The 283,151-nt window shown below is 39.3% G+C and overlaps 3 protein-coding genes and 1 non-coding gene across 11 annotated transcripts; 2 read left to right on the plus strand and 2 right to left on the minus strand.

The window, feature by feature from the left end:
- Positions 1-7,603: 7,603 nt before the first annotated feature.
- SEL1L2 (SEL1L2 adaptor subunit of ERAD E3 ligase) lies at positions 7,604-121,435 on the plus strand. 2 transcript variants are annotated; one of them, XM_047770365.1, is made up of 20 exons: positions 7,604-7,737; positions 31,558-31,613; positions 40,544-40,709; positions 67,930-68,032; positions 71,099-71,261; positions 85,723-85,776; positions 86,197-86,256; positions 86,346-86,427; positions 87,879-88,033; positions 88,867-88,923; positions 95,972-96,040; positions 96,987-97,064; positions 103,511-103,573; positions 104,129-104,216; positions 106,772-106,920; positions 108,088-108,253; positions 108,365-108,439; positions 112,403-112,575; positions 120,967-121,095; positions 121,236-121,435. In XM_047770365.1, exons 1-20 carry the CDS (start codon positions 7,680-7,682, stop codon positions 121,353-121,355), a joined length of 2,064 nt encoding a protein of 687 aa, XP_047626321.1. In that variant the 5' UTR covers positions 7,604-7,679; the 3' UTR covers positions 121,356-121,435. The 2 variants fall into 2 exon arrangements, with proteins under 2 accessions (XP_047626321.1, XP_047626322.1); XM_047770366.1 differs by lacking the exons at positions 108,088-108,253; positions 112,403-112,575.
- Positions 121,436-130,363: 8,928 nt separating this feature from the next.
- NDUFAF5 (NADH:ubiquinone oxidoreductase complex assembly factor 5) lies at positions 130,364-158,320 on the minus strand. Of its 7 annotated transcripts, XM_047771657.1 has the most exons (11): positions 158,056-158,320; positions 156,854-156,894; positions 155,411-155,474; positions 151,387-151,434; positions 149,346-149,449; positions 146,259-146,298; positions 142,362-142,559; positions 136,769-136,829; positions 131,078-131,161; positions 130,650-130,732; positions 130,364-130,475 (listed from the first exon to the last, which is right to left on the minus strand). In XM_047771657.1, the coding sequence occupies exons 1-11, from the start codon at positions 158,275-158,277 to the stop codon at positions 130,383-130,385; spliced, it is 1,038 nt and encodes a 345-aa protein (XP_047627613.1). In that variant the 5' UTR covers positions 158,278-158,320; the 3' UTR covers positions 130,364-130,382. The 7 variants fall into 7 exon arrangements, with proteins under 7 accessions (XP_047627613.1, XP_047627620.1, XP_047627614.1 ...); XM_047771664.1 differs by lacking the exon at positions 149,346-149,449 and having other exon boundaries at positions 151,387-151,443; positions 155,400-155,474; XM_047771658.1 differs by lacking the exons at positions 149,346-149,449; positions 155,411-155,474.
- Positions 158,321-158,414: 94 nt separating this feature from the next.
- Positions 158,415-222,646, plus strand: ESF1 (ESF1 nucleolar pre-rRNA processing protein homolog). Its single transcript, XM_047771665.1, has 14 exons — positions 158,415-158,468; positions 159,581-160,259; positions 166,518-166,909; positions 167,480-167,593; positions 170,604-170,704; positions 172,284-172,436; positions 174,560-174,674; positions 177,022-177,169; positions 182,752-182,913; positions 205,995-206,116; positions 209,509-209,596; positions 217,468-217,550; positions 219,297-219,443; positions 221,850-222,646. The coding sequence occupies exons 2-14, from the start codon at positions 159,623-159,625 to the stop codon at positions 222,141-222,143; spliced, it is 2,556 nt and encodes an 851-aa protein (XP_047627621.1). The 5' UTR covers positions 158,415-158,468; positions 159,581-159,622; the 3' UTR covers positions 222,144-222,646.
- Positions 222,647-234,014: 11,368 nt separating this feature from the next.
- Positions 234,015-234,121, minus strand: LOC125123860 (U6 spliceosomal RNA). The gene has a single exon (XR_007134229.1). It is a non-coding gene; the product is annotated as a U6 spliceosomal RNA (small nuclear RNA).
- Between the last annotated feature and the right edge of the window lie 49,030 nt (positions 234,122-283,151).

Genomic DNA, 283,151 nt, shown 5'->3' on the forward strand with positions numbered 1-283,151 from the left:
GAGCAAGGGGGCTGGAGGTAGCCTCGCGGCTCGGGTAGCGCGTGAGGCTGCTGCCTGGGAGAGGCAGGAGGCACTAGGAGCTCCCCTCCCGCTTTGCTGCGCTAGGAGGACCCGAGGGCGTGGCCTCTAGGGCCAGGTGCGCCAGGTGACTGCGGAGCATCCTCAGGGCCTTAACCTGTGAAAGTAAGAGATGTGAGTTGACACGAATTGTGCACGTTCACACTAACTGCTCCATCTGGATAGCTTTTACCAAATAATCTGAAACTTTTCTGTTGGTGGGCAAATGTAACCGAAAGAAGTGAAAGAATTAGGTAATGGTTTCAGACCATATGTAATCAGCTTCTCAACCTTACACAGTTCAGTGGAGTCCGGTGAAAAGTGGAAAGAACAAAAGTAAACTGGAGTACTCAAGAGTTTTAAGAACTGGGAAGTAGTGAGCAACCAAAAGTTATATTGGAAACAAAAGACTTTCATCAAAGCAAATTCAACTGGGTGTTAATAAGAGCCAGGTCATCTTACCGTTTTATTCCCCCACAAATTGCTTCAGGTCAAGGTGATGGTCTAAAGGGCTCACCTGATGCTGGGTAATACTAGTATTTAGGTGTTCTAGAATTTAGAGGAAGTTTGGTAACCCTCTCCCCAAATTTATGGTTTTTCTAAATATCAGACCATCCACTAGGCTGATTTCTTTGTGAATCCACATTTATTTAACAATTGGAGTGTTGTCTTATAAGTGCTGTACTTAAGCTAGGTATGTAAGAACAAGTAGTTATTTGGAACACATTTTTTAACAATTAAAAAAAAAGAAAGAGGAGGCCCCATTAAAAATTGTAAAGAATGAAATGTTTTGAGTAACAGGTCTCTCTCATGAGGATAATTAATAACATAGTAAGGTACAATTTTTTATTTTAACATTATCTCTGCTTTTTTTCTTTTAATGCTATGAAATAATGTTTCAAGAAGGAAGTGATATTTGAGCTAGTAATAAAAATATGCACACATTTATTGGCAATGGAAATAAAAGGAGGGCTCTGATTCAAAGCATAGTACCCAGGTAGAATCGATAAAAATTGTTAATGGAATAGATTTTGGAAAGAGAATGAGAAAGAAAAAGAATATAAGGGTTCCATGGGATAGTTGAAAATAGCAATTTACCAATAAGATTGGGCAGTACAGGAGCAGTTTCAGATTTTGCAGGAAAGGTATTGAGTTCTTATTTAGAAATGCAAAGTGTATCGTGTCTGCAGGAAAGTGCATCATACTAGGCACCTTTGCTTTGTTAAAACAGAGAAGTTTCTGCCCCAACCCAGAGCCAGTCCTTCCACCTGTGCTTTCTTAGGAACATTATACCATTGATTATCTTTATCCTATGTTGACTGAAAGAACTGGGACCATTCATCAACTTTTAAACCTTTTAGGTTTCTCCCATGTTAAAAAAAAAAAAATTCCTCCTCCTCTCCAAAACCCCTCACTTACCAAAATGTGTCATTTGTCTTATATCCCACTTTTGCTCTTCAGTTTGCTTTAATCTTTTATCCTCTAAATCAACTGAAATGGCTGTTACTAAGTTAATCAGTTGCCTTCATGTGCTATTTAATGGACATTTTTCAATCTCTCTTACAAGATCTCTCAGCAGCATTTAACACTATTAATCTCTTATTCCTCCTTAAACCACTCTTTTCCATTAATTTCCTCACTCTTTTGAGTTTCCTCCTGTCTGGTAATTCCTTTACAGTCTCCTTTGTGGCCCATCTTCCTTTTCAGCCATTACATTTTGGAGTTCATTAAGATTCAGTACTAATCTCTTGTCTATTTTCGCTTTATACTTTTTCTTTGAATAATTTCATCCATATTCATGGCTTCAGTTATAACAGTGGTTCTCAATCAGTGCAGTTCTGCCTCCCTTGGGGACATTGGCAATGTCTGGATAAATTTTTGGTTGTCAAATCTGGGGGAAGAATGCTACTGGCACTGTGTGAGTGTAAACCAAGAATTCTGCTAAGTGTCCAATAATGCACAGAACAGTCCCCCACAACAAAGAAATATCTGGCCCAAATGTCGTTACTGCTGAGATTGGAAAATCCTGAGTTAAAGGAAAATTTCTTCTTGAGCTTTAAACCTATACATGCTACCATATACTGGATCTCAACTTTAAGAGGCAGTGTTATGCGCTGGTTAAAAGGCATCTGAAGCTAGTTTTTCTGGATTCAAATTCTAAGTTTACTCCTTTTTTTTTTTTTTTTTGGCTTTTTACGGCCGCAGCTGCAACATATGGAGATTCCTAAGCTAGGGGTCTAATCAGAGCTACAGCTGCCAGCCTACACCCCAGCCACAGCAGCACAGGATCTGAGCCACGTCTGTGACCTACACCACAGCTCACGGCACTGCACCAGATCCTTAACCCACTGACCAAGGCCAGGGATTGAAACCACAACCTCATGGTTCCTAGTCAGATTCATTTACGCTGCACCACGACAAGAACTCCAAATTCTAGGTTTACTCTTATTAATTATGTGGCCCTTGGCAAATTACTCAAGATCTCTGAACTTTGACATTTTTTGAAATCTATTATGTGGAGATGACGATAAATATCTACTCTATCAGATTGATTTGAGGATTAAATGAGTTAAAACACATAAAGTGACTAGCACATAGTAAATATGGCAGAGATACTCACTAGCATAGTTTCTTCTTTCTTGGCCCATAGCCAGACTCTATTTTCCAACCTCCCTTGGAATTAGCACATGTGACTGCATCCTGGGTAGGTTATGATGCAAAAGGCCACTTCAATGCCTAACCATCAAAACTCCCATGTACTCATTCATGTTCTCTCTTTTTCACAGTGATCCCAGAACCAGCATCTCAAGAAGGAAGGAAACTGGATCCCTGAGTCACTGCTTGGAGGAGCAAGGAGTACCACATCAGGCTCTTAATGTAAACAAGAAACTTTTATGTATTGTGTTAAGGCCTAGATATTTAGAAGGTATTTGTTTCAGCATTTTTTTATTTTTTATTATAGTTGATTTACAATGTTCTTTCAATTTCTGCTGTACAGTAAAGTGACCCAGTTATACATATATACATTCTTTTTTTCAAATTATACTCCATCATGTTCCATCACAAGTGATTAGATATAGTTCCTTGTGCTATACAGCAGGAACTCATTGCAATCACTTTAAGCATTTAATTTAATTTTATAATTTTTTTTTTGCCTTTTTTAGGGCCGCACCCACGGCATATGGAGGTTCCCAGGCTAGGGGTCTAATCGGAGCCGTAGCCACTGGCCTACACCAGAGACACAGCAACGTGGGATCTGAGCCGCATCTGTGACCTACACCACAGCTCACGGCAATGCCAGATCCTTAACCCACTGAGCGAGGCCAGGGATGGAACCTGCAACCTCATGGTTCCTAGTCAGATTCATTAACCACTGCGCCACGACGGGAACTCCCAAGCATTTAATTTTAATTATTCTTACAAAATACCATTATCATTCTAAAGTATCAAATATTAGTATCAAATATTAATATTTAGTATCTAAAAGATACTTGAAATATACTACATATAGATATAGATATAGATACTTATAGATACTTGAAATATACCACATGGTACTCATGATCTTTTCCCCACACTTAGACCTCTTCCAGTGTTCCCCATCTCTTTGAACGGCCTCATCACACATTTACTTGAACAGTCTAGAAACCTAAACACCATCTCTGGTACCTCTTAAAACTTCACTCTCATTCCCAATGAATTGCTGTACCTTCTCAATTTTATCTCCTGTATAATCTTGAATTTTTTACCTTTCCAGTAGCACTTAACTGTCCCCCATGTCCATTTTTGCCCCCTTCTGTCTATTCTCTGCCCTGCATCTAGAGTTATCATGTCAAATGTGATTAGGTCATTTCACTGTTGTAAACCATTCAGTGACTTCTTGGTGGTCCTTATGTGGACTGACTTGAACTCCCTCAAAATACATATGTTGAAACCCTATCCCACAATGTGATTATATCAGGATATGGGGTCTTTAGGAAGAAGTTATGGTTAAATGAGGTCATAAGGGTGGGAATCTAATCCAATAAGACTGTGACCTTATAAAAGAGAAAGCTTCACACACACTCACTCTCTCTGTCTGTTTCTGTCTCTGTATCTCCCCTCCCCCTACCTCTACCATCCTAACTCCACTATCCCCTATCATGTAAAGATACAGTGAGAATGCGGCCATCTGCAAGCCAGGAAGCGTGCCTTCACAAGAAGCAGACTATGCTGGTGCCCTAGATCATGGACTTCCAGCTTCCAGAACTGTGAGAAAAATAATTTCTATTGTTTAAGCCACCCAGTGTATGGTATTTTGTTATAGCAGCCTGAGCTGCTTATTATAGTATAGTCTTATTACAAAAACTGAATCATTTAGAAGTGACCATCACCTACCAAAATCCTGCTTTTCTTATACCCCAACCACCCTTCTCTGATTCCAACCATAGCAGCCCTTAGAGATTTTCAGTTACTTGATCACATCTTATTCTGGCCTTTTCACATGTTTATCGCTATACTTAGGACATGTTTTGCTTGTTTAACCCATTCTCATTCTTCAGAGTTCAGCTGGCAAAATTCACTCCCTGGCAAGCCTTCCCTGACCCTGACCCCACCCCACCTCTATGCACAGTTTCCCCTTATATGCCCTCAGTGCTCATTCATTTTCCTATAAAACTCTTTTAACAGTTTTTAATTATCCTTTTATTTTGTGTTTATTGTATAAATATTTATCTTTCACTCTGGACTTATAAACTCTCTGAGAACAGGAAATATATCTTGTTGCTCATCATCTACAAACAATGGCACAATGCCTGAAACATAATACACATTTATTGAATGAATAAAAGAATGGATGAAAGTTAAATGAGCATCCATACAGAGATGTTGGCAAAACTAAGGTAGAGCATATAAGACTGAAATAGGAGGCACTAATTTAATGGGAAGAGCTTGGAACTAACAAAATTAATGAATACCTCAAAGAGCATTACTGTGAATCTTTAGTATATGATATATTTTCAATACATGAATGAATGAGGGAGAGTATGGTAGGAGAAGAATGAGAAGTTGTGTTCAATGTGTAAAAAATTAATTACAGTTCAGTTTTCAGAGAAAGCAATAATGTAACTTCAAGAAGGTATTGATGGTCAGAAATGTCAGATGTCTCACAGAGATCAAGTAGGATGAAAACTGAGAAAAGATCAGTGGATTTATAATCTATATAAATTAGTGAAAGTAAAAATAATTAGTTGAAGAATAAATGAGAGACAACAAGCCAGAAGCAGTGGTTATGGAATAGACTGAAGTACCAGAGAAAGTAAATGTGGATAAAATCTAAAGAGAGAAAAGTCTTAGACTTAGAATAAAGGAAGTACATTTCATCTTTTGAGATGAGTAAGAAAAAGAATGACCAGAAGTTCCCATTGGGGGTCAGCAGGTTAAGAACCTGACATAGTGTCTGTGAGAATGCGGGTTCAATCCCTGGTCCCAGTGGGTTAAGGATCTGGCATTGCCGCAAGCTGCACAGATGCAGCTCAGGTTCAGTGTTGCTGTGGCTGCGGCTTTGATGTCAGCCCCTGATCCAGGAACTTCTATATGCTGCAGGTGTGGCCATGTTTTTAAAAAAGGATGACTGGGAGTTCCCATTGTGGTGCAGCGGAAATGAACCCAAGTAGCATAAATGAGGATGTTTGATCCTCGGCCTCTCTCAGTGGTTAAGGATCCAGTGTTGCCGTGAGCTGTGGTGTAGGTCACAGACATGGTTTGGATCCCATGTTGCTGTGACTGTGGTTTAGGCTGGCAGCCACAGCTCCAATTCAACCCCTAGCCTGGGAACTTCCATATGCTGCAAGTGTAGCCCTAAAGGGGAAAAAAAAAAAAAAAGTGAGTAGATAGAGATTCAAGAATGTTTTTTTAATCTAAGGGAAGTCAAGGGACAGTGGGTTGAATGACCTCAGTTTCCGTGAAAAGAGGAAGCAAATCATTTCCTGAAAAAATGTTGATAATTCTGGATCCAAATAGGGACTGTAAAAAAGATTGGGGAGTGTTTAATGGATGATAGTTAAAGAGTTTAAATGAATTTTATTTAGACAGTTTTTAAAAGTACATAAGTTAGGACAGTCTATTTTGAAGTTCTTTGGTGAAAGGAAAAGAAATTATGGACTGTGGTAGGCTGAATAACAGTTGCAAAGACTTCCAGGACCTAATCTCTGGAACCTATGAATGTCACTTTATTTGGCAAAAGGAACTTGGAGATATGATCGAGGATCTTATTATGGGATGATTATCCTGTATTTTGGTGAACTCTCAATGTAATCACAAGTGGCCTAAGAGCAGAGGGAAATTAAACCCCAAAAGAGAAAGCAAAGTGATGATTGTGCAGAGATTGGAATGACACAACCACAAATTGAGAAACGGGCAGCCATTAAAAGCTGGATAATCCTAGGCAAGGAATAGATTCTCCCCTGGAGCCTCCAAAAAGAACTAGATGTGCCTTTACTTTTAGTCTTTTAAGAATCCTTTTGGGAGTTCCTGTCGTGGCTCAGTGGCTAACTAAACCTGACTAGGAACTATGAGGCTGAGGGTTCTATCCCCAGCCTGGCTCAGTGGGTTAAGGATCTGGTGTTGCCATGAGCTGTGGTGGAGGCCAGCAGCTACAGCTCTGATCTGACCCTTAGCCTTGGAACCTCCATGTGCCACGGGTGCGGCCCTAAAAAGACAAAAAAAAAAAAAAGAATTCTTTTGGACTTCTGACCTCCCGAACTGCAAGAGAATAAATTTCTATTAAATTACCACTAAATTTGTGATAATTTTTCACAATAGAGATGGGAATAAAGGAAATAAACCTGAAAAAACAAGGTAATAAATTCATTTGTTTCAGAAGTAATTACCTGAACACATTGTAAACATTGGATATATTTTAGATATAATTTCTCAACTAGATCAGTTCTTTGATATTGTTGATATTTCCATACTTTTACCTAAATATTCATTTTGATTTCTGGTCCTAGCCTTGAGAGTATTCATTTGTGAGATGCCCATATATTTTAAGACAGTAAAGAGGTCATTTTAAAACATTTTTTAATTAAATTTTAATGAAAACACCATTTTAACAATGTAATTGATGATTGGGGTTTATTTGTCTTGGTCCTGGTCAAACTTCAGCAGTTACTTACTTGAACAGAGGATAAACATTTTCACCAAGATGGGGACCAAATCAGACTGACTTGGTCACTATGTTTCTTGTCCACATTAGCCTTGAGATGTTAGATTAAAGGATGATATCAGGTTAGTTCATGCACTTGAGTTTTCCCATAATTGCAGTTTGCATCTCTGGAAGTAAGAACTTCCAGAAACTCTGAACAAAGTTCAAAGAGCAACACCTACCTATTTGAAGCCTACCACTTATCTCTTACCAGAGAAATTATAGGCTAGATATGATTACTTCCCCACAGCCTGCTCTCTCCATCAGCTGCCTTCATTCCAGGTTGAAAGGAAATTCCTGGCAGCTCATTGGCCCAAGAGTAAGGAAATTGTTGCTTAGCAACCAAGTCCTGACCCCCACAGACCTGAAAAGAGGAAGCTTGTGGGCCAGCCACCTAGTTCTGCCTGTGTTGCAGTGAGAAAGAGCTGCTTAGGAGAATATGAAGCCCTGGTCCCTGCTAATAGAGATATTGGTAATTCTTGGGGTCACAGTTACAAGTAAGTTTTTCTGTCATTATGGTTCCTTATTAGGATCCTTAGCACTAAGGGTAGAAGCTGATTATAAAATCATAAGTAACTTCACTATATTCCTACTTAACACCATCTTTGGAAAGTACTTTAAAATATTCAGTATGGATAGATAATAATGATACTCCCATTTAGGACAATACCTGGGAAGGGTGTGTTTACCTGGGGAGGCTGTGTGTACCTGGGAAGGGTGTGTGTGTGTGTGTGTGTGTGAAGGGGGGAAAGACTGAGCAAATCTATGAAAAAAGCATTATAATTTTTTTATAGAGTAGCTATAGTATAGATAGTTGAGATAGGTTAAGTTTTGTTAAATCTAGGATATCATGAAAATCTAGTTCTAGAACTTTAAAGGAAAAGTATAGTCTGTTATAATCTTTCCACAATAACAATTCTACTTTCAAAGTTTCCATGATTCCTAACTAGTTACTATCTTAAAATGGGAATTATTTTCTAGTGTGGTTTCTCTGGCTATTTATTGAGTTAATTTTTACCCAAATCCTCAAATAACTTACTCATCATGAATTTAAGAAATATTTATTTGCATTTAACCCACGAATGCAAGGTTGTTACAACACCTGAAAGTTAATTAATGTAACACACCACAGGAATAGAATAAATGGCAAGGACCACATTATCATCTCAACTGATACAGGAAAAGCACCTGACAAAATTCAGCTGCCCTTTTGAATAAAAACATTCAACAAACTAGGAATATAAAGAAACTTAACCTAATAAAGGTCATCCTCAAAAAACTTGCACCTAATGTATTTAATGGTGAAAACTGAATGCTTTCCCCCTATGGTTCCCCTAAGATCAGGAACAAGACAAGAATGTCCCCTCTTACCATTTCCTATTCAATATTGTATTGGCGGTTCTAGCCAAGACAAATAGATAAGAAAAAAAAGTAAGAGAAATCAAGATTGGGAAGGAAGAAATAAACCTATCTATCTTTATTTACTAAAGACATGATTTCATATACAAAAATCCTAAGGTATCCATTAAAAAACTGTTAGAACTGATAAGTGAGTTTACCAGGGTTTCAGGATAAAAGGTTAATAGACAAAACTTAATCTATTTCTATACCATCACAGTGATCAAGCCAAAAATGAAATTAACATTTCCATTTACTGTGGCATCGAAAAGGATAAAATATTTAGAACTAAATTTAGGAGTTCCTGTCATGGTGCAGCAGAAACAAATCTGACTAGGAACCATGAGGTTGCAGGTTCTATCCCTGCCCTCACTCAATGGGTTAAGGACCTGGCATTGCCATGAGCTGTGGTGTAGGTTGCAGATGCAGCTCAGATCTGGAGTTGCTATGGCTGTGGCATAAGTCAGGAGCTGCAGCTCTGATTAGACTCCTATCCTGGGAACCTCAATATGCCACAGGTGCAGCTCTAAAAAGACCAAAAAAAAAAAAAGAACTAAATTTAACAAAAGATAAAAGAAATGCAAAGCTCATGCTCTAAAAACTACAAAAACTGTTTTTAAAAATTTAAATAAAATTTCAATAAATGAAAATATTTTCCATGTTCATGGATTGGAAAACTTAAGAGGGCAATACTCTTCATTTTGACCTACAGTTCAGTATACTCCCTATCAAAATCCCAGCTTACTTCATTGTAGAAAGTAACAAAACAGTCTGAGAATTAATATGGAAATGAATGTTTTTGGGAAAAAATGATTAAATTGGAGGACTCTCATTTCTAAATTTCAAAACAACTACAAAACTGTAGTAATCAAGACAGTGTGGTACTGGCATGAGGATAGACATATAGATCAATAAAATATTCTTAAAAGTTCAGAAATAAATCCTCACATTTATTACCAATTGATTTTTGGCAAGGAAGCCAAGACATTGACTTAATGGGGAAAGGGGAGAATAATTTCTTCAACATATGGTGAGGGACAAACAGAGTGCCACATACTTCACACCAGTTAGACACCTATCTCACACTATATATAGAAAATAATTCAAATGAGTCAAAGACCTAAATATAATAGCTAAAGCTTTAAAAGTCTTAGAAGAAAAACATAAATGTGTGTGACCCTAGATTAGGCAACAGTTCCTTAAATTTACCACCAAAACACAAGCAGAGAAAGAAGAAAACAAACTAGACATCATCAAAATTAAACATTTTTATGCTTCAAAGAACATCATCAAGAAACTGAAAAGACAATCCACAGAATGGGAGAAAATGTTTACAAGTCATACATTCAATAAAGGTTTATATTCAGAATATGTAATCTTACATATCTCATCAACAAAATGACAACCCAATTTTTCAAATGGACAAAGGAATTGGATAGATATCTTCCAAAGAAGATATACAAATGACCATCAAATGCATAAAAAGATATTCACCATCATTGGTCATGAAGAAAATATAAATCAAAACCACAGTGAAATATTATATCACACCTATTAGGATGATTATAATTTTTTAAAAAAGGAAAATATCAAGATTTGACAAGGAGAAATAGGAACCCTCATACATTGCTGGTGGGGATATAAAGCAGTAGAGCCACTTGGAAAACAGTTTGGCAATTCCTCAAAAAGTTAAATTTAGAATTACCATATGACACATCAATTCTGCTGATAGGCATTTACCTAAGAGAAATGAAGCATGTGTCCACACTGAAAATTTGTATACAAATGTTTGTAAAAGCATTATTTATTATAGTTAAAGGAGGAAAACCTAAATAATGAATGAGTAGATAAATTGTGGTGTATACATACTATGGAATTTCATTCAACCATGAGAAGGAATGAAGTACTGAAACATACTACAAGTTAGATGAACCTTAAAAACACTAAAGAAGTTTATGAAAGTTAAAAAGTTATAAAGGTAAAGAAGCTATATATGAAAGGCCACATATTATGTAATTTTTATTATATGAAATATCCAGAGTAGGCAAATCCATAGAGACAGAAAGCAGATTAGTGGTTGCCAGTGGATAGGGGAAGGGATAATGGAGAGTTATTTAATAAATACAGAATATACTTATAGGCTAATGAAAAACTTTTGAAACTGAAAAGAGAAGGTGGTTGTAAAAGCACTAAATGTCACTTAATTGTACACTTTAAAATATTTACTTGTATGTTAAGAATTTTACCTCAGTTTTTTAAAGTGGTATAGTGGTTTGGAAAACAGTCTTGCAGTTCCTCAAAAGAGTAAACATAGAATTACCATAGGAGTATATACCCAAGAGAACTAAAAACTTACTTCCATGCAAAAACTTGTGCACAAATGGCAGCATTATTCATAGTAGCCAAAAAAATGGGAAAAAAACTAATGTTCACTAATTGATGAATGAATAAATCAAATTTGGTATGTCTATACTATGGAATATTATTCGGCAAAAAAAGGAATGAAGTATAATATGGATGATCACTGAAAATTTATGCTAAGCAAGAGAAACTGGACATGAAAGACCACAACCTGTGTGATTTCATATGTATGCAATGTCCAGAATAGGTAAATCCACAGAGACAGAAAATAGTTTACCTAGGGCTAGAGGTGTAGGGGAATTGGGGATATTATGACAAGGTTACTTTGGAGATAATGAAAATGTTCTAAAATTATGGTGATGGTTGCACAAATCTGTGAATATCCTAAAAGCTATTGATTTGCAGGGACAAAGAAAGAAATATTTAATAAAAGTTATGTGCCAGGATTATGGAAGACTATTTAAGACACAATCCTTTTCCTTAAGCAACTTTGAGTCTAGAAGAAAAAAACAAGTAAACAAGTGAATAAATCATGAAGTGTTGTAAGTATTTTGAAAAATAATAGCATTTATAAAGTACTGTAGGGCACACAAATGGGGGACTGGTGAATTCTACCAGTGTGTCAGGCTTCATCAAGGAAATGGCATAAACTCAATCTTGAAAGATTGGTGAATGTTCACTAAGCAAGCAAAAGAGAACAAGAACATATCAGACCAGGTAAAGGGGGACACAGAAAAATAAAAGGGTGTGGTCTATAAATAAGTATGGCAGTTTGCCATAGTGTGGGATAGGAGACAGAACATAGCAATTGATGAGGCAAAGCCTTTGTGGTAGTCTCTGAGGTTTGAGCATGATCTATGGGCAATGGGGAGTCATTTGAGGGTTTACTCATTGAAGAACATGAACAGAATTATGTTTTTCAAAAATGACTTTGGCAGTAGAGAGATGATGGATTCTAACTGGAAACTCTCTCAACAGAGTAACCCACAGCAGACTATCAAATGGCCCAAACAAGAAATGATGAGGACTTAAACTATAGCCATAGCAGTGGGGACTGAGGAGCAGCTGGAAACAAGACTAAAGACAATGACATATGAGTCCATAGTGGGAGTGTGCCATGAAGATGAGAATGGCCAAGAGTGCCAAATGCCAGAGAGAGTAGGGAAGTGAAGGAAGAACCAAGTGACCATTGGCTTTAATAGCCAGAGAATCTTTACCTTTTCAGGAGAGTTTATCAGCAAAGCAAGACAAAACTTGATTTCAATTGGTAGGAGTGAACAGGAGGAGAGAAAGAGACAGTGATGATGAGTACAAAATTCTTGGATTAGGACACTTTGCAGGGTCAGAGGAGTTTTCAGCAGATCATTTCTTGAGATTCAGGTGGACAGATACTCAGGGAAATAATTATTGGGGGAGAAGACAGTCGCTTTATAAACTGGTGCTAAAAGACCTAAGATTCATACATAAAATCAGCTCCTAACCCCACTCTTATTTTTTTCTCTTCCTCTCTTTCTACCCCTAGTTCTCAAGGCAAAACAGGTCTGCCCATTTTTACTCACATACACCTTGCAAGACTGTGTTTTGCCTTTTTATGCATTTTTCACCTAATGCTCAATGTACTTTGATTTCACCCATGTAAAAATATTGAAAGAAGGATGATGTGATTTTTCCCTGATTCTGCATTTATCTAGGGAAATTTCTAAAATAGTCACTGACATTTTTCTCTTTTAGTAAATCCTCAGAATTAAGTAGTTTATCCTTATGTGAAGAATGAGCAGTCTACCCCCAAAGTGTGACTTAGAAAATGGAAATAAAACTAATAGTGTGGGATTTTTTTTTTTTTATATCCCTCCTACCCATCCAGCTGCTGATCTAAGGTCGGGTAAGTTATGTAACTAAGGCAGAGAAAAGATATTGCCGGAAGTTTTGGATTTAGATTGTCCCAGGTTTCTCTATTGAGTCTCTCTTTCTAGTAGTAATTTCTCACTATCATACAACTTCTACAATTAAAAAAAATAAAATAAAGTAAAATTAAATTGAATTAAAATGCAAACTGGAGTTCCTGTTATGGCTTGGCGGTAACCAACCCGACTAGTATCCAGAGTTCAAGCCCTGGACTTGCTCAGTGGGTTAACGATCCAGCGTGACCATGAGCTACAGTGTAGGTCAAAGATGCGGCTGGGATGCAGTATTGCTGTGGCTGTGGCGTAGGCCAGCAGCTGCAATACCATCTGGCCCCTAGCCTGGGAACTTCCATATGCTGCAGGTGTGGCCCTAAAAAGAAAAGAAAAAATAAATAAAAAGCAAACTAAAATTGAAAGTTCATAACAGCTCTCTCCTCTGGTACTTACCCACCCAGCAACTCTCTGAAAAAGGCAGGTAGCTCATTATCTCACACTAGCAAGAGGTCAGAAAGCAGTTGCCCAGCCAGCATATCTACATTCCTGGAAGGTCCAGAGAGGAGCCACTTAAAGGCCAAGGCCTAGACATGTTGCAGAGAATGTGGGGATTAAGCAGTACAAGCAGGCAATGTCAACTGCTTCATAAATCTTCTTTCTCTTACCAGTTCTATTTTGAATAACTTGTAAATTCTAGGAGTGTTAAATTACCATTGCTTCCTTTCACTTCTTTACATTGCACCTCTAAACAGGGCAAGAATAAATTGCAAACATCTGGAGCATCTTTCCTTGCAGAGAAGCTGGAGGGAGCAGATGTGTCATGCCGTGGTGGGACAACTGACTACTAGAGAGAAGTTTGATTGTGTTATCTCAGGGATCAGTAAGGAAGCTCATCTCGCTGTTGTGAATTGTCCTGAAATGTGGAAGGCTTTTTCTTGTAGTTATCTCCTAGGGTCATCTGAAGATAATAATTAACCAATTACTGCTATTCTTTGGAAGCATTTAATAGGACAGCAGTGAGTGGGGAGAAGGCGACCCTCAACCTGGGGAGAGGTGGGAGGACAGATTCCCCACCTGAACCAGTCAATGCTGTGGCATCAGTTTTGTTTCTGGTTATTCAGTCTGCTTTGAGGAACTAGCCTCTTCTGCCTTGTCCTAATCACTCTTCCCAATTCCACTCCATTTTTGCCATACCAAGGCTCATGTGTCTCTCTTATCACATACCTATGCCAAGAATTCTCTCTGCCAGTGATCCTCTACCTGCTTCTAACTGATCCTAAGATCTACTCCCCACTTGTTGAGATTGCTTTCTCGCTAACATTCTAGTGATCACTGATCCAGCGGCCTCTCACTATTCTTAGTACTTAATCTTTCTACAGCATTGGACCCTATTCACAGTATTTTTTTTTTTCTCCTCCACCCCTGTAGAATCTTTTTAGGCTCTTTCACTGGTTTCTCTTCCTCAACCCTCCCTTTAAATGCTGCACCCAAAGTTCAGTGCTTGGCTCTCTTGCTCTTCATATTCTACACTTCTGGTGCTCTGTCCCAAGCCCCACAGCTGCATATACATATGTATTTATACCCAAGACTTTCCTCCAGCTCTCTAGACCTGCATATCAGCCACATGATGGTCATGGACAATATATGGTCTGCAAATGTCTTAAATTCAATATTTCTTCTCAAAGTTAGTTCTTCTCTTATGCTTCTTCTCTTATTAATGGCATGAATATCCCTCTCTATTCCCTTGGTCCCCCAGTACAAAACCTCAACATTGTATGATTATACAGTTAACAGTGTACTAAGTATCATCTAATTCAAAGTTTTTACAAATGATAGGACTGGGGACCAGCATGGTGAAACTGATTGCCAAAAGTCATTCTGCACAGCCAGATCAGGAGCCATAATCTCCACATGTTTTATGATTATTCATTCCTTTATTCCTTTACTAAATCCTGTCAAGTCCATAGTGCCTCTCCCATCTATGCATTTTCACTCTCAATTTATAGTTTTATTGCTGTATATTTTATCTATATCACTGCACTTCTAACTCTGCTCTCTCTTATTCACAATACAGTACTGTTGGAAATAATATTTCTAAACCCCAGATTTGACCATGATTTTTTTCCTTGTCCAAGCACCTATTTTATTCAGAATAAAGTTCCAACATCTTGTCCAGCAGTCAAAATTCTATGCAGTTAGATTGCAACTTTTCCTTGCTATTTTGTCTCTGCTATAAAAATATTTTATTTCAACCAGTTCAAACTATGAGCCACTCAGTCTACTAATTCTCTCACTTCCATGTCATTCTCAGTCTGTTCTGCAGATGGACTATCTGTAGGAATGGACTGTCATTCCATTGTCTGCCCCATCACCACCATAAATCCACAGCATAACATCTTGCTAATCTTTTAAGGTCCATTTCAAGTTCTACTCCTCAAAACAAAAATAAAAACCCTTCCCAAACCCTTCCTCATTGCACATTGTGCCTTTATTTTCTTGTGTGTCCTAGTCTCACAGTTGAGTTAGTTTTTAACCATTTTTTTAAAATTATTTATTATTATTTTTTTCCCACTGTACAGCAAGGGGGTCAGGTTATCCTTACATGTATACATTACAATTACATTTTTCCCCCACCCTTTGTTCTGTTGCAACATGAGTATCTAGACAAAGTTCTCAATGCTATTCAGCAGGATCTCCTTGTAAATCTATTCTAAGTTGTGTCTGATAAGCCCAAACTCCTGATCCCTCCCACTCCCTCCCCCTCCCATCAGGCAGCCACAAGTCTCTTCTCCAAGTCCATGATTTTCTTTTCTGAGGAGATGTTCATTTGTGCTGGATATTAGATTCCAGTTATAAGTGATATCATATGGTATTTGTCTTTATCTTTCTGGCTCATTTCACTCAGTAGGAGATTCTCTAGTTCCATCCATGTTGCTGCAAATGGCATGATGTCATTCTTTTTTTATGGCTGAGTAGTATTCCATTGTGTATATATACCACATCCTCCGAATCCAATCCTCTGTCGATGGACATTTGGGTTGTTTCCATGTCCTGGCTATTGTGAATAGTGCTGCAATGTACATGCGGGTGCACGTGTCTCTTTTAAGTCGAGTTTTGTCCGGATAGATGCCCAAGAGTGGGATTGCGGGGTCATAGGGTAGTTCTATGGATAGATTTCTAAGGTATCTCCAAACTGTTCTCCATAGTGGCTGTACCAGTTTACATTCCCACCAACAGTGCAGGACGGTTCCCTTTTCTCCACAGCCCCTCCAGCACTTGTTATTTGTGGATTTATTAATGATGGCCATTCTGACTGGTGTGAGGTGGTATCTCACGGTAGTTTTGATTTGCATTTCTCTTATAACCAGTGATGTTGAGCATTTTTTCATGTGTTTGCTGGCCATCTATATATCTTCCTTGGAGAAATGTCTATTCAGGTCTTTTGCCCATTTTTCCATTGATTGATTGGCTTTTTTGCTGTTGGGTTGTATAAATTGTTTATATGTTCTAGAGATTAAGCCCTTGTCGGTTGCATCATTTGAAACTATTTTCTCCCATTCTGAAAGTTGTCTTTTTGTTTTCTTTTGGGTTTCCTTTGCTGTGCAAAAGCTTTTCAGTTTGATGAGGTCCCATGGGTTTATTTTTGCTCTAATTTCTATTGCTTTGGGAGACTGACCTGAGAAAATATTCATGATGTTGATGTCAGAGAGTGTTTTGCCTATGTTTTCTTCTAGGAGTTTGATGGTGTCCTGTCGTATATTTAAGTCTTTCAGCCATTTGGAGTTTACTTTTGTGCATGGTGTGAGGGTGTGTTCTAGTTTCATTGCTTTGCATGCAGCTGTCCAGGTTTCCCAGCAATGCTTGCTAAATAGACTTTCTTTTTCCCATTTGATGTTCTTGCCTCCCTTGTCAAAGATTAATTGACCATAGGTGTCAGGGTTTATTTCTGGGTTCTCTATTCTGTTCCATTGGTCTGTCTGTCTGTTTTGATACCAGTACCACACTGTGTTGATGACTGTGGCTTTGTAGTATTTCTTGAAGTCTGGGAGAGTTATGCCTCCTGCTTGGTTTTTGTTTCTCAGGATTGCTTTGGCGATTCTGGGTCTTTTGTGGTTCCATATAAATGTTTGGATTGTTTGTTCTAGTTCTGTGAAAAATGTCATGGGTAATTTGATAGGGATTGCATTGAATCTGTGGATTGCTTTGGGTCGTATGGCCATTTTTACAATATTGATTTTCCCAATCCAGGAACATGGAATATCTTTCCATTTCTTTACATCTTCTTTGATTTCTTTGATGAAAGTTTTATAGTTCTCGGCATATAGGTCCTTTATCTCCTTGGTCAGGTGTATTCCGAGGTATTTGATTTTGTGAGGTGCAATTTTAAAAGGTATTATATTTTTGTATTCCTTTTCTAATATTTCATTGCTGGTATAGAGAAATGCGACTGACTTCTGAATGTTAATCTTATATCCTGCTACTTTGCTGAATTTATGAATCAGTTCAAGGAGTTTTGGGGTTGAGTCCTTAGGGTTTTCTATGTATAGTATCATGTCATCTGCATACAGTGACAGTTTGATCTCTTCTCTTCCTATATGGATGCCTTTGATTTCTTTTGTTTGTCTAATTGCTGTGGCTAGGACTTCCAAAACGATGTTGAAGAGCAGTGGTGAGAGTGGGCATCCCTGTCTTGTTCCAGATTGGAGTGAGAAGGCTTTCAGTTTTTCCCCATTGAGGATTATATTTGCTGTGGGTTTATCCTAAATGGCTTTGATTATCTTCAGGAATGTTCCCTCTATACCCACTTTGGCGAGGGTCTTGATCATGAATGGATGTTGGACTTTGTCAAATGCTTTTTCTGCGTCTATTGAGATGATCATATGATTTTTGACTTTTCTTTTGTTAATGTGGTGTGTGATACTGATTGATTTGCGTATGTTGAACCATCCTTGTGAACCTGGGATGAACCCAACCTGGTCGTGGTGTATAATTTTTTTGATATGTTGTTGGATTCGATTGGCTAATATTTTGTTGAGAATTTTTGCATCTATATTCATCAATGATATTGGCCGATAGTTTTCTTTTTTGGTGGTATCTCTGTCTGGTTTTGGAATGAGGGTGATGGTGGCATCATAGAATGTCTTTGGGAGTATTCCTTCTTCTTCAACCTTTTGAAAGAGTTTAAGGAGGATGGGCACCAGTTCCTCTTTATATGTTTGATAAAATTCACCTGTGAAGCCATCTGGTCCTGGACTTTTATTTGTAGGGAGTGATTTTATGACCTCTTCCATTTCATTTCTAGTGATGGGTCTGTTCAGTTGGTCTGTTTCTACTTGATTCAGTTTTGGCAGGCTGTAAGATTCTAGAAAATTGTCCATTTCTTCCAGATTGTCAAACTTGTTGCCATATAGTTTTTCATAGTTTTTAACCATTTTACTAGATTGTCAATTACCTGAATGCAGAGATTGTGTTTTACTTACCTTTTCTGTCTCCTATAGCTCATTGCAGAACTTGGCACACAGTGGATGCGCAGCACTTGTAAAGTAGAATAATAATAACTAACATTCATGTAACACTTTAAAATTTGTAAAATACATTCCCAAAACCTGTGGAGTACATCATGTAAATATTTTTAATATTCAAAATTGATACATTTTCAAAACTCTAATGTATAGACCTTAGTAAAACCTGAATCCTCTAATGGGAATCAAGTTTTGCTTTTTGTTTTTTAACTCCATATCACCTGTCTCTATTCTTCAAAGTATATTGTTCAGAGTTTTCTCTCATTATCATATTTACTTGCCTCAGGTTATTTCTACCTACTACCAAACAGCCATATGAAAAATAAATATTCAATCAATCATCCAAATATTTTAAAATGTAGTAGACATGTGTTTGTGTCTGTATAGAACAAACAGCTAGGTGATTTATTGAATTATTTACTTTTCAACCAGTTGTTTTGGCAGTTATGATAATGACATAAACTTTGCCAGTAGCACTTTATCAGTATTTTTGTAGATTTTGTAATTTTACTACTATCTGAAGTTTATTTACTGTAGCCATCTAATCCATCTAATTTTATTTATACAGTTTATCAGCAATGAAATATGGTAGGCAAGAAAAATTTGTTTCTTTTGAAACTTCTTTTAAGTCTGTGCCATAGACTTGGAGACTTGGATCCAAGGTTACAGTGCTGGGATTGAAGAGAATATTCCCAGATTGGAAAAAGTAATGTGTACCCACATAGAGGAGTTTAAAAAAAGAAATTCATCAGCTCTGAAAAACAAGTAGGAGTGCCTTTGATGAAAAAGGAATTCAGAATAATTAAAAGAAAAATAGGAGGAATGGATTGAAAGAAACTTTCGCCTAAAAATGTACAAAAGAGCAAAAGAGAATATGGCTAGGAAAAATGTACAAGTGGGTTCAGAGAAAAGGGAAGGAGTCCCAGGGCAAAAAAAAAAAAATTGTTGGTTGAAAACAACAACTAGCAGTTTTGACCTCTGCTCCCCTCACCACGGCATGGCATTACCACCAGATACAAAAGAAAGGGCAGCACTTTGATTTCCAGGCTAGATGACTAGATTATTTGGACCAGCCATCCCACAGAAAACAAATGACACAAAAACATACAAACTTCTCAAAATCATCAAGGAGTTGAGAAGATAGTAAAGGACTACCAGACACCCCCCCGCACCCCCCCCCCCAAAAAATGCAAGGAACTGCTGGATTCCAAAGAAGTAAGCACAGAGCACCTGAGCAGGGCTGGGACTTGGCTCACCCTGGTCCTAGCTCTGTACCTGAACATCAAAGCAGCTTTTACCCTCAGCTTTTACCAACCTGGACTTTGGTTTTAGCGGCCTTATAAGGCAAGGAGGACAGAATCTAGTCCTCAAAACCTGTTCAAGGAGAGGATCTAATATAAGAGACCATGAGGTGCTTTACTCTTAGCATAAGGGCAGATCAGAAGTAAATCACCCCTTCCTAAGTCTTCAGAGATTTGACCCTTAGCAGAGCAGGAGAAAAGGAAAAGGAAAAATACATTTCTAGGAGTTCCCATTGTGGCTCCATGGATTAAGAACCCAACTAGTGTCTGTGAGAATGTGTATTCAATCCCTGACCTCGCTCAGTTGATTAAAGGTCTGGCATTGCTATAAGCAGTGGTGTAGGTCACAGATGTGGCTCAGATCCTGTCTTGCTGTGACTGTGGTATAGGCCTTTGCTGCAGCTGCAATTCGACCCCTAACCCAGGAACTTCCATATGCCACAGGTGCAGCCATAAAATAAAGAAAGGAAGGAAGGGAAGGAGGAGGAAGGAAGGAAGGAAGGAGAGAGAGAGAGAAAGAAAGAAAGAAGAGAGAGAAAGAAAAATATGTACTGAGAAATTGTCCCAGGCCGGTCCTCTTGGAGATTTACAAGCTGGGGAATCCCAGGCATCCTGAGACTAGGACTAGATCTGAGATGGTCCTGTACTTGGAGTACCCCAGACACCTGGCAAAAGCAAATTCATGTTCTCCTCTTTGCTTCATTGAGACAACTTCATTGAGGTCTCAAAGAATCCACTCAGATAATGTTTTTATTACACAGTAAAAAATAACCAGGTACACAAGGAGACAAAGCACCAGAACATGGGGGCATTTGGGCTAGAGATGTAGATACAGCTGCAAATGGCTAGTGATACTCAGGGAGCCCTTATCCTAGAAGACGAGTTCCTGTCACATCCTGATAACATATCCTACAACACCCAGTAACACAAAGTTACTACTGCAAGCTGAGGTAATTGTTACAGCATTTACAGACAGATTAGGAAGGAAAATCCAAGTCCAACATCACTATAATCAAGAATTAACAAGCAGGAGTTCTCTTGTGGCACAGCTGGTTAAGAATCCAGCATTGTCCCTGCAGCAGCTTGGGTCACTGTTGTGGCACGGGTTCAATCTCTGGCCCAGGAACTTCTACATGCTGTGGGTGGAGCAAAAAAAAAAAAATCACCAAACATTTGAGGAAAACTAACACCATGAGAGAAAAGCATACACACACATGCACACCCCCAATAACACTTGAAGAAACAGAACAAGTAGGACAAAAGGTGAAAGACTTTAACATAAAATGATTATCATAAGATGTATTTAGAGAGGTCATTATATCCATGAAACAAGAGCAGGCCTTAATGAAAGAAAAAAGATGAGATGTCTTAGAAATGAAATGTACAATGGTTAAAGCAAAAACAAAAAAACCTCAAGGCTGAACAGCAAAGTTGAGAGCTGAAGAGCAGCCTGGAGTCTCAAAGATCAAACTGAGAAATTCTCTTAGATCTCTATATAAAGACAGAGAGATGACACATAATAAAGACAGAGATTTAAATAAAGACTGAGAAACTTAAATAAATTTAAAGACAGATATTTAAATAGAGACAGAAATTCTCTTAGATCACAATGTAAATGGACAAAGAGATGACACAAAATAAAGGTTAAAGGACATGGAGGATCCCTCTGAAAGTTACAAATCCACATAAATGAGATTTCTAGAAGGAAAGTCGAAACACTTAGAGGAAGAAATAAAGAAATGGAAAAAAATTCCCCATTTGAAAAAGACTCACATTTTTAGATTAAGCTCACTGAGTGCCAAGCAAGTAAACAGAAAAGACCCATTCTGAGAAAACGATGGTAAAATTTTAATATTCATGGATAATCAGAAAATCCTAAAGGCTTCTAAAGAGAAAAAATAGATTATTCACAAGGGGAAAAAAATACGTTGACTTTAAACTCACTAGCAACATTGTGTACAGAAAGATGCTGGAGAAATACTTTCTTAGTACTGAGGCAAAATGATTTTGAATCTAGAATTGTATAATCTGACAAAATATCAGATAAATATAATGGCCAAAGAAGACATTTCAGACAAGCATGGATTCGAAAAATTTATTACCCATGAATTTTAGCTGAAAGGTTGACTAGAAGATATGCTCCAGCAAAATAAAACACATATTCAAGAGCAATGTCAAAAATCAGTGGTAAGCAAAGAAATCTTTAAGACTTAGGATCAGTCATTTTAACTTTTCAAAATGTAACAATCACTTTATTTTTAAAAATTCCTTTCATAGAAGCAACAGAAATTACAAAATAGCTGGGAATCAATTTAATAAAAGAGAACCAAGTCATACATGAGTAATAAAAGTGAAATTTTTCTGAAGGCCATTAACAAGAAAATCTAAATAAATTAAGGCTGTACACCTGAAGGAATCTCAATATTGTAAATATGCCAGGCCTTTCTAAATTGACATGTAAATCCAATGCAATCCCAGTGGAAATATCAACACATTTTTTTTGGTTTTTTTTCATTGAAGTATATAGTTGATTTACAATGATATGTTAATTTCCACTGTATGTATGATTCAGTGATACATTCTTTTTCATATTCTTTTCCATTATTCATTATATTAAATATAGTTCCCTGTGCTATATAGTAGGACCTTGTTGTTTATTCATTCTGTGTATAATAGTTTGCCTCTGTTAACCCCAGACTTGTGGTTGCCGAGAGGGAGGAGGACAGGAGTGGTATAAACCACAAGTTTGTTTCTATGTTTGCAACTCATCTTTAAAATGAGTCTGAGAACCTTACTCTAAAATTTATCTAGAAAAGAAATTATACCAGAATTCCCAAGATAAATTTTTAAAAGAGGAACAATAGAGTGTGTTTTGTGTATGTGTACCAGTACAGAGAGGTTCTTGCTCAATCAGTTATGCAATTATAAATCTGCAGTAATTAGAATACTGGCAGAAGAATAGAGAGCTAGAGCAAGAAAACAGAACAGAAAGTTTTTAAATGGACAAATGTACAAACCGGAATTTAATACTTGGGAGTTCCTCTTGTGGCTCAGCAAGTTACAAACCTCACTAGTATCCATGAGGCTGTGGATTCGATCCCTGGCCTTACTCAGTGGGTTAAGGATCCAGCATTGCTATGAGCTGTAGTGTAGGTTGCAGATGTGGCTCAGATCCCACGTTGCTGTAGCTGTGGCTTACACCAGCAGCTGCAGCTCCAATTAGACCCCTAGCCTAAGAAGTTCCATATGCCACAGGTGTGGCCCTAAAAAAAGAGAAAAAAAAATTGAGTACCTGAAGGGAGGTTTTTCAAGGCAATGGATAGATTTGACTATAATGAATGCTGCTGTCAAAATGTCCATTCATTTAAGGGAAAAAGTCACATATATTTCATACCAGTCACAAAAGTTGATTCCAGCTGGTTTAAAAATTTAAGCAGTAAAAGCAAAATTTTTTTTTAAAGTGAAGGAAATACAGGAGAATGTTTATTCAAATGATTGGTAAGAAAGCCTTCTTGCACAAGACACACACACAAAGTTTTTAAGTGAAAAAAGACTGATAATTTTTTTTGGCCACACCATGGCATATGAACATTCCCCAGGGATCGAATTTGAGCCACAGCTGCAACCTATGCCACAGCTGTGGCAACACGGGATCCTTAACCCACTGCACCAGGCAGGGATTGAACCCATGCTGATGCAAAGACAACACTGAATCCTTAACCTGCTGTACCACAGCAGGAACTCCAAGATTGATAATTTTGACTGCATAAGAATATAAAACCTCTGCTACACAGGACACTATAAACAGTTAAAAGGTGAACAACAGATGGACAAATATATTTACAATATATCCACCAATCAAATAATACCCAGAATACATTAAGAACTCATAAAGATATGTATTTTAAAAAGCCTGATAGAAAGATAGGCAAAATATCTAACAAGTTCCTTGGAAAGGTTATACAGATATCCCTAAATGTGAAAAGATCATTAATCTTGCCAGTAATTGTGCAAATAGATAACAATGAAATACCAGTATCATGCAATAAATGGACAAAAATTGAAAAGTATTAGAGTGATGAAAAATTAATATTCTAATATAACATGTGTAGAAGTTTAAGAGTAGCTTTTTGGGGAATGCCAATTAGCCATTGTCTAGTTAAAATTTACATTGGGCATATTCTCAAATGAGCAAATCTATTTCTTGTTGTCTACTCTAGTTAACCTTTATACATGTTTCATAGGAAATATGTTCAAAGTTATCCATTACAGTATTGTTTATAATTGCAAAGTCATTGAAACATTGTAAATGTCTATCCATTAAATGATTGACTGTAACACCATTGTAGAAATTACTCTCTTCCAAACCTGAAATTCTGGATTTTATTTTAGAAGTCCCAAGAATGTAATGATTAACAAAGAATTCCTACATATAAACATAACTAATTTCTTATCTCCCCATTCACCACATTTTGAACATTACCTCAAGTGCTTATAGTATCAAGGTTACTATATGTTTCTAAGATCTCATACATAGTTTTATACTAGTATAGCTTTATCTATATTTGTATTAAAATAAACAAAATATAACAAAATATGGAAGCTTTAGGAATTTTTCTATTTAGTAGTACCAGGTGAAATATCTGTCTTTAAACTTCTGTCAGTTTTAGTGCCCATTGCATGAATTATTTAAGTAATACTTTTAATTACCCCAAGTTATATATTTAGATCACTAGAGATGACAAGACGTGGTAGTAGGCATAAATGCCTTACCCAAGATCAAATAGTACATCCATTAACCAGAAAACCAAGACTAGAATTAAAGACTTCTGAATTCTGTTATCATGCTCTGCTGATAATCCAGATTTCTTTTTCCTCAAAGAGAGACACACTGATAATGTAAAGACATTAGAGCTAAAAGCTTCAAGAGTTCTAAACCTGCTTTGAAACTAGTTCTTATAACATGGAGAAAATATCATCTATATCAGGTTGCTGAAGTAATTGGTCAGTTACTTCTCTGGGTTCAATCAATCAATCCATCAATCACATATACATGAAAACGTATGAACGTAAAAGCACCTTTAGCCCAATCAGCCTATTCCCAAATTTGTAACATTCTAATAGTTAAGTAATATGGATGAAGAGTCTCTTAGTTCAGCTAAGAGGAAAAAATGACAATATTACACACATGTGTCATCTTTGTTTTTGAAAAACAGACTATTATATAAAGATTTAAAAATAACATAACCTCATGAATAGAACTACTTAATTCAAAGTTGTTGCAGAGATGAAGCATAGCAACGGTGAAAAAAAAAAATGAAGAGGAAAACCACATCGTTTAAAAAGATTTGCCTTTATGGATATGTAATTTAATTTGACAGTTCCAAGCCTGAGATTCTTTGATTCTACATTTTCACAAGTAACTTTAAAAGCATTTTGGTTGAATTTTAGATCCAAGAGCAGAATTATAAGCTTTCTTATAGCAAAACTGCATGTTTTTTTCATTTTATTTCAATATGGGAAGTGCTTTTCTCACAGATTCTGGTACCACTTGATTTTAAAAGATAAGCCATAGGGAAAGGATAAAATGAAGGGAATTGATATTTGCTATTTTGCAGCCATATATTTATTAAGATATCACAGATTACGTTTTAATTCTGTGTCTTCACTTCTACTCTGAGATTATCAGAAGTGAAGACAACAGAATTAAAATGTAATGTGTGATATTTTAATAAAATATTTAATAAATATATACCATGTATTCCTTTTTTATAGAAAACTGAGAGGTTAAATAAAATATCCAAGGTCACATGGCTAAGTAAGAACATATGAAATGTTATTTCTAAATATCATTCTTGATGTTTTCCAAAGCTAAATATCTCACAAAACAAGGTGATAAGTGACCTAAAATCATATTTGTTTCTAAGCAAATCTTAATAATGTTTAGTCTCTTCAGCAGGAATTGCCAAAATTAAAATGAAGAAAACTTTCAAAATAGTAGTCAGTAACTAATGAAGCAGACATTATTTGGATTTGAAAAATAGTTGTGAATGTGGATTTCAACCTAATTATGGAGGAAACTGGAAGTCAAAAGAGTTAGTCTTTGTAAAATAAAACTTAATGGGTTTCCAAGCAGATGTGTGCCTTGCTGAAAACAGTACTCAGGGAAATTATTCTGAGGGTATATGTAAGTTAGATTAAAATTTTAAAAATCATGATTAAATCCATTAGGAGGCTGTTGTAATAATGCAGGCATGAAATGAAGAGGATGTGATTTATGCTATGCATTCCAAGGGAAACCAAATATTCACCCCCTCAACAATCCTTCTGGCAGAATTTTCTCTGGACCCTTATAGGTACCAACTCTCCCTCCTCTCACTCCTACATGTCCACAGCTGACTACTCATTTTGGTTCATCTACTCACATCACTTCCCACCCTGACCTGCTCCAGGATTTAGTCCCAGGTTTTGGAACTGTCCTTGTTTACAGGTTTGTCTCTCATTACTTGTCTCACCTCTGCCATCCTGGATTGCTTCTCTGGATTCTTCTGTGACCGTGTTTATCTCCTTTCCAATCACAGTTTAATTCCCAGGATTTTACTTCTTAAGTGGAATCAGCACATTATTCTTCCTAGTTCCTGACCTAGTTCACTCACTGCCTCTCCAATTCAAAGTCCTTGCTGACCCTGCCTAACTCTTAGATCATGCCAGAGAGAAAAGGTGAGACCTGCGTGTTGAGAATATACCATGGTTAGTGGATATAAAACCAAAGAGGAATTCTAGAATAGGGGTTTGAAAGGAAGAAGGATAGTATAAAGTCGCAGAAGCGAGCTTACTACCAGAGTCTGAAAGAAAGTTCAGAGAGGAAGCAATGGCTAATATTTTTATACCAAATGAATCAGCTGAAGATCTAAATGAGCCATAAAGTGCCATTTTAGAGCACTAGGACAGGAGAATCCATAAAGTACTTTAGTTTTGTTTGTCATTGTTATGTGAACAAAGAAACATATTTTTTTGGGTCCAACTCCCCAGGCAGATCCTCCATAAAGTACAGAAGAGTTTTTTTTTCTGAACCTCAGTCAGTGAAGGAATAGCCACCTTGACTGGTGTCCCAAGGCTCATTTAAAGGAAGATAAACCATGTCCTGGAAAGAAAGAAAGTGAGCCACATTGGGAGAATGAATGGTAAAGCCAGGAGTAACTGTGTTTTGAGACTTTCATGAGAAAATGTATCTGAAAAGAACTGTGATCAAGGCAATATTTGGGGGTATTATTATTATTTCTTTTGGCATTTCTTGGGTCGCTCTCACGGCATATGGAGGTTCCCAGGCTGGGGGTTGAATCGGAGCTGTAGCCACCAGCCTATGCCAGAGGCACAGCAACGCAGGATCCGAGCCGCGTCTGCGACCTACACCACAGCTCATGGCAACGCCAGATCGTTAACCCACTGAGCAAGGGCAGGGATCGAACCCGCAACCTCATGGTTCCTAGTCAGATTCGTTAACCACTGCACCACAACGGGAACTCCGGTATTATTTTTTCTAATCCTTTTCTCAGTGCTATAAATATATATGTTTTATTTTGGCATCATTTATTGGTCTAATGTGGCTTCTGGGAATTGAGAATTCTACCCAAGGAGTACTAGTAGGCTGAAGAAACAAACTTGTTTCAGTTATCAGTTGCTTCATAACAAACAACCCAAAACTTACAGTTTCGAAATAATGATTTATTATTTGTCATAATTCTCTTTGGGTTTACTGGGTGATTTTTCTGCTGTTCTCACCTAGGATCACTCATGCAACTTCACACAGCTGGTGGTCAGTAGGGACCACCGAGTCTCTCTCTCCACGTGACCTACTACCCTTGGCTTTTTCAGGACTTGGTGATTGCAAGGCATTTTTCCAAGAGGGTAGAAGAGGCTGAAAGGCTCAAGGACTAGCCTTGGAAGTTAAACTGTGACATCTGCCAAATTTCTGTTGGTCAAAGCAAGTCACAAGAGTAACCCATCATTGAAAAAGATACATGTGCTGCTATGCTCATTGCAGCACTATTTACAATAGCCAAGACATAGAAGCAACCTAAATGTCCATGGACAGATGAATGTATTAAGAAAATGTGGTATATATACACAATGGAACACTACTCAGCCATAAAAAGAACAAAATAATGCCATTTGCAGCAACACAAATGGAACTAGAGATTCTCATACTAAGTAAGCCAGAAAGAGAAAGACAAATAACATATGATATCACTTATATCTGGAATCTAATATACACCACAAGTGAATCTTTCTATGCAAAAGAAACAAACTCATGGATTTGGAGAACAGACTTGTGTTTGCCAAGGGGGAAGGGGAGGGAGTGGGATGAACTGGGAGTTTGGGGTTAGTAGATGCAAACTATTGCATTTGGAGTGGATAAGCAATGAGATCCTACTGTATAGCACAGGGAACTATATCTAGTTACTTGTGATGGAACATGATGGAGGATAATGTGAGAAAAAGAATACATATATGCGTATGTATATGTATATATATATATATGCATATATATGACTGGGTCACTTTGCTGTACAGCAGAAATTGACAGAACATTGTAAATCAGCTATAACAGAAAAAATAAAAATCTTAAAAAAGAAGAGCAGGGAAAATAATCTCCATATCTTGAGCAGAGTATTGGGCAAAGTCACTTTATAAAATGGGATGAATATGGGTGGTTGTGATTCACAGGGAGCTGTTATTATAACAATCTCCAGCAGTCTACCCTCAGGCCTCATGTGATTCTCCTCCTTCCCAAATTGCCCAAATCTCATTCAGTCACAGTGTCAGGCTCAGAATCCATGATCTCAAAAATCTGCATCTGGTCAAGATGTCAATATGCTCCTTGGGTTCAGTTATTAGATTCAGATACCTGTACACTGGAAGATAGAAAAACTACACTACACTAGACACTGCTGTTCAAAAAAGGGAAGAAATGTACAATGGTTACTGGTCTATGACAATTTGGAAATCTCACCAGGTGCATGTTGGCAGGTTTCTGCACTCCAGGAGCGGTGGTGTTCCTTGATTAGGACCCAGTTTTACTCTCTTGCAGTAGTCCCTTCATCTTTTATTCTCCTGGCCTCTGGACAACACCTTCTCAGTCCCTTGCTTTGCCCTCTTAGTTGTCCTTCCTTCTCCATAAGAAATGACCCAAGTTTGTGGGAGTTCCATTGTGGCTCAGCAGTAATGAACCCGATTAGTATCCATGAGGACACCAGTTCAATCCCTCGCTTGGTGGATTAAGGATTCAGCATTGCCATGAGCAATGGGGTAGGTCACAGTGAGCTGCTGTGTAGGTCATAGATCACTCGGCTCTGGCATTGCTTTGGCTGTGGTGTAGGCTGGCGGCCACAGCCCCGATTCTAGCCCTAGCCTGGGAACTTCTATATGCCACAGGTGTGGCCCTAAAAAGACAAAAGAAAAGAAAAGAAATGACCCAAGTTTGTAGCTGAGTATCTTTCCCATCCTGCTTCCTACTCATTTATTTACTTTTCTTCTGTGTCTGTACATTCTGTGCATACTATAATTTTATTCTCTGTACTTTAGGGAATGTAATATGGGAATATACATTGCTTTTTTCCAGTTTATTTTTTCTAGCTGTGATAATGGAATTTAAAAATTAAAAATAAAAATTAGTAGACATTACCCGTGACTTAATATTGGTCACACTGTCTGATTTATAATACACAAATATAATTAAACTAAGTAATTTGTTTTGAAGAAAATGCTTTGAGAAAGAAGTCATATTATAGCAAAGTATTAATTAATAAATTCTAACAGTGTATATTAAGTCTTTAACAATACCTTATTTACCCTAGTTCTTTGAAAATTCATATTTACATGTACTACTATCTTGAAGGCATCTAAAGTCCTTTAAAGAAGACTTTGTATAATAATTATTTTTATGTATATAGCTGACATATATATTCTATATTTTATACAAAATATATAAATGTAATATATAAATATATATCTATATATTTTGTATACATATAATGTTATTATATATATTATAATAAATAGTATTATATATATTTTATATTTATGTATTTTATATGTATAGCTGGCATGCATATAGCACTGAGTATTATTACTGTGCTAAATACTTTATATGAATTTTCTCATCTGATTATCATGACACATTAAGGAAATGTGTACAAAATTAGGACTTGAACACAGCCACAGCCCTGTTTGACTCAAAGGCCATGTGGTGGACCATGATGCTATGTTGCCTCTGATAATGAGTATCCATGGCCCCAAAATGATCACTTGACAAACCTGTGATGAAGAAAGTATCATTTATGGAGTTCCTGTCTTGGCACAGCGGAAACAAATCTGACTAGGAACCATGGTGTTGCAGGTTGTGATCCCTGGCCTCGCTCAGTGGGTTAAGGATCTGGCATTGCTGTGAACTGTGGTGTGTGAGCTGTGGTGTAGGTTGCAGACATGGCTCCGATCTGGCATTGCTGTGACTCTGACGTAAGCCAGCAGCAACAGCTCTGATTAGACCCCTAGCCTGGGAACCTCCATATGTGGTGGGTGCAGCCCTAAAAAAACAAAAGACCAAAAAAAAAAAAAAAGAAAGTATCACTTGTAATAAACATTTTTTGGTATAGTTTATTTTACATGCTGAATCCAAAAAGCAATCTTAATGTATATAATAGTATGATATATATATAATCTTTGAAATGTTTTCATATGCTTTATACTAATGCATTTGTCACTTTGCAGTTATTCTGATTTTTAATTAGAATTTGCCAACAGTTTCTCTAATTTTACAGAGGACTAAATATCAAACAGCCTGAGGTCAGTTTCTGTAAGGTCTGGCTTATGAAGTAAACAGAATTGTGAGGCCAAGTGCTAAAGTTCATCAATGAGAGGAAGAATAAAATGTATCAAATTAATAGATAAAATGTCAGAGATAACATTAGAAATTCATAACCTGCTCTTAAACTACAAGTTCGCCACTTTTTGAAATATAAAATCTTGACACCCTATGTTCATCTTGAGTTTGTAAAATGTGAATATTATCATATACATGCATATTTTACTTTAGTAAATATATGGGATCATTTTTGCTGTGCATCAAGTAATGCTTCAGTAATTGAAACAGCAATACTAATAAAGTAGTTGACATGTCATGATGTGTCACCCCATTACATCAAGTTCAAAATAATATTTTTATAAGTATGTTAATAAATTTCCATTACTATGCAAAAATGAAATATATCAATGATTATAAGTGTGTTCTATATGGTATATGTACTCTATTCATTATAAAAAGATTCATTAAAAGTTGCTTGTTAAAATTATTTTCTCAAATTTCAAAGTCTGATATAATTATACTACTTTACATTTCTCAGATACTTATAGCATTCAACTACCATATGGATGAGTCTATAAAAATTTAAAAGTGTATTCCCTCTTCTATATTTTAATATTCTCTATTACTAGATGGTATTTATTTATAGAGATACATTTTAATTAAATTCTAGCTCGGAAAGTTTTCCACTGTTGTACTTAGCTCCATTATTTGTAGAACTCCTTCATGTTATATTAATGTCAAGCAGCTTGATTAAAGTATTTAGATTATCTCTGGTGTCAAGTTACATCTTTAAAAATTATCAGTGAAGGAATTACTTTATAACACATTATTAGCAACATTAAATTGTAAATTATTTTAAACTATTCTTAGAATTCTAAAAGTTATTCAAAAAGTTTTTTACAAGAAAGTGTACTTAGTGAAATTTTTAAAATAAAATGTTTTTGTAGTTTATAAAAATGTTTGTATTTTGCAGATATTGAAGCAGAAAGACATAATAAAGACCAAAAAGAAAGAAATATCACCACACAGGTAACTATTTTGCTAAATCATTATATTTTTCCAGTACAAAATTTAAGCTATCAGCATTATTAGTAGTATTTATTCAGCATGCTGAGAATCCTAAACAACTAATTTTTAACATTGTTTCTGTTCTTTTTTTCATTCCCAATCAATATTCTTTGTTCTTTCATACTCAAATATTTATTCATTTCACTGTAAGAAGATAAGAATGCCATTAGTCCTGAGCTTTCATATAAGCCATGGCCTGTCTGAGGTCCTAAATAAATACCAAGACAAAAAGGACAGAGACCAGTCTGGCTTATAGAGTCACAGATGTTTATTAACCTTAGGATGTCTCTGACATCTTGAAAGAATTCAACATTTTAGTTTACTCTCAACCCAGCAACCAGCATAATACTGTAAATGTTAAGTCATTTCAAGTTACTCCTTTAGTGGCTTCCCATCTCACACCAGGTAAAATCTTCCCTAACAGGCTCTGTGGTCTCTGGCCCCACTGTCTTTTCTCTGACATCATCTCCCTTACACACAACATTCTAATCAACACTGGGTTCTGTGCTATTCCTCAGAAAATCCAAGTATGTGCCCACCTTTCTGTTCTTTTTGCCTGGAATGTCCTTAAACCCAGATATCAATTTGGTTCCTCTCCTTCACTTCCTTCAAGTCTTTGCTCAAATGTCATTTTTTGGAGGGTCCTCCCCTGGACATTCTGTAAAGTTGCAAATCACTTTATCTAAAATTGCTAACTCTATCACAATACCTTCTATCTCCCTTTCTTGCTGTATTTTTCCTCTCAGAATTACTATCATGTAACATACCATGTTTTGCCATGTTTGTTGTCACTCTCCCTCCACTACAATATAAACTACATGAGTGCAGGGTGTTTTGTCTGTCTTGCTCATTGCTGTTATCTGGTAACTAGAACAGTGCCTGGCACATAGCAGGTACTCAATAAATGTTTATTGAATTAATGAATAAATCTTAAAGATTAAAGAAGTCAACTTTAAAAAATGTTTATGTAAATCAAAAACTCTCTACATTGCAACATTTCTAAGCCCCCCCCCCAAATTTAGCTCTTCACCATTACCATAACTACTGCATCCCATAATTAGCAGTGGGATTATTATCTGCAGAAATAGAAGTGATCTTGGCACAAAGCCCAGTTTGTCCTTGAGCAGGTGGAGATTGAAGGACATCGGATTCATCAGGTCATCTTGTTTTCCTTGGTATCTTGTGAAATGCATTGCCTTCCCAATAACATATAAAAGCCCCCACTGGATTCTAGCAGCTCCTTACTGCTTGGGATCAAGGATGGCTGCTCAGGCCCCTAAGTGTGTGTCCTCCCCAGTGCCCAGCACTAATAGATGAGCTCTATATAGTAAATATGGGAAAGGACCCCAGCTCTACCCATGTATAGTCAAGCAAAAAAGAAAACTATAATCTATACTGGAATCTTAGAATACTGGAAAACAAGAGTGCTATCTTCATGTCAAAGATGGAAAGATGGGAGTTCCCGTCGTGGCGCAGTGGTTAACGAATCCGACTAGGAACCATGGGGTTGCGGGTTCGGTCCCTGCCCTTGCTCAGTGGGTTAACGATCTGGCGATGCCATGAGCTGTGGTGTGGGTCGCAGACGTGGCTTGGATCCCACGTTGCTGTGGCTCTGGCGTAGGCCGGTGGCTACGGCTCCGATTGGACCCCTAGCCTGGGAATCTTCACATGCCGCGGGAGCGGCCCAAGAAATAGCAAAAAGACAAAAAAAAAAAGATGGAAAGATGGGAAAACATGCCAGGGTGGCCTGTTTGTATATTGTATATCTCTCCCAATTCCCCTGGAGTTTCATCTTTTTTTTTTTACTTTCCTCAGAACCAACCTCACAGAGCACAGACTGTGGTAGTGAAAAGACAAAAAACTGTAAATGCCTCTAATGCAAAGTCCCTTTATGTCCATGCTTTACTACAGCCAAGATAAAATGACCTTAACTCACTAAACTTGCCATATTGTTTCATGACTCCTTTGTAATAAATAGGATATTATCTGGCTGAAAACAACCCCCATCCCTACTCCCATTATAGACATGGTAAACTCTGGTTAACTTTCATAATAATTATTATTTGCCCTATAATTTTTTGAACACTCACTTAAAAATAGCTACACTTTCCCTAGGTTTTCTCTTTCTGGCTTTAAAACTCCAAAATCCACAAAAAAATATCATCAACTCCTCCATTCTCCCAACATACACTTTCTAAAACGACACATACACACTTTAAAAATTGTTTAAAGACACTTTGTTTTGTGTTAAGGATCTAATATTTTCAGGAATTCTGAGTATTACTTCCTTCGGCATTAAAGATGCTTGTGATCACTGAGGAGGCAAACTCTCAGTATCTAATGTAACTTAGGTCCCAAAAGGGTGCAATTCAAGTGTCCAGTTGAGGGACCATTATGACAAACAGCACCACCACCAAGAGCAACAACAACAAAAAACCCCTCTGAAAACAAGGAAGAGGCAGTCCAGCTCACAGCACTATGCAGTTTCACCAGAGTTCCCAGTGTCTTCTCTTCCTAAGCAGACACATTCTGATTGTTTTTGAGAGCAATACCTTGATCCAATAGATAGATTTTTTTTTACACATTTTGACACCTTGATCTATATCTTACAGTTATGTAATACTTTAAACTTTATGAAACCTCTTCACAAATACTATTCATTCCTCCAAACATTTCTGTGAAGAAAGTTAATTAGTTATTAAGTGGTTAATTATTATTCTCCCCTTACAGATTAGAATAACCAAGCCTGTTCAAATTTAAAAGATCTTTGTATTACAAATTTCGTACATTCAACACAATGCCTACTGTGTACCAAATTCTGGAATTTGCAATTTCCAAAAAGTTCTGATTCTTAACTCTGTGAAACCTGCATTTGATATTGCTTTAACTTGACTGTGAACTTCTAAAGTATCTTTATGAACTTTTGCACATGTGGTAGATACAATAAGGTTTACAGATTTAATTAAATATGCTGCTACCTACTGTCCAAGACTTTATGAGATGGGTGGATTCTCAATCCCCTGGACTCTTTTATTTTTCTTCTAGTTACCTGTCTTGGTTTCATTCTTGTACAAATTCTACCTTTACCTTCATTTTAACTGAAATCTGGTTGCCTCCCGAGAACATCTTTCCCTGCAGCCCCCTCAGGAATTTTCTACCATAATATAAGCACTGGTCCTAGTTGGGGTGATTTATCCTTCTTCCTCCCATTGCTCATTCTCATTGGGAGAATAATCAGAGATGGGGACAGAGAAGAAGCACATGGTCTTTCTTTTCAGCTCTGCCCTTGTCATTATTTCTGGAGATTTCAGAATCCACTAATCCTAGCTTCTCAGTTCTGTTATCTAGGTCTTTTAGCTCCAAGAATTGCACCCTCCTCTCTACTCCATTATCTGGACTATGTCTTTTTCAAATTAAAATTTCAAGCTTTCAAGTCTCTGATGACCACCTGGTACTTTCCAGGTTACTCCATCAATACTTCATTCCCACCAAGACCTCAAATCTCTTTGTCCCTTTTATTGCTCATCATTTCCCTCACATTCTTACTTCCCTTCTTACTTGGCTTAGAGTTGGTGGCTCATCACTATGGGACCACAATTTCTTTTCCAAAGCCCTTAGGAACAAGTGTGATTCAGAAGTCAAGGTTTTTTTTTTTTTTTTTTGATTGTGGTAAAATATACATAACATAAAATTTACACCCAGCTATTTTAAATGTACAGTTCATTAGTGTTAAGTACATTCATTCACATTGTCATACAACCAGTTCCCAGAACTGTTTTTGTCTTTCAAAATAAACCTTATACGCATAAAATAACAACTCTCCATTCCTCCCCTCCTCTCAGTCCCTGACAACTACCAGGAAGTTTCGGCTTCTATGAATTGTATTACTCTTTGTGCTTCATATAAGTAGAATTGTACAGTATTTGTCTTTTTGTGACTGCTGTATTTCACTTAGTATAATGTCCCAAAGTTTCATCCATGTCGTTAGCATGTGTCAGAATTTTCTTCCTTCTTAAGGCTAAGTTCCCATAGTATATTTATACCACATTTTGTCTATCCATTCATTTGTCAATGGCCACTTGGGTTGCTTATAACTTTTGGCTGTTGTGAATAATGCTGCTATGATCATGGGTGTACAAATAGTTCTTCGAGATCCTGCTTTCAGTTCTTTTGGGTATATACCCAAAAGTAGAATTGCTGGATCATATGTCAATTCTAATTTTAATTTTTCAGGGAACCATCATATTGTTTTCCATAGCAGCTACACAATTTTTACAGTCCCAGTAACAGTACACAAGAGTTCCATTTTCTCCATATCTTTGTAAACACTTGATATTTTCTGTGGGTTTTTTTTAATATAGTAGCTATCCTAATGGATGTGAGGTTGTATTCCATTGTTGTCTTGATTTCCATTTGCCTAATGGCTAGTGATGTTGAGCATATTTTCATATGCTTTTGGCCATTTATATATCTTTTTGGATAAATGTCTATTCTAGGCCTTTCCCCATTTTTTAATAGAGTTGTTTGGATTTTTTTCATTTATTTGTTTTGGTTTTTGGCCGTGCCCCTGGCATACAAAAGTTCTTGGGCCAGGGACTGAACCCAAACCACAGCTCTAACCAGAGCTATAGCAGTGACAATGTTAGACCTTTAACCCACTGAGCCATGATTGAACTCCAGTTGTTTGGGTTTTGTTTTGTTTTGTTTTTGAGTTGTAAGAGCTCTTTATATGTTCTAGATACTAACCATATATTAACTTCTAATATATATGATTTGCTAATATTTTCTCCCTTCCATACATTGCCCTTTCACTCTGTTGCTAGTATCCTTGAATGCACAGAAGTTTTTTATTTTGATATATAGTCCAGTATATCTATTTTCGCTTTTGTTTCCTGTGCTTTTGGTGCTGTATCCAAGAAATCGTTATGAAAGCCAAAGTCATGAAAAATTTTTCTTACATTTTCTTCTAGGAATTTCATAGTAGCAGGTCTTTTACAGTTAGGTCTTTTTTAAATTTTTATCAGAGTATAGTTGACTTCCATTCTTTTTACCCATATAGGTTATTACAGAATACTGAATAGATTGCCCTGTGCTATATACTAGATCCTTGTTAGTTATCTATTTTATACACAGTTAGTGCATATATATTAATCTCATCCTCCTAATTTATCCCCCCTGCCATGATTTCCTCTTTGGTAAGCATAAGTTTGATTTTAAAATTTGTGAGTTTTTTTCTGTTTTGTAAATAAATTCTTTTATATCATTTTTATTAGATTCCACATATAAGTGATATCATATGATATTTGTCTTTCTCTGTCTGACTTGCCTCACTTAGTAAGATAATCTCATGGTTTTGCAAGTCTTAGCCACAGCAATCAGCCTTAGCAGACTATCTTACTCTTTTTAACAAGAAGCAATTAAAAGTGTATCCTATATTCAAGGACTGAGTTCGCTTGTGTGCTTATTTTGCTTTAAGGCAAAGAACCATAGGACTGAGTCCTTCTTTGGAAATGTTGCTAAGCACAAAGATCATGAGCTAGCCACAAATAAATTAGGATTAAATGTGCAGTGAGATAAATTCAACCTTCTTTCCTCCAATCCCTAAGATCATTTAGTTTCTCTTCAGAGAGGGTGCCCTTACCCTCCCTTTAAGAAGCTCTTACTTTGCTTTAAGAAAACTAGGGATCTCCTCAAAATAAAGAAATCACACATTCATTAGGATCTGCTCAAAGTATTCTACTTGAAGTGAGAACTACACTAAAAGTTTACAGCACATCTATAACTATTTGAGTGGATAAAACATGAAATATATTAATGTAGAATGATTTCAGCTTTAGATACTATGGAACTAGGAGCTACTGCTGACAAAGAAGGGAAGACACTGCAAGGTCTGAGCAAAGGGAGATCACTGTATGCCAGAGTGAAATGGAATTTTAGTTGGGCCTGGGAACAGGAGTGATATTTGGGGTAATAGGAAAGAAAGAACAATGAAAAATGAAAACTGTATAAGCAAAGGCTTAAGGAGATAGGAAAGAACCTGTTCTATTGGGGAAACAGGGAATAGAAGAGTTTGGCTGTTGCAGATGTTCTTGCAGATGTAGCAGCAGTAAGAAATAAGGTTACCATGACATTTTTAGGTCAGACTCTGAATGATCTTAGATTCTGGGCAAAGGAGTTTGATTTTATCCTGTTATCACTGAGAACTGTGGGCTTGTGTGTTGGACAGGGATGTGTTCAAATGGATGCTTAAGAAAAACATATCCAGCATGAACCTTTGGGATACAGGGGAGCGATGAGGCGGGAGGGCTAGGTAAGACATTATCAGATCACTGGGACACTCTAAGTAAGAGCTATAGTCAGTCAGTCCCTAATGAGCCTTGGAAGTTTCAAACCATACTTCCAAAGCACATCCTTTAAACTTGGAGTTTGAAAATGTACTTTCAAAAACACACTTCCATTGGGTTTGCTGTTTGAAAGCTAAAAATACACGTGATTAGTCATACAACAGAAAATCCTGCCAGTAAAATCACTGAAATACATCCAGAAACCAACCACTATCACCACTTCCCCCTACCATCTTCTTACTTGGCTGCCACCATCATTTCTCACCCAGTTTATTTCAATAATCTCCTCTTTCCCTCACTCTTTCTCCAACATATAATATTCTCCACACAGTAGTCAAGGTAACCCTTTTGAAATTTAAGTCAGTCGGTCTCGCTCTTCTGCTCAGGACACTTCAAGGGTCTCTGCTTCACACAGAACGTGATCGGCAGACTCAGAGCTGCCCCTCTGCCACATCATTTACCACCTTTCCTGAGGTTAAAGGAAAGTTCCTGGGCCAGGGATCAAACCTGCACCACAGCACTGACCTAAACCACAGTAGTGACAATGCCAGACCCTTAACCTGCTGAGCCAGGTTAACTCCCAATTTTCCTCACTTAGAGGAAGGTTGTATGACTAACTCCCTCCTTCCCCACTTAGAGATTTACTCAAATGTTATCACAGAAGTTGTCCCTTATTATCCTGTATCAAATAACACCAACTTTTATCAATTCCATCCTCTTATTCTTTTTTTAAAAAAAAAAAAAACTTTTCTTATCTTTCCCACCAGAACATCAGTTTCATGAGGACAGAGCATATTTTTGTTTGTGGCAATCACCCCAGCTCTTAGAACAGGGCCTGTGATACATGCTCAATAACTATCTGGTATTGAATTATGTAATCTTCAGATGTATTGAAGAGTTAGAGGAAGGCTCTGGGGTCTCCTGGGCCTCCCTGATATTTGCTTCAGCTGACTGTTGGTCTGCCCACTACCACTGTGTGAGAGAGGAATCAAATCAGGAAACAGCTTCTGAGAATTTTCTTGTAGCACAGTGGGTTAAGATTCTGGAGTCACTGTAGCAGCTCTGGTTGCTTCTGTGGTGCAGGTTCAGTCCCTTGCCCAGGAACTTCCACATGCCATGGGCATAGCCAAAAAAAAAAAAAAAGGAACAGTCTCTGTAAAAGGAGGAGATGAAACACCAGACAATCAGAGGTTTGTGCCAAGCTTGTATTGCCTCCTCAACCTCACTGTTGGCTATCTTTGAACTGAAAAATTAAATTTCTTTTAGTAGCTATGACATATAATAATCCATTTGTACCAAAGAATGCTAGAGGCCCATCAAAATCCATGTCCTTTTCTTCATATTACCCAGATAGATTACATTTCCCAGTTCCCCTTGCAGTTGGGTAGGGCCATGTCACAACTTCAGCCAATGTAAAATGCCTATTAAAGAAAATTAAATAAGGCAAACCAAACAAACAAAGCCATAAAAACAAAAAAACCAAAAAAAAACCCTTTCTACACAAGATCTTCTGTGCTCTTTCCCTTTTTCTGCTAGATATCAGTACTCAGGGGAACCTTGGGATCCACATGTGGAAGCTGGCACATCTTCTGTCTGCCTGGGTCCCTGAATGATAGCACAGAGCAGAGCTGCGACTGACCTGACTACCCGGCTGTGGATTCTGAGACATTGTACACTACTTATGTTATGTCAGTATGTTAACTGACATACAATATTTGTCATACACTTATACAAAAAAAAAAAAAACTCATTGCTGAAATTCCCTGATGGCTTAGCAGGTTAAGGGTCTGGCATTGTCACTATTGTGGTTCAGGTCAGTGCTGTGGCGCAGGTTTGATCCCTAGCCCAGGAACTTTCACATGCTGTGGGTGTGGCCAAAAAAAAAGTCATTGCTGATGTGAAATTCAAATTTAACTGGGCATCTTGTATTTTTATTTGCTGAATCTGGCATTCCTACATTAAAAAGAATCACATTTAAAGTCCTTATATATCCATACAAAAACTTCTACATGAATATTATAGTAGCATTATTTATAATGGCTAAAATATGAAACAGTCCAAATGTCCATCAGCAGACACATGAATAAATAAAGTGTACTATATCCATATAAGGAATAATATTTTGCCATATAAAGGAATGAAGTATTGATATAGGCTACAACATGGATCAAACTTGAAAGCATTATGCTAAGTAAAAGAAATCAGTCATGAAAATTCATGCACGATATGATTTCATTAATATGAAAATCCAGACTGGGGGACTGGGTAAAGACACAAAACATTAATTAGTGCTTGCATGAGGCTGAGAGTAGAGGAAATGGGAGAATGGGGAGAATAATAGCTAAAGGACACATGGTTTTTCTTGAAGTGACAAAAATGTTCTAAAATTGTTATAACAATTGCACAAATCTGTGACTATTCTAAAAACTGTTGAATTGTGCACATTAAATTTATGATACATTTGTGATACAGTATGTGAATTATATCTGTCACTTGTTTAAAAAACTACATGTTAAAAAAGTCAGCAAAAATGTTTTTCTTTTGTAGGTATCAGTGAAACAAGTCAAACATTTTTTATCGAATATATTGGAACGAAAAAAATCAATTAATGTAATCAAGAAAAAAGAAAATCTCTTAGAAGAAAAGAGTCAGCATACATTAAGAATAAGAGGAATTCGAAATAAAGATCTCTGGAAAAGAAATAAAAATTATTGTAAGTAGAACTCCCTCTCACAATGTAAATAAAAAATGACTTCAGGTAATCCAAAATCAAATTTTAAAAATACTTGTCAAAAAGTCTTAGGATATACTCATAAAGATTTATACAGGGATTTCCCTTTGCGGCTCAGCAGTAACAAATCCTGCTAGTATCCATGAGGATGCAGGTTTGATCCCTGGCCTTGCTCAGTAGATTAAGGATCTGGCATTGCCACGAGCTATTGTATAGGGCAGCAGCTGCAGTTCCAATTCAGTCCCTAGCCTGGGAACTTCCATATGCTGCACTAGAAAAAAAAAAATTTATACACAAAGGCCTTATATTTTGTCAGCTTCCATCCCTTGACTTGATTTAGAATTTGTACTGATGATAATAAGCAAGACTGATTATTAGGACTTGTGGATTTTTTTTTAATCTCAATTATATGAATAAAACATGTCATATCTGATCATAGGAACCTTCATATTTTAAAGAAAATTGAAGTTAATATAGTGCCCTTTCTTCTACTCTAGAACTGTCTAGAAAAGATGATGCCAGAATCCTCTAGCTCTTTAGCCAGTAAAGATGACATCTCTGCTAGATGATAGATTTCTCTGGCTGCAAAAAGAGTCTAGAAACTGTAAACAATGTCTCCATTGATTCTATGTGCAGGAGTTAACTGCTCAATTATAAAATTTAAGGCTCGGAGTTCCCGTCGTGGCGCAGTGGTTAATGAATCCGACTAGGAACCATGAGGTTGTGGGTTCGATCCCTGCCCTTGCTCAGTGGGTTAACGATCTGGCGTTGCCGTGAGCTGTGGTGTAGGTTGCAGACGCGGCTCGGATGGATCCCTCGTTGCTGTGATTCTGGCGTAGGCCTGTGGCTACAACTCCGATTAGACCCCTAGCCTGGGAACCTCCATATGCCGTGGGAGCGGCCCAAGAAATAGCAAAAAGACAAAAAAATAAATAAATAAATAAATTTTAAGGCTCATTTTTAACATTTAAGTCTGATATATGAAAGCTTTCTCTTTTCTAACAGATATATATGAATTTCTGTCATTTGATATCCTATTTAAGAGAGAGAATCTTCTTTGGCAAAGAAAAATTAAGAATAGTTTTTGGAGTTCCTGCTGTGGCACAGTGGGTTAAGGATCCCATGTTGCCACATCTGTGGTATGGGTTGCAGCTGCAGCCCAGATTCAATTCCTGACCCAGGAACTTTCATATGCCGTGGGTCTAGACAAAAAAAAAAAAATCAGTTTTTAATGGCATTATAAAAATTATATGTACATCTCTTTTTTAATTTATTTTTTCTTGTTTTTTTTATTTATTTTTTTTCCACTGTACAACATGGGGACCAAGTTACACATACATGTATACATACTTTTTCCTCCCATTGTTGTGTTGCAATATAAGTATCTAGACATAGTTCTCAATGCTACACAGCAGGATCTCATTGTAAATCCATTCCAAGAGCAAGAGTTTGAATCCATTAACCCCAAGCTCCTGATCCCTCCCACTCCCTCCCTCTCCCCCCAGGCAGCCACAAGTCTATTTTCCAAGCCTATGATTTTCTTTTCTGTGGAAACATTCATTTGTTCTGTATATTAGATTCCAGTCATAAGTCATATTTTATGGTATTTGTCTTTCTCTTTCTGACTTCTCTTAGTATGAGAGTCTCTAGTTCCATCCATGTTGCTGCAAATGGCATTATGTCGTCCTTTTTATGGCTGAGTAGTATTCTATTGTGTATATATACCACATCTTCCGAATCCAATCATTGTCGATGGACGTTTGGGTTGTTTCCATGTCTTGGCTATTGTGAATAGTGCTGCAATGAACATGCGGGTGCATGTGTCTTTTTTAGGGAAAGTTTTGTCCAGATGTATGTCCAAGAGTGGGATTGCTGGAACATATGGTAGTTCTATGTATAGATTTCTAAAGTACCTCCATACTGTTCTCCATAGTGGCTGTACCAGTTTACATTCCCACCAACAGTGCAGGAGGGTTCCCTTTTCTCCACAACCCCTCCCGCACTTGTTATTTGTGGACTTATTAATGATGGTCATTCTGACTCATGTGAGGTGGTATCTCATGGTAGTTTTGATTTGCATTTCTCTTATAATAAGGGATGTTGAGCATTTTTTCATGTGCTTGTTGGCCATCTGTATATCTTCCTTGGAGAAATGTCTATTCAGGTCTTTTGCCCATTTTTCCATTGGGTGGTTGGCTTTTTTGCTGTTGAGTTGTATGAGTTGCTTGTATATCCTAGAGATTAAGCCCATGCCTGTTGCATCATTTGAAACTATTTTCTCCCATTCTGTAAGTTATCTTTTTGTTTTCTTCTTGGTTTCCTTTGCTGTGCAAAAGCTTTCAGTTTGATGAGGTCCCATTGATTTATTTTTGCTCTTATTTCTGTTGCTTTGGGAGACTGACCTGAGAAAACATTTGTAAGGTTGATGTCAGAGAATGTTTTGCCTATGTTCTCTTCCAGGACTTTGATGGCGTCTTGTCTTACATTTAAGTCTTTCAGCCATTTGGAGTTTATTTTTGTGCATGTGAGGGTGTGTTCTAGTTTCATTGCTTTGCATGCAGCTGTCCAGGTTTCCCAGCAATGCTTGCTGAATAGACTTTCTTTTTCCCATTTAATGCTCTTTCCTCCTTTGTCAAAGATTAATTGACCATAGGTATCAGAGTTTCTTTCTGGATTCTCTATTCTGTACCATTGGTCTATCACTTCTCGGCCTTTTGACTAAGATCAAGTGTACTATTGGTCTGTCTGTCTGTTTTGATACCAGTACCACACTGTTTTGATGACTGCGGCTTTGTAATATTGCTTGAAGACTGGGAAAGTTATGCCTCCTGCTTTGTTTCTGTTTCTCAGGATTGCTTTGGCAATTCTGGGTCTTTTGTGTTTCCATATAATTTTTTGGATTGCCTGTTCTGTATCTGTGAAAAATGTCATGGGTATTTTGATAGGGATTGCTTTGAATCTGTAGATTGCTTTGGGTAGTATGGCCATTTTTACAATATTATTTTTTTCAATCCATGAACATGGAATATCTTTCCATTTCTTTACATCTTCTTTAATTTCCTTGATTAATGTTTTATACTTCTCAGCATGTAAGTCCTTTACCTCTTTGGTCAGGTTTATTCCCAGGTATTTGATTTTTGGGGGTACAACTTTAAAAGGTATTATTGTATTTTTGTATTCCTTTTCTAATTTTTCATTGTTAGTATACAGAAATGCAACTGATTTCTGAATGTTAATCTTATATCCTGCTACTTTGCTGAATTTGTTAATCAGTTCACGTAGTTTTGGGGTTGAGTCCTTAGGGTTTTCTATGTATAGTATCATGTCATCTGCATACAGTGACAGTTTTATCTCTTCTCTTCCTATTTGGATGCCTTTTATTTCTTTTATTTGTCTAATTGCTGTGGCTAGGACTTCCAAAATTATGTTGAATAACAGTGGTGAGAGTGGGCATCCCTGTCTTGTTCCAAATTTGAGTGGGAAGGCTTTCATTTCTTCTCCAATGAGTATTATATTTGCTGTGGGTTTGTCGTAAATGGTTTTGATTATGTTCAGGAATGTTCCCTCTATACCCACTTTCACGAGAGCTTTTATCATGAATGGATGTTGGACTTTGTCAAGTGATTTTTCTACATCTATTGAGATGATCGAATGGTTTTTGACTTTTCTTTCGTTAATGGGGTGTATGATGTTGACTGATTTGCATATATTGAACCATCCTTGTGAACCTGGGATGAAGCCTACCTGGCCATGCTGTATGATCTTTTTGACATGTTGTTGGATTTGGTTGGCTAAAATTTTGTTGAGAATTTCTTCATCTATATTCATCAAAGATATTGGCCGATAGTTTTCTTTTTTGGTGGTATCTTTGTCTGGTTTTGGAATTAGGGTGATGGTGGGGTCATCGAATATCTTTGGGAGTGTTCCTTCTTCTTCAACCTTTTGAAGAAGTTTAAGGAGAGTGGGCACCAGATCCTCTTTGTATGTTTGGTAGAATTCACCTGTGAAGCCATTTGGTCCTGGGCTTTTATTTGTAGGGAGTGTTTTTATGACCTCTTCAATTTCATTTCTAGTGATCGGTCTGTTCAGTTGGTATGTTTCCTCTTGATTCAGTTTTGGCTGGCTGTAAGATTCTAGAAAGTTGTCCATTTCTTCCAGATTGTCAAATTTGTTGGCATTTAGTTGTTCATAGTATTCTCTTATGGTTTTTTGTATTTCTGCAGTATCTGTTGTGATTTCTCCTTTCTCATTTCTAATTTTGTTTATTTGGGTTCTTTCTCTCCTCTTCTTAATGAGTCTAGCCAGGGGTTTGTCAATTTTGTTTACCTTTTCAAAGAACCAGCTCTTGGTTTTATTAATTTTCTCTATTGTTTTTTGAATCTCTATTTTATTGGTTTTCTCTTTGATCGTTATAATTTCCTTCCTTCTGCTGACTTTAGGTCTTTTTTGTTCTTTTTCTAATTAATTTATGTGGTGGGTTAAGTTGTCAATTTGAGATCTTTCTTCTTTTTTGTGGAAGGCCTGTATTGCTATGAATTTCCCTCTGAGCACTGCTATTGCAGCATCCCATAAATTTTGAGCAGTTGTGCCTTATCGTTTGTCTTGAGGTGTTTTTTAATTTCCTTCTTGATTTCCTCATTGACCCATTGGTTTTTTGTAGCATGTTGTTTAGTCTCCATGCAGTAGTTTTTTTTCTCACTTCTTTTCCTGTGGTTGATTTCTAGTTTCACACCATTGTGGTCAGAGAAGATACTTGAAATAATTTCTATGCTCCTAAATTTGTTGAGGTTAGCTTTGTGCCCCAATATGTGATCAATTCTTGAAAATGTTCCGTGTGCACTTGAGAAGAATGTGTATTCTGACTTTTTTGGATGTAGTGTCCTGAAGATGTCAATTAAGTCTAACTTTTCCATTGTTTCCTTTAGGATCTCTGTTGCTTTATTGGTTTTCTGTTCAGAGAATCTGTCCATTGATGTGAGGGGGGTATTAAAGTCTCCTACTATGATTGTATTCCCATCAGTTTCTCCCTTTCTGTCAGTTAATATTTGTTGTATGTATTTGGGTGCTCCTATATTTGGGGCATGTATGTTGACAATGGTAATATCCTCTTCTTGAATGGATCCTTTAATCATTAAACAGTGTCCTTCATTGTCTTTATGGCTTTCATTTTAAAGTCTATTTTGTCTGATGTGAGTATTGCAACTCCTGCTTTACTGTCATGTCCATTGGCATGAAATATTTTTTCCCACCCCCTCACTTTCTATCTATATGTGTCCTTTGTCCTAAGGTGAGTTTCTTGTAGGCAGCAGATTGAAGGTTTTTGTTTTTTTATCCAGTCAGCCACTCTGTGTCTTTTGATTGGAGCATTCAGTCCATTGACATTTAAGGTGATAATTGATAGATGATTATTTATTGCCATTTTAAACCTCATTTTCCAGTTGATTCTATGATTCTCCATTCTTACTTTCTTTTTTTGGTTGTGTGGTCTCCATTTATTTTATGCTTGAGTATTTTTTTGTGAATGTAATGTTTGGTTTTGACTTGTGGTTGCCCTGTTTTTTAAGTGTGTTAACTCTTTCCTATAATTGTGTGTTTTAGCCTGATAGTCCTATAGGTTCAAACACTTCATTACCATACTAAAACTTTAAAAAAAGGGAATTAAAAAAAATCTATTTATTTCCTTACTTCCCTTGCCCACGTTTTATGATTTTGATGTCTCTTTTTTCCTTTTTAATTTCATTTTGTTTTAATCATGTTCATGATTAGATCTGTATGCTGGCTTATTTGAATGACTGCTCTCTGATTGTTATTTCCTCCATCCTAGTTCTTCCTCTCTTTCTCTCTCTCTCTCTCTCTCTTTTTTTTTTTGATTTAGACAAGCCCTTTCAACATTTCTTTTAGAATGGGTTTTGTATTGCTGTATTCTTTTAGCTTTTGTTTGTTTGAAAAAAATTTTATTTCCCCTTCTGTTTTAAATGATATTCTTGCTGGATAGAGTATTCTAGGTTGTGTATTTTTTCCTCTCAGTACTTTAAATATCTCTTGCCATTCCCTCCTGGCCTGTAGAGTTTCTGTAGAGAAATCAGCTGATAGCCTTATGGGGGTTCCCTTATAATAAATGCTTCGCTTTTCTCTTGCTGCCTTTAGAATCCTCTCTTTATCTTTAACTTTTGCCATTTTTATTATAATTTGTCTTGGTGTAGGTCTATTTAGGTTCAACTTGTTTGGGGCCCTCTATGCTTCATGTATCTTGAACTCAGTATCCTTTAGATTTGGGAAGTTCCCAGCGATAATTTCTTCAAATATATTTTCCATCCCCTTTTCTTTTTCTACTCCTTCTGGAATTCCTATTATGTGTAGATTGGCCCTCTTTACATTATCCCATAGGTCTCTTATATTGCTTTCATGTTTTTTCATTTGGTTTTCTGTCTGCTGTCCTATTTGGGTGATTTCCATTATTCTATCTTCCACATCACTAATTCGTTTTTCTGCATTATTCATTCTGGTTTTTACTGCCCTTAGCTCAGTTTGTATCTCTGAAAATGAATTTTCTAGTTTTTCTTGGCTCCTCCTTATATTTTCTAGTTCCTTTCTGAGGGAGTCTGCATTACTGTTTGTATCTTTTCCTTCAGTATTTTCATGCTCTCCCTTTTGAACTCCACATCTGTCAGACTGCAGAGTTCTGTTTCATTGTTGACTGCTTTAGGTGAGTTCTCCTGTTGGTTTAACTGGGAATGGTTTCTGAAATTCTTCATCTTGCTTGTTATTTTCTTTTTTTTTTTTTTTGGTGGAGGTGTACTCCCCGTGGCCAGGCAGGGTTTTCCCTGGTACTGCTGTGGAGTGTTTCCTGAGGGCTGGTGGTGTCAGCCAGTCTTCTTTGAGGCAGCAGGGCATTTCCTGAGGGTGGGCAGGGCTAGCAGGGTCATTCTGAAGCAAAGGAGGACTTCCTGAGAGCAGGTGGAACTGGCAGGTCCACACCACAATGGAGGCAGAGTTCCCGTGGCCAGACAGAGCTTGCTCTGGTGTTTTTGGGCTGTGGAGCTCTTCCAGGGGGGCAGGCAGTTCTGGGCAGCTGCTCTGTGGGAGTGCAGCACCTCCTGAGGGCGGGAGCAGATAGCTGGGCTGCTAGGAGACAAAGGAGAACTTCCCCAGGGCAGCTGAAACTGGCAGGACCACCCCACAATGTAGGCAGATCTCCCGTGGCCAGGCAGAGCTTGCTCTGGCATTTCTGGGCTACAAAGCTCTTCTAGGGGGCTGGCGGTGCTGGGGCACTGCTCCGCAGGAATGTAGCTCCTCCAGAGGGCAGGCAGGCCAGGGCAAGGAAAGTCCCTAAGGTGGTCGGCTTCCTGAGAGTGGTGAGGCCAGCCCTCTGGGATGGCAGATGGCCTCAGGTCAGGGGCATGCAGGGTAAGGGAAGGGGGATGCACTGGGTAGCACTGCTCTCTGCTAGCTGGTGGGCAAGCACACTCGCTGGGGCTCAAGGAGTATTCTATGGTGGCCCGCCCCTTCTCCTCTCCCCTCCCCAACACTGGCGCCTTGTCCCAGTGGGTCCAGCTCTTCTCCCAGGTTCCCTCTGTTGTTGCTTTCTTTTTTTTTATTTTTTTTCCTTTTTCTTTTTTATTTTTCAATGAATTTATCACATCTGTGGTTGTGTAATGATCTTCACAATCCAATTTCACAGGATTTCCATTCCACAACCCAAGCACATCCCCCCACCCCCCAAACTGTCTCCTCTGGAGACCAAAAGTTTTTCAATGTTGTGGTTTTCCACTCCCCAGCCCTTAGCTATTGCTCCCTCCACCTGCGACGCACTGCCTCCTAATCCCTCAGGCTGTCTCCACACCACCAACCTGACCATCTGCTTCCTAGTCCCCCAGGCTGTCTCCACACTGCCAACCCCAGCCCACTCCCAGGGACTAACCTCCAGAGCAGTGGTCTCAGTGCCCAGCCCCCACCCAAGCATCTCAGTTTTTGGTGACTGTGCCAGTAGTTCAGATGATCTGTTTGGCTCTCACCCTGCTTTTCAGATCTCAGACCCACTGCTGCACTTTTTTCGGTATCTGGAGATCCCTCCAACTCAGTTGATCTTTCTGTCAATTAGGTGACTTTCCAGGGTGTGGGTTCCCTTTCTTCTTCACAGTTCCCTTTCGGGGGCGCCTGTCTGGTCCCAATTCCCTTTCTCTCACTCTCCTCTTTTCTCTTGTTTTACCCAGTTATGTCACGAGATTCTTGGAAGTTTAAGTTCTTCTGCCAACATTTAGTTGCTGTTCTGTGTGAGTCGTTTAACATGTAGATGTGTTTTGTTGTTGTTGTTCTTGTGTTTGTGGGAGAGGGCAAGCGTGTCCCCCTACTCTTCCACCGTTTTGCCTTCCTCCTCAGTTTATTTTTTATTGTTATTTACCCCAACACTTTTTTTTCCCACTGTACAGCATGGGAACCCAGTTACACATACATGTATACATAAATTTTTTCTCGCATTGTTAAGTATCTAGACATAGTTCTCAGTGCTACACAGCAGGGTCTCATTGTTAATCCATTCCAAAAGCAATAGTTTTCATCATTAACCCCAAGATCCCAATCCCTCCTACTCCCTTCATATTGATTGAAGTAAGTCAGAAAGAGAAAGACAAATACCATATGATATCACTCATATCTGGTATGTAATATACAGCACAAATGAACCTTTCTCTCTCTCTCTCTCCATTTTTTTTTTTTTTTTGCCACACTTGTGGCATATGGAAGTTCCCAGGCCAGAGATTAAACCCATGCCACTTCAGGGACCCAAATCACTGCAGTGACAGTGCCAGATCCTTAACCCACTGTGCCACAAGAGAACTCCTATGCATATCTTAAAGTGATTTTAAATCTCAATCTTATATACTGAAACATATATTTGACCATTTTTGACATAGAAACATGACCCCCCATTTTATTTAGCATTTATATTTATTTAGCTTTTATTTAGGTTGGCATTTCTACTTTAAACCACACTTAAACCATATAATCTATGATTTCCTGTCTCAGATTTTTAATCAAACAAGGAATTAAAAACATTTAAGGAATAACCATGGACAAAACCCTTCCAGATATTTGCAGACTGTTCCCCCAGTCATTTATAAACACTTTTATCTACAATTAAATTTGATAACTTTTAGTGGCTCTTCTTTACCACATTTTTTCATAATATTTCAATTTCTTTACATAGAAAGCATTTTATTTTTGCATTATCTTAATCAGTTTACATATTTTTTAAATTTTGTAAAGATAATAACTCTATAGTTGATACAAGTAGCACTCCTGATCTTTGGTAAGTATGCAAAAGGTGGGAACAGAAGTACACACCTGTACTGAAGAGAATCCTACTAGCCACAAGCATTCATGCTATGAAGATTAGTCAGTAAATTGGATAAAAGACATGAAAATTCACCCCATGGATTAGTTTAGGAATAAGGTAGGTAGAATTTGTTTAAGAGAGCATCTGCTGTTTAAAAGAGTAACTAATGTCACTCTTCAAATGAGATCCCATCTCCCTATGGTTATATTATGTCTAATAATAATAAATAATAAGCTAGCTCTAATTGAGCATCTACCACATTGTTTTAATATTCACTCAATTTAAAAATGGATTCTATCATTTCTACTTTATAAGATGTGAAACTTGGAGCACAGAGAAATAAAAGTAATTTGCTTAGTATCATAAAACATATTTAGTAGGGAAACTAGGATATGAACTTAGATAGTATGGTGCCAAAGTCTTCTAGCTCTTTAGCCACTATGCCATATACACTTCACAAAGGTAAACTGGCAGTATCAAGAAATTTTAATCCCATGCTTCTCAAAATGATTTTGAGGAAATACTGAACTAAATTGTAAAGATGCTCAATTTCCTGAGCACCAAATTTACTTGAAAGTTTTAAGGGAAATAAATAATGGCAAAAAAAATTGAAAATATTTTTATTTTAGAAATAACAGTATAATGCATGCAATTAATTTCAAAATTCACATTTTGAATTATCAAACCTAAGACTTCGAAGAAATGTCTTCCTGTCCTCCACATCTCTAGGGAGTGAACATGCATTCATCGCTGTCTATCTAAATTTTTCATAGACACTTAAGTAGCCTTGTCTTATAGTAGTCATAACATCCATTTATCAAGAGTTACAAAGTTAGAAAATATTTCCTTATGACAGAAGCAAATATATAAGAGTGGTCATTACTAATAAGAGCAATATTTAGAAATGTAGAACCAAGGGGTTCCAGAGGAGGGAGAGATTAGTTTTGGAGCTAGCAGGACTCTTAGTCTCTACTTGATCTTTATGAGTCTTGCCTCAACAAGGATTTTTAAATTTTTTAATCTTAATATCTTAAGAATTTTTTTCCCACATTTACTCCAAGACACTGGTTCACTGCTCATTTGAAGAGTTGGTTCTAGATAAGTCCTAAAAATGTAGACATGTGTGTTGCCTGAAGTATCAGGTAGGGTTTTGACAGGAAGCAACACATGTAAATTGAGTTACATGAGTAAAGTTTAATCAAGGGCCTTTTTCTAAACCTGCAGACAAGATGTCAAGAAACCACAAGGTACTCCCCAGGATAATCACAGCAGTAGCATTACCATCCCTAGGTCTGCAGGTCTCAGGGCAGTAGTGGCTACTGGGATGCTGAGAAAGAAAGCAAGAGGTATGTGGAGAGGGCTGTCTGGAAGAATTATGACCTTAGGTCAAGGTCAAAGCCAGCCTGCAGCAACCCAGACTTGGGGAGCAAGGGAATAAATACTTCACTCTCTTGCTACCCTTCACTCTTCCAGCTAGAGCCTCTCAGCCAAACCTAAGCAGAAGCTAGAGGGCAAGGGAGTTCATTGAGGAAGCCCACATGGGCATAGGGCAGAATGGAGTGGATCTAGAGAGGAAATCAGGGAACACCAACATACCCCGAATTTTTCAGATAAGGGAAATTGAATGGCATGAACTAAAAGGATGAGGACTTTCGAGACATGCAATAGAACCACACTTATTAAAAGTAAAATTACAGAATCTTAGAATTAAATTTTAGGGGTCACCTCATCTAGTATCTTTCATCAGATATTCCTGGCAGAGGATACCAGCTCCTAGTTAAAGACCTATGACTAAGCTCACATTTTTATACAGGGCAGCCTGTGACATTATTTAATACATCTCTTTCTTAGAAAGTTTCCAACTGACATTAAAAGAAAATCACTTCCTCTTGGTGATCTTAGACAGCTGGAGCTAGACAGAACAATTCTGCCATGGATATGGATCCCGAAGTGAAGCAGTTGTTCTGCCTCCCTGAGCATTTCAGCTCATGGATTGTTTCTAAGATCCTGTGATGTTGTTTCTGGCACCCACTCACAGTAATGATGCACAACAAACGTAGAACTGATTGAAACCATTTCTCACCTGAAAATACTAAGCCAGGGTTCAACCAGAAACAAAGAACCATTAGGAGATACGTATTAAAGTATTTGAAGTATCAGCTTACGTGATTATGGGAGCTGGCAGGGTGAGTCCAGAACCCACAAGGTAGTTTGTCAAAAAGGGCAAACTGGAACTCTCAAGCAGAAGCTGAAGCAGCTGTTGACAGTTGGAATATTTTTCTTCTTCAAGGAAATCTCATTTCCATTCTTAAGACCTTTCAACTGTTTTTTTTTAATTTATTTTATTTATTTTATTTTTTTTTTTATAATGACCATAACATTCCCAATTTCACAGGATTTCCATCCCACAACCCAAGCACATCCCCCCACCCGCCCAAACTGTCTCCTCCGGAGACCATAAATTTTTCAATGTCTGTGAGTCGGCATCTGTTCTGCAAAGAAGTTCAGTCTGTCCTTTTTGCAGAGTCCACATGTCAGTGAAAGGATTTGATGTTGGTGTCTCATTGTATGGCTGACTTCACTTAGCATGATAATTTCTAGGTCCATCCATGTTGTTAAAAATGCTGGTATTTCATTCATTTTAATGGGTGGTAATATTCCATTGTGTATGTGTACCACCTCTTCTGGATCCACTCCTCTGTCGATGGACATTTAGGTTGTTTCCATGTCTTGGCTATTGTAAATGGTGCTGCAGTGAACATTGGAGTACATGTGTCTTTGCGAGTCATGGTTTTCTCCGGAGAGATGCCCAGGAGTGGGATTGCTAGATCAAATGGTAGTTCTATGCTTAGTTTTCTGAGGCATCTCCATACTGTTTTCCACAGTGGTTGCACCAATTTACAATCCCACCAACGGTGTACTAGGGTTCCTTTTTCTCCACACCCTCTCCAGCACTTATTGTTTGTAGGCTTTTTGATGATGATGGCCATTCTGGCTGGTGTAAGGCTTCAGAGTGGTTTTAATTTGCATTTCTCTCATAATGAGTGACGTTGAACATCTTTTCATGTGTCTTTTGGCCATCTGTTTGTCTTCTTTGGAGAACTGTCTGTTTAGATCTTCTGCCCATTTTTGGATGGGGTTGTTTGTTTTTTTAGTATGGAGCTACAGAAGGTGTTTATAAATTTTGGAGATGAATCCCTTGTCAGTTGATTCATCTGCAAATATCTTCTCCCATTCTGTGGGTTGTCTTTTTGTTTTGTTTAGGGTTTCCTTTGCTGTGCAGAAACTTTGAAGTTTGATTAGGTCTCATTTGTGTACTTTTGTTTTTATTGTCAGTACTCTAAGAGGTGGATCTGAGAAGATGTTGCTGTCGTTTATGTCAGAGAGTGTTTGGCCTATGTTTTCCTCTAAGAGTTTTATAGTGTCTGGTCTTAGATCTAGGTCTTTAATCCATTTTGAGTTGATTTTTGTGTGTGGTGTTAGGGAGGGTTCTAGTTTCCTTCTTTTCCATGTGGCTGTCTGGTTCTCCCAGCACCACGTGTTGAACAAGCTGTACTTTCTCCATTGTGTATTCTTGCCTCCTTTGTCATAGACGAGTTGGCTGTAGGTGCGTGGGTTTAATTCTGGGCTTTCCATCCTGTTCCACAGATCTATATTTCTGTCTTTGTGCCCGTACCATATGGTTTTGATGCTTGTTGCTTTGTAGTATAGTCAGAAGTCCGGGAGCCTGATTCCTCCAGCTCCATGTTTCTTTTTCAGGATGTCTTTGGCTATTCTGTGTCTTTTGTGCTTCCAAACAAACTTTGAAATATTTTGTTTGAGTTGTGTGAAAAATGTCCTTGGTAATTTGATAGGGATTGCATTGAATCTGTAGATTGCCTTAGGTAGTATAGTCATTTTGATAATATTAACTCTTCCAGTCCATGAGCATGGTATATCTTTCCATCTATTTGTGTCATCTTTGATTTCTTTTATCAGTGTCTTATGGAATTAGGACAACCCAGTTCATCTAGGATAATCTGCCTTCCTTAAAGTTGCCTGCTAAATACCCTCACAGCAACACCTAGATTAGTGTTGGATTTAATAGCTGGGGACTGTAGCCTAGCCATGTGGACACATGAAATTGACCATCTCAGCCGGAAATCTCCTAATCTTAATGTGTTCATCTAAATTTTTTAATCTAACTGAAGGATTTTACATTTATGTCTAATAGTTTCATTGTGTTCATTTTGGACTCTTTGAACCTATCGATTATACCAATCAAACTCTCTTAGTTTTCTGTCATTCAAATTTTTGACAAGCATGCTTTCCAATCTTTTACCCAAATTCTTATTATAGAAGTTAACAAGACAGGGTCAAGTCTTCCACATTAATCCATCATAAGTTCTAATATTATATTTACCCACTGATAGCAGGTAAAAAATCTACATATGATGAGGTTGAAAAAATAAATTTTTATTTACCAGGATGTCTTATACAGAGTGCACCACCCTAGTTTGGAAAGATGCCTTAATCAGCATTGGTAGATAGAAGGCAGGCAAATACCCCTTCCTGATTCTTTACCTCAAACTCCACACAGAAGCCTGTGTATGGAAGAGTACTTATGGAATCAGGAGTTAAGAAAGTAGAATAAGCTGTGGAGAAGTAACCTTTCTTAGAAGGAAGGTTTACAAGCTATGAAATGAACCAGGAATATGGATTATTCAAGGTTATAGAGCTGGCTAAAAACTTCTTAAATTCTATTGTCATTTAGTTCCCATTTCAACATTTTGTGCACAGGATATTGTAAAAGATGGGATACAGGTGTTTTATATAAGTACTACTCCCCAGGTTTGTCATTCACAAAAGAAAAATGTGATTTATCCTAACATTCTCAGCCTTCTCTTGTGGTACAACAGGTTAAGGATCTGGCATTGTCACTGAAGGCACCACAGGTTCCATCCTGGCCCTGGGAACGTCCATATAACACGGGCGTGGCCAAAAGGAAAAAACAAACAAAAAACCCTAACATTCTCAGAAAAGTTTCCTAAATCTTAGTGATCGTCTCCTTAACTCAAGGCTCAAAACTGTGTTTAATAATCTGTTCAAAAAAATAATGAGACATTAAGGAGATTGACATCAAGCTGGTTCAAGAAGATGAATATATTTTTCTACACCTTAAAAATAGGGGAACTGTTTACCAATTTTCACTCATCTATCACTTTTTCCTTTACTTGGAGTTTGTCACATATAGTAAATAGCATTTGTACTTCCTTTACTTCAAAGGCCAGATCTGTGCCTGGCGTTGTATCTATCACATATTTAATATGAATAAATATTTGATGAATTAAATGGAATTCTTTATATAGAGATCTAAGATGTAAATTCAGATATTCTAACTCCAAATTCAGCATTCTCTAAAATGTACTGCAATATAGGTATATGGGTACCACATGAAAATTAAAAAACCTTACATTCTTAGACTACATTTGAATAGTCTCTCACAGCTGAACACAATGCTTTCATATCTCATTACAGTTTTTTTAATGATAAGCTCATTTTCTCTCAGGGTATCTTATCACTATAACTTCAACAACTAATTCTTTTTTCTGAGTCAGAACTGAGGCTAATAGAGTAATTATCTTTATTAAATTGTTAGCGAGGCAAATCAATAATTAACCATGCAGTGGGAACCCTGGCACTTATTCCTGCAGGCAGTTGGAGCACCAGTTTCTTTGTCCTTCTTGGCATTTCTTGAAGTTAATATCATTAATTTTGGTAATCAGACCACATCACTCTTGTATTCTTGGTTGAAGGGAGGTATCTTGGAGTTTTGCTTTAAGCCAGTCTTGGCATTCTTTTTTCTTATTTCTGGGGTCTGTGACCAGCTAGGCTAAGTTTATCATTTGTATTATACTTTATTGACTTTGGAATAGAGGTGAAAGACACTGGGAAGTGCCATTCAGATATCCCCTTCAATAAGGGACTTGTTGCCCAATTGCTAGAAGTGCAATTCACAGAAGCCTTCAGCAGTCAGTCCCTTTAGGTACTGAGTGCAGACAGCTGCATAGCCCAAGGTTATGCCTCCTCACTGGGACAGCCCACTTACCATGATAATTCAGCAGCATTGCCTGACCATCAAAACCTAACTTGGAAGAGTTAGAAGAGCCATGTTAGTTCTAGAGCACCCTGTGTGGTCAGGAAAGGATTTCACTGGGATCGTTACCAAGTCCAGTCTTACATTGCTCACCACATGATAGACTAGTAAATCGAGAGATGAGTTGTTTTGGCAAAGAATTGTTACTTTACTTGGAAAGACAGCAGATTGAAAAGATGGTGGACTAGTGGCCCAAAGAACCATCTTACCTATGTTAGAATTCAGGCTTGTTTTATACTATAAGGGGAGGTTGTTGCAAACTTCCTGATGGAAGAATCTTTTGCCTGGGTAGGTCTATTCACAATATTCCTATAAACCTCCAATAAGACAAATGTTCTTTTCTGTTCTGCCACTTTTTATCTCTATATGAATGGAAAAGTGTTGTATCTTTAAAGGTCAGAGCCTTAAGGATGGGCTATTGTGTGTATTTCAGGCTATAGACAACATTCTTTTACAAAAGGTACAGAGCCAGCATGACTAAACACAGGCAACAGAACATAAGGGTTAGAGCTAAAGGAATAAATCCAATATTCAGTCAAGTTTGTTCTCTGTTACAGGCTTTCATCACAACTTCTTTCTCTGCCCAGTCAATCTGACTTCTTCCCCAGGTGTGGTTCCCAAAGGCACTTATTAATAAACACCCCCAAACTCTTAAAGTCTGCTTATCAGGGAACCCAATCTATGTACCATTTAATGCTGTTCTTATTACTTACTAAAGAGTTTTTCTTTAAATCAACACGTTTCTTTTTAAATAAATGAATTGATTTTAAAAGAAAATCACTAAAGATCTCCCATTCTGACAAAATGGCGGTTTCATTCAATTTGAAGATCCTCTTGCTACAAATACTTAAAAATTATGCTTACCGTATGCCAAAACACATTTTAAAAAAATGCAGAGCTGGACTCATAGAAAAATGAAATACCCAGGTACTAGAAATGATTAAAAAATAAGCATGTGAGTTGTTTTGGCAAGCTATGATCAGAGCTGGTGATGGATGAGCCTTGGGTTTTAAATCCCAGGCTGGGACAATCAAAAAGACATAAGGATTTTTGACAGAAACTGAAATGAAAAGCTATTAATAAAACTGAGTTTCATAGAGCTGTGCATGTGGTAAAAGGGGAGGTTAGGAAAAACAAACCACCTACCCACCAATATAGAAAAATATCAAGGAAGTTTTTTCTCTATTTAGGCTCTCGCAGGAAAAACCATCTCCCTGGAAAAACCTATATCATGTCCTTGCACCTTGTATAGATTTGAATATGAATTCATACCAACTGATTTTTTTTTTGATGAACACTTTCAAGCCAAATGTTCACATGTACAAAGTTCCTTCCAGCAATAAGATGATAAATCTGGAAACCTGACAGGAGCAACACAAAACCACCAAAATCCACTCAGAAAGAATCAGTTTGCACATACACACATCCACCAATATACAAACACATATACAATATAACGAAGGCATGGCATCCCCAGATCTTAAAATAGTAGAACCATGTGAAAATAAATCTATGAAATAAATATATGTTTAAATGGTTAAGAAACTACAAGAAAAAAAATTAGGTGTCATGTAAAAAGAGCTGGCATCTGTGCCAAAGAACCAATTAGTTAGAACTAAGAAAAAACAAAAGTATGTTCATTTGAATTAAGTAAGTGGGTAGGTAAACAGAAAATTAGACACTGTTGAAGAGATAATTAATGAATTAAAGACATAAAAGAAGAAATTGCCCTGAATGCAACTCAGAAAGAAAATCTGAAGTAGAGGACAGAGACTCTTAGATTAAAATAAAATTATCATGGTCAGGTATATACTGTTTTCAAAGGATATATTTGAAAGATAACACAAAAAGACTTAAAAAAACAGAAATGTTATCCCAAATAATACTAAGCAAAGGAAGCTAATATTAATTTTATTTATTTATTTATTTATTTTTGTCTTTTTGCCATTTCTTGGTCCGTTCCCATGGCATATGGAGGTTCCCAGGCTAGGGGTTGAATCGGAGCTGTAGCTGCTGGCCTACGCCAGAGCCACAGCAACGCAGGATCCGAGCCGTGTCTGCAACCTACACCACAGCTCACGGCAACGCCAGATCATTAACCCACTGAGCAAGGGTAGGGACCGAACCCACAACCGCATGGTTCTTAGTCGGATTCGTTAACCACTTCGCCATGACGGGAACTCCGCTAATATTAATTTTAGACAAAATAAGACTTCAAAGTAAAGTTTAATAGAGAGGAAGCACCATCACATAGCATTCAAAAGAATGATTCACCAGAAATGATATGATGTCTATCTTGAAAATTTCAGGAAAATCTATTAAGCCATAAGAATTAAGAGTTTGGCAAAGTTGCTAGATTTAACAATTAATGTGTAAAATCAATATCATTTCTATACATAATATATAAAAACAAAAATAAAATTACTAAAATATTATTTAAAATAACAATATGAAGTTACCATTGTGACTCAGCAGGTTAAGAACCTAACACAGTGTCCTTGAGGTTGGGTTCGATCCCTGGCCTTGCTCAGTGGGTTGAGGATCCAGCATTGCTGCAAGCTGTGTCATAGGTTGCAGACGCAGCTTAGATCCAGCGTTGCTGTGGCTGTGGCATAGGCCTGCAGCTGCAGCTCCAATTCGACCCCCAGCCCAGGAACTTCATGTGCCACAGTTGCAGCCCTAAAAAATTAAAATAAAATAACAATAGCAATAAGAAGTAAAAAGTACTTAAGAATAAATCTAACAAAAGATACACAAAATGTTCAAGAAAAGGAAAAGCATAAAACATTATTGAAGAATATAAAAAAGAACTGAATAAATGAAGAGTTATTGTGTTTTTGAATGAGAAGACTCAAAATTCTAAAATATCATATCTTGTCAACTTAGTTTAAAAATTGCCCAAAGGTGTTTTCATGGTTATTTGATAAACATTTTTTTTAGATTTATTTTGTCTTGAGGTGACATTGGTTTATAACATTATATGTTTCATGTGTACATTCTATTTCTACTTCTGTATACACCACAATGTGCTCATGATCAAAAATTTAATTTCCATTCATCACTCTACAGTTGGCCCTCTTTACCCATTTTGCCCTTCCCATGTCCCCTCTAGTAACCACTGCACTGTTCTCTGTATCTATGTTTGATTTGATTGCTCATTTATTTTTTATTATTTTGTTTTTATGTTCCAAATATAAGTGAAATCATATGGTATTTCTCTGTCTTTATGTGACTTATTTCACTTAGCATAATACCCTCAAGGTTCATCCATGTTATTAAGGGCATTCACCTTTTTTGATAGCTGAACAGTATTCCATTGTGTGCATGTATATACATCTTCTTCCCACATCTTCTTTATTCATCTACTGATGGGCTTGTTTCCATATCTCATCTATTGTTAATAGTGCCATGATGAATACTGGAGTGCATGTATCTTTTCAAGTTAGCTTTTTCAGGAGTTCCCTGGCAGCTCAGTGGTTTAAAGATCTGCCATTGTCACTGTGATGACTCGGGTCACTGCTATGGTGCAGGTTTGATTCCTTGCCCAGGTTCTTCCACATGCCCACAGGAATAGCCAATAAAAAGCAGGTTAGCATTTTCATATTTTTTGGATAAATACCCGGAAGAGAATTTCTGGGTCACATAGTAGTTCTATTTTTAATTTAATGAGGGATCTCCATTCCATAGCAACTGTAATTTACATTCCCAACAGTGTTTGAGGGTTCCCTTTTCTCCTTATCCTTGCCAACACTTGTTATTTCTTGCCTTTTTGATGACAGCCATTCTAACAAGTGTGAGGTAATATCCTATTTACCCAGAAGGGAGAAACAACCAAGGGCCAATAAATAACTTCACTCCTATTGACAGAAACTCAAATTTGATAGCAAGGGTTAATTATTTCACACAGATTATCCCAGAATGTGAAGACACAAGAACACTTACACATCACTGGTGACTGTGTAAATTTGTCACAATCTTTTAGAACAGCAATGTGCTAATATCTAGTAAAGTTTAAGATGCATATACCTTACACTTGGCACAAGTACTTTTAAATAAATTCTCACATATCTAAAGAAATCTTCTGCATGAGGATTTTCATTGCATAATTGGGTTTGGTAGCATAGAAGTGGAAAAACCTAATGTCCATGGAATAAGTAGGATAAATAATGAAGGAATGGGTAAATAAACTGGTTTCTTCAGACAAAGAATTTTGATAGGACAGTTGGTACTGTTAAAATGAATGAATGAAATTTATTTGTGTTAGGGTGAATAAATCTCAAATTGGGAAAAACTTGGTTGCAAAAGTATATACAGTATGATGCTATTTATATAAAGTGTAGAAATAACATTGGGTACATATATGTAGGAAAAGAGATACATGAAACTTTAAAACAAGAAACACCTCTAAAGAGGGAATGAAGGGGAAAGGATGTTGGGAGGAGTCTTGGGGGTGTCCGTCTGTTCTGTTTCCTTAGAGTTGATACCTAAAACAAACAATGTAAAATGTTATTAACTGTTAAATTGTGTATGAGTAAGGAGGGTTATGATGAGGTATGTTTTATTTTTCTGGATTTATTTTTTTAATGGCTGTACCCACCCTGGGTGGGTACAGGATGAATCCAAGCCCCAGCTGTGACCTACACTGGATCCTTTAACCCACTACACCAGGCTGGGGATAGAACCTGTGCTCCATAGAGACCCAAACCACTACAGTTGGATTCTTAACCCACGGCACCACAGCAGGAACTCCATATTTTTTGGATCTTTTTTTTTTGTATGTTCGAAATTTTTCATAGTTAGTTTTTTAAAGAAAAAAAAATGGAAATTAGTGGAGTTTCTGTCATAGTGCAGCGGAAACAAATCCGACTAGGAACCATGAGGTTGTGGGTTCAACCCCTGGCCTTGCTCAGTAGATTAAGGATCCAGCATTAACGTGAGCTGTGGTGTAGGTCACAGACACAGCTTGGACCTGGCATTGCTGTGGCTGTGATGTAGGCTGGCTGGAGATTCCTGGCCTGGGAATCTCCAAATGCCACGGGTACAGCACTGAAAAGCAAAAAAAAAAAAAAAAAAAAAAAAATGGAAATTAGCATCACTTGCCACAAATAAAATCAGCAGATGAGTATATGTTAAATATATTAACTATCAAAGTTTTAAGGTTTGTGTGTGTGCCATTTATAATTATCCCATATACCCTTTGGGAAACTGTGACCTAAGATACTACAAATTAGCAAGTGCAGCTAAGTGTTAACCCAGCCACTTCCATCAGGCACTCTTGCCTCCCCAGAGGGCCATGAGTGCAGCATGTCATCATATTTCTCTTGCTCCTTCTGCTCCCACTCTTTGCTGAAGTTCTTCCCATTATCCAAGGCCTCCCACAAGCACTGTCTTCTTACATAGTCATGTCCAACCATCATTATTGTCAGGTGTGCATAATGATGCTCTGAATCATCAAGACCAGGTTAAATCAGGCTCATTATCTCCTACTGTGGAAGTTGGAGGAATATATTGTATCCTTTTTAGACTTATTTCCATCAGAAAACAGTCAAAATAAAAAGGATATGACGCATCAATGGGAAAAGTAATTTATACAAAACACATTTCTCAATATTGTGAGATAAATTAAGTATTACTATAAATAGACAACTTTAAAATACTTATAACAAATTACAATAGATTTATTTATTTATTTTTGGCCACACTTGTGCTGCATGTAAGTTATCTGGCCAGGGATCAAACCCAAGCCATAGCAGTGACATAAGTCACTGCAGTGACAATACCAGATCCTTAACCCACTGAGCCACCAGGGAACTCCCAAACTTATTTTTTAATGTATGTTGGACCTATTTTTCTAATGTTTCATCTTTTTTTTTTTTTTTTGCTTTTTAGGGCCACATGGGTGGCATATGGAGGTTCTAAGGCTAGGGGTCCAATCAGAGCTACAGCTGCTGGCTTACACCACAGCCACAGCAACACAGGATCCTTTACCCACTGAGTGAGGCCAGGGATTGAATTTGCAACCTCATGGTTCCTAGTCAGGTTCATTTCCGCTGCACCAGAATGGAACTCCACAGTGTTTCATCATTTGACAGTAACTTTGTGTTTAAGTCATGATTCTGCATATTGTGTAACTCTAAGAAGCAGTCTGAGCACAGAATCTGGAGTCAGACTGCCTGGATTTTAATTCTTGTCTACTGGGTACCAACTGTATGACCTAGGGTAGGTTACTTAACCTCTCTGTGCCTACATTACCTCATCTGTAAAGGGGAATGATATGGCTCCTTCCTTTTACAGTTAGTGAGAAAATTGCCTGGGACTTAAATACCTTATAAATAGTAGTTCCTATTATAACAATATACATTGGCTTTGATTCTACTTATTTTATAACCCATATTTCTTTCTGATAAGTTAAAAAATTTAGATGTTATATCATTCTAAATCAGAATCCCTGTTATTTCAGGTTTTGCTTAGTAGATATTTGAAGTGCAAAAAGAATTTTTTCTGCTACTGTCTACCATTTCCAAGAAATACCACTGGACATATTTATGTCTGACCACAATGATCTGAGGACATAATGAATAAATATAAGTAAATATCTGTGCTTTATTCAAGTGCATTTAAGTTGATCACCTCTTGATCTGACTGAGCTCTTTGCTGAGTCATTCTTTCTTAGATGGAATGTTATTTTTAGAAATGGATCGTTATTCTCCCTCCTTATCTGAGATTGTACCTTCCTGGCACACATTAAGGGCGAATGTGAAGAGCTCCTCTGATGCATTATTCAGAAAATCAGAAACTGAATTTGGTTTATATTAAATACAATTAAAATTAGGTGGATGCAATATCTGTGTGGGCAAGATTTTCTGCTGGGCAAAGATTTTCCCATTTTATCTCTTTGTATCATTTGAATGGTGAAAGCACCTGATTTTTAGTCAGAGTAAAAGACATTCATCTCCTTTAACTCTCAGTGGTAAGACTTTCTTTTAACTCCTGGTGATCCTTTATGTAGTTCACAGCAGAACTATAACTTGAGATTCAAAATAATAAATTTGTTATTCTTTTTCCTTTCATTTTTCTAGGTAATTTAGATAGTATTTATATTCTTAAATTTAATGCTTTGGATTTTCTGATCAAACATGTAAGAAAGCAAGGAATGCAGGATAGGGCAAGGGAAAGAACTGAGCAAAGACAGATTTTTCAGGAGAAGTTTAGGACTTTGAAGAGTGAGTCGCACTGGAGGATTGCCCCATTCCCATGAGCCACGGGGGTGGCCTCTTGCACTCCCATATCAGTCAGCCAGTGGCTCTAGGCCACCAGCACCCTGAGGGGTTAAATACCTGTGTTGAAGACATTGCTTTACTTGCTAGAGCTCCTCGGTTCCAATCATCTTCATCTCTATTGCTTCCCAACATTTACCAGGCACATGAGCTATTTCACCAATGTAATTTCAACCTCCAAAACAGTTGTCAATAATCAGAGCCATCCTCCTGCCCCTTCTGTTCTCTTTCTCCTACCAACCCGGGCTTCACCTTCACAATGACCTCAGTTCCCTCCTCTTTCTCCTCCTCATCCCTCTGCCTACTCTCCTCAGTATGACTTCTGCAGCCAGCTTTGACTGCATGACCAACCCTGACACTCAAGCACTCATTATTCATTTAAGACAGACTGGGACAGACACCATATGATATCACTTCTATGGAGTCTAAAATATGGCACAAATGATCTGTCAAAAAAACAGAAAAGATCATGGACATGTAGGACAGACTCTTGTTTGCGTGGGGTGGGGAGGGAGTTGGATGGATTGGGAGTCTGGGGTTAGTAGATGAAAACTCTTGCATTTGGAGTAGACAGGCAGTGAGATCCTCCTGTATAGCACAGGGAAATATATACCTAATCATTTGTGATGGAACATGATGGAGGACAATGTGAGAAAAAGAATATATATACATGTATGACTGGGTCACTTTACTGTACTGCAGAAATTAACAGAACACTTTAAATCAACATAAAAAATAAATAAATAAAAATAACTTCTAAAAAAAAAAGACAGCCTGCACCCCCCCCATTCATTTGCATAGGCTATTTCCTCCAAATGCAATTCCAGTTTCATCTTCTTGGCCTGACAAATTCCTTTCAAGAACTATCTAAAGTGCCATTTCATCTGTGAAAATTTCTAATATTTATTTTTTAATTACTCAATGAATTTTATTACATTTATAGTTGTACAACAATCATCACAACCAAACTTTATAGCATTTCTTTATTTCACTAAGCCAGAGTTAAGGGGCCTGAAGTGGGCATTTGTTGTTTGTGAGCTTCCCATCACTATTTTATGTTTCTCACCATACCAGTTTCCTTTTGAGGAATTGGGCCTTCCCCAAAGAATACATTCATTTAACAATGTAATGAGAAGACTTGTCTTCCCTACCAGACCCATCAGATTCATCATGGAGTCTGGAACAGGGAAAGAAATATCCTAAAAGGATCAGATTCCAGTTCATTCCAGTAATAGCATCTGCCTCTGCTTGCAGAGATGCTGTGATTCCTGACCAACCCCACTGATTCTGTGAGGGTTTAACAGCCTCCTAATAAGTTCCCTTTGCCTATGTCAATCAGACTTGTTTTCTCTTGCTTACAAAGAAGGCTCCTGTACTACCACAGTCCTTTCTTACATAGGGCCTACCACATGGCCTTGTAATTTTGGGTAAACATGTCTGTCTGGCCAGGCTGAGACAGTGTCTCAGTCATCTTTGCAAACACAGTATCTAGCATTGTGTCTAACTCATGCTAAGTGTTGAATTCATGCCAATTAAATGAAAAAGTAAATGTATGAATGACAGGGAACAAGTTGTCTCCTGCTCTCCTACTTCTCATTAATATCTGAAACAAGCATGTGGACCATTTTTGTTCTAAAGATTTACTTCTAGTCTTTCTGAACAAGAAAAATCTGCATGAATTAAAAAATAGACTTGCTTAGAGAAGTTTACAATTGAAATGTCACAGGAGAAGGCATAAATTCCCGTTTCTCCCATCAACTCACAGAGAGGTGATCTGGGTCCAGGGATTGCTGGACACATGGAAGGACAAATACCTACTATGCTGTACTTTGTGTACAATTATGAGAAAGTAGCCTTGTCAGAGATGGGCTACTTGGGCATCCAGCTGCCTGGGGAAGTCAGATGTCCAGCACCTGGGGACCTTGGGAGCTCATGGGAAATTTCAGTCCCTCTTTCTTTTAGAAGATAGTCACTGATCTGATCAGAACCTGAGTTTGGATGCCTTCCTTCTCACAGGGAGAAGGGGAAGCTTGTTTTCCATGTCAGCTGGAGTTGGCATCTGAATTAGTTTGCTAGAGCTGCCACAGCAAAATACCATAGGCAACAAAATACCACAGCAAAAAATAATTTTCTTACCGTTCTGGAGGCTGGAAGTCCATGATCAAGATGTTAGCAGGGTTGGTTTCATTCTAAAGCTTCTTTCCTTGGCTTATGAATGGTCACATTTTCACTGGGTCCTTATGTGGTCTTTTTTCTGAGCTTGCATGCTCCTGGTATTTCTTCTGCTTATAAGGATACTCATCGTATTGGCTTAGTACTCCACTCTAATGGCCTCATTTAACTTAATCATGTCTTTAAAGACCTTATCTCCAAATAAGATTACATTCTGGGGTACTAGGGGTTGGGATTTCAGCATATGAACTTGAGGGGAACACGATTCAGCCCATAACAGTACCCAAGTTAGATATGTAGTCATGATAATAAGACTGCAGAAGTAATATAATGTCAAGAACTCTCTACAAATGATATTTCTGACAAACAGTGAAATACAAATTCATTGACTTGGCCACTTTCCACACTTGCTGCTAACTTAAATACTTCCTTGGGAGCTCCCTGGTGGCTCAGCAGATTCAGGATCCAGTGTTGTCACTGATGTGGCTCAGGTTGCCCCATGGCATGGATTTGATCCCTGGCCCCAGCACTTGTACATTCTGCAGGCACAGCCAAAGGCAAGCAAGCAAACAAGGGAACAAACAAAAACTCTACCACATCTACTTGCCTTTTTATTCCTGGTGCTCATGCCCACCACTTCTCAGCCAGCTTAGAGCTCCTATAAAGAAGAAAAAAAAAAGGCATCCACTAGTTGGTCATTCAGAGGATTCCAGAGTCATGAAGGTCCTTTATCTCAAGTTCAGAATGGTTTCCTCAAATCATTTCCTGACTATACTTTCCCCGAGTCTGGAAATACGTCAACCATAGAAAGAAAGTATTGTCAAGATAACTATCTGATAACTGAGCTCTTGTACAATAAAGAAAACATATATTTTAATACATTGGAAAGCAAAAAAAAAAGAATTACAAATAAATGTAAAAAAACATGCATAGAAATCTGTTAGTGGTAAATCATTTCTTATATGTATATGCATTGCAGTCAACCTTTCAAAATTTATTCTCTCTCTTTGAAAGCATGTTAATAGGAGCAATTGCTATTCTAATCACAAATTAGTAGGTTTTTCCCATTATTTTTCCTCTTCGAGTATAGGTAACATACAACTCAAAGCAGAAATTAGATGCTAAACATGTCCCGTATTACTAAATTGATTGGATAACTTGAAGCATTCAAAATAATTGTAAAGTGACTTTTAGGTTTAATTTTTTTTAATTTACAAAAGAAAGTGAACAGCTCTGATAGCTTGTCAAGAAGAAGAAAAACAACCACTTAAAAAGTTTTTGGTGGTCTTATTAATAAGGCATCAAATCCCAAAATGCCTGTCCTTTAAAATAGCTTCAGGCATGGTTCACCTAATCAGAGGTTTCACTAACTGTCATAATGGGCCTCAAGAGACACTGTGATGCGATGGAAGGGTGTGTGTGTGTGTGTGTGTGTGTGTGTGTGTATGTGTGTGTGTGTGTTGAGGTGAGGTGAGGGCTCTAAAGCAGACTCTCCTTCTAACCAGTTTTCCTCATCTATAAACTGGTGACATATTTTAAAAACTGTTGTGTCATATAAATGTTTGAGAAATATTATTGTAGAGGGTAAAATTCTGTTTTATTTTCCTTAAATATGATAAAATTTACTCTGAGCCCCCATCCTACAAGGAAAGTTATACTTGATACTTTCTCTATGTGTCTTCCCCAAGGTTTTAGGTGTGTTCCGGCACACCTCCTCTAACCTCTTATTCCTGATGCTCATCTCCAGAAGTTCTCAGTCAGGCTAGAAAGGTCTTAGAAAGGTTCCAGGGAGGAAGTGAAAGCCTTGGGCAGAGCAAAATTTTCAGCGATCCTCTCCTCCAATCTTAGGTACTTGCTGGTCATCGTGGAAATGCCCATTTCTCATGAAATTTTATGGTTTAAACAAGGGATCTGAAAGCTGAGAGCTTGGTGTGTGAGATACAGCCTGTAGGGTACACCAGGCAACCCTTTCCCTTGGAAGCCTTGCTTCCTGTCTTCTACTTGCAGGACGTTGCACCTCTTTCCCAGACTGGGAACATCTCTCTCCTTGCTACCATCACAAACATCTCTCTATCTCCTCCAGCCTCCAAGACCCTTTTATAAAAAAGAGGAAGAGGGTACTTTTGTAGGGAGCTATTACCTTCTGACCAAAGGTGAGGTGATTTTGAAACGCAGGGTTTAAAAAATAAGGGTGGCAAAACCCAAGCTAATATGCCAGCATGTTTATTTTTAAAATATAAAACACAAAAATAATGTTATCTTTCCTTGTTTGTTTATATACAGTAAAAAATCAAGAAAGGAAAAATTTCACAGATGAAGGAGACCAGCTTTTTAAGAAGGGCGTCAAGATTCTCCAGCAGTCTAAAAGCCAAAAGCAAAAAGCAGAGTAAGTCTATCCAGCTAGTTAAGCCAAGTTACATTTCCAGCTTGAGGGGAAAAAAAGGACAATCCAAAATCTAGGAGCTGGTCCCTGAGATTTCAGACTATCTCTGCCTATAGCAGTTGAACCCCAAATAAAGAACCCACTGGGTGTGCCCCATCACGTCCAAGGAAATTCTTTTTTTTTTTTTTTTTTGCCTTTTAGGGTCACATCTGAGGCATATGGAAGTTGCCAGGCTAAGGGGTTGAATTGGAGCTTCAATTGCCAGCCTATACCATAGCCACAGCTTCTGAGCTGCATCTACAACCTACACCACAGCTCTCAGCAATGATCCCTAACCCAGTAAGTGAGGCCAGTGACCGAACCCACATCCTCATGGATACTAGCTGGGTTTGTTTCTGCTGAGCCACACCAAGAAATCCCCAGGGAAATTCTATACTCAGCCAGATGGGACAAAAGCACTCCTAGAAGGTTCTTCTTAACCTTGATGGGTGCCTTCCTTTTTGGGTTAAAGGATGGGGGAAAAAACCCAGCCCTTCAGTGCAGGACCAGCCAGCAGTGCAGAAGCCTTCATGCCTACTTGCTGTCATTCAATCTGAGGTTATTCTTTCTCAGCCCATCCTATTCCAGTCCTTGCCCAAGAGTGCTAAGAGAGCAGCTCATTTTTGCAGCAGCCTAGGTACATAGGAGAGCATACATCTGAGTCTTCCGACCCTTCCAACCTAATAACAATGGAGAACTGAAACCAAATCTGTTCATAACAAGAGACCCCAAGAGTATATGGGCAAGATGGGTGAAACTCCTTTAGTTTTCAGGATGGTCTGCTCTCCACCTAAACCAATTATATCTAATATAGCCATCTCTAAAATACTGGTCCAGGAGAGAAAAATGAACACCCACAGACCAAAGAGGAATCCTTTCTCTCCCATTCTTCCTCTATCCTACCCCCTCCCTGTTTCAGCACTTCCCAGACAGGGTAGCATAAGTTAGAGGTGTTACTGGTCCTTTTGGCTCATTGACACCCACATCTTGGTCTAATTCATTCAGTCAGTCTCTTCGTATGAAGGTGAGGGAAATTGTTGAATAAGTCAGTGCTGTTACAAGCACAGATGTGAAACAAGCATATATCAGGGAAACACAAACTTGTCTGAAGGAGTCAAGGAGCCTCTATGAATCCAGGGTTAACTGTCACTAAGAATTACTCTCCATCAGCAAAGGTTTGGAGATAAGCCGCTGCTCCACACCACGTTTCTGATGTGTCCTAGAGATGCACTTAACCTCCTCCACCAACACCCACCTGATGAACTTTATTTTGGGGATTTTTCCCTGCTCCTGGTCTCTCTTTTGTTTTCCCTCTTGCGAATTGCAATCCAGATCTTAATCCAACTTAATTTACCAACATCTTTCTCCACTCCTGCATCCTGCTCTGGTATCCCATATACTACCTCTGACTTTCCTGACAGAGAACCTAGGTATCCACCCCTCCCTCGGAATCAAAGACATCTAGAAATTCCCATTGCAGCTCAGCAGGTTAAGAACCTGGCCTCGTATCCATGAGGATGCGAGTTTGATCCCTGGCCCTGTTCAGTAGGTTAAGGATCTAGCATTGCCACAGGTTGCAGCATAGGTTACAGATGCAGCTTGGATCCTGTGTTGCTATGGCTGTGGTGTAGGCCAGCAGCTGCAGGTCTGATTTAACCCCCAGCCTGGGAACTTACATATGCCATAGGTACAGCCCAAAAAAAAAAAAAAAGACATCTAGAGGGACTGGTTTTACAAACTTTAGCTGCCCCTCTTGGGACCACCAACTGGATATACTGCTGGCCTCTGCAGCCCCTCAGGTTTCTTTGCCCTGGACCATTTTGGTGCCCTTCTAGTCCAGCAGGCTATGTGGTTGTAGCAGCAAGCCATGAGACAGAGCTCCCTGGAGTCTGTATCCTGGTGTAATGTCTATCCCTGGATGTCAGACATTTGCTCATAGACCTTTGAGACCATTTATCTTATTATTTGCTTTCTGGTCCCCAGAACCTCAGACTGCTTTGACCATGACTAATTTCTTGCCTGACCACCTGGCTTCTTTTTGTTCCACTCTCTGTTTTCCCATCAAAGACCTAGTGCTTACCTGAATGTCACTCAGTCCTTGCCCTTTTTGCCCATTCTATTCTGCTCCAGTCTTTGACCAAGAGCAGCTTATTTTAGCATCAGCATGGATAGGAGTGTATAAAACTGAGTCTCCTGATCCTTCTCATTTGGTAGATATGGTAGATTTGTGTGTTTGTTCCTGTTTTTGAGTCAAGGTCACAGGCAGAGGTTAATGATTTCTGGTTTAACCACTACCAAAAGGGAAATTATAAGAGCGAAAATAAATCCCCAAAGCACTCTCTGTCTCCAACACAAGCTTTGACCTTGCAAGACTCTCCATTACTACTTGTTACACAGATCATGTCCAGGTGACTTCTGACCAGGACTCAAAATGCGCTGTGAGGCAATCTTCTGGCATCCATATTTGTAATCACTAAACTTTCACATGATTTACCCACTAATTACGGGAGAACAATTACCATGCTGTAAAACTTTAGATTCTGGAGTCCCCATCATGGCTCAGCAGAAACGAATCTGACTAGTATCCATGAGGATGAAGGTTTAATCCCTGGCCTTGCTCAGTGGGTTAAGGATCCGGTGTTGCCATGAGCTGTGGTGTAGGTCACAGACACAGCTCAGATCGCATGTTGCCATAGCTGTGGTGTAGGCCAGCAGCTGTAGCTCCAATTGGACCCCTAGCCTGGGAACCTCCATATGCCGCGGGTGCAGCCCTAAAAAGACAAAAGATAAAAAGAAAGGAAGGAAGGAAGGAAGGAAGGAAAGAAAGAAAGAGTCTTAAACTGACCTAAAGCTGAAAAAAATCTAAAGCTGAAAAAAATCAACTGGTCTACAGAGGTAATGGTCTTTAGCTAAACTGTATTGTTAGCAGCAATGACAGCTAGGTCCTACTTGTTTAGAAGTACTGTGAAGGAGAGAGCAGAAATTTTCATTTCTGATAATAAAACTTCTAACTTCATATTCTTGAAACAGAGCCTACATACTCTTTGCCAAAGCAGCTGACATGGGAAACTTGAAAGCTATGGAGAAAATGGCTGATGCTTTGCTATTTGGAAATTTTGGCATGCAGAATATAACAGCAGCCATCCAATTATATGAGTCCTTGGCTAAAGAAGGATCATATAAAGCCCAAAACGTGAGTTTTGAAAGAAAATTAAACCTTAAGTAGCTACCTCCCTAAATAGCTAGAGACAAATAACATGTGAAAGGAGCTGAGCCTTCACTGCTGCAGCAGAGGTCTAGCAGGATAGTTACTGTGATGCACTGAAGGTGACGTTCAGTCAGGTCAGGAACAAGGCAGGAGCCAGGGGCAAATTCTTCTAGCTCATGAGTGACTTTAAAGATTAGAAGAGAGCTGCTCTCTAATCCACCTTCCCATCATCCACATCCATGTGCATGTTTTGAAACAATATGAGTTAAATTTTATATAGGGGGATTTCCCATCATTGCTCAGTGGTAAAGAACCTGACTAGTGTCCATGAGGACACAGGTTCAATCCCTGGCATCGCTCAGTGGGTTAAGGATCCAGCATTGCCATGAGCTGTGGGTAGGTCAAAGACACACCTGGGATCTGGCTTGGCTGTGGCATAGGCCAGCAGCTGTAGCTCCAATTCAACCCCTAACCTGGAAACCTCCATATGCCATGGGTTCAGCTCTAAAAAGACAAAAAAATATGTATATAAAATATTTCACCTATGCAAAGAAATATGAAACTAAATCTATTACCTTAGGATGATATTTGCCTGGTCTTTACACTTCAAATATTTTATAAGCTAGCTATATATATGTAATATATATGCAGTAATTTCCTTTTCTATTTCAGTAGGTGCATTTCATTTTATTCCAAGAATAGCATAAGCATTTCATAGAAAATCTGGAAAACAGGAAAAAATTTTTAAAAATCCTTCATAAGCCAACCATACTGACTCAGCTCCTTTTAGGACTACTTTGTTTTTCTGCTTGACTTCTTCCTCTGTGCATCTCTCTTTTTACATCATGGTCATCACTGTGCAAGTGCATATATCATTTTGTTTCTCCTAATCTCACTAATGCTATAGCAAAAGTGTGTTTTCATGCAGCTGATATTTTAAATGAAAATATTTTTCTGATCACAAAAGAAATTTACGCTGATTATAGTAAAAACCTGCAAATTCTGAAAGTGTGGTGAAAAAACTAAAAGTTGTCTAAAAGCTTCCTTCCCAGGGATCATTTTCTGTTTCCATCCAGTAAAGTATAAAAGCTAAGCTTTGGCATCACACAAATTTAAGTTTAAATCCACTCTACCACTTGCCTATTGGATGGCTACTTAACAGAATCCTTTCTCCTTCTTCTGCATGAGAATTTGGCTTTTGGTTCACTCTCTACTTCTATTTCCCTGGTAATGTGATAGGAGCGAAATGTTAGCTATGCTTTTAGATAGTATTGCTTATGATTGAAATGACCTCTTCTTGGTAAATTGCCTTTGGACTGAGAGAATCTGTCATGAACTCTAAATATCCGATGGTGGCAGCAATTCTTACAGGCACCCTGGACACTATGCCCATGGAGTTTTTACATGTGAATGAGGCTTTCATATCACCACCCAGTGTGGATCCCATCTCCCTGACTCTGAGTCATTATGTGAGGGACCAAAGATTATGGCTGCTGGGGGACTCTGTGACCTTCTGCAGGACTCCCACAGACAGGAAGGCTTGATGCTAACAAACTGTGGTTCCTGTGCTACATCTACCTGAACAAACTGGTGGCAAGTGTAGCCTGTGGGAGCCTTATGAGTTGGTATCTTTCTTTTAAGCAGAAGTTAGACCTAAGGAACTCTAATGAGTGGGGCAACCTCTCTAATTTTCATCTGTAGAGTTAGAATAATGATTAAACACTGGATACTGTGTCTGCCTGGTTCGACACTGTGCCTGGGACAAAAAATATTAGTCAAATGCTAAGTTAATATTAGTTGAATATTAACTATTAAATTGAATATTAACTATTAAATTAAATATTAGTTGAATGCTAAGTAAATTAAATGCAAAGTAAATTAATAATGAATGAATGAATGGAGTTGTGAGAATTAAAGTATGTGTGAAGGCACTTAATTCCATACTTGGAACTCTGTAATCATTCATTATAAAGAAAAGATATATATATTATTATTACTCTCACTAGTAGTCTTCTATAACTTTTTCTATAATTATGTATAAACTTATTTTTACAAAACTGAGACATACTTTAATTGCTGTTCCTAATCTGCTCTTTATTCACTAAATAATATATCATAGATATCTTTTCCTGTGAATATATCCTTTAATTGGCTAAAGAAAAATATAAAATTTCAAGACCAACCAAATGTTACCAACTTGTCTGCCACTAAAAATAATAGCACCTAATTCCTTTCCAAACTAGTGAAAATGTACTTTATTTTGCAGTGGGTATATTAATTAATTAAGTCAGCAACTGTTTCTTGGACACTTACTATGTGCCACACATGATCTTGTTGATAGGGAGAGAAAGATTAATAGTTCAAAGTCCTTATGGGTCAAGCAGAAATGTAAACAAATACTTGTAGTACAATTTAGGTGGACTGTAGTTAAAGCATGTATGAAGTGCTTTAGGCACAGAAAAAGGTCTGACTACTTTTGTATGAGGCAAGTAGGGAAGGCTTCAAGGAAGAAGCTACCTTTGTACCCAATCTAGAAATATTGGATATAAGTAACATGAAAGATTTGTCTGTATTTGAATAACATATTTGATATGAGGTCAAAATACTACTCCCAGAAAAGAGATTCCAAATTAACATAATTGGTACATAAAACGTACGGATTTTAGAGCTGAAGTCAGAATTTCACTCCACGTACTCTAGTTAGTGTGATTCTATTGAATGGCCACAGACCTCCTGTCTGTCTAATATATGTATGTTTGATCTCAGGAAGACAAGACAAAATGTGGATGAAGACAAACTTATCATCTAAAAGGCTGACATTGGCCTGATATGCAAAATTCAGCCACATTGTTTATTAAGATACTACAATACTGATTGGAAAAAGTTTCTTTCCCAGGCTCCTCTTATGCTCTCCTTGACAACCTGAACACCCTTATACCTCACTCAGACTCCCCCTCCTTCCTACAACTCACCGTGATCTTGCAGCCAAAGTGTTAACATCTGGATGATCAGGAAGCCTGCAGGACCCTGGTCCAGTGCAACTGCTGTATTCCATTCTGATGGATGCTGGATGCTATTCTGAAATTTCGACTATCATCCCATCATCACTCTAAGAAAATCTGCTTCCGATAGCAAATCTTCTTGCAGTTGATTTATCTCCTTGTACAAAGAACAATTAAAGATATTATATGCTATGAATAATACTTAGTTTGATGGCTGGTTGCCAGGACCAAGCCACATGCCATACTAGTCACAGTTCTTTAACAGGACTGGCCAGGAGATCACCTTTGTTCTCAGGCCATTTGTTCCAGCCTGATACAGAAATCCTGCAGTGCTGGGAACTGTGAGGACAATGTAGTAACAGAAATGTGGTTAAAGAAGCAAAAATGTACACAGAGAATGATAATGAGAGGAATAGAAATAAAGATGGTGTGAAAGCGAGAATGAAGAGAATGAAGACACCTGTCTCCGGGGAAAAAGGTTAAGAACAATAGAAATACTGAAAAGTAATAGATGGGAGAAGCCTGGAGGGCCAGGGGACTAGTAGAGACCTGATTTAACAAAAACAAGCAAAAAAGATATGAACTCAGATTATAAGGTGGCATTGAGGGAGTGGGAGAAGAAATGCAGTTTCAAGTTATGTATAAAAGGGAAGGTGCGTGGTAGAAAAAAAGGCATGATTATTTCTCTCCATGCACCTTGAATGGTTCATCTCACAAAAATCCAAATAAACTGAAGGAAATCCTAACAAGGGCAACAAGAAAATAAGATCATGAACAGAGTCCAATGAACTGATTTTCAAAGAATCTGTACCTTCCAAATCATGAAAACTATTCCTTAATGGAGTAGTCCTCATTAAAATGATGGAAATTGAGGAAACAGCAAACAAAAATGAGTTATACTTTCGAAGATGTCTTATAAGCTATTGTACTATACCACCTGGAGGTAGATAAGTTATGTATGTTTTATTTCTGGTCTCATGTAGGAAGCAGAAATTCAGAATTAGAAAGACTCATTCCTTTTTTGATACCATTCAACTGTTTTAATAGAAAATTTGTCTGTTAATTTGCCAAACAAGAAGGTAGAGTTTAAACCTCATTTGCTTTAAGAATCAAGAAATCGATCATTCACATTCTATCACCTTAAAATTAATTAAATCATGGTAATGATTATTAGCACTGTACTACTACTGAAAAAAAAATCCCATTATACACCTAATAGTCACTTTGATAACTCTAGGATTACCTGCATAGAACATTTCTTTTTGATATTAATCATGTTTTAATATTAAGGGTACAAAAAAGGATCTGAGTTGTTCATCAGGGTTGATTCATACTTTTGTTTGGTGTGCAATGTGAGCTAAAAGTAATATCCACAAATGCTTTCTAGCCTTATACAATAATTACAATATTTAAATGCCTAATCTTTTTTCTCTTTTGATAATTTCTTATAAGTAAAAGGCGGGATATTTAATTTTTAAATTGTTATCATGAAAGCTGAGTAATTTGCTTTGAAATATACTAAAATATTCTCTGCACTTAACTCTTTTCGTTAAAATCCCAGCTTCGATAACTATAACAGTGGTTGAGTTCAGAGTCTTACAAACAAATATAATTTGTAGAGCTTGACCTTTTAAAACCACTGAAAGTGTCATTAATGTCATCGCTATAGTGTAGCTTCTTTTCAACTCACAGCATTTTCTTCTGGATTAAGATTTAATCATTCTATAATCCATCTCATTTCACTTCAGCCTTCTCTCAGAAAAGACCACAGACCAAAAACAAACTATTCTAAAGTTGTTGGATGACAATGCCCAAGTGTAAAGGAACAGGACAGCCCTAACTATAATTGGCATATTTATTACATGACAGCCCATACATAACCTCTTTTATGTTTCTCTAGTGCTGTCATACTCTAAGCAGTTGGCGTGAGGGGAGAAAAAGTTGAGCCCTCCAGAGAATTAATTCAAAATCATCAATTGTTATTTTCCTATTAAAGAGAGAGGAAGTACGCTTTTGAGCTGATAATTTGAGACTGGGAAAATCATGGTTTTAGTCCTAATTTTTTTTTCTTTTTAAATTAAAAATGTATATTTCTTCCTCTCATTATCTCCTTCATCTTAGCCTTTCTTTTAGGCTCGAGTTCCTTCTTTTCTTTTTATTTATTTTTTTAATTATTTCCCCAATACAATTTTTTTAATACTGTACAGCCTTGTGACCCAGTTACACATACAAGTACACATTCTATTTTCTCACATTATCATGCTCCATCGTAAGTGACTAGACATAGTTCTCAGTGCTACACAGCAGGATCTCATTACTAATCCATTCCAAAGGCAATAGTTTGCATCCATTAACCCCAAGCTCCTTTATAAAATGAGTTTTATACAGAGAAAGCTCTTCTCCCCAATCACAGGATAGAAATTAACTCCCACATAACCCACTTCACAACTTCACAATTTTCTCCAAGAAGATCAGGCCAAAAAGTGTGGTAGGCTCTGAACAAAATTATACCCTATTGAGGAAAGCATCTTAAAATACAAGCTCAAAGTGAATAGAACAGTATCTTCATTTTCTTACGTAAAAGTCAGTATGTTTGTTTACTATCGAAGTTGCTACATAAGCAAACAAAATTCCAAATTGAGCAGAATCAAAAATTGCTAAGAGGGAGTTCCCATTGTGACGCAGCAGAAACAAATCTGACTAGTAACCATGAGGTTTTGGGTTCCTGGCCTCGCTCAGTGGGTTAAGGATCCGGCATTGCTGTGAGCTGTGGTGTAGGTAGTAGACACAGCTTGGATCCCACGTGCCTGTAGTATAGGCACAGATTGGACCCCTAGCCTGGGAACCTCCATATGCCACGGGTGTGGCCCTAAAAACAAAACAAAACAAAACAAAAATTGCTAAGAGCCTCAAGAAAAATAATTTAGCCAACAATACTGACTGTACAGATATCCTTACAAGGAGCCAATTTAGCATTTTAAGTATAACTACATGGGTTGGAGGAGTACCAGAATTCCAGATACTTTTAATTCGTAATAACAGCCTTTATGGTCAATTTCCCTAAAAGGGCAAATTTTGAGACTAAAGAGGAATTGACAGAATCATAGGGTTGTTTTTTTTTTTCAGTTTATGGATTAAGTAAATTACACAAATTATACGTATAAACTACATGTTAGAGCTATTATGCTCTTTTTGTTGTGAGCCACATGGGAAGTCCAAGCTATTATGCTCTTAAGAACTGAATTCTGCAGTCAGTTCCCTGGTTTAAAAACAACATAGTTTTGTCCTGGAAAATTGTAATAAAATGTTTAAGAAATTATTCATTTTCTGTTTTTTTTTTAATTTTTATTTATTTATTTTATTTTTTTGTTTTTTTAGGGCCACACCCTCGGCATATGGAGGTTCCCAGGCGATGGGTCGAATCAGAGCTGTAGCTGTTGTCCTATGCCACAGCCACAGCCACAGCAACGCAGGATCCGAGCCAAGTCTGCAACCTACACCACATCTCACACAATGCTGGATCCTTAACCCACTGAGCAAGGCCAGGGATCAGACCCATGTCCTCCTGGATACTAATCAGGTTCGTTAACCACTGAGCCACAGTGGGAACTCCTATTTTCTGTTTTGATTGAATTATCTGACTTTGTTATATCTTGATTTTAGAGAGACATTTTACAGAGTCTTGCATGATATTCTCATGAGCTAGATGAAAAAGAAATGTGGGCTTTAATAATGGTAGATAAAGAGTATAGACTAAAGGATTTGTGCCACATGAAAACAATCTGGCAATCCACCTCAGAATGCTGCTTATGACCCCTTGCTCTTCAAATATTCCATCAGCTCTAAAGTTGAGTGGCTAATACCAAATTGTTTTTAATATGAGGCATGGGAAGAAAGGCATATTACCAACAATATTCATAACTGTGGAAAGAACTTCTAAAAATTGTGATAGGAATAATAAAGCTACAAGTAGGAGTTCCTGTCATGGCGCAGTGGAAACAAATCTGACTAGGAACCATGAGGTTGCAGGTTCGATCCCTGGCCTTGCTCAGTGTTGCTGTGAGCTGTGGTGTAGGTTGCAGATGAGGCTCACATCCTGTGTTGTTGTGGCTATGGTGTAGGCTGGCAGCTGTAGCTCCGATTTGACTCCTAGCCTGGGAACCTCCATATGCTGCGGGTGCAGCCCTAAAAAAGCAATAAATAAATAAATAAAGCTACAAATGAGTAGAACCTTGAAAATATTAGGAACATCAAACAGACTGTTATAATTAAGTTCTGACAAAAATTAATGTTATGACTCTACTGAGAATTGGAGCAAGGAGAAAAAATAAATGATGTAGATGTCCTAAATCACCATCTGTCACACAGAAAATCTATCGATAATGTGTGAACTATATAAACTAACACCATGTAGTGCAACTTATCAGGAATTGTAATGGCAATGATTATCAGAAGAAAATGGTGGTTTTCTTATAAAAGTGGTTACCTATGAAGAAGACAGGGGCTATCCTAGAAAGGAGCAGGACATTGATGTTTATATTTTAAATCCTCAGAATCATTAGAATTTTAATTTTTAATACATATACATCTCTTTCTGACAACAAATATATAAAAGCTAAATTTGGGTATTAACTCAACCCCCCCCCCCCCAAAAAAAAGAAATTAAGCTTAAAGTAAAAAAAAAAAAAAAAAGAAGAAGTCCTCTCCACTTAAAAGAAACAAGCATCTTTGGAAAATGTCACATTCCAAGTGTGGGGCAAGAATTATTTAAGATGATGTTGAAATATCTTATCCTACCTGATAGCAAGGAAGCTGTCAGAAAATACTAGAATCATAACCAAGCACCGAACCAACTCAAATAAGCACCACTGACTAAATATGGAACAATTGAGCACCAAAATGAATATTGAGCACAGTGGACTGAAATACCTCAAATATACTTAATCCATTAGTTCGTACTGATACTTAGAAACAACACTCTTTAATCACCTTGGAGGATATTAGAGAACCAACTCTCATTATTTTGAAAACTGGTAAAGGAACAGGCTTAAACATTTATCTTGACTATTCTTTACAAACTATACCTCAGAATACAGGAAACCAAGGAAAGTTTTTTTTTTTTCTTTTTGGCTGAACTTGCAGCGTGTAGAAGTTCCGTGGAATGAACCTGTGCCACAGCAGTGACCTGAGCCACAGCAGTAACAACACTGGGTTCCTAACCTGCCAAGCCACAGGGGAACTCTAAGGAAGTTTTTCTTTATAAAATTATTCCAGGATTTCCCATTGTGGATTAGCAGTAACAAACCCGACTAGTGTCCACGAGGACTTGGGTTTGATCCCTGGCCCTGCTCAGTGGCTTAAGGATCCAGTGTTGCCATGAGCTGTGGTGTGGGTTGCAGACGTGACTCAGATCTAGCATTACTGTGGCTGTGGCACAGGCCAGCAGCTGCTGCTCCAATTTGACCCCTAGACTGGGACCTTCAATATGCCATGGGTGCAGCCCTAAAATTAAAAAATAAAAATAAAAAATAAAATTATTCCAGCTAATAAATGAGGAAGGAATAATAGAATTAGAATGGTATATTTTCCACCCCTAATAAATCAATGCACCTAGGCAATGGTCATTAGTGGCTGCTAATATCACAAGACAAGAATAAGAAGTGATGTACCTTCTGATGGAAATAATTGTGCTTCCTATGAGATAGTCTTGCAAAACAAATTATACCAATTGATCAAGCCTCTACATCTAACTTCCAGCTTATAGTAAATATCATCTTATGATCAGCAAAATCCAAACTAAGAGTTATACTTAGGAGGAATGACTGGTTGTTTCAACAACAAAAAATTACAAGGAGAAAAGAATGGGTAAGAGATGTAGAGATTTAAAAAACCTTGAGACTGGCCACCCATTTTGCAACATATTGGCCATCTTTGGATCCCAGTTCAACAAACTGAGAAAGAGAGAGAGAAAAAGAAAGAAAGGAGGGATGAAGGGAAGGAGAAAATAAAAAAGTTCAAAGAAAAACAAAGAATATTTACAAGACCATCAGGCAGAAATAAATACTGACTAATGATATTAACTAATTAATATTAATATTTTAGGTGGATAATGGTATTACAGTTTTGTTTTTTTAAAGGTGCTTTCTTTTAGAGGCACATACTAAAATATTTACCGAGGAAATATATATATTGTTCAATATTTACTTCAAAATAAACTGGATGACCAGGGAAAATGGGTATGAGTATAAATGAAGCAAGATTAGCCAAATTGATAATGGATAATAAAATTGAGTGATGGATCATGGGGTGTTTTTGTATTACTCTATTTACTTTTACATGTTTGAAACATTCCATAATAAGAAGAATACATAGATGGAATGGTTGTTAGACCTGCAGGTTAATAATTAAGAGAAAGTGGGATATCTCCACACTCCTCTTTTGTTGAGCAATATGGCATTTTTTTCCCCAAAAATGGTCACAGCAGTATTTCCAGTCCACATGCTCTTTCAGATCCCTAATCAATATCATCAAAGTAGAGTCTATTTTCCCTCTCCTTTTATGCAGGTGGACTTGTGACTACTTCGAACAATAGAATTTGCTGAAAGTTTTGTTCTTTTTATGGCTGAATAGTATTCCATTATGTATATATACCACATCTTCCTAATCCAATCATCTGTCAGTGGACATTTGGGGTATTTCCATGTCTTGGCTATTGTGAATAGCACTGCAATGAACATGCGGGTGCATGTGTCTTTTTCAAGGAAAGTTTTGTCTGGATATATGCCCAAGAGTGGGGTTGCTGGGTCATGCCATTTGCAGCAACATGGATGGAACTAGAGACTCTCATACTGAGTGAAGTAAGTCAGAAAGAGAAAGACAAATACCATATGATATCACTTATATCAGGAAAATAATATAAGGTGCAAATGAACCCTTCCACAGAAAAGGAAATCATGGACTTGGAGAATAGACTTGTGGTTGCCTAGGGAGAAGGGGAGGGAGTAGAATGGATTGAGAGCTTGGGGTTAATAGATGCAAACTATTGCCTTTGGAATTAATTAGCAATGAGATCCTGCTGTGTAGCACTAGGGACTATGTCTAGTCACTTATGATGGAGCATGGTAATGGGAGAAAAAAGAATGTGTACATGTATGTGTAACTGGGTCGCCATGCTGTACAGTAGAAAAAAATTGTATTGGGGAAATAACAATAAAAAATTTTTTTAAAAAATTTGCTGAAAGTAATGCTATATCACTTTGAAGACTAAGGCTTAAGAAGGATATAGCTCTTCCTGGCTCCCTCTCTCTCAGCGTACTCATTCTTGAAATCCAGCTACTATTCCTTGAGGAAGTTCAGACAGTAGGAGAGGCCACATGTTAGTGTTCTGGCCACAAGGCTCTGCTAAGGTCTCAACCAACAGCTAGCATAAACTTCCAGACCTGTGAATGAACAAGTGTTCACATTACTGCATCCCCAGAATTTGAGTCTTCCAATTAAGGCCCCCATATAATGGATCAGAGAAAAGACATCCCCACTCTACCCTGACCAAATTACTGACCCACTGGATCCTTAGCATAATAAATGGTCATTTTATGCCACCATGTTTCTGGGCAATTTCTTACACAGCCAAAGTAACTGGAACCCATACATTAATATTCAGAATTAAAAAGGCAGATTGCACTTTTCTCAGAAGCACCTAAAGTAGAGAATAGCACTTTTGCATCTCTTTGCAGTGAGTGCAAATATCTTGGCATCTCTGTGTACTGAAAGAACTTATAAATGATGTCACTGCCAATTTGTCAGTGATTTTAAGTGACTAAAGAAGACCAAAAAAGTAGCTATAAAGCCTAGAGGCTGTCAAATTCTGAAAATCACACATAGTGCTGATGAGTTTAATGTATAAGATTCTCCATCACATTTTCAAAATGTTTATGAAAATTCCGTAAAATGAAGCAGTACTATTTGTCAAGCCGCATAAGTTCACTAAGAACAATTTGTTAATTGTTAATCAAGCTCCATTTTATCAGGGTTACCAAGCTCAGAAATATGAAAAATGTGGTGGAGATGATAATCTCACATTTTAATCATTATGACACCATTGACCATATGTTATATACTTATATACTTTTAAAATGTAAGCTTATAACTGTATTATGTGAATGCTGTCAATTAAAGTATAAAACAATGATTTATTATTATGTAGAATTTTTATTTGATCTATTAAAAGTGATATTTTAGACATATTTTATCAAACAATATTTAGTTACACCAAAGTAAATATAAGTTAAATAAATTAAGCTAAGATGTTCCAAAATTCTCATTTAGAGTCCAGCTGAATCAGTTTTAAGTTGATATCTGTCTTAGTTGATTTCTAATATCAACTCTTTTTTTGTCAATTGCATTACACGTTGCCAGAATTTCAGTTCAAAGTCAGCAAGAAGTTTCTCTCAATGTTTGATGTTGAACACCTTAATCCTTTGTGATAAATTGGTCACAACAGCTTCTCGTTGTTCATTAGTTTTTCATCTATTTCTAGGGATTTGGCAATTTCTCCTTTGTTTAGTCGCATAGTTTGGCTCATGTCAGCCATTCCCTTTGTATATAATTTAATAGCAAAAAGTAACAGTTTCATCTACTTTGGGGTAACTTTCCCTTTTTGGGAACTTGGTAGCTCCTTTTTTTAACAAGGTTATGTCAGAAATATGGAATTCACAATGTAGATCAGATTCAGAAAACACATGAGATGATGAATATAACCTAAATTATATCACACAATAAAGGCAGAATAGATAGTATTTGGGTTTTTTATAATGATTTTTACTTTTTCTATTATGGCCGCAAAGTTTTCTGTCAGTTTTCTCCTATACAGCAAGGTGACCCAGTGACACGTACATGTATTCATTCTTTTTTCTCACATTATCATGCTCCATCATAAGTGACTAGATATAGCTCCAAGTGCTTACAGCAAGATCTCATTGCTTATCCATTCCAAAGGCAATAGTTTGCAGCTATTAACCCCAAATTCCCAATCCATCCCACGCCCTCCCACTCCCTCCCCCTCCCCCTTGGCAAGGACTTAATCTCTAAAATATGCAAACAACTTATACAACCCAACAGCAAAAAAGCCACAACCCAATTGAAAAGTGGGCAAAAGACCTGAATAGACATTTCTGCAAAGAAGATATACAAATGGCCAACAAGCAGATGAAAAAAATGCTCAACATCACTGATTATTAGAGAAATGCAAATCAAAACTACTATGAGGTAACACCTCACACCGGTAGAATGGTGATTATTAATAAATCCACAAATAACAACTGCTGGAGAGGGTGTGAAGAAAAGGGAACCCTCCTGCACTGTCAGTGAGAATAAGTGGTATTTGTAGAGAAGAACAACTGAGGTACCTGGTGGCTGTCCTCAAGTGCCTAAAAGGTAGAAGCATTGTAGAAAGAAATTGGTTTATGAGCACCAAATTACTATATAGCTTAAAGCAACTGTGTACTAAGCAGCAACTACTATACAGGGATTACTTTTGGTTTACTGGGTACCTATTAACTTGAACTTCTCATTGACAGAGATGTCCACTTGTATTGGTTAGAATTCTCTTTTGTCAGGCCACACCCATGGCATATGGAGGTTCCCAGGCTAAGGGTCCAATCAGAGCTGTAACTGCTGACCTACACCACAGCCACAGCATCTCGGGATCCGAGCCAAGTTTGCAACCTACACCACAGTTCACGGCAACGCCAGATCCCCAACCCACTGAACAAGGCCAGGGATCAAACCTGCATCCTCATGGATGCTAGTCAAATTCATTTCCGCTGAGCCACGACCGGAAATCCAAATTCTCCTAGTTTAAAGTACGGAAAATACAACCTAACTAGCTTAAGCAAAAGTGAAATTCATTGTCTTACATAACTGAAGTCCAAGTTGTAGCTGCCTTTATTTTTTTAATTGATTTTATTGAAGTATAGTTGATTTATAATGTTGTATTAATTTGTGCTGTATAGCACGGTGATTCAGTTATATTTATTCTTTTTTATATTCTTTTACATTGTGGTTTTTATCATAGAATATTGAAATAGTTCTCTGTGCTATGCAATAGGACCTTGTTGTTTATCCATCCTACATATACTAGTTTGCATCTGCTAATCTCAAACTCCCAATCCCTCCCTCTCCCATAACCCCTCCCCCTTGGCAACCACAAGTCTGTTCTTTATGTCTGTAAGTCTGTTTCTGTTTCATAGATTTGTTCACTTGTGTCTTATTTTAAATTCCACATATAAGAGACACCATATGGTATTGGTCTTTCTCTTTCTGACTTTGCTTAGTGTGATCTTCTCTAGGTCCATCCATGTTGCTACAAATGATACTATTTCATTCTTTTTATGGATGAGTAATATTCCTTTGTGTGTGTGTGTGTATATATATATATACACACTATGTCTTCCTCTTTTGGGGGCAGGGGCATGCCCTCAGCGTGCAGAAGTTCCCAGGCCAGGAATGGAACCCAAGTCATAGCAGTAACAACACCTAATTCTTAATCACTAGGCCACCAAGGAACTTCTTACACCACATCTCCTTTATCCATCCATCTGTTGATAGACATTTAGGTTGTTTGCATATCTTGGCTATTTTAAATAATGTTGCTATGAACATAGAGGTACATGTATCTTTTCAAACCAGGTCTAAGGCTTCCTATTCCACCATTTTGTTCTGTTTTCAGACTTTCACTTTTTATTTGATATAGTTTTCCCTGCTCAAACTTTTTATATCCATCACATTTTATTTCTGAAGTATGAAGAAAAATATTCAAATTAAAATTCAAAAAATACTGAACAGAAAATTTTTTCATTGCTAAGAAAGGCAAGCACATAAAGAACATTGGTTTATAATGTTTTATTACTATAATTTATACCAAAGTTCAGTAAGTATTAGCCTGTTTTCACATGTATTATACAAAACTCTCACTTTTGTGACATTTTCCAAATTCTTGCAGCCTTAGCAAAAGTGTAATAAGGCACTTTGCTATGGTATAAGAAATAAATTGACAATACAAATTATTAGACATTTAAAATATCCCTTACCGGAGTTCCCATCGTGGCTCAGTGGTTAACGAATCCAACTAGGAACCATGAGGTTGCAGGTTCGATCCCTGGCCTTGCTCAGTGGGTTAACGATCCGGTGTTGCCATGAACTGTGGTGTAGGTCGCAGACGTGGCTCGGATCCTGCATTGCTGTGGCTCTGGCATAGGCCAGCAGCTACAGCTCAGATTCGACCCCTAGCCTGGGAACCTCCATATGCCACAGGAGCAGCCCTAGAAAAGGCAAAAAGACAAAAAATAAAAATATAAAAAATAAAATAAAATATCCCTTACCAATGTAGATAAGAAAAACTGAAATAAATGGATTTATTGAGTTTTCCCTTTTTCTTTTGCCTTTAGGCATTAGGATTTTTGTCTTCTTATGGAATAGGAATGGAATACAATCAAGCTAAGGTAAGGTCATTCTATTTTTCCTGGAACAAAACTGATTTTTTAAAAAGGGACACTGAACAGAGAGTCTGTTCTTTAAGTGAATGGTTCACTCTAGGATGATGGTTAAAAGTACCAGCTCAGTAGTTAGAGAAGATTAGGGTTCTAATGCCGCTGGTTTCTTAATGTTCCAAATTATCAGGTTTTAGATAATATCTATTCCATAGGGATAGACGATTAAATGAAATATCATGTACAACCCCCTCTTCATGGACTCTAGAGCTCATAAGCCCCCAGTGAATGGCAACCATCTTTACAGAGAAGCAGAATGAAATTTGCAGTTTATTTTGGAGTAGTTCAAGGTTCATTGGTGGGCTAGGAATAAAACAATGATTGGTTTGAGTTTATAATTTAGATGGCCAATAAATTTTTTTTTAACTTTAGGCACTGATCTATTACACTTTTGGAAGTGCTGGAGGAAGCATGATGTCCCAGATGATTTTGGTTTGTAATTAAGTTTTCTTGGGCCCAAATAAGTGTGTTATAAATACAGCATTGTCAGAATATTAAGAATTTATATGCCTGTGTTTTAGGGGTACAGATATTTATCAGGAATCAATGTTCTACAGAATTGTGAAGTTGCCCTAAATCATTACAAGAAAGTGGCAGATTATAGTGAGTAATCCATATAATTTATTTTAAGGTAGAGATTTGCCAAAAGTTAAAAAAACAAATCAATACTAGTTGACATATTTATGAAAGTATTTTAAAACTGCTTTAACGTCTGCTCTAATGCAATTCTTTTAATACAATGTAGAGTTGCTGATTTCTCACTCTCTCTCTTTTTTTTTTTAATCCTTTTTTTGGCGGGGTCGCACCCACGGCATATGGAGGTTCCAGGCTAGGGGTCGAATTGGAGCTGTAGCCACCAGCCTATGCCATAGCCACAGCAACGCGGGATCTGAGCCGCATCTGCGAACTACACCACAGCTCATGGCAACACCAGATCCTTAACCCACTGAGCAGGGTCAGGGATCAAACCTCGGTCCTTATGGATTCTAGTCAGGTTCATTAACTGCTGAGCCAGGACGGGAACTCCAGAGTTTCTGATTTCTTATAGTAGCTTTTCAAAAAGTTTTAAATATTTGTATCCATCTTTTATTTTTGTTAGTATGTCTCCAAACAATTCTGTCTTACTTGTTCTTGTGATGTTCTTTCCTTAAACTGAGAACTTCAATATAACATCAATAAATACGAAGCAGTTTCCCTAATTCTAACATTTAGAATATGGGCTGACTTGTTTGAAATTTCTGAAGACATGGATGTAAGGTTCATACGTTGGCAATCTCTATTAATGCACTTGAGAACAATTCAAGTAACCATTACTCTATGAACCTATCCTTTGTCTACAAAAAAATAGAGCATGTGGTTAGTATACATTCCTAGAATCATTTTCAAAGTTGTATGTAACTCTTCCTCATGCAACATCACTGACCCAGACAATGTAATAGAGTTTTAAATAATAATCTTCCAAGAATTGAATAAAGTCCATTTGATTAATTTCTATAATCAGAGTAAGCATCTAAATTTACATCTTTTGCATTATTTGGATCTGAGAAAAGAAAGAACAAACTGCTTTTGAATTTAAGATGCTATATATACAAGGTGTTCTTATATGCTTAATGAAACTGGAATTACTGTATATATACATATACAGTTCATTAGGTTTACTCAAGCATATTTATTTTCAGACTATCCCTCATAGGAGGTAATGAAGAAGTTCTTATTCATATATTGTAGTTTCAATATACCCAGAAAAAGTCAGTGGCCTGTTGCCTTTTTCTGAGATCTGTTTTCTTTCCCAAGGCTGCTTGGCCAAGATCTTCAGTAAGGTCTGAATTATATTGATGCAACAATTTGTATGGGTTGCTAGGAATAAGCAGTGTCTTCTACTTTTCTCAGAACCCAATAAACAAAATTAGAAAATTTCTGTCTGCTAAGGATATTTATTTTCTGTTAATTGACCAGATCTTTGTACCAGTTAAAGAGAATAGACATGAGAATGTTTCCTCTAGCTGACTGTTATCTCTTGTGATTTGTGTATTCTGGCTTGTTTCTATTCACAGTCGCTGACAAACTGGAAAAAAGTGAAGGTATTCCAGTGGAAAAAGTGAGACTAACTGAAAGACCTGAAAATCTGAGTTCTAACAGCGAGATTTTGGATTGGGACATATACCAATACTATAAATTCCTGGCAGAAAGAGGAGATGTTCAAATACAAGTAATGTATACAGACGAGCTCAAATTTTTAGAACTTGCAAATTACAAAGGGCTTGATTCTCTTTGAATCCTAGAAGAGTTAACAATGCCTCATCCTGAAGGGGAAGGAAAGAGAACTCCTTCCTCTTCGTTCTACTCCTTTTGTGTTTGCTGTCATTTGCAGTTCCTTATAGCCTATGGGAGAGCAAGTTGCCACAGTAATAGCAGGGTTTTGTTTTTTGGGTTTTTTTTTTTTTTAACATTCACTCCTTAATTTAAAAACAACAACAACAACAACAACAAAACCTAGATTTTTTTTTTATATGTGAACTTATTTTTATTAATTTTTTTTTCCCACTGTACAGCAAGGGGATCAGGTTATCCTTACATGTATACATTACAATTACCTTTTTTCCCCCACCCTTTCTTCTGTTGCAACATGAGTATCTAGACAAAGTTCTAGATTTTTAATTACAGAAAAAACATACCATCCAATGTTGGTTTTAATATGAATGAACTCTTACCAGGATCCAGAAGTATCCTATCTTTGGCAATGAGAATGGAAATGGGATAGCATTTGTGTGACCTTTGAGAGCCAAGAGTTAAGGCCACTAAGTTTGTGTGCTCAGGTGTTACTGTACCTCAGCAGGTCAGCTTCCCACCCCTGAGGAAGCCGTATGCCCAGCACCAACCGTCCTATAAAACATGTAGTCAGGAATGTTTTCCTGCTTTTTTTAAGATATGCCAACTACAGCAAACTGGATCAATGTACTGTAGTAAAATCAAGTAGTTTTTCTTTTCTTTATTTAAATTAATACCACTGCTAAAAGAATTTTGTAAACTCCTCATTTCTAGGTATCTCTCGGACAGTTACATCTAATTGGGAGGAAAGGTCTAGATCAAGATTACTATGTAAGTCAGTCTCTCGAGATTCAGTCTTGTGTGTTGGGGAGGGTAGTGATGAGGGAGCTGGTGGGTCTGTGGAAGAGGGAGCAGGCAGGTGGAAGAGTTGTGGGGAAAGCCCACTGCTGCCTCCTTGGTCAGGTCTGCTTCCCATCTTTTGGGGGAGCACCAAGTTCATTAGAGAAAGCATGTTTCCTAGAGAACAGACTTGTGGTTGCCAAGGGGGAGGGAGAGAGGAGGGGGTGGGATGGATTGGGAATTTTGGGTTAATAGATGCAAACCAGTGCCTTTGGGATGGATAAGCAATGAGATCCTGCTGTGTAGCACTGGGAGCTATGTCTAGTCACTTATGATGAAGCATGATAATGTGAGAAAAAAGAATGTAAACATATATGTGTAACTGGGCCACCTTGCTATACAGTAGAAAATTGACAGAACATTGTAAACCAGCTATAATGGAAAAAATAAAAATCATTATAAATGAAAAAAAAAAAAGGACAGAAAAGAAAGTATGTTTCCTACCTGCCTCCAAGTACAAAGGGATAGAGGCCTGTGAAGCAGTAGTTGGGGTGGGGGGTTTCCACGGTCCCACTGAACTCACTTTTCCCACCCAAACTCACTGCTGGACTGGAGTTGGGTGAGGAGGACAAGCCATTCCCCAAAGGCTAGTGGTGGAAAGTCCAGCTGGGGGCTTCCTGCTAAAGAGGCCAAGCCTCACCCCTTTTTGTCTAGATCAGAGAATAGACTGCTTCCAATATATTTAGGTATATTATTAATGGTCTTTATAAATTTGCAAATTAGTTATATTATTAATCATCTTTATAAATTTGCAAATTTCCTTTCAGTAACTTTGCTTTCTTACCTTATCCCAGTGAGGTTAGAAGACTAATTAACAATTCAAATTTATGGTGGAGAAAACATCAAATAACCTTGGCCTCCAAAGGATCCTCCTCAGTGAGGTGCCAAAGCCCCCAGATGAAATCTTGCCTCAATCCTGACTGTGGCTTCAAGGCCCTAGATCCCTACAGATCTGGGAAAGTAGGGATCCTTTTTTAAAGAAGATTTTGCAACCCCTGTCATTATATAGGAGTCATGTACTCACTGTCTCAAAGGAATACGTAGTCTATTTCAGCATAGTCCCAATGGCTAAGCAACAGAAATAACAACTCTATTCAGCAGTTACATAAAAGAGTGATGTGTTATTACTTTCAATTTCACTTTATATTGTTATTTTATGACTGTATCTTTGGTACTACAGTTTGTATTTTATATGAGGTACTATACATATTAGGTAAATGTCAAAGATAATTGTATAAAATGCTATAAAATAGCGATTGAAATACGCATATGTATCCCAAGCTCAGTTGAAGGTTTTCAGATTTTTTTAATCTTCATATTAACTAAGGTTTTAGCTTCTTAGATGAGAAGTTCTGGATTCACAGAATTATTCCAATTTCAGATTTCAACCTGCAATGAATTTCTCCTGTTAACTATAAGAGGCATAACTAGGAAGAATTCCGCCTTTCCCATAAAGACAATATTTAATGTGAAGGCACCCTAACCACACCTATACAGAATACACACTAATCATTGCAGAGTACATAAAACCCCACAAAACTAAGTACTTCCAGTCAGTTCCCACCAGATGAGAGCCATGGCTGCTTCTGGGTGAGAAAAAGAGCAGTCCCACCAGACTGGCAACAGAGGAGTCTGTTGCTGTAGGAGCACAGCTGGGCAGTTGGGCATCACCCAGAGCCCAGTCGGGTTCTCCTGTGCACCCACTCACATGTGCCATGCTGTTTTACAGATGAGAAGGTGAGGCTGGAGAGATGAAGTTAATTGTTTCTAATCTCACAGCTAAGTACTAAGATTGTTAAGAAGTAGAATTTGAATTTAGGATTTCCACATTCAAAGCCTGTGCTCTTTTCATTAAACCTTACTTACTTTTGACCTGGGGGGGGGGAATTTAAGTCTAGTTTCCTCATTTATAAAGCAAGAAGGAATTATATAATCTCTTAGGTTGCTTCTAATCTTCTGATGGTGAGTCAGGCCCATTTTTCCCATCCAGACATCTCCAAAAAGCTGGAAGCACAAGCTGGTCCTTCTTGCTTTCCCTAGCCTAATAAACCTGAACTTGTATGAAGGGCTCCAGTACTATCAAACCTCAGGACTGATTGGCTTGTATATCAATTGGCTTAGACTGCCATCTTAAACCACTCCCAAACTTAGGTGGCTTAAAACAACAACCATTTATTTAATTCATGATTTTGGCAGGTCAGTAGTTGTGGCTGGGCTCAGCTGAGTAATTCTTCTGGTCTGGGCCAGGCTCAGCCAATCTTGGCTGAGCTTGCTCACACATTGGTAGTTAGCTAGAGTTTTGGCCAGGACTGGCCTGTTTTTGATGGCCTCATCTGTGACAGCTAGAGTGACTTGGTCTCTCCACATGCTCTCATCCTCCAGTCATTTGGCCTAAGCTTTTCACATGGCAAAGTTTCCACAAGTACAATAGCAGAAGTCTCTTGAGGCTGAGGTTCAGAACTGCTGAAATCACTTCTGCCATATTCTTTTGTCTGAAGCAAGTCACGAGGCCAGCCAGCACTGAAAGAAAAGGAAAAAGAATTTCTCCTTTTCGAAGTTCTGTGGTCTTTTTTGCAATTTATGACAGCTTAGTTGCACCAAAACCAACTTGGAATGCCGTGGGAGATGCAAAGAGGAAAGAGAAGATATAGGGATAAACCCAGGAGTTCCCCTGTGGCACAGCAGGTTAAGGAACTGACATTGTCACTGCAGAGGCTTGGATTGCTGCTGTGGTGTAGGTTCAATCCCTGGCCCAGGAACTTCCATGTGCTGCAAATATGACCAAAGAATAAAATAAAATAATTTTTCCCTGAGCAACTCTACTCTTTTATCACTTACCCTATCTTGCTGTGTTTATTTTTCTCTAGCCCCTGCTACTCCTTATATAACACTGATCTTGACTTGTTAACTGTCTCCCCACAGTCTTGCTCACTGCTATGTGTCTTGTACTCAGATTAATGCCCAGTACACATTAGGTACTTAGTAAGTATTTAATGAATAAATGAAGGAATGAGTGAATGGCAGCGTGCTGAGTATTAGACGTTGCTCTCCAGCCCAAGCACCACTTGAGCCAGTATGCTAATGTTTCATTCCACCAAAAAAAATTATTACTGTAAGACTCTTTATAAGTGTAACTGGTGCCCAGTACTGCCAAACAAATTAAGCATCAAAATATCTGGAAATGACTAGTTTGTCCCCACACCCTTTCATTGATTGAATTAATTTAGCTTATGGGCTGTCACCACAGGTAACATTTTCACCTCCCCCTCCCCCACCACCAAATTCTTAATTGCCAAAAAGTATTGTATATGCAATTCTTGATTACATTATCTTGAATTTGTACACATGTATTTTAATGTCATTTGCATTTCTAAATATATGCAGGCTCAGAATGTATTGGATTGGGAATGCTGGGGGTTTTGGTGCATATTATTAAAGTGGATAAGGTATAATTAAATTAAACCTAGCAAACCTAGAATAATATCAAATATGTAAGGGCAACTGCTTTGTCCACCCTGAGACCCATTAAGAGAAAAAGAGCTAATATTAACCCTTTTAAGAGTGATTTACAGAGCTTGGGATAAAAGAAGTATTCACAAATGTTTTTAGAACAATACAATTTCTTGGCTTTTCATTCTAGGAGAAATGTTACAAACTTATTAAACTAAGAATTTTCTTAGAATCAATAAAAAGTCATGTTTATTTTTTAAAAAGATGAGCATTCAGATATAACTTCACCTAGCATAATGCCTGAGATATACTGTATTTCATTGTATCTGACACTATCAATTATAAGATACATTATGTTCTACCGAGAAAGAAAAAAACAATGCCAATATAAATTATATGATGCTATTGATAGTAAAAATATCCTGATTAAAATGTAAAATGAGGAGAGCATGTACATATTAGAATCAGTAAAATATGATGGTAGGTGCTCAATAAATATTTGAAGGATATGGATAGATCATGTCTTAGTCTGTTTGAGTTGTTATAACAAAAACACCACAAACTGGGTGGCTTATAAACAATGGAAATTTATTTCTCACAGTTTTGAAGACTGGAAGTCTGAGACCATGGTTGGGTGAGGGCCCTCTTACAATCTGCCAGCTTTTCACTGCATCCTCACATAGCAGAAGGGGCAAGCTAGCTCTCTGGAGCCTCTTTAGAGGGCACTAATCTCATTCGTGAGGGTTCTGCCAGTTACCTTTCAAAGACCCCACTTCCTAATAACCATCACCTTGGGCATTAGTTTTTCAGCATATTAATTTTGGGGGAACAAAAATATGCAGGCCATAGTAGATGGATACATGGGTGGGTTGGATGGGTGGGTGGATGAATGGGATAGATGGATGGATGGATACTTGATCTTAACTCTTTGAGAGCAAGAATTCAATTTGGCTCAACCATAGTCATCAAAGTAGCTTGTTTGCATGGTACTTTCACAAGGTGTTTAATAAATGTTTGTACAATTGAAACAATAGCATTAAAGACAGGTTAACATATAGAGAAAAAAAAGAGAGCTGAAATGCTAAGTAAGCCAGGAAAGTGGAAGTGGGAATTAGAGCCTCATTTCCTTTGTTCTCTATGGGGTCATAATATTGAAGGATGGGGAAAACTCCAAGATTCTTATTCCCTTTTAGGGAATAGATTATTCTCTTTTAATAGTTCAGATCTAGTTTCTCAGAGTGTAAATTTTTTCCGGAACTCTCTATTGCCAAATATTTGAGCTCAAATTCTAAAACTGGACTTTGAAAATGATTTCATAGAATTAGAATACTACAGTTGGAAGGGACCATAAAGATTAAAATCCAGTCCCCTTGCTTTAGAGAATGACAAATTTATCCTTTCATTCATTCACTTTTTCATTCATTCAAGAAATATTTTCTTGGTACCTAACATACAGTAGACATTATGCTAAGTACAGACAATTCAACATTGGGGGAGAGGGAAAATTAAGCAGACAATTAAATCGATGGATGCATGCCATGATGCAGGTGCCCAAGGGCACAGAAAAGGGGAATGTGAATGGGGAAACCAAGGCCTGGAGATACTGTGACTTGCACAAATTATAGTTATCTACAGGTGTATTTGGGTCTTGATTCAGAAGAGATATTCATAAGCAATACCATTATTTTTTATATTGATGTGCTCTGATAAGTGTATCTGGCAAATCATACATTTGATCATACATTTGATTCATTTACCAACATGTAATTTGTAAATCATAATATTGCTACAATTTCCTCCTATCCAATTGATACCTACATTATTCCAGATATTTTAGACAGCATTTGTTTCAATACTCCCTCATGCTCATAAATTGCCAGGGGCTTCTATTTTTTACCAAATAAAATAATAAGTTCTTAGCCTGATATTTAAAACTGCTTTTAATATGGCCCATCACATTTTTGCAAGTCTCAGTTTTGGGGTGTTGTACTTCAGCCATGCTGAAGTAACTCCTACTTTTTGGACACATTTGGACATTCCCATCTCCATTCTTTGCTCATGTTATTCCCTCAGCCTCTGATGCCCTCTGCATGGTGAATCCTCTCCATCTTTTGTGTGACCTTTTATCATTTAAGCCCTCCTTCTCACTGTAAAGGCAGAGTGCCAAGTACATGGGACTTGGATTCAGGCTGCAGGACTCTGAGTGCCAGTAAATAGGCTCAGGTAGTAATAATACCTTCCTTACAGTGCTGTTGTGAAGATTACATCAGAAAAAGCTAGTAAGACACTTATCACAGAACTGGGTACAATTTCTGTTATTCTAAGCCCCTGTAATTATTTTCAAGGTCCTTTTTATCCCACCTTTCACTTACCGTCTTATTGTTATTTACATACACTCCTGTTGCTCAGCACTATTGTTCGGGAGCAAATGTAGGGATAATGCTTTTCATTCATCTGTGAATCATCTACAATACCTGATATACCATCATATGTATAGCAGGTTTCAATCAAGCTCTTGAAAGGATAAATGAAGAACAGAAGAGGTGGATAAATGGATGGACGCATGATGCAATAAGGTCCAGGATGGCGGCATTTGTATTTCCTTTATGTCTACAAGGCAGTCCAACTTTAGCAACTACTGTGTGGTTCTCAAATAAGCTGACAATATTTCTAGAGTAAACTTACATAGAAAAGAAGTACCCACATTTCTTTCTTAAATGTTCTCTTCTCTTTGGGAAGGACTATCCCTTGTCTAGCAATCTAGTCAAGACTTTTTAAAGAGTGGAAGAGTAATGTCTTCAGAGACACTTCAGAGATTTTCTTCATTTCTCATTCTTAGGGCTTTTTTCCTTTATTCTCCATGGGGTCTCTGAGGGGAGCTATGGAAGGTCAGGATGAGGCCTAAGGATGAGGCAGCAAGAGACAGGTCAGCTCTTCTGTGTTCTAGACTGAGCATTTTATTCAAAGTTATGACCCAGAGAGAATCAGAGGCTTTGCTGGCCCTCTTCAGTTTAATTTAGAAAACATTGGTCTGCAGTTCACCTCTGCAGAAAGACTTGCTCTCCGCAGGCAGTCAGGTGTGTCTGGTCCTACTCCCTCTGTGTATAAACATTAGGATGCTGTATATCCAACTTTGCCAATTATACAAACTGTCTTATAAAATAAGTACATACTGTGTATTTGTCACATCCAAGTGTGCTTTTTTTTCTTAAATAATGGACTATTTCTGGGATTTCTCTCCTCCTCAAAGCCACATGCCCATCATGTCTTTCCAAATGTGAGAAACAAGCCTCACATTCTAAAATTATATATTTGATACATAGATGTAGATATAGATATAGATAGATAGATAGATATAGCCCACTCTTCAGGTTTGTGATTGAAATAGCACTTGGAGTAGTGCCTTGAACAAAGTGGGCATTTCATAGATATTTTTTAATGCATGTTGAATGAAATAAAATTTGGTTTGAAAGCTATTTTTTAAGTTATGTTCATGGCTATCAATAATACGTGTTCCTTTTCTCTCCAGAAGGCATTATACTACTTCTTAAAGGCAGCAAAAGCTGGGAGTGCAAATGCCATGGCATTTATAGGAAAGGTAAAAGCTTCATCTTGATCAGTATTTCTCATTTCTTAAAACGTAAGAGTACCAGCTAATTGAACCCAGTGTGGGGTGACAGGGCTGCGTCCCTCTTTCACAGAAGCAGCTATGCAGGACATTTGGCTACAAACTGAGGGTAGGATTCTTCAGGTGATATTTTGGGAAGTAGCAGTCTTTATCTGGGGCACCAAGAGCAATCTTGAAAATGCATGTGGCCCAGGGCTCCTGGCCAAGTATAGCTCAGAGCCCCTGAGCCCCTGGCGTGTGACAGGAGATCTGGGCTAGTTGTACCTCAAAGACGGGCAGGTCTCAACCCAGAGAGGTGCCTCCTTTCTCCATCCCTAGGGTGAAAACAAGCTCAAGGCTGAACAAAGTCCATCCCTGGGCCATCCCTGATGAGAACAGCCATTGGAGGTTTCCTCTGGAAAGGCATCTTCTCTCCTTCAAAGGTGCCATCCTTGGCTCCCCGCAGCCAATCTGCATTGGTAACCATGGGGACAAGTGCCCTGCATCCAGAAGTGCTACTACATACAGTAAATTTAGATGCAAGGAAACATGAAAAACACAAATAGGATGATTTTTTTGCCCTTGGGTCAGAGCACTCCAGAATATACATAATGGATTGGTTCCTTAGTTTTTCCTTTTATTAAAATGGAGATGAAATTCAAATAACAAAGTTCGTCATTTTTTATTTTATTTATTTGACCATGGCCTGTAGTGGCTTGATGTAGGATCTCAGTTTCCAGACCAGGGGTTAAATCTGTGTCACAGTGGCGACCATTAGACCAGCTTGGATCTTCCCCAAGTTAACCACTTTAAAGTGTACACTTCAGTGGCATTTACTCCATTCACAATGTTGTGCAACTATCACCTCTATGTAGTTCTAAAACATTTCCATTGCCCTCAAATTCCTTAATTTTTACATCTTTTTTGTTCTTTGTAGATGTACTTAGAGGGGAACGCTGCAGCACCACAAAATAATGCTACTGCCTTCAAATACTTTTCTATGGCAGCTAATAAGGTATGTACTCAGCCCATTTCTGTAAACATGTAAAAATGTTTGCCTTTTATTACCTGTAGACTGGTGCTGAAGAGTTAACTCCAAAGCCCCATGGCCCGGTTAATGGGCCTGGAAAGTTTAGGAGTTTAGGGTCCTGGTGAAGAAGAATATCATTCACAATAAAATATGGGGTTAGCATAGGAGGAGACACATCTTGCTTTTTTGTTTTGTTTGCTTATTTGTTTTTGGCTGTGCTTGTGTCGTGCAGAAGTTCCCAGCCAGGGATTGAACCCTCACCACAACAGTGACCTGAGCCACAGCAGTGACAATGCTGGATCCTTAAGCTACTGTATGCTGCTCATTGAAAGAACACCAGCCCCAATGGTAGTTTCCACAGGAAAGCAACCCTTGCCATTTTTCCACATAGACCTCAGGTATAATAAGGCTTATAGAGCTACAAAGCTGCCAAGTGCTCTGTGTACACTAGATTCTTGCAGTGGACTTAATTAGCTTGGAACACACTCAAAACATGTTTCTATGCTGGAAAAGGCTGATGTGGTATGAAAAGGCACTCTCTTCACTATAGTGGAAATGCAGTGTACAGCTAGCTAGGCCAATACCTGCATGAGAGCAGTCTCACAAATGACACAAAACAGGAGGCTTCTAGCTTCCTACTTGCAAAGGGTATGCCATTCAGTGAAAGGCCATCATCCTCAATGGTGGTTTCCCCTGGAAAGCAACCATTGCTTTTTTTCCCACAAAGGCCTCAGGTATAACAAGGTATAGAGAGTTGCTCAGCTACCAAGTGTTGTATGTGCACTAGGTGCTTGCAGTGGGCTCAACTAGCTTAGAACACACTTAAATGTGTTCTCCATGCTGAAAAAGGCTGATTTGATATGGAAAGGCAATCTCTTCACCATAGTGGAAATACAACCTAGCAAGTTAGGCCATAACCCACATTGTAGCAATCTCACAAACAACAAAAAACAGGCTTCTAGGTTCCGATGTACAAAGCATATGACACTCAGTAAAAGAACAGCAGCACCAATGGTGGTTTCCCCAGGAAAGCAACCCTTGCCTTTTTCCACGTAGGCCTCAGGTAGAACTAGTCTTATAGAGCCACTCAGCTGCCAAATGATCTATGTACACCTGATGCTTGCAGTGGGCTAAAGAATATATTCAAAACATGTTTCCCATGCTGGGAAAGGCTGACTTGGTATGCAAAGGTGCTCTCATATACTTTTTCTCATTCTACCTTCCATCATGTTCTATCCCAAGAGATTGGATATTTTTCCCTGTGCTGTACAGTAGGATCTCATTGCTTATCCATTCTAAATGCAAGAGTTTGCATCTACCAACCCCAAACTCCCAGTCCATCCCACTCCCTCCCTCCTCCCCCTTGGCAACCACAAATCCATTATCTGTGTCTGAGAGTCTGTTTCTGCTTTGCAGGTAGGTTTGTTTGCACCTTATTTTATATTCCACATACAAGCACTACCATATGATATCTACCCTTCTCCCTCCCACTTACTTCACTTAGTATAAGAATCTCTAGTTGCAACCATGTTGCTGCAAATGCCATTATTTTTTTCTTTTTATGACTGAGTAGTATTCTATTGTACATATGCACCACATCTTCTTAATCTATTCGTCAGGCTACCCCCAGGTCCTGGCCACTGCAAACAGTGCTGCAATGAACATAGGACTGCATGCATCTCTTTGAACCATAGCTCTGTCTGGATACATGCCCAGGAGTGGGGACTGCTGGATCACATGGTTCTGAGGAACCTCCATACTGTTTTCCATATTGGTTGTACCAATTTGTATTCCCATCAACAGTGAAGGAGGATTCCCCCCTCTCCACACCCTCTCCAGCATTTGTTATTTGTAGACTTGTTAATGATGACCATTCTGACCAGTGTCTTGATTTGCATCACTCTAATTATTAGCAATGTGGAGCATCCCCCTATGTGCCTACCAGCCGTCAGTATGTCTTTTTTGGAGAAATGCCCATCCAGGTCCCCTGTCCATCCTTTGATTGGCTGGTTTTTTTGCTGTTGAGTTGTATGAGTTGTCTGTATGTCCTGGAGACCAGGCCCATTGAAGTTTTTGCCTTGGTTCCTAAGCTCGGTGAGGCCACTATCTTATCAGATAAAATTTAGTAAACTACCCTAAACCCCTTTAGTGCATAAAGAATGTCCTCCTGGCAATACCCACCAACCTAATGCCTTGATAAACTTTCTCTCCCTGCACAGTAGGAAGCATTCTGTTGTCTTACACTGTCAGACTGCAATGCTGGCAATAGTGAAGTGTTCAAATGGGGAATATTTTTAACTGTTCTCAGTCTTTAAAAGCCCACACGCTGCTTTAGGAGCCTATTTATAAATGACTGGCACCTCGGAGCTGCTGCTATTGTGGTGTAAATTACTGTGCAGCCTGGTATTCGGCTTCTCTCCCTAGTAATTTATATGAAATTGTTGCTCAGCAAGACAGTCATCCAGAGTACCATTCGATTAGGATGACAAGGAGAGCAAACTGAAAAAGAGGTGGAGTAATGTAACAGAGGACGCTCTCTTATAATGGGCAAATAATGCTGATTTGTCTCCACAAAGGAAGAATGCAGGGAGCTGAGTGTGTAAATTACTGGCTCGCAAGCTATTCAGGGCTGTATTACCAGCAGTGAACTGAGCTACTCATGTTCTAAACCTAAGCTTATCTTCCTTTATAGAGGAAATCTAAAACTGTATTTAAGGGGATTATTCTGAATAGCATCAGGTGGACATGGCCATGTAAGCCTTTAGCATCTCAGGGACAATGTATTAGATTTCTCACTTGGGGTCACTACCAAAGTAAAGAATTTCTATCTCCCACTCTTGCACACCAGTAGTCTTCTCTCTCTCGCTTGCTTGCTCGCTCGCTAGCTATCTTGTTGTTTTGGTTTTTTTTAAGGGCCACAGGTGAGGCATATGGAAGTTCCCAGGCTAGGGGCCAAATGAGAGCTGTAGTTGCTGGACCACACCAGAGCTACAGCAAGGCCAGATCTGGGCCTCATCTATGACTGACCCCACATCAACACTGGATCCTTAACCCACTGAGCCGGAACCCACATCCTCATGGATACTAGTGGGTTTCATTTTTGCTGAGCCACAATGGGAACTCCCCCATTTTCTTCTTTTACTACTTTTTAAAAAAACTGTTGCTTTTTAAATTTTTTAAAGTCGTATCAGTACCAGGATACAAAGCTATAGAATTTATGGCTTGTGTCATATTCAGAAACATGAACAGTTATCCTGTGTGATGTTGGGCCTAAGTTGGATCTATTCTTCTGTTTTTCTCTCTCACTCCTCTGAACACCTCAGAACCATCCCCTTCTTCACACTTTAGCCAGTCCTCCTCCCTTTCCAGCATCCCCCACCCTGAATACCCATCCCCCAGAGCAGAGCCCAATCCTCTCTCCCTCCACAAAGCCACCCCTCCCCCCTCAAACTCCCTCTTCTGAGTTTACCCTGCATTCATTCTGTGTACTGCTAGAACTTTACTGCTTCTACCTTGTGCCTTCTCTCCTATTGTCTGAAGGCCATGACTCTTCAACTAGAGGAGGGCAGTGGTCTTAGGGCCCAGTAGGGGTTCATTAAATATTTGCCAAATATGACCATCTGCTCCCTAAATTCATATCAGTTAACCTGAGAAGAGCACTGGACCCTAAAGCAGAAGCTGTGTATGGGGGGTACTGCCTACACATATGTTTCGTTTGGCTCAGAAAGTGTTCTAAAAATTAGGAAATTTCATCATATGATATCACTTACATGTGAAAGCTAAAAAAAATGAACTTATTTACAAAACAGAAACAGTCTCATAGACTTCAAAAACAAACGTATGGTTACCAAAGAGGAACCATGGGGGAGGGGATAAATTACTATATAGTGATAATCAAAAAGCACCTACTATATAGCACAGAGAACTCTACTTAATATTCTGTAATAACCTATATGGGAAAAGAATCTGAAAAAACGGATGTATGTGTATATACAACTGAATCTCTTTGCTGTACACCTGAAACTATCACAGCATTGTAAATCAGCCATACTCCAATATAAAATAAAAATTAAATTAAAAAAATCATATCAAAATCTGGACATCCAGCTTTTTGTGGAAAATAAGAAGAGCTGACCACATGGGGAGGTCACTCCACGTGACAACAACTGGTGGCAGCAGAGAGTGGAGTTGCTGCTGCCTTTAGACAGGGCAGGTGCCTCAGTCTCTGCCACTCCCCCATCACCTGGCTTCATGTACCTATTACATTACCTGCATGGTTCTGGGGGTATCTGAGTTGGCCACTCCTGACCTGAACACTCTAAACAGGTACTCTGGGCCTTAAGCATTTGGTGAGTCACCCAATGAGCCCCTGGTTTCTCAGGGATTCTCTTAGAGAAAGTAATTTGTCTTCAGTGTTTTAACCTTTTCTCTTCTACTCTCATTTCCCTTCCCTCTCATTTTTCTCAACATCAAAATGAGGATAGTTAAAAGGACATAGAGTCACTAGACTTAACTACCTTAATCATACCAGGCCTCATTACCCACAGAGCGAACTATCCCAAAACTCTTGAGACCACAGGTAGATGTAATCAGAAGAGGAGAGGGAAGAAGGGAGTAAATATATACCACCTGTTTTAAATATAGGTGGGCAGTCCTCAAGAGTTCTTACAATAGCTAACCCTTTGATACGCTTAGGCTCAAACTTTGGAGTCTTGAACTTGTTTTTGAACTATGCTTTCTCTAGTTATGTGCTGCTCCTGTATCACTGAGTAGTACTCTGGCAGCATCTGCAATAATTACGTTTCAATTGTTAAGTTATTAAAAATAATTACAAATAAATACATTTAGTTGGTAAAAAGATATTTGGAGAATCTTCAATCAGAACCTAAGTTCCTGAGAAAAGACTATAAACCTGTGAGAACAGTCCTACCGATCTGCTGAATGAAAACCAAGTGGCCAAACATGGCTCCTTAGTCACTAGAGGGTGAAATGTGTGATGGGAGATAAAAGGAAAGTGAGTTTCCTGGTTGAGATAGTCATTTTCAAGGTTCACTCTTCATCCAGGATCAATATGCTAAATATCAATATATTTGCACATGTTAAATACTAAGTGTGCTAAACACTCCCTTCCCTAGATGATTTTTTTTTGTCTTTTGTCTTTTTAGGGTTGCACCCATAGCACATGGAGGTTACCAGGCTAGGGGTCTAACCAGAGCTGTAGCTGCCAGCCAGAGCTAAAGCAACACCAGATCTAAGCCGTGTCTGTGACCTACACCACAGCTCCAGCAATGCTGGATCCTTAACCTACTGAGTGAGGCCAGGGATCGAACCTGAAACCTCATGGTTCATAGTCGAATTCCTTTCCGCTGCGCCACAAGGGGAACTCTGCTTCCCTAGACTATTTAGAATACTAATCAGAAAAAGAAATAGTTATCAATTTAGTATTAAGTGAAAAAGAAAAAATTGGTGATGTCATAAGCTGCAATTGTTTGTTTTTTACTTTGTTTAGGGCCACACCTGGAGCATATGGAAATTCTCAGGCTAGGGGTCAAACTGGAGCTGCGGCTGCCAGCCTACCACAACCACAGCCACATCTGTGACCTCCACCACAGCTCACAGCAGTGCTGGATCCTTTAACCCACTGAGCGAGGCCAGGGTTAGCCTAGTATCCTCATGGATCCTAGTCAGATTCATTACCACTGATCCACAACAGGAACTCTGATAAGCAGTAAAATTTGAATGTAGAAATATATGCCAACAGTGCTTTACCATCTATAATAGCTATATTGAAATTGACAGAGCCGGTAAAATGTTATTTGGCCATTTCTGTCAATCTTTTTTGACCAAAGCAGGGAATAAGTGTCTAGATAGACTTCTCCCTTCTGAAAAACTCCTATATATCCTTTAAGACTCAGCTAGAATGTCTGTGTTGAAACCACCTCTGACAATTCAATCTGCTCAGTCCCCAGCCTCTACCAGGCAGTTGAGTGTCCCTCTTCTAGGCACCCACAACACCATCCTTCTGTTACTACTGGAGGACTTAGAACATTTAACATGATTCAAAGGTCCTGCCTAGTGGGTCAGAAGCCTATAAGGCAGAGATCACAGTTTATTCATCTTTTGACTTTCACCTTCTACCTCTTCTCAGTGGCTATTTCAGAGTCACACACAAAGCAAGCACTAAATAAATACTGAATAAAAGACTAGAGGAAAGCTTTGACTCTCATTTCCCTCTTTTCATTTCTAGTTAGAGGTTATGAAAGTATGAAAGGAGAAACTAGAGAGGGTCTGAATCACTTGCCAATTGCCTGATTAACCTGCTTTAATTCATCTCCCACTAGGTGCATTTCAAATACTGTGAATGATTTTGCAATAATTTTCCTTATTGTGAATTCTCTGAGGCTTGACTTGGATTTTTAAACCTGTTCTAGGGCAATGCAATTGGCCTTCACGGGCTCGGTCTTCTTTATTTTTATGGAAAAGGAGTTCCTGTGGTAAGTTAAATAATTTCATTATCTTTTCAACATGTCTTTAGCAATTTGTTAAGGTGAAATTCATGGTTGTTGGTTAATTTAAAGGAGTTAATCTCTGTTACCTGATTTGGCAAGCTATCATACCTGATAAAAAAGAATAAAATAATCCAGTGGAATATCTGCCGAGACATAGAACAAGATTGTGACAAGAAAAACAACCCTAATTATATCTTAGAATCATAGATTCTAAGTAACCTTAGAAATCATCCAACCATGAGAATTTTTTGATAGAGAAATTTATCTTCTTATTTTCACCTCTGTCTTTTGAGTGACCTTCCTCTAATATCTAACAAAACCTACTGTCAGTGTAGGAAAAGACATGATTTACAATGAAAATGAGATAATTATTTCCTAATAGAAGCTAATAATGAAATAAAATGTATAATGTTTCTGATACTACTTTAATTAGCCTAAATTACATAGGGCACCAACTGTACTCTTAAAATAAGTGGAAAGCAATTGTTACCATGGAGTTATGCATGTGCATTTGAGTAACAAAATGTAATTATCTTGCAGAATTATGCAGAAGCCCTTAAATACTTTCAGAAAGCTGCAGAGAAAGGATGGCCAAACGCACAGTTTCAGTTAGGCTTTATGTACTACTGTAAGTGCTACACATATGGCTGCTTTACTTAGAATGACAAATGCATAATTAAGTCTGCTCCTTTTTTAAACACAAATCAACAGGTTGGTGTGAGTGGTTTAGATAGAACATTCAGGCAGCAATTCGAAGAAGAATTTGAAGAAGTCAGAAGGAAAAAGACACCAGTTGGGGGAGAAGGCGAGGGGATGCAATCAGAAAGTTCACCTTTGAAGAGGTTAAGTTTGAGGTGCCTTGGGACATCCAGTACACATGCCCAGCAGCAAGGATGAAACTCACAAGAAAGGTCAAACTTGGAGATAAAGATTTCGGTGGCATGAACATACAGGCATTAGTTAAGAGCAGCTGAGTTTGCAAAGGAAAAGGAGAGAGTATGAGAGGAAGGAGGATTGGACCATGGTGAGAAATTTGGTGATCCCTGGTGCCATATTGAAAAGATAGGCAGAGAAAGAGTGGTCACAAGAAGACTGAAAAGGCATGGTCAGGGGAATGGGGTGAGGAAGAGGTGATCTTAAAGAGGAGAGGGTAGAGAACTTTCAAGAAGGAGTAAATGAATGAGCACCCCTCTGAAATTCACTGAGAAGCCCAGTTCTCACTTAAAAAAAAAAAAAAAAAAGCAGGAAAAGGCCAAGTATCCATTGGACTTATCAAAAAGGAGAATGTCTGTGAGGTCATTGAACTGGTTGGGATGGAAGCCAGATACAATAGGTTGAGGTGTAAATCAAAGGTGAGGAAGTGGATGAGCAAAAATACTCATGGAAGTGGTATACCTTTAAATGGAGGAGAGAGATGAAACAATAGCATGAAGGGGACTGAGAATCAAGAGGGAGTTCTTTTTTAGGTGGTGAGAGACCTGAGCATAATTTTTGGCAGAAAAAAAAAAAAAAAAGAACCAACCAGTGGGAGTGGTTAATATATCATGGGGAAGATGAGATCATGGATGAAGAGGTTCTGGGAAAATATAGGTGGCATTTCTGACCTTATCGGACCCGTGGCAAGTCTGAACATATATGATCAGGTCCAAGTAGGCAGGGCCCTCATCAGCCTTGATAAAATGGAGAGATTTTTCACCCTCAAAGACTGGAGAAATGGTGGAATAGATGGTGCTGTTGTAAATCTGGGACGAGAGGCAAGTGAAGAAAGATAATGTGAGGGTTACCTCCATGAGCTCAGAGGTACAACATTACCTTCAGAGAGCAAAGGTAAAGTGATTGGGGTAGGAAGTCTCAGAAATCCATGAAGGTCTGTAATGATCTCTGTGGTGACTGAGAGAAAAAGAGAGTGGCACATTACCAGGAGATCTGAACATACCGAAGTATCCCTGCTAAGTTCCTCCCTTTCAGCGGTGGAGCAAGAGCAGCAGCAGAGCACGTCATCACGAAGTCAGATCTGGCAGAGTTCCTGTGGCGGTGCAGTGGGTTAATGATCTGGCTTGTCTCTGGGATATTGCCAGTTTGATCCCAATCCGGGTAGGTCACAGATGCCACTCAGATTCATCCCTGGCCTGGGGACTTCCATATGCCATGTGTGTGACCAAAAAAAAAAAAGAAAGAAAGAAAAAAACCTCAGATCTGGCCAAGAGATCAACTGATGTTTTCCACAGTAGCCCAGATAGAGGGCCTGTTGGCCTCTTCTGTACTGTCTTGGGAGGTTGCCTAAGATGGCCTTCTTCTTTCAGTTTATTCCAAATTCCAGGCCTAGGATCTTTCAAGTTCCTCACACTTCTAGAATAAGAGTAATAGTTATGGGTAATGTTTAAGTCTTTCTATGTATTTACTCCTTTAGTCCTCTCAACACATCTAGTGGGATCCCACAGTGTATAGATGCGCAAACTGAGCCACCTCTCAAGGGCAAACATCTCGCACAAGATCACATATTTAGTAGAGCTGAGACTCAAACCCAAGTGAGTTTGCTCTCAGCGGCTCTTAGCAGCAACATGACACTCCATCTAAAGGCTAAGTAATGTTAGAGCTGGAAGGAAATTTAAGAACCACCTAGGGAAAGCCCCTCCCTGTGCAAATGAAGTGCCTACGGGTGCCCAAGTCACAAAAGGAGTAATCAAGAGCCAAGACAAGAACTCCAACTGCTGGGAGCAGCTGATCCTCCACCCTAGTTCCAAAAGCCTCTCCTGGCCCCAAGCATGAGTTGAGTCTGCGCTGGCCTCCTGGAGCCAGGATTTGCCTGCTTCAAATGCCATAGCTCTGGCTGGGAAGAGCTATGGTCTCCTGGTGTGGGAGGATGATGGGGATGGTGAGACACATTATTGGGGGGCGAGGGGCTTCTGGTCCTCAGAACTTGGACTCCTTTTCATGAACTTTAGTTACACCATATTGAGGAGATGTTTTCATGAGAAAAGGCGCCATGAACATACATTTCCATATAGTCTTACTAAGTCAGCTTTTTCTCCCCCCAAATAGTGGATTTAGAGTAGCTGGGCTTTCCATTGGCTTTTCTCATCCTATTTAAGTAGCAGGCATCACTATGACCATTACATCCATAGACTATAATGTAAAAAATAATATAAATAAGGGGTGGCTCAAAATAATTTTAATTTTCAGCTGGCTCTGGAGTATGGAAGGATTATAAACTTGCCTTCAAATATTTTTACTTGGCATCTCAGAGTGGGCAGCCCCTCGCCATTTATTACCTGGCCAAGATGTACGCCACAGGAACAGGAGTGTTAAGATCATGCAGAACTGCTGTGGAGGTAAATAATGGGCTGTTTCTGAAGTGCTTTTCATTTTTCACACAGAAGTGGTGCTACTGCCCTTCAATTTTGGTGCCTTTGATTTTATGGATATTATCTTGTTTCTTCCTGCTGATGATGTGAGCACCAACATTTGCCAGAAAGGAAAAGCAGTGATGCAACTCAGACTGGGAAAGGGAGGGAGAGAATCGACCCCCTCCTGTCTTACATTTGGCTTTTCATCAAGTTCAGAGCTTGCCTCTGAATTCAGTTACGGAGCCCTGTTTCAGCCTGCTATCAAATCCCCAGGACAACTATGCATTTCTAGCAGGATTGGCAGTTGTGACTTGGGAAATGAGAGGCTGGATTTAGCCTGGAAAATGTAACCTACTTCCTTCTAGAGAGCAACATCCTTAGGTTTTTGGGTTTTTTTTTTTTTTTTTTTTTTTTTTTTTTTGATGATTTGGATGACAACTGAGAAAGTGACTTCTTTTAGCCTGGGACAGTGATGCACTTTTCAAAAGAATGCTTTTAGGACCTTAATGTCCTTCATTGATTTATGAAACACATCCGCTGCGCCAATATAAATACCTCCATGTTGCGATCTGGCCCCTTTGAAGCTCATTTCAAAAGCTGCCAGCTAATAATCTATCTTTAGATTTGCTCCTTTGCCAACTTCCTAATGAATTATGTATAGTTAACCTCTTTTGGTTACATAAGGGCTATTCAGCTAAGGTGACAGTTGTCCCCACAGAGCTCTGCACACCTCCCTCACCATTATGTCACCTACACCCTCAGGCACTGTCTTCCCTTCATTCTCTCTTTTCCACATCAGCTGCAGCCTTATAACTTACCCTTGCAGGGCAGCAGTGCCCAGAAAGACCTTTTTTTAAAAAACAGAATTTGATACATTTTTGTCCTGTCAAATAGCCTCCAAGTCAGACGAGTGCATTTCGCAAATTTAAAATAAGCCCCAGGAAGTTTAAGACAGAAAATTACACACTTGTAATCTTTGTGCCTATGAAAGGTTTTAACTCCTTATTCTAAATAATTTTCAAATGCCATGCTTTAGACCTGAAATCCTTGCCTGACCAACCAGCAGGAACTGAAGATTGATGTCATTTATCATTTGCCTGAGATGAAGTGTATTGACTAACTAGTCCACTTGATTTCTCTTCCCATATACAGCTTTATAAAGGCGTCTGTGAACTAGGCCACTGGGCTGAGAAATTCCTGTCAGCATACTTTGCCTATAAGGATGGTGATATAGATTCTTCTCTTGTTCAATATGCACTACTTGCAGAAATGGGGTATGAAGTAGCTCAAAGCAATTCAGCATTCATTTTGGAATCTAGTAAGATAAGTTAAAATTCTCTGCAATTCCCCAATCATACATATGCATATATGACTTTACTACAGGGTTAAGCCTTTCTAATGGGATGTCTCTCTCTCTCTTTTTTTTTAGAAAAGGCTAAAATTCTTGAAAAAGAGAAGATGTACCCAATGGCACTTCTCCTGTGGAATCGAGCTGCTATTCAAGGTATAGAACTTAGATAAAAATGAGCTCTACCTGGCCCCTGTCCATTATTATTCATCTGATTTGCTCCAGCTAAATTCTTGGGCACATAGAAAGGTGCAGAATATCTGGTAGATGGTATCTCAAACCGTACTGATGTTAGGGCCAGTTTTCAGTTAGAGGTCATTTCCAGGAATTTCTGTTATTATTCTCAAGGTCCCTGGTTTAGCAAACCATAGGAATTTTTCTATTGCTGTCTCCATGGCACCAGAACAGTTGTTTGAAACATGACAGTTTTACTCAAAAAAATCAGTTTTCTTGGTCCAGCCTCCATCTCTCATTTGCTGGGTGTTTTTTGAACTTATCAAAGATATGACCTATATTTCAGTGAGTTTATAGGGAAAATTACTTACGGATCTAAGACTTGTTTGATTTTTCTTTTGAAATATCTCAATGAGGATGATCACAAACCAGATCTTTATTATAACCATAGTAGCATCAGGGGGGAAAAATTAATTAGCAAGATCCTCTCCCTTTTCCTGGAGTTCCAATGTTCTGATGTAGGGATCACACGTGATAAGGAATGTAAGACAGTGCTGTTGGGAAAGAAGTGGCAGGTGGCATTTGCTTCATTCCATTCTTTCCTTAAGAGATATTACTGAAAGCAGAGAGATCCTGCAAAGCTGTCACTATTGGCATTGGATATGTGAGGAACTCTCTTGCAGTACGAGCAATTTTACTTCCAATTAAATTTCTTAAAATTATCTCATGCTAAGGCCCGAATCATCCCTTTTCTACAAGAAGTGAATGGGACTTAAAAAAAAAAAAAATTCTCAGCTGATGCTAAATGAGGCAGAAGAAAAAGTCACAGTGGTGCCTTTGCAGATCCAGCCAAGCTGGCAATGCAGCAGCAAGCCAGTCGTGTGATTTTAGTGAGACATTCCCTAAAAAAGGAGAAGTCCATGTTTTCTAAAATGCAATAAAGTCCTGTTTGGAGTGAGGAAACAACACCAGCAAGCTCTTAGTTACAGCAAATCAGCTCAATTGTAACAAATACAATTTTTTTTTTCAAGCCAGGAAACGCTGTGGAAGTTGCACCAAAGAAAGGAGACATTCAGAACAAGAGCATATTAATATTAAACGGAGCTCACCAATATAAAAATGTCAGACCACTAAAAATAATCATGTGTCACCAAAGAGGTCAAGCATGAGTATCCCCAAAGATGTGGCTGCTGAGTGGCTCACCTAAGGTTAAGAAATTTGGTGATGAAAGTTCAGTTTCCAGTCAGTCACTGGCAGTGCTTTTGGTGAGGAGGATATCAAACCATCAGGACTCAGCCACTACCCTGGGGCTGGGAAACTGATCCTTGGGAGCCAGTCAGGATTGCCACATAACCCCTGTGAGTCCCCTATTTAAGGTGGAGATGAATCCTCCGGAGAATCTGCCTGTTCATGACCTTTCATTCTTGGAGACCTCAGGGGTCCTGCTTACTGCTCTTAAAGCTCAAAAATGCACAGAGTTCTGTTCCTCTGTGGTTATGGTGCAGATGGAATCTTGAGGTCAAAGCAAGGCAGCTTTGGGCAAAATTAGAGATGGAGTGGGTTTCTCTTTAGAGCTCCAAGAGTCTCTTGCCTCTCTAGACCACTCAGACTCCTATCCTGGGCATCATTTCTATAAGGTCTTGCCCCCATACTACCTTTACATTTTGAAGAACCTGGGAAGTAAACCCTGATAACTAATGTCTTTGGCAGCTTAAGAATGTTATGACATTTTTTCTACTTGGAGAAAGCTAAAGATGTCTCATGGCGTTATTACATTTTAAGAGAGGATTACAGAAGGTAAAAAGAACTTCAGAACCCAAAGGAATCAATTTTGAATAATTTTAGGCTTTGCATTAGTCCAAATGGGGAGAAACACTTGGCAGGAGTCCTATAGCCCTTAATGATACACATCAGACCACACTACGTGGGGTACCTTCTCCTTTTCCAAGTAAGCCTAGACTGTGCTGAACAGCTGAAGGAGATGGCCAACATGAGCAGTCCCTCATCTTTTCAACCAACATTGTCCTAGTGAATGAAAACATGGAGCCCAAAGAGACCCTTAGAGGTCATCCCTAAATGGCCTTCAAAAGACTGAAGACCCGTATCTTAAAAAGTCACATGAATTTTTTTCTACTCCTGAATATTTTCGTATTTGTTGGAAATGAAGATTTTAAAAGACTTAACATCTGGCAGAGTTCCCATCGTGGCGCAGTGGAAACGAATCCAACTAGGAACCATGAGGTTGTGGGTTCGATCCCTTGCCTCACTCAGTGGGTTAAAGCTTTGGTGTTGCCATGAGCTGTGGTGTAGTTTGCAGATGCAGCTCAGATCTGACGTTGCTGTGGCTCTGGTATAGGCCAGTAGCAACAGCTCCGATTCAACCCCTAGCCTGGGAAACTCCATATGCCGTGGGTGCGGCCCTAAAAAGACAAAAGACAAAATAAATAAATAAATAAATAAATAATAAAAGACAACATCTGGGGAAAGCATTTCCTAAAAGTTCCCTACAATGCCTATCCATTCATTCCATAGATATTTATCAAGTGTCATTCCAGTTCTGGGACAATGCCAATGATTAAGAGCCTCAAAGTTCTCTCTCATGAGAGAGAGAGAATAAACTAGTAAATACATGACAGTGATATTGCTGTGAGGAAATAAAACATGCAGATGGGAAGGATAAAGACTGATGTGTAGTCTAACAAGGTAGTCAGAGAAGGCTCTGAGAGGGAAACAACATTTGCAGTGAGAATATGGAAATGAGGATGAGGGTTCGATCCCTGGCCTTGCTCAGTGGGTTAAGGATCCAGCATTGCCTCGAGCTGTGGTGTTGATCATAGACTCCGCTCTGATCTGGCAGTGCTGTGGCTGTGGCGTAGGCTGGTGGTTGTGGCTCCCGTTCGACCCTTAGGCTGGGGACTTCCATATGCCACAGGTGCGGCCCTAAAAAGACAAAAGAAAGGAAGGAAGGGAGGGGGGAAGGAAGGGAGGGAAAGATAGAAGAAAAGGAGAGGCCTGAGAGAAGTCAAGAGAAGAAAGTGCTTGTGAAGATAGCTCCAGGGAGTCCAGTCCAGCTTAGAGGTCCAGTGAGATAGGACAGGGACATGGCCAAGGGATTTGGTTGCATGGAAGTCATAAACCACCTTGAAAGCAGCCATTCCAAGGAGAAGGAGGCAGAAGCCAGACTGGAATGGGTTAAAGAGTATGTGAGAGGTGAAGCTTTGCAGTGATTATAGAAGACACTTTTGAAAAGGCTGAGTGTGACATGAGAGAGCAATGGGAAGAAGTTACAGGGAGATGCCATGGGATAAAGGGTTTGCTTTTGTTCATAGATGATACTACAGTGTGTTTGGGTGACTGATGGGACCAGAAAAGGGGGAGAAACTGGTGACACAGGAGAGTAGAGTTTCAGGAGTGAAGTCTGAGAAAAGGAGGGGTGGGATCCAGTTTCCCAAGAGTTGACCTACCTTCAAAAAATGAATTTAAAAGGTAAAATTACTACTTTTTTATTCTTTAAGGACATTTGAGTGTTCCCACTGTGGAGCAGTGGGGTAAGAGCCCAACCGCAGCAGCTTGGGTTGCTGCAGTGATGTGAGTTTGATCCCTGGCCCCAGACAGTTCAGTAAAGTATCCAGTATAGGCACAGCTGTGGCATAGGTTGCAGCTGTGGCTAGGATTCACCATGGCCTAGGAACTTCCATATACTGTGAGTGTGGCCATTAAAAAAAGATAAAAATATTAAGGATATTTGTACTATACCATGGGAGTTACCCCTCAGTGAAGACAGTTAGCATTGTGTTTTAAATCCCTAAATCATATCTCATCTTGATTCTGGGATTATGAGTGGTTTTTTTCTTCTTTTTTTATATTGAGTATCATTAGGTTGAATTACTGGGAACTACACATGAATAATTTGAGATTTTTTTCTTGTTCTAATATTTCTATTAGGCAATGCATTCGCTAGAGTGAAAATCGGAGATTACCATTACTATGGCTATGGGACTAAGAAAGACTATCAAACAGCAGCCACACATTACAGCATCGCAGCTGACAAATACCAGAGTGCACAAGCCATGTTCAATCTGGCCTATATGTATGAACATGGTTTGGGTATCGCAAAGGTAATTATACTGGTAATAATGCAAACCTAGTAATGGCAGCTATACAGGAAGGAAAAACTTATAAATATTTTGCATTTCATTGATGTCATCAATGTAGAGAAAAGGAAAAGACCGAACACTTGCTGAGTCCCTCCCACATGCCAACACATGCTATGTAGCCTAACATAAACTCTATGGGGTAGAATTTATTTTCTCCATGACCCCCAAGGACATAACTAATGAGTGGAATAAACCCAGTCTTGGCCAATTTGATTCATAATAAATTCAGTGTTGTTTTCCTGCCCCCACTCCCTTCCACCTCCAGGCCTTTTTCCATTAAAATTTTCATTGACTCTCAAGCTCTCAGTAGTAAGGAAAAAGTGGGAATGACTTCAGAGCTCTATAACAAGGTGGCATTAATTCAGAAATTTCTCTTGAACACCCAACTGTGTACATGACACAGTGATGAGTGCTCTAGAGAGGCCCAAGAAAATAGGTCTCCATCCTTCAAAGACTACACTTGACTTGAGGAGACAGGGCATAGTCATTAAGAAAAGAGCTAACACCACAAGGTGATATTGGATAAATCCTTTAGGCAGTAAGTGTAATTAAGGCAAAAGATGGCATTGAGGTCTGACAGGGTGAGAAAGGTGTATTAAATCTCAATAGTGATAATAATAGCCAGGTGTTGGTGTATTATGTATACCATGTCATTTAAATCACACAGCCACTCCAGGAGATGCACCCTGTCATTGCCCTCCTTGTGTGCATCAGGAAACCCCAGGGCGGAGAGGTGATGTCATAGGGCCGAATTTGCAAAGCCACTGGGAGGTGGAGCCAGAATTTGAACCCAGACCTGTCTGACGCCATGTTCTGGTGGAGAGTGGGCCCTGCATTACTGAATTTCCTATGCTCTCTTTTTCCTTCCAGTTGTGCTAGTAACTGAGAATTATTGCTATTGGTAGGGAATTTCCTAACTGACTATCGCTCGTGTGCACACTGCAGCAAGGGCTTCTTATTCAGGAGCTGAAAACCCAGCAGCAGAGATCCGAACCTTCCTTTTGATCACTTTTCATCATCCCTGCACATTAAGCAGTGAAAAGAATCTCAAATCCAAATGCAGTCTCTTTTTCCCATTCCTGGAGGGTGCAAGCTTCCTATGTTTATAAAATTGGGGTGGGGAGGAGGTAGGAGGCTGGATCGAATAGCTGAAATGGATGATTTTTTGAATGTTATTTAGTCATGACCACTCCACCATCGTCCACCTCTGTGGAACAGAACAGTGATACAAGTCCTGCCCCAGGCCTTGAGGCTAAAACGAATAAGCCTTTGTGAAAGGGCTTTGTAGTGAAGCAGTGTGTGGAAAGACTATTATTTAGATCAGAAGAGAATTTGAGTGATTGCTAAGTAAGGCTTCAATAGGATTAAAGATTTGTTCATCATTTCCCATGTGAAACATAACCATAATGGTGAGAGGAGTATTGTCTATATAAAGTATAAAAGTGACTGCACCCCTTGGGTTAAATCAAATTTGCTCTTCTGCCCCCCTTTGATTCAAGAAGGACTGGGTCCCTGGACAGCTCCTGTCCTCACCACAGTGAGGCCATTTAGCCTTGATACCCCAGGAGCAGGGAGGGGAGAGCACAGGGCCGACCACCTGGACAATGCCTGCCAACAGGTGGCCCACCTGTCAGGGCTTCTGTTTTCCTGTGGAGTCACTGCTGGGCTCCCTCCTAGACCCTTTCTTCTCCATGTCAAATAGCAATTGCTGAGGCATCTATTTCATACATCTGGAAAACACTTTGAAGTTTCTCTCTAGACACATTTCTGTTCTTTTCCATCAGGGTTCTTATTAAATCTTGGGTAGTTCATTTTGATCAGTCTCTCGGTCACAGGTATATTTTTCCCTACAGAAAGTCTCTACATTAAAAAGAGAAAGAAAGAGAGAGAGAGAAAGACCTGGACATGAGAATTTTAGATTTAGTTAATGAGGGGCCATTGCTGTTTGTCTTTATTAATTTCTTTTGTTTAGCAATTAGTAAAATAATAACCGAGTACCCAGGGGCCAAGTTTTTTCATCTTGCTATCTCATAGTCAAATTAATGAGAAAATAGCACCTTTTTCTAATTTTTAAAGTGAATATGCTAATAATTAAAAGCCCAAAGCTTGTTCCAGGGATGGTTAATGAAAGCAAAGCAATTAGGAGAATAGGCTTTCACAGCACCCAAGTCATCCAGTAATTACAGATTCCTTCAGCCAGGCTCTCCACAGTCCTCTTTAGTAGTTGAAACTCATGCAAACCAGTGGGAAAGATGAGCCCAACATCATTGCCAGGATGTCTCTGAGAATCAGAAAAGATTTTGGTAAACTCTGGAACTAAGCCCTCTGGAAGAAGGGAGTAAGGCAAACATTGACTCTTGGTAAAATCAATGTACAAGTATAGGTTGTTATTTTTCTCCTCTGTTTTTAGGAGCCGATTTAGGGACTAGGGTGAGGTAGGTGAATGATCCTAACAGCTTCACTGAGAAACATCTCATTCCCCAATGTCTGACTTAAGCTTTCTTAAACCGTGGTCTAGGACTGACTACACCATTGTTTTGGGGACACAAAATAATACTTGAGGAGAAACTGACAGATGACCTGAACTGATTTAGAAACAAAAGCGCTCAGCTCACAGGTTGTTATGAAACTCCTTCTCAATTTATAATTAATTCAGAAGTACTTCAGAAATTACACCATGAAAAAAACCTGTTGCCATCGTCTTCTGCCCATTCCTTCTGTTCTCATCCTGGGTCAGACCAGAATTTCTACTTGTTGTGACGGCTTGTTGTAATGGCTTCTCAGGTCTCCCATTCCTAGTGTTCTGCCTTAAACTCTGGTGAAGAAAGCTCTATCCACCAAAGATTTGTAATTCCCAGTGCACAGAAAGGGCTTGTTGCTGGGATGAGTCTCCTGGTCAGAGACTATACGTCCCAGCTCCCTTCACATCCGTGTGACTAGTGCTCACCAAAGAAATGGAAGTAATAGGAAAGAGAGTCATTTCTGGGCCAAGGCAGCTAAGAAGTAGGTGGAGAATCTCTCAAAGGCTCTAGGGGATGGCAGAATAAACAAAATTTACCACCAACCAGGAATATACACACTGTATCGCTGAATGTGTTAAACCACTGAAATTTGGAGGAGTATTTGCTGCAGATGTTAGCATTACTTTAGTTAACACATAATATAGCTAACAAAGCCCCATCAGGTTATTCTTGATAAAGTACAACTCACATACTGTTGCCCCCTCCACCTTACTTCCCCCCAAAACTTGCGCACACATGCCTGCACACAAATGTAAGCAAACACATACAAAAATAAAAGATTCTTACTGGCTTTCTATTGCCTAATGAAATCCAAATTTCTTACCCTGGCATTCAAAACCCTCCTTGACCTAACCCACCTTGATAATAATGACCTGATATGCCACTTTTTTCCTATATATCTTTTTTTATAATGATTTTTATTTTTTCCATTATAGCTGGTTTATAGTGTTCTGTCAATTTTCTACTGTACAGCAAGGTGATCCAATTACATATACACGTATACATTCTTTTTTACTATCTTTTAAGCTACTTTTCCTTTCCTCCCAAGACCTTGAACTGCACCCTCATGATCTTAGGTCTCATCATCCCATATGCTGGAATGATCTTCAGTTTTGCCCATTGAAGAACCATCCATTTTTCAAAGAATAGTTCCAATAGCATCTCCTCTGTGAGCTCTTCAATGAAATCCTATACTTAAAAGATATATGCTTCTAATCTACCGTGGTAGGTTGCTTTTCTTCATTATATTTATCAATATATTATATTTTTCTTCATATATTTATCAAGTCCTTGTTTTGTGTCAAGAAGCACTGTGTGCAGTTCTGAGGATACAAGAAGACACCTTTCAAAGATTTCATAGTCTACTGTGGAAGAGACATGCCCATAGCTGTAGTGAAAGCCTGAAATGACAGCATATATGCACACACAAGTGAAACACTATCAACTTGTTAAAGAGAAAACAATCCAGGCAGAGGAATCGGTGCTGGAGGTCCTGTTCAAAAACGTTTTTGTTAACATAGAGTTTAAGAAACATATGATACTCTTTATTTTTTTCGTTGTTTTTTGTTATGTTTTTGTTTTTGTTTTGTTCTGATCCTCTTTTTAAAATGGAAGAGAACATGTATGTTTCAAGATAACGATTAAGAAATCTATCTAAATTAAGATGAAAGATTCAAAAAAACACAAAAGGTAAAAGGAAATTATCCTTTGGAAATGAATTTTTCAATCTATATATAGTTAGAGCCGTTAGATAACATACTTTTAGGATCCTGCAGGGAAGATAAAACCACATGTACTGAATAAATTATAAATAAATCTCTCAAAAATAAAAGTAATTATGGCACAAAGCATTTTTTATTTCTCATTTGTCTGGTCTGACCACCTATGGAGTGTTAGAGCTGAAGATTTAAATACCAGAATAGAATTATTTTCTGGAAAGGCCAAGTTAAAGTTAGAGATTAAAATGGCCTTCTCAGAAGTATAATAGGACAGAATATACATCTCTTAGAAATGCTCATAACCTTTCTTGAAATAAATATCTATTATCTAATGAAATAATCAGAAATGTGCCAAAACCTTGTGTGTATAGCTTTGTTAGAGAAAAAACCCTACAACCAGAATACTCCAAAATAGAGGACAGGTATATAAACTATTGTGTGGTAGTATACTATTCCACCACACGTAGGATTTTATGGCCTAGTGGCTGAGTGAGCAGGCTAGAAGCAGACTATCTGGGTATCTCAGTTCTGCCACTTAACAAGACATATGAATTTGGGTAAGTGACTTAACTTCTCTGTGCCTCAGTTTCTTCATCTTTAAAACAGATATTATCTGCTCTATAGAATTGTCATGAGTTTTAAATAAACAACAGTGGTGACTGTCACACAATAAATATTTAATAACTATTAGCCATTATTATGAAATACTGTGCAACCATTAAAAATAAAAATATTACAGACCAAAGGAATATCTTAGGACATGGTATATTGTTAGCTTAAGAAAACAGTAGATAAAATGTCATGCAGAATGAAAAATTCCTAAATTAAAAGTATGTACATATGAATATATATATAAAAGCTGGAATGCTGGAAGGATGTATATGAAATAGTAGTTACCTCTGTACAGTGAGATTGTAGGTGTTTTTTTTTCCTAATTTTTTCACCTGTATAGTTTCAAAGTTTTCTCTAATTTATATATACTTATAATAAGAAGACAAGAATGAATTATTAAAAAAAAACACTTCTGTCCCAGTATAAGAAATTTTTGATGACACCCAAAGATTCAGGGCTGGAAAACTCCTGCATCATGTAATTGAGCAGTTTTCATAAACCATATACTTTATTGCTGGAGAATTCTGGATCTTTGTGTCACAAGCAGCTTTTGCACATGTGAACACTGGGCAGTACTTTGGCGCACCTGACATTTTGGTTAGCAACATTTAACAAGTCTGTAGATAGGCTTACATAATCTCCTAAATCATTGAATTTAAAGCAAAGTAAGCTCAAATGTGCCACAAAAAAGTTAAATGTAAGTGGAGTAGGTGTGCCATGGACTTATTTAATGAACGCTAGCCATCATCGAAGCACTATTTATCAAAGGGAAATTTTTTTGTGTCAACTATTTGGTGGGTTTTTTTTTTTTAAACTAAATAGGAACAAAGAACAAGAGTCTTTTCTAGAGTCTAGTAATAAAATTTTCTTTTATATCGGTTGCCCTAATTATCCAGAAGTGTTCAGGAGTTTCTTTCTCCGGGAATTTTAAAGACAGACTTTCCCATCCCACCCCATGTGCACTGCATATTGTGAGGCCGCCTTGGCCAGGAAAGAGCTCATCCCACCTTGAACAGTACTTCTCTGCTGTTTTTTATGATAAGCTAAGCGACTGAATTGTGATGTTTGTGCCTCAAGAAATAATAACTATTGCTTGCTTCAAGTAAGAATGGAGAGCCTGAGATATTGCCAAAGGCTGCCTTTCCTTGAACATCCCTATCAAGTAAACGTGCCTTTCACGTGCGGGGTGGAGGGGGGTGACACCGCTGTTGTACTCTGCAGGTGCCTTCAAATGAACACCCGCTGAATTTGTTGGAATGAGAGACAAATTAGAGATTTTACAACATTCATTTTCTCTGTTGCCAGGAAGAGTTGTTCAGAACAGTCTCCTGGATTTTAAGTATTTTAAGCAAGCATTATTTCTCTTTCTCAAGCAAATAAGTTTACCAGTCCACAGAGCTTTGGAAGAAATTAAGAAATGCGCAGAGAAGACACCACCTAGGAAATGGGTTTATCAGGGGTCTCAAGGATTCACAACTATAGAATCTTTTGTAATGGAGGTCTGGGAGGTGGAGAGGAAAGGCAGACAGATATGACCACAATTTGTGAAAAATCCCTCTTCTTCCTCTTTTTTTGAAAATAATCCACAGGCACCCAAGCAAAGTACAGTTCTGGAACTGGCCCAGGGCACTTCAGACTTTAAAAGCAACTCAGCCTTGTCGTTACTCTTTCTGGGAAAACAAAGCAAATATAAAACAAATGAATACAAACCATAAATAGGTGAAAATTAAATCTACCATGGCATAATCTATTGGGAAAAAAGTTCCTAAAAATATAGTATGTCGTTTATAGAATCAAATTCCAGCCTCAGGGAGTTCTTGTTGTGGCTCAGCAGGTTAAGGGCCTGATGTGGTCTACATGTGGATTTGATCCCTGGCCTCCCTCAGTGGGTTAAGGAGCCATTGTTGCTGAAAGTTGAGGCATAGGTCATAGATGCACCTTAGAGCTGGTGAGGCCATGGCTGTGGCATAGGCCAAAGCTGCAGCTCCAATTTGACCCTTCCATATACTGCAGGTGCAACCAGAGAAAGAAAAAAAAATTCCAGCCTGTAAACCAAAATACTTTATTTACTCATTTTATTTTTATTTTTTTATTTTTAGGGCATATGGAAATTGCCAGGCTAGGGGTCTAATCGGAGCTACAGCTGCCGGCCTACACCGCAGCTACAGCCACAGCAACTTGGGATCTTAGCCACATCTGCTGACTACACCACAGCTCATGGCAACACCGATCCTTAACCCACTGAGTGGAGGCCAGGAATCGAACCTGCAACCTCATGGTTCCTAGTCAGATTCATTTCCACTGAGCCACAACGGGAACTCCTATTCACTCATTTTGTAAGTATCATCAAAGACTTAACATACACTCAGCAATTCTTAAGCACTGGAAATTCCAGAGTAAACAGGCAGTGCAAGCCCTAGTCTTCAAGGATCTGAAAACAGGCAATGAATAAACAAATTCCATAACTTCAGGCATGATACGTACTATGAAGAAAAGTAGGAATTTTAAATGCTTGTCACTATCTGTATTGCTACTTGCTTTGGGAACTGTACTGTTAGTGTCTGTTCTCCTGCCCCTTTAACTGGAATCATACCTAAAATCTGGTCCAGTGATATCCAAGAAAGCTTTTTTGGAGACTGTATTGGTTTTCTATGGCTGCTCTAACAAATTACCACAAATTGGAGCTCCCGTCGTGGCACAACAGAAACGAATCCACCTAGAAACCATGAGGTTGCAGGTTCAATACCTGGCCTCGCTCAGTGGGTTAAGGATCTGGCATTGCCATGAGCTGTGGTGTAGGTTTCAGACACGGCTTGAATGTGATGTGGCTATGACTGTGGCATAGGCTGGCAGCTGTAGCTCCGATTAGACCCCTAGGCAAAAAAAAAAAAGATTTACCACAAATTCAGTGCCTTATAACAACACACATTTATCTCACAGTTTCTGCGGGTGATAAATCTAGGTGAGCTTGACCTGTTCCTCTGCGTAGGGTCTCACAGGCTGAAATCAAGGCTGTGTTTCTTACTGGGAGTTCTGGGAAGAATCTGCTTTCAAGCTCATTCAGGTTGTTGCCCAAATTCAGTTGCTTGTGCTCATAGGACTGAAGGTCCCATTTGCTTGCTGGCTGTTCACATCCCTTCTCCTGTCCATGTGGCCCCTCCAGCACCAGCAAGTTGAGTCCTTCCCATGCCTGAAATCTCTGACTTCTCCTCTGTCCCATCTCTCTGCCTTTCTCTTGTGCTCTATGAGAAAACTCAGTGTTCAAGAGTCCATGTGGTTACACTGAGTCCACCAGGTCATCCAGGACCATCTCCTGTCTTAAGGTTTGGAACTTTAATTACATTTGCAAAATTTGCCATTGTAACATAACATATTAACAGGTTCTAAGGATTAGGGTGTGAACATCCTGGGGGAGGAGGGAAGAGCGTTCAACCTACCGAAGATATTTAATTATTCCTAAAGAATCTGCACCTAATGAGCGTGGGCTGTTCTATTTCTAGGACATTCATCTGGCCAGGAGGTTATATGATATGGCTGCTCAAACAAGTCCAGACGCTCACATACCTGTGTTCTTTGCCCTCATGAAACTGGAAACTGTGCATTTGCTCCGAGATATCCTGTTTTTTAATGTAAGTTTTTCGCAAGTAAGTCCCAAATCCCTGAGCAAATCCAATGAGCAACTCCTGGGTGGTGAGATGGAGGGAGATGATGGCTCTGAATGAAGTGGGAGGCCCGGATTTATTTTTGACAGATTGTCCCTTGCCAACAGTTTACAATGAGATGGAAATGGATGAAACTGGACAACACCCTTGGACCATACTGGGATTTATTTGTGATTGGCCTAATTGTTGCTGTGCTGATCTTCTTGCTTAGAAATCGCTATGGGTAGGATCTGGACCATAATAAGACCTGCTCATGGGAACCAGTTCACTTCAAGTTATCATCATTCAATAAAAAATGTCCCTGTCAGACTCAAGAGTCAGCCGCTGATTTCCCTGCTGATAGGCCTGTGATGGAAAATGGACAAAGGTTGGGACCTATCCTCTGAGAAACCACTTCAGACCTCCTGCCTAGTTGAGATGACCAGTTGCAGGAGAAGGGGTTGCTGGAGACCAATCAACTAAGATTTCCTTACAAATATGTCATCTTGGTGATCTAGTCCTGAGTGAGGGATCAAGACCACCCATTTTCATGTGGTTATAACAACCTGTCCCCTTTAGAGAGGACTAATGGGTTTCTTGGCTCCTACAAACATAGTGAAGTTGAGAGGAGGGGAAGTGCAGGGAGGGCAAGAACACAGATCCCTCAGAATCTGATAAAGGCAAAAATTACAAACAGAGCCTTTGTCTTATGGGGATGAGCTGATGATCCACACTGTAGCTCTAATGAGCAAAGTTCCTCGTGGCATGCTGTGCCAGACGACCAACTTAGACTCCTGACGGGGGCCTCCTCTCAAAGCTCCCTGCGGTTGTATAGTGAGCAACACCATTTGCAAGTCCATCTCTTCCTTTCCTCATGGACCCTGGGGAATCCCCATTGGAGCACTCAGAGAGAAGGATGGTACCAGCCTCCTAGGACAGCCCCTACAGGGCCTAGGTGCCTATCTCCCCTTAGAGGGGAGGACTGGGGCCCAAGGCTGGAGCAAGGGTGGGAGAGAAGAATGCGGGAAGCCCATGACTCTTGTCAAGGGCCAGGCTTGAATCTCACCTCTGCAACTCTTTAGCTATTTGACCTCATTGAGCCTCAGTTTCCTCATCTGCAAAATGAGAAGATCTTAGAGAACTAGTCTGAGGATTAATGGAATAATGCGTGCAAAGGAATTATGACAGGGCCTGGCATCTAAAGTGAACTCCATAAATGATAACTTTTAATATTCTTCAAAAATGCATGGCATTTTGCTTGGAACATGGGAATAGCTTAGTTGGTAACAAATCAGTGTGGTTTCAGTGCCCTTGGTTAGTTCAGACAAAATTCTGGGTTTTTTGGTAGGAAAAGATTATGCTTGCCTACTTGAAAACCCAAAGGAGGGTCAGAAAAAGAGTTAATTAATAACATTGATCATAAGCAGAAAGTAAAGTGAAATGGATTTGGAACCAAACAACCTAGGTTTGAGGTCTAGCTCTGTCCCTTAGTAGCTCTATGACTTTGGGCATAATTTGTCCAAATCTCAGTTTTTCCTCCATAAAGTGGGATTAATTCCTACCTGACTGGATTTGTGAGTTTCAATAAGCCTAAATTCACAGGTGCTTTATAAACACTGTACACACATATACTAGCCACGGTCATTTACTTGGCTATCAACTATCCAGGCCTGTCTGAAGTCCGAGTGTTTAGGATTTCCTGGACACAATCCCTGACTTACTAGAGTGTTCCAAGTCCAAAGGAAGCTAATTTTCAAACTTGAAAGGAAGTTTGCAAACATAAAAAGAAGGAGCAGGCATCCAAGCCTCAGGTCAGAGCCTAACAGGAAGGCCAGCCATTGTGACATCTCATGGATGTCTGGTATGTGAGCACATCAGAGATAGGAACGTCCAAAGAGGGGGAGTGTGGAAGATAAAGTCAGGTCCCCATGACTGGGTGGAAAAACGAGCTCCTTTTCAGTAAAGTTTGTGAAAATGGCGGCAGGCAGGGCAGAAAGGGAGACTACTCGGCTTGCTGTGTATCTTCCTGAGATAGAGGAGTGAGCGCAGCGCCAGCTTATCCATTTCCCATTTCAACTCATTGTTCCAAGGAAGTGTGAGCCAAAGGCTTTGAAAACACGAGTGGTTTAGAGTGTTTGCATCCTTCAACTGTCCATCTCTGGGCTGCTCCTCCAAGAGCCGCTGCCACCACCACTGCATGGACTGTAATGGACTTGGCATCTGCCCACACCTGAGCAGCTGAGTGGGGACTGACTGCTGATCAGTGTGCACTGTTCTGCACAGTGCCTTCGCATACATGTCTCAATCAGAGAACTCTGGGTTGCAATAAAATACACCCAGAATTCCCATTGTGGCGAAGTGGAAGCGAATCTGACTAGTATCCACGAGGATGTGGGTTTGATCCCTGGCCTCACTCAGTGGGTTGGGGATCCGGCATCGTTGTGAGCTGTGTAGGTCACAGATGCTGCTTGGATCCTGTGTTACTACAACTGTGGTATAGGCTGACAGCTGTAGCTCCGATTCTAGTCCTAGCCTGGGAACTTCTGTATGTCGAGGGTTCGACCCTAAAAAGCAAAAAAAAAAAAAAAAAAGAAGAAGAAGAAGAAAGAAAATACACCCTGTCAGCTATTCCCTGTGGTCTCCAGCCAGCCCAGCCGCAAGCCTTGTGAGGGCAGCTAGGCCTTGTCCTCTCTAAGTATCCAGGGCCTCCTACAGAATAGGTGCTCACAAGTACTGGGTGACCAACTTGCCCACATCCGCACTCCTCACCCCCAAGCCAGTCTGACAACCCCTCCTCTCAACAAGAGCCTGTCAAAAGTGCACAATGACTCACGGTTTTATACCCCACACCTGGTCCTTCAAAGTTCTTGACTCCAGCACAAAGGAGTTTAGAATGGAGTTGATCTGCGATTCCTAGTTTTCTCTCCTTGGGGAAAGCTGATGCCCTGGAGGGGGGTCTACAGCTTTTAAAACTCCTGATGCCAAATTAAACAAGAGTCTCTGGGAGTGGGAGTCAGGCAGCAGAGCCCGGGTCAAGGTCTGCTGCAACCTGCAACACTGAACTGTGCTCTAAACAAATTCAATGTAAGAGGGTGACTGAGTTTTGCAAAAAACTCAGTATCCTTGGATGAAGAACCGTGCCAGGGGCATTCACCACTGTACTTCCTGGTGGCCGGGCCTTAGCTCTGCTGGGGTTGCATGAATGACATCAGACCTGCCACAGGTGGCTGGATAAGACTCTGGAACATATACCTTCTGGGCCTGTCTCTCCAAGACCAGCTAGTGACCTCAGGCAAATCAGCCTCTCTGTGGGATGCACTTTCCTCAACTGCAAAGTAAGATTTCTCTGATATCTTACAGCTCAAAAGTTTTATAATTCCAATCCAGCCTCTCAGGTATAACATTAAGATATATAACAAAAATGTCTTACAATCTTTCCATGTGTGACAAGAATAATTTTTTAGGCTGTGAGATTAGTTTAATTCTTAGCTTTTGTTCTTTTTTTCTGCCACCTAATTTCATCCAGTACTTGTTCCTGTGTTTTGATATGGAAACTTTTTTGTAGCATGTGCTTGTGTGAAATGAGTTATCCTAATTTGTCCATTAAACAGAAAATAATTTCTAAAAGGTAAAGTTTCTCTGAAAGAAATGTTCAATCTTCACCTAATAGAACATTAGAACAAATCTCTTATATTTGAGATTTGGATTTTGCTATAGAGGCAAAATGGCTGTCTGAGGTCCTGTTGCTTATTCTCTTTTTTAAAAAGGACGGTGATTTTAAGGGGTATCTGTTTATTAATCAATCTTCTTGTGTGAGCAAGAGGGAATTTTATGTAGGATAAGTGGTAAGCTAGCATCACAAGAGCAGTCAATAATTTATTCTTGAAAGCTTCTCTAAAATTCATTCTGTCTGGAATAATAATAGCTAGCATATCATGCTTATAATGTACCAGGCAGTGTTCTAACCAAATGTATTACTAACTCATTGGATCTTTGTGACTACCTTCCCCAAAGGATACGGTATATCGTCTTCCCTCTTTTCCAGAAGAGGAAAGTGGGGTCAAGCAACTTGCCCAAGGCACACAGCCAGAATGGCCAGGTCCAGAGTCTGCGCTTTTAACTACTGCATTGGGCTGCCTTGAGAAAGTTCATAAACAACTCTTGCAAGTGAGTGCATTCTGATAACAATGTTGTTTCCCTGTAACTATTCAAATTATTTAACAAACCTTTACACAGCCAGGCATTGTGCTAGGCTGTTTCCCAAAACATGTTCAAAGTGTTGCAAGGTGCTCCTTGATGAAAGAGCTATTGGCTCATTAAGTCTGGAAGATGCCATAAAGTATAGACTCCTCTGGGAGATTCTCCACATGAGCGTATGAAAGATTCTGAGAAGTCTTACGTGTAAGATCCAAATAACTTCGTGTGGCTCAGCTTTTCCAAAAATACTGACCTCTGAAACTCTTCTTCCTCCCCTGCTCCAACTCCCACCTTCTCTTGGAGCTCCTACTAACACTGTAATTTGAGGGCTATTGCACCAGACATGTAAGTCCTTTTATGAGGTTGGTTTTCTAAGCATAAGAAATAATTTTGGTGCCTCTGCTGGGCATCATTCTAATGCATCTAAGAATGGCGCATAGCAGCTGAGTAATTTACACAAGGTAAGCTGGTTAGTGGGGAAAGGGGAGTCAATGTGCAGGTCTGATTTCAGAACACATGCCGATCACTCCACCAGGCTATCTAATGACAACCAGACATCTTGCCTGAACTGGAGACCCATCGTTTCACAATATAACACCCAGTCATCTCTGATGCCGGCCCCAGTGGAGTTCTATTATTCTGTAGGAACTAGCCCTTCTCTGTTTCCCAGTCCAGTTGCCTCCTGCTCTCCATGTCCACCTGCTGTGTATCCACCAGGATAAGAGCCTAGCCTTGAATCCCAACCAAGTGGCTGGTGCCCGGAATTCGACATATAATGTCCCCAGTGCCCAATGCCTGTCTTTCCAGCGTCCTACCACTTGCTGGGCTCACAGGGGTCCCTCGTTGTTTGGGCCTTCCCTGTGGCTCACTGGACCCTAGTCACTGCTCAAGGATCTGAACACTTAGCTGAAAGGCAGAACCTGTGGACAGAAAACATCATATTAATTGCTAAAGGAGATGGAACTCACAAAAAGCCTGGTGGAGTGAATAGCACGCGCACGCATTCTGAAATCCGACTGATTATGCAAGTATCCCTCTTTTCCCAAATATCTTTTAATGTTCATTTCTTTTCTACACAGAAGCTAATCCATGGTTAAATTCTTTTATTTCATCCTTAAGGCATATTTACTGAGCTATAAAAACCTTAGTTTCAATATAAGCCATACTGTAATTGTTTCCACCTAGTGGATAAAAATGGTACTAAAAAGGTTTGAAAAGCATAACTTGCTTCATTGCTACTTTAGGAGGTACACCCTTCTCTAAGGGTTAGTTTTTATATTCATATCACAAAGCTACCCAAGTGTCTATGGGTAGCTTTCATCTCAACAAATCCTGCAGAAATTTTTTGTTTTAAAACTGGAAGTTTTCATGTATACTGCCACCTCTGGAATTCTCCAGATCAACAACCTCGAATATAGCTAAGAACCAGGAAATAACCCAGGAAAAGCTTCCCAGGAGCCAAGAGATGTCCAGGTTCACACACTGAAGCCCTATTCGCCTGACAACTAAGAGAGCAGAGAAGAACTGGAACCCAGCACATGAGCCTCAGTGAGGATTTGTTAAGGAAACCAATGAAGCCTGAGCACTTTACTTCAAAAAAAAGTCCTCACAGAACCTCCTTCCCCTTTCCTACCTCATACACCATCCCAGAAACCTTCCAATCCAAATTATTATTATTATTATTATTATTTTTAGGGCTGAACCTGCAGCATATGGAGGTTCCCAGGCTAGGCATCTATAATCAGAGCTGTAGCCGCCAGCCTACACCACAGCCACAGCCAAGTGGGATCCTTTGACCTACACTACACCTGTGACCTACACCACAGCTGACGGCAATGCAGGATCCTTAACCCACTGAGCAAGGTCAGGGATCGAACCCGCAACCTCATGGTTCCTAGTCAGAATTGTGAACCACTGAGCCACAATGGGAACTCCTCCAATCTGAATTCTAATCTTACACTAGAAAGGGCAAGAAGAACTACTCAAAAAGTTTATTTTTGTCAAGCCATTAAGATTGACAGCCAGTAAGAAAGTGTTGGAAAAGGGACAAATCACATCATTCTTGGGGCCAATGTAGAACAAGCAATGCAGCACAGGTTGTGATAACAAATGTCAAGTTATAAAGAAAAAAAAAGTTGTGATAACAACTGTTGAGTTATAAAGAAATAGTTATATTCTATACACTGATTAAGAATGTAACGTATTTTGGGAATTCCCATTGTGGCTCGGCGGAAGCGAATCTGACTAGCATCTATGAGGATGCAAGTTCGATCCCTGGCCTCACTCAGCGGGTTTAGGATCTGGCATTGCCATGACCTGTGGTGTAGGTCACAGACGTGGCTCGGGTCTGGCATTGCTGTGGCGTAGGCCAGTGGCTACAACTCCAATTCAATCCCTAGCCTGGGAACCTCCACATGCCGCAAATGTGCCACTAGAAAGACCAAAAAAAAAAAAGAAGAAGAAGAAGACTGTAGTATATTTTTGGAAATATTTTTGACAAGACATTTGAGTTCTGCTGCTTAAAAAGATGAGTCCTTAATCATTTGGAAAACACAGCTATTCGGAAAACTTAATTTCCTGAGATTTTCAAACAAAGCTTGATAGGGCAAGCAGATATTAACTAAAGAAATAATTTTACTACTGTCACTCATGTTAAACAGGAATTGTCCTCAATTTGTTGTGTTAATTCCTCTTTATTTTTTTAAACCAGTGGAACTTCTTTTTGAGATAGCTCAAGGTAGATTCCTCCCCAGCCCCATCCCTCCATCCATATATTCACTGTTGGCCTGAAATAAATGAAAGTTAGCATGCTTGGTAAGAAACATCAAAAACTCACAAAAAGATAAAGTGAAAGTACAAGCCTCCTTCCTGGTTTCTGCCCACTTCCTACAAAGCCAACAGAAGTTCAAAACACCGGAACCGGCACAGACTCTTTCCTCAGTCCCTTTCCTCAGCAATAACCACCAACAATTCTGTATGCAATCCTCTAAAAGAAATATTAGTGCAGAGTTCCAGTCGTGGCTCAGCAGAAACATATCTGACTGGTATCCACGAGGATGTGGGTTCTATCCCTGGTCTCGCTCAGTGGATTGAGGATCCAGCTTTGCAGTGAGCTGTGGTATAGGTCAAAGATGCAGCTCGAATCCCATGCTGCCATGGCTGTGGCATAGGCCAGCAGCCATAGCTCCAATTTGACCCCTAGCCTGGGAATTTCCATATGCCACATGTGCAGCCCTAAAAAGGAAAAAAATATATTAGTGCATATAAATATGTGTCATTTAGGAAACCCAGACACCATGGAATGTGTCAGTTTCTCAGACATCAGTTTACACTTTAATATGTGGGGGATTTTGGTGGTTATTCTGTCCCTTCAAATCTGAAAATTAAACTAAAAAATACTTCCTCAAATTCTGCTAAGTATTCTTTTCTTTTGTATTAAAAACAAAAAAATAAAACAATTGAGCTACCAAGAGCATCCTAATTTCTGATATCAATGATTGTCGTAACTAAAGAGAGCAGAAACAATCATTTCTTTTTCTTCTATAAAACATTGGTTTTTAACTATAATTTAGTCTTTGAAAGGGTACATTTTCCACATAATCTAATTTGATTCAAAATGAAGCTGAATGTCTACCAAGTAAAACACAGCCCAACTCAGGGAGCTTGGTGCTTGGATGGCAGAGGGAAGGAAAGCAGGCAGGAGAGAGAGACACAGAGAGAAGCAAATCCCATAAGTCACCTAAGGCTGAGGGGGAGGCTGTGCTGTCACATGAAAAGGACAGCAAACGGTGGCACTGACTGGTGAAGGCTCACTCTTGCGTGCTTCCCAGCTTTCTTCCTGCTGCCTCGTCATCACCTTCTTCCACCCACTCTACACTGCCCAAGCCGGACTGCTTCCACATCATTTTTTAAAATGATTTTTTTTTCCATGATAGTTGGTTTACAGTGTTCTGTCAATTTTCTACTGTACAGCAAAGTGACCCAGTCACACATACATATATACATTCTTTTTCTCACGTTATCCTCCATCATGCTCCATCACAAGTGACTAGATATAGTTCCCAGTGCTATACAGCAGGATCTCATTGCTTATCCATTCCAAATGCAATAGTTTGCATCTGTTAACCCCAGATTGCAAGTCCATCCCACTCCCTCCCCCTCCCCTTAGCAACCACAAGTCTATTCTCCAAGTCCATGAGTTTCTTTTCTGATCCACATCATTTTGATCATGATAATGGGACAGTGGACTTGGATTATAATATCAGTGCCAAAGGCCCACAATGACAAAGCACAATCAAACAAACAGCACTTTTCATCACTGTGCAGATACTTTACATGTGATTTTGCCTCTGTAATTCTTTAAAACATTCTCCTCTTACCTAAGGTAGTGTATAAAATGAGGGGGGTCTCACCCAGAGCATGGAGGTGAAAAAGAAATTATTAGAATTCTCATGTTTTTTTAAATAAAAAGGTGAGGAAGGATTCAATAAAAATAAACACTCTTCCAAAGTACAAAACTACATAATAGTTCTAAAGAGATTCAAAATCCTGTTCCTCTGCATGGCAAAGAAAAGAGTATCACAAATAATTCTGATTTAAGTATCTTAGAGTAGCTGTTATAAAAGTCTACATTTTAATTCTAAATGAGCCAGATCACTCAAGAACCTACCACCTTGTTCCTCCCCTCATCACTGCAGCTAACGTCCTCTCATCTAAATAACAAAAGATCAGAAGGAGAAAAAGGTACAGAATGTCAGCATGAGTAACATTTTTCCATCAAGTCAGGTATTTATAGAGGAAATGGATTTTTCAGAGAAGTATCTTCTTGCTTTCTGGCTGACTCTGCAAATAAGACATTCAAATCACTACATAACAGTATCCAAGTGAAAACAGAAACCATGTGAAATTGAAATGGTTACTAAAGATAGATGGAATGTTTAGCTACTCCAATTATTAGAAAAGTCTGATAGCAAATAGCTTATATATTGCTTCCTGCTTCAAAATGCAATAAATGTAGTTGTGAAAGTTACCCATGAGTGATGAAAAAGTCTGAACTACATTAATATTAAATAAAATATTTATTGCGATTTTTTCCCCTGCGACATAAGATCGTTTATTTTTCCTAGCTCTCCAAATGACACAGTTGCCGAACCTCTTTCAGCTGGTCTTGCCTGAAAGTAATGATAAAGATGAAAGATATTAGAAACAGATATATAGTACTAATTAAACCCCTTAATGCTGTCTTATATTAAAAAAAAAAAATCCCCACCCTAAGTAAATAAACAATAAAAAGTAAATGGAAACATGAACCCACTAAGAAAACTGATCTGTCTTAATAATGTTACCTGTGAATCATGGTATTTCCATCCTATCATGTAATAGATCTGATATGTGGCAGGGACGGAACCATCCTCATTTCTGTACATTTCTATAAAGACAAATAATGGTTAGAGTCTGAAAAACTGCAAGTGGGGGAAAAAATCTGCTCCACAAAATCACGACCTCCAAAGAGAAATGAGTAATAGAATACTCATGGGATTCTGAGCACATCTCACGTGAAAAATCCTCAGCACTGAGAAGCTGACAGTACAGAGGGAGTAAAGGAAAAATAGTTGGGAAAAAGGATATGTAGCCACAGGATCTGCATTTTGAAAGGAAGGACAAGAAATCTGATGGTGCCTTAACAGGAAAGGAAACTGCAACTCCAGGGGATAAAGATGACAGGCAAGCTGGTCAGTGGGGCCTGGCTGGGCAGAGAGGTCTACTCCCTTACCTCCGTACACTGCTGCAGCTGCCAGCATCGTGTCTCGGTGCAGGAGGGCCTTTCTATTCCAAGCGCAGTTACTCTCACCCATACCTAAGAACACACTACAGGCAGTTTAATATGGCAAATACCCTGAGCAGCTCAATATCACAGATTTAATCTTATGTCATCCCCCTTCTCTAATAATCATGTAAGACAACCAAAACAATCTAATTTCGCTCTCAGATGACAGCTAGTGAGTCTAAGGCAGAAGTACTTGAAGCTTCTGGGTACTAAGACAAGTCCAATTTCAGGAGGCAGGCTCCAAAAGCAGCTTTACTTGGCAGAAATAGACTACGGTTAGCCAGGTGAGCAGAAGCAGGGTGACCAGCCTTCCAGGTAAGTCATCAGGAGTTGGTAAATGCTCGTATTTCTTTTTAATTTTTTTTTTTTTTTAAAGTCCACACCTGCTGCATGTGGAAGTTCCAGGCTAGGGGTTAAACTGGAGATGTAGCTGCTGACCTATGCCACGGCAACACCAGATCCGAGCCCCTTGGTGCAGCTTGTGGCAACGCCAGATCTTTAACCCACTGAGTGAGGCCAGGGATTAAACCCACATCCTCATGGACACTATATTGGGTTCTTAACCTGCTGAGCCACAATGGGAACTTCAAGCAATGCCTTTAGTCTACTGATGCCACATCTTATGTCCCTTTTAGCTGCTCTTCGAAGGACAGGACATTGGGACAACACCTTACTCCTTCCAAGCCATAAATGTAGGTATGAAGGAGAAACTCAGAAGAGGGTTTGAAGACTCATTAAGTAATACCAAAGCTATGATGTGTTTTCAGATTTTAACATTTTACTGATCCCAGATTTGGAAACAATTATGTGCATTCTCTTCAGGGGCACTTTTCTTTAACATTTAAAAAATTTATTTTAGATTTCTTTCCTTCAAGTTGATAGCTAAAAGCTAGGATTATGTTATTCTATTGTTCACTAAAAATTAGTGTTGTATATTTACTATTTTTAAAGGCATACAGTCAAAATTACTTTGAAAGGCTAAATTTTAAACTATTTTGCAAAATTAAAAGAATTTCAAAAAGTAAAAATTCTCTACCTTTATTCTCTATAGGCTACTGGTCAAAAATCAGTTTCTTAGTTTTGTTTTTCTACTTTCACAAGACACCAATAAACGTCCTAATGTCAGTGTTCTTTAGCAGTTTAAAATTAATAATTTCCCAACAAGACTTTTACCCGTGGTTACCTTAAGGTTTACATAAAATGTCTTTAACTTATAACACTCTATTTAAAATTAATAATAAATTAATTTCAATAGAATTTTTAAAAATTTCCTGTTTTCAATGGCCTTATTAAAAACAATCAACAAATTAGCTATAATAAGTAAATCTCTCCAATCCTAAAAGGTTCCTATTAGTCCATAAAATAACAAAGCTCTGATACTAAAAGCAATGTCCCATTAGCCTGTGAGTACAATAGCCTCAATTCATGAAGAACAAAAGACATACAAACCAGCAAATGAAGCACCATGAAGAGAAAGGTGGACTTTATTCTTATGGCCCTGAAGCAGATACATGACCTTAGATCAATTGCTCTGGGTCCTCAAAGTGGCCAGGCTGGATGATCTCTAAAGGCTTCCAGTGCTAACATTTTAGACCCATTACATAATCCAGTTTAAAAACATTCTCCCACATAATGAGTATCAACTGTATCCAGAGACCGGAGGTGAAGTGGGACGCGCATTGGAAGGGCCATTGCTGATGACAGCCGTGGTGCTTTCATTTGTTTAACTTCCAGCGCCATGACTGACTCACACATTAGAGAGAGGCAACGCCAGTGGAAAACAGGTTTCATTGCTTTAATGTTAATACTTAATGCACTAGAAATCCTAAAATGCCTTCTAAATAACTGGTCTTAGGATATACTAATACAATTAGCAGACATAATGCTCTTTCTGGGACAGAAATTCAAGGGCAATACTATATAGCACGGTAACCTGGCTGCTAGGGGGGAGCCCATGCTGCCCTCACAGGAGAACTTCCCTTCTCCTTGGTGAAGCAGTGTGATATGGTGCAAAGTCTAGACCCAGGATCATAATCCCAGTTCTGGCCCTTACCTAACCTGGGGCACAGTCATTTAATCTCTATTAAACTCACTTGTATCAGCTTCAAAATGGAATGATAAAACTTCATAATGCATCATGGTGGGATACATATCTGGGGACTTTTGACCAACTCTGGACTTTGCGATAACAAAAGTCTGGGAAGCAGGTAACTGTTTAAGACTCTCATAGTGTTTTTAAGGTTAAGTTCAACTGCTTATTTTAAAATATCTAATTAATTATGGTTTACTAGGAACAATACTGAATATTGTCTCAAAAAATAAGTTAAAACTACTGTGAAAGCCTCCAAAACTTTTCATGCACTCACTGGCTAACACACAACTTGTTTTGTAAAATTAGGTCAATATTCTGCACTTTTTTCTGTGAATTAATAATAATGGCAGCTTAAAGGAGAAATGCTACAACCATCAAGAAAAAAAATATAACACAATTTAAAACCAATGTGAGAGTAATAGCATCTTTCAATCTGCAAAGCAGCATACCTGAAAGTCTGCTAAGCTCCTCCCCTCCTGCATTCACCCCTGGACCACTCTCTTCCCCTATCACCTGCCTCTGACCTTTTCAGGGTAGAGTGGTTGAGGTTTCAGGATCTGAGTCAGGCTGCTACACTGGGCTTAACTCCTGGCTCTAGCACTTACTAACTAACTACATTACCATGGGCAGGTGACTTCTCTGTGCCTCAGTCTCCTCACACAGGGAGAAGGCTAACCATGCTAGCTAGTCTTATCTTCCTCATGAATGTGACTCATAAACAATGCTGGTGGGTGAGCTCTCACACACCAATCTGATTGTCCCTCCTCTGTGTGAAATTCTCCCAAGACACTGCAAGGCTAACCTGATAAAGTCTAAAAAGCCTCTGATGGACTGTCCTGCATCATTTCCCATCATCTTCCTACTCAACGTATTCAAGCAATACTGAGTTACTGTACAGTGTCTCACTTAGCAAAGTGAGGCAGGACATAGCCTCTTGAGTCTCCATTTTACACAGGCCTTTTGCTTGGCCTGGAATGCAAGGCCCCACATGCCCAAAGGTACACCCACCCCTTCATTCTTCTAGCAAACTCATTTCAGCTTAGGTGCTGCCTCTACTGCAAAAGTATCTCTGATTCTCTAAGCAGATTGAGGGGTTTTTCTCTTGTATTCTTCCATGCACTTAAAAAAAAAAAAAAAAAAGAATTATCTCATTTTACAGTTAAAAGCATATGTCTCTCTATTCCTGTGTGTCTCTTTCACTACTAAAGCATAAGCTCCCTAAGATCAGGGACTGTGACTCCCAACACTGGCTCAGTCACTGGCACATGATAGATGCTCAATAAGTGGAAAGTGAACAAATATAAAATCAACCAGTTAATGTTTACATCAAGTTTGTTAAACATCACTTTTACAAGTTATATCTTTAGATAACTCCTCTTAATCCTCTTAAGGATAAAAGATATTTAAAGACTAAAACAGAATTTGGATAAAAGGCTTTACAGTAAAAAATAAGGAAAGCCCTGGCAAAGCCTCTTAAAGGTAATATTAGGCAAGAGGTCCCCAAAATATCTGACCAATTAAAATCCTAAGGGGGAGGAAGGTTATCAACTGTAAAGATGGATGAGGCCACCTCCTGAGGCTGGAAATGTTCTAGTCTGTGGTTTATATAGTGCTTAAAAATACAAGCAGCTGTATAGTTAAGATTAGTGCATTTTACTGAACATCTGTGCTAACTTCAGTGAGAAAAAAATGCACAAAGATCAAATATGCAGTATAAGACTTTGGATTCAAATCCTAACTCCAGATTAAGTGTGCCCACGGACAAGAGTCTTGACTTCTTGATGTTTCAATTTGCTCATCTGTAAAATCAGAGTATTAGAAAACCTTATAGAACTGCACCTAGAAGAGAATAAGTTCTGTAATTTTACATCAGTGGGCAGTACCCTTTCCCAAATTGATAGGTCTAATTTCTAGTCTCTCTTTTCTTTCTTGAAATGAATCATAAGCACAGCATTTGTTACAGAGAACAAATATAAATGCTGTATATGAAAAATATGTTTATCAGTAGAGTCTCAATGATAAATCATCAGACCACCACTCTCTCTCAGGCCTTTGGATGAACAGTCCCTGTGATTAGATCAGGGGAACCAAGTGCTCAGGGCAGCTCAGGAGGGGCTGTGTGACTTATTATTGGTCCCCTGCCACCTAAGGCTGCCAATTGCTGATTAAACTATAATGGGTAAAGAGTGACTATAAGAGTAAGTTTTCACTATATATCTTTCCCCTGGTAAAGCTGATAGAAGCACAGTATTCAGAGGAGTTTGGACGATGAGTAAAATGGACTTTATTACAAATGGGCAGGTACAAGAAGCAGGAGAGTCAGTGAAGAGAGTGTAGAGCAGGAGGCAAAATGGCAAGAGTTTAGTGCCTAATTCTGCCTTTAGCAGGCAAGTGTTCTCTTTTGGGCTGGATAAGATAATTACCAGAGGGCTACCAGAGAAGCAAGTATAACAATGTTTATGAAAAACTACAAACTTGTAAACAAACAAGAGGTATTTATTTTTATAACTCACTTGGCCTTAAATCATCTTATAACTTTTCAGGATCCAGATTAAGGCTCCCCCAGGTGACTGGCATTTTGGTTTCAGAGAACACATCTTCTGCTTCTCCCATTTATCAAAACTGTCTATGCCATTTTTGTAATTTAAAAAAAAAAAAATCAAGACCTTAGCAGTTCTCTTGTGGCACAGCGGGTTAAGGATCTGATGTTGTTACTGCTGTGGCTCAGGTCATTGCTGTGGTGTGGGTTTGATTCCTGGCCCAGGAACTACCACATGCTGTGGGGACAGCAAAAAAAGGAAAATCAAAAAAAAAAAAAAAAAATCAGACCTCATAATTTTTTTTTTTTTTTTGCTTTTTTAGGGCCACATCTGCAGCATATAGAAGTTTCAGGCTAGGGGTCGAACTGGAGCTGCAGCTGCTGGCCTACACCACAGTCACACCAGATCTGAGCCATATCTGTGACCTACATCACGCTCACTAACCCAACTTTCTGTTTTCTTGTGCCTGGATCTGAGCTGCCAACGGTTGCTAAGAAAGTCACTGAGGGAGTTCCTATCGTGGCTCAGTGGTTAACGAACCCAAGTATTCACGAGGACGTGGGTTCAATCCCTGGCCCTGCTCAGTGGGTTAAGGATCCAGTGTTGCTGTGAGCTGTGGTGTAGGTTGCAGAGGAGGCTTAGATCCCACATGGCTATGACTGTGGTGTAGGCTGGCAGCTACAGCTCTGATTCAACCCCTAGCCTGCGAACCTCCAAATGTCATGAGTGCGGCCCTAAAAGAAAAAAAAAAAAAAAAAAGACAAGAAAGCCACTGAGGTGTCCTACCATCCTTACATGCACCTTCAAAGTCCTGCCAGGCAGGCAAAGCACTAAGTACCTCTACTTCACAGTACTTACTGCAATTCTAGTCTTTAACACTGATCTTTGTGGAAGCTGCCTAAACTCCATGAAGACAGTCTGCTCTCTCCTGATCCAGTGTATCAGTGATACTGAGCCCCATAGTCGGCTCTCAAAATAGGACCCTCAGAGTCTAAAAAGTCTTACCTTGTAAATCTTCCATCAATTCAAACATCCCAGGATAGTTAACTTGAATTTCATCAGTGTCCTATTTAAAAAGAAAAAGGAATATTCATTTTATATTTGACAAAAAGTTCAGGTTAGAAGATAGAATGTAGAGATTCCTCAGACCAATCTCTCAGTGTAAGTAGGAATCTTCTTCACAATATTCTTTATCGGGCTTATGCTTAATTTAGGAAGATTTCAAATTGCAGGATAAATGCCTACCATTTTAACAGTAATCTTCCTAAAACTTCATCAACTGGTTCTAATTCTCTCCTTGGGAATAACACAGAATAAGTCTATTCTGCATTCTACAAACAATTACCCTTTTCTTCAAGTCTTTGACAATTCTTCCAGAACACTATAAGTTTTTTAAAGGGAGAGGCTAGGCTTCTAGGCAAAATTTATAGATCCTTACATGTTCTAACTTCATTTTTCTGTACACAGTCAATATCAATCACTCTCTCTCAAAATGTGGCACCAGAATCAAGCCATGCAGGGTCATGCCTAAGATGCTTTCATTTTGCTCCCAGGTCTGCAGCAATGCTGCATGGCTACTTTAGGAGAGGGTACATGCCTGGCACATACACAGTTTATTTCTCAAGTGAATAGCTGGGCGATGACGCTCCACTCTTTTTGAAGTTTGATACAGGAGTTTATGTTGGTACAGTGGCAGAGACCACTGATGCCCCGCAAACATCCAGGTACTCCTTGACACTTCACAACCCCAGACATTTCTTCTGGCAAGATAAGAGTGTGGTGGAGGCAAGGTAATAATGAGCTGGTGAGCCTTTCCCAGGCCATCGCTGCTGGGATGACCTTAGAGGATACAAGGGCTGGATGCCACAACTACATGATGGAGATGAGTTGCCCAACCAGCATGGCTGATATGTGATAAAAATTCTGTGTTAACCGCTAAAATATAGGGGTTTGTCTATATCAGAAACTAGCTCTGAATATATAGGACACTTAGGTTTTTTTTCAAGCTTGCTATCAAACTGCTGCAGTATCTCAAACTTCATCTTAATGACACTAACCACTTTTGAAGTATCTAGATCTTTTTGTGAGTTGCAGTTTTATCTAAAATGTTAAGTATACCTCCCAATTTTAGACTTTAATGTTGCACAGAAGAAAGTACAAAACCCTAAAGAATGCTTATCAAAAGCATCCATTCTAATTTCTAAAGAAATGCAAAATAAAAAGACCAATTACCTGTTTTTTTAACCTTATAGTTACATAAAAAGTATAAGCAAGAAATTAATATACAGTTAATGAGGCATGTAAATTACAGAGAGTAATTTGCCTTTATCAAAGTTTGAAATGCATAGATTCTTTGATTCAGTAATTCCACCACTAGAAATTGATTTTGCAGACGTGCCAAGATGATTATGTGAAAGAAAATGCACTGAAGCACTGTTTGGAAGAGTATTAGAAAAATAAACAGCAAACTGGAAACAACCTAAATGTCCATTAACAGAAAATAGGTTAAATAAAGTATATATAATCAATGAAATATTATAGCTGTCAAAAAGAATGCAGTAGACTTATGTTTGTAGGGGAAGATCTCCCAGATGTTATTGACTGGAGGGAAAAAGAGCACATAGAAAAAAGCAAAAGAGTATATATATCATTGCATATGTACGTTTAAGTGATATAACTGCACTCCAGTCTATGAGGGAAAATTGTTCTGAAAGGTTATACAAGGGTTAACAAAGGTCATCCTTGTGGAGAGGAATGGGGTGTCAGAAGTCAGGAGGAGATTTCATTTTCAACCCACTCTATTACTCTCTATATAGGTGGGGTGTTTGGGTTTTTTTTCATTCCTCTCTCTTTTTTTTTTTTGAACATATGCATGGATCAGGTTGCATGTGCACTTTTTAATAAGACCATCTCTGGATAGTCAATTTTTTTCTATATATTTTTCAACATTGGAAAACTATTTTTAAAGTTATTCTAAGATTAAAACGAAATTCCTTCCAGGCTGACACCTAGCCATTAAAAAATATTCTTTGAAAAAACAATTCAATGAAAAACCAACTAAAAGCACCATCTTCTCAGTCAAAAGAATATCACAATAGCCCACAATAGCCTTGTTAAAGGTCTTATTCAAATTAAGATAGATTATATCTTCAATTTTCTCCTAATACACTAGTCTGGAAACTATTCTAAAAGGAAATGAGCTTCATTTAGAATGCCAAAAAGCTCCAAAAATAATTCACTAAGAGGTCATATAAATGTAAACATAATTATATATTAATGTAACTTGATTTCACTTTAAAAATAAAAATCTACTACAGTATAAAAGTAATACATATAATGTTGTACGCATCATCAACCTATATAATTGATTATATAAAAGCTTTTTTTGCATGGTATTTTTAGACAATGAATTAGGATACAATGTTAATATAGCACATTACAGAAAATGCACATGTCTCAAGGAACAAATCTATATAGATTTATATTTAAATTAGCAACTCTCTAATTTTATAAACTATAGAGAAGACTATATACCAATATTTTTGTATTCTATTAATGATTGAGTCATTCTCCTTAATTTTGGAGAATAATATGGGGAAGGTATTCTGAATTAATAGATTATCCAATTAACAGAAATGTGGGCTTTGAAAGGTTATTATGTCAGGTTAAACATTTTTAGTAGCAATCTTTCTAGAACACACAACCCACTTTACAACCATAGACAACTTCGTGTGGTTAAACATAATTTAACTTTCTTTTGATAACTCAGACTAGAAGTCTCACCTTTTTTCTAATGGGCAACAACCTTTCAGTCCCCTAATAATGCTGACTAACCCGTATGACTGGCTGCAAACTCTTCAACATCACCCCAGGAAGCTTCACAGAACAGCTCTCTCTCCAAGTCACTCCTCTCCTACATCCCTTCCCACACTTTTTAGCAGAAAATCCCAGAGACTCTCTTTTTTTCATTTTGGATTCTAATAGCAACATGAGAGACAATGCTTATAAAGATATTCTTTCCTTAAGTAAAGTAACTATTAGAGATAAATGCTTTAAATCTGTGGTTTGTGATCTATTTTCAGTCGCACTTCTCTCTCAAGAGCTTATTTTTATAAGCTCTTGAGAGAGGGACAGCAGGCTCTGTCCCTCCACATATGAATAACAAAAACCAAGTGTGTGTACCATGTCCAATGTTCCTGGGCTCTTTAAAATCTGCCGAAAGGCCCCCTGTAGATCCATCGGCAGGCAGGGATTTCTGTCCATTTTGTTCACTACCATCTCCAAGTACCTAGAAAAGTGCCTGGCACATAGAAGGTACTCAACAAGTATTTATTGTAAGATTGAATAAATAAATGAAAATAGAAGAGAAGGATATTCACTTCAGCATTGTTTCTATTGGCAAAAAACAACCTGGAATAAACCTAAACATCGGTCATTAGGGAAAGAGTTAAATAAAACCATGGTACAGTCATACCAGGGAAGAATATGCAGAAGTTAAGGGGGACAAAAACATCCGTAATGATTAGGAAGTCTCTAAAATATACTGTTAAGAGCAAAAAGTGTTTCAGAAATTGAGACATAAACATATGTATCTATATATAATACAGTAAAGTATTTCCTGTGTAAAAAGAAATCTGGAACACTAACACTAGACTGATAATAGTTATCTCCAGCGCAGTAGTTCTCAAAGTGTCACTTGGAGAGTTCTGGGGTGTCCAGGACACTTCAGGGTCCACAACTTCTACATTATTTTCATAGTAATACTGAGATGTTATGTGATTTCTTTAGCGCTCATTCTCTCATTGAGACACAATGGGACTTTTCAGAAGTTACCTTACATGTGATACTGCCAGAAATGTGAAGGCAGAAGCAGACAGGCAAATCTAGCTCTTTAATTATGTCATTAAAGAAATGCGTAAAAATGTAAAGCAATGACATTGTTCTCTTCTCAACTTTTTTTTTTCTTTTGGAAAACAGTTCTTTTTCACAAAAAGAAGGGTGTTCATGTTTACATGTAATAAGTATATTATTGTTAGTTTTAAATAAATTAATAAATACTAAAATTCCATTTTAATTTCTAACATGGTTAATATTGATAGATATAACCCATATGAACAAAAGCCCTTTAAGGTTCTCAATGATTTTAACTGTAGAGTGATCCTAAGACCAAACTTTTCAGAACTGCTGCTCTCAAGAAAGAGCTAAGATTTGGGGGATTAAGAGAGAATGACAGGCTGTCACTTTATAGTGTAATGTTTATAACCAAAATACATCTGTATTACTTATATAATTAAACATATATTTAAAAATATACAGTGATCCCTCAATGGACAACTGCCTGTATTAACAGTGTTTGTTTTAATTACAAAGCAGCACCTTCATGGGAAGCAAAGCTTTCCCATTTCCAGGCGCCCACATCTCAGAATGTAGTTTCTGCTGACTCAAGCCATTTAAAAGTTTATAGAAGACACAGCTGTGAAATTGGGAGGGTTGTCGTCAGTTCCTAGTCTCCTGTCCCTTCCCTTCCCTGGAAGCCCCTTTCCAACATGGAGGCCCTGCTGGTCTACGCCCTTGCTTTCTATCAAAACAGGGAAGGATACAACAAGACTTTATGATTGACTTTATGAAATATATTCACACTACATCACTTTTAAAAGTTATTTTAATTTTAAGCCTATCATCTTTAATTATGCAAATGAGAAACCTTCATCAAGAAATTCTTATTTCTTCTAATCAGGTTTAGAGATGTTTCTAGGCCTGAGGGGTTTAGAGAATCATGGCAAGTCCATTCTCTACAGGCAGAAATGACATTTTCTAGAATGACTTTGCTGCTAGAGGGGCTTCAAAGGGGGGAGAATCAGTCTCTCTGGATGACTCCCTGCTAGAAGCCCTGGCCTGGAAAGTAGAGGGAGTAGAGGGAGGAGAAGGATAGAAACTAGTATTTGTTGAACATTTACTGCAAAGGTCCAGGTACTTCACATTCTTTGTATTTAATCCTAAAAGCCACCTGAAGTAAGTAACATTTGCATTTAAAAAAAAAAATAAGAATGCTCAGAGAGGTGAAGTAAATCCCCGAATTCCCCTGGCTAGTAAAGGGGAAGGTATTGGCCCACATTATACTGTTAGACACCAACACCCTGCACCACACTGTGCCGTGTTGACACCTTGTTTCTTCATCCCTGATGGTCTCCGAGTCCTCTTTCCAGACGTCTCCAGCCCTGATGGTGTACAGCCCCCAACCTACCTTCTCTAACTTTGATCTAACCCTGGGCCTCATGAATGCATTTTCTCATTTCTGCCTTATCCAGTGTCACTTCACTTGAGGGCTGGTGGGAGAGGTATTGCTCTAAACATATACCCCCCTGCCCCATCACCCAGGATGCTCTAACTCTCCTAATACACCTCACTCTGGATTTAAAGATTCTGATGGAGTAGCAGGTCTTAGAAAATAGCATCCTTGTTAACTGAAATCCATTTTTTTTTAATTATTTGGGTAACAAACACTATAAATTTTACATTCCTACTTTTGCCAATCAAGATAAAAAGATGATTTCTTCACTGCATAAGTAGTGGGTTCCTCAATTCTCTTGATACTTACCACAGTCAGTGTAGTAAAGCCAGCTCTCCCAAGCAGATGTCCTAGGTCACTGACAGCCGTGAAAGGAGAGACGTGCGGGGAAAATCCTCCTTCCCGTTCTGTCTCTGCCAATTGTAAGGAACACCGGAGCTCATAAAGTGTGTCCCCTCCAAACATTGCACCAATAAATACTCCATCTGGTTTTAAAACATAATGAATCTGTAATAAATATAAGACAACAAAACTATTCAAAATTTCATATATAGAGAAATGTTAAAAGAATCAATATAAGGTATCTAAGTCAATATTTTATGATTACCCTTTTTACTTTGTCAAATTAATAACCTGATAATTTCATAAGTAACACTTAAACAACCATCAGAAAGGCATTGCCGGGCTTCCCATTGTGGCTCAGCAGTAACAAGCTCAACTAGTATCCATGAGGATGTAGGTTCAATCCCTGGCCCCGCTCAGTGGGTTAAAGATCTGGCGTTGCTGTGAGTTGTGGGGTAGGTCACAGATACAGCTTGAATCCTGCATTGCTGTGGTGTAGACTGGCAGCTGAAGCTCTGATACAACCCCTGGCCGGGGAACTTCCATATACTGTGGTTGTGGCCCTAAAAAGAGGAAAAAAAAAGAAAGGTATATCAGGATAATATTGTTGTAAAGGCAGATAAACAATCACTGATAGGGTTAATCTCTATAAAATACATCAAATTTTCTAGTAGACAAATTATACTTTTATAATAAGAAATACTGAAAGAAAAAATTTTTAAATGTGGCAGATTGCAAAAAATCACAATCCTCCCTGTTTCTGTGACCTTTGAAGTGTCACTTTGTAAACCCCCAGTAAGAGACGGAGCCTAGTTTCCCCCTCTTGAATCTGGGTGATCTTTGTGACTTGCTGTGGCCAAAAGAATGCAGAGCAAGTGACAGTGTATCAGTGTCAAGCCGAGGTCTCAATGGCTTTGCTGCTCCCATCCTCTTTCTAGGACCCTGTCCAGCTACCATGTTGTAACAAGCCTGGTGAAGGATGAGAACTGAGGGGAGCAGAGATCAGCCAGGCGTCCCAGCTGAAGCCATCATCCACAGCTCCAAGATGATCCACCAGCAATCAGGCATATGGTGAAGCAAGCCAGACCCAGAAGAATTTCCTGGGTCTAGCTCAAATTCCTAACTAATGAACATGTGAGCTAAGTAAATTACTATTTTAAACCACAAAGTTGAGGTGGCTTGTTATACAGAAAAAGCTAACTGTTTTTTTCTTTTTAGGGCCACAGTTGTGGCATACGGAAGTTCCTGGGCTAAGGGTCGAATCAGAGCTACAGCTGCTGGCCTACACCATGGCCACAGCAAGGCAGGAACTGAGCCGTGTCTCCAGCCTACACCTCAGCTCAGAGCAAGGCTGGACCCTTAACCCACTGAGCAAGGCAGGGGTTCAAACCCACATCTTCATGAATACTAGTTGAGTTTGTAACCTACAGAGCCACAATGGGAATTCCCACAAAGCTAATTCAGAGAAACCATTATGATTCACAATATTAACTTAGTAACATTTTAGTTAAATATTAATCTTAACATATTAATTAATCTAGTAACATATGGAGAACTAAGCGACTTATTTTTCAGGCTTAAAACAAAATCAAATTTTAACAGATAACTTAAGCAAAATAGTAGCCAGAATGAATTCCAGGATCATAAACGTTTACTCAATGACTCTTAGGACTACCATCTGTAACAAGCTTTGACTCTTCACTATTGTCAACAATGAGGAACATTACAGGACAGGTTAGCCTGTGAAGTAAATCAGAACCCAAATCACAGTAGGCTCTTTTAATTAAAGTATCCATCTCGAATTTATATTTACTATATTAGGAAGTAATTATATAAGCAAACCGACGGAAAAAATCTTTCTTTCCTTCTGCTCCTTTAGTGTTTCTTCCTGGTCTTGCCACCAAACTTTAATATAACAAGGGCCTAAAATTTAGTCCTCAGTGCTCTGCAGCTTCTCCTTATCTCATCACAAGGAGGACTCTAATATCTACCTTGAATCTGGAAGCTTCCCAGAACTCTAAACTCATCTTCAACTGCCTGTGTCATGACACTGCTCTCTTGGCAACCCCCTCCTACCTGCCCCCAGCACATCCAACACACATATAACACTTATTCTTAATCAACTCCCCCTTTCCAATTGCCATATTTCTGCTAAATACAATTTTCTCTTCCCTTTACCTGATCATTACTGTTCTTTCCCCTACTTTTACTAATCATACTCCAGGCATCCAGACCCAAAACTTTATGGCAAGCATTGATGCCTGGCTCTCTTTGATCTTTAGTTCTACCACCAAACTGTTTATTCTTACTTTTCAGAGTCCTAAATACCTCTTCCTTTTAACTCCTACCACTGCCAGCTAGGTTTAGTTTATCTCATGCCTAGACCACTGAAATAGTCTCTTCAACGTAACCAATCTCTGGCATCAGTTTTCTTAATCAGCAAAATGAAGCTCTTTTGTAGAGTCATTTAACACATACGAAAAACAGAGCTCAGTGATTGGCAAACAGCTTTTTAATCATGTCATTTTCCTCTTCAAAATTTTCCAGTGGCTCTGAATTGCATTCAGAAAAAACTGCAGGAGTTCCTGTTGTGGTGCAGGGGAAATGTATCCAACTAGTATCCATGAGGATTCAGGTTCTATCCCTGGCCTTGCTCAGTGGGTTAAGGATCTGGCATTGCCATGAGCTATGGTGTAGGTTGAAGAAGAAGCTCAGATCCTGTGATGCTGGGGCTGTGGCAGGGGCCAGCAGTTGCAGCTACGATTTGACTCCTAGCCTGGGAACTTCCATATGCCATGGGTGCGGCCGTAAAAAGAAAAAAGAAAAAAAGAAAATCCCCAAGAAAAAAGTGTAAATTCCTTCATCTGTCACCTGAATCCTCCTACATCTGGTCCCAGCACTATACTAATCCTGACAGGCTTCCCCTGTGTCCTTTCCTGTTCCCAAGTCTCTTCTATTTCCCATCTATCCCAGGACTCTGCCTTCCTGGAATGCATTTCCACTCCAAATCTGACCTACCCCTTGAGGCCCCATACAAGAAATTCCTTCCTCTTGAAGCTTTCCTAGACCACTCCAAACCATGGTGATCTCCTTCCTTCCCTCCCCTGAACATAATGCTTTTACCCACCTCTCACTTGCTTGCTGATAAATACCAACCAACAAATATTTATCAGCACTAAGTATGAAGCCTGGGGAAGGTAAAAATAGGGACGACTACGTTCCTACTTACAAAAAATTTTTGGACAACTAAGGAAGAAAGCTGCACAGAAAATGTTCTATGGTATGACAAGACATTGTACAAGTTTCTACAATTTTTAAATATTTACTAAATATTTACACAAGTTTTAAATATTTATGAAAATTTTAGTAACATCTCCATAATTAATTTCTTTTTCTTTTTCGTCTTTTTTAGGGCCACACCTGCAGCATATGGATGTTCCCAGGCTAGGGGTCGAATCGGAGCCATAGCCATAGCAACGACAGGTCCAAGTAGTGTCTGTGACCTACACTGCAGGTCATGGTAACACTGGATCCTTAACCCATGGAGCGAGGCCAGGGGTTGAACCCATGTCCTCATGGATACTAGTTGGGTTTGTTACTGCTAAGCCATGATGGGAACTCCAATAATTACATTTCTTGAATTCTCTGGGATTGGGGAGTCACTCATGTACTGCTCAATATACCCAAGGGTACCAACTGTGTCTGGCCTATAGAAGATAAAAATTTTTGATTTGCTTCCATTTCCAACTGTCAAAAATGTAAAACGGAAATCATATATAACTTTATGTGTAAAAAGAGAAATATCTGTAAGTTGCTAATAAAAAACAAAATAACAGGCTATTAGAATCAACAAAAGATTCCTACCTGTTCAAGTGCTCTAGGAAGGTCATTCACCCAGTGCAAACTAAAACATGAAAACATATACTTGTTTTAGCTTAATTTGAACTACTAATTAGTATAAATATCACCAGTATAATAAACCACAAAAAAGTGTACATTTTACAATAAAGATAATTAATCATTTTATAATATATACATGTATTGGACCATCATGTGGTACACCTTAACCTTACCTACATTATATACTAAATATTAATAATATCGCAAGTAAGCCGGGTGAAAAATAAAGTTAAGAGTCATTCCTATCTGGCATTTCATTTAAATAGTGCTATTGTGAGAATTCATTTGAAGTAGTAAAAATAAGCACCTGATGATATATTAAAGGAAGCTCACCAATTAAACAAGTAAACTAGAGATATATAGTAAACAAGTAAACTAGAGATATATAGTATTCTAAGTGCAACTTTTGTGGAAGAAAAAAAAAAACTTCATCAGCAGATCTATAATTTTCCCAAAGCAAATAGTATTACTCATCAAAAACAATTCAGTGGGGGAGTTCCCATCGTGGCTCAGCGGAAACAAATCTGACAAGTATCCATGAAGACACAGGTTTGATCCCTGGCCTGTGGGTTAAGGATCCGGCACTGCCATGAGCTATGATGTAGGTGGAAGACATGGCTTGGATCTGGCGTTGCTGTGGCTGTGGCATAGGCCAGCAGCTACAGCTCCGATTCAACTCCTAGCCTAGGAATCCCCATACGTCCTGGGTGCAGCCCTAAAAAGACCAAAAGGAAAAAAAAAAAACAAAACTCAGTGGGTTTTGTGGTAAATAACATTCTACATTTTTTCAGATCACAAAAAAAGGTAAATAAATAAACCCAGAGTTCTAAATACTTACCACTTAGAGCATGGTGTGGAGTGACCACAAGAATCAGTCTCTGCAGATTATGGTCACCCTTTCCTAGAGGAGCTGGCATCCTCATGCTGACCTCCAGGACACACTGTGTTTAAGCTCACACCTCTCTTTCATAAAACTTTCTAACAATTATTTGATACTTTAAAAATTAAGGTCACATTATAAACTCTATCATACTTATGAGGAAACTGAAAGCAACAGAATTATAGCAGTTACTTGAAAAGAGTAAGTAGATGAGCCAAAGTGAAAACTCGGGCTCTGATACCCTGCCCAGGGCTCTTTCCCTTAGACCAAGGCTCTATGATGTTTTTCGTTTCACAATAGAATCTGAATACTTTTCTAAGTTTGTTCAGCATACTTCGAAAAGCAGGGGAAAAAATTGCAAACTCACTAGAGAAAACAGCAAGGGTGACCAACCCCCAGTTTGCCTGGAACTGATGGGTTTTCTGGGACACAGGCCTTCCAGCACCGACACTGGTAAAGTCTTAGGCAAAGCATGATGATAGGTCACCCCAAGAACAGCCATCAAAAGGACTGAACTGAGCATGCTGAATCTCTGCGAGAAAACCTGACTATAATAATAAGAGAAGAAAAATAAAGCTCCTCAGAGAGTATTTTATTTTCTCTACTAAACGCTGAGTTCTTTGAGGACAGGATCCCTGTCTGAATTCATTTCTGTATTCCCCAAAGCATCTCATTCAGTGCCTTATACATTATAATCCGTTCAATGAAAATTTCTAATATATGTTTGTGTAATAAATGTGGAAGGACACAGTAGGAAGCACAAAGGGAAAAAAGTAACCAAAAGTAACCTTGACTATATTTCAGTGTGGAAGAATTAAAGCTAAAGGAAATACGAACTTTTCTTTAGTTGTCAGAATGAGCACACAGAGGTACTCTAACATTTGAATATCAAAGCATATGCTCCTTCAAACTCCCGCCACCATCAATATGGAACTAAGTTACATCAGAAGAAAAACTCTTCTATCAGAGATGAGCTTCAGCAAACTGAAGAAAATTGGGTGAAAAAAAAATGCTAAGGTACAATAGCATATTATCTCTGCTAAGGAGCAAACAATCTATAATTCTTTTTTTTGTTTTGTTTTTATATTTATTTATTTTTCTTTTACTTTTAGGGCCACACCTGCAGTATATGGAAGTTCCCAGGCTGAAGGTCAAATTGGAGCTACAGCTCCAGCCTATACCATAGCCACAGCAGTGTAGATCCTAACCCAATGAGCAAGGCAAGGGATCGAACCCGTGACTTCATGGATACTAGTCGGGTTTGTTACCACTGAGCCACAGTGGGAACCCCCAATCCATAATTCTTTACCAGAGAAAACTTATAGCTTATAAACCAAGAAAACTGGTTTGTGACATTTCTTTTTTGCTTTTTTAGGGCTACATCTGTGGCATATGGAAGTTGCCAGGCTAGGGGTCAAATCAGAGCTGTAGCTGCCAGCCTATGCCACAGCCACAGCAACACCAGATCCGAGCCATATCTGCGACCTACAACATAGTTTACAGCAAGGCTGGATTAACCCACTGAGCAAGGCCAAAGGATTGAATACGCATCCTCATGGATACTACAGGTTTGTAACCTGCTGAGCCACAATGGGAACTCCTGGTTTGTGACTTTAAAAAAAAGTTATTAAGAATTTGTTCTAGGAGATCCCATTGTGGCGCAGCAGAAACAAATCCAACTAGGAACCATGAGGTTTCGGGTTCAATCCCTGGCCTCGTGCAGTGGGTTAAGGATCTGGCGTTGCCATGAGCTGTAGTGTAGGTCGCAGACTTGGCTCAGATCCTGTGTTGCTGTGGCTGTGGTGTATGCTGGCAGCTCTAGCTCCAATTCAATCCCTAGCCTGTTAACCTCCATATGTGCAGGTATAGCCCTAAAAAAAATAAATAAATAAAAAATAAACAAAATTTTTAAAAAAGAATTTAATTTATTCTCGGAGTTCTCTTGTGGCACAGTGGGTTAAGAATCCAGTGTTTTCACTGCAGAAGCTTGAGTGGCTGCTGTAGTTTGATCCCTGACCTGGGAGCTTCCACATGCGGTGGGCATGGCCAAAAGAGAAAAAAAAAAAGAATTTACTCCATTATCTATTTTATTTACCTTATAATATTAAAACTTTAAAATACAACTTGTCTATTTTTAACATATATTTTAAAAGTACAAACATATTACCAACCTTAAACTGCTAACCACTAGATCAAATGTATTTTCTCTGAAGGGAAGAAACTCTTCATCAGCTAAAACACTGACAGTAGGAATTTCCATTTCTAAGGTATTTTTCTAAAGGTTAAAAAATAAAAATTCAGAAACATTTATATAACATCTTAATTAACACAATCATTGTTTGTTAAACTTAGATCAATGTTATATTTACTTGGCAGTTCCTAGTCCTTCCAAAAAATAAAAAATATGAAAATTTAAAAAGGAGCCACAGAGAAAGCACTAAGAAAATATTTCTTAAATGACACTAAGACCAGCTGGACCAAACAGCCAACTAATTGGAAAAACATAAACAGGATATCCACAATATACTGAAATAAACCTCAGAAAGCTAAAATTTCAGTGGAATAACTGAAGCCATAAAAGAACTAAATGAAAATGTAGATGAACACTTTTATGCTTAGATGAAAATGCTTAATAAAACATGACTCAAAACCCAGAAACTATAAAGGGAAAGATGATATACTTTATGATAACCTAATCAAAATTTCTAAAAAGCAAAAACAATGTAAACAACACATTTGGGAAAATATTTACAAAATACGTGGAAAAAAATCAATATCCCTAAAAAAACAAGTTCCTCCAAACCACCTAGAACAAAAACACTCCAAGGGTAAAGTAGATAAAGGATCAAAGTACAGGCAAAATTATTTACAAAATTCACAGATTAAAAAATACCAGTAGCCGGAAGTTCCCATTGTGGCTCAGCAGTAATATAATAAGCCTGACCAATATCCATGAGGCTGTGAGTCTGATCCCTGGCCTTACTCCGTGGTTAGGGATCTAGTATTGCCGTGAGCTGTGGTATAGGTTGCAGACATGTCTTGGATCCTGCATGGCTATGGCTGTGGCATAGACTGGCAGCTGTAGCTCAGATTCAGTCCCTAGCCTGGGAACTTCCACATGCCTCAGGTGTGGCCCTATAAAAGCAAAATAAATAAATTAATTAATTAATTAAATAAAAAACACCAATAGCCAAAACCTATCAACAGCTATTTGATATTCAAATGCAAATAAAAATGATTAAATCTACTTTCTGCCTATTAGATTGACAAAGATAAAATAACAGGCCTAGTGTTAAAGAAAAAAGAAAGTGCTTTTATTTCATATTTTGTTCAATCTGAGGGCAGTCTGGAGATGTATATTGAAAATTTAAAGATGAACATCAATTAATCCATTCATTGATTCCACTATTAGGAATTTATTCCCAGGGAGAAAAATAAATCAAACACAAGAAGTTGCTTTCTTTCTTTTTTTTTTTTTGTCTTTTGTCCTTTTAGGGCTGCACCCTCAGCACATGGAGGTTCCCAGGCAAGGAGTCTAATCAGAGCTGTTGCTGCCAGTCTACGTCACAGCACAGCAATGCCAGATCCAAGCCGCATTTGTGGCCGACACCACAGCTCACAGCAACGCCGGATCCTTAACCCACTGAGTGAGGCCAGGGATCAAACCCGCAACCTTGGTTCCTAGTCGGATTCATTTCCAGATTTCATTTCCACTGCGCCACGAGGGGAACTCCAAAGTTGTTTTCTATAAGGATGTTCATCACGGTGCTGGTTATTGAGAAACCAGAAATATATTGTTCCTCAATAGAAATTTAGCTAAATAAACCAGAATATTCATATCCACATATAGAATATTCTCATCCACATATAATAGAGGTGTGTGTATCATTAATATAAAAGAATGGTATTCTGTGAAAAATATGGCATGTTAGCATAATACCATTTGTATAAAACTACGTTGGGGAGACAGTTATATGTTCACAAAGGTAGAGACCAAAATGTTACCAGTGACTGCCTCTGAGTGGTAGAACTGGGGGTGATATTTCCTTTCCCTTTATAGTTCCTGTATTGTTTAATTCTTCTTTATGTGGGTTATACTTATAATCAGAAAAAAAAAAACAAATTTCATTCTGAGGGAAATAAAAATAAAGAAAGACAGAACTAAAAGCCAAATCAGGAGATCGGAACCCAATAGTATTAAAAGCTACTTACCAAAGCATGTTCTGCAATGTCTGTTTGAAAAAACTTTCCAACGGTTTCCTGCAATGATATAACGTTGATCAGATAATATAAAAACAAACAAACAAAAAAACTCAATAACAAAACAACTGTCGAAATTGCTAAAGGAAGAAGTGTTAATTATAGATTAACTTTCAGCTTTGTAAGGGTATTTTTCCACATATAATCAGTATGGTACAAAAATATCTTTAGTAACACTTATTAAGTTACATAGAAATAAATACAGCCAACCCTATACATAATACATTTAATAATATTTAATAAAATAAAGAACACAGATGTGAATAATCAGCATCATTAATTTACTCCAATGGTTAAAGCTTATGTGTTAACTTTTCCATGGCATAATAATCTGAGAGCTGGTCCCCATTCTGTGCCACACAAGATCTGGAATGGTTTTCCTGCCTTTTAATTGTTCAAAGAGTTTACAAAGAGTAAAGAAAGACCTAACAAACAAAGATACTGTGTGTGTGTCTGGGGGAGGGTGCTAAGTAGTTTCATTTTCCCTGTTTCAACTACCCTTTCTTCCTTCTAAAAGGGGAGGAAACCATGACATTCCTTTCCAGATTACCACTTTCCATTGTGCTCTCGTTTCTCCAGGATCCTGCTCCTTCTATCACCATCTTCAAATCTCCCTTCTGTGTCTCTTTTCCTCACCTTACAAAAGGCATAATAAGCCTGCCAATCTTGAAAAAATCTCACCTCTAACCACCTTCTGGTTGTTTTGTTTGAAATCCACAACTCTACTCCTCACTGTCCTTCCCCTTAATTCTGGGTAATCTATTTCCATTCTCACTCTGCTCTACCAACATTTTTCATAAAGATCACTCATAACCTATTCACCAACTACAAGTGTCTGTCTGCTCTCACTGCTCTCAGTCCAACTTCACTTGACCTCTCTGAAGCTCAACACTATTGATGGTCTCTTGGAAACTTCTTCAAGACTTTCTACTCTGGCCCCCTTCATTGTTAGAAATGTCGATCCTCTCCACTTCACCCACATCCCCTTCATAAAGAACATCTCTGTCCATAATTTGGGAAGGTTAGCCTACATTATCTGGCCACTGCTGATGACCTGAGGGCAATTGTCATACAGGTAAATGTTTAACTACAGGCTCTCAAAAAAAAAAAAAAGTGCCCTGCGCTGTAGTGTTTGCCGATTTCCACAGTGTAACTAACTGCTCCAACAATGGTTGGTTTCACAGAACCAACATGTTGTTCAGTGGAGAGCTGGAAAGAGATGTGCACAAATGGCTTTCATGAGCCAGCTCCAACACATCAGTGAGGGGCGAAAATTAGGTGAGTCACACTTTTATCCCTATCTCTCACCTGAAAATTTCAACTGAGAGACTTGGAGGCAGGTCCAGTTCCCAGAGTTGGAGGAGCATGCGGACTTTGGGGTGAGGTGCTGGCAAATGTTAACTAGCTGGCTCTTGGTGGGGGACAGCTTTGTAGCATCTGCCAACTTCCATAGTGTAAACTCCCATCGCAGCTGATTTTCAGCTATCGAAATGATGTCATTTAACACAGAGTTGGGAAGAGATGCTAGCAGCCAGCGCTCATGAGTTGGCAGGTGGTGGCTTCAGCACACCGATGGGACTTCATGCACTGACAAACACAGGGATAGTTTTCGGGGGGTGGGGCGGGGGGGAGAAGGCAGCTGTGCAGCATCTGTGTAATCCCAGAAAGCATGTGAACAGGACCTTCACTCTGATGTTTCAATGTCTCCATCCCTGTGAGGCCTGACTATGCTTCTGGATCCGTGAGTGACACAAGAGCCTCTGAGTAATAAATGTCCTATTATTTAAACTGGCTTCAGAGGATTTCTGCTTCTTATAATCAAATACCTTATGAAGATACTTTCAACCTTAATTACTATGCCTAGCATCTTTGTTGACTCCTTCTCATTTTCCCACCCCTAAGCACAGTTGTGGAAGGTTCCTTTCTATATTTTGGCCCCAGAGAGCTTACCTATTCCCTCAAGGCCTATGGATTCTGCTAGGTCCCCTCACACATCCCTTCCTTTATACCCTGCTCCCTCCACATGGGTGGCAGGCCTTTCTCTCTCCTGCCTGCACTTACTTTGACCACAGCCCTCTGATTGGTCTGTTTCTCTCTCCTCTACTTTCTTCAATCCCTTCTGCATACCATCCCCCAATTCATCTTCCTTAACCATCACTGTAACACACCCTACGGCTTTCTTTTTAATTCTATTTTTTAATTAAATTTGATTTACAATGTTGTCCCAGTTTCTGCTACACAGCAAAGTGACCCAGTCATACATATGTATACATTCCTTTTCTTATATTATCTTCCATCATGTCTATCCCAAGAGACTGAATATAGTTCCCTATGCTATATAGTAGGACCTCATTGCCTATCCAATCTATTTTTTTTAATTGGTATTTTTCCCAATACAATTTTTTTTCCTACTGTACAGCATGGTGACCCAGTTACACATACATGTATACATTCTTTTTTCTCCCATTGTCATGCTCCATCATAAGTGACTAGACATAGTTCTCAGTGCTACATAGCAGGATCTCATTGCTAATCCAGCTTATCCATTCTAAATGTAATAGTTTGTATCTACTAACCCCAAACTCCCAGTCCATACCACTCTCTCTTCCCTCTCTCTTGGCAATCATAAATCTGTTCTCTTTGTCTGTGAGTCTGTTTCTGTTTTATACACAGGTTCATTTGTGCCATATTTTAGATTCTATATATCAGTGACATCATATGGTATTTGTCTTTCTCTTTCTGACTTATATGAGACACCAATCCAGATTCTTTCAAATCCCAGGTTGGATTCTGTGCCCTTTCAGAAGCTTTTAACTAAATGAATTTCCACTGATTTTTCCTTTCCCTTGACTCCTGTTGCAGTTTAATGACTATACCATTTCCCTGGCATTTGCTATTATCAGTAGTGTTTTGAGAGGCTCACATATGCCCCTCTCCCCAGCCCAGCCCTAGTGTATGTTTTTCCTAAGTAGACTTCATACAAAAATCCTACTTTAATCTGTGTCCAGAACAGTGTCCTATATAGAAAGGCTAAAATAATAAATTAATGGTTTTTGGTCTGAATCATAAGACAAAAAATAAAATGAGGAGTTCCCGTCCTGGTGCAGCAGAAAAGAATCTGACTAGGAACCATGAGGTTGAGGGTTTGATCCCTAGCCTCACTCAGTAGGTTAAGGATCCGGCGTTGCTTTGGCTGTGGTGTAAGCTGGCAGCTGTAGCTTCGATTAGACCCCTAGCCTGGGAACCTCCATATGCCGCAGGTGCAGCCCTAAAAAAGACAAAAAAATAAATAAATAAAAATAAAAAAGTAAAAAGTAAAATAAACATTCATAAAGACTACTTTATTTAATCACACAGAAATTGCTTAATTACATTTTCCAAATAAATGTCAATAGGGTTTTTCATTGTGAATTATCAAAAATGTTTGAACATGGTGGGAATAAAGGGCAAAGTGTCATATATAGACTTGAATATCAGTAGGGACACTGTATAAAATGGATTCAAAGAAAAACATCATTGAAGAAAAAATACTTAAGGGTGGACACAAAATAACCATTGGTTCTATCACTTAAAAAAAACAAAAACAAAAACGGAGTTCCAGTTGTGATGCAGCAGAAATGAATCCAACTAGGAGCCATGAGGTTGCGGGTTCAATCCCTGGCCTCACTCAGTGGGTTAAGGATCTGGCGCTGCCATGAGCTGTGGTGTAGGTCGAAGATGTGGCTCGGATCTTGTGTTGCTGTGGCTCTGGCGTAGGCTGGTGGCTACAGCTCCGATTAGACCCCTAGCCTGGGAACAGCCATATGCCTCGGGTGTGGCCCTAAAAAGGACAAAAGACAAAAAAAGAAAAAACAACCAAACTAGCCAATCTGATATAAACAAAATCTAAATATGATATAAACTGATTAGGAACACCTTTCCTTAAAATTAGCCAACTTTATTTCTCAAAGTACATTACATCATTGAACAAATATACCTTATTTAAATGTTGTGCTATGTAACCTCTTCCACAACCAACATCCAAAGCAAGGGGGAAATCTCTGAAAAACAGACACAGAAGTTATGCTTTGTCTATGATAACACAGTCTATAAAATAATTATTAAAAGCTAATTTCCTTTTTTCTTTTTTGGGGGGCAGCCCCATACCCGCAGCATATAGAAGTTCCTGTGCCAGGGATCAAATCTGAGCTGCAACTGTGACCTATACCACAGCTGCGGCAATGTTGGATCCTTAACCCACTGTACCGGGGATCAAATCTGCACCTCAGCAACAACCCAAGCTGCTACAGAGACAATGCCAGGTCCTTAACCTGCTACAGAGACAATGCCAGGTTCCACAACAGCAGGAACTCCAAAAGGTAATTGTTCTAATTCATTCTAATTCACTAATTTTAGTGAACATACATTTCCAAAAAATTCTATCATCTGCCTTTGATGCTTTGCCTCACAAGGTGTATCTATCAGAGAACACACCACACAGAACAAGTGTCTGGCCTGGCCATTCACAGGACCTCACAACCAAGTGGCTGTCCTTAAGGCTGCTCCATGACATGGATGGAAGAAAAGATTTAGTGAGAGTATTTTCATTTGATGACACACCCAGATAAAGAATGAAAGAAGTTATTTTTTTTCTTTTGGTTATGCCCGTGGCATGTAGAAATTCCTGGGCCAGGGATTGAAGTTGTAACAACACAGCAGTGACCCAAGACACAACAGTGACAAAGCTGGATCCCTAACTTCTAGACCCCAGGAAACTCCAAAAAAGTTAATACTTGATGGATGTGTTCTTTTCTCAAATCTGCCTCTATGTAATTGTTACAAGACCATTATTGCTATTTATAATGCCTATGATAAAATGCCAAAGTCTCATATAACTTTATTGGAGAACAAATCTAGAGAGACTGTTTTGACTTAGATAAAAGATCCTGTTATTAATTTTAAACTTTTAAAGCTATATTTAGTATATCTTAAAATTTAGCTGTCAATTTTTTTTTTTTTTTTCCCCACACTCAGGGCATGTGGAAGTTCCTGGGCCCAGGACTGAATCTGTGCCACAGCAAACACCCAAGCTGCTGCAGTGACAATGCTGGATCCTTTAACTCGCTGCACACAGGAGAACTCCACACGTCAATTCTTTATATCCATTTCTGAAGCAACTGTTTTTGACCAAACCAAGTAGAATAGTCATCCAGTCTTGGAGAGAGGCTGAGTTGTCATTCTTTTTGTAGGCAACAAAGAAGAAAACACTTGCTCTCCCAGACATTTTAAAAAAGGAGAAACCTAAGAGTGATTAAAATCACTAATCCTGGTAATAAATTCATCTAGATTCTACCATGCCAGATATCAAGCTCTCAGCATTTAATTTCTCAAGTCTCCAGTCAAAAGGGGACTATATTTTATTACGACAATCATCACTTACCTGGTTATATCATACACACGGTCTGCAATCCGGCTTCCAACCTGACAGATTACAAGAGGCAAAGATGTACACAAGTAAAAGTGAGTAGATTTAATAGAGAAGTAATTCTTTTTCCAGTATTTAAAAAATCTATATGTTATTTATGTTTCAACACATTAAATACTTCCCTTTATCCTTCTTTCTTTTCTTTCTTTTTTTAGAGCCGTACTTGGGGCATTTGGAGGTTCCCAGGCTAGGGGTCAAATCGGAGCTGTAGCTGCCAGCCTACACTACAGCCACAGCAACGCCATTTCCTTAATCCACTGAGCAAGGCCAGGGATCTAACCCACACCCTCATGGATACTAGTCAGGTTCGTTACCACTGAGCCACAATGGGAACTCCTCTAGTAGCCATTTTAAAAAGAGTAAAGAAATTAATTTTAACATACTTAACCCAATACATCAAAATCAGAATTTCAACATGTAATCAGTATAGAAAGATATTAATGAAAAATTTTACATCTCTTTTTCATATTAAGTCACTGAAATCCAGTGTATTTTTACACCTACCACACATGTCAAAGGGACATTTCAAGTGCTCAATAGCTCCATGTCATTAGAAATTGCCATAGTGAATGGAAAGTTCAGACAGAGGAGAAATCCAAAGTTCTTACCCATTAAAGCCCTCACAACCTGGGCCCTCCCAGACCTTCCACAGGAGCTTCCCTGGAGGCCTCAACAAGGTCCTTTCAGCCTCAGGGGCTCCGGGTTTGTCTTTCCCTTTGCCTATAGGCTTCTCCCTCCAGATCCCAGATGGTTAATTCCTCCTCACTTCGTCTGCTTGAGTGGCCTTCCCAGACCATCCAAGTCACTTTATCACTTCATTTTATCATCTGGCCTTACTTCTGTGGCTGAAATTATATTTTGGGGTCACTATCTCGCCTCCTACAAGAATGAAATCTCATGAGGGCAGCGGTCTGTCTTTGCCCTAGCCATACGTGTATCTCAACCACTACCTGCGGAGGGTAACGAATGAATGAAAAGCAACTTACAAAGACAGGCGCCCGGCCCCAGCCTGACTACAACAGAGGCCCAGACAAGCAGGGCGGCTGCTCAAGGTCACACGGTGAGGAGGGGGCTGTTGGAGCCTGGCCGAAGCTCCCAGATCCGAAGCCAATCCTCGCCCCTCACTCCCACCCCACCTTGTCACCCCGCAAACCCACCTCCTCCTTCAGATAGTCAAACTTCATCGGCTCGGGCTGTCGGGCCGCCCAGTTCTTCTGTTTCCTCTTCAAATCTCGATCAAAGATGTTTAGGGCTCTGGGCGAGGTGCTGCCCCGGGAAGACACGCCGGAGGCCACCTTCCTGAGGCCGAGATTCTTCGCGGGGACCCCCACCGCTGGAGATAGCCGCCACCAAAGCGGGAGCCGAGTCAGTTGCAGCATCTCCCGCGGCTACGCAATTGGCTGGCGCACTTGCCGTGCGCATGCTCTGAGGCTAAGGCAAAGACTTTGGAGAGCTACGCGGAGAGAAAACGGAAGTAGTTTGGCCCAGTTCGCGTGCCATTACGGCGGCGCGTCACGCGGAGCATTATGGGTGTGAGATCCGTGTGAGTCCCGGAGAGGGTTCGGAGGAGGTGAGTGGGGTCGGGTTCCCAAAAAAAGGCTGTAGAGGGGAGAGAACCAGTCTCTAATAGGATCTCTTTCGGATTCATGAGGCCCGTGCCCTTGCCCCTTGCCTTACCGACTTTATTCTTCGAGATTTTCTTGCTTCTCCGAGTCCTGTTGAGGGACTTTAGCCCAAAACCTCCTCCCTGAGGTATCGGAGTTGGGACAGAGAGCCTAGTTTCGAGGTCACTCTGGTGTTACCCGCGTTAGAGGGGTGGGTGGAAGGGAATGGTAGTCATGGAGATGAGAGCGGACGTCGAAAGTGAGGTCAGGTCGCCTTCCTCTCTTCGAACCCTGGACCGATGATCAAGTGCTTGCATTACCTCTAGCATTTGAATGAAATGGTACCTACCCCGTGAGACTGCTCGGAGGGTTAAATGTTAAAGTGTATAAGAGCATCACTGAAATCTCTTATTTCCCTTATTGTGTAATAAGTTGTTTTCAAATTTAAGGGGGGGAGAAGATTACAGTTTTATAATCATGCCTTGCTTTTAAAACAAAACACTACTATCTTGTATTTAACTAGCTAGAGAGAGGCTTTACCTCATTCATGAAGGGTGATCGTATATAAAGAGGGAGTTTTGTGAGCTAAACCTGAATTGATTTTTGGTCTGTTTAGTTAGGAGACCAGCCTTTAGAAGTAAAGACCGTTCTGAGTAGAATGAGGTAAAAATTAATAGAGGGAACGGACCACAGTATGAAGAAACAAATGAGAACAACTGAGAATTGGGAATATTTTAATTACCTTATCTTTTTGCTTGTAACACATACAGGTATACAAATAGAAATATGGGAATCTAAGTAAATGCATTTGTCTAGTAATCATTTACCCCTTTCCATAAAGCCCTGGACTTCTGCTTGGTTTTGCCTGAAGTTTATTTCTCCAAATGATCTCTGTTCAAAAGAAGATATTGATAGGGCTTTTTTCTGCCTGTAACTCAGGATAAGTTTGGGAAATGAATGATTTACATTTAACCTAGAATATAGTATTGTGAATTGATTTTTCCCAAAGCTTCTCATTTAATTCTATTACTAACCATTACTATTTTTTTTCTTTTTTTTCTTTTTTTTTTTTTTTTAGTATTTGGTTTCTTCAAGTATTTGCCCAGTCAGCTATTTAAAAATGGCATCCAAACAAGAAATAATGAATGACCAGCGGTTTAGGCGGGTTACAAAGGACCCAAGATTTTGGGAAATGCCAGAAAAGGAACGAAAAGTCAAAATTGACAAGAGATTTCGAGCAATGTTTCATGACAAAAAGTTCAAGTTGAATTATGCTGTGGATAAAAGAGGACGCCCCATCAACCACAGCACTACAGAGGACTTGAAACGTTTTTATGAACTTTCAGATTCTGATTCAGATCTCTCTGATGAAAATAATAAAGTATTGAGTCAAAAGAAAATAAAGAAGAAGAAAAACCAGACTAAAAGTGAAGTAGAAACAAAAAACTTTGTTGAGAAAAAAAAAGAAACCAAGAAAATTAATCAAAAGGATTTTGGAAATAAGAATGATTTAGATAACGCTGAGAGAATTCAGGAAAAGAAAACACCATGCAAATCTAACAAGATGGATTCAATAAGCCCCAAGAAAAATAGCAAAAAATTTACACAAAAAAGTACAAAAGGGGAAAAAAACATTGTTCAACATAGCACAGACTCATTTACCAAAGGACAACTAAGGACAGTCGGCTCTGGCACCGCAGAAATTGTTCCATCTCCCAAAGTCAAGTATTCTGAGACAAAAAGAGAAATGCAATCAGGTTGGTTGTAAAGAACTAAGGATTCTTTGGTATTACAGTACTTATTTTTATACTGGTCTTTTTTTAAAAAGAAATATACGTAATAAGTATTTTCATAGTATCATTGGAGTGACCAAATGCTTTTTTGGAAGTATAAAGCTATGAAAGGAAAAACACCATATGATAATTAATTTTGTATTTGGTGCCATAATGACTAGAAGAGAGATCAAAATTTGAGTCTGAAGCTAAACAGTGATTTTGATTCGTGGTGGGAACTAGTGGCAACTATTCTCTAGCCAGATAAAGTGTTACATGGTCTCATCACAGGATAAGCAGAGTTTGTGTCTGAAGACGATAAACAGAGTTGGGTGCTCATTCATTCCTTCATTTATTCAACTACTTTTAGTAACTAATATGTGGTAGATAGAACATTAAGACATGATTCCTCTTATATCAGGGCTACTGCTAGTTTATATGATGCCTGTGCAAATTAGAAAAAAACATATGCTCTCTGGACACACAGAGCTTCCAGAGCTCATAGTTTGGTGAGGATAGCACCTTTGAGGGAGGCACAGGTTCTGTTCCCCTGGGCAGACCCAGTGTTCCTGCAGGGTATATGGCTTGGTGATTGGAGTTTGGCCTTAATTTCAGCCCTTGAAAAGGTAGGTCACCTTTTGCAAATAATAGCCTGCTAAACCCTGTGCAATAGTAATGGTCTAAAGCAGCACAATCCAGTAGAAATATACAATTTTGAATTTTCTGGTGGACACATGAAGAAGTAAAAAGAAACAGGTGAGTGAGTTCCCTTCATGGCTCAGCAGTTAACGATCCCAACTGGGATCCATGAGGATGCAGGTTTCATTTCTGGCCTTGCTCAGTGGGCTAAGGATCTGGCAATGCGGTAAGCCGTGGTGTAGGTCACAGATGTGGCTTGGATCCCACGTTGCTGTGGCAGTGGCGTAGGCCAATAGTTACAGCTCCTATTTGGCCCCTAGCCTGGGAACTTCTATATGCCTCAGGTGAGGCTCTAGAAAGAAAAAAAGAAAAAAATACAGGTGAAATTAATTTTATTAATGTATTTTATTTAATATGTCAAAAATTATTTCACTATGTAATAAAAAAACAATGGGAAATTTTACATTCTATTTTCATACCAGTCTCAAGTTGAACAAACCATATCTCAAGTGCTCAAGTACCACATGTGGCTGCTGGCTACCTTACTGGACGATGCAGATGGAAAGTGTAAGAAATTAATCAGAACCATAATACAAAATAGAATAATTTTAACTGCCATAGAAGAATAGGGCTCAGAGAATTTGGAGGAAGAGGTCACTCAAAATACAGTAATCAATAAAATTCATAGGTGAAGTACTATTTTGTTTTTTTTTTCTTTTTTGCTTTTTGAGGGCCACACCCATGGCATATGGAAGTTCCCAGGCAAGGGGTCCACTTGGAGTTTCAGCAGCCAGCCTTTGCCACAGCCATAGCAACTCGAGATCCAACCCATGTCTGCGACCAAAGCTCACAGCAATACTGGATCCTTAACCCAATGATCGAGGCCAGGTATCGAACCCACATTCTCATGGATCCTAGTTGGGTTTCGTCAATTGCTGAGCCACGAAGGGAACTCCAAGTGAAGTGCTATTTTGATTGGAGTTTGAAAGACTTAAATTTGGGAATCCAAGGTATTCTGTGTGGAAAGAGGTTTTTGAGCAAGGATAGGGTTGGGCTTTCAGAGGAGGTCAGTGCTCCCATTTGATTAGGTAATAAAGTCTCTGAAGAGGGTGGTAAATAATAAAGCTAGAAATGGTTGTTTGAAATTAAGTCAGAAACATCTGATTCTAGTTTGTGTTTACAAGTTTTCTAAGCTTATTAAAATTTTGTAGGGAGTTCTCTGTGGCACCGTGGGTTAAGGAGCCAAAATTGTCACTGCAAGGGCTTGGGTCACTGCCTATGATTCAGTCCCTGGCCTGAGAAATTCCACATGCCACTGATGCACCCCCCTCTCCCCAGAGTTAATGTCACCTCTGCCAGCAGGAAATTTTGAGTGTTGGTGTTACTGAAAGTTGGTGTTTAGATGAGCCAGACCAAGGCTGGTTGTGATTACAGGACCTAAGGAGGGTCAGCATCAGGGAAGGCCTTCACATCAGGAAGGTAGGAAGTATCAGGCAATGTACAGAATTCTAAGTGGCAGGGACTTGGGGAATCAGGAGTGAGATCCCATTCCATTTATGATGGAACCAGGCAACAAACTGACTTATAGGGAGAAAGGGATAAGAGTATGGTTACTGAAAGTGTATAATAAGATCAGAATAGGAACAGCAGCAAGGTCCATTTGATGCTAAGTTTGTGAGCTAAGTTTATGTAGCATCCTTTAAATTTCACTAGATTTAGGGCACTGAATTAATATAGCATATCCATAAAATCCTTTGGACTGATTTTACAGAATCTTTTGACATATCTTTTAAAATTTTATTTTCTCAATAACCATGAGAAATCAGGATATATTAATTAGAAAACAAGGTTAAAGTGATTTACATGAGGATACACAGGGCTGGACCTGTAACTCAAGTCTTTGAATTTTTCTACCCTACCATGTTGCTTGCTGTAATTTATATTGGTTCTGTAGTCTAGAAGAAGCATTATCTGTAAGTAGAGATTAAGTGACTGAACGTAGAACCGTCTTTTGTTCATTCATGAGTTATCATTCCAGCAACTACTACATACAGGGACTTTTTAAGTGCTATAAGGTAAAAGTGATGTGAGATGTTGCAGTTTGATATTACATGCCATTTTATTTATTTATTTATTTGTTTATTTATTTTGCTTATTAGAGCTGTACCCACAGCATATGGAAGTTCCCAGGCTAGGGGTAGAATCAGAGCTACAGTTGCTGGCCTATGCTATAACCACAGCAACACAGGATCCAAGTTGAGTCTGTAACCTACATCACAGCTCATGGCAACACCGGATCCTTAACCCACAGAGCGAAGCCAGGGATGAAACCCGCATCCTCATGGATCCTAGTCAGGTTCGTTAACCAATGAGCCACGAAGGGAACTTCCTTACATGCCATTTTAAAGTGTTGATGCCCAGCGCTTGCACACCCAGTAGTTTATTTTAAGTAAAAAATTGGACATGTGTGCAAAGAATATGCATTGTACCATAATTTCTGAAATTTAAAAAAATGGTAACAAATCATTAGGGGATTATGTTATAACATATTCAAACATGTCTGTGACATATGAAGTTTTAAAAGTAGGTTAGAAAATAGAATAAATGGTACAACCAGCTACTTACAAATAAATTTGTAGGCATATCATAGAAAACAAATTTCGGGAGTTATGTACTGAAATAACCACCCAGTTGTATCTGAATGAAAAATTCCTAGTGATCTTTATTTTCTTCATTAACCCATATTTTCCTAATTCTTTCTCAATAAGCATTCATTATTTTTATAATCGGAGGGAAAAGATAAAGCATTTTTTAAAAGTAGGTGAATATTGTAAATCAACTATAATGAAAAAAATAAAAATGATTTAAAAAGTAGGTGAATAGTAGTGTTTACAATCACTACTAGAGCAGTACCATCTAGGAATAGAGGCAGTTACTTATTTTTTGTATTCCCACACTGTTTAGAATAAGACTTTGTACAAGGTGAGCTCTGAGCAAATGCTTAGTGAATAAGTATTCTGAATAAAATACTAGGTCTCTTTAGGCCTCCCATGTATCAATTTATTATACAACCCAAAATATGATATGTGTACCATTGTCATATGTGAAAAGATGTCATATGTCAGGTGATACTCAAGCTTTTTTTTATATTAAAGTTCTGTATTTCAACATCTTAGGAAAAAAAGTGTACTCACCATATCACATCTTTGTCTTCAGGGATATTGTTAGAACAAAGCTAATATTTTTAATTTAAAAAATATTTTAAAAAATTTTAAATCAGCTTAGTGAAAAATAGTGATATGCAAAAATCATGAAAATTATATGATAATTACTGATGCAGGAGAAATATTGCAGTGGTAGGTCCCCAAGGTGTTATTTTAAGCATGTTGCTTAAAAGTGAATTCTGATGCTTATCTGATTGTAACTTTCTTTCAGTATTGTGATATTTTTTCTGATCCCATGTATAGAACTTATAATAATGCTTTTCTTTTTTTTTTTTGGCTTTTTCACATCTACTGTTTAGTTATCTTTTATTACTCCACAGTCCCTTGTGATATTAAAATAAAGATCCATTTCCTACTTTTCCTCTTAACAAAACTCCTTTTCATTTAGTCTCAGGTCAGATGGCATCTTTGTGAAGCCTTCTTTTTATAAATACCTCCCTGTAGGCAAGTTGAAATGTTTCCCTCCCTGGTGCTTTAGAACATGGTTGCATAAATCAGTAAACGGTTTCTTTTTTGTCTATGAGGTCGTGAAGAACATGGGGTCATGTTCCAAATCACCTCCCTTTTCATTGCCCCCAGCTCAGTTCTTTGTATGTAGTACTCAATATTTGGTCAGTGAATAACTATTATAAGACTTTAGGACCAAAAGAAAAACTAAGTTCCAGTTTCGTTCCATTTCTTAAACTTTTAGATTTGTTTTTAATTCTCCAAGCTTAAAGCCTTTGAATCAGCAGAAACAAAAGCTCCATCTTAAAAATGAAAAACAAACAAGCCAAAAAAATGGAGTTCCCTTGTGGTGCAGTGGGTTAAAGATCTGGCGTTGTCACTGCAGCAGCTTGAACTGATGCCGTGGCATAGGTTTGATCCTTGGTCCAGGAGCTTTCATATGCTGCAGGGAGCCTTGAAATATATATATATTTAAGAGAAGCTGTATCTGCACATACACAGACACACAGTAAATAGAAGCATGTGATTTTTTAGAAATAGGAAATGAGTCCCTTCAGAGTTGTGAGGGGTAAAATAAAAAATCCAATTTAAGTGAAAACAATCCTTCACTCTTTTATATTGCTAACCATCAGTCAGTTGCAAAGTTCAACATTTAGTAGAAAATTTATAACTGTTATTTCACTCTCTTCATAGGTGATCTCATCCACATCACGATTTCTGTTATACTGCACATGAATGAGTGGTACATTTTATCTCCAGCCCAGACTTCTCTGAGCTGTGGACTCACACAGCCAAAAAGGCTTTCTTTATGTCTCTTCTTAGATGACTCAGTGACACTTCAAATTCAGCACATCCAAAACTGAGTTAATGATCTTCTTCCACCAAACGAACTTGTTTGGTTTTTCTCTCTGTCCATCTAGCTGGCTAGCTCACTCTACAAGCCAAGAAGCTTAGGATTCATTTCTGACACATCCAAAATTCCTAATGCCCCATATCAAGCCCCATCACTGATTATTGTTGGTTTTACCTTCTGACTTTGAAAGTCAAAAGTGACTCACTCTATCGCTTAGTGCTACCAACTTAGTGCTACCTTCATTTCTTGCCAGGAGTACTGTACTTCCCTTTTAATTCTCTCTTCACATTGTCTCGACTCCCTCCAGTTAAGTTTTCCACAGCATAGTCAAGGAAATTTCAATATGTAAATTTGATGGTATCCCTCCTTCTGAAAACAGCAATGTCTTTTCACTGCTTTTATGACAAAATCCAAACCTTCTACATGATTTGTGGATAGTGTAAAACCTACCTAGTTCTTCAGTTTCAATTTCTACTTGACTACTGGCTATGTGTAATCCAGATATGCTTGCCAGCTTTTTTCTGTTAATGAATCTTTACGTAGGCTTTTCTTGCTATTTGGAACATTTCCCTCATTTATTAGTCTAACCCTGACTACTTCATTTCTTTTCATTCTTCAAGTGGCAACTCATTTATCACTCTATAGACCTCTATTTTTTGCTGTCATAGCATCTCATAACATTCCTTCTTGGCACTTATCCTAGTTATAATTTCATTTTTTTATGTGTATTGATTTGACTTTATTTGATCAGTTTCCATCTGTCCTCTTCACTTGACTGGAAGCTTATCAAGGACATTGATAGCTTCTCTTTTGCCAATAGTAGTAGTATTGGGTACCTAGCACAGAGCATACACTACATAAATATTGAACAAGTGTATGAATTTATTTGTGTGAACTGAGTATATATTAAGATGTCCTTAAATAACTTGGCTAGGTATGAATTTTGCTGAATTTATATTTTCCTTTAGCCTGTTTCATAGGTATTACATTTTTACTGATGTTGGAGTCAGAATAACTTCGATTCTATGTAATTCAGTGTTTACATTTTTGTAATTTCTCCCTCCTTTGACCTTTTTGCAGTGGTTCCATGCATAATGGCAAGAGACAGCGATGGTCCTGAAAACTCAACAGATGGTGAAGTGTTTGATCAAGATGCTCTGGAGGAAGATTTAGAAAGTGCTAGTGAAATAGGTGATGAAGAATCTGAAGATGAAAGTACAGGCATTGGTGGAGCTGATGTTGATGGTGATGATGATGACGATGATGGAAACGAAAATGAAGAGGAGGAGGATGAAGATGAGGATAGTGAGGAGGAGGATGAGAGTGACAGTGGCCCTGATCTTGCAAGAGGCAAAGGAAATATAGAAACTAGTTCCGAAGATGAAGAAGATATGGCAGATTTACTTCCAGAGGAATCTGGTTTTGAACATGCTTGGAGAGAATTAGATAAAGATGCTCCCCGGGCTGATGAGGTGACCTTTTGAATCAATAAGATTATTTGCCAAGAGTACAGTACAAGTAGCTGTAGTGAATCGTAGGATTGATGTCATTAAATTAATAAGGAAAGCTTTATTGGTAAATAGTATTCTTGATGATTCTGTATAGAATGTACCTATACATATTAGATGTCTATCCAAGCAGGTAGGGGTGAACTTCTATATAAATAAAAGTCACATGAAATTTTTACAAAATGCTTGTTTTAGCTGGAAGTTATATTTCAATTCCTGCTGCACCTATTAGAAATGCTGTAGAGTAATATACTCAGCTTTCCTACTCACACAGTGGGTGGCAGAATAGCTTAGCTTAACAAACCTGACAGTTAAAGAATCAGCTCGTCATCGTGTTCTAATTCAAAAACTAAGAACCAAGTAAGAGAAAGTACTTTTCTGTTGGCAGTTACTGAAACCAATTAGATAAATACTATATTAATGATTTCAGGATTTGGGGGAGAGAAGAGAAGGCATTACATTTTTAGTGTCTTAATTTTACAAGCATTGGAAATGATACAGTTTATGTAATACTTAATTTTTCTCATTTTTTAGATTACACGTCGATTAGCAGTTTGCAACATGGACTGGGATAGATTGAAGGCAAAAGATTTGCTGGCTTTGTTTAATTCATTTAAACCAAAAGGAGGTGTTGTATTTTCTGTAAAGGTGAGAATTGATTTCATTTTGAAGTAACTATTTCTAAGCATTTTAAGTTAAATCTCATTTTTAAGTCATAGTTTTTGGGAAATAATCTTGAAGTTGTCCAGTACAGTTAGGCACAAACTGATGTAATATGTATAAAAGTTAGGAAGAGATAAAATTATTGATCAATTACATGATTGTGTATAATTTAAAAACCAAAAGAGGAATTCCCGTTGTCACTCAGCAGGTTAAGAACCTAACTAGTATCCATGAGAATGTGGGTTTGATCCCTGGCCTCACTCAGTGGGTTAATGATCTGGTGTTGCTGCAAGCTATGGCATAATCACAGATGTGGCTCAGATCATATTCAGTTTTTACTAGCAGCAGCATGTAAAAGTGCTGAAAATTACCTTAAATACATGACCTATGTGAAGTAAACTATAACGCTTGATAAGTAATACTTGAAAAACTTAAATTTTGAAATATCATATTTCTTGAGAGACAACATAGTGATTAAGAATCTAGGCTTTGGAGTTCCTGCTGTGGCACAACAGGATCAGCAGCATCTCTGGAGTACTGGGACACAGGTTCAATCACCAGCCCAGCACAGTGGGTTAAAGGATCCAGTGTTGCTGCAGGTGCTGTGGTGTAGGTCAAAACTGCAGTTCGGATCTGATCCCTGGCCTGTGGGTGCCCCCTCCCCCTGAAAAAGAAAGCAAAAAGAAAAGCTAGGCATTGCATAATGACAGACCTGTATTCAAACCTTGTTTCTGATACATCCTCTCTGATCTTGTGCATTTTTTTTAGTAAATGTCTCAAATGTGTTTTCTTCTCTAAGCAGGTATAAACTATTTCTTAAAGTAGTGGTAAACATGAAATGAAACAGAGATCACACTAATTGTTTAGTACAGTACCAGAAACAGCTCGAAATTATTATTGTTCTGTTTAAATATTTAAGGTGTCAATTCTGTAGTTTTAGTGTACTTTCATTCAAAATCTCAGTTCAGTTTTCCTGTGGTGCAGCAGGTTAAAGATCCAGTGTTGCCTCCACTGTGGTTTAGGTTACTGCTGTTGCACAGGTTTGATCTCTGGCCCAGAAACTTCCACATGCTTTGGACACAGCCAAATAAAACTAATAAATAAATAAGTAAATAAATCTCAGTTCAAATGAAAGTTAAGAAAAAGGATACCAGTTTATTCTAAAAGAATAAACAAATGAGAATGCTGTATAAATTTTTGAGAAATCATACACATATAAAAGGATTTACACTACTACCAATTACAATATCTAAACATCTTATAATGCTGCAAGAATTAACAGGTTTTGGTAGATAAAAGTATCAGGACAACTTGATAGACTGGACTAGGTAAATGAAAGAGTTTATATGATAATTTAGATCAAAACTAATTTCTTAAACACATGGTATTGGAACAAATGGACAAGTCTTTGTATAAAGAACTCAGTTCAGATCCTCAAATAGCCCCAAATAAACTCCAGATGAAGTAAAGAAAAAAATTAAAAATCAAACCACAGGCAGAATAAATAGTGTTTTTGTTAAATTTTTTGTTGCAGGAGATGAATAGTAAGAATTTCTAAACTTAAAAAGAAGAAAAAAAAAACACATAGAATGAACAGATGTGACTACACGTATACTAAAAACTTCTCCAGGTTGTGGGATGGAAAGCCTATAAAATTGGATTGTAATGATCATTGTACAACTGTAAATGTAGTAAATTCATTGAGTAATATAAATAAATAAATAAATAAAAACTTCTCCATTGAAACCTGTTATATGCCACTTAGATTAGTAAGAAAAGCTTCAATCCTCTAGTTGATAAACTACAGATTTCACACAACTCAAAAAAGCGTACATTAGTTAATGAATATTAAGCCCAGTAATATCAAAACAATGCAAATTAATACAATTATATTTCTTGACTCTCAAAAGTAGCCAAGAAGAAAAATACCAAATTCAGGTGAGCGTGAATCATTTTTATACCAAGACTATATCTAATCTATGTGGTAAGATTGTCTTCAGTTCTTTTTATTTACGGCTGCACCTGTGGAAGTTCCTGGGCTAAGGGTCAGATTGGAGCTGCAGCTGCAGGCCTGTGCCACAACCATGGAAATGCTGAATCTGAGCCTACACTGCAATTCATGGCAACACTGGATCCTTAACCCACTGAGCGAGGCCAGGGATCAAACCTGCATCCTCACAGACACTGTGTTAGGTTCCTAACCCACTGAGCTACAATGAGAACTGCTATCTTTAGTGCTTTTCTTTTTAAAGAATTTATTTAAAAGAAAGCATTGGAGGGAGTTCCTGTCCTAGAGCATTGGAAATGAATCCTACTAGGAACCATGAGGTTGTGGGTTTGATCCCTGGCCTCATTCAGTGGGTTAAGGATCCGGCATTGCCGTGAGCTGTGGTGTAGGTTGCAGACGCAGCTTGGATCCTGCATTGCTATGGCTGTGGCAGAGGCCAGCAGCAGTAGCTCTGATTTGACCCCTAGCCTGGGAACTTCCATATGCCATGGGTGTAGCTCTAAAAAGCAAAAAAAAAAAAATAATAATAATAATAAGCAAGCATTGGATAAATGGTATGACTTAAGGATAAGTTGGGGATTACAGAATTGTTTTTCTTCATTACTTATGTTTTATATATTTCTTTAATCATTTTCATATATTTCATTTAAATTATATAATCCAGTCATTTTTCATGTGTGTGTTTACATTGCATTCCATGAGCTTAGAATCTTGTTTTACTTTTCTTAATTTTTCTGTTGGAACTCAGAACATATGGAGGAGATACTCTCGTTTTGTCCTTAAGCCCCACATCTGTTGTTCACCAACCAAAGCAGCAAAGACTGCTCCTCAGGATGCTTTAGCCTCCTATAGTGACTTTGAAAGTGAGTCATTCTTGCTGTTTTCATTGGGTCCAGTTGTAACTCTTAGAGTTCCTGACCTTGTCAGGTCTGGATATTATAAGAAAAGGGAAGTATAAATTACATTGATCTTATTTTTTGTGTTTAGATATATCCTTCAGAGTTTGGAAAGCAGAGGATGCAGGAAGAGCAAGTTCAAGGACCAGTGGAGTTATTAAGCATTCCTGAAGATGCCCCTGAAAAGGACTGGTAACAAATCACTCTAGAAAATAAAACTAAACCTCCTATAAGTTCATGTCACTAATTAAGAATTTTGGTCACTTTAATAGTTGGGACTAAAGTTTACACTTGTGCCATTCATGGTTGAAATAGCAGGTTAAATAAAGTCTGTGGGAGGTGGCATGCTAGTCCATCAACATTTTCTTTTTTTTTTCTTATCTTTTTTATGGCCGTACCCATGGCACATGGAGGTTCCCAGGCTAGGGGTTGAATCGCAGCTGTAACTACCAGCCTACACCACAGCCACAGCAATGCAGGATCCGAGCCACATCTGTGACCTGTACCACAGCTCACAGCAATCCTGGATCCCTAAACCACTGAGCAAGGCCAGGGTTCAAACCTGTATCCTCATGAATGCCAGTCAGATTCTTTAACCACTGAGCCACTACAGGAACTCCCATCAACATTTTCTCTGTATTTATATTTCTGTATTCATGAAAATAATTATTATAGCTTGAAAAACAGTTATAATTAAACTGATTCAGAGTTCTCAGCGTCATTGCCCTGAATTAGTAGGTTTTTCTTTTTTCCTGAGATGTTGCTTTCTACATAAGTGGGTAAAACTATTTATCTTCAGGAGTTCCCATAATGGCGCAGCAGAAACAAATCTGATTAGGAACCATGAGGTTGCAGGTTCAGTGGGTTAAGGATCCGATGTTGCCATGAGCTGTGGTGTAGGTCGCAGATATGGTTCAGATCTGGCGTTACTGTGCTCTGGTGTAGGCCGGCAGCAACAGCTCCAATTAGACCCCTAGCCTGGGAACCTCCATATGCCGAGAGTGCGGCCCTAAAACAAAAGACAAAAAAAGGTATTTACGTTCATATTGTATACTTTTATTTAAGGGTAAATGCTGTATAGCAGAAATTGGCACACATTGTAAATCAATCCTACTTAAAATTTAAAAAGAAAATGAAAAAAAAACCCAAAAAGGATTAGATAGAAAAATAGATGAATGGTAAAAGTTCTTTATAATGTGTAGTATAGAAAAAAATTTTAAATCCACTAGGTGGAGCTATACGTGCGCTTAAAAATGGTGGTTAAAAAACTGGTGGCAAAGGAGAGCAAATTAAAACCCCCAAAGGATATGTCTTATTTTAGTAAATTGACCTTGTAACCATTTAGACTGACAAGACACAAATCTAGAATAAAGTTTTACAAAATCAGGAAATTCTTTATAGTAAAAGTTAATGCTTTCCTAGCATATTTTATAATAGAGTGATCCTCTGCAGTGGTTTTGCTTGAGGATATATGCGATAATGAAGCAAAGTAATAGCTGCTCTAAGAATTAAAATCACAGGGAAACATGTACAATTCCTGCTTTCCTTTTCTAAATACCAAATTCCAATCAAAATCCCTAGCCTGTACCTTGTCAAAATTATTCATTGAAATTAAGTATTCAGTGTTAATGAAGGCAAAGTCGTAAAGGATCAGTTGGAGTGAATGCCAGCTTGTAATATATTTTTCTTGAAACAATTAGATTTATTTTTTAAAGGGAGCTAGGTATTGTGTTCTTGTTTAAGTAAGCCTAATGAGTTTTTCCTCTTTTAGGACCTCTAGAGAAAAACTGAGAGATTATCAGTTCAAGCGACTGAAGTACTATTATGCAGTAGTTGACTGTGACTCTCCTGAAACAGCTGCTAAAATTTATGAGGATTGTGATGGCCTGGAATTTGAAAGTAGCTGTTCCTTCATAGATCTAAGGTAAACTCATGTGTGTCTTACCAATTTAATCTTGCAGCACAATGTGATTTTAAGAACTGACATGTCAGAACTAGTAGTGCTCTCTGTGTTTTCATATTCTAAAAGAGGATTTTTTTGACTTTTGAGTGAACTCTCTCCTGTAGAACTTCACTCATAAGAAAGAAAACTAGAATGAGAAAATGCTGACATATTAGGTATGAGTTATCACCCAATGTCCTTTCAAATATGTCAGCTATATTTTTAGGATGATGATTTTTATTTAGTGATATTTCTTTGTACCTCTCTTTATATCTTGGAACCAAGTGAAACACCTTTTTAACAAGCATTGAGGTGGGGCAGAGGAACTTGCTGTCTCTTGATCTCTGCCACCTAATACAGTAGTCAGCAGTCGTAGCTGGCTTATTTATATTTATTTCATTAAAAATTTTAAAAATTTAAAACTTCTTTGCTTAGTCACACTAGACATTTCAAATACTTAATGGCCACACTTTGGACAGAACAGATGCAGAACACTGCCATCATCACAGAAAGGTCTCTTGGTCAATGCTGCTCAGTGAATGGATGGTGTTGCATTCAGACTTGGGCATTATTTCTCCATGTGCTCATGCTTAGTGACCTGAGCTGAAAAACCTCAAGTGGTTGTGAATGTCTGTTCTAAGGAAACAGGGAGGCTGAACTACTGTACCATTTTGTTATTAGCCTCATTCTTTGAACCCAGTAAACCATTCTACTGTACCACTTTCGATAGAAATCACTTCTTTGTATCCAGGTTTGTTAGAGGCTTTGTTCTCAAAATGAAATATTTTAGGGGAAAAAAAAAAAAGCATCAATTCCCAGTCTCTTTGGCTTTCATACTTCAAAAGCATTCTGACTCATAGAAAAATACAAATGCAGTTTCTTGAATTAGTAATTTGGGGTAAGGTATTTAGCATGCTTATATAGCAAGAAGGGCATATCTTATCAAACAAGCCATTTCCTTCTCCTTTCTGTTAACAATTTTAATAGGAGATTCTCATTTTGAGTGTTTAGATGGTAGTTACCAAACAGTTGTTAAAAAGTCACACTCTTTGGGTATCAGAAATTCATGTTCACATGTTCTTTTCAGGATCAATTTGTTCTGTTTCCTTTGGGGGACATTTTCATACATTGTTAGAATAAGCTCTGGCACTATCTAGAAAATAAGATCAGCAACTGTGGGAAAAACTTACATTCCCTTTTTATTTTGTCGTGCATAACTTGGGAAAAGAAAATTGAGTTTCCGCTGCCATCCTTTTATCTAGGGAACCTTTCTTTTATCTGTCTTGAAATATAAAAGGATGCATATTGATGACATTTAAAATATTCACTTCAGATATTTATTTTTCTTCTAAGTGTGTAGAAGTATATCTGAAGAAGGATATTATATATATCTAAGAAACCTTAATTATTCATTTCTCCACTCAAAAGTCAGTTTTGATGGAATATACAGCACATGTTTTTTTTGTCTGTGGAAATAAAATCTCCAATATAATTTATGCTTAAATTTAGTAACCATGGATCATTTCTCTTTGCTTTTTTCTTCCCATCCTTTAGCCTAATGCCTAAGAATTGTCAGACAGTTACAATGGCTAATTTACATTTGACAGCTATTTGTTTGTGAAAAAAACTATAAGATTAATATTGTTGAGGTTTTTTTTTTTTAGTCTTGCGGTATCATCCTTGAGCTTTTCCTTATTTTCAGTGACACCTCACTTGTATGATGCTTTATACTCAGAACACTTACTCGTTAATAATTCTGTTTGCTCTTCAGAATATATAAGACGCTAGTGACTGTGCTGTCAGGAATCTGGATCTTTTTGAAACATGAGGGACCCATGTGTGTTTACACCTGATTTCATAATAACTAACTCCTAATGCAGGGTTTATCCCTACACAGAGTTTACTCAAATTTAGGAGACTTACAGATTTATAGCTTATGATTTTCAAAAACTTTATGCCAAGGTTATTTCTAACATCTACATGTGTGTTCTGTAGAATCTCTTACATAGTATTTATGTATATACTACACCTAATTAGAGAATCTAAACTCTGGTTGTTTATCACAGCAGCATATGGTTAAATAAATTTGTTTTTTTGTTTCTTAGGTTTATACCAGATGATATTACTTTTGATGATGAGCCCAAGGATGTAGCCTCAGAAGTGGATTTAACAGCATATAAACCAAAATATTTCACTTCTGCTGCAATGGGAACATCAACGGTATTTCTTAACTTTTGAAAATGTATAGCTAACTTCATTGCTTTAAGGAAAAGCTTCATTATTTATTTATAGCATCTTTAGAAATGGAAAGTATTCTTGCACCTTTAGAAATGGAAAGTACTCAATTTTAATGAATAAGTACAAGTAGAAATGAGATGCAAGTATATTTGCATTTTATCTACAACATCCATTTGAACCTAATTTCAGATTTTTATTATGCCTTTAATAAGTAGTATGTCATTTATTATTATCCTAGGGAGTAGGGGGAAGGAGGTAACAGATTACTTCAAATCACATTTAAAACCAAAACCAGGCATATGCACACTGGTATATGGAATCATTGGCCAACGGGGAACTGCTGCATAGCACCGGGAACTCTACCCAATATTCTGTGATAATCTATACAGGAAAAGAATCTGAAAAAGAATGGATGTGTGTATATAGTATAACTGAATCACTTTGTTGTACAGCAGAAATTATCACAACGTTGTAAGTCAGCTATACTTTTTTTTTTTTTGTCTCTTTAGAGCTGCGTCCACGGCATGTGGAGGTTCCCAGGCTAGGGGTCTAACCAGAGCTGTAGCTGCTGGCCTATGCCAGAGTCACAGCAACGCCAGATCCGAGCCACATCTGCAACCTATATACCACAGCTTGTGGCAATGCCGGATCCTCAACCGACTGAGCAAAGCCAGGGATCAAACCCGCAATCTCATGGTTCCTAGTTGGGTTCATTTCTGCTGAGCCATGACAGGAACTCCATAAGTCAACTATACTTTAATAAAACTTAAGAAATTTTAAAAAAAAGAAAAAAAAACTGAAAATTTAAAACATTTTTTCTGCAGATATGATCCAAAGTTGTAAAAATAAGTAAAGTAGAATAATTCAGGACTACTAGATGTCACATTAATGCTTAATAACGAACAGCAAAAGATGTTTATTGAATTACTTTGTTACTCAGCTATCTAGCTTCTCTCTGCTCATCCACCCCTTATACATTCTGTCCACAGCTGGACTCTGTAGGAGCTGTACAGGCTTCTCGTTTCCTGTCTTGTAACAAACCACTGTGCTCTTCTGAGAAAAGACTGGTGGCAGAGGGAGAGCTGTTACCTGCAGCCTATGGATACTGTATGACCTTGATTAGTTACTCAGTATAGTGAAAACCCACCATTATATAATAAATGAAGTCTGAGAGATTCAGTCACGTAAAATGTAAGATTGTGTCATTTTTCAGTACTAAAAATAAGCAAGCCTGTCCAGCCAGCCAGTCTGGAGTTCCTACAGTCTGGCTGTATTAGCCATATCTGTCCCAGTTCCAACAGTGGTTTTGTGGTCATCAGCTTGGTCTTAATTATCAGAATAGGAATAATTCTGAGTCATATGACTAGCTGAAATTTCTGTGACAGTGGCAACCATTTTAAGGATCAGTTCTTTTGGTTAATTGATGCCCATTTTGTTGTCCTGATCTGGGGGATATTAGCCTGAGGGAAAACACAAGGATGAACGACCCATCCTGTGATGAAGATAAAACCTCCTCCAGCCACACTCTGAGTATGAGGGCTGCATAGAGGACAGGAGCTAATCATGAGACCATGTTATAGATGAATTTCTGTGTTGTGGGAGGTTTACCGTACTTCCAGCCAATAGATGTCTTTCTCATCAGTGGCTTTTAATCTCTTTTGGAAAATGGACTGCACTGAGATTGTACCGAAAGTTTTATCAGCAAATTTTTTGCAGCTGCACCTATAGTATATGAAAGTTCCTGGGCTAGGAGTCGAATTAGAGCTGCAGCTGCAGCCTACGCTATAGCCACAGCAACACCAGATTTGAGCCTCATCTGCAATCTACACCACAGCTTGCTGCAACGCCAGATCCATAACCCATTGAACAAGTCCAGGAATTGAAACTGCATCTTCACAGGGACAATGTTGGGTCCTTAACTCACTGAGCGACAACAGGAACTCCCTTTTCAGCAAATTTCAGATGGTTGGTAGAACTCTTGAAATGCTTAGAGCTCCAGATGAAAAACAATATTTGATTCATTCATAATGTTAACTTTTTCACTAGTGCATTTTCTTATTTCTTTCCACCACAATCATTCCACATATTGATGAATTTTTACTCTCAATAATGGGATACCTTGCATTTAGGAGGAGGAAGGCACAGGTTAATTGAAATGGTTCCCTTTCCACAGGTAGAATATTTTTTACTAACCATGTTATTTGTTTTAGCACATCTTAACATTATTAGTTTACTGTTAAACATCCAAGTTTAACTTGTTCTTCAAAAAGTTTGAGTTGCCAACATTTTCATTTTTATTTTTTATTTTTTTCTTATTCATTGGTGAAAGGTGGAGATCACTTGGGATGAAACTGATCACGAAAGAATTACAACACTCAACAGGAAATTTAAAAAGGAAGAGCTTTTGGACATGGATTTTCAAGCCTACTTAGCTTCTTCTAGTGAAGATGAAGAGGAGATAGAAGAGGAGCTACAGGGTATGTGTTCATCTTTTGGTGTTGTATATTTGTAAGCATTTAAATGCCTAATCTAGACTGGCTAACAGAAGTATGTCTTTGATAGTAGCTTAAAAGAAAGTACCAAACTAATCCTTAAACTGTCTGTAAAGCGTGCTCACATATACAGTATTATACATACCTGTAGATGGTAATTGAAATTTTTTATCTAAAGGTATCTTCTTTGCCTGAATTTCTTTAACCATAAACATTTTTTTAAAACCCTGACCTCACAAGAAAAGTCTGGCTTTTTAGACTTGTCATGATTCATGTAGTTATGCAATCAGTTAAACTCGTAAAATGCGGAGTTCCCACTGTGGCCCAGTGTAATCGGCAGTGTCTCTGGAGTTCTGGGATGCAGGTTCAGTCTCTGGCCTGGCACAGTGGGTGAAGGATCTGACATTACTGCAGCTGCAGTGTAGATGGTATCTATAGGTTGGATATGATCCCTGGCCTGGGAACTCCATATGCCACAAGGCAGCCAAAGAAGAAAGAGAAAGATATAAAATGCTTCATTATGCCCTTTTTCTTAAACTAAGAGCTTCCTTTGGAGTATTTTTTAACGTTCCATTTTTCTGCTCAATTAATTTAGAAAATAGACTCTTTCTGTTCATTTAGTGATTATCCTACAAATTTTGACTTGCATCCTATTAAAGTTTAATGCTGATTAATATTTTTACCCTCCTACAGAATGTAAGGAATCTTAAAACAGCTTCATGCTATCTGGTGTATTGTAACTCAAGTCCCACAGGACATTAATATCACTGCTTTGTTTAAATTTTCCCGCATTTTCCCTACTTTTTTTTCTCCTTCTTTTCTCTCTCTCTCTCTCTTTTTTTAAGGGCTGCACCTGCAGCATATGGAAGTTCCCAGGCTATGGGTCAAATTGAAGCTGTAGTTGCTGGCCTCTGCCACAGCCACAGCAATGCAGGATCTGAGCCATGTCTGCAACCTACGCCACAGCTCACAACAACATTGGATCCTTAACCCACTGAACAAGGCCAGAGATCAAACCCACATCCTCACGGACACTAGTTGGGTTCATTATACCCTGAGCCACAATAGTACTCCTTATTCTTTTCTAAATCTCATACTTATCTCTAGGATCATTTTCCTTCTGCCTTAAGTATACTCTTGACGATTTCTGGTAGTACCTGCTGCTGTCAAACTCTCTTGAGTCTTGGTTTGATCTAAAAGTGTCCTTATTTTGCCTTCATTTGTGAAGATATTTTCACTGGTTAAAAATTCTAGGTAGATAGTCCTCCCCATCACCACATTGATAATAATATTCTGCTGACTTCTTGGCTTCGTTGTTTTTGAGAAGTCAGCTGTCAGAACTTTTTTAAGTCTTTTGAAAGTTGCCTGGGTTTTATTCTTTGATTGCTTTTAAAGTTTTTCCTTTTGTCTTTCTGCAGTATACTATGAACTAAGAATAGATTTTTTTGTACTTGGCATTTGTTGGGTTTCTTGAATTTGTGGCATGGTATCTTTCATCACTATTAGACTGTTCTCAGCCATTATCTCTTCAGGTATTTCTTCTCCCTTCTCCTGGGACTCTTACTAGATATACGTTAGGTTCTGTTCTGTCAGTTGCTACTCTTCTATATATTTTGTCAATTGTCTTTCTGTGCTGCATTCTGAATGTTTTTTCTTATCTATCTTCCAGGTCACTAATTCTCTTTTAGCAGTTTTGAATCTGCTTATAGACTATTCATTGAGGTTTGTGAGTTTTGTTGTTGTTGTTATATTTTTTTTTGACTTGTAAAAGTTCAGGTGAACTATTTTTTAAATCAGCAACATTGTTTTTTACAGTTTTTTACTCATTGCAGATATTTTCAACCCTTTATTTCTGTAAATAGAGGAAATTTGTTTTTATAGTGTGTGTCTGATAATTTCAGTATTTATTTCAAATCTTTTGGGACTGATTTCCTTTACTTTACAATCTGTTTCTCTTGTTTGTGTGCCAGGTTAACTTGTGCCTGTTTGTTATTTGAGGTAAGAGTATGAGAGAGCTTTTATTTACTCCAATCATTCTGGACCACATCACTCTGGAGCTAGTGAAGAGCTAGTTTACATCTGGGTGACCCTTGCCCTGGAGTATATATCCTTCTGGGTCCCTGCTAAATGTGGGCATACTACTTGGTTCTTTAACTTTTGTCTTTTTGGCCTGCTAGGCTGCCAGAACTGTAGTTGAATTTCACAGCTGTTTCTTTGCTAGGTCAGTAAATGCTCTTAGGGCAAATTAGTTCTTAAACACTGGAGTTATCTCTCTGATGACCCTCCTCTAGATTTTGATTTTGTAATTCTTCACTAATTTGTTGATTCTTTGAAGTTTTCTTTTTTTTTTTTAAACCCCTTTGAAACTTTAAAAAAGATTTTTTAAAGATCTCATCCAACTTGATGTCCTCGGTAAAAGGATTGGTCTGAAGTATACCTAGCTTCCCACTAATGGAAGCAGAAATTCTCAGGCTGTCTATATCTTTATCTAAAAAAATTTTTGAGGGAGTTCCCGTCATAGCACAGCAGACACAAATCTGACTAGGAACCATGAGGTTGCGGGTTTGATCCCTCGCCTCACTCAATGGGTTAAAGATCTGGTGTTGCCTTGAACTATGGTGTAGGTTGCAGACATGGCTCGGATCCTGTGTTGCTGTGGCTGTGGCATGGGCCAGCAGCTACAACTCCAATTTGACCCCTAGCCTGGGAACCTCCTTATGCCTTGGGTGTGGCCCTAAAAAGAAAAAAAAATTAAAAATAAAAAAAAGTATAATTAGATCCTAAATACTTCTTTAGTATTTTCATGGGACTGTTAGACCTTAACTTTCTTAATACCCTATGATTGGCCTATCACTGTTGTTCCTTTTAGACTAATGAAGATATTGCTTCGAGTTCCTGTTGTGGCTCAGTGGTAACGAACCCAACTAGAATCCATGAGGACATAGGTTCGATCCCTGGCCTCACCCATTGGGTTAAGGATCTGGCGTTGCCGAAAGCTGCAGTGTATGATGCAGGTGCAGCTCATATCCCATATTGCTCTGGCTGTGGCATAGGCCAGCGGCTACAGCTCTGATTTGATCCTAGTCTGGGAACTTTCATGTGCCATGGGTGTGGCCCTAAAAAGACAAAAAAAAAATTTGCTTAATTAAGTTTTTCATAAAATATTACTCTTGAATTGTGTTCACATATGGAATGGAAAATCCTGTTTAATTATTATGTTTTTTTATTCAGAAATCTATTAATAAAACTACATAATTTCTTAGATATTTAACAGTCTTTGAAAAAAGTTTATGATTTGCATTGGTAGTTATGTTGGGCACAAAAGCCTTCATATTGAATGGTTCAGTTGCTTTTGCTTATTAATTTCTTTGGCATTCCAAACAGGTGAGTGGCCATTTTATTTCTAGTGTATTCAGAAAAGCTGAGTCTTTTTCAAATAGGCTTTATGTTTTTTCCTCCATAAATATACCAGTTTATCTGCTTTTTATTTATATATCTACTTGGTCACTTATCACTTTTCCGAAAATTCTGGATAGTTTTTCTTTATTAGCAGCTCTAAGATAAAGGGGAAAAAAGCATTCCATGTATTCTTGTGAAGATTGGATGAAGTTTTTCAAATAGGTTTTTTGATTGGTTTTGGAGTACTGCACTAGATTTTAAAATGACATTGTTGACATTAGGGCAGCAGATATTGTGGGAAAATAATGATCAATTTATTGATATATTCTTGTTAAGGTCTTGGGCTTTGCTAATTTCAAATACTGACTTCACCACATAGTGAAGTTATACAGGTTAGGTGTTCTTAGCCTCTGTGCCTTTCTCTCCATCACCATAAAATGAGGATCATAATAGTACCTGCTCATGGTTGAAAAAAATGAGATAATGTATGTAAAACCTTATCATACCACCTCATATCATATGTTTTTAATTCCAAAACTGTAAGGATTAATGGCTTTTTATTTGCAGTATGCTAATTAAATTTTTGAAAGCATGAGTTTTTTCCTTCAGTATTTTAATTGATTGCAAGCTTACTTTAATCTGTAATTTAGTACCTCTGATATATACAATGCCTTAGAGTTACTTGATGTTCCTGTTGTAGTTTATAAGAGATCATAGCAGGGCTTCTTACTATTACAGTTTTGGTTTTTTTTCCCTACTCCTTATATATAGTACTACAGCTTTCACAAAGTATTGTCCTTGAATTGGGGAAAAGCAGACTTACATGAGTTAACCCACATTTTAGAGCTTCAGAAAGCAAAATTTTAGTACTGGAAAAAATCAATTTAAAGTAGGCCATCAGAGACTTACCACTAAAATTTCAACCTGGAAGGAGCTTGCTTCTAATTATGTTTTGAGAAGTAAGCTTTTAATAGAAAGAAATACATTGCCATTTTGTTAATGTGTTCCTGATGTTTTATCCATTGAATTACGGGATACATGACAGAATTCCATCCAACATTATTATTGTGGCACAAAGCACAAACAGGAAAAAAATGAATTTCAGCTGTGTGAGTGAAAATGTAAAAGTGTGATAGGATGGAAAGAATGTCCTAGGCTATTTTTTATTCGTTTAGAGAAAAAAAACTATAAAAACATTTACTTACCCATTTTTTTTTCACATCACCTTTTTGAAGATATAAGGACAATCTGTTAACGTTGTTTCACAGCTAAATGCTTAATGTCAGACACTTAGTGACCAGTTAGTCATAACTCGTAGAAGAGGGAGTCTTCTTTATGCTGCTTCAAAATTTTCCTTTACTACATTTAGTTAATTCAGCAAGTCTGTATGTTTCGCATTAAAACGGAGGTTCTTAATTTATGTTTTTGACTTGGAGAATTACAGTGGAAATACAGAGCGACCAATCTTTTCACGTATTAGTTTTCTTTGGGGTTTGTTGCCCATGAATTTTATACTATTCCTTTGTATTGTAATTATTTTTATAAAATTAAAATGGAAATGTATTTTCCACATGGGAAAGTTAATTGCACAAACTTCTGATTTACTCATTTTTATTCTTATTAATGAGATCCTAAGAGTAAGCATGTTTGCCCACTGTCAAATGCAAAGGACTCATTATTCTTGTTTTGGATTACAAACAACTTCCTTTATCTGTGTCATCAGCATGAACAGCTAAATCCCTGTGTCAGCTGCATTACAACAGTATTCAGACTCCTTTTGTGGACCATACATTTTAAAGCCACTGTGTTGGATGGTAGGAGACATAAAGAGAAATAAATTGCCATCCCTCCTGTCTTGCTTATAGGGAGGAGAAGACTGAATGGTACATGACAACAGGATTATTTTGGAATTTGAATTTTAATAAAAACAGATTTCCAAGTATACTACTGTGACACTGCTAATTTATATTGCAGCTAATGTTCATTATGAACAAGAGCTAAGTCATTCACTTTATTCATTTAGCATTAAGTTGAAATCTGATTTTGACATTCTATCGTTACAGTATATCTGACATCTTTTAGAAGGGTGCTGGAGTGACTGAGATGAAACACTAAAGTTGGAAGTGACTTGTTTCTGTATTAAATGAAGTTGATTTTTTTTTTGTTAGGTGATGATGGGGTCAATGTAGAAGAAGATGGGAAAACGAAAAGAACTCAGAAGGATGATGAAGAACAAATTGCTAAATATAGGCAGCTCTTGCAAGTTATTCAAGAAAAAGAGAAGAAAGGCAAAGAAAATGATATGGAAATGGAAATTAAGTGGGTTCCAGGTAAGAATTAGATACTAACTACATATAAAAGAAGAAGATCAACTCTTTGAAAACATAAACTTAAAAAAAATCACCTTTTCCAGGCATGTTTTGGTGAGGAAGTTAACATGCTATTTGCATACATTATTTAAGTCACTTTGGGACTAGCATTTTAGAGTCTTGCTGACTTATTCTTTAATTTACAAACTAAAAATTATTCATTTATGAAAGTAGACCTTTCCTAGATTTGATTCTAGTAGTCTCAGAATCTTGAATAGAAATTTAAATCCAAGCACCATGTATTCTAAAGTCATTAGACTTCCTTTCAAAATAAGTAATTCATAAGTGAACTTCGCTCCAGTAATCCTACTACAATTTAATTAGTGAGGTTTCAGTAACACAAGATATGCAATACATAGTCTTCCATCTCAATTTTGCAATTTTTGAATAGTCAAAGAAGTATAGCATAGTAAGTGATATTTATAACCACATTGAAGGATTCAGTAACTTTTTTAACAATCCTGGGCGAATCCCCTTGTACCTTTGCAAATGATATTGTTTTTGCAGATTACTGCTTTTTACCTCTATGTATATCTTTTAAAACTGGGTATAGTTTTTGACAGGGATTAGGTACTTTTAGACTCAATTCATCTCCAGTTGAAATAATACCACATATAACACTACTGTTAAAAAATTAAGTATTTTATATTGAATTACTTCTGTTTCGTACAACTAGTATGTTTTTGTGCTTAGAGTAAAAAACATCAGTTTTCATAGGTTTTCTTTATTTGAGAGGAAAAAGAACTAGTATATTTTGATATTTGAGGATTGATTGACTCTTGTAGTAGACTTAATAGGATCACACCTGTCCACTGTGTTTTATTTGTTTGTTTCTTTGTCTTTTGTCTTTTTAGGGCCGCACACAGCATATGGAGGTCCCCAGGCTAGGGGTCCAATTGGAACTGCAGCTGCTGGCCTACACCAGAGCCACAGCAGCGCCAGATCCGAGCCGCGTCTGCAACCTACACCACAGCTCACGGCAGCGCCTGATCCTCAACCCACTGAGCAAGGCCAGGGATCAAACCTGCAGCCTCATGATTCCTAGTCAGATTTGTTTCCGGTGCACCACGACAGGAACTCCCCACTGCGTGTTTCCATAGGAACATTGTGCTGTGTTATAACCCATTTATTTGAAGTGTTTGGCTTTTGCAGGAAGTGGTAGTAACAAAAAATGAAATTTAGTAGTATTCTCATTATGAGCAGTGGTTGAGAGAACTCAATTAATTTAATCTGGAGAGGAAAAGTCCAAAAAGTGATGTAAGAGTTAACTTTCAAGTACTTGCAGGATGAGTATGTAAATGAAGACTTAATCTCACTTACTCACTACTCAGAAGTCAGAGCTTTTGCCAGTGGATAAAAGTTGAAGGAAAGTAGACTTCAGTGTAATATAAGGAGGAGTTCCCATTGTGGCGCAGTGGTTAACGAGTCTGACTAGGAACCATGAGGTTGCGGGTTCGGTCCCTGCCCTTGCTAAGTGGGTTAACGATCCGGCGTTGCCGTGAGCTGTGGTGTAGGTTGCAGACGTGGCTCGGATCCTGCACTGCTGTGGCTCTGGCATAGGCCGGTGGCTACAGCTCCGATTCGACCCCTAGCCTGGGAACCTCCATATGCCGCGGGAGCGGCCCAAGAAATAGCAAAAAAGACCAAAAAAAAAAAATGTAATATAAGGAGGAATTCTCTATATTGTTAGGATTATTCAACAAAAAAGCACAGAAGCTGCTTTCAAGGATTGAGTGTCTTTTGTCAGTAAGTCTCACAATGAGGGGGTACAGCCATACCACCCAGAGATATGTGTGAAGACAGTTTTTTAAGTGAGGTCCAAGAAATAATTGAATTCTATCTTGTAAGTCAAATCTTATAATTAATTGTAGCTTATTTCTGATCTTAGAATGAGCTTCTTGAATGAAGATATTTCAGATGAGCTTATTTTAAAATGACGGTTTCTATTGACTGTTTAAGAAAGAAGATTTAAAATAAACTTGATTGAAAAGTTTATAGCATATATTTTAGAGGTCTGTCAAGTAGTCAGATGTAACTTTTGTCTTTATGAATTGTATGTAGTGTAAATACCAAAAAGTGATACATAAGAAGATTTATGCAGTACAGTTTTCCTAGAATAAATCTCACTTGACCATGATGTGTTATCCTTTTTTTATATTTCTAGACTCATCTTGACTTTGCCATTTGTGGATGTGATACTAATGTCATATAATATATTTTTAAAATGTAAAATGAGAAATTATCATTTGCAATTCCTTACCCTTATTCAGCCACCGAGTGATTAGGTAGATTGTGGTTTAATTTATCATTCCTCTGTTGTTGAATATTTAATCATATTTCTAACCTTTCACTGCAATAGACCTGTGGTATTGAAAAGAAATTTGATATAAGGCTATTTACTAACCCCAGACCCACAAATACCAGTACTTTCTTAGATCTCTCCACTTTCATCACCAGCCAAGTAATAGGCTTGCTATTTTAGGACCTTTTACTTATAAAAATGATTTTTTAACAAAGACGCCCCTCTCCCCCCTTTTAGAAATGTCTCCCTGCATGTGAGAACTTGTAGCAATCACGAGGAGAAGCCAGTGCTGGCAGTCAGGCCCACTCACCAGTTAGTACCATGACTTCCTCACTCACATAGCAGCTTTACATATGCTGTGGGTCAACCTGTGGTCCTCACAGGCTGTTAAAACTACCAGTATCCAAACCTCAAATTTTAAATCTCAGAATGTTATGCCAAACATCTAGAATGTTATAAAGAATCTATAGCTTTTTCCATATTTTGAATTATTTTCATAGGATAACTTCCCAGAAATGAAATTACTAGGAAAGGACACAAACACTTTTTGTGTCTTGAGGTTATTGCCAAATTGCTTTCCTAAAGGGCTATACCAGTTTTTAATGCCTTCAACAATGATGAAAGAGCCAGTTTTGTGGAATTATCATCAACATTCAGTATGTAATTTATACTTAGTTGAATGAAGGAGAATTGATATTCTGCTATATAATGCATTTCTTAAGTCTTTAACCACAGCATATTTGAAGGCCAGAAGGGGTATATTAACCTGTGAATCCTTGGTATGGACGTGAGTACAAGTGCGTGTGTGTGTGTGTGTGTGTGTGTGTGTGTTTCCTGTTTGTGTAGGTGTAAATGTAAAGGGTCATTTGCACATTAGACATGTTAAATGAGATAAGTGAGCTTACCTTTCAGGATCTCAGTTTACTTATTTAGAAAGTGGGACTAATAATACCTTTCTTGCTTAATTTGAGATGTTAGAAAAGTACTTTGTAAGTTATAGTGTACTATTCATGTCCTATGTGTATAATATGGTCGAATATGTATCTTAAAAATTGTGTGTTCCCCAGTAACAATCGCCATGAACTCAGGACTGTGGATGTTATACTTCAGTAAACCACAGGGGGTCAGTATGAGATTATACTATCTCAGCCATCAGTTTTTCTGTGGCTTGACTTTCTAAAATACTAAACTCTTCAGAAAAGTAAGTACTCTTAATAATCGCTAACACTAGTTAGACTGTAGCTTGGCTTGGTTTTTAAAAGGAATTTTAATTTAGACTAGTTAAACATCCTATCTTTTCACATGGGACTATACAGGATAGTAACATTAGGAGTTTAACTCCTTCAGAGTAAGGGAAATAGATAACAGGTACATCAGTTTAATAGCTAGGATGAACTACTCCTTCTGTTGATATTTTAGTTCCTCATGGGAATGTGATTAGTCAGCCTTATTAATTAAGATTATAACCAAGTAAAAATGTTGAATTATGAGTGGAGAGTTGACACGTCTAATTAGCATATTGATCCCTCATCAATGAATATGCCTCATTAGGGAATTTACAGTATACATATAATTGAAGCATAATGAGTTTGATCTCTTATATAGTAAAGAACCTCCCCATATTAATAGTTCAGTTAATCTACGTGATAATGATTTCTTTTATAGATGTTATAAGCTGTGTATTTTAACCTTTGAAATTTCATCCAGAATACAAACAGATAATGACATGTTTCTTTGTTTATAATCCTAAAGGAGATTAGATATGGTAAAAGTCCTCTTAGATACCTCCTAGTTAACATGTAAAGGTGAAAAGGATATCTGGCCTTTTTTCCACTCAGCATCCTTCAGTGCTTCAACTTTCCTTCAAATACTGAGCATATGCCAGGAGCTATTCTAGACACCGTGTGAGCAGAACATATACATCCTTGACCTCATAAAGCTTATATTCTGGTTAAGGGGAGACAGAGAAGTTTTTTGTAAGAAAAAATATTTGAGCAGAGACTAAAGAAAGTAGAGGTCAGGGGTGAGCTGTGCAGAGGAGAGTATGCAGAGAGAATAGCAAATGAGAGGCCTTGAAGCTGTGGCTTATCTAGATACCTCACGTATTTGAGGAACAGCAAGGACAACAGTGTAACTGCAGTGAGTGAAGGAGAGGAGAACGGATGAGGTCAGAGAGGTAACAGGGCCAGGTCGTGAGGTCTTGCAGGCCTTTTTAAGGGCTTGAACATCTCCTCTGGGTGAGATGAGAAACCACTGGAGTGTTTCAGCTGAGAAGCAATAAGATCTGACTTTTTTCCCAGTTTTATTGAGACATAATTGACTTGTTTTACTGTATTGTTTAAGGTATACAGCATAATAGTTTGACTTAGATATATTATAAAATTATTGCTGCAATAAATTTAGTTAACATCATGCCATAGATACAATAAAAAGAGGATTGGAATTTTTTTAATGAATTTTATTGCATTTATGGTTGTACAACGATCATCACAAATGTGTAGAAGCCTTTTTTTTTTTTTTTTTGGTCTTTTTAGGGCCACACCCTGGCATATGAAGGTTCCCGGGCTGGGGTCAAATTGGAGCCACAGCAACCTCAGCTCCAAGTCGCGTCTGTGACCTACACCTCAGCTCATGGCAGTGCTGGATCCTTAGCCCACTGAGTGAGGCCAGGGATCAAACCTGCGTCCTCATGGATGCTAGTCAAATTTGTTTCCACTGAGCCACAATGGAAACTCCACTTCGGGAGCCACACGGGAACTGATTTATTTTTAACATGACCACTCTGGCCCCTCTACTTGAGAGTAAATTAAAGTGGGAGGGAGGGACAAAATTGGGGAGATCAGTCAAGAAGCAATTGTAATAATCCTGAGATAATAAGATGATGGGTGGAACAGATGTGCAGGCGAACTTCTGAAATTCTCTTTGTTACATGTTAAGATGCCTAATATATATTGAAATTGATATGCCAAGGGGAGAGTTGGATATACAGTTTAAATTCAGGGACAAGATCAGGATTGGAGATACAAATTTAGGAATCTTCATTATATAAATCTCTGTAAGTGAAAAATACCAAGGGAATGATTATAGGTGGAAAAGAAAAGAGGTTCAAAAACCAATCCCTTGAGTACTCTAGCATTTAGAGGTTGAAGAGGTGAGCGGGCATATGCTGGGGGTGCAGCCCTACAAAGACAAAAATAATAATAATAATAATGCATTTCAGTGAGAAGACATGTCAACAAAATACAGACTAAGACCATGAGATTTAGCAGTGTAAAGAGAGTTTTGGTAGAATGGTGGAGTGAGAATAATGGGGTTCAAAAAATAATGAGGAATGGAATTGGAGACAGTAAGGACAGACAACTTCTTTATCTAAAATATTTGTTTATTAGAAGGTTGCAGATGTCATCACACTTCATCCTTAAAAAAAACTTCAACACATAATAAACACCTATATTCTCATCATATTTTCTTGAAGGTTGTTTCTTACTAAAACAAACATAATAGCAAAACAGATAAACTTCAGTACGTAACTGCCAAAGACCAACATTCTTCTGCATGAGCACAAAGGTATTATCACACTGAGGGAATTTAATATTGTTGAAATTTCTCACTCATTCCAATAATATTCTTTATAGTTTTTTTTAACTGATCCAGGATCGGTCAGTTTTAAAGTGTCTACAGTAATTGGCTTATAGAATACCCACTACCTGGAATTTGTCTTATTGTTTCCTCACAATTAATTCAGATAAAAAGTTTTTGCAACAATTTTCCATAAGTAATATTGTATACTTCCCACTGCCTCATCTCAGGAGGCACATAATGTCAATTTGTCCCAATTTTTTTGTGCTGTTAACTCTGCTCACTCAGTTAAGGTGGTGTCCAATTGATTTTTCCATTGTAAAAGCCCATCTTTCCTTTGTAACTAAGTAACTTGTGCAGTATATGAATATCCTGTTGCCCAGCATTTGACTTTGTGACCTTAGCATTCATTGATCCTTGCTTAAATCAGTTATATTGTTGGTTGCAAAATATGAAGATTCTCTTTGCATCATTTTTTCTACCTTTATTAGTTAGCATTCTAACTAATGCTAGTAGAACTCCCTCTACAAACTGGAGGGGGGAGTGAGATCCAGAGAGCATTTTTCTTTAATATAGGGGTAAATAACAGTGTACTGTATACTTCTGGGAGCGGTCTACCAGACAGGAAAAAATGATGTAGAGAGCCACATTCTAAAGCAGGCAGAAGGAGTTGGACCATTTTTGCTCAAGTGGAGAAATTGGCCTTTGATAGTTGTGCATGGACATCTCATCCATTGTAACAGGAGAGAAAAAGGGAAAGAATATGGCCACAGAGGGGAATGGGTGGTATTCTGTTTGCTTGTATTTTCTTAGTGAAATAGGAAGAAAAGCCATCAGCTGAGAGTAGGGATGAGGGGGAAGGTAGAGATTTGAAGAAAGAAAGGGTGTGAAATAGTTGCCTAAGAGAGGAATTTAATAGTATTGCTGAGAAAGAGTAAGGATGCACTTGAGGTTCATGGTCATGTAAAGTAAGATGAGTCCACATAATTTTGTTTTTCTTTATCTGCATTTAATGGTGTAGGGCAGGCATGGAGCGAGGAGAGTTGAAGTTTTGTCAGTCAAGTATGACCAAGCAAGTGGGCAGCAGGGAGATCATGGGTAATAAGCAGGGGAGCAGTTATAATGATGGACCATTGTATCTCTCTTGGGTTAAGAGGGAAACGAGGGTATGCTACGGGGATGAGGGATGGCAGAAAGGTGAAGTGATTGATGGACTGTAGATTCTATGAGATAAAAGAATTTTTAGCCTTGGGACACTAAAGAGAATAAAATGAAAAGACTGGAGCTAGTGTTTGAGGAGTAGGATACTTGAAATTAAGATGATGATGGGATTACAATTTTGATGATGGCAGTTCTAGTTATGATCCTAGGAGGAGTTTCTGAATTTAGAGATAATAGAAAAGGCCACTGCTCAGTGGTTAACGAATCCGACTAGGAACCATGGGGTTTCGGGTTCGATCCCTGGCCTTGCTCAGTGGGTTAAGGATCTTGCCTTTGAGGTGCGGTATAGGTTGCAGATGCAGCCCAGATCCTGTGTTGCTGTGGGAACAGCTCCAATTTGAGCCCTAGCCTGGGAACCTCCATATGCCACAGGAGTGGCCCAAGAAATGGCAAAAATACACACACACACACACACACAAAAAAAAATTGAAGAGTCCACTGAACTGTGAGGCCCAGGGTGTTGAAAGGCTCATAATTACAACAAGGCTAGAATTGAAGAGAGTGGCAGTGTTAGCTCTGCAAGAAATGAGGGGCGTGACTATAGTCATTAGATATCTGCAATAAGGGGGGGATAGTTGCTGGTATAGTTTGATAACATGATATTCAAAGTTGGAGGCTTTGGGAGGAAGGCCAGACTGGACTGGAATTGATAGTGAGTAGTAAGATGGACAGACTGGGAGAAAAATTCCCCACCTGAAAGGGTTGTGGGAGAAGCAGTGTCCCCAGAGGAGAACCAGGTTTTCATGAAACTTAGCAGAGGATTTTGTTAACTATTAATGACTGATCATGACTACTGTTTGTTTAGAAAGGCATCGTTATTGAGGAAGGGTGGGAAATAGGAATGTTTAGTGTATTTTTAGGAGAAGGAATGGTTTGGAAGTTGTAGACTTGTTGTCATGACAGAATTACATAGAGATAAAGGACACAGTGAGGTGAGCTCTGACATCTTAAAGCTGTACCAGTGGTAAGACTGTGCATACATAACCGGGGAGATCTTGTCAGGAATACCCAGAGTTATGGCACTTTTACCCTTTCGAAGGAGACATAGAAGCCAGAGAAGGAGGGACTCCTGCAAAAGGAGCCTTTATTGACTCCCACTCATTGAGGTAGGACATGGGGGATGCAACTCTTCCTTCCCACTTCCTCCTTCCTCCACTCTTTACAATTGTAATTCGACTTGTTTCTGGTATCTGTTCTTTATCCTTTGTGCTTTCTTTTCCCCCACCTGTATTCCAACTCCATTTCTCTTTTCAGTGACCCAATGGCAGCTTAAACACAGACATTAATGACATGTATCTGTGCCATTGTCTTATTCATTCCTTTTAGAAATGAAATGTTTTTGAATCAGTTGGCATTCATTTTGCTAAGCAGCTCAGTTTCAAACACTTTAATTTTCAGACATCTCAAAACATGTTCACTATTTACTTTTGGCTATATCTCTATTTCATTATTTGAAATATAGTCACAAAAATGTTTTTTTGGTCAGAACTTTTTTAAAATAACCAGATGTTTAAAATTTTGAGTTCAGTGTACAAGAGAGCGCTAAATGGAAAACTGAACTTAAAATAAGCTAAAAAGAATTTGCAGTTTGCTTTATGTTTTGGTAATGGGGAAGAAGCCAGTTTGCAGTACACTATCATAACTTGTACACAGCTAGTACGTGGCTCAAATTTTAAAACTTAGCTGTGCATCCCTTTCTTAAATTATCCAGTTACCTGCTGGATTTAAGGGCCTTGTAAGGTAATACGCAGAAACCTCCTACTATTTAAAAAAATAAATAAAAGTGCAACATTTGAATCATGTATGGAAGGTGTAATAAAAATGAGAACCAGTTAGGTTTATCTAAAAACATTGCTAGCACATTTTCTCCCTAAAGTTGCCAGTAAATTTCTCAGAATTTCCTAGATTATTTTAAAAATAATTTACTCTGTTAAGATTTAATTTTGTAGGAAGTTTTGCAAAAAGCTTTAAAAAAAAGATCTGAAGCAAAAACTGAAGATGTTTTTTGTAATAGTAGTAGTTTTACACAGTGCTAAAAATTCCCATACTTTTTGAAGTTTTAGGTTTATTAGTCTACTCTTTTAGGATCCCAATTAAATATGTAAATCAGTAAGGACCTCTGGTTGCAAGAATCTAGGAGGATTCTCTTAATGTGGTCCTTCCCTCTCTTCATGTGTATCATGTCTGTTGCACTGTTTGCATCTGTAGCCACCATTTCCAGACAGTAGTACTTTTTTTGACTTTGCTTTAGATTTACAATCTGCCTGAAGTGGGTTCAAGAACAGAGAGAGTGTTTCATGTATTGTTTTCCCACAGCCCACAGCTATGCTGATTTGTTTGAAGTTGTGAATTCTTTGGTCTTTAAAGCAGAACTTTTGCCTATTCTATTTGAGGTTGTCCCACGTCGTCATTCTGTATACTAACTGCCTGGCTAGCAAACTGTCATTTTTCTCACACATGTTCCATATGTTATTTTGACAGAATTCACTCAGACTACTCTCAGCAGTTTCATTATTGCTGTTCTTTTTTTTCTAAAGTCGGAAAGTCATATAACCTTATACTACTTTAGCATATTTGATTTTTTCCCCAATTTTTTTTTATTATGGTAAAATACACATAGCATAAACTTAAGATTACAGTGTAGTGGTATTAAGAACATTCATACTGGAGTTCCCGTCGTGACTCAGTGGAAACGAATCTGACTAGCATCCATGAGGACACAGGTTGGCTGCACTATCTCATATAAGTGCAATCTTACAGTTATTTGGGGTTATCACTGGTTTCTTTCAGTTAGCAGGATGTCCTCAAGGTTCATGCCTGCTGTAGCATAAATCAGAATTTCATTCCTTCTTAAGGCTGAATAATACTCTGGCGTGTGTGTGTGTGTGTGTGTGTGTGTGTGTGTGTGTGTGTGTGTGTGTGTACAATGCATTTTGCATTGATGGACACAGGTTGCTTCCATGTTGTATCTATTACACATTCATTTTTATAGATAATCTTGTACGGGTACACATAGTCGATTGTATTAAACTTCTATTTTGCATTCTCCTTTTTTTTGCTTCATTTCTCATAGTTATTTTTACATGTTTCTAAATAATGTTTATAATCATAATGTCTATCACATTCCATTGTGTTTCTGATTTATGTTTTAGGCTCTTTCTAATATTTCACTGTTACGGATAACATAATACCTTATATTAGGGTTTTTTTAGGGATAAATTCCTAAGAGCAGAGTATCTTCATGTCTTTTGTCATATCTTGAAACAGTTCTATTAATTCCATCAATTCATGGTGCTAAGTGGGGTTTCTTATTTTTTGATTTATGAAGGCTCCTCAGAAATGTTAGTAAAATACACAAAATCATCTAGTTTCTACAGTAGACTGAGGTTTCGAAACCACATAAAGGAGAAAGCATAAGTGCTTTCTGTAGAACTTTGGTTTGATACTAAATTTAATGCCACTGTGGGACCATATGACATATTCCTGTGCTCTGAAGGATTTGCCAGCCATTTTCAATGCCCTTTTGGTTAGACCACTATAGACAGTTGCTCACTGATTATAATGCAAGGATAATTTTAAACTTTGAGGTCCAAGGTAAAACTGATAAAAATATTTGTGGCTTAAACTAGTGGCTAAGCAGTTTGAATCTGCAAATATCTTGTGGGAAGAGCTTTATATTATTTTCAGTTCACATTAACACTTTGCCTGCTATAATCTACTAGGGGAAGAATGTACAGTTACTTTCCTCTCTTAGGATAATCTTCATTGAGGGCAGGTAGGGAATAGTTCTCATCATATGAGCAAGAGCTATGGCTTTAGCTTATTAGTCTACACATTTGGTGACATGGAAAAATTTTATCTGTAAAATTATTTGGCATAAACTTGAAAATCTGATCCTGTGTACATCAAAAGATGAGTGCTAACAATTTGACTTAGGCCGGTTCCCTTGGTGTTTGGAGTGATGTGCCTCAGTGGTAAATTGAAGCATGTACTTTGAAGGTATATGCTTCTCTAAGAAATGGCTTGCCTTTATTAAGGAAATCTGTTTGTCTTGGACTTTAAAGCTTTTCCCAAGTATTGTCAGCTTAGACAGTCATAAAAATGTATTTCATTGCTGCTGCTTTCTGTGAGCATGTAGAGAGATTTTAAAATATTTTTAAATTAATTTATTTGGATGGATAATTTTGAGCCAGAAGCACAGACTTCTCAGATTATGCGAACATTTTGGTCTGCAGCCAGGGTCACATGTGTGACAATGTCTAAGAAGCCTGCCTTCTGATTAATAAGCTGTTCTGAAGGGAAGGCTTAAAAAAAAAAAAAAAAAAAAAAAGCCAAGGGAAAGCTTTTGCATTTGCTGTTGAAACACTGCAGGCTTCTAGCTGTACATATTGCTAGTTGGTATTCTAAAATTCTTATACCTTATTGGACACAAAGAATGCTCGACCTGTCATAGATTTCTTTAATAGATTCTGTTACTAGAGAATCCCTAAGAATAAAAACAGTGCTTGCTGGGAGTTCCAGCTGTGGTGCATCAGGTTAAGGATTTGACTGCAGAGGCGAAGGTTCGATCCCTGACCCAGTGCGTGTGTTAAGTATCTGGCATTGCTGTAGCTGCTCAGATTCAGTCCCTAGCCCAGGAAATTCCATATGCTGTGGGTGCAGCCAAAAAAGAAAGGAAAAAATAGAAAATAAAAACAGTGCTTGCTTATAAGACAAGTTATGGATATACATTGAAGTCCCAAATTTTAATGTTATTTTCATTCTGTATTACTCTCATTCTATAATTTCTTTTAATGTTGTCCTGGAGGACATTGCCAATGAAGTAAACTCTGAATTAATCACAAATTAAACCTCAAATGATACTCTATTTCAGATATTTCCCAACCAGCTTACCACCTGTGAATTACAGATATGCCTAAGTATTGATCCCTTTAGCCTTTAGCCCAACCAGAGCCCCCAGCTTCATTTCCCTCTTTGGTTGCCTCCTCCATTTACTACAGTGTGCTGTACAAACATTATTTTTTATATTTATCATAATGGAGAAAATGTTGGGAAAGCACTGCTTTCCTAATAGTCATTTGGGAAGTGTTTTTAGCAATAGTCAGAATTATAGTTTACTTACATAAACTCGCCCCAGTAAATGTGAAAGAAAATACTTAGATTGCAGCAAGAAAAATCTAGCTTGAAAAGTTGTTAAATATTGAAATGCTGAAGAGGTTGAAGTGTTTTTCATTTCTTTTTATTTTTATTAAAGAAGGGGTTTTTTGTTATTTAATCTGTTTAAAATTCCCATATTTGTTGTACCACAGCCTGAAAATGCTCTTATGTTAACAGCTTCTATATTCAAAACCTCTCTCAGGGAAGACAACAATTAGACACTCCTGAATTTCAAGCCACCAATTTGTAGGTGGATTTTCCAAATACAGTGGAAATTTATGGGGACCTTCTTAAAATGAATCTGGGGTAACAATAATTTACGGTATCATGGAACGAGCATGGAGGGCTTGTAGCAGAAAATCTGAGTTTAAGTGCCTATTATTTTGATGGAGACTAAATGACAAAAGGCAGTGAAAGCCAGTTTAGCACACAGTTGTCACAGAGTGAACAAGAGGAACATAGATGCAAAAGGTAAACACAATGTATATTTTCAGTTTAAAGAAAAAGAATAAAATGAACACTTGTGCACCCAGCTTAAGAAACATTACTGGAATTCCCATGTGGCTCAGTAGGTTAAGAACCCAACTAATATACATGAGGATGTGGGTTCAATTGCTGGCCTCGCTCAGTGGGTTAAGGATCCAGCGTTGCCACAAGCTGTGATGTAGGTCACAGGTGGCATTTGGATCTGGCGTGGCTGTGGCCAATGGCGTAGGCCTGCAGCTGCAGCTCCAATTTAACCCCCAGCCTGGGAACTTCCATATGCCGCAGGGGTGGCCCTAAAAAAAAAAGAAAGAACATTACCAATGGCTGTAGTTGCCTATAAGACTCCTCCATTATACCCTCTTCCTTGCTCTACTAGAAAAATCTATGAAACCATATTTCATGTTAGTCATTCCCCTTTTCTGTGTAATAGTTTTATCACATATGCACGCATCCCTAAACATCCCTACAAATCTATATATGCTTTTATTAATTTTGAAGGTTATAAAAATAGCCTCTCTGTATTCTTCTGTCAGTTGCCTTTTGCTATTAAAATTCTGTTTTTGAAAGTTATCCATAATCCATATGTGAAGACATGGTCCATTAATTTTCACTGCTACATAAAATTCCGTTATAGATACATCACAATATGTTTCTTCTATTGCTAGCTATTTGTAGTTTTTAATAAATACAGTCTTTGTGAAAATTTTTGAAATTTTCACCTAGGTATGTATATAGAATCTCTTGAATATATGTAGAATTTCTTGGTTGTATAGCATGCTCACAATTACATTAACATGCCAAATTGTTTCCCCAGGTGCTTGTAGCATTTTACTCTAACCAGTAGTGTGAATTCCCACAGCTTTTTATCCTCACCATTAATTGATAGTCAGGTGATTTTTTTTGCCAGTGAGTATGTAAGTAATGGTATCTCATTATGGTTTGTGTATTTGATCTCCCTTGCTTCCCTATATCTAAGAATAACCACCATTCACTTCTTTGCTATCAATTATATATATTTTCATCTCATTTGTAAGTATTCCTAAAGAATGTGGGTGGATAAAAAGGAATGAAATACTTATATATGCTATAAACTGGATGAACCTTGAAAAAAGCCAGTCACAAAAGTCCACATATTTTATATGGAATATCCAGAACAGGCAAATATATAGAGATAAGAAATAAATTAGTGATTGGGGGGTGAGGGGAGGAACCTGCTGGGGAGACAGATATGGTTTCTTTTGGAGAAAAAAATGTTCTAAAATTGACTGTGGTGATGGTTGCATGCAAATATACTAAAAACCATTGAATTGTATTTTTTCAGTGGGTGAATTGTATGGTATATGAACTGTATCTCATTGGTGGGGATTGGGTTTGTATCCTTTGGAACTGATTCTTGGTTCACTCAATATTGTATTGCTAATATTTATCCATAATTTGCATAACTGTAGCTCATTCATTTGACTGCTGTATACCACAATATTCATATCCATTCTCCCATTGGATACACAATTGGGTTGTTCTTAGGTGTTTGCTATGGTAAATTCTGGAAATGCTTTACCCGTGGAGGTCTTGTTCAGTGAACAGAAATTCTTGATTTTAATATTGTTGAGTTAATTTTTTCTTTTATAGTTAGTACTTTCTTGTTTTATTTTAGGAAATCCTCTTCTATTCAGTCAAGACTATTGTGCACATTTATTCTCTACTAAAGACAGGAAGGTTTAGGATTTTTTGACTTTTAAGTCTTTGATTCATCAGGACTGTGGGGTTTTTTTGGGGGGGAGGGCTGTGTACTGTAAGGTAGGAATCCAATTTTAACTTCTTCTACACGGAAAATTTTTTTTTTGTCTTTTTTTTTTTTTCAGGGCTGCACCTGCGGCATATGGAGGTTCCCAGGCTAGGGCTCGAATTGGAACTGTAGCCGTCGGCCTATGCCACAGCCACAGCAATGCGGGATCCGTGTCTGCAACCTACACTATAGCTAACCTACACTGTAGCTCACGGCAATGCCGGATCCTTAACCCACTGAGCAAGGCCAGGGATCGAACCCGCAACCTCATGATTCCTAGTCAGAATCGTTTCCACTGTGCCAAGATGGGAACTCCCCTGGAAAATCTTTTTTATCCTCTTCCATTTATTGAATAATCTGTCCTTTCCTCCAGTAATCAGACATGTTACCCCTGTCAGACACCAAAGTTTCAAAACTCTGTGCATCTGTTGGTTGTCTCTCTGTTTTATTGGTCAGTCAGTACTCTGCCTAACCTGGACCAGTAACAGACTTCTAAAAACTGGATAAAGAGCACTATCAACCCCATGCCTACACTCTCTCTAGGCCAGTTGGTGTGAGGGCTCTGTGAAGAAAACAAACACCACCACCAACAGCAACAAACACTTGAAGGTGCTGCCTTGTGCAGTATCTTCAGGGGAAAGCCAGGTTTCAGTTAGCCCACAAGAAGATAAAAGTTCAGAGATACAATAGTTGAGTTTTACTGACAATGTACTATGAATTCCAGAGAATTTGGTAGTAAGGAATTAAAGGGAGAGGGAGATAGTGACAGAAGAGTGGATGTAGTTTACTTCTGAGGATTAGAACATGGAAGATTAGGGGGAACCTGATGATTAGGGGATTTTTGTGGTGTCTAAAGTGAATAAGGGATAAAAGGCACTGAGATTATTCTTGGTGGGTCCAAGGCATATTTTGGTGGTGAAGCTCAGAGTGTTGAGGATTAGGGGAGGGAAGGGTATCTGCTGTTGCCATGGATGCAGCAAGCTAGTCCCCTCGTAATCTGGAAAGGGACAGTTTACTGTGAACTCACAAGGCTTCGCCTTGACTCCTATTGACCGAGTTTACAGGTGAGGAAGCCAGTGTAACTAAAGAAGATATTGTCTTACCACCCACTTCTGAACCCTGTCAAGAAAGGGTTGGTCTTGTTCCATAGTGCTGTCTTTTGTCCCTGGCTTTTAAAAATACTTCAGTGTTATAGGATTTCACTGTGGTATATATCTAGGTCATTTTTTTGCTTGGTAGCTTTAATCTTTCTAGAATTAATTGGATACCCAGAATCCTGAAGATTAGTATTTATTTTCACTTGTTTAAAAAATTCTGAAAACTTCCTCAATCATTTTCTCTCAAAACACTACCGTTTCCTCATTTTCTCTCCTGGAAATCCTATTTGACATGTGTGGTACCTTCTCATCTGTCTTTGAATCTGTGCAGCATGCTGGGTAATTTTCTTCTGTCTTTCAGTCCATTAGTTTTTGTCTTTATTTCTATGTATTTTGCTGTGTACGTTGATTGACTTTTTAATTTTAGTTATGCTTTTTATTTCTGGAAGTTTTTTTTCCCCAAAATCTGTTTTATACTTTTGATAATCTAATATTTTGATTTCCTTTTTTTTTTTTTTGGTCTTTTTAGGGCTGCACCCACGGCATATGAAGGTTCCCAGGCTAGGGGTCTAATTGGAGCTATAGCCGCCAGCCTATGCCACAACAACGTCAGATCCAAGCTGTGTCTGCAACCTACATCACAGCTCACGGCAATGCTGGATCCTTGACCTGCTGAGCGAGGCCAGGGATCGAACCTGCAGCCTCATGGCTCCTATTTGGATTCGTTTCCTCTGTGCCACAACAGGAACTCTCATTTCCTCTTTTTTTTAATGTGCTGATTTTGTCCTCTATATCTGATAATTTCAAAATGTATAGTCTTTATAGATTGACTTTTTTTGTTCCTACTCACTCTGGTTCATACTGAATTTTGATTGTGATCTCATTGTTCTTGGATCTTTCTTTACCTATGGGAATTCTCAGAGACTTGGGTCCAAAGTGCTTCTTTTAGAGAGTAGTTGCCAGGTACCTAAGGGCACTTCCAATCCAGGACAATTGAAACCAAATTTTTGGACTAGGGTGTTTGAGGCCACACAGATAGTTTAGAACCATGGATAGTGGTTCTAAATTCTCTGGGAGGAAAGTATGTTTTTACTTGCTTTGTTCTGCCCATCGCCAAAGCCCAAACAGGCGTGTGTTCCTTCTGAATTGTTGGAGAAGGAGCAACATCTACTCAAGGATCCTGGTTTCATGGTGGTGGTCTCTGATGGAATTTGCCATCATAATCAGGCTCCAAACTTTGTCTCCAGCCTCCTTGTTTAGCAGCCCGTAGAAACCCAAGGACCATACAAGACCATAGCATCTTAGTGTGTGTCCCCAAGCAAAATGCCTTGCTTCTGAGCTAATTATGACTCTTTTTGAGCTTTCTTATTTTGACTAAATTCCCTAAAATTGCTTTTGTTTCTTTGTGTTAGCCATTCAAGTTTTCATTTATTTTCTACCTTCTCTATTAACATTTTATGTAAAAAATAACAATAGATCAAATAGTTCTTTAGTCTTCTTTGCCACAAATTAAAGAACAGAATGGCTTCATCAGACTTGGCCAGAATTTTAGTCTGTTAGTATTAAGGACAGCTTGCTGTTATGTACATTGTGATCACAAACTACTTGAAAGGCAAAGAAAACATACAAATATAAGTACAACAAATATAGGAAACAATAGCTCCCTAATGAAGCCCAAATGTTTTATATTTGAAGTCACCTTTTTAAGAACATTTTAATCTAAGAAGCAGGGATAGCTTGGCTCACAGTAAAATGAATATACTTGCAAATGGAAGGCATCATTCTAAAGGAGAGTAAAAGGAGACCCAGAAGAGGTTAGAGAATGATAAGCTCAAATTTAACGCAAGAAAAGAACAGTTGCTACCCACTTGAAGTAGCTTTTAAACAGCAACAACAAAAAGCACTAACACTTATTCATTCAGTACATACTTTGGGAGTATCTTGTACAAATACCTCATTGACTATTTGGGTAGATATAGAATTAATGTTGTGTGAGAAGCCTTTCCCAGTTTAAGTAGCTTACCTGTGCTATATTTTATTTTATTTTTCTTTTTTATGGCCATACCTGCGGCATATGGAAGTTCCTGGGCTAGGGGTTGAATCGGACCTGGAGCTGCTGGCCTATACCACAGCCATGGCAACACCAGATTCGAGCTTCATCTGAGACCTGTGCCACAGCTTGAGGCAACACTGGATCCCTAACCCACTGAGTGAGGCCAGGGATCGAACCCACATCCTCACAGAGACTATATCAGATTCTTAACCTGCTGAGCCACAATGGAAACTCCCTCTTATCCTTTTTATCTTTATTATATAGCTGTCTACACTGTTTCCATATGGTAGATATGAAAATATTCTAACAGTGCTAAATGCACACAAAGAGCATTTCTTGGCTCTGTCTGGCTGATTGGTAAAATTTGCTATTTACTGTTGTTTCCAAGGCTAGTTTTATTTTGCTTTTTAATTTCATGAATTGTTACTTCCTCTCTATAAGGTTGGGAACACATTTGTTTCATTTATCCATTCATTTGCACTTCCATTCATTCAGCAGACATTTATTAGGTGTATGCTATATACTAGGCCCTTGAGCCATAGGGTTACCTTCATTGGTGGGGGCGAATACCAAGCTGTGGCCTTTACTGTCATGGAGCTTGCAACCTAGTAAGGGAGATAGCCACTAATAATAATCTTTAAAATCACACCAATAAATATAAAATTGCAACTGTGATAAATAGTGCAGAATAAAAGACTGTGGTACCGTAAGACTTTAGGAGATTGGAATTTACAGGAGTTTGAATTATGAGCCAATCTAGAAACACTTCAGATGCTAATTTTCCTCATTACAAAGATTGATAGTTATACTTATTGATAGTTATGCTCTAAGGATAAGTACATGTGTCCTTCCCTCTCCCCACACCACTGGGGAAAGCTGGCCAGTTTAAAGGGGTGTCTTTAATGTCAGTGTTCCTTGGGGCATGGTTGGTGGTTTTCCTCTAAAAACCCTACACCCAGAGTGAATTCCAAGTTGGAGGTTCAGGTGGTGATAGTGACATTTTAAAAGCTACTTTTGGAATTGAGTGTTACCATAGTCTCATTTAAACATACAACCATAAATAAAGATTAAGTCTTAAGTGTTCATAAATATTCTCAATGGATCCTAAGTTCTCATGTAAATAAAAAGTGCTAGTTTCAGCCTGTAGGAGAAATCTTAAATTGTGTATTTTATTTTTATAAACAAAATCAATTATGGTACCTAGTTAAGTAATTCATATCCTGCCTCTTAAGGACTTTTCAAAATTTCAGATGAGCAAGCTCAGAAGAAATGTATATTCTTATTTTAGTGGATTTCGAAGGATATTTTAAAGTATTTTCATGTGTACGCAAACTGCCAAAATAATTCTGAATGAATAGCACTTAAATTATTGTCGTAATTGAGTCATATGTATTCATGGTTGGCTTTAAAAGAGTTTTTCACCTTTTATTTGTAGGATTATTGATTTTATTTTTAACTAATTCAGCAGTCCTTGGCTATATGCTTAAATTTTTACAAAAACAAATTTGCACAAAACTAAAAACATTTATAATGAAGTTGTTTTTCAGTCACATAGTGGCTGCTCTCAAATGAGGCTAAAACTGTCTAAAGAATGTTCTTGTGCATATGCCAAGAAGCTTCTGGGATGGGCATATTTTTAAGAATTTAGAACATAAACAACTGTGATCTGTGGCAAGAGATTTAAATGACCTCATTATGACAGCAAGAACAAAGCATTTTTAAGTTATCGTGGTAGTGTGTTAATTCATTGCAATGTGTTTGTCATTCTACTATTTTGGTCTATTAAGTGAGAGCCAGGCAAAAAAATTATAGACTGTTTTTAACTGAAGATACTATTTCTTTATTGCTGTAAACAAACTAAATACCAGAAGAATATTTCCTGAGAATGGTAGTTTCATGAATTATTCTAAAGCTATAGGTCTTTAAAAAAAAAAAAATCCATAAGCCACTTTGGGATAAAGTCCATTTATTTAGATCCTAAAGTTTTGATTCATTTTCTGTTGGAGAGAATATGTTCCAAACATGAAAGATCAAACAGTTGGCTTGAAATAAGAATTCCTCCTTCAAGACAGATCAATTAAGTGCTTGTTAAGTACTTACTCTGTGTCTGGCACTATGCTAAATATTATGGAATACAAAAGGAGGTGACTTTAGCTGTCTTTGTTCTAGTTGGAAGAAAAGGCAAACTCAGTTGAAATTTCTAAAGTGGAAAAAAGACATTATAATCAAGTACCAAATGAAATAATACATTATGTGATACAAATAATGGAATAGCACTTCTTTTCAGAAATGACTTCTAATCATCCTCTAGAAGAGTGGTTCTCAATGAGGGGTGATTTTTTTTCTCCAAGAAGCCATTTGGCAGTGTCAGCAGAGATTTTTGATTTTCATGACTGGGGCTATTGGCAGCTAGTGTGGATAGCCCCGATATATTGCTAAACATCCTACAATGCTCAGAACTGACTGGTCCAAAATAGCACTGGTACTGTAATGTGAAACCATGATGTAGAACCTGCAGATGTCAATGCCAGTAAGTTTTTGAAGTTGTGGGAGAGGGACTCCTGTCTTCCCCTAGACTTCTTTTGCCCCTGTAATGCGTAAAACTAAATGTTTACTCGTAGCCCTTGGATCCTTACATAGAAAGGAGCATTGAGTATCTATAAGCTTTTGAACATTGTATAAAAGTTTTTCCGGTACAGTGTTTCAGAGAGAGAAAGTCCTTAGTTTTTATAAAATTCTCAAAGTATCCATGTTCCCCAGAAATGTCAAGACCCAGTCACATGTGGACTGGTTCATAGATATTGAGACACATTAAACCAATGTTCCAGTCACCTAAAAGAGACAATAACATAGAACTTTATTAACATCATGCCAAGCCAGAAGAAGAGTTTTAAGTTTCAAGGATCAAAATTACTTTTGGGAGTTCCCGTCCTGGCGCAGTGGTTCACGAATCCGACTAGGAACCATGAGGTTGCGGGTTCGGTCCCTGCCCTTGCTCAGTGGGTTAATGATCCGGCGTTGCCGTGAGCTGAGGTGTAGGTTGCAGACGCGGCTCGGATCCCGCGTTGCTGTGGCTCTGGCGTAGGCCGGTGGCTACAGCTCCGATTCAATCCCTCGCCTGGGAACCTCCATATGCCGCAGGAGCGGTCCAAGAAATAGCAACAACAACAACAATAACAACAACAACAAAAAGACCAAAAAAAAAATTACTTTTGGGTGGAGGGGGGGCCTCTAAATATATTACTTAATTTAGTATTTTGGAGTAATAAAATTTTTCTTAATGTATGAGGAAATTATGATAGAATATCTTAAGGAGTATTATTTAAACACCATATTTAATAATATAAAACTGTGCATTTAGGATTTAAGAGTGGACTGTGTGCTGACCCAAGACATCATCTATAAATTGCTTTATTTTAGTATTTGAAATCAACTTGTTTTGTCAGGATTTCCTGCTTTCTCCAAAATGAGAATCCTAGTTTACATGCCCTGAGGTGCCATGTAACTGTTGATTCAGTCAGAGATATGGACATGTTTTATACAGTTCACATTTATCCTAAAAACTGTTTAGTAAAGTGAATTGTGTTTTTCTTACAAGAAACATTTTTAAATTGAGAGTTGTGTTTCTGATTTGGCTTCCAATAAATCAGAGATCCTGTCAGCAGTATGTCTTAAAAACAAATCCACATGACCTTGAGTATACTTATACCTTAATACTTTTCTAAGTTATAGAAATGTAGAGATTAAGTCTTGGCTTAAAAGCCAAAGAAGAAACCTTAGAGATCATCGGTTCCAGCTGTTTTGTGCTGTCGTTTGGGGCTCAAGACCCAAAGCACAACTTTTAGTTGATTTGTGTATTTGGACTTTTACCAAATATTTTCTTTGAGGGGGAAAAAGGTATATGTGAGAAAAGGGAGTTTCTGTGCTTCTGATCCAGACCAACCTCATTTTGCAGATAAGGAACATAAAACTTTAGATTTAATTTATGGGCTACACATTTTTGTTTGTTTATTTTATTTTGTATTTTGTATTTTTAGGGCTGCACCCACAGCATATGGAGCTTCCCAGGCTAGGGGTCATATCAGAGCTGAAGCTGCCAACCTACACCACAGCCACAGCAACGCAGGATCCAAGCCATGTCTTCTGGATCCCACTGATGAAGGCCAGGGATCGAACCCGTGTCCTCATGGATGCTAGTCAGGTCCGTTAACCACGGAGCCACGCCAGGAACTCCCATATTTCTTTATTTCAAACCAACACTGTAGATGTTATCTGGTAATAGTATAGAGGATAATGAGTTAAAGTTCTAGCTGTATAGCTTCCTAAATGTATGTTCTTAGGCAAGATGCTGAATGTTCTCAGTCTCAGAATACTAATTAGGGAAAAAAGGAATTATTATATCCTTTGGATGGTTTTCACTTTCTTAGAATTTAGAATGTATCTGGGAAGATGATCTGGATTGACCTCATCTCTTGAATTATGCCATTAAAAATTTTTAGTGGATTTTGTGTCCTCTAAATATTAAGGCCCCTTTCCCCAAACCAAACCTCCAAAAAATACTACAAAATGAAATAAACATCTTTCTTATCAAAAGGGTTAACATAGTGGTCACAGTTCCTTACTTTGGCAGTAGTGAGGTCTTCATGCACTGATAGATCAGCCTTGGGGCTTTTTCTTTCTTCTCACCCCACTCTAGTTATTTCAGGAACCACCTAGAAGCATGAACCAGAACCACAGTATATAAGAACAAGGATCATTAGAGAGGAACTATAGGAGCAAGTAACATTGAAAGAACTTAAACCATACACAGTGGAATCTGAACTTGATGGTCCTTGTGAACTTAAAGATGTGGCCTCACAGAGTGAGTGCTTGAGGAGAAATTTGAGGAATTTTTTCTTCTTGGGATATTTCAACAGGAATTACTACAATTACTTACTAATCAATTTTTGTTAGTCACATTGTTTCTAGGGAATATATGCTTTTACTTGGGCAACAGAAGCAAGCAGAAATAATTATGTTAAAGACTACTTACCTTTTGTTGCCAAAAATTAATTAGTAGTCATACCCTGAGATGATTTTGTTCCAGAATTTTTCTTAAGTATAGAGAAATGAAGTTGGAGCCTAAATGAAGGAATTTTCTTTAGTGGCTTGACCATATACCTAGTTTCTGAGTTGGTTTAACTGTTTGATTTAGTTAGGTTTATTGTTGTTTTGGGGAAATAACTTTGATATAGGTTGATCCTACAATAGTCTGTGGCAATGGAGTATTGATTTTGTCTTGTTACTCTGGTAAATATGTGTAAATTAGCTTTTTTGGTAAATAGAACATTTTAAACTAAACTATTTGTGTTTTCCCTTTAGGCCTTAAAGAAAGTGCAGAAGAGATGGTCAAAAACAAATTGGAAGGAAAGGATAAACTGACTCCCTGGGAACAATTTTTAGAGAAGAAGAAAGAGAAAAAAAGACTGAAAAAGAAACAAAAGGTATCAGTGATAATTATGACTGAATAATTATTGAACAACCACTGAGTATCAGAAGGTACCAGGTACTTGGCATCCATTATCTCATAATGTAACCACTCACTGGGGTAGGTTAAGTGTTTTCTGCAAGGCCACATAATGATACACAAAGCCTATAAAAGCCCAGAGCCACTTTAACTGCTGTGCTCTAATGTTTTACATTTGTCTGCTACCCAAATAAAATACATAGGTTAGTTGATATCTAGATGTAAGAGTTTTTTTCTACTTTGTAATTTTGAGGAAGAGAGGTACGTACATACAGACATTTTTACCTCCATATATATACATATAGAAGTTTTCAACATGGTTGGGATTTTTTTTTCTATGTATTTCTATTTCTCAAGCTATATTTTTCACTTTTCAATATTACTGTTTGGATCTTTCTACATCATATTGTCATTAGATCCTTTTATTAAGGATATTTCCTTTGTGCCAATATGCTGTCTGAAGAATCTGATTTGACTTCCATCATTCAGGGATAACACCTTTTCCAGAGTTAGAGTCCTTAGTAATAGCAGAGATCACAGGGTTTTTGCCACTAAAAACTCTCTATCTCGTCACTGAACTGCAACATCCTAGCAGTACATTCACTGTCTTAAGATGGTACCACTAATCACAGAATTTTGCTCCTTTAGGAAAGAACCTTAAATGATTAGTCCTTATCCAACCTTGACACTTTATAACTGTAGAAAATTTATAACTGTAGAAAAATTGTTCATCTGAGGATATGCAGGTTATTAATGGCCAAGCTGAGACCAGAATCTAGATCTTTTGCCTCACTGTCCTTTCTGCTGTGTTTTTTTTTTAATTATTTTTTTATTACTCAATTTATCACATCTGTAGTTGTATAATGATCATCACAATCCAATTACACAGGATTTCCATCCCACAACCCAAGCACATTCCCCCTCCTCCAAACTGTCTCCTCCAGAGACCATAAGTTTTCAATGTCTGTGAGTCAGCATCTGTTCTGCAAAGAAGTTCAGTCTGTCCTTCTTTCAAATTCCACATGTCAGTGAAAGCATTTGATGTTGGTGTCTCATTGTATGGCTGACTTCACTTAGCATGATAATTTCTAGGTCCATCCATGTTGCTAAAAATGCTGGTATTTTGTTCACTTTCTGCTGTATTGTATTATTTCTCTCTCATGTAAGATTTTTGATACAAGAGCTGCAAAGTTGAAAGTGGGCTACAAAATTGAATGATGCAATGAATGGAGTAATTTTTTTACTCCTATTACACTCAGTATTTCTGGAAACGGATAGTAAAATGAGGAAAGGGGGTAAGAGTCCTGCCCCATTGATATGCTTGCTACCTCTCTTAGGCAACAAAATATCTTTGAAGTGGAATACTTTCAAGAGTTATTAAGTCATCAGTTTCTTGGAAGACTTAGTGGGGTTAGTTAAGTAGTCACTCTTTTTCTGAGACCTTTATCAGTTATTCTCTTTGATTTTCATTTGATTGGTGCTTTGAGATTATCTTGTGCTTTTACTGTTTCCCTCCACTGGGCTTAGAGTGTATTCATTTTGTCAATAATATTAAGACTATATTCGTTGAGTGCCCAGTTTGTTCTAGACTCAGCCTCTGTCCTGGACTTGGTGATTCTAGCAGATCTCTTCCATTTCCCTGGCTTCTCCACACATAGAAGAGTTTCAAGAATTCAAGTTAAAAATATTTTTCCCCTTTTCCTCTTCATCGCTTCAGTTTGATACTGAGAGAGTATTAGTGAAGAAACAAATATGTTTATACACCATAGTTCATACAGCTATAATTTAGAGCAAAAAAAAAAAAAATAGTTTTAAAAATAATGTAAATAGTAGTTCCCATTGTGTCATAGTGGAAAGAAATCCAACTAGGAACCCAAGGTTTCGGGTTTGACCCCTGACCTCGCTCAGTGGGTTAAGGATCCGGCATTGCCATGAGCTGTGGTGTAGGTCACAGATGCGGTTCGGTTCTGATGTGGCTGTGGTGTAGGCCAGCAGCTGTAGCTCCCATTCAGCTCCTAGCCTGGGCACCTCCACATGCCGCTAGTGTGGCCCTAAAAAGGAGAGAAAGAAAAAAAAAAAGCATTAAATTTAAATATACTAAACTGTTCAGATTTGGTTGGGGAAGATGTAACCAACAGATGTGCTTTATTAAAAATAGCCCAAGAGGGAGTTCCCGTAATGGCTCAGTGGTTAACGAATCTGACTAGGAACCATGAGGCTGCGGGTTCGATCCCTGGCCTCTCTCAGTGGGTTAAGGATCCGGCGTTGCTGTGACTGTGGTGTAGGCCGGTGGCTACAGTTGTGATTAGAGATTAGACACCTAGCCTGGCAACCTCCATATGCCATGGGTGTGGCCCTAGAAAAGACAAAAAAAAAAAATAGCCCAAGAATTTTCATGAGTGTATTATAGGTAAAACAAGATAATTGTCGAAATTGAGTGATGAGAACAAGAGGTTCATTATGCTTTCCTTCCTGCTTTTGTATATGTTTGAAGTTTCATAACTTTAAAAAAAAAAAAACAGCAAAAAAGTTGTTTTAAATAATGATTTATGACATAATCCACAATGCTTGGTATTGATAATAACTGCTGTTTCTCAATTTTGTGAGAGATAAGGCCATGTCTCTTCACTGATTACCCATCTAAAAGTATTCTTCTCCTTGAATGGCTGTATTTTATTTTTAAACTCTTCTAGCACTTCCTGTCTTGAATTACTACTATGTATATGTATATTTATGTGTCTCACTTCCTTTAATAAATTTTAAAATCTTGGGAGACAGAAACCATATATCTGATAACTTGGATTTCTCCCAAAAGCCCTACAAAGTTCCTGCATTTATTAAGTGTTTCTTAAGTATTTGTTGAATAAACAAGAATTACTCAAAAGTTATTTAGGAAGCTGATCCATTTAAAAAACTCATTTAGGAGTTCCCGTCGTGGTGCAGTGGTTAACGAATCCGACTAGGAACCATGAGGTTGCGGGTTCAGTCCCTGCCCTTGCTCAGTGGGTTAACGATCCGGCGTTGCCGTGAGCTGTGGTGTAGGTTGCAGACTCGGCTTGGATCCCGCGTTGCTGTGGCGCTGGCGTAGGCCGGTGGCTACAGCTCCGATTGGACCCCTAGCCTGGGAATCTCCATATGCCGCGGGAGCGGCCCAAGAAATAGCAAAAAAAAAGACAAAATAAAATAAAATAAAATAAAATAATAATAATAATAAACTCATTTAATTTTATTTATTTTTATTAAAGTTAGTTGATTTATAGTATTTCTTCAATTTAGATTGAACTACTTGATTTAAAAGAAATAATGTTTTTTCTTCACATTTATATAATGTTGTTCTTGTGATAAACCATTTTTCTATTCAACTTTAAGGCTCTTGCTGCAGAGGCCAGTGAAGATGAAGTTCCCTCCGATATTGATTTGAATGACCCATACTTTGCTGAAGAAGCTAAAAAAATAGGTAAGCCAGCCCATATTTTGTTTTCAGTTGGGATCTAAAGAAAAAAATGGCATGGGTAGAAGCAACATAAAATTCCTAGAATTTGTATGGCTCCCTCATGACTTATAAGCAGGTCTGTCCTGTGGGGTCTAACCATTGATTGGATTAGGAGGGGTCAGCATGCCTCCTGTACATACCAGAAGTAAGTTCATTATAGGAGGCTTTTGGTAACATGATTATTAATTTAACAGTTTACTAGCGATTCCTTTCTGGGAAATATTCTTACTGACAGATTGACTGTAAAAGGATGAGAGAAAAGGAAGTCCAATTTTTTGTATGTTTTCACTGCTTTTTTGTAATATGTCCACTCTAGGTCTTTCTTTGCAAAGGCTATGAAGAATTGAAAGGATGCGAAAAATTTGTTTGTTTATGTGGACATGTGTATAACTTTTAAAAATTTTTACATAGTTTACTTGTTTGAGACTTGTTTCATAGTGTAAAAGCTTTTCGGCTCAAATAGACAAAAGCATCTATGTTTCATTTTATCCCTTTTTTATTTGTTCTGCTTCATGATTACCTTCATTGCAGCTGAAAGCCAGCTTCCTCCCCCTTTTCCTCAATCCCTAAACTATCCAGTGTCTGGTTTCATATATCCGAGGAGCCTGTATCCGTTGCATATGCACTAGTCATTCTTTCCTGAATGCTTTCATTCTTACCTTTTTGGTATGTATAAATGTGTGTGGTAAGTAAGGTTCAGGCCATACTTGGACAAGTCAGTGCAGGTCCACTGAAAGCATTTTCCATTTGTTCTCATACATTTTGCCTTCCCCTGCTATGAATACCACACACATGAACCCCAAAGGCTTACTCCTGGAGCAACTCCAAGCTGGCAGTGTAAAGAGAAGGATTTTATGAAGTTTCCCTGCTTCTTGTCCCTCGTGACTAGTGGGCCAGAATAGTTCTCAACAGGAAAGTCAAAATTGCTCAAAATTATTTCCTGGTTGTTATAGCCTTTTAGCCCTGACATTTTATTGATGAAAAGGAGATCAAGATGAATAAAGATTGTTATAGGATGTGAGATTCTTAGGAATTGGAAAGGGAAATGGAAACTTAGCATATTCTGCTTTTTATCATACCTGAGCGGTCATTTCTAGAAGATGATGGATTTTAGCCTTATCCTCTGATTTCGGGAAACCAAGTTTATAATGGAGAAATGCAAAGCATTGTAGTTTCCTTGTTCACATTCCAAGGAAATGCTTCATTTGGCATGTGAAATCTAGTTAGACTTCAGAACTTGGGGTAGGATTCAAAGAGCAAGTAAAATAGCTTGGTGGCTTGGGGTAGCTTGTTTCTTGGAATTGGTACATTTAGATTGTGAATTTTAGAGAATAGTTTTCTCTAAAATTAATATCAGAAGTTCCAAAGGAAAGTATAGATAAAATTTGCTTGCTTTTAATATACTTTTGATTTGAGAATACTTCCTAGGAGTATTTATGTATATCTGGATTTAAGGCATTTTAAGGAAAAAGAAAAAAGAATGAAAAAAATTTTACGTAAAATTTAGGACCAAAAAATGGTGTCTTGACATGATTGGTTATTCTTTATATCAGTAATTTTTTTTAAGCGCCACACCCACAGCGTATGGAAGTTCCCAGACTAGGGGTCGATTTAGAGCTACAACTGCCAGCCTACACCACGGCCACAGCCACGTGGGATCCAAGCTGTGTTTGCGACCTACACCACAGCTCATGGCAATGCTGGATCCTTAACCACACTGAGCGAGGCCAGGGATCGAACCCATATCCTCATGAATACTAGTTGGATTCCTTTCTGCTAAGCCACAGCAGGAACTCCCGTATCAGTAAATATTTTTGAGTGCCTACCAAGTGCTGGACACTCTGCTAGGCTAGTGACACAACACCAGTAATTCAAGCAGTTACATCCCTGTAGGAGTTGATAGTTTTAGAGAAGACCTGAGAAATAGGTAAATAAGAATTGTATGAGAATAGGAACTAATAAATAGGGTGATACAGAGACTGTAACTAGGAGGAAGGAGAGTGCTTACTTTACATAAGGTAGGCAAAGAAAGCTTCTCTGAGGTGGTGACATTTAAGCAGAAACCTGGAACAAGAAGGAGTCAAGCACAGAGAACTGGGGGAAGAACACTGAACTTGAGGGGAAAGTGGGTAGAACAACTACAGGTGAGAAAGAGCTTGTCGTGTTAGGGAATTTAAAAGACTCCAGTGTGGCTGGAGCATGGTCAGAGGGACAGTGTAGTTGGTATGAGGCCAGGCTGGGTCACAGGATTGATCCTGCAGACCCTTGTGTCATAGTAACAATTTGGATTTTAGTCTAGTTATGGTGAGAAGCCACCGAAGGGTCTTAAAGCAAGAATATGATATAAACTTGAGTTCCCATCATGTCTCAGAGGGTTAAGAACCTGACTAGTGTCTGTGAGGATGAGGGTTTGATCCCTGGCCTCACTCAGTGGGTTAAAGGATCCAGCATTGCTGTTAGCTGTGGTGTAGTTTGCAGATGTGGCTTAGATCTGGCATTCCTGTAGCTGTGGTGTAGGCTGGCAGCTGCAGCTCCAATTCGACCCCTAGATCCAGAACTTCCATGTGTCGTGGGTATGACCCTAAAAATTAAAAAAAAAAAAAAAAAGGCATCATAAACTGTATCTATTTTAATGTACTAATCTGGGTCCTACAAAGAAGACAGATCGAAGAGTGGCCTTGGTGAAAGCTGAGAGACCTAGACAAGAGAAAATGGTTGGTTTAGACGGCATGCCAGTAATGGAATTGGAAGGAGAAAAGTTGAGTGGGATTCTAGATATATTTTGCAGGTAGACTTGCTGATTTTTTTATTTGGATAAGGAAGAAATTTAGCATAGCTCCTAGATTTTTGTTTTGTGTCTTTAGAATAGTATTCTTCCATTTACTGAGTTAGGGAGGAATGTAGGAACAGTAGGTTTAGATGGGAAGTAAGATCAGTAGGTCCATTTTGGATATAATCAGTTAGAGATGTTAATTAGATACCCAAATGGAGGTATTAGGTTAACATTTATATATAAGTCTGGGAGAGCAGCTGAAAAGTCAGAATGCACATACAGACTTAGGAATCAGTAGCCTATAAATAATATTTCAGACCATGAAATAAGAGGTAAAAAGCATTGGTAAAGGGGGAAGATGAAGGTCAGGAGCCTGCATAAGGTACTCTGTTGCATTGGAGAAGGTACTATCTCGAAGGTAGGGGGAAAGTTTAAGAAACTGAGAAGGAACAGCCATGAAATGGGAGGAAAAGCATTAGTGTTTGCAAGGTATACAGTTCAAGTCCCACCATTGAGCAGTACAGAGACATTTTATGCCAGATGGACTTGGGTATATTTATAACACCTTTGCCTGAGGCAGTCCCAGACCTAAACTTACACACTCTTCAAAATATGGAGAAATTGAGTTCATTGACTGATGCCAGACCTGGTATTTGGCTCAGGTTAGGAGCCTATATGAGTACTAGAAATCTTCTCTAATTTTCCCTTCTGTTTTTTCCCTCTACACTATAAACTAGCTATAGTTTTTCTATTTTTTTCTAAGGTGCAAACTCAGATGAGTTTTGAAAATGTACTTCTAGAATGAGTTATTTTTCTTATAGAAATGAAATTTTGGAAAAACTTGTTTATTGCTATCTAATTGCTAACTCTGTAATAATATTTTGTTTTTGAAGAAGTAGGAGTACCTGGGACACAGGTTCATTCCCCACCCCAGCACGGGGTGGGGGTAGGGGGGATGCCGTAGTTCAAGCTTCTGTTGCAACTTTGGCTCAAATCTGATCCCTGGCCCAGGAACTCCATATGCTGCAAGGCAGCCAAAAAGAAAAGAAGAGAAGTGAAATACAGAACATTACATATTAATGTATCCTATTAAAATGCATCCTTTGTCTTGACAACTTTAGACATTTGATAAATGACCATGAATATTTAATAATATGGTACACATATTTGATTCATTCAGCCAGTAGGTTGGGTGCTTACAGATACTGCTCATGTTGTTTTATAGCTTACAGATCCTTTTATATGCATTCTGTCCTCTTATCCAAATTTCAACCCACTTTATAGATGAATAAACTGAAGCTCAAAAACCAGAACTGAATTGCACGGGGGCCAGTGGCAGATGGTAGAACCTAAATCCTAACAGCTCCCTTTACTTGTTGTAACTCCACAAGTACATTATGAAGACCAAAGTCAGAGCCAGGATCCATATGTATAAGAGCTGGACATGAGAATTTGCTGGCTTTTCAAGCAAAGCCAGAATGCCTAGGTCCAGAGGAAGACTAATAGACTGTATCTGATTATGAACAAATGGTCTTGGATGCAGGAACTTGCTACAAAAGATTGAATCACTAGGGGGCTTAGCATTCCTGTCTGGTCAGTACTGAGACCAGTCTTCCCTCCAGTGAATTCTCTTAACTGCTGTCTCAGAAGAAGTGCTCAGCTGATCACTCTGGAAGAATTTTTTATGGGAACAATTCTCTGGCATTGTATGTAATGGAAAATAGAATTTCCTTTATAGATATTCCTATTAAAGATCAATTGTTTGCAACACACCTTTTTCCATGAAAGAGATTTTTTTTGGATTAAAGGGATAGTAGCCTCAGTAAGGCTTTCAACTATAAAACCCTAACAGCCAGTTTCAAGTCTTTGTTAGTATTCAGCTTCTCAGAATCATCTATATGTGCTTTTTGCAGCAATCCCAGAAGATGTGGGTTTTTACTTGCCAAAAGATTCGCCAAAAAGTAAAGATAACATTTCAGAGCAGGGACTTTTATTTCCCTATTACTCTTCATCTAAATTAGGTCTGAAAACTTTCCAAAGGGAAGATGCTTCAAAAATATATGTGTGTGTGTGTGTGTGCGTGCGTGCCCTCTTAATATGATCTTGTTAACAGTGTGGAAAGGGTCTCTGCACATTATTTATCTTATGACTAAACAGTTCAGTCTAGCACACAGTAAATTCTTCGTGAGCAAAGAAATTTTCGTCAAACTAAAATTGGATATCATTTTTAGCCCCAGCCATCTTGGAGATTTTTTTTCTCCCTCCTGCAGTCTTCCTTTCAAGTTTATTTTTATGACTTTTCACCAGGTTGTTATAAAATCTGGAGCAGTTCATTGTGGGCTCTTTGAAATTATTTCCCACAGCTGTATGTGAAGATCTTTATCTCCTTTATGTATTAATCATATACAGCCTGATTTTTTTTTCCCCTGCCAGAGAATGATCTTCTGCATATGTCACTTGTCCATTCACTTCAAAGAGTGCCTTTGCCTAGAGAGCATAGGAGCAAAGATAAACTTAGGGTGTGGGCATCAGACCCTAAGAAAGTGGAACCTTGGTGACACACACACACACACACACACACACACACACACACACACTGTGCGACAGAGAAAGGTTATAATCTTAAAGCAGATACATCATTCCCTGAAAAACATTTGAGATAGGAGTGCTGTCTCACTTAGGGGAAGACTGCATGTAGTTGTGTTTCTTCTTGGAAGTGCAAGACAAAGGCCTTGGTGGCAGTGAGGGGCAAACCTGCCCACGGCGGGGGTTGAGCACAAGGAGCAGCTTCTAAAGCATCGCTCTGCTTTTGGCTTTGCTTTTCCTAATATCCCTCACCGCCTGTGGTTTTTCAACCATCATTATGTGTTCTGTGAATTTTACTTTATTATTTCACAACAGAATGCATTTTAAACGGAAAGGGCTATTCCAAGGAGAATGACATTGGATACCAAGGGAGTGAAGGGTGAATGGCTGACAGTAGAGAGCCTGAGCTAGGGTGCTCGGGTTTGACTCATGGTTCCTTTATTTACTTATCTTGAGACAAACATCTCTTTGCTTCAGTTTCAAATAATAGAATCTACCTCATAGCATTGTTGTGAGGGTTAAAGTAGTTCATATATAAAAGGGAATGGAACAGCACTACTTCCTGACACACAGTAAGTTCTCCAGAAGCATTAGTTGCTAATACTTTAGAGACCATTGGTTTCCCTGCATTCAAAGGACAGAACTCAGCTTATCCAAATAAGACAGTGTCCAGCAGTTCAGAGAAGGTTGGCATTGTCTAGTAACATTCAAGAGTAATAGAACATGGCTTTGTAGATTCTGAACCTTCTTACTCTTCAGACTAGTTCGTCATACTTTGATACCAATTCTTTGAACCACTCTCAACAGACACAAAAAAGGAAGGAAAAACAAAGCACCTGCATGATCACCAAGGAATCCAGCACATCTTGTATATGTGTAGTCAGACTATAACAGTAATAGCAAACACTTTGTAGCACTGTGTGCCGTACATCAACTAAGCTCTTCATATTTGTAATTTATTTAGGCTTCACAGTAACTCAGGGAGGTAGGTGCAGTTATACTCCTCACGTTACAGATAAGCACACAAGTGTGAAACTGCTGTAGTAGCTAGAATGTAGGAGATACAGAATTTAAACCCAGGCCAGCTGCGGCAGTCTCTTGCTCTTAACTGCAGTGTGCTGCTACCTCTTATTCAGGACCGAACATTTTATCTGACATTTTGTCTCCAGAGGTCCCTGAATCCCTGGAATTACAGGGCAGTTTTCTAATCAGGAGCCGCTTTTACCATGAGTGGTTTTGTCTAATAATAATAGAACTAGAAAATTAACCAAAGGTCAAATTTGTCATTAGAGCAAGGGTTTTGTTAAACTTTTACTTACACATAGTTATTATCAAATTGTTATTACAGAGAAGAATTTTTCATCTTGCTGATAAATTTCAAGAGTTTATATATTTAAATTACCTGAGGTGTTTTTTTTTTTTCTTTGTGATTTCTTCCATTGTTCTTATGCTAAGAAAGTATTCTTCTATTTTAGGATCAGATAAGTATTCCCCTGTATTTTCTCATAGGGTTTTTTCCCCTTAATGTTTAACTCTTTATTATACCTGCATTTTATTTTCCTGTACATTATGTGATATAGCTATTTCATGATTTTTTTCCAGAATAAAACAAATTGCCTAGCTCCAGTTATTGAGTAATCTCTTTTTTGAGTGATGTACGATGCTATACTTTATTACATACTAAACCATAGTGTTCTTTTTTCTTATTATATAATAAAGTATTTTCATTTTTTTTTCACTTTGCAGTACAGTTTAGCACACTATCACTGGTATATCAAATTTCTCTTGTTAATCTTTGTAAAAACTTTCTTGAATAGAATTTTATCGTGTGTGTGTGTGTGTATATATGTATGTTTTGTTTTGTTCTTTGTTTTGTTTTCTTGTTTTGCTTTTTAGGGCTGTACCGATAGCATGTGGAGGTTCCCCAGGCTAGGGGTCTAATCAGAGCTACAGCTGCTGGCCTATGCCACAAACACAGCAACATCAGATCCGAGCTGCGGCTGTGACCTACACTACAGCTCATGGCAATGCCGGATCCTTAACCCACTGAGCAAGGCCAGGGATCATCCCCGCAACCTTATGGTTCCTAGTTGATAAGTTTCTGTTGTGCCACAGCGGGAATTCCTCAAATGTATATATTTTGTCATGGGTAGAAGTTGAGTCTTATATCTATTGAAGTGATCTTAGGATTTTTTTTTTATTTGATGTGTAATTGTATATTACTTTCGGAAGAAATTCCTTCTTTATAATATTCTCTCACCCCATCCAGATTAGTAGTAGTAGTAGTATTCCATTCATATCCATAGTCATCTTGGTAATATTTTTTCACTTTCTTTAGTTTCTATATGTTTATTAATAAGGTTATTTCTAGATGTCTAATATTTTTGTTTTAAACAAAATTTCAAAATAAATAATATATACAGGTTTTGTTGATAGTCTCAAATTTTTACCCTCCTATGTTGGTTCATTGTGATAGGTATAAAAGAAAAGAAAAAATCAATGAAATCTGCAAAAGATGGCATATCTCCAGAGGAAGAAGCTGAAATAGAAAGACAAAAGGTAAGGCCTAGGTCATAGTGAATAATTGATATATACCCTTTAAGTGAAGTTGTCCACATGAATTCCCAGTCTCCTTAATAAAAATAACTGATTTCAGCAGTTCTAAGTTTTGTTTTGTGTGTGTGTGTCTTTTTGCCTTTTCTAGGGCCACTCCCACGGCATATGGAGTTCCCAGGCTAGGGGTCGAATCAGAGCTGCAGCCACCGGCCTACACCAGAGCCACAGCAACTCAGGATCCGAGCCGTATCTGCAACCTACACCACAGCTCATGGCAATGCCAGATCATTAACCCACTGAGCAAGGCCAAGGATCGAACCTGCAGCCTCATGGTTCCTAGTCAGATTCGTTAACCACTGTGCCACGAAGGGAACTCCAGCAGTTCTAAGTTTTAATTCGATCTGAATCTCTTTAGTACAGATTTTGCTTTATGGCATGTTAAGTGCTCATTTCTCTGTTTATATTATTGAAAATTAAAAAATTTAATGTACAAAATTAAAGGCTTTCTTGGAAAGGTAGTGAACTTTATGCTTCAGTGATTCCAAGATGTGTGACACATGGAGTTTCTTTTGTGGCTCAGCAGTAACAAATCCAGCTAGTATCCTTGAGGACACAGGTTTGATTCCTTGCCTCACTCAGTGGCTTAAGGATCCAGCATTGCCATGAGCTATGGTGTAGTTGGCTGTTGTGGCTCAGATCTAGTGTGTTGCTGTGCCTGTGGCACAGGCTGACACGGCAGCTCTGATTTGACCCCTACCCTGGGAACTTTCATATGCCACAAGTGCGGCCCTAAAAAGACCAAAAAAAAAAAAAAAAGATGCATGGCACAGAATAATATGCATTTTAGCTGAGACAGGAATTGGAGTCAACAGCATTCCTCTGATAATGATGATTCCTGTGAACTGATGTTCATATCACTGTCTAGGAGTGAGCCTGACTGGTCACCTGAATTCTGCAGCTTTTACTGCGTATACAGTAATGTTCATAGAGTTAAGGAGCACAAAAAACAGTCTCTCTTTGTAGAAAATGTCTCTGAAGAGAAAGCCAACTGCAGGTACCAGTGATGGGAAGGAGAGGTAGTTGAAGCAGTCTGAAGTGGTAATACAGGAAAATCACCAGAATCTTATAGCACAGTCGTATTTTCTCCTGTGTTACATGGTTGGTTGTTTACTTGATTCTTGAGGATTTACATTTAATCCCTTAGTCATTAGAAAATCCCTGTTTAGTGGAAATAGGCATTGTATTATGTCTCAGAAGCCAATATTAAGATTCTGCCTTCATAGGAATTAGCAGTATTGAAAGAATAAAAGGCAAAAGAAAAAGAGAAGAAATTCCTTGTTCCTTTATAAAACACACATTTGGAAAGCTTACTACATGTTTTGCTGGATTTAATGTCTGCTTAGAAAGATAAAAGTGAAAATGAAAAATTTTTATTTTGGGGACTTGAGGACTCTTATTTCTACAGCCTGCTAACCAGTTACACTCTATGAATTACGGTCTGGTTTTTAAGTAACACTTTCACCCCTCTCAGTGATGTCGCTTCTAAAAATTACACCTCTTGCTGTACAGAGATCTCTCGGTTTCTTTATGAGTTCTGGTAATCCACAATCTGGGGAGGACAGGTGTCATCCCAGAGCATTGAAGACTGAATCCCCCTTTCCTGGAGGAGATGGGATGCCTGTGCCCCATACTCCTGTTTAGGGAAAGAAAAGCTCTGTTGCATATTTGGACTCCTTTTTCTCTTCACAGGCTGAAATGGCTTTGCTCGTGATGGATGAGGAAGAAGAGAGCAAGAAACACTTCAATTATAACAAAATTGTAGAGCACCAGAATCTGAGCAAAAAGAAGAAAAAACAGCTGATGAAGAAGAAGGAATTATTGGAGGATGACTTTGAGGTAACCAGGGACAAAAGTCATTATCCTCTTAAAACTGAAGTCAGCTCTGAAGTTAGCCTTGAAATGTCTTAGGAGCCAAAACTATCATCTTTCAGTCCAAGATAGCCAGTTCATCCCCAGGGTGTTTCTTTGGTTGATTAGAAGGTGAAGTAGTTGGCTTGTGTTTTCACAGCCTGTTGAACCAAAATATGTAACTTTTGGTGTTACTTGCCCTGTGGAGTCACTTGCACTGTGGTGCTTACACTGGGAATGTTCTGCAAATTTAAGCCTGACTGAGGCATACAAGGTTCATATCACATCAGGTTATACTCTGTGTGCAGTGACCAGTACAGTAGGCCCTGCTTTTTTAATTGCTATATTTCTTGTTTCCATCACCCCCTCTTTTCCCTCTTTTTCCTGAGTACACATTACTCGTGACCAAACAGATCTCATGCATGAGTTTGAGCCCTCTAGGGAAAACCTACAAACAGCCATCAGGGACTCTTTAATGGCTTCCATCCATTAGCGTGGAAGAATAGACCCAGAAGAACATGGGAGAAATTTTGAGTTTGTTTAAAGAATTGAGAGGTGCACACAGAGAACTTCTAAGTGACATGTACAGGGACTTTGAGACGACTCTGTAGCTCCAGTGTCTCTAAGTCAGTTCCATGTGTGCTGCTGACCCACTAAACTTTTTGGTGAATTGATTTTCTTCTGAAAAGTTGAAAGCAAAGAATGATTTGTATTCAAATCTTCTATTATGAGAACTGTCTCCACACCCTAATCACTGTTGATAAAAACATTTTCCCTGATTGTTGTAGTGTTGGTGGTATCACATCTGTTGTTCTTACTGTAAGGAAGTTACTCTACAGTCCATCTCCAGGTGGACTCTTATTTTTTCTGTGGAAATGCTGGGTAGCAATAAGTCATGCTACCTTTCTGGCTAGTCACCCCTGTGCCTGGCAATACTTGAAAGCCTGGCTGACATTAAGGGTACACTCCTAAAATGTGGGACATAGTGTTTTAGTAGAAAGATAAAGAATCAGTTTGGGGAGTTCCCATCGTGGCTCAGTGGTCAACGAACCTGATTAGTATCCTCGAGGTTGCAGGTTCAATCCCTGGCCTCACTCAGTGGGTTAAGGATTCGGTGTTGCCGTCGAGCTGTGGTATAGGTCGCAGACACGACTCAGATCCCATGTTACTGTGGCTATGGTGTTGGCCGGAAGCTGTAGCTCCAATTTGACCCCTAACCAGGGAACCTCCAAATGCCGTGCGTGCGGCCCTAAAAACACAAAAGACTTAAAAAAAAAAAGAAGCAGTTTGGGACCAGACCTTGGTCACAGGGTTACTGTCTTTCCCATAGTGGTCTCTAAATCTTTTTTTTTTTTTCCTGTCTTTTTGCCTTTTCTAGGGCCGCTTCCTGTGGCACATGGAGGTTCCCAGGCGAGGGGTCTAATCGTAGCTGTAGCCACCAGCCTATGCCAGAGCCACAGCAACTCGGGATCTGAGCCTCATCTGCAACCTACACCATAGCTCATGGCAACGCTGGATTCTTAACCCACTGAGCGAGGCCAGGGATCAAACCCGCAACGTCATGGTTCCTAGTCAGATTCATTAGCCACTGCGCCAAGACGGGAACTCCAAGTGGTCTCTAAATCTTGTACTGTAAATCTTTAAATCTTTCACCCTCAGTAGCTGCTCATTTTGGCACCAAAGTTGAAAAAAAATTTTAATGTTACTTTTTTTTTAATTTTTTTAAGTTTTATTGAAGTATAGTTAATTTACAAGGTTGTGATAAATTCTGCTATACAACAAAGTGATTCAGTCATACATATACATATGTCCTTTCTCTTTCAGATTCTTTTCCAACATAGATTAACAGAGAATATTGGGTAGTGTTCTCTGTGCTGTACAACAGGTCTCAATTACCCAAATTATTCCATATACTACAGTATGCACATGCCAGTCCCAAACCCCCAGTCCATCCTTCCCGCCCCCGCTTTATGTATTTAGAATGCATTGACTTTGCATAAAACTCCAGTGGGAGATACCATCACCATCTTAATTATCCTAGCCAGAAAGATTTCACGCTATAAGCACAGGGAAGCCTGCCTGTTCTGCTGCTACAGACAGTCTAGGTGACCAGCGGTTACAGGCTACTACATACATAGACTATGTGGTTCTCCTTCAAGGATATGGTCACTGGGTGATAAGAGCAGTGTGTCCTGTACATTGTGCTTGAAGGATAAACCTTAAAACTCCATTGGCAATCTGTGGGGAAACAATTTTCTAATAAGTCAATGCAAAATGCTCATATTTGTATTTTATATAATCAACTTACTGACCTTTGAAATTTGATCCCATTTCTTGTCCTTTTGGTTTACTAATTTTATTTTATTTGCTTATGTTTTCCTTTTGGGTTTGCAGGTAAACGTTAAGGATACACGGTTTCAGGCAATGTATACTTCCCATTTGTTCAATTTGGATCCTTCAGATCCTAATTTCAAGAAAACAAAAGCTATGGAAAAAATCCTTGAGGAGAAAGCCCGTCAGAGAGAACAAAAAGAGCAAGAACTTACTCAGGCAACAAAGAAAAAAGAGAGTGAAATTCAAAAGGAATCACAAAAGAAGTCCATTGATCCTGCCTTGTCAATGTTGATTAAATCTGTAAAAAACAAAACAGAGCAGTTTCAAGCAAGAAAAAAGCAAAAAGTCAAATAGCTGTAAGTTGTTTCTTTTTGGTTTGAGAATGTATAAAGTATACAGAAGTGGCAGAAGGAATGCTTATTGGGAACAGTGCTATCTTCAAGAATATGAATAAAATCTGACTGACCATTGTAAAATTTCCTTCCATGTATAAGAGATGTAGTTGTGGATGATTAGCAGACTTGTACTGTATATTTCCACAGATGAATCATAATTATTTTAATTAATCCTGGTTATAAAATTTATAAAATTTTTATAAAGACTGTTTACAATTCTATGTAAAAAAATGGAACAGTACCCAAGTCTTAAGGCTGAATAAGAGTTAGAAACATTTTGAGAATATGTACATGTAATACATTAATTTCTCTGGGAGCAGGAGACAGATTTAGAGCTTTGTTTAAATAATTTATTTTTCTAGCCATAATTAATAGAAGACAATAATCTTTGTTATTTAATCATACTCATTGTAGTTTGTTTATTAAACTAATTCGTAAATAAAATGTTTTTATTATTTTGTATGGCACTGACTTATTTTTTCACCTCAAATAAACTGCTCTTTGGAAAAATATCTAAGAAACTGACTAACTCTTAAAGAGGACAACTCCTTGGAAAGGCACTTCCAGGTTTGCATTGATTATAATTGTGTGTGAAATGTTCATGAGCTCTGAACTTATTTTTCTAATTGTAGTAACAAAATTCTTCTGTCTGCCCTTCAGATTTTTGGAATACTTGGAAGGGTGGATATGCTGTTATAGAGTTTAAGAGATCTTAATTCTTTTTAAAATTAAAACACACCTTCAAGGCCTTAAAACTCTTGGATTTCATCTGATCAAGGTTTTATAAACTATTAACTGACCATTTAGAGCAGAGAATTAGGTGTCCTATATAAATAAATGAAAATAAAAACCAAAATGGCCACTTGGAACAAATGGTAGCTTCTGAAAGACAGTAGGAGTCTGGTCAGGTTTGTGGTTAACAATAAACTTGACATTACTGATAGAAAAATTCAAGGCTGCCAATATGGTGTATGTTTTCAAGAATAAAGGGATATAAGGCTCGGAGCGATATCAAGAGTATATAAACAATTTCTGAACAAGGGGATGAAAAAAGGATATCTAAAATTGCTCGTAATAACAAAAATGCAGAGTATTGTGCAAGTAATTATGTTCTTATAAAGTACTGACATTGTTAGGTAATTCAGCCAAGTAAACCCTCATTCTCACAGAGACTATGTTGGGTTCTTAACCTGCTGAGCCACGATGGGGACTCCTATTTTCTGTATTCTGATGTTCTGACCACTGGGGCCTTGCTGATCCTAGGCTGTCCCTCCCAGGGCTGACGAATTCAGAGAGATAGTTGATCATTTGTTGACAAGCATGCCTTTCAAATGGAAACAACAAATCCAGGGTCCAGACTTTCTACCCCCTCTTTTATTGGGCTTTTCCAATGGGCCACGACTCCCCTGCCCTAATCACCCCAGGCCAAGCACCAATGACTAACAGCAACTACTCTACCCCAGAGCCTACTGAGACTCAAGCTAGACAGTCCTAAACCTCCTTTGCCTGTCCCTTCCCAAGGAAGCCACAGTAAAGGCTTTTTTTTTTTTCTTCACTTTTCTCTACGCTTTTCCATTTCCAATTCCTTGTGGAATTCCCCCAGCTGGCCAGCAGCCAGATTCCTAGTATGTCCCATTCCTGAGGCATCTCACCATTTAGTCATTCACAGCTGCTCCATTGCTGGTGAGCTGTAGACCTCAGTGCTGGGAGAGGGCTCTTCCACATCTGCCCCTTATTTGAGTGCTGGGTCTTAGCCCTAAGAATTTAGCAGCTGTAGCCCACATATGTGACTCCTATATTCTTTAGAGGTTACCTTTTCCCTTAGTTACCCCTTTGTCAATCCTGTGACTATTACCTTGTTACAATGATTAATTATTTAAATGTTCCTTGTTCAAATTCTTGTTTCTGTCACCTGATTGGATCCTGCCCAATACCAAGGACACAAAGATAAAGAACTTAGCTGAACCATGTGGGGTCCTGAAGGATCCTCCTATCTCTGCATCTTTGTCCCAATGCTCATGAGGCCCAGCAGTCTCACTTTTCCAGATCATGCCAGTTTCCTTGAGTCCTGAGCATTCTGGTTATCTACTGCTTTATAACAAATCACCCCCAAACTTTGCAGCTTAAAACAACCACAGTCAGAGTTCCCACGGTGGCACAATGGGATGATCAGTGTCTCTGCAGCACCAGGAAGCAAGTTCCATCCCCAGCCCCTGCACAGTGGCTTAAATGATCCAACATTGCTGTAGCTGCAGCATAGGTCACATCTGTGGCTCAGATCTGATCCCTGGCCATATGAACTCCATATGCCGTGGGGCAGCCAAAAAAGAAAAACACACACAAAAAACAACCACCACCACAATTATTTATTTTCTCAAAAACATTCAATTTGCATAAGGGTCAGTGGGGAAGACCTATACTCTCCACATGGCCTTAGCTGAGAACCAGAGGATCTGCTTCCAGAATGGCTCCTTTGTGTCACTTGCAAGTTAGTGCTAGCTGTTGGCTGGAAGCATAGTAGCTGGGTTCCAAAGGTGGGCAAGAGGGAGACTCATCACTTCTTATGACCTTGACGCAGATGTCACATAGTGTCACTCCTGCCATCCATACTTAATTGAGGCAATTGAAAAGGTCTTCCTGGGTGAGGAGATAGAAGTTGCACCTCATAATATAGGACAGTGGAAAATTCCTGGAGAAGTATGCATGTCCAGAAATAATGCTGCAGCCATTTACAAAAACGAGACTTGCCACACAGGCCACTTAATGAAAATCTGCCCCTGCACCTTTTTATATAACAGTTGTGGTGAGTGCTCCATCATTTGAAATCACCTGAATGAGTCTGTAGTCTTTGCAATCGCAAGAGTATAAGTAACATCCCAAATCAGCAGAGAAAATTCCCCACTAGCAATTGGACCACAGTAGATAGGATCATTAAGAAAGCACATGAAAAAATGCTCAACATCACTGATTACTAGAGAAAGGAAAATCAAAACTACCATGAGATATCACCTCACATGAATCAGAATGGCCATGATTAATAAGTCCACAAATAACAAATGCTGGAGGGGGTGTGGAGAAAAAGGAACCCTCCTGCACTGTTGGTGGAATGTAAGCTGGTACAGCCACTATGGAGAATTGTATGGAGGTACCTTAGAAATCTATACATAGAACTACCATATGACCCAGCAATCCCACTCTTGGGCATATATCCAGACAAAACTTTCCTTAAAAAAGACATGTGTACCTGCATGTTCATTGCAGCTTTTTTTCACAATAGCCAAGACAAGGAAATAACCCAAATGTCCATTGACAGATGATTGGATTTAGAAGATGTGGTATATATACATAATGGAATACTACTCAGCCGTAAAAAAGAACAACATAATACCATCTGCAGCAACATGGATGGAACTAAAGACTCTCATACTGAGAGAAGTCAGAAAGAAAAAGACAAATATCATATGATATCACATATCTGGAATCTAATATAAGGCATAAATGAACCTTTCTACAGAAAAAATCATGGACTTGGAGAATAGACCTGTGGTTGCCGGGGGCGGTGGGGGGAGGATTGGGAGCCTGGGGTTAATAGATCAGACTATTGCCTTTTTGGAATGGATTAGCAATGAGATCTTTTTGTGTAACACTGGGAGCTATGTCTAGTCACTTAAGATGGAGCATGATAATGTGAGAAAAAAGAATATATAGGTATGTGTAACTGGGTCACCATGCTGTAAGCAGAAAAAACAAATAATGTATTGAGGAAATAAAATAAATAAAATAAAATAAACATTAAATTAAAAAAAAAGTCAGACCAGGAAAAAAGTTATGCATGCTTCTCTAGTTACTTTAAGTGACTATGGATGAGATCAATTGTTGTTTGCCAATATCTGTTCTTTCCATCTTCTGCAGTAACAGAATCCTCTAGTTGAACGTAGGGCTTTCCAAAATAAGACGGTTTTACCCATCCTCCTTTGTAACCTAGTGTGGAAGTAAATAACAGCTCTAAGGACCTTTCTTTGACATCGTTAAACTAGCAAATTTTGCCTCTTAGCTTTTTCCCTTCTTTCACCTGACTCCTGGAATGCAGATGCAATGGCTTAAATTCCTGCAGCCATCTTGAATCCTAAGGACAAAAGTCCATTATGAGAAATAATGTTAGGTTCAGGTAGAAATAATCTAGCACTAAATAAAAATTATGTCATATGGTAATAAGTGCACCATGTAGAAATAATGGATGATAAGCTGCAAAGAGCCCGTATCTCTCAGGACTTCGTGAAACACAGCCACCATACCATCCACAGACTTTTTTGAGACATCTATGTGACAGAATATTAGAATACTACCTTGTTTGAGCCACTATTTTCTCTTCTCTGTTACTTGCTCTTCTACCTATATCCTAACACAAAGACAAATATAGTGGCATTGGGCTATAGTCTTCATGGACTATTTTGACCTCATTTGAAGATCATTTTTTTCCATATTCTTCCATTTGTTTGTTTCTTTGTTTCTTTTGCTTTTAGGGCCACAGGTGCAGCATATAGAAGTTTCCAGGCTAGGTGTCGAATCAGAGCTACAGCTGCTAGCGTACGCAACAGCCAGAGCAACTCAGGATCTGAGCCATGCTGTGACCTACACCACAGTTCCTGGCAACACTGGATCCCCAACCCACTGAGCAAGGCCAGGGACCGAACCTGCATCCTCATGGATACTAGTCAAATTTGTTTCCACTGCACCACAATGGGAACTCCCTTTCCCATATTCTTAAAGAAACTCTTGATATTACATTATAGACAGAGTGCTTGCGACTTGAAAGTGCCACAGTAGGATGCTCAGTCATGTAAATTTCCCAGATTTCTGGAGATGGACATGAGTCAAGAGAAGTGAGAGAAACCCCTTAGAAGGTGACTGGGACACTTTGTCCCTCGAGCCCCACCAACATTAACATTAGAGTTACAATCTCTAAACTCAGCATCTCTGGGTTCACTTATCACTTCCTTGAAAAGTTTATGAAAAAGGAGTTGCCAAGAATAACCAGAATCAGACACATGGGAAAATGAAAAAGCGTGAATGAAAGTCTATGCTCGGCCGGAAGTATGGGTTCTGCATGACCCCCAAATTTGCCAAAATGTGGTGATGAGAACTCCAGGCTGTGTGACAGTGCCAAAGCAAATAAAAGAACAGATTATACTGTGTTGGGTAAAGATGTGTGAAATGCCAGCTTTGGGGTTATGAGCTATTTCCATGAATTTTTTTAAAAATTAAAATTGAGTCATTATCCTTCATACCACACGTGCTCTTGTCTTGAGTAGCCTGTCAGGAGTTTTTAACCCTTTTCACTAAAATCTTCCATGTCTTTTCCCTTAGACTAGTAAGAAGCAATATATTATATCAAAAAATTTGTCTGATGGGAGTTCCCGTTCTGGCACAGTGGAAATGAATCCGACTAGTAACCACAAGGTTGCGGGTTTGATCCCTGGCCTCGCTCATTGGGTTAAGGATCTTGTGTTGCTACAAGCTGTGGCCATAGATCACAGATTCAGCTTGGATCCTGTGTTGCTGTGGCTATGGTGCAGGCTGACAGCTGCAGCTCTGATTCAACCCCCAGCCTGGAAACTTCCATGTGCTGCAGGTGTGGTAATAAAAAGAAAAAAATTTTTTAATCTAACAGCAGCTCATTATTTGACTCAAGAAAAACTGAAAACAGTTATATCATTTATGTAAGTTTTTTTGTTCAGATCTATTATAAAGATCTGTTCTAGGGAGTTCCTGTAGAGGCTGAGCAGGTTAAGAGCTGACTAGTATCCACAGGATGTGGGTTCAATCCCTGGCCTTGCTCAGTGAGTTAAGGATCCAGAGTTGCCTTGAGCTGTGGTATAGGTTACAGATGAGGCTGGGATCTGGCATTGCCATGGCTGTGGTATAGACTGACAACTTCAGCTCTGATTCGACCTCAGCCTAGGAACTTCCATATGCTGCAGGTACATCCCTAAAAAGAAAAAAGGACAAAAAAGATTTGTTCTAGGATAATTTTAGGGTTATTCTAGAGAGCCCCAGCAGTATTGGAACCCACCTGGGCATTGTTGTATTCCTGCAGATTTCTCTGGATTCAAGTGAACCTCAATTTCCCCATCTATTTGCCTTAAGAACATTGCAAAAAACATAAAACAATTCAAACTGACTTAAACAAAAAATTTAAGGAGTCCCCATCATGACTCAGTGGTTAATGAATCCAACTAGGAACCGTGAGGTTGTGGGTTCAATCCCTGGCCTTGCTCAGTGGGTCGAGGATCTGGCATTGCTGTGAGCTGTGGTGTAGGTTACAGACGCAGCTCAGATCCTACATTGCTGGGGCTCTGGCATAGGCCGGCGGCTAAAGCTCTGATTAAGCCCCTAGCCTGGGAAGCTCCATATGCCACTGGTGTAGCCCTAGAAAAGACAAAAAAAAAAAAAATAAGGGATGTGAGGGCAGCTAGAATTACCTGGTGGTCTAGTGGTTAGGATTTGGCACATCCACCAACGCAGCCCTGGTTTAATCCCTGGCCTGGGAACTAAGATCCTATATCAAGCTGCTGCACACCACGGCATTAGAAAAATAGGTAGATAGATAGACAGACAGACAAGCAGATAGATAAGTGGATTTTTATTATAAAGGCCCTATGGGATCTCATAGCACTGAGTCCAGAGAGCAATCATTTTCCAGGAAGAGACTGGGAGCAGGAATCAGAATGTCCTCATAAACTCTCCTTCATGCCTCTGAGTTCTTCTATCCACCTTGTTTTACTGACATTATCAGTAACAGGCCCCTCTCCTCAGCCCACTGGGTAAGTGGAGTAAGACGACTCCATCACAGTTTCCACGTTTTAAGTTACAGGTCCATTTTTTTTGCTTGTTTGTTTTTTGTTTGTTTGTTTTGTCTTTTTAGGACTGCACCCATGTCATATGGAGGTTCTCAAGCTAGGGATAGAATTAGTGCGGTAATTGCAGACCTACACCACAGCCACAGCAACTCAATCTGAGCAGAGTCTACAACCTACACCACAGCTCACGGCAATGCTGGATCTTTAACCCACTGAACAAGGCCAGGGATCAAACCTGCGTCCTCATGGATGCTAGTCAGTTTCATTTTCACTGAGCCATGATGGGAACTCTCATGTCTGTTTTTTCAGACATGCTATTAAAAGAAAAGGTTTTTTGGCCTTATGTTCAAAATTCAAGCATGGATTTGGAATCTTTCATTGTGATACCATAAAAATAAAGATAAGTTAATTGTTGAAGTTCTTTTGTAGCTATGGGTTAAGGATCTGGTATTGTCATTGCTGCATCTGGGGTCATTGCTGTGGTGCAGGTTCTATCCCTGACCTGGGAATTGCCACATGCCTCAGGGGTGGTGAAGAAGAAGGAGGAGGGGGAGTAGGAAGAGGAGGGGGAGGTGGAGGAGGAGAAAGAAGACAATATTTTCTTTCTTTCTTGTTTTTTATTAAACCTCACCAACACTATGTTGTGTCTAGAGTCTGAAGTAACTCAAAGATGCAGTGTGACCAGGAGGGCTTGGAAAAGCAGAGGCAACCAGAAACAACTCCCAAACTCCGGAGCTACTGTGTAGCAATTTTTTTCACTTAAATATAGTTCCATATGATTTTATTATATTTAAAAATATTATTCTGGGAAGGATCCATAAGCTTCACAAAATTGCCAGGCAGCCACTCAAGAAAAAAAGGGTCAAGAACTCCTTTATTTGGCATGTTCCAGACAGAGGCCTTTCCACCAGCTCCCATGATCCGTGTGGTGTGTAGGGGCCTGGGCTCTTGCCCTAAGCCAAGACCCATTACTGAGTGTGTAAGTCAGATATGCATGGATATAAGATTACAGGTCAAAACCACAAGAGGTTTTTATTTTTAAAATAATTGAAAGAGATGAGACATAGAAGGACAGCTCTATGTGATTTCTATCACTCTCACCTTCTGAAATTAAACTCGTGGTTTCCAATTAATTGTGACAGTTGGCTTTTGTCTTCCTTTTATACATTTGGGGATTCCAAAAATAACCTCACGAAGCAACACTGACACGAATTTTTAATAACCAAGGTGGCTGAGCAACAAAATGCCTGAGTAGATGATGTCCCTTTGGCATGAGTCTTGGAAGTCAGTACAGAGATTTCACCTGATTTTCCTCTGTCCTTGGCAAGGAGTGAAGAACTGACCCAGAAGAAGGAAGGGAGGGTGAAAAATAGAACAGCTTGTCAATTGTTGGTCGAAAAGATGGAAATTGGAGGAATTCCCATGTAGTGCAGTAGGTTAGGATCTGGCATTGTCACTGCAGGGGCTCAAGTTGCTGCTGAGGTGCAGGTTCCATCCCTGACCTGGGAACCTCCACATGATGTGGGGTACAGCCAAAAATCAAAAACCAGAAAAAAAGGTGGGAAGTGGAGGTGGGGAGTGGGTGAAGGCATTGACCCTGAGGGTGAGCATAGGGCCAGAGAGATTTGCCAGCCACATTTTGTCACCAAGGTCAAAGCAGGAAACAGAAGTCATCTCAGATGGTTCAGATGACTTGGCCACAATGCAGGGGAGGAAGCAGGGTTACAGGAGCTTAGGACAGAGGACCCCACATAGCAGTGACTCAGATGAGGAGGCCACAGTGCAGGGGAGGAAGCAGGGTTACAGGAGCTTAGGACAGAGGACCCCACATGGCAGTCACTTGCTGTATCTGATGGAACTGCTGTGCGGAGGCAAGCCCGCTCCTGACATCTTCGGAAGCCAGGCCATTATAGACAGGTTAATGTTCAACCAACAGCTATCCGGGGGAGGAAAAAAAAAAAGCCCTGATTTGTCATGATTGCTGACTTCTCTTCTATAAATACTCCCACCATGATGATCTCAAGCTACTAGCCTGATGTCAGTGAACAGAGAGTTGGAAAGAGATGCCTACAATGGGCTGCAGGTGCAATGTGAGCTGGACCAGCATGCTACTGGGCTGGAGAGACTGTCAAATGTGGGGGGGACACATGCCATACACCTGAACATTAAAAAGCTACAAAGCAAGTTTACACACTATGCCTGTTCTGTGCTCCTACCTTGATAATCACAGTAAATATCCTAGTGCCTCATCGAGAGCTCTTGTATTAGCCAGGCTTCTCCAGAACCAATAGGGTGGGCTTATATAACAGAGAAATTTATTTCAGGAAATTAGTGCCTGGGACTACGGAGGTTGGCAAGCCCACAGGCTGCAGTGCAGCCATCAGGCTGAAGACCTAGGGAAGAATCTATATATATATACATATATATACATACACATATATATACATATATATATACACATATATACATATATATATATACATATATATATATATATTTTTTTTTTTTGTCTTTTTGCCGTTTCTTGGGCCCATCCTGCGGCATATGGAGGTTCCTAGGCTCGGGGTCTAATCGGAGCTGTAGCCGCCGGCCTACGCCAGAGCCACAGCAACGTGGGATCCGAGCGGCATCTGTGACCACACCACAGCTCACAGCAACGCCGGATCCTTAACCCGCTGAGCGGGGGGGGGGGGGGGGGGGGGGGGGGGGCGGGGTGTCAGCCTTTCGTTCTATTCAGATCTTCACCTGACTAGATGAGGTCCAGCTACCATATGGAGGGTCATCTGCTTTACTATAAGTCCAGTGATTTAAATGTTACCCTCACCCCCCACCACACACACACACACACAAAAGGAAAAGGAATTTTTAAAAATTAAAAAAGCAGAATTCCTATTGTGGATCAGCAGTAATGAACCCAACTAGTATCCAGGAGGACCCCTCCACTCCCCCACCCCCGAGGGTTTGATCCCTGGCCTTGCTCAGTGAGCCAAGTAAGGATCCCGCATTCCTGTGGCTGTGGCTTAGGCTGACAGCTACAGGTCCAATTTGACCCTAAGCCTGGGAACTTCCATGTGCCATGAGCGCAGCCCTAAAAAGACAAAAAAAAAGAAAGAAAAAGAAAAGAAAAGAAAAGAAAAGAAAAGAAAAGAAAGGAAAGGAAAGGAAAGGAAAGGAAAGGAAGGAAGAAAAAGAGAGAGAGAAAGGTAGGTAGAAAGGAGGAAAGAAAGAAAAAGAGAAAGGAAGGAAGGGAGAAGGAAAGAAAGAAAGGAAGGAAGAAGGAAAGAAGGAAGGAAGGAAGGAAGGAAGGAAAAAGGAAAGAAGGAAAGAAAGAAAGAAAGAAAGAAAAGAAAGAAGAAGAGAAAGAAGAAGAAAAAAGAAGAAGAAAGAAAGAAAGAAAGAACGAAGGAAGGAAGGAAGGAAGGAAGGAAGGAAGGAAGGAAGGAAGGAAGGAAGGAAGGAAGGAGGAGGAGTTCCCGTCGTGGCGCAGTGGTTAACGAATCCGACTAGGAACCATGAGGCTGCGGGTTCGATCCCTGGCCTTGCTCAGTGGGTTAACGATCCGGCGGTTGCCGTGAGCTGTGGTGTAGGTTGCAGACGCGGCTTGGATCCCGCGTTGCTGTGGCTCTGGCGTAGGCCGGTGGCTACAGCTCCGATTGGACCCCTAGCCTGGGAACCTCCATATGCCGCGGGAGCGGCCCAAGAAATAGCAAAAAGACCAAAAAAAAAAAAAGAAAGAAAGAAAAAGAAAAGAAGGAAGAAAGAAAGAAAGAAGCATTCTCAGAGAGAAAAATAAAACCAATCAGCTGGGCTTGATGGTCATATAGACTCAGGCCAAAGCCATTGTTAGGGTTTCTTGGCAACATGCTACCTGACAAGAAGGTGGAGAGAATGGGGCATCAAAGAGGAAAGAGATGGAACAGAACAGGTGGAAAGATACAGAGATGAGGCACCACGAAACTCTGGAGACAGAGAAAGTGGCTGCCAAGTTGTGTATCCTGTAGTTGCAAGTCTCAAGTTTCCCCAGGCTTCTTACTTGACTGCATCTTTACTTGAGTTAGCTTAGTGAGTTTCTCTTCCTCCTACTCATTGTTTTCCAAGACAGCCAATTGGTGTCTGTTCTTTACAACTTTGCTTCTATTTTTACCCATGACACAGGATGTGGGTTTATAGCAAACACTCCATTTTTACACTTAAAAAAAAAAATGGTATAAGTCATTCCAGGAACAGGTAAAACTTTCCTTTTTAACAGAATTCTCAGAACTCTCCTCGGGTTCTATATAACAGATTTTTCCCTCTAGTTTTCAGATGCTAAAAATATTAGTGAATTAATTTAAACACCTACCTGTTTCCACTTTAGGGCTATTACGAATAGTACTGCTGTAACATTCTTGGTGTGTCTGTGGTTGGACATACGCAAAGGTTTCTGCTCTGAATCTACAGAAGTGGGGATCCCTGGAGTGTTTTTTAGTTACATCCCTAGCAAGGGGACATTGATTCAGCCCCAGTAATGGACAGAGGACAGGTAGTGGGCTTCACAGCTTTGCCCACTCTTAAGGGAAGCTACCTGAGAGCAGGATGTAGGCTGATGCTGAAAAGATACAACTTTTAAATCTTTAAATTGTGAAACAACTTCACCAGAAGAGATTCAGTAATCCCATAACTGAGCTCTGCCTGGAACAACTCAAGCCTTTCTACTTCACTATGCATCACAACGTCCAAATTCACCAAAAGTAGGTCCTATTGTATTTTCTCTTTCTTTATCTTTTTCTTTCTTTTTTTTTTTTTACTAAAGTATAGTTGATTTACAGTGTTGTGCCCACTTCTGCTGTACAGCATTGTCACCCAGTCACATGCAGATATACATTCTTTCTCTCATATTATCTTCCATCATGTTCCAGCTCAAGAGATTGGATATAATTCCCTCTGCTGTACAGTAGGATTTCATTGACCATCCATTCTAAATGTATTAGAAAAATATGGAATGCTTCACAAATTTGCATGTCATCCTTGAGCAGAGGCCATGCTAATTTTCTCTTTATCATTCTAATTTTAGTAAATATGCTGCCAAAGCAAGCACTATATTTGCTTTTTTTTTTTTCTTTTTCTATTTTAGGACTGCACCTGCAGCATGTGGAAGTCCTAAGGATAAGGGTCAAATTGGAGCTACATTTGCCTGCCTACACCACAGCCACAGCAACTCGAGATCCAAGCTGTGATCTACACCACATCCCGAAGCAATGCTGGATCCTTAACCCACTGAGTGAGGGCAGGGGTGGAACCCAAGTCTTCATGGATACTAGTCGGATTTGTTTCTGCTGCGCCAAAATGGGAACTCCTATATTTGCTTTTATTATTTGGAATTTTTTTTTTTTTTTTAGGGCCCCATCCGAGGCATATGGAGGTTCCCAGGTTAGGGGTCTAATTGGATCTGTAGCCGCTGGCCAGAGCCAGAATCCGAGCCGCGTCTGTGATTTACACCTCTACACCACAGCTCACGGCAATGCCGGATCCTTAACCCACTGAGTGAGGCCAGGGATTGAACCAGCAATCTCATGGTTTCCACTGCACCACTACGGGAACTCCACGATTTGGAAATTTTAGAGCTGGGTGTTGCACTCTCAAGGTTTCTTTCATTATTTGATTTAGCATTAGGCTTTGCTCTGGAGATGGGAGACTATTTTTCATTATTGATACCTTTCCTAAGCCTTTTGGGTCAAATATTATACTCTGAGAGGTGGCATCACAGAAGTAGAAATCCTGTTGGGAGAAGATTGCTGTGGGGTTCTGGAGAATCTGTGCTTACCGTTGGGTTGTATTTTTATACCGGGTTCTATTTCAACCTCCAAGGGTGCATTAGGCAAAATAAACTGCTCACTGAACATCTCTGGAGGCACCGACATGCTTTTCCACCTGAATATTTTTCCTTCTGTATAGCATTCGTTCTGACCTAAAAGACACCAAGCAGCTGCCCAAGAGAGTACAGGCCACTGATTTTTTTCAGTAACTCTGAAGAAACAAGTAGAGTAAGCATTTTTCTTCCCATTTCATCATGGGGGAACCTGAGACTCAGAAACCTTATATAACTTTCCCCAGATCACACAAATAGAAGTGGTATTCAAAATTTGGACACTGCTCTCTGGGCACTAAACCACCATGAAATGCCCCAAAACAGCATTCAAATATTGCCTGGGTCCAAATGATCTCACCAAGCTACGTCACTGGGCAAAATCGTTGTGCCTCTATCAGCTGTATCATTTCACAATATTCATTAAGTTCTGATCATGTGCAAAGTACTGAGACCCATTTTAATAATTGGTCCATATGGGCCAAACCATCAAACTCCTGTTGGTAGACATAGTGATATTCTCTTCCCCTTGCCAGTCAGGTTCATTAGCTTCTCATGGGTAACAGTTATCTGCCTAGGTATGATGGAGTACTATTTAATAAACTGGCAAAATTTCTCTCAAAAGTGTTTTAAGAAATGTCCCTTGAGGAGCTCCCTGTCTGGCACAATGGGATGGTCAATGTCTGGGATGAAGATTTGATCCCTGGCTTGGTCCCTTGAAAGTCCTTTAGGAAAGTTACCTTTGAAAGTCCTCCAGAGACACACCACGTTGGAGACTGACTTACCCAAGGAGGGCTGCTCAGCCAGTTCTTCTTCCAAACCTTCTGTTCCTTGTGTTGAGTACAGGTTACGACAGAGGCTGCTGTAGGGTCATCTTTCATGAAATGTATACTAGCATCATATTATGTTCGGTGAGGTGTTCACACCACGGGAGCAAAGGCAGAACCAAGATGGGCTTAGGGAGTGTTCCCGTTGTGGCTCAGTGGTCTAAGAATCTGAAATAGCGTCCATGAGGATGTGGGTTTGATCCCTGGCCTTGATCAGTGAGTTGAGGATCCTGCTTTGCTGCAAGCCGTGTTGTAGGTCACAGATTCAGTTCAGATCTGGTGCTGCTGTGGCTGTGGCTGTGGCGTAGGCTGTAGCTGCAGCTCAGACTCCACCCCTATCCTGGGAACTTCCATATTCTGTAAAAAGAAAATAAATCAATACATAAATAAATACATACATAAATAAAAGACGGGCTCGGGGAAGAGCTGCTGACTCTGCCATCTCCTGTGGACAGTGGAATGGTGAGCAGAGCCACCCAGGCCATTTAAACTGTTACGGTCCTCCTGTACCAGCTACGTGTCCATATGATGCAACACCACTGTGTTCAAACTCTCTCCAAAACTTTGGCCACTGTTTTTCTCTCTTCGATACTCCAGTAGGATGCCTTAGTTAACATCCTTTTGCTGTAGGTATCAGAAGCCAATGTAGATTAAAAAGGGGGAATTATAAAGATATTGAGCTGTCAGGCCAAACAGGAAGATGAACATGATGAACACTGATTGCTTCCCTTCCCAGGGTACACTTCCCTCCTGCCCCCTTGCCTGGCATCCCAGGTTTCTATTTAGGGATCTGTGGGGTTCTGGGAGCACTCACCCCAGCCCTCTCTCTAGGTGTGGGAACATGTAACCCAGACTCATCCAACTCCCCACACCACTTGCCACAGTGATTGATGCAAAGATGGTCATGCAACTTATGTCCATCCAATCAGCATGACTCAGGGGTCTGTAATAGGAATTCTGGATCTCTTTCCTCTTGGATAAAAGAAAGAAAGCACATAGCTCCGAGAGTTTGTGGCAAACATTTTGTCATGGAGAAGAGATTAAAAAAAAAAATCCAGGTCCTTGGAGATATTATTGATCCACCTAATCAATAATCAAATCTTTCCTGAAAAAGAATTCCTTTGTATATTCGGTCATATAAACCCATAAAATCTCTCTCTCTCCCTCTCATTCCCTTTCTTTGTTCTTCTCTCTCTCGCTCTCTTTTTTTTTTTTTTTTTTTTTTTTTTTTGCCATTTCTTGAGCTGCTCCCGTGGCATATGGAGGTTCCCAGGCTAGGGGTCGAATCGGAGCTGTGGCTGCTGCCCTACGCCAGAGCCACAGCAACACGGGATCCGAGCCACGTCTGCGAACTATACCACAGCTCACGGCAACCGCAGATCCTTAACCCACTGAGCAAGGGCAGAGATCAAACCCGCAACCTCGTGGCTCCATTCCTTAACCACTGAGCCACGATGGGAACTCCCCCCTCTCTTTCTTTCACATTCTCTCTTTACTCCCTTTCCCTCATCACCTCCTGCCCTATTTCTTACCCTCCTTTCTGTCCTCTCCTGTCCTTTCACTCTTCAGACCATGTTTACTGACCATATAGACAACATGGTTCCCTCCAATGACTGATGAGTCCTAAATTCACCTCAGTTCCAGTAAACAAGCCAGACTGAATTCGAACGTCTTCTACCAAGATCACATTTCTTGGATTCAGGTATTTGATTGGCTCAAGTCTTAGTAACCCCGAGGGAAGGACAGGAGAGTAGAGACATTCAAGAAGCAGAAGGACATACAAACTCCACCGTCCATCCGTTACATGGAGGGACGCTGGACAGAACTCACACCAAATTTGAATCCTAACAAACGCAGTGAGTTAAGAACCCCACAATTAACTGAAGGTGATGACATATCTTTTTAAGCAGAAGATTTGTTGTCAGCAGATACCTTTTCCAATTACTTGGTTTTTCTTCAACAGAAATCAGATGAAAAAATGTTCTTTTGAAGAAGTGTATGTGGTGAAGATTTCATTAAGTAAACCCAAGGCAATTCCTAGAAGCCTTTTGAAAAGGAAATCTAAAATTTCTCTGACCACAAGAGTTGAAAGATGGATGGCAGGAAGCAAATGCTGAGAGAAGAAATAAGAGTAGCATTTGTGTTTGGGGACTTCTATTCAGCTGAGCGGCTACAAACGATTACCCGTTGATTTAGGAAAGATCTGGTCTTTAAAGTTATAATTCTTTCACAAACAAAGTGCTCTGAATTTCTTTAAATCTGGCACATGCAAAAAGCTAATGGTTCAAGACTTTGTGTTATGATTATCCCACTGAGGTGGCCGACACAGTTCAGGAATGTTCTGTGCTTAGCTGAACTCATTCTTCTAGTTAAGAAATATTTCCAATTCTTGTTTATTTCAGGTTTTATGGGGACAGGACAGCTTTGAGCTCCAGAAAATTTTATTTGACTTTGTCTCAAAATGGTATTCTTGAGTTCCCTGGTAGCCTAGGGTTTAAGGACTTGGCATTGTCACTGATGTAGCTTGAGTTTGATCCCTAGCCCAGGAATTTCTGTGGGCTGCTACGGAGATGGCCAAAAAACAAAAGAAAAACAAAAACAAAAACACAAAAAGATATGCATTTTTTTTTTTCTTTTTAAGGCTGCTCCCATGGCCCATGGAAGTTCCCAGGCTAGGAGTCAAATCAGAGCTGCAGCTGAAGCCTACACCACAGCCACAGCAATTCCAGATCTGAGCCACATCTTGGATCTACTCTGAAGCTTGCAGCAATGCTGGATCCTTAAACCAGGGAGCAAGGCCAAGGATCAAACCGCATCCTCATGAACACCATGTTGAGTGTTCTTAACCCGATGAGCCACAACAGGAACTCCCAACAAAAAGGTATTCTTAATGAACAGATTTTTTTTTTCCCATTGATACAAAAGACTGCGTTTTGAAAGATATTTTAAATTTCTGTAGTACTCAGGAATTTTTCAAGTTGATAGAAACCCAATCCAATCTAGCTCCAGCACAAAAGAGAATTTACTTGTGTATCTGAGAAGGTTAAGCCTGGGTATGCTTCACTCATGAATTTATATTTTAATATAAATTAGGAGACATTAACAAACATCCAGATTTCAGCTATTCTAATACAAATACACACATGTTCATAACAGTATAATTCATAAATGCCAAAAGATAGAGCCCAAAGATCAACAGATAAATGGATAAACAAATTGGCCTATTTCTATACAATGAAATATTACTTAGCAATAAAAATGAAGTACTGATATATGCCTCAACATGGGTGAACCCCAAAACCATTATGCTAAATGAAGTAAGCCAGACATAAAAGGATATATATACATTGAATGATTTAATGATTTCATTTATATGAAGTACCCAACAATACGCAAATTTATAGAGGCAGAAATTTATAGTTTGGCCAGAGCCTGGGAGAAGGCTGAGATGAGGAGTAACTACTTAATAGGTACAAGGTTTCTCTTTGGGATGGCGAAACATTTAGAACAGGAAAGAGGTGGTCCATGTACAATACTGTCAAAGTATTAAATGCCACTGAATTATTCACTTTACAATGGTTATTTTCATGTCATGTGGATTTCACTCCAATAAAAATGAAAAGCAAAAGAAAGACTTTTAAAATAAATTTTGGTGTTCTGCCCTTAAAAAATATGTTTCTAATAATTAAAACATATTGCCTGCTGGGATCATAATTATAATACTGCTCTTGTTGGTTTACCTCTTTTTATTTTTAGTTTTGAAACAATTTCAGTGTAAGTTTGCAAAAATAGTATCAAGAACGCCCATATACCCCTCACCCATATTCCCCAATTGTTCAGGTTTTTTTTTTTTTTTTTAATTTTTTGGCATGCCCATGGCTTCTAGAAGTTCCCAGGCCACAGATTGTACCTGTGCCACAGCTGTAACCAGAGTCACAGCAGTGACACTGCCAGATCTTCAACCCATCGAGCCATTCTGGGACTCCCAACTGTTCAAATTTTGCTGCATTTTTTAATTCAGAGAAACAGAGAGTAGAGTGGTGGTTACAAGGCACTGGGGAAATGGGGAGATATTGGTCAAAGGGTACAAACTTCTGGTTATGAAAGTGAATAAATTCTGGGGATCTAATGTACAGCATGGTGATTATAGTCAATAATTCTCTATTATATACCTACATGTTGCTAGGAGAGTAGATTAATGTCCTCTTCCTCACCAAGCACACACACACACACACACACACATATATATATATATATATATATGTAATTATGTGATGGAGGTGTTAAGTAAAGCTATGGCAGTAATCATTTTGCACCATATAAGTGTATTAAATCAACTTGTTGTACGCCTAACTTACACAAGTTTTGTTAGAAGTCAATCATATCTCAATAATGCTGGAAAACAACAAAAAATCTAAAAGTTTTTTAGCACATTTGCTTATTTTCTACCTATCATCATCATCTACCTGTATCTGCCATCCAGCTACCTATCTTGTATGTATGTGTGCATATATACACACACACAGTATTTTTTTTCTCTTTTGTCTGCCCTGTGGCATATGGAGTTCCCAGGAAACCCAAGCCACAGTTGCAACAGGTCCTTAACATACTGTGTGGGGCCAGGGATCGAACCTGCATGCTGGTGTTGAAGAGATGCTGCCAATCTCATTGTGCTACAGTGGAAATCCCAGCATTATTTTATTTTTAAGGAGGGCTGTAACTCTGATATTCTATGATTCTGTGAATAACAGCAGAAATTGAGGTAGAGGAACAAATAGATCTGAGGACATTCACAAATTATTACCTAGAGGTAATGGCCTTGGTTAAGTGAACCCTAGATTCTGTGGTTCAGGGTAAGAGTGGTGGAAGGGGGAGGGGGAGAAAGTTGTGGAGACAGAGGAAGTTTCCGGCCATCTGAAACAACTTCTCCAGTGATGAGTCACTGCCAAGCTGAGCAGTGGGGACTACCAGTACAGGAAGCAGAGGATGATATGGCACTGGTCCAGCCCCCTAAGTAGAGGAACCTGCTAATCAAGCCACCAACCCCATCTGGCCACATTTCTGGCTCTTCTTTGGGCTGTGTTGGTTGTCCTCTGCTTCTGAAGATGAGACCACCAGTAATGCTCCCCAGAGGGGGAGCAGGTGTCACTGATAAGAACAGCAGAGCCCAGTGGTCTTCCCATATTAGGAACACAGGGAAATTCCTCTTTGTTTGGGAGCTGTTGTCCCCATGCACAGTCGCTGTCAGGTGCCGTTAGTTTTTAGACTTGTGGATTGGATCGTTAAGCGGCATCTCATCTCTCATCCTCCCACATGCAGAAGCCTCTCTGTGCCACAGTAAATACTTTCCTACTCAACAGCAGTCTGTGGGGCTCTCCGTAGTCATATGGGAATAGGACATATTCCACCTTCATTCACATTAATGTGGTTTATGTAATTGATTCTATAAATGCACACATACTTTCAGCTGTTTTTAAAGCAAGACAGCATGTTGAGGTTCTTGGTCCTTTTATCTGCAGAATCCATTGGAGGGGATATTTTTGGAGAGTTATCTTTATTTTTATTATTTATTTATTTTTTATGGCTGCACCTGCAGCACATGGAAGGTCCCAGGCTAGGGGTCAAATCAGAGCTGCAGCTGCCAGCCTACGCCACAGCTACAGCAACACTAGATCCCAACTGAATCTGAGACCTAAGCCACAGCTTGCAGCAACACAGGACCCTTAAACCACTGAGTGAGGCCAGGGATTGAACTTGCATCCTCACAGAGACTACATTGGGTCCTTAACCAACTGAGCAACAATGGGAACTCCTTATTTTTATTTTTTATTTTTTGGTCACATCCACTGCATGTGGAAGTTCCTGGGCCAGGGAGATACCCTGTGTCATTGCAGTGACCCAAGCCATATCAGAGACAGTGCTCAATCTTTAACCCACTAAGCCACCAGGGAACTCCTGGAGAGTTATCTTTATAATACAGGCAGTTGGGGAGTTCCCTTGTGGCAAAGCTGGCTAAGGATCCAGCATTATCACTGCAGCAGCTCAGGTCACCTGCTGTGGTGCAGGTTCCATGCCTGGCCCAGTAATACCCAAATGCCATGGGCCTGGCCAAAAAAAAAAAAATACACATAAGTGTGTATAACATAAAATGAAGAGCTTAACAACACTGCCTCAAGGTGAGAGCACTTATCACAGTGCACTTTTGACTTGAGTTTAAACCACTTCAGCCAATCAAAATTCAGCAATGTCCTCATCACAGGCAAATCACCCAGAAAGTGTTGAATTTACCAGCATTGGCAAGATGTAACTCTCTCCATTTTGACTCTCCTGGAAGCAGTCTTCTAGACAGGAATCTGAATGCTATAGCCTATTTGGGATGAGACCACAGAAGTACTTAAGGGGGTGTAGCAAAGGGAGACAAGGAAGGAACGGAAATGAAAAAGGGCGAGTCAGTTGATAGGCAGGTTACCATTGTGGACAACTATAGCTGAACTTTTGAGGAAAACTCAGAAAACTACCTTACAGTGAACCCCCATCCAACCTCTACTCCCACAAAGGGCTGAGGGAGCTAGAGCAATTCTACTCTTGAGGGTGACTCAGGGGTGAGTAGAATAGGGCAGAGTCTGGTCTAGCTAGGAAGACTTCTGGCAAAGAGATTGAAATGCTGGTAGCTGGAATTCAGGTGGGCCTGTGGCATGATAGAAATGCTCAAGATACCATGGTAGTATCTGCTATCACTGAGGTAGGCAGGGTTTATAGCTGTACCATTTTGCCAGTTGCGAAACAAGTTTAGAGGCATTTAGTGACCTTCCCAAGGTCACCTGGTATACCAGAGTTCTTCTAACTGCAAGTTGTTTTATTGAAAACCCAGCTCAAACTGGCACAAGCCGAATAGAGAATATAATGAGGCATGTAGCTAAAAAGCTCAGGGGTAGGGCTTCAGGTTCAGCTGGATCTAGATACTCAAACTATGACATTAACACCACAGTCTGGGCATTCTCTTCTGTGTTATTTTTATTCATTAAATACAGTAAATATTTATTTCCAGAAACGAAACCAAAGAAGTAGTTGACAGGACACCTTATAAACAATGTAACTCAACTGAGAAAGTAAATTACCATGGATAATTTTTAAGTTAATATAAAATAATTAAAGTACTTAAAATTTAAGTAAATAAGTAATAGTATGGTAACGTGAGTGTCTATATATCTTACAAGTTAAGTTCCGACATTCCAATGAGGAGTTCCTGTTGTGGCTCAGCAGTAATGAGCCCAGTGATTACCCATGAGGATGCGGGTTCAAACCCTGGCCTCACTCAGTGGGTTAAGGATCCAGCATTGCCGTGAGTTGTGGTGTAGGTCATGGACGCAGCTCGGATTTGGTGTTGCTGTGACTGTGGCAGAGGCCAGCAGCTATAGCTCCAATTAGACCCCTAGCCTGGGAACTTCAATGTTCAGCCTTAAAAATCAAAAGACAACGAAGAAAAAAAAGAAAAGAAATTCTTTTTTTTTTTTTCTTTTTAGGACACCTGTGGCTTATGGAGGTTCACAGGCTAGGGGCTGAATTGGAGCTGTAGCTGCGGCCTACACCACAGCCACAGCAATGCAGGATCCCAGCCATGTCTGTGACCTACACCACAGCTCCTGGCAACACCAGATCCTTAACCCACAGAGTGAGGCCAGGGATCAAACCTGTGTCCTCATGGATGCTAGTCAGATTCGTTTCCACTGAGCCATGAAGGGAACTCCAAGAAAGGAAATTCAGATGAATCTATGCAAAAGCAGACAATTTGGTGGAAGAAAAATAATAAGGAAATCTTATTTCCTATCCAAGTTTTATCTGAGACCTCACAATTCTAGCGCCTTCTCTGTCATTTTGGCAATAGCTTAGCTATTCAAAGTCTCATCACAGGATTTCTTCTTGTGTGTGTGTGTTTTTTTTTTTTTTTTACTTTTATGGTCACTCCATGGCATGTGCAGTTCCTGGGCCAGGGGTCAGATCTGAGCCACAGTTGTGATCCAACACGGGTTGTGGCAACACGGGATCCTTAACCCACTATGCTGGGCCAAGGTGAACCTGTAACTCAGCACTTCAGAGATGTCTCCAATCCTGTTGTGCCATAGTAGGAAGTTCTTATCACAGGATTTCAAGTGATGCCAGTCTACACAGGTCACATCTTCCATCTTAGATTGTAGTTATCCCATTTCAGTGGACCCAATGGCTATTTCAAGATGCTACCACCATTCATTCTCCATTCATCCATCCCAGACATGGGGTGTGGTCTTCCCTGGTCCCAAGGCATGAATATCAGGTCCCCCCACACAGAAGCTAGGCTATTAGGATTCAGCAGATAATTGGAGGGTGTTTCCTGGTGATGAGTCCAACAGAGAACAGGCATAGCAGCAGGTTCTGGGAAACCCTGAACAGAAGAACACAGTGTTGGAGTATCTACTGTGGCTCAGTGGGTTAAGAACCCATTAAAAAGGGGTTCGATCCTGGCCTTGCTCAATGGGTTAAAGATCCAGCGTTGCCATGAGCTGTGGTGTAGGTTGCAGACACAGTTTAGATCTGGCAATGCTGTGGCTGTGGTGCAGCCAGAAGCTGCAACTCCAATTTGAACCCTAGCCTGGGAACTTCCATAAATAAATAAATAAATAAATAAATAAATAAATAAATAAATAAATAAATAAAAGAGCCCAGTGTCAAGTTAATTCTTGGCAAAGTGGAAGGAGGTGCCAGCAGAATGTCAGGAAATAGAGAAGCAAGCAGCATCTCTGAAACAAGAATGAGTCAATTTTCTGCAGGCTGGGGTCCCTAGAAAGCAGACTCTGAGATGGAGTTTGTTGGGCAGGATGTTTACTGGGGAGTGTTCTTGGGATCAAAGTCTGAGGAAAGAAAGTGAAAGAAGCAGGATTGGACAGAGGGAGAGGTCGAGCTTTGGTGTGGGGCTAGGGACAGACTCAGCCAGCCCATGGTAAGCTCAGAAGTTGGGGGCAGGGGTGATTTAGAGCTATCGTGGGTCCAGCTGAGATAGCTGGGCCTTTGTGCTCCAGCCTCAATTAGTCATTAGATGGGAGCTGCCCCTGGGTAAGCCAGCTCCTAGCCTCTGAGAAAATTGCTGAAGCATGAATGATCCACATATAATCATCTCTGAGCTTCAGATGTCTGCCTGCCACTGCCAACCTGACATCTCTTTCCCATCTCAAAACATATAAAGCCTAAATCACTGGTAGCCTAGTGATTAAGGATTCAGTGTTGTCCTGCTGTGGCTCAGGTTCGATCCATGGTCTGGGAATTTCTGCATGCCACAGGCAAGGACAAAAAAAAGTGAAGCAACTGAGAGTCAAGAGTGGGAACTCAGGAGTTTCCATTGTAGCTCCCCTGGTTAAGAACCCAACTAGTATCCATGAGGATGTGGGTTCAATCCCTGTCCTCACCTAGTGGGTTAAGGATCCGGCATTGCCGTGAGCTGTGGTGTAGGCTGTAGATGTGGCTTGGATCTGGGTTACAATGGCTGTATGGTGTAGGATGGCAGCTGCAGCTCTGATTCGACTCCTACCCTGGGAACTTCCATGTGTTGCAGGTGTGGCCCCAAAAAGACAAAAAAAAAAATAAAAGAGTGGGAACTCAGAGAGAAAGATAGTGGTGACTGGGGAAAAGTCACTGAAGACCAAGGTCAGGGCACCAAGACTTGTGCCACCCGTTTCACAATTTGATCAAGGGATGATCATGATCCTAGAAATGGTTACATAAAGAGTGGACCCCAGATCCTCAAAAGTCCCCGTGACCTCTGCTCTTTAACCCAGCACCCCCATTAATGCACTTCTCACATTTCACAGAGTTGTGTGAACGTTTTCTTCTTTTACTTTGAAAGTTGATCTTCTTCTTTTATTACAAAATTCAATGTTTATGAAAAGACCTTTAGGAATTAATAGAAGACTGATATAATTTAAAGCTCTCAGAGCCAAAAGACTTTGGAAGAAAGAGTTTCAGGCCTTTGAAGCAGAGATGGCAGCCAACAGCTTCAGCAATTGAGATTTTCTTGGGCAGGAAGACTCTGGAATACTGGAATGAGACTTTCCTCCTTGCTCTTTCCTTCTCTGTCTGAAAATTCTTCCATAGGTCAAATATCAAAATGGAGAAGATTGCAAGTTTGATCCCCCAAACTATACTTTATATCCAACAATTTAGAAGAAGGAACAACAAAGAGAAAAACTTCAGAAGGCTAAAATTGTGCATTTGTGGTGTTGGAAGGAATATGAGATTGGAAGCCAAGAGACTTAGGTTTCTGGTCCTGATTCTGCCACTGAAAGTAGCTGTGTGACCTTGAACAAAACACTGATGTTTTCTTGGCCTCTTCTATGAAAGGAAGGGGTCTGGGCATGGTTATCTGCAAGTACCCCCTCTCCCCGTGTTTCTTTTTTATTTTCTTTTTTAACTTTTAAAGTAGTTTTATTCTTGGTCCTCATTTACCCATTACTTTTACTTAGTGGAGCTGGGTTGAATCCTGTCTGTGGATGAAATTTGGGATAGCCAGAATGACTTTTCTGGTAACTTGTAAGTAATATAGTTTCGCAGTCTAACTTTGCTTTGAATGTTAAGATTCTATTATTTATATAATAATGTGTAGCAATAGTACACATTGCAGAGTTACGTTGAAGTCAGCCATGTGCTTCCATACATAGGAATTTATTTGAGCCTCACAAATATTAATAGGTTTATAAGCTTGGCTGGGAAGATAGTAATAGTTTTCCCATTTTTCTACATGGGAAAACATTTTAGAGACTTTTACTAATAGTGTATCAGGATTCTTTCAGTTGCAAGTTTCTTATGTAAACCCGATTCAAACTGGCCTAATCAAAAATGAGAGCTTACTGGTTCAAGCAATCGCAATGCTCAAAGGGATATCTTCAGGTTCAGCTGGATCCAGAAGCTCAAACTATACCATCAGCACCTTATCTCTTTCTCATAATCTGATCACTCTCTTCAGTTCATATTTTTCATTCAATTAACCAAAATTTGTTGATCACTATGTGTTAATCACTTTTGTAGGCACAAAGGGGTGCAGTGAATGAAACACTGTATTTAGAACAGTGACTAAAACAGCTGTATTCAAAAAATATTCACAGGGAGTTCCCTAATGGCTCAGTGGTAACAAACCCAACTAGTATCCATGAGGACATGGGTTCGATCCCTGACCTCACTTAGTGAGTTAAGGATCTGGCATCACTGTGAGCTGTGGTGCAGGTCAAAGACGTGGCTCGGATCCTGCATTGCTGTGGCTGCAGCTCTAGTTTGACCCCTAGCCTGGGAACTTCCTAAAAGAATAAATATATATATATATCCCCCCCAACACACAGGATATACATTTTTCCATTCATAGGAATATTCATACAACTTGCATTCTACTGGAAGGAGATGGCATAAGCAAACAAATAAATAATGTGTATAATGTCAGATGGTGGAAAGGACTATGAAGATGCTAAATCAGGTCAGAATGAGGAGGTGTGTCTCTGCTCTTTATATAAGGTGGTCAGCAGACATTTATTGTTTTGGGGGTGATTTAAGTTTTTTGTTTTGGGTTTTTTTTTTTTGCCAGGCCTTTGGCACACAGAAGTTGAACCCGAGCCACAGCAGTGACAACACCAAATCCTGAACTGCCAGACCACCAGGGAACTCCCAGAAGATATTTATAATAAGGCCATTGAAATTTTTTTAGTATGGAAATTTTTCAAACGCAAAAAGAGAGGAAATGGCATGAACTCATTTTCAACTTCACCGGTTAACAATATTTTTCTTTCATGTTTCACCTACCTCTCTTCCACTCCCATGAACACACACACAATAAGCCAATCCAAGACATAACATTCCATCCATGGGTGTGTAGTCACAGCAGATGAGAACACTTTTACCACAGTCTACAATATCCTTATTCAACCTGGATTAATTAACAATAAAATCTTTAGCATTAGTGAATACCCATTGACAAGGTGATAGGTGAAGAAGGTAAGAGAGCAGTCATCAGCTCTCAGGGAAAGAACTTTGCAGGCAGAGAGCGGGGGGCCAAAAGCTCTGTGGTGGGACCTGCCTGGCTTTTTTTTTTTTCTTTCTCTCTATTTAGGGCCGCACCCACAGCATATGGAAGTTCCCAGTCTAGGCGTTGAATCGGAGCTGTACCTGCCAGCCTACGCCACAGCCATAGCAACAGGGGACCTGAGCTGCATCTGCAAACTACACTGCCGCTCACAGCAATGCCAGACCCTTAACCCACTGAGCAGGGCCAGGGATTGAGCCTGCAACCTCGTGGATATTAGTCAGGTTCATTTCTGCTGAGCCACAATGGGAACTCCCTGCCCAGCATATTTAAGGAATAGCATGGCAGCTGATGCGACTAGATGGAAGGGAGTAAGGTGATTAGTGGGAGGGGAAGGGCCAGAGGTAACCCAAGCAATTATCCAAGCCAGAGATAACAAAAGCTTGGAACAGGCTGGTGAAGGCGATAAGAAGTGACTAGATTTTGGATATTCTCTGGCAATAGAGCAGAAAACATTGCTCTAATGTGTTCTGTGAGAGAAAGAGGGGACTCAAGGATGATGCCATGGTTCCTGGTCTATGAAACTGAGTCAGTGGTAGAACCCTTTACAGGACAGAAGAAATCATGGGGAAAGCATGTTTGGGATGTGTAAGTACCAAGAGCTGCTTTTGTACAGGCAAAATTGTGATGCTTCTTCAACATGTAAGAGGAGCTGTCAAGCAATCTGTTGGATACACACCCAGCCTTTAAAAGAAAGGTCCAGGCTGGTGTCTGCAGTGTTGGGTATTTGGTTCAATGTATACTTTTTCAGTTTTCTTACCTAGCTCTTCACAAACCCAATTTCAATGGATGAGAAATTTTTTTTTTTTTTTCGGGGATTGTAGAGCATGATTTTTTTCTTTCTTTTTTCTTCTTTTTACAGTCGAACTTGCAGTATATGGAAGTTCCCAGGCTAGGGATCGAATTAGAGTTGCAGCTGAGGTCTATGCCACAACCACAGCAATGCCAGATTCGAGTCACATCAGTGACCTATGCCTCAGGTTGTGATAACGGGGTATCCTTAACCCATTGAGTGAGGCCTGGGATCAAACCCACATCCTCACAGACACTATGTCAGATTCCTAACCTGCTGAATCAAAATTTGAACTCTTAGAGAATTCTTATTATCCGGCCATTGAAGCAAAAATCTCTGGTTTGTCTTGGTTGCCTTGTCATCAGTTGCTGATTGGCCAGACCTGGGTCCTCGTTTCCTCCATTGAGCCATGATGGGTCTGGCACATGCACTGAGAGTGGGAAGATTTTATTCCTCAAAGAACTATGGCCAGAGGGGTGGAGGGACACTGGGAGTCAGAAGCCCTGAAAAACAGGTGGCTGATCTGGGACTCAAAACAGGAGACCCACACATTTGTCCTCATCTTTTTTTTTTTTCTTTTTTTGGTTGCCCAATTACATGGGGAAGTTCCCAGGCCAGGGATCAAATCCAAGCTGCAGTTGTGACCTAGGCCACAGCTGTGGCAACGCTGGATCCTTAACCCACTATGCCAGGCTGGGGATTGTGGCAATGGTGGATCCTTAACCCACTTGCCAGGCCGGGGATCAAACCTGTGTCCTAGTGCTCCCAAGATGCTGCCAATCCCATTATGCCACAGTGGAAACTCTGACTCCCACTTTTGCAATAAAATTTTAACAGAAAAAAAAAAAAAAAAAAAACCAAACCCACTCAACATATTAACAGGTAACAAAAAGAGAAGTGAGAAATCATTCAAGAAAGAAATAAAAAGTTGAAATCTTGCTGTTTCTACTTAATTCTCTAAGGGCTCCTAAGCATGTTGGAAACTCAAGAATTAAACATTTCCCATTTCTTTTCTAATACTGTTGGTTATTTGCTGTAGAGTCACTGGACACTCAAAATCTTAGTGGCTGAAAACAACACTCATTTTATAACCTTCACCATTTTAGGTTGACTGGCCTCAGCTGGGCATCTCTACTTTGTGTTTTACTTCAGTTAAAATCAGGTGAAGTCATCTGGAGACTCACCTGGGACGCCGAGCTGGGTCTCATTCTCGCTCTGTGTGGTCACAAGGCCTTTCCTCTTCATATGGTCTCGCCAGCAAGGCAGAAAGGCTTCTTAGATGGCAGCTCAAGGCTCTTCAAGGTAAGTGTTCCAAGATGGAGAAAGTAAAACTTGCCAGTCCTCTGAAAGAACAAGACTACTCTGAGTTCCCATTGTGCCTCAGCGGGTTAGGAACTCAGCTAGTATCCACAGGGACGCAGGTTCAATCCCTGGCCTCACTCAGTGGGTCAAGGACATGGTGTTGCGACAAGTTGCGGCATAGTTTGCAGATGTAGCTCAGATTTTGCATTGCTGTGGCGGTGGTGTAGGCCAGAAGCTGTGGCTCCAATTCAACCCCTAGCCTGGAAACCTCCATATACCATGAGTGCAGCCCTAAAAAGTCCAAAAAAAAAGCAGAAAAAAGAATGACCAAATTTCAGACTCTATTAACCAGATAAGCTTTCTGAGATTAACTGCATGAGGCCTTGTTTTTTAGGATGTTCCTAAACTGTAGAAGAAATAAGTATTTATTTGGCATGGTTCACCATTTTTCCCCTAGCATATGTTTGTTCACAAGAGTAGAACCCCAACACTCTTCCAGAATTGGGGTTGGAGAAGCATCAAAGGGAGAGGCCATATTTTAAGAATAGCTTTCCTAATTCGAGGGACATTCTACAAAATAACCGGCCCCACAGAACTGACTCTGACTCTTCAAAGTGTCAAAGTCATGAAAGACAAAGAAAGATGGAGTAACTGTTCCAAAATAAAGCAGACTAAGGAGACAGGGCAACTGAATTTAACATATGCTCCTGGACTAGAGTGTGGACCAGAAAAAGAACATTGGTGGGACAATTAGCAAATTTGAATAAGTTATTTAGATTAGTTAATGGTATTGAATCAATGTTTTGATCATTGATCTGTGATCACCTAAGTTGTCAACATTTGGGAAGCTGGATAAAGCATATACAAGCGTTTTTGTACTATTTTTGCAATGTTTCTGAAAGTTGGAAATTATTTCAAAATGAAAAGGTTAAAATGTTTTAAATTAAAAATTAAATAAGAGGTTTGGCATGGCCCTTTAATAAGGCATTGATTAGAATTTCCACTGTAAAGACAGTTCATGACTACTGAGAGAGTATGGGTCTACAAAACTGTCCTGCAAATCCATGCATTTGCAAGACTTGGAATTCATTGTTCTACCCCAGAAGATGCCAAACTGAAGGCAGATCTGGTTCTTTTATGATGCCTCATTAAGGGTCTCTGACCCGGTCTTGGAAGAATGCAAAAAATGTTTTGGTTTGAGAGTAAGACAGATGTCAATCCAGAAAATTTTAAAAGCAGGCAATTGTTCAAATAAAACTTGAATTCTCAGCTTGGAGAGTAGAAGGATTTGACAAAGAAATACAGAGAAGTCTCATCTGAGCGGGTCGTTTTGGCACTTATGAGTGACTTGTAAGCCAACATTTAAAATGGGTGAGCATGGAAAATAGATTTGGTAGAAAAAGAGGATGATTCACTCACCAATAATAATAATGATAAATACTGCTGACAAGGAACTTCTAATTAGCAAATGGAAAATCAGCCCAAGACGCATATGCTAAGTCCCTTGCAAGTGAGGTCAGAACAAATTCTTTTCAAAAATGGGAACATTTGTAGTAGCTCCTGGCCCAGGGCTCTATTGATCTTGGTTTTTTGTTTTGTTTTGTTTTGTTTTTCTGTGTGGAAGATAATGTTCTCCTCTCTTTCAGAGGAAATCTAATTACCTTCCCACTGAGTTAACATGAAGACTACTCTGAAATGCATCAGAAAAATCACTGCAGAGTGTATTTCTTTCTTTCTCCAAGTTGAAGGAGGATCTTAAGTTTTATTTTTCAGAATCAGTAACTATGATTCTGATTCATATTCCACAACTGGAAAAGAAGGCCAGGACCAAATTCTGGGAAGTGAGCTCAATCAAAAGCCTTAATTCAGAAACTTGTTTGGAGGACTTCCTGTCCTAGAATGAAGCACTGAATGAAGTTCAGGGAATTGCACTCTCAAGGCATCTACTGCAGAGAGAGATTAAAGCTCTGGGTTTGATGCTCTGCTTGAGTTTCTACCTCAGCATTGGACATCTTGTGTTAGATTTTATCATCTCTGATTTTACTTTTTCCTACATTCTGACAGAAAATTTCCTTAAATTGCCTCTTCTCTTATTCTCCCACCTTCTCCCTGTTTCTTCTTCTCGTGTCTTCTTACTTCCTAGATCCACGACCACAGTCGTCTTTCCCATCATCTGTAGACTTTAATTTTGCATAATTCTAGGGAATAAGAGGTTGAGAATAGAAAACAACAACAAAAAAAGGTGGCAACCATTAAGCTTAAAATGAGAAGGGCTTATTTGCATTGGTAAATCTCATACTCCTAATTTGTCCCTTCCCCACTCCCTCTTCCCTTTGGTAGCCATAAGTTTGTTTTCATTTTTTTTTCTTTTTTGATTTGGCTGCCCGCTCGCATTTGGAGTTCCCGGGCCAGTGATCAGGCCAGGGATCGGATCTGAGCCTTAGTTGCAATCTAAGCCACAGCTGCGGAAATGCCAGATCCTTAACCCATTGTGCCAGGCTGGGGATGGAACCTGCCTCCCAGCAGTCCCGAGACACTAGTGATCCTATTGCACCACAGCGGGAACTCCCTAAGTTTGTTTTCTATGTATGTGAGTTTCTGTTTTGTACATAGATTCATTTGTAATATTTTTAAAATTCCACACATAAGTGATATCATATAGTATTTGTCTTTCCCTGTCTGACTTTGTTAATTATAATATTCTAAAGGACCATCCATGTTGCTGCAAATGGCAACAGTTCATTCTCTTTTATGGCTAACATTCCATTGTGTGCACATCCTAGGTAGCTATTGTTTCTAGAATGAGAGACATGTAGAGCAGTCATGAACCTGACCTGCAGTCTATATATATATTCCCACATCACACCTTTTTTTTTCCCTGTGCTTGTGGCATGCAGAAGTTCCTGGGCCAGGGATTAAACCCCCACCACAACAGTGAGAATGCCAGATCCTTAGCTTGCTGAGCCACCAGGGGACTCCAGTATACCGTATCTTCTTAAGCAAATTATCTGTTGATGGACATGGGTTGTTTCCATGTCTTGGCAACTGTAAATAAACAGGGTTACTATGAACATTGGGGCACATGTGTCTTTTCAAATTGGAGTTTTTATTTTTTTCTGGACATATATCCTGGAGTGGGATTGCTGGATCTTTTGGTCACTCCATTTTTAGTTTTTCAAGGAAATGCCACACTGTTTTCCATAGTGGCTGCACCAATCTACACTCCTACCAATAGTGTGCAAGGGTTCCCTTTTCTCCACACTCTGTCTAGCATTTATTACTTGTAGACTTTTTGATGATGGCCACTCTTACCAATGTAAGGTTATACTTCATAGTTTTGATTTGCATTTCTCTAATAATTAGTGATGTTGACCACCTTTTCAAGTGCCTCTTAGCCATCAATATGTCTTCTTTTAAAAAAATGTCTATTTAGGTCTTTTGCACATTTTTTGACTGGGTTTTTTGTTTTATCGATGTTAAGTTTTATGAGCGGTTTGTATGTTTTGGCTATTAACCCCTGTCGGTTGCATCATTTGCAAATATTTTCTCCCATTCAGTTGGTTGTGTTTTTGTTTTATCAATGGTTTCCTTTGTTATGCAAACAATTTTAAGTTTAATTATGTCCGGTTTTGTTTTGTTTTTTTGCTTTTGTTTCCTTTGCCTTAGGAGATAGATTGAGAAAAAAATATTGCTCTTATTTATGTTAAAGAGTGCTCTGCCTATGTTTTCCTCTAAGAGTGTTATTGTTCAGTCTTATATTTAGGTCTTTAATCCATTTTGAGTTTGTTTTTATATATGATGTGAGGGAATGTTCTAATTTCATTGATTTACTTGTAACTGTCCAACTTTTCCAACACTACTTGTCAAAGAGACCATCTTTTCTGCATGTATATTCTTGCCTCTTTTGTTGTAGATTAATTGACCATAGGTGCCTGGGTTTATTTCTGGGTTCTCTATTCTGTCCCATTGATCTATATGTCAGAGTTCCCATTGTGGCTCAGCAGAAACAAATCTGACTAGCATCCATGAGACACAGGTTCGATCCCTGGCATTGCTCAGTGGGTTAAGGATCTGGTGTGGCTGTGAGCTGTGGCGTAGGTCACAGATGCAGCTTGGATCCCACATTGCTGTGGCTGTGGTATAGGCTGGCAGCTACAACTCTGATTTGACCCCTAGCCTGGGAATTCCATATGCTGTGTGTAGCCCCCCCCCCCCCCAAAAAAAAAACCCCAAACCAAAAAAAAAAAAAAAAAACCTCCAAAACCTATATGTCTGTTTTAGTACAAGCTGAGGCTTTAAATGTGCTTAATGATTTGACTTGGGCTCTTGTGCTTTTTCCATCTCCATGAGCACATCCTTGGTAGCTGTTGATTCTAAATAAGAAGCATCTATGGAGTTCCCATCATAGCTCAGTGGTTAACAAACCTGACTAGCATCCACAAGGACATGGGTTCAACCCCTGGCCTTGCTCAGTGGGTTAAGGATCTGGCATTGCCATGAGCTGTGGTGTAGGTCACAGAAGTGGCAAAGATCTCATGTTGCCGTGGCTGTGCTATAGGCCATGCTGGGTAGATTTGGTAGATTCAACCCCTAGCCTAGGAAATTCTGTATACCATGGGTGAGGCCATAAGAAGACCAAAAAAAAAAAAAAAAAATTACACATAGAACTATCATAAAATCCAGAATTCCACTTCTGTGTGTATTTCTGAAGGAAATGAAATCACTATGACTATCACTATCTGTGCCCTCATGTTCATTACAACATTATTTACAAGAGCCAAGATAGTAGCAACCTTAAGTGTTCATATATGGATGAGTAGATGAAGAAAATGTTATTATTCAGCCATTAAAAAAGAAGAAAACCCTGGAGTTCCCACTGTGGCTGAGCAGAAACAAATCTGACTAGTAACCATGAGGACAAAGTTTTGATCCCTGGCCTGCTCGGTTGGTGAAGGATCTGGCATTGCTGTGTAGGCCAGTGGCTATAGCTCTGATTTGACCCCTAGCCTGGGAACTTCCATATGCTGCCAGTGGGCCCTAAAAAAAAAAAAAAGAAAGAAAGAAAAAAAGAAATCCTGCCATTTGCAAAAACAGGGATGGATCTCAAGGACATTATGCTAAGTGAAATAAGTCAAAGAAAGACAAATACCTACTTATGGAATCTACAACAGGAAAACAAAACACACAACCCCCCTTTCCTTCCCTCCAAACATGAACTCATAGAAAGAGATCAGATTTGTGGTTACCAGAGGCAGGAGGTGATAGTTAGGGGAATTGGTACAGATGTCTAGTTATAAGGTAAATAAGTCCTGGAATTCCCGTCATGGTGCAATGGAAATGAATCCTACTAGGAACCATGAGGTTGTGGGTTTGATCTCTGGCTTCACCCAGTGGGTTAAGGATCCAGCATTGCCATGAGCTGTGGTGTAGGTTGCAGACATGGCTCAGATCCCATGTTGCTGTAGCTGTGGTATAGGCTGGTAGTTGTAGCTCCGATTCGACCCCTAACCTGGGAAAAGCCATATGCTGCAGGTGTGGTCCTAAAAAAAAAAAAGGAAAAAAAAAGATAAATAAGTCCTGGGGATGTGATGTACAACATGATAATTCTAGTTAGCACTGCTGTATGGTATATTTGAATGTTGCTAAGAGAGTAAATCCATCACAAGAAAAAAACACTTTCATTGATTGATTGAAGTAGAGTTGATTTACAATGTTGTGTTAATTTCTGCTGTACAGAAAAGTGATTCAGCTATACATATATATACACTATTTTTAAAATATTTTCCATTATGACATAAGACATTGAATATATTTCACTGTAGTATACAGTAGGAGAAAAAAAAGTTTTTTTTCTCTTTTTGCGGTCTTTTTCCATTTGTATTTATAGAAAATGATGGATGTTAAATTTATTGTGATAACAATTTTGCAATATATATGTCAAATCATTATACTATACATCTTAGTATACGTCTTATAAAGGGCTGTATGTTAAAAAAAAAATTAGAATTCAAAGACCTGGAGTCCTGGCTTACTCTCTATGGGCCTCAATTTCCTCATGTATAACATGGTATTCAAAAAATTGGAGGAGTTTCCATCGTGGCTCAGTGGTTAATGAATCCAACTAGGAACCATAAGGTTGCAGGTTTGATCCTTGGCCTTGCTCAGTGGGTTAAGGATCTGGCGTTGCCATGAGCTGTGGTGTAGGTCACAGATGCAGCTCAGATCCCAAGTTGCTGTGGCTCTGGTGTAGGGCAGTGGCTACAGCTCTGATTCGACCTTAGCCTGGGAACCTCCATATGCCGTGGGTACAGCCCTAAAAAGACAAAAAAAAAAAAAAAAAAAGATTAGATACAAATAGGTTTGAAACCCCCAACAGCTAAATAGAAGGAAGTTGCTATTGTTGCATTTTAAATATATATTGCTATAACCATTGCCTCAATGAGAAACAAAAAGGAAAAAAAAGGATTATGGAAAGATTGATTGCTAGTGGCCATTTCTGGCAAGAGATATACACTGCAGTAAGAACAAAAAGAAAAAAAATTATAAGATCCGCTTCTTGAGGTTTTTGGCTGGGCCTCCAGCTAATCATGATTCCAAATGCTGGCCAGCAAAACAACCCAATCACATTTAGTTAAGCTCTTTTGCAATGTTATGGAACATGCATTGGAAAGAGCAGACTGGGGGTGTGATGCACCTGGGATTCCCAAGAATGTTGCAGAAGCTCAGCCAGGAGAGGCCACTGAGGCCTTCCAATCATGTAAACGGAGTGATTATGTGAACCAACTGTTTCGACTTGGCTGGACATCAGAAAAATGGCCCAGCTAGTAAAGCAGTGAAGGTGGTAGGCCTGCAAAAGTGGACATAGGCTGAGTGACTTCTGGGAAACACTGCCAGGCTCTTGGTAAATTATATACAGCCTAGGAGAGAGGTTGGCGATGTGAGCTGTTTTTGTCTTCTTGACTGCGTCTTTCCAAAATAAACCCTCCCCTATAAACTACTTTAATGAATGAATCTGTTACAACAAACTAATGGATGGACTCCTATTTAGAGCCAGCAGCCCCCTTCCTGATACACCTGTAGTTCCCAAAGATTGGACCCCAAACTCCCAGATTAGCATTACCTATGAACTTATAAATACAAATTCTCAGATTCCATCTCAGAATGAGAAACTGGGGAGTTGCCTTTGTGGCTCAGTGGATTGAGAACCTGACTAGTATCCATGAAGATGTGAGTTCAGTCCCTGCCATTGCTCAGTGGATTAAGGAACCAGCATTGTCTTGAGCTGCAGTGTAAATCAAAGATACGGCTCAGATCTAGTGTTGCTGTGGCTGTGGTGTAGGCCCGCAGCTGTAGCTCCGATTTGACTCCTAGCCCAGGAACTTCCATATACCATGAGTGTGACCCTAAAAAAGACAAAAAAAAAAAAAAAAATCCAAGTCCTCCCCTCAGTTGCCTCTGTGCCTGTGTGTCCTCTCTCCCCCTTCCTCCTGCTCCAGCTACACTGATCTTGCTACTTCTTGAACCCTCAGCCTTGTTCTCACCTCTTGGCTATTAGACTGCTTGTTCCTTTGATATGGAGTGGTGGGAACCCTCAACCTTTCAAGTCTTTTTTCTTTCCTTTCCTTTTCTTTTCCTCCTTCCTTTCTCCTTCCCTCTTTTTTTCTTTATTGCTTGAGTGGAGGCCAGGGATTGAACCCAAATCTTCATGGATATTAATTGGATTCATTACCACTGATCCAGGACAGGAACTCCTGTTCACCCAGTTTTAATGGTAGCATCTCTCCTTGATCGTAAATATTTTTTATTTTTTATTTTATTTTATTTGTCTTTTGTCTTTTTAGGGCTGCCCCTGAAGCATACGGAGGTTCCCAGGCTAGGGGTCTAATCGGAGCTGCTGCCACTGGCCTATGCCAGAGCCGCAGCAATGCCAGATCCGAGCCTCATCTGCCACCTACACCACAGCTCACGGCAACGCCAGATCCTAACCCACTGAGCAAGGCCAGGGATTGAACCCACAACCTCATGGTTCCTAGTCAGACTTATTTCCACTGCACCATGATGGGAACTCCTCTCCTTGATCTTATATATCCCGCTCTTTTTTTTCTCATTACCTAGACCATCTTCAACATATTACATTAATTACTTATCTAGTTTATTGCCTGCCTGCCTGTACCAGAATATAAATTTCATCACAGATGAAGCTCCTAGAGCAGTTTCTGGCACATGGTCGGCACTCAATAAATATTTGTTAATGTACAATTAAATGAATAAGTGAATAAGTGAGTATGTGAGTGAATGCATGTGGAGTTGTTTGGGGTCTCGCTGATACTGATGTCATCACTCTGTGTCTTTGATCTTAATGTATCTTGTCCAGAGGAGTCGGAAAGTTTTCTCTGGTTGTCATAACCCCATCTGGATTTCATTTTTTATTGCTATCCACATGGAACATCATGTCTCCAACATCTCAAATTAAACAGAATATAGAGATGGAAGGGGAAGCAGAAAAGGAAGTTGGACGTCCCAAACCGTGAATTGCAAGGGGGAACTAACATGTCTAAGGTTGAAAATATTCACTGTTATTGGTGTTAGTTTTGTACTGAGGCCAGAAGAAAGCGATGGCACTTGAAACATGCCTGCAGTTGAATTGAATAAACACAGTTTTGAGGGAAATACACAAGACTCTTGGTGACGGCGGAAAAGGACATTTCAAATATAGGTCTGGGGAGTCAAACTTGAGTGAATTAGAAAAGAATGAGGGCTCTGACCCGTGAGGAAGCTTCGTAGTTTCTTCAGAAGCAGTGTTGAACCTGGGAAGCAGATGGTATCTCAGTTTCCTATGGTTGCTGTAAAACTCATAGTTTTTTTTTGTTTGTTTGTTTGTTTGTTTTTTGTCTTTTTAGAACCAGTGGCATATGGAAGTTCCCAAGGTAGGGTTCAAATCAGCCCTGTAGCTGCTGGCCTACACCACAGGTCATGGTAATCTGGATCCTTAACCACTGAGGAAGGCCAGGGATTGAACCCATGTCCTCATAGATACTAGTTGGGTTTGTTACCTTTGAGCCACAAGGGGAACCCCAAACTTAGTGGCTTTAAACAACAGATTTTTTTTTTTTTTCGTCATTTCTAGGGCTGCTTCTTTCTGTGGCATATGGAGATTCCCAGGCTAGGGGTCTAATTGGAGCTGTAGCTGCTGGCCTACGCCACAGCCAAATCCGAGCCGAGTCTGTAACCTACACCACAGCTCACGGCAACGCTGGATCCTTAACCCACTGAGCAAGGCCAGGGATCAAACCTGCAACCTCGTGGTTCCTAGTCAGATTCGTTAACCACTGAGCCATGACGGGAACTCCAAAACAACACAGATTTTTAATCTTATGATTCTATAACATGAAATGAACTCATTGGACTGAAATCAAGGTGCAAGGAAGGCTGTGTTCTACTTTGGAGGTTCTGGGGGAGAATCTCTTTTCTTGCCTCTCTGATCTTCTGAAGGCTGCTTGTACGTCTGTCTTCAAAGCCATCAGTGGTGATTCAAGTCTTTCTCACATAGCAATACTCTGTGATTGAGGCTTCTGATCCCCTCTTCCACATTAAGGACCTTCTGATTACCTTGAGCCCATCTGGGCAACCTAGGATCATCTTATTTTAAAATAAAATGATTAGTGGTTTTCCCGTTGTGGCTCAGCAGTAAAGAACCTGACTAGCATACATGAGGATGCGGGTTGTGTCTCTGGCCCCACTCAGTGGGTTAAGGATCCAGCATTGCTGTGAGCTGTTGGTGTAGGTCACAGATGCAGCTTGCATCTGGATCTGGCATTGCTGTTGCTGTGGCAGAGGCCAGTAGCTGTAGCTCCAACTTGACCCCTAGCCTGAGAACTTCCATTTGTTGCAAGTGTGGCCCTAAAGAGCAAAAATATATAGATAAACAAGCAAAATCGCCTGATTAACAATCTTTTTTTTTTTATGGCCACACTTGTGGCATATGAAAGTTCCTAGGCTAGGGGTCGAATTGGAGCTGCAGCTGAGGCCAACACCAGAGCCACAGCAATGCAGGATCCAAGTTGCAACTTCAACCTATGCCACAGCTTGCAGCAACACTGGATCCTTAACCCACTGAACAAGGCCAAGGATCAAACCTGCATCTTTACAGATACTATGTCAGGTTTTTAACCCTCTGAGCCACAATGGGAACTCCTGATTAGCAATATAAGTTTAATCTGGGAACCTCCATATGCTGCGGGTGGGGCTCTAAAAAGACAAAAGACAGAAAAAAGAAATAAGCTCTAGAAAACAGGAAGACCAGCCTAGACAATGGCTCTTTATCCTGGTTTTTCACCGGGCAGTTCAGTGCTGAGCACACAGTGCAAATGCAGGGAGTCCAGTGCTGAGCATGCAGTGCAAATGTAGGGCTGACAACACAACTGATTAGAAACTAGGAAGTACCCATGACTGATACTAAAATTTATTGGATGGATGATTAAAAAGTAGAGTGGTGAGGAGTCCTGTTGTGGCTCAGCAGAAATGAACCTGACTAGTATCCATGAAGATGCAGGTTTGATCCCTGGCCTTGCTCAGTGGGTTAAGAATCCAGCGTTGCTGTGAAGTGTGGTGTAGGTTGCAGATGTGGCTTGGATCTGGCATTGCTGTGGCTGTGGCGTAGGCCAGTGGCTATAGCTCCAATTGGACCCCTAACCTAGGAACTCCCATATGCCGCCCTAAAAAGACAAAGAAGAAAACAAGTAGAGTGGGGAGTTCCCCTTATGGCTCAGGGTGTTAAGAACCTGACTAGTATCCATGAAGATGCAGGTTTGATCCCTGGCCTTGCTCATTGTGTTAGAGATCCAGCATTGCCATGAGTTGTGGTGTAGACCATTGATTGTGGCTCCAATTCAACCTCTAGCCTGGAAAAAAGATAAAACAATAAAAAAGTAGATTGGGATTAGAGGTACTTTTACTGGCAGCTTCCCACAGGAGTGTTTAGGATCTCTGGGGCCAAATAAGACCATTTCCTACAATTTACTGCCATTATGTTATATATATGCAAATCTTAAAGAAAAGTAATAGAGGAGTTCCCTTGTGGTACAGTGGGTTAAGAATATGGTGTTAGAGATCCCACTGTGATGCAACAGTATATTTAGTGTCTCTGGAGTCCTGGGACACAGGGTCAGTTCCCTGCCTGGCACATTGGGTTAAGGATCTGGTACTGCCTCAGCTGCAATGTAGGTAGCAACTGTGGATCCCTGGCCTGGGAACTCCATATACCTCAGGGTGGCCAAAAAAAAAAAATCTGGCATTGTGGCTCAGGTTGCTGCTATAGCAAGTGTTTGATCCCTGATCACAGCCAAAAAACATTTTTTTTAAGTTTAAAAAATATAAGTAATAGAGACTAGAAGAAAATGATGTCAGAAGTTCTTATTGTGGCGCAGTGGAAACAAATCCAACTAGCATCCGTGAGGATGCGAGTTCAATCCCTGGCCTCACTCAGGGGGTTAATGATCCAGCATTGCTGTGAGATGTGGTGTAGGTCAGATCCCAAGTTGCTGTGGCTGTGGCATAGGCTAGAGGCTGTAGCTCTGATTCGACCCATAGCCTGGGAAATTCCACATGCCTCAGGGAGGCCCTAAAAAGAAAGAAGAAAAAAACTTTGGAGTGAGCACTGATAATACAGGAAGGAATTCATATACATGTCATGGGTACGGTGGACTCTCACACTGGCCTTGACAAAAGATAACATGACAGAGGAGAATGTGAGAAAAAGAATGTGTATATATGTATAACTGGGATACTTTGCCGTACAGACAGAACATTGTAAATCAACTATAATAAAACATTTTTTTAAAAAAAGGTAACATGGGTCTGAGTGCCCTCCTGTGAGTGGGTGCAGCTGAGCAGATGCAAACAAGGCAGCCGTCCCAAGCATCAGTGTCTCTCATCTCCTGTCTCCCTACCCCTCCTTGGGCCTTCATGGAGCATCTGGCCCCCCTTCCTGTCTTGAGCAGTCAGTGCTCCCCACCCTCCACCTCAAGCAGCCTCCCAGAGAGGGCTTCAGAAGCAGAGGCCCTTCTGCATGTTTTTTTTTTGTCTTTTTTTAGCTATTTCTTGGGCTGCTCCCGCGGCATATGGAGGTTCCCAGGCTAAGGGTCGAATCAGAGCTGTAGCCACCGGCCTACGCCAGAGCCACAGCAACGTGGGATCCAAGCCGCGTCTGCAACCTACACCACAGCTCCTGGCAACGCTGGATCGTTAACCCACTGAGCAAGGGCAGGGACTGAACCCGCAACCTCATGGTTCCTCGTCGGATTCATTAACCATTGTGCCACGACGGGAACTCCCCTTCTGCATGTTTTTAGCCCCTGCCTTTCCCCTGGAACCCAAGGAGGGCTTTTGATTTTGTTTTAAAGTCAGCATTGTATTCCGGACAGAAGCTGTGATTGAGTGTCAGTGCCAAGGAAAGGGGTTTCCTGTGTGTCCTTGGGTTTTGGGGTTCTTCTCAGAGAGAGGCATTGGGTGTCTCACACTGTCACCATCACACTCCACACAGCCCGTGAGATGTATGACCTCTGTTGGACGTTCCATGTTTGGTAATGAAGAGGTGGGGGGACAGTAGCAAGGAGCCATCATCCGCTTGGGAAGCCTGATGGTGTCCCCAGTGGGTGATGCCCTGGGTCTGCCAGTGCAGCCCACCATGCTGGCATGTTACATTTCTCAAGGGGAGCTGTTTCTCAGGCATCCTTTCTAGCCCTTCGTGTGCCTCAGTAGTCTCCCACAGAGTGAGGGGGCTGTGACCCTCCCTTGACTGGACTAATTAAAGAAAGACACTTGTGTTCCCAAGTGGTGGTTTTATTTTATTTTATTTTATTTTGTTTTTATGTTTGTATGGGAAATTGTGGATAAAGCGAAAGAATTGTAAATAAATAGTGTTTTTCCTCCCCCCTCCTCAAAAAAAAGGTAACATGGGTCCTGGTTCAGAGGACTCTGTACTTTACACTTACCCAGAGGTCCACTTCTCCATGCCTACTGTGTGCCCAGCACATAGCTTGTAAGTTGATGGTTAAGCATCTGTGAATGGAGTGGATTGGAGCAGATGGACTTCCCCTGAGGTCCAGAAGCAAACTCTGAGATGAGGATTGGTGTGCAAGCATCATGTTAAGGAAGGACTTTTAAAAGAAATGAGTGAAGAGTTCCCGTCATGGCTCAGTGGTTAATGAATCTGATTAGCATCTGTAAGGATGCAGGGTCGATCCCTGGCCTTGCTCAGTGGATTAAGGATCCAGTGTTGCTGTGAGCTGTGGTGAGGGTTGCAGATGCGGCTTGGATTTTGTGTATCTGTGGCTGTGGCGTAGGCTGGCAGCTACAGCTCTGATCTGACCCCTAGCCTGGGAACCTCCATATGCTGTGCGTGCGGCCCTAAAAAGCAAAGAAAGAAAAAAAAAATGGGTGAGGGAGAGAAGGAGACAAGTTGGAAAAGAGGAAAAAGCCAAGCGAAGGAGTGATATCAGGCAGAGTCCCAACTACTGCTTGATCCCACAGGAAGCCTGCAGAGTCAAAATTATCCCTCTGAGTTTGTATTTTTCTCTCTCTCTCTCTTTATTTATTTATTTATTTATTTATTTATTTATTTATTTTGTCTTTTTGCCATTTCTTGGGCCACTCCCTCGGCATATGGAGGTTCCCAGGCTAGGGGTGGAATCGGAGCTGTAGCTGCCAGCCTATGCCAGAGCCACAGCAACGCAGGATCCGAGCCACGTCTGTGACCTACACCGCAGCTTACGGTAACGCCGGATCCTTAACCCACTGAGCAAGGGCAGGGACCGAACCCGCAACCTCATGGTTCCTAGTCGGATTCGTTAACCACCACGCCATGACGGGAACTCCTCTCTCTCTCTTTTTTTTTTTTTTAAGGGCTGCACCTTAGCATGTGGAAGTTCCCAGGCCGGTTGAATTGGAGCTTCAGCTGCCAGCCTACACCACAAACACAGCAACAAGGATTCCGAGCCATGTCTGCGACCTACACCACAGCTCACTGACAATGCCGGATCCCCGACCCACTGAGTGAGGCCAAGGATTGAACCCGCGTCCTCATGGATGCTAGTTGGATTTGTTTCTACCAAGCCACAATGGAAACTTCTGTACTTTCTGAAAGGAAGGAGCTGGGCCTTTTTTTTTTTTTTTTTTTTCTTTTTATTGTTTCTTTTTAAGGCCATGTGGAAAGTTCTTGGGCTGCAGCATTTGGGAGTTCCTGGGCTAGGGGTCGAATGGGAGCTGCAGCTGCCAGTTTGTGCCACAACTACAACACCACCAGGTCCAAGCCACCTCTAAGACCTACACTGCAGCTTGCAGCAACACCAGTTCCTTAACCACTGAGGGAGCCCAGAGGTCAAACCTGCATCCTCCACACCCGACAGGGTCTTAACAGACTGAGTCACAATGGGAACTCTGATCTGGGTTTCTATACTCCGGTACCAGTCCCTTGTTGGCCAAAGACCACATTCAGGGGATGTGGGACCCCTGGCAGTTCGCTCTCAGCTAAGGGGGCAAAGTGGCTCCAGCTTCCCAAGGGATGGGCTCTGCAGAGAGTCAGGGGTGCTGGCTGGTAAAAGCCAGAACACACAAGTCAAGAAAGATTAGAGAAATTGGAGGTGGAGCCCCAATAGCGTTCATCACTATGTCTTCCAGCTCCACCATCTTAGAAATGTGACAACGTGTCCTTGTTTGTATGTGCAAAAGTTCACATTTGGAAAATTCTGAGAGTCACCCCTTTACTTGAGGTATATTTATCTTTAATCAGTGTGGCTTTGCTCCCAGGAAATAAGTTTTTCCAATGGTAAATTTGGCTTTAAATGACCATGGTATACATCATTTCTGCATTTAAAAAATTCCATGTGGTTATTTCTAGGGATATTTGGACTTTTCTATTCCAATTCTGCTCTACTATATTTGTAGAATTGGACTAGGAAAATGCAGTTGACCACATACTCAATCCAAATGTCCTCCCAGTCAGTTATGGTATTAATTTGGTTTAATACTGATGTTTTGGACATTATTCATGGCATGGTTAAAAAGCCATAAAAATAAAACTTGAAGCATATGTTCTTGGGCTCGTTTCTGAACAAATATCTCAACAATTAAAGAAAAAAAATTACTGAAAAGGAAAGAAACTAAAGAGGCCCATCTCATCATGATCCTGGAACCACTAAGGGTAGAACAGTTCCTCAGAAGATTAAGACATTTCACTTATAAAGCTTTAAGTTAATCTGGTTTCCACGGAGGGCAGGTCAAAAAGGCACTTGAAAGCAAGACAAAGTGTTGGTTTTGGACCATTTTAATGCTAAAACACATATTTAAGCCATTTACACAAGATAAACTAACAATTTTTTTGGCCAAAAGCCTGCCAATTACGATGTTAAAAGAGCAAGCCTAAGAAACCATGAATTGTTTGGGATGTAATTTGAACCTGTTCTTTGGACCAGCAAAATTGTGAAAGACCAGCATGTTCCTTTTTAGGACCAGCTCGTTTCCCCAGGCTCATGGGGCTTCTGTGTGTCAGAACTCCTCCTGGAGCTGTTTATCTTTGTCTAGAAAGTGACTGGCAGAGTTACTGAGAGATGGTTGGGCTAACAAAGTTACAACAACATGCAATGTGTCAATTCACCTAGAAACTGCAATGACTGACTATTAAATACACCACATAAATGTCCAGTCACAATGGAGATGTTGGTGGTGATAAGGATGAGGAGATGGTGTATACATTGCCAAGCTTCTTTCTATTGCTCAGGTACCTTGGGGCCTTTGTACTCACTCTTCCTTCTGTCTGAATCTTGTTCCTCCAGATAATGACATGGTTGGTTCCTTTCTTCTTTGAGGTATAGTCTCAAAGTCACCTCCTCTATGAGGCTTTCCTAGGGCTGATGGAATATTGTTTTCCCTGACACACAGACTTGCTCTATGACTCTGCTTTATTTCCTTTATAACCCTCATCATTAACAAGGTTACTTTGTCCACTTGTGTTTTTATTTATTTATTGTAGGTCTCTGCTAGACTCATTTATGTGGGCTCTGACTCACAAACAATTGCTTGCCTTTTCCATGCCTGACTCCATCCTGTACCATGGTGGGAGGGCTTTGTGCATGCATGTGGACAAGCCAGCTTGCCCATCCAAGCCCCATGCCTATGAAGGCTGAGATAGGGTGCAAGAAAAGGAGAACTAGTTGCAATTTACTTTGAAATTTATTTATTTTTAATTATTATTATTATTTTTTTAGCTTTTCAGGGCCGCATCTGCAGCACATGGGAGTTCCCAGGCTAGGGGTCTGATCAGAGCTACAGCTGCAGGCCTACACCATAGCCACAGCAACGTGGAATCTGAGCTGCATCTTCAACCTACACCACAGCTCATGGCAACGCCAGATCCTTTACCCACTGAACGAGGCCAGGAATCAAACCCGCATACTCATGGATGCTAGTTGGGTTTGTTAACTGCTGAGCCATGACCAGAACTCCAGCATGAGAATCTTTAGTTGCATTCATGTTGATGCAAATGGCATTATTTCATTCTTTTTTATGGCTGAGTAGTATTCCATTGTATACATGTGTGATATCTTCTCAGTCCAGTCATTTGTCAATGGACATTTAGGTTGTTTCCATGTCTTGGCTATTGTGAATAATAAAAATAGATGGACTTATGCTCATAGAGAAAAATTGGGAGATATCTGATAAGGCAAATCCAGTTAACTGTGAATGGTAGAATCTAGGTGGTAGATATATAGGTGCTTACTTTTTAAAATTTTCTCAAGTTTTCTGTATGTTTGGAAATTTTCATCACACAAAGTTGGAAGAAACACAAAGGATAAAAGAACTGGTTTGGAAGTCAAGAGAAGTCAGGAGTCAAGAAGCTGATTGGGTCCCAGCTCTGCTACTCACTTGCTATGTAGCCTTGGACAAATCCCAAACTCTGTGAGAATTATATTTAAACAAACAGTTTGGGGGAGTTCCTATTGTCGATTATCGGGTTCTGAACCCGACTAGTGTTAGGTTTGCCAAGGGAGGAACGTGCAAGACCAAATTTGTAAAGCAAGAGAGATTTATTAAGGCATTAGAGAGGGATGGGCTGAACTCAAGATGGTGCCAGCCCTGACTGTGAGGAGGTGCTAGGCTTATAAATGATTTGTGGCAGGAATCTGTGGCTGGAGTTCATGGCAGGAACTTGTGACAGGAACAATGAAGAAGGAAGAGGGCAAGGTTAAGGATGACAGAGGGCAGTTAATCCTTATAGGAGGTTAATCTATGCAGGCAGGAGTTCCCTTTGTGACTCAGAGGTTAACCAACCCAACTAGGATCCATGAGGATGCAAGTTCTATCTCTGGCCTCGCTCAGTGGGTTAAGGATCTGGCGGTTGTGGCAAGCTGTGGTATAGATCGCAGATGCAGCTCAGATCCAGCATTGCTGTGGCTGTGGCGTACGCTGGCCGCTGTAGCTCTGATTAGACCCCTATCCTGGGAACTTCCATATTCCAGGGGTGCGGCCCTAAAAAGAAAAAAAAATTTATGCAGGCAGTTGTTTTCCATGGCTATTGTTTCTTACCATCCAACTTGAACATCCACATTCCAGGAGAGGATGTCCACAGCAGGACTCCGAGGTGAACAGCCACATTTGGGGTGGGGGGGTGTCTGTCTCCATCCTCATGGGGAACCTATCAACTAGTATCCATGAGGATGCAAGTTTAATCTCTGTCTTCACTCAGAGTTAAGTATCCAGTGTTGCCACAAGTTACAGCATAGTTTGCAGTTGTGGCTTGTGTGCAGCTCCGATTCAGCCCCTAGCCCAGGAACATCCATATGGCATAGGTGCAGCCCTGAAAAAAGAAAATTAAATAGGGAGTTCCCTGGTCGAGCAGTTAAGGCTCCAGCATTGTCACTGCTGTGGTATGCTCTGATCCCTGGCCTGGTAAGTTCCACAGGGATCTTTGGGGGCACAGCCAAAAAGAAAAAAAAGTTTGACTATGCATTGGGCCTTTTTTGGTTGGAATTGACAGTTAGCCATCTCAAACTAGCTGAGAGAGAGAGGTACACACAGAGACACAGAGGGTGATTGGCACATATAACTGGGAGGGAGGGGCTTCAACCAGACAGTTTGAAATTTCTCCCCATTGCTGCTTGACTCTGCCTCTCTTCATGTGTTGCCTTTTTTTTTTTTTTCTTTTTAGGGCCACATCTGCAGCAGATGGAAGTTCCCGGTCCAGGGGTCAAATTGGAGCTGCAGCAGCCGACCTCTACCACAGCCACAGCAATGCCCAATCTGAGCCTCCTCTGCGACTTACACCATAGCTCATGGCAATGCCGGATCCTTAACCCAATGAATAAAGACAGGGATAGAACCTGCAACCTCATGGATACTAGTCAATACTGCCGGGCCACAATGGAAACTCCACGTGTTGCCTTTGAGGGTTTTTACTGCTTCAGGTGAACTTTCTCCACGCAATGGAAAAGGAATGCCTATAGGTTTTACCTCCTTCAATGTAATAACTCCACGTGTAAGAGAGGATCCTCTCTTAAAAAATCTGTAATACAAAATTCCACAGAAGAATTTGGATTGGCCTGAAATGAATCATGAGCCTAGACTTTCAGACCCAGAAATGGTATGTAATTAGCCAGGCCTGGATCACATGCTTCACCTGGACCAGGCTGCCAGGGCACTGACTGGAAGACCCAGCAAAGCCACATAAAAAAGGCATGGGGACCAGTCTCTATAGTCCATGGGATATTGCTAAAAAGGAAGGGATGCTGGAGAGAGAAAAGAAAACCAATGCCTACTAGAGTCTGGGCTCTCTAAAGAATCTTCTAGTGCTAATATTCTATAAGTGCTGATCAGACTGCTATGTACCTTACAGATGCTCAGAAATGTTTGTTGAGTGAAAGAATATTTTATTTTATTTGTTTTATTATTTTTCCTTTTATGGCCTCACCCCTGCATATGTAAATTCCTAGGCAAGGGGTCAAATCAGAGCTGCAGCTGAGGCCTTCACCACAGCCACAGCAACAATGATCTGAGCTGCATCTGTGACCTATACCTCGTGGCAATGCCAGATCCTTAACCAATGAGCGAGGCCAGGGATCAAACCTGTATCCTCACAGAGACTACATCTGGTCCTTAACCTCCTGAGCCACAGTGGGAACTCATGAATGAAAGAGTATTTTAAAAATCCATAAAAGACTTCTCTGTGGCACAGCAGGATAAGAATATAGTGTTGTCACCACAGTGGCTTGGGCGACTCCTGTGGCATGGGTTTGATCCTTGGCCTGGGGAACTCCTTCATCCCTGGCACAGCCAAAAGAAAAAAAAAAAGCTGTAAACATGACACATTATTTAACATGTTAGTATAGTCATGGGGAAATTCTTTAAATATCAAATATCAGGTAGTCTAACTCCTTCATTTCACAGACAAAGGTAAACAGGGCCCCAAAAGTCTAAGCAGTAATTCCAAGGGAGTGTGGTTATACCTAGAACCCAAGCTGTCTGATCTCTACCCTGCCTCTTCACTTCTTTAAAGTACTCATTTCAAAGAGATTCCTTTAGCCATCAACTCACTATAAGTTAACATTAACTAATACTACCCAGGCATCCTGATAGCAAGGAAAACAGAGACTGAAAATTACAAAGAAAAGGAAAAGAAAAAAATCCACCTTGGTTTAATTGTTATTCTGATGAGTTAAGCCTTGGATCCAACACAGGCAGGTTCTCTTAATAGAAAAGAAGACAAATTCATCGCCTGCCCCACAGTCAGCGTGTGGATAAAAGTGTGTTTATACAGCTGGATCATCCGGAAGGAGCCAGAGATGAAAACAGTCACTGAGGAGGCTAATGGCAGGTGACAGTTGGGAGCATCTGTTTCCCGTTAGAGACTGTAGACTACAAGATTTCTGTCCTTCTGTCCCCTGAGCCCGGCTTCCCAGGAAGCCTGAGTGTGTTCCTTGGTCTCTAGGTGCTGACAGCCAATTCAGTTGCTCACATATCCTAAAAGCATTCATGAGTTAGAAGACTCTAGCCTGGGGTTTGGAAGTAAAGCTCAGAATTCAGATTGGATAGGTCAAGTTATTTATGTTCAGGTGCTAAAGCACATTTTAATTCTGTAGTCAAAACTGTCAGGGAGTTCCAGTCACGGCTCAGCAGTAACAAACCTGACTAGTGTCCATGAGGATGTGGCTTCAATTCCTGGCCTTGCTCAGTGGGTTAAGGACCTGGCGTTGCCATGGGCTGTTGTGTAGTCTGCAGATGCAGCTTGGATCTAGCATTGCTGTGGCTGTGGCATAGGCCGGCAGCTGCAGCTCCAATATGACCCCTAGCCTGGGAACTTCCATATGCTGCAGGTGTGGCCCTTAAAAGACCAAAAAAAAAAAAAAAAAAAAATCAGAAAAAACCTGTCAGAAAGAACAGGTCATCTATTTCCCTCCCTCCCTCATTTCTTCCTTCCTTCATATTGGAAGAGATTAGTACCCTTAAGTTTTGGTTAAAACATAGAATTATGATACTCCTAATTTTTCTACAGCAGTTAACCACTTTGGCCAGCATCTTGAAAAATATCTCGAGTCTTGTCTGCAAAATGAACTTCACAGAAATGAATATTAGACTTTGATTGTGACCAAAAGACATGACTGGATGGATGAAAGAGGCCAGTCTTTTTTTTTTTTTTCCTTTTTTTTTCTTTTAGGGCTATACTCATGGCATATGGAAGGTTACAGGCTAGGGGTCAAATGGGAGCTGCAGCTGCATGCCTACACCACAGCCACAGCAATACCAGATTTGAGCTTCATCTGGGACCTACCCTTCAACTTGTGGCAATGCTAGATCCTTAACCAGTGAGCGAGGCCAGGGATCGAACCTATATCGTCATGGACATTAGTCAGATTCTTAACCCACTGAGCCAAAATGGGAACTTCCTGCCTCATTTATTTATTTATTTATTTGGGCCGTACTTGCAGCATATGGGAGTTCCCAGCCCAGGGGGTGAATTTGAGCTGCAGCTGCTGGCCTACACCACAGCCACAGCAACATGGGATCTGAGCTACATCTGCAACCTACACCACAGCTCACAGCAATGCCAGATCCTTTAACCCACTGAGTGAGGCTATGGATGGAATCCAAGTCCTCATCGATACTAGTTGGATTCATTACCCCTGAGCAACAATGGTAACTTCCCCCATTCACTTAATACATTTATTTTTGGCTTTACTTAGCTGAAGGGGGTCTTGGTCACATACAATACTGACCACTTTTTTTTTCTTTTCTTTTTTTTTCTGTCTTTTTGCCATTTCTTGGGTCACTCCCGTGGCATATGGAGGTTCCCAGGCTAGGGGTCAAATCAGAGCTGTAGCCGCTGGCCTACGCCACAGCCACAGCAATGCAGGATCCAATCCGCGTCTGCGACCTACACCACAGCTCATGGCAGTGCCGGATCCTTAACCCACTGAGCAAGGCCAGGGATCGAACCTGCAACCTCATGGTTCCTAGTTGGATTCGTTAACCACTGCGCCACGACGGGAACTCCTGAATCCTTTCTGAGTATATAAGTTGGCCTCTAAGAATGCTGCCTTTGATTCCATTCCTCTCCACAGGCATAGGCCATTGCCCCCATCAAGAGGCAAGGACTGACACACTTCTTTAAATCAGATCTGGTGTTTTGTTTTGCTTTGATTTGCTTTTTAGCATCACATCTGTGGCATATGGAGGTTCCCAGACTAGGTGTTGAATCGGAGCTGTAGGCACCAGCCCACGCCAGAGCCATAGCAACAGGGGATCTGAGTCATGTCTGAGACCTACACCACAGCTCATGGCAATGCTGGATCCTTAACCCACTGAGGGAAGCCAGGGATTGAACCCTCAACCTCATAGTTCCTAGTCGGATTCATTTCTGCTGCACCACAATGGGAAATTCAAATCAGATCTGGCCTTTGACTGGCCTTCCATGTGGCATTAAGTGGTACTCTGCTAGTTCTGGGTTTTTTTTTTTTTTTTTGGTCTTTTTAGGGCCCTCAGCATATGGAGGTTCCAGGCTAGGGGTAGAATCTGAGCTGTAACTGCTGGCCTACACCACAGCCACAGCCCTGTAAGGTGTGAGCCATCTGCAACCTACACCACATCTCATGGCAACACTGGATCCTTAACCCCCTGAGCAAGGCAAGGAATTGAACCTGCATCCTCATGGATATTAGTTGGGTTTGTTAACCACTGAGCCATGATGGAAACTCCTCTGGGTCTAATTTAGGAGGACTAGCAGTGTCCACTTCCTGCTTTGAATGCTCATGCTAACAAAGTCAGCTGCCATGTGTAAAGTCCATGTCCCCGTGACCTCCATGTTGTGAGAAAGCCCAAATTACACAGAAAGGCTGCCTATGGAGAGATGCCCAACTAGTGCCCAGTTGTTCCAGCTATGCCAACCCAGACATCAGCCCTCAGGTGAGTGAAGAAGCCTTCAGATGATTCTAGGATCATTTTCCATAAAACTATAGCTGTATGAGACACGCCCAAGTGAAAACTGCTCAGCTGACCCCAGTCAATCTCTAGAACTGTGAGCATAAACATTGTGGGTATGGGTGTAACAAAAGACACCTACATATAGTCAAGGCAATGTGATGTGTATGCATTTCCTAAGACTGCCATAACAAAGGATCACAAAGTGGGTGGCTTAAAATAAGAGAAATCTGGAGTTCCTGTTATGGCTCAGAAGGTTAAGAATCCCACTCCTGGGCATCTATCCAGAGAAAACCATGACTTGAAAAGGCACATGTACTCCAATGTTCATTGCAGCACTATATACAATAGGCAAGACATGGAAACAACCTAAATGTCCATGGACAGAGGAGTGGATAAAGAAGATGTGATACATATACACAATGGAATATTTCTCAGCCATTAAAAGGAAAGAAATAACAGCATTTGCAGCAACGTGGATGGGCCTAGAAATTACCATGCAAAGTGAAGTTAGACAGTGAGACACCAATATCATATGCTATCAGTTACATGTGGAATCTAAAAAAAGGACAAATGAACTTTGCAGAATAGATACTGACTCACAGACTTTGAAAAATATAATGGTTTCCAAAGGAGAGAAGTTGTGGGGTGGGGGAATGGGATGGAAATGCTATAAAATTGGGTTGTGATAATTGTTGTACAACTATAAATGTAATAAAATTCACTGAGTAATTAAAAAAACAAAAGGAGTTCCTGTTGTGGTGCAGTGGAAACCAATTTGACTAGGAACCATGAGGTTGCTAGTCCCTGGTTTGGGGTTCAATCCCTGGCCTCTGCTCAGTGGGTTAAGGATCTGGCATTGCCATGAGCCGTGGGGTAGGTGGCAGATGTGGCTTGGATTCTGTGTTGCTGTGGCTGCGGCATAGGCTGGCAGCTGTAGCTCTGATTAGACCCCTAGCCTGGGAACCTCTATATGCCATGAGTGTGGCCATAAAAAGCAATAAAAAAAAAAAAAAACAGAAAAAGAATCCAACTAGTTATCTATGAGGATGCCTAACTCAATGGGTTAAAGGATCTGGCCTTGCCAGGAGCTGGTGGGGTCGGTCGCAGACATGGTTCAGATCTAGCATTGCTGTGGTTGTGGTTGTGGCTGTGGCTGTGGCATAGGCCAGCAGATGCAGCTCCAATTAGACCCCTAGCCTGGGAACCTCCATATGCCACAAGTGTGGCCCTAAAAAGACAAAATTACATAAATAAATAAATAATAAAAATTTAAAAACAAAATAAAACAAGAGAAATCTATTTTCTCAATGGAGGCTAGAAGTTCAAAATCAAGGTGTCAGTGCTGCCGAAATTCAGCCTCTGTCTTCCAGTGCTAAATAGAAACATGGAGAGAGAGAACTGGATGAAGGAGAAAAAAAATAGCTATATTGCTTTGGCAGGCAAAAGAGGCCACAGCAGGCTAATGCCCTAAAGACTGAGCCCTCACTCTGGAAAGAATAGGAAGTGGTTTTACGGTTTAGAAGTAGAAAATTGGACCACAGATAAGGATCAGGATAGATGCAAGCTTTCATTCTTCTTCAGAGTTGATGTTTGGTGGCCCCAGGACTGGTTCTGGTGGTCCTCTCTGGTTTTCGTTTGCTGGGGATCTTAGTTCTTCAGAAGATCTCAAAGATATTGTTATGTATATTCCTTGAAGAGGAACCAGTTCCCTGCCTCAAGGCTTTACTATTGTCCCTTGACTACTCCTCCTTTGTCTCTGAAGCCCCTCCCTTCCCTGATTAGTAACTGTTTGAACCCACCCTTTGGAACTCAGGGACTGTCAAGGAGGCTGAAGCTTATTCCCTAAAAGCAAGAAATGGGGGAAGTTCCTGTAGTGGCTCATGGAAACGAATCCCACAAGTTACCATGAGGTTTCAGGTTCAGTCCCTAGCCTCGCTCAGTGGGTTAAGGACCCAGCATTACCGTGAGCTGTGGTGTAGGTCGCAGATGCTGCTTGGATCTTGTATTGCTGTGGCTGTGGCTGTGACTGTGGTGTAGTTGTAGGTGTGACTCAGTTGTGTGGCTGTAGCTCCAATTCGACTCCTAGCCTGGGAATCTACATATGCCAAGGGTGCGGCAAACCCCCTCCAAAAAACGAACAGACAAAAAAACACACCAAGAAATGGGGGGCATAGATAGAAATGCTTGTGTGCCCAGGAGCCCCATAGGACCCTGCTTGGTTTCATCAGCAGGGCCATGTTCACTTTGAGACTCTGGGTAGAATCCACTCTTGCATTTTCTAGCTTTTGCCTCTAATGCCTGGCACCCCTTGGCTTGCAGCTGCATTACTCTAATCTCTGCCTCTGTCATTACAGGGTGTTCCCTCTCTGTGTTTAAGTGTCTATATTATTGTGCTTATAGATTCCGTAATCAGGAATTCAGACAGGGCACAGTAGTGATAGTTTGACTGTTCCCAAAGTATGGGAACCAATTTTCTGGTAGTATGAATAAGCCATCTTTTTCTATCTCCCAATAATATCCTCCTTAAATTTCTTTGAGCCCTTAGCTCAGCCTTCTGCTAACATTTTCCTGCGGATCCTCTCCCACCTTTGATGCTTCACAGAGTCCCAAAGCCAATGGTTCATGTTTTACTTTTGTTATTATGTTGCTTTGTTATGACAGTCATTTCAATTCTAAGTAACAAAATCTGTTCCAGTTACTATTGCCATGTAATACATAATTACTGTTACTAAGTAATAAACTTCCTCTCCTACCCCTGGAAGTCAGTAGGAAAATAAGAAAGAAAAAGGCTGTTTGATCCCTGGCCTGGGAACTCCCTCATGCCATGGGTGTGGAGGATAAAAAAAAAAAAAAAAAAAAAAAGAAAGAAAAAAAGCTCTACAAGAGCTGATATGGAGTTCCCTGATGGCTTGTGAGTTAAGGATTCGTGTTGTCACTGCTGTGGCTTAGGTCATTGCTGTGGCATGAGTTTGATCCCTGGCCCTGGAACTTCTACATGTTGTGGGTAACCAAAAAAAAAAAAAAAGGAAAAGAAAAAAAGAAAGAAAGAAACCAAAACACCTCTGACTCAAACCTAGCCAGAACCCAGTTTGGGATTGAACCCACAGGTTTTTATTTTTATTTTTGCTTTTTTAGGGCTGGAGATGTGGCATATGGAAGTTCCCAGCCTAGGGGCCGAATCGGAGGTGACAGTTGCCAGCCTACACCACAGCCACAGCAATGCAGGGTCCGAACAGCTTCTTCGAACTACACCACAGCTCATGGCAATGCTGGATCCTTAACCCACTGAGCAAGGCCAGGGATTGAACCTGCAGCCTCATGGATATGGGATAGTCAGGTTCATTACCACTGAGGCACAATGGGAACTCTGAAACCACAGTTTTTTAATTAGACTCACTTGGTGTCTGGACAAACTGAGATTCAGGTTCTCAGCACAGAAGAAACTCAGAGAGAGACAAAGTGATAGTCAAGAAATCGATTTATTGGAGTTCCCATTGTGGCACAATGGAAACAAATCCGACTAGGAACCATGCATTTGCAGGGTTGATCCCTGGCCTCTCTCAGTAGGTTAAGGATCCGGTGTTGCCGTGAGCTGTGCTGTAGGTCACAGAGGTGGCACAGGTCTGGTGTTGCTGTGCCAGTGGCGTAGGCCGGTGGCAACAGCTCCGATTAGACCCCTAGCCTGGGAACCTCCATGTGCAATGAGTATGGCCCTAAAAAGACAAAAAGACAAAAAAAAAAAAACAAAAAACATTTATTAAGGTAGGACACTTGTGAGGGATACAAGCAGGCAGGGAAAGGAACTCTGCCCTGAGGATTAGGGGGCTTCATTTTTATAATCCAGGGAAAGGGGGAATGGGAAAAGACCACCTTCTTCCTCATTCCTGGGTAGACATCAGGCTTACATCACTAGATCCTCCTTGGTGTCATGTAAGATTACTTGACCCTATGAGGCCAATCTAGGACTGTCATGGTGCCTCATGACAGCAGAAGCATGGTGACATTGCTAAAATATGTTGAATCATCTCAGGTTTCCTTATAATGAGGGTCCCCTCCTTTGGAATGTTATCCTTCCCCTAAATTTCTGTCCTGGGTCCTAAGGCTCATTATCTTGCTGAACTTGAACGCAGGTCTCATTTCATCTTTCACTTAATGACCTGAGTCACATCTCGTGCTTTTATTTATGGTTTTATAGTTAGGTGGTACTGCTTCCTTCCACAGATGTTCCAATGGCTTTCTTGAGTGATTAGTAATTTACGGTGGTCACCCCAAATTCCCTAGGTTTCCCTCTCTATCTATGGTCACCTACTGGGACTTCTACAACTACCTGTGTAACTATTCTAGTCTATCAATAAGTAGAAAACAAGAGCTAGTAAGCTGTAGCCTTGTTGTTGGGGCCAGGGATCAAGTACTGGTAGTAGTGATAGGGATGAAATAGGATAGTTACACAGGTAATTGTAGGAGTCCCAATGAGGGACCATAGATAGGAAAACCTAGGGGACTTTGGGAGATCTCTGTAAATTAAAAATTTCCCAAGAAAGCCATCAGAATGAGGTAGGCTTGCTAGACTAGGGTAGGTGCAAAATATGCCTCAGGTCATTGGGTGGGGGGTGGGGTGAGGCCTGCATTCAGGTTCAGACCCAGGGCAGGAGTTTTAGGATCACTCTTCTGCTCTTTTGAATTAGCATCATGACAGTCCTTGTTTGACCTTGTAGGGTCCAATACTCTCTTACCGGATACCAAGGAGGAGTTATTACTCAAAGAAAGAGGAAGAGGAATACACTTGAATTATAAAAATGTAGCCCACCTAATCCTGGGGGCAGAGCTTCCTTGCCTGCCCTCTTGTACTTCTCACAAGCATCTTACCTTAATACATTTATTTCTTGTCTATCACTTTGTCTCTCACTGAATTCTTTCTGTGCTGAGGCACAAAGTACCTGAACCTCAGTAAGTCCAGATACAAGGTGAGTGATTTTAATTTAAAAACTGTGGGTTCAAGAAAGTTTCCATTGTGGCTCAGCTGTAAAAAAAATCTGACTAGTATCTATGAGGATGTGGGTTTGATCCCTAGCCTTGCTCAGTGGGTTAAAGGATCTGGCATTGCTGTGAGCTGTGGTGTAGGTCACAGATGCAGCTTGGATCTGGCGTTGCTGTGGCTGTGGTGTAGGGTGCCATCTGTAGCTCCCATTCGACCCCTAGCCTGGGAACTTCCATATGCCATGGGTTTGGCCCTAAAATGCAAACAAAAACAAAACAAAAAAACCCAAAATAAAAAAAAAAAAAACTAGGAGTTCAAGTCCCAACCTGGGTACTGGCTAAGTTCAAGTCATAAGTGCTGTCAGTTTCAGTAGTATAAACATAGACATGTAAAACAAGAATTTTATTATACTTGGGTTCTATGGTTCATGATTTAGAAAGGACATGTGGAGATGGCTTGTTTTTGCTTATGATGTCTGCAGCCTAAGCTGGGAAGCATAAAAAAAATTTCAGTAAGAACAGAAGGCTGGAAGTTAATCCACACGTAGGGCCTGGACTCTTCCAAAAGCTCATTCACTTACTAATCTGCCAGTTGGTGCTGGCTGCCAGTTGGTACATTATCTGGAGCTGTTGGTCACAACATCTATCCATGGTCTCCTCATGTGGCTACTTGGGCTTCCTCAGAGCATGGTGGCTGGGAATCGAGAGTAAGCAGTCCAAGAGGGAACCACAAATAAGCTGAACTGCTTTTTTTTTTTTTTTTTTTTTCAAACTTCTTATTTTTTTGTCTGCTTTTATTTTATTTTATTATTTTATTTTTTTAGGGCTGCACCCACAGTTGCAGGCTAGGAATTAATTGGAGCTGTAGCCTCCAGCCTATACCACAGCTCATGGCAAATGCTTAACCCACTAATTGAGGCCAGGGATTGAACCCACATCCTCATGGATACTAGTCAGATTCATTACCATTGAGCCACAACAGGAATTCCTAAGCTGCATCGCTTTTGTGATCTTTCCTTAGAAGTCACCTAGAGTCACTTCTATAGTTGAAAGTCAGCCCAGATTCAAAAGGAGGGAATGCAAACACAGTTTTAGATGGGATGAGTATCAATAGGAAAGTATGATCACTGTGGTTCCTCTGTTCAAAGTAATATAGCAGCTACCCAGAGACTACAGACTAAAATCCAAACTCCACAGAATGGCATAAGGCCTCCATGATGTATTTGTTACAAAGTAGCCAGCATTTCTTTCCATTTTATAACCCCTTAGGAATGTGCTACTTGGAGTTCCCGGAAGTCAGTTTTTGCAGGTCTTCATGGTATTGCATATGCTGTTCTCTCTGCTTGAAATGCTTGTCTTTTTTTTTTTTTTGTCTTTTTGCTATTTCTTGGGCCGCTCCTGCGGCATATGGAGGTTCCCAGGCTAGGCGTCTAATTGGAGCTGTAGCCACCGGCCTACGCCAGAGCCACAGCAACGCGGGATCCGAGCCACGTCTGCAACCTACACCACAGCTCACGGCAACGCCGGATCGTTAACCCACTGAGCAAGGGCAGGGACCGAACCCTCAACCTCATGGTTCCTAGTCGGATTCATTAACCACTGCGCCACGACGGGAACTCCCCTGTCTCTTCTTTTCTGACTCTTCTTCCCTATTCTTGTGCTTTCCCTAATACTTTCATGTTAATGTCTTTTATAGTCAAGTACAAATTGCTTACTCATTGTACTTAGTACAATGCCAATATGTTAAATATTTTACATGTATTACATTAATTATTTTTGGAGAATCTCATGGAGTAGATATTTTTATTTCCCATTTTCTGGATTAAAAAAAACTAAGTTAGAGGAGTTCCCACTGTGGCCCAGCAGTAACGAACCTGTGGCTGTGGTTTAGGCTGGGAGCAATAGCTCTGATTTCACCCCTAGCCTGGGAAATGCCATATGCCACAGGTGTGACCCTAAAAAGACAAAACAAAACAAAACAAAACAACAAAAAGGAATTTAGAAAAGGTTATGTAGGAGTTCCCGTCGTGGCTCAGTGGTTAATGAATCCGACTAGGAACCATGAGGTTGCAGGTTCGATCCTTGGCCTTGCTCAGTGGGTTAAGGATCCGGTGTTGCCATGAGCTGTGGTGTAGGTCGCAGATGCAGCTCGGATCCCGCGTTGCTGTAGCTCTGGTGTAGGCCAGTGGCTACAGCTCCGATTCGACCCCTAGCCTGGGAACCTCCATATGCCACGGGAGCAGCCCAATAAAAGGCAAAAAGACAAAAAAAAAAAGGTTATGAAACTTGTTCATTATTAGGCATCTAGCTAGAGGCATATCCAGGAGGAAGACCCAGGTTTACTTCATTTCAAAGTCCTTCCAAATAGCTACTCTCCTAAACAGACTAAATTTGTAATAATTGTATCAGCAGTTATCTGGATTTTTGGTCCCAGGACACTTTTTTGTGCTCCTGAAAATAGCAGAGAATGCTCCAGATATTTTGTTTATGTGGGATATATTTATGAATGTTTACTATATTAAAAATTAAAACCAAAATTCAAAGCAAGATTTTTATTTAAAAATAATAATAAATCCATTTACGTTAATATGAAAACATTTTGATAAATTATTGTATTTTCTGAAAACAAAAAAAAAAGTAGAGAGAAAGTGAATATCTTTTTATGTCTGGCCTAAAGAAGCCAGCTGTATTCTCTTTCTGCCTCAGCATTCGATTTCACATGGTATGCTGTGTTGGTTGAAGTATGTAAAGAAAATCTAGCCTCCCAGTGATTGTAGCTGGAAAGGGAAAGATTATTTTAATGGCTTTATCAGATATTGTGCATATTCTTTTTTTTTTGTCTTTTTGTCTTTTTAGGGCTGCACCTGCGGCATATGGAGGTTCCCAGGCTAGGGGTTTAATCAGAGCTGTAGCACCTAGCCTACACCACAGCTACAGCAATGCCAGATCTGAGCCATGTCTGGGACCTACACCACAGCTCATGGCAGTGCCGGATCCTTGACCCGCTGAGGGATGCCTGGGATTGAACCTGCAACCTCATGGTTCCTAGTTGGATTCATTTCCTCTGCACCATGATGGGAACTCTTGAATATTCTTTTTTTTTTTTGTCTTTTTGCCATTTCTTGGGCTGCTCCCGCGGCATATGGGGGTTCCCAGGCTAGGGGTCAAATTGGACCTGTAGTCCCCAGCAACGCGGGATCCAAGCTGCGTCTGCGACCTACACCACAGCTCATGGCAGTGCCGGATCCTTAACCCACTGAGCAAGGCCAGGGATCGAACCTGCAACCTCACGGTTCCTAGTCAGATTTGTTAACCACTGAGTCACGACGGAAACTCCCCTTTTTTTTGATAGTTCACCAAAAGTGGAAATGTGATGACTTTTTAAAAGTTAGTTGAAATCCTATCTATGAACTTTTTGTACATTTTTAACTCATAAGAGAATGAGAATAAAAAGGTAAATAAACATCTTAGTATTATTATAAAATAACTGTATGGTACTAATGACCCCCTGATATGGTCTTGGGATCCCACATTGTCGACAACAATTTGAGAACTGCTGTAATACGCTACGTGTATGCATGTATGTGTGTACATACATACATATATATATCAATACACACACATATGTATATATAAGTCTAAGTTGTATATTACCTGAGGATAAATTGGTCTCTTTTCTCCTTACATATGTACACTTGTGGCTGGTACAGCTCTCTCTTGGTGGTATCAACTTCAGGGCTGGGTGTGCTTGGCCCTGGAATTGACTGGTTGCTGACTCTTCTGGTCCTCCAACCCTCTTTTCAAGCCTTCACATCTTTGACATGTGTAAGAGCTGTCTATCTGTTTAACACGTGAATGTCTATGCAGAAGTATACAGAGTTTACCTTCCAATTATACAGTATTAATGTATTTGCCAAGTTTTAATAACAGTTACTCCAATAGGAAACTGGATATTTTTGGTTTATTTAGTGCTGTGTTATTTATTTGAGGAAGAGGTTTGATTATTTGCATATTTATAGTAATAAGCCTGGACTTAATGGGAGTTTGATTTTTTTTTTTATTTTTTATTTTAGGACCGCGCCTGCAGCATATGGTAGTACCCAGCCTAGTGGTCAAATCAGAGCTGCAGTTGCTGGCCTACACCACAGCTACAGCAATGCCAGATCTGAGCCACATCTGTAACCTACACCACAGCTCAGAGAAATGCTGGATCCTTAACCCACTGTGTGAGACCAGGGATTGAACCCGAGTCCTCATGCATACTAGCTGGGTTCATTACCACTGAGCTACGATGGGAACTCCCCATACCTGTGTCACAGCAGTGATAATGCCAGATCCTTAACCTGCTGTGCCACCAGGGAACTCCTGATTCCTTCACATACTTTATTCTACACAATGGCACTAAATTATTATCCTCATTTTACAAGCAAGGAAACTGAGTCACAGAAAGATTAAGTAACTTGTTCAATGTGAACAACTGGTAGGGTACCAACTCATTTGGTAGGGCTGAGGTACAAACCCAGATTCTCTTGGTTCTAGAATCCTTGCTCTTAACCACTGTCTATTCTGACTTAAACACAATTAAAAAAAATTTAAACAGCTTATTTCAATATAAGGTCCTACACTCCCTTCTAAATAAAAAATTCTGGTATTCCCTGGTGGCCTAGCAGTTTAAGGATCTGGCATTGTCACTGCTGTGGTGTGGGTTTGATCCCAGGCCTGGGAACTTCTGCATGCCACCAGCATGGCCAAAAGAAAAAAGAAAAGAAGAAAATTTTGTTTTTATAGATAATTTTTACAGTAGACCTTTTTATACCCTTTTTTGTTCACAGAGAATATTAGCAGAAAAATATGTTGGATAATACAAAAGTTAATAAAATGGATTTGGGATTATAAGCAGTTGAGAAGTCTTTCCTGTACAATTAAAGCATACTTTTATCTTGGACTACCAGGGGAGTCAGTTCTGGGGTCATGCACCCATACTAGTCCCAGATGGCCTCACTGATCCTTTTTCTTTGCTTTTTTTCCTCTCCCTTCTGCCACATCTGTAGCATATGGAGGTTTCAGGGCTACGGGTCAAATCAGAGCTACAGCTGCTGGCCCATGCGACAGCAACAGGGGATCCCAGCTGCATCTGTGACCTACACCAGAGCTCAGCGGCAAAGCAGGACCCTTAACTCAATGTGCTGGACCAGGGATCGAACCTGCATCACCTGATTCTCTTTCTTGACTGGTGGAGGCGCACATCTTGATCACCCCCCTTTCTGAGGCACTCCTTCTATCACCCTCCCCATTCCATCTTTGCAACTAGGCTAAAGAGAAAGTCTTTCTAGTTCATTAGTTCTCAAACTTTAGATGAGACTGAATCACTTGGACGGCTTGTTGAAAGAGTCTTTTGGGTCCCAAACCCAAAGTTTCTGATTCATTAAGTCTAGGATGAGGCCTAAGAATTCAGGTAATGCTCAATCTGCTCATCTGGGGACCACGTTTTGAAAACGATTCAGAACTACTCCTTTCAATCTCTGCTTCCCAGGACAGATTTAATGGTGGTTACATGGTAAAGGTTTCATGTTAATAGTTACAAGGAAACATTAAAGAGATTACATAACTTACCAGGTCTTGTTCTTAGACGCTACATAGTAAAGGAAAGGCCACCCACATCCTCCCCAGGGCAAGGCTAGTCCATACTTTACACATGTAATCCAGGCAGAACTATAGTTTTCCCTTCTGTATAAGGGGAGGTTCAAGGACTGAATGAAATTAAGCCTCTTAAGTGACACCTCTATAAATGATGATTAGCTT

This window comes from Phacochoerus africanus, chromosome 3 (assembly GCF_016906955.1).
Source record: "Phacochoerus africanus isolate WHEZ1 chromosome 3, ROS_Pafr_v1, whole genome shotgun sequence".
NCBI classification, from domain to species: domain Eukaryota; kingdom Metazoa; phylum Chordata; class Mammalia; order Artiodactyla; family Suidae; genus Phacochoerus; species Phacochoerus africanus.

What these genes read in the sequence shown, in the direction of transcription:
- ESF1 (XM_047771665.1), top strand. Translation starts at nt 159,623, where the DNA reads ATGGCATCCAAACAAGAAATAATGAATGACCAGCGGTTTAGGCGGGTT. An exon ending in ATGCTCCCCGGGCTGATGAG is followed by an intron (nt 166,910 to 167,479) that starts GTGACCTTTTGA and finishes CTCATTTTTTAG; the next exon opens with ATTACACGTCGATTAGCAGT. An exon ending in CTGAAATAGAAAGACAAAAG is followed by an intron (nt 217,551 to 219,296) that starts GTAAGGCCTAGG and finishes TTCTCTTCACAG; the next exon opens with GCTGAAATGGCTTTGCTCGT.
- SEL1L2 (XM_047770365.1), top strand. Translation starts at nt 7,680, where the DNA reads ATGAAGCCCTGGTCCCTGCTAATAGAGATATTGGTAATTCTTGGGGTC. An exon ending in CAAGAAAGTGGCAGATTATA is followed by an intron (nt 86,428 to 87,878) that starts GTGAGTAATCCA and finishes TTCTATTCACAG; the next exon opens with TCGCTGACAAACTGGAAAAA. An exon ending in GTCTAGATCAAGATTACTAT is followed by an intron (nt 88,924 to 95,971) that starts GTAAGTCAGTCT and finishes TTTTCTCTCCAG; the next exon opens with AAGGCATTATACTACTTCTT.
- NDUFAF5 (XM_047771657.1), bottom strand. Translation starts at nt 158,277, where the DNA reads ATGCTGCAACTGACTCGGCTCCCGCTTTGGTGGCGGCTATCTCCAGCG. An exon ending in CGTGTGTATGATATAACCAG is followed by an intron (nt 155,475 to 156,853) that starts GTAAGTGATGAT and finishes TCTGTTTTTCAG; the next exon opens with AGATTTCCCCCTTGCTTTGG. An exon ending in GGAAATACCATGATTCACAG is followed by an intron (nt 130,476 to 130,649) that starts GTAACATTATTA and finishes CATTACTTTCAG; the next exon opens with GCAAGACCAGCTGAAAGAGG.